General features: G+C 41.6%; 2 protein-coding genes, 1 long non-coding RNA gene and 1 other non-coding gene across 11 annotated transcripts; 1 reads left to right on the top strand and 3 right to left on the bottom strand.

Moving 5' to 3' along the window:
- Nucleotides 1-1,644: 1,644 nt before the first annotated feature.
- On the bottom strand, nt 1,645-81,523 carry HAT1 (histone acetyltransferase 1). 2 transcript variants are annotated; one of them, XM_002712286.5, is made up of 11 exons: nt 81,275-81,523; nt 77,669-77,773; nt 64,504-64,579; nt 43,556-43,676; nt 27,390-27,569; nt 27,001-27,122; nt 26,396-26,500; nt 25,969-26,075; nt 13,242-13,393; nt 10,626-10,742; nt 1,645-2,094 (listed from the first exon to the last, which is right to left on the bottom strand). In XM_002712286.5, the coding sequence occupies exons 1-11, from the start codon at nt 81,378-81,380 to the stop codon at nt 1,927-1,929; spliced, it is 1,359 nt and encodes a 452-aa protein (XP_002712332.4). In that variant the 5' UTR covers nt 81,381-81,523; the 3' UTR covers nt 1,645-1,926. The 2 variants fall into 2 exon arrangements, with proteins under 2 accessions (XP_002712332.4, XP_017198417.1); XM_017342928.3 differs by lacking the exon at nt 81,275-81,523 and adding an exon at nt 80,579-80,709.
- On the bottom strand, nt 44,119-44,227 carry LOC127491881 (U6 spliceosomal RNA). Its single transcript, XR_007920813.2, has one exon. It is a non-coding gene; the product is annotated as a U6 spliceosomal RNA (small nuclear RNA).
- A 1,032-nt stretch (nt 81,524-82,555) lies between the features above and the next one.
- On the top strand, nt 82,556-206,449 carry SLC25A12 (solute carrier family 25 member 12). 7 transcript variants are annotated; one of them, XM_070070697.1, is made up of 19 exons: nt 99,178-99,283; nt 100,235-100,288; nt 125,622-125,764; nt 140,198-140,313; nt 145,172-145,275; nt 149,675-149,814; nt 155,989-156,135; nt 158,302-158,440; nt 159,230-159,323; nt 161,999-162,083; nt 175,906-175,987; nt 177,961-178,119; nt 181,246-181,298; nt 181,539-181,619; nt 198,400-198,540; nt 201,175-201,313; nt 204,106-204,264; nt 204,391-204,481; nt 205,820-206,449. In XM_070070697.1, the coding sequence occupies exons 5-19, from the start codon at nt 145,224-145,226 to the stop codon at nt 206,004-206,006; spliced, it is 1,749 nt and encodes a 582-aa protein (XP_069926798.1). In that variant the 5' UTR covers nt 99,178-99,283; nt 100,235-100,288; nt 125,622-125,764; nt 140,198-140,313; nt 145,172-145,223; the 3' UTR covers nt 206,007-206,449. The 7 variants fall into 7 exon arrangements, with proteins under 7 accessions (XP_069926796.1, XP_069926794.1, XP_069926798.1 ...); XM_070070698.1 differs by having other exon boundaries at nt 99,267-99,547; XM_070070699.1 differs by having other exon boundaries at nt 99,267-99,413.
- On the bottom strand, nt 147,355-149,808 carry LOC138848981 (uncharacterized). Its single transcript, XR_011387260.1, has 2 exons — nt 148,135-149,808; nt 147,355-147,758 (listed from the first exon to the last, which is right to left on the bottom strand). It is a non-coding gene; the product is annotated as an uncharacterized lncRNA (long non-coding RNA).
- Nucleotides 206,450-224,340: the final 17,891 nt, after the last annotated feature.

The raw sequence follows: 224,340 nt of genomic DNA on the forward strand, positions 1-224,340 counted from the left end.
TAAATGTGGATGACAAATGAGTGAAGGCTAAGACGGGGTATGGGAAGGGATAGGACATGTGAGCACTAAGACATAGAGGGTAGCTGTGTTGGTTTTTATACACATCTACCCTGAAAGTTAATTAACCTGCAGATGCAGACCTAAATAGCAGACATTTACAATTCTAACTCTAAAGGTACAGCCTTTCAAGGCTCAAATGTTAATGCTAAATCAGATCTTTATTTATGAACCTAACATAGGAACATTGCTACAAAAGGGAAATTGATACCCACTGATATGTATTTCTACGCAAAAAAAAAAAAAAAAATTCTTTAAAGGTATTTGTTTAAGTTGTATTGACTTTTTTCTTCAGAGCTATTATTTGTTTGAAAGGCGGAGTTAGAGAGATGGGGAGACAGAGAAAGATCTTCCATCTATGGGTCACTTCCAAATAGCCAGAACAGCTGTGGCTGGACCAGGTTGAAGTCACATGGGTGCAGGGGCCCAAGCAGCTAGGCCATCCTCCAGTGCTTTTCCAGGCACATTAGCATGGAGCTAGATAGGAAGTGGAGCAGTCGGGACTCTAACTGGCACCCATATGGGATGCCTGCATCACAGGTAGTGGCTTAACCTGCTATGCCACAACACTAGCCCCTCAGAGCTCATCCACAAAGTATCAGTTGTGAATTATTAATTCAAAATTTACTAGCTAAGTCAGATGGAGAACAAATTGCTTTCATTCAGTTGCAGAAAGCGTTTTTACTGAACTAGTTTTTCAATCTGGAGCAAATTATGTGCATTTATATACAGAATCTCTCAGATACCAACAACTTTTTTTCTATGTACAGAATTTTGAAATGAGGCAGTCTGGAGTTTTAAGCTTCTGCATTCTAAGGGGATGGCTTGTGTCATTATCATGCTGCAGGCCATGGCTATTTTGTCCAGAGGCTGCCAGTTACTTTAATTCTTCTATTTTGGCAGGTCTGACTAACGGAAAGTTTGATCTAAGGACAAGACAGTGCTTGTCCAAGTTGAAATTTTGCCCTCATCATCAAACAAACCAGACTTTTAAAAATAAAACTCAACTTAATCCTGTTTTTGCTGTTATATAACATTGGCACACATTATACACACTTTTTAAGCTTTTACTTTTAGCGATTCCGTATCAAGCAACTTATAATTTATTATTACTTTATTTCCTGTTGTACTCAGTATCTTGGTAACTATGGCAAATCCTAACATGCATCTCATTTTATAAAGGATGTATTTCAATAAAAGTGTGGTAAACTAAATTTTACAAGCTGCTATCCTCTCATTATTAATAAAATGTTTATGCTAACTTCTAAATTATCTTCAGTTAATATATGATATCAAACATTTAGGTTTTAGGCTGTAGCTCGTTTCCTTTTTCTCTCTTAGCTACCTACCCCCAACAAGCCATTACAGGAGTTTATTTAACACAAAACAAACCTATACCAGGAACATTTCCTATTTAGAAAAATATAGGAAAAATAAATTACTAGGATGAGTTTTCTTAATGTATTGTAAAGGTGTCATATAAAAATCTCAGAAACAAATTATGGGAGGCATGATATTAAAAGCATAAAATCTAAGATTTTGAACAAGACAAAGTTTATCCTAAGTATTTAAGAATCTTAACACACATTAACGTATCACAACTAAGCATTTATTATACTGTTTAAGAAGGTAAGCAACTGCAGTGATATTTCAGAAGCTATATCTTTTTTCTTAAATGTAATATATGCTCATAAACTCTAGACAGTATTTTAAAATATACAATCTCTCCAAAAGAAAATATTCAACTAAAGATAGACAACTTTTAATGTAAGTAAATGTTACTAGATTTTAAAATTAAAGTCATCATCAGATTTTTCACAGCACAATGTACAGAAATTTGCAAGCTTCCTGTACATAGTAGTATAATCTTTACTCTTGAGCAAGTCGTTCAATAACACGCCGGTAATCTTCCACTAGTTCCTGAAAGCTTTCTTCCAGCTGTTCATGTTGCATGCTTATTTCTATTTGGTTCATCTGGTTTGTCAGTTCTTCTGGTCTGAGACATTTTCTCATCTTAGCAAGATCTCTCTGCTTTTTCTAAGCAACAAACACAATTTATTTGTTAGACAAAGAAAGCAGTTATACATATTTATAACCTTACATTTTAAGTCTCCAGTGTTAAAAATAAGAACAACGGAAATGTAGTCAAAGTTGTCCTATACATTTCTTAAGGAAGCCTAAACATAATGTTAACCATGAATTGCAACCCTTTAAAATCACTTAAAATTGTTTTAAGTGACGCCGACACAGTAACTAGTAGCCCCCTCCAAAGCATAGTCAAGAATTCTGTCCTGTATAGACACTCAAACTATTTTAATGAATAAAACACATTAACTGAAGAAAGGTAACCAATATTAAGTGCCATTATTTTTTACTTCACTATTCTAACACTGATTGATTATGTTCATTTTTAATTCAAATCTGGCCTTTTTTCTTGCCACTATGCTCATTTCTAGTTTGTCCTACCCAGAGACGTATTTATGGACCATATACTAACTTTAACATTTTGGAACTATTGGAAAACTGTGGAAAAGTTTTAGATAAATGAAAATCGGTCAGATTTTAAAATATGTCAATTAGCATTCAGTGAATCTCAGTACTAAGTTCCAGATATATGTTATTTTTAAAAAACAGACAGAAGGGGAAGATGCTCCAATGATTTCACTCCCCAAATGCCTGCACGAGCTGGGCTGGGTTCAAGGCCAAGGAGAGAACTGGAAACTCAATCCAGGTCTCCCCCACATAGGCAGCAGGAACCTTGAGCCTTCACTGCCTGCTCCCCTACCCTCGCCCAGTCTCCATTAGCAGAAAGCCAGAGCCAGGAATGGAAGTGGCCACTGTACCCAAGTACCCCAATATGGTACATGAGTGCCCTAATCAGCTTAAGTTTTAACTGCTGCACCAAATGTATTATGAAGCTCTCCCCATGATTCTGAGAAGTATACTGCTGTGCTGAGGCATGTGCAAAACGGAGCTGGTAACAACTTTATGCAGGACACCATGTTAGAACATACTGTGTCAGTGATACTCGTAAGAGGACTGGACAACTGAGGTAGCAGCTACTGCTGTAGTTCAAGCCAGGGGTGATAAAACTCTTAGTAGCAGCAGACATGGAGAGTGCAGGGCAGATCTACAGGATAAAGTACTGGGTGACAGGAGGAAGAATGATGAAAAACAAACAACAAGATTCCTGGTAGTGGCAACACTGCAATACATGAAATTGTCATGCTTTAAGATAATCTGCTCTATGGGGCCTGCGCTGTGGTGTAGTGGGTAAAGCTGCCGCCTGCAGTGCTGGCATCCCATATGGGTGCTGGTTCGAGTCCTGGCTGCTCCACTTCCTATCCAGCTCTCTCCTATGGCCTAGGAAAGCAGTGGAAGACAGCCCAACGTGGGAGACCTGGAAGAAGCTCCTGGCTCCTAGCTTCGGATCAGCGCAGCTCCGGCCACTGTGACCAAATGGGGAGTGAACCAATGGATGGAAGACCTCTCTCTCTCTCTCTCTCTCTCTCTCTGTAACTCTGCCTTTCAAGTAAATAAATAAATCTTTTTTAAAAAAAAGATAATCTGCTCTAGATTAAAATATCAATTCTGTTTTACTGGAGCATATAATAAAGAGCCGACTTCACAGATATTAGAAGTCACATACGTTAACTCATATAATCCTAATAGTGCTGAGATAGGTATTAGATGGAGAACAAAAAGGAGACAGGAATTAAGTAACTCGCCCAAGCTCACAGAGCTAGCTAGCAAGCTGAGAAACCAGGATTCAAACCCTGACAGTCCAGTGGGGAGTCCAAATATTAGTTTTTGTGTTAAAATGCCTTTCAAGAGACAAGTAAAAAAGAAAAATCTTAAAAAAATACCTTAAACTATCATAAAAATTAACAAATGCATCTTACTAGGGGCCCTAATAATTTTAGAAAACCAGGCAAATCTGTCATGATCATCATTTAAAAAGCTTAAAATTAAACATTTCTAAAGCAAGGTACAGTAAAGTACTAGAAGTAAGCTTATATTGAAATAAGCTGACACTACAAAGAAAAATTGATCCTGTGTATAAATTGTAATTGTTTCATTAACTTTTTATAGTCCCTAAACTACATATTCTGTTTTGTCCACATGTGATGTATTATAAATTAACTTTTTAAAACATTTATTTTAAAAAAAGAACTTAAGCTCATTTGCAGAAGACCTCTATTCAGCATTAACACCTGGGAGCACAAGTGCACCCTGGAAGAGAACTTTCATATTAGAATGGCTGGAGACTTTCTTTAGTCTTGAAAATAATTCTTTTCCCAATACAAACAAAAACTTCTGTTTCATACAGTAGTGCTGTTGACACTATGCAATTAATGCAAATTTAAAATGGTATTGAAGTCACTTTATTTATATTAAATCTGACCTGAATATGAATTCATTTCCAGAAAATAAAACTTCTTGGCTAGTTTTCAGATTCCAAAAAGGCTTATAAATATATTTTTAAAAATGACATCATTCCTAAGATCTCCTTAACTTCTAACTGTTGAACATTCCCTTTTGTGAAGTACAGTGTAGACAGGTTCTTTTGTAAGAATTTATTGAAATAAAAATGGTGTTGAGGCATATAAATTCCCAAGACTTTCCAAGACGTTTTACAAGACTTCTTTGAAGACATACACACTATGGAAATGAAAAGCCTCCCTAGTGAGTTCACTTCCTCAGTAGGGAAGCATTCCCATGTTGTGGAAAGGAAGCCAAATTCCCAGATGTTAGTAACTTGTCCTGCCAGAACCAGACCCCAACACTGGGTTTCCTGATTCCAAATCCAATGACATTGTAACAAGAATTATAGATTCTCTACCTATAAACCAATTATTAATTAATATATGCCTGTGAAACAAAGGTTTCAATGCTAAAAACCAAGCAGTTGTATCAATTTCTTTTTAGCCACCTTTTTCAGACTTACCATTTTTGAACACCTGAAGATTAATTCTGTACTACATATAGAGTCTCTTTTTAAATGATTCTAGTTAACAAAGGCTGTTTTGCCTTCTTTTTTTAGCACTTAAACAAATAAATTATCAGTGTTTAAAGGAAGGGAAAGGTACTGTCAATTTATAGCCAAACAGATTCTTAGAGGGAGAGAAACTATATTAAGCTAAGTATACTTAAACTGGTGGTTGGTTAGCCTATTTATTTATTTATTTTTATTTTGTTTCTCCCCAAAGAAAGCTTTTTTTTTTTTTTTAAAGAAATACAAACTTAATGCACTTCATGAGTGCAACTTTAGGAATATAGTGATTCTTCCCACCCAACACTCCTACCCCTCCTCCTCTTCCTGCTCCCATTCCCGGTCCCATTCTCCACTAAGATCCATTTTCGATTAACTTTATACACAGAAGACCAACTCTATACTACATAAAGAGTTCAACAATTTGCACAAAAAAACAAAACAAAACCAAAAAATCCTGTTCCTCAACAGTCAAGACAAGGGATGTTCAAAGTCATTGCATCTTGAATTTCACTTTTTTTTTTTAGAAACTTAATTTAACAAAGCACCCAAGAATGATACATCTTTTGCAAGCACTTAGACATAATTTTGATACAACTTTTTGAGGACAGACTTTTTTTTAATTAATTTATTTATCTGAAAGGTGAAGTTACATAGAGATCAATCTTCCATCCACTGGTTCACACCCCAAATGGCTGTTATCAATCAGGGATGAGCCAGGCTGAAGCCAGGAGCCTGGAACTCCATCTGGATCTCCTACATGGGTGTAGGGCCCCCAGGACTTGGGTCATCTTCTGCTGGTTTTCTAGGAACATTAGCAGGGAGCTGGATCAAAAGTGGGGCAAGTCAAGACTTGAACAGCTGCCCATATGGAATGCTGGTATTGCATAGGGCAGCTTAACCTGCTGCACTGCAACACTGGCCCCAGTAGTTAAGACACCAGTGTCCCACACCGGAGTATCTGAGTTTGATTCCTGGCTTGGGCTCCTGATTTTAGTTGCCTGGTAATGGAGATCCAAGGAAGCAGAGGTAATGACCCAAGCAAGCAACTGGATTCCTGCCACCCACACTGGAGACCTGGCTTGAGTTTCTGCCTCCCCACTTTAGCTCAGCACAATGCTGGCTTCTGCAGGTATTTGGGTAATGAGCAAGTAAATGGGAGCTTCCCTCTCTGCCTTTCAGATGAATAAATAAATAATTTAAAAAATAAAACCCATTTCAGGGTCAGTTAAGCCGATGCTGGTGACCTCAGTTGGAGTCCTGGCTATGAAAGACCCAGATAAGAGTTCCAGGCTCCTGGCTTCATCCTGGCCTAGTCCAGGCCATTATAGCCATTTGGGAAGTGAAGCAGCACATGTAAGATCTCTATTTCTCTACTTTTCAATCTAAAAAACCATACCAAAACAAAAACACTACATTTCTTTAGGGTGGGTATTTGGCATAGTGATTAAGATACCACTAGGGATGCTCACATCCCATATCAGAGTACCTGAGAGTTGGACTCTGAGCTCCATTCCACATTCTGGCTTCCTGCTAATGCACACAATGGGAGACAGCAGAGGGATTGTTTAAGTACTTGGGTCCCTGCTACCCACATGAGAGACTTGGATTGAGTCCTGGCTCCTGGCTTTGGCCTGGCCCAGCTCTAGCTGCTCAAGATATCTGGGGCATAAACTAGCATACCAAGCTCATACTGGTGACTCCCAACTGGAGTCCTGGCTGTGAAAGACCCAGATAAGAGTTCCAGACTCCTGGCTTCCCCCAGGAAGAACTCTGGATGAGAGCTCTCTGTCTCTGCCTTTCAAATTAAAAACAGAAAAATGCATACAAATGCTTCTATCTTGTTCTCTTTTTTTTTAAATTTAGGAATATCTCTCATTTGCTACATCTGTATAAGAAATCACATAAATATCTGAAATATATAAATTATCTCATGCTACTGAAAGTTCTAATCTTGAATACTGTCACCTGTTCTTTATGTTTATATTTCTTAAGTAAATTTTCCAGCTAACAAATTAAATATTGGAAAAGCCTGGGGCTGGTGCTGTGGCATAGAGGTTAAGCCGCCGCCTGCAGTGCCAGCATCCCATATGGGAGCCAGTTCAAGACCCGGCTGCTCCACTTCCCATCCAGCTCTGTGGTTGCCTGGGAAAGCGGTAGAGGATGGCCCAACTCCTTGGGCCCCTGCACCCACATGGGAGATGTGGAGGAAGTTCCTGGCTCCTGGCTTCGGATCGGCACAGCTACAGCCACTGCAACCAACTGGGAAGTGAACCAGTGGATGGAAGCCCTCTCTCTCTCTTTGCCTCTCCTCTCTGTGTAACTTTCTGACTTTCAAATAAATAAATGCTTAACAAAAAAAGGGGGGGAGGGGAAGCCTTCAGAAATACCATTTTTTTAAAGTTAAACTTGTTTTTAATTAATTTAGATATCATTTTACAATGCAAAATTATATAAAAGATTTAGAGGAATAAAATTAAGGAAACACAACAATGCATAAAGGATTCCACTCATTTAAATTTTTAAACATTAATCATTAAAAGGATTTGAAGAGGGGGCTAGCATTGTGGCACAGTGAATCAAGCCACTGCCTGTGACATGGGCATCCCACATCAGAGAGAGAATTCAAGTCCCAGTTGCTCCACTCCTATGCAGCTCCTTTCTGATGTATTTTGGGAAGGCTGAGGAAGACAGCCCATGTGCTTGGCCCCCGCAACCCACATGGGAGATCCAGTGGAGACCCAGGGTCCCAGCTTTGGACTTGTCCAGCCCCAGCCATTGCATTCATTTAGGGAGCAAACCAGTAAATAGAATCTCTCTCTCTCTCTCTCTGTGCATGTGTGTGTGTGTGTACCTCTCTCCTCATTTTATTTCAAATAAATAAAATATATAAAAATATATGAAAAATGTTTATAAAAACACAGTGGTACACAAATCTGCAAAATAATGTTGTAATAAAATTTTAGAAACAAAAATAGGATAAAATAGCCTGTTGAAAGAATCAGTTTACTGTACAAAATTGTATTATATGTAAAAGTAAGGTTATGATAACCTAATGCTGAGAAATATTTTTAATTCCATTCTTTATTGAAAAAAACCAGAAATATGCAATCCTCTGGTTAGCACTTTATATAAGACTAAATATAAAATGATTATATTAAAATATCACAAATAGAAATGTCTTAAACTATAACAAATGTTCATGGAATGATTTAGTAGTTGTCAGATCATGTACTCAATAATGTGTAACGGTTGGTTCTCTTCTTATTTTCTACCATCAGAAATACTATTTCTACCTATTTTCTGATATCTCAGAATTTTTAACTTCCAAGATTGTTACTTTGAACAATTTTTTTCAATATTTATTTGAAAGGCATAGTTATTTATGGATCTTCCATCTGCTGGTTCACTTCCTAGATGGCCACAACAGCTAGGGATGGGGCCAGACCAAAGTCAGGAGCCAGGAGCTTCTTCCAGGTCTCCCACATGGGTGGTAGGGGCCCAAGGATTTGAACCATCTTCTGCTGCTTTCCCAGGCACATTAGCAGGGAACTGGATCAGAAGTGGAGCAGCTAGGACCCAAACCAGGGCCCAGATGGGATGATGGCAGTGCAGGCGGCAGCTTAACATGCTGTACCATAGTACTGGCCCCATTTTGGGCAATTTTAAAAATATATTTATTTTTTTCTTCTACTTGCAAAGTACAGTGACAGTGAGAGATACAGAGGGAGAAAAACAAAGAGATCTGGGGCTGGCGCTGTGGTGTAGAATGTAAAAACCGCCACCTGCAGTGCCAGCATCCTATGTGGGTGCTTGTTCGAGTCCTAGCCACTCCACTTCTGATCCAGCTTTCTGCTATGGCCTGGGAAAGCAGCAGATGGTCCAAGCTCTTGGGTCCCTGCACCTACAAAGACCCAGAAGAGGCTCCTGGCTTCAGATCGACACAGCTCCAGCTGTTGAGGCCACTTGGGGAATGAACCAGTAGATGGAAGACTTCCCTCTCTCTCTTTCTCTCATTCTCCCTCTCTGTAACTCTGCGGAAGGAAGGAAGGGAGGAAGGGGGGAGGGGAAGGGCATTTGGTTCGTTCTCCAAATGCCCGCAACAGTCAGGGTTGGGCCAAGCTGAGCCAGAAGCCTTGAATTCCATCTGGGTCTTTCAAATGAGTGACAGGGGCCCAAGAATTTAAGCTATCATTTACTGCCTCTCAGGTGCATTAGAAAGAGGAGCAGCCAGGATTTGAAGCAGCACTCCAATATGGGGAAGCAGGCATCCCAACCAGTGGCTTAACCCACTGTGTCACCAGCCAGCCCCTAGACAATCTCTGAGAGGACCAATATAATAGTTATATATAATAATCACAATTATTCATTAGTCAGTTAATTTACTTGCTTGAATTTTAAGGCAGATTCTGTCATTTATATTTTCAGCAATTGGGTTATGCATGTCTACAGGTATAATATATATAAATGTTATAACCACATGTTCAGGTACTCAACTTGTAAAATACATTAATAAATGTTCTCCCTAATATCTCATTATTCAGTTATAACTATATAGAAAATTCTTACACAAATTAGTATGAACAACATCTACTCAAACAGTAGCAAAATGTTAAGATCAAATCTTATCTAGGAGGGAGAATTTCTGCATTAAAAGGAGAAAACTATGGTAGAAGTAGGGGAAAAGACAAGAAAGAATGTTTGAAAAAAGCAGAGCCGCCTACTATGGTCTAGTAGGTAAAGCCACTGACTGTACTGCTGCATCCCGTATGAGTACCAGTTCAAGTCCTGGCTGTTATATATTTCTAATCCAGCTCCCTGCTAATGTATCTGAGAAAGTGCTGGAAGATGGCTCAAGTACTTGAGCCCCTGGACCCAGATGGGAAACCCCTAAGAAACTCCTGGTTCCTAGCTTCAGATCAGCCCAGCTCTGGCCGTTATAGCCATTTTGGGGAGTGACTCAATGGATGGAAATCTCTCTGTTTCTCCTCTCTAACTCTGCTTTTCAAATAAATAAATAAATAAATCTTTTTTTTTAAAGAGGTAAACAAAACTGAGTTATATTTTCAGCTGTAGTAAGGTACAGAGGTTATAAATGGCAACCAAGGCTATTTTTAAGAATAAAAGCAAAAGAGAATGTGACAAATGGGAAGATACAAAGCTTGGAAAAAATAAACAAGAAAACTAACGAGGGAAGAGTCTGGGTATTCATTCAGATTTTTAAAAAGACACACATAAAAAAAAAAAAAAAACTAACCATGATTGGGATGACTTTTAAAGTGAATGAAAAATTTTATAGCTTACATTGGAAAATGAGAATTTTTATAACAAGGATATTTTGTTTTATCGAATTTAGCAAAATGATTTGAACTCTCCCATACACTGCAATTGCTAGCTTTTCTGATGTTTATTTTTTTTTTAAGATTTACTTATTTATTTGAATGACAGAGTTACAGAGAGGCAGAGGCAGAGAGAGGTCTTCCATTTCTCTTTACATGCTACACCACAACACTGGCCCCTTCTTATGTTTTAAACAATGACAATACAATGGTTAATAAGAGTTTGAAAGTCATACCTTATATGGGCTAATTAGTCTTCTTTTAATATCCAATCTATAGCTTCTATATTGTTCAGCATCACTCATGTCAGTTACAAGGAGGCGAAGAATTTCATAAACCCGTCTAGCATGTTGCTGTTAAATAAAGAAAAATGTGAACATTTTCAAATTAAAAAAAAAAAAAAAAAAAAAAAAAACAGTGACATTTCCAAAAGAATACATGATATGTTTAATGTCTGCCATGGACAAAGAATTGTATTAAATACTAGAGGAAAAACAGTAAAGGAGCTAGCAGTGTACTGAGTGAAACAAATGAACAAGGCATGCTTAATTTAATCACAGAAGTGCTGATGAGTTCTTGCAGTAGTGCACCTAATGAATGTGGGAAATGCTAGGGGAATAAAACCTCAGGTGAATCTTGAAAATGAGTATGCCATTCTGGAAAGAGGTGAGGGCACTGTGTTGGTATGTATGTATGCCTGAGTACATATATGCCCATGTACAGAAAAGCCTGACATTCCTAAAGTAAAAAATAACCAAGAAGTAGGAAGGAAGACAGTGAGGATGAAGCCTTATTTACTGGGGTAAAGAGCTAAACTTCACCCCAGTGGATGATAGTCTTGATATGGGAGACTAGGCAATGAACACAAATGTGAATTCTAAGAAAACCATTATTTTAGCTATATGGAAACATTAGCAAAAGAAGGGCAAAGAAACCAATTAAGTCAATAAACTAGGGGCTGGCACTGTGGCATAGGAGGTAAGGCTACCACCTGTGACAACAGACATCCCATATGGACGCCAGCTATGTCCTGGCTACTCCACTTTCAATCCAGTTCCTGACTGATGGCCTGGGAAAAGCAGAGGAAGATAGCCCAAGTATTTGGGTCCCTGCTACCTACATGAGAGACCCAGATGAAGCCTCTGGCTGCTGGCAATGGCCCAATTGTGGCCATCTGGGGAGTGAACCAAAAGATAGAAGAGCTCTCTAACTGACTTTCAAATAAATAAATGAATTAATTAATTGAAAAAAATTAAACAAAAGAAGTTAAGCTACTAAACCAGTGCCCCCTCCCTGCAAAATGACGGCATGAACTGTGACAGTACAAATAATAAGGGGACAAAGATTCTAGTAAAAAGAAAAAGATGACCAGGAGGAAGCTATAAAATGACAGTTTTCACAGCCATGGAGTAGATTCAGAAGGCAACAGAACATACTAATAGGATGAAAATTCTAGCCTGAGGGCGAGAGCTTAAGCAGTATCAGTAAGTGTTAAAACCATAAGGTTAGTTAACATCACCTGAGGAAAACATATACCATGATAACAGAGCAAAGGTCAGAATCCTGTAGTAACAGGTAAAGGGCAGACAGAGGACACCACAAATGGTTTAAAGAATATCAGGAGAATAAAAATTCTGGTTTCACTGAAGCCGAAAAATTTCTGTTTGTGCTGTTTAACTTTTAATTTTATTTGAGCAGGGAGGTATGCTATGGGTAGGTTAGGAAAAACAATATTTGTACTTTCTGGAGGGGATACCTGAGTCAAGCCTGAAAAAAATTAGAGTGAGTACCATTTGGCCAGGCAATAGGAGAAGTGGGTACCTGGATAAAAGGAACAGTGTATGTAAAGGGACACAGAAAGATATGGCACAATGGGGAAATGCAAGCAGTTCAGTAATGCCAGAGCAGGTAGGAAACTGGAGCTAGCAGAGCAGGCAGGATACAGATTATGATGGGCTCTGTGGACCTATTTAGGAGCTTGAATTCCTTTAAAAAAAAAAAAAAAATGGAAGTGGCATAGTATTTGCATGTGATAACCTACACATATATTTCCGTATAAATTTTTTCTTAAATTTTGTTTAGGTGAGAGGCAGAGATAGAGATGACAGATTATCTTAGATAGATAAAGGGAAGAAGGCAGGAAGCATGGAAGGGCAAGCTTCCTCAAATGCTTACAACACTTGCTAGCTGGGAACAAAGCCAGAAGCCAAGAACATCTCTAGGGCTGCCATGTGGATGGGCAAGAATCCAATCATTTGAGCCATCACCACTGCCTTCTAGGATCTGCATTAGCAGGAAGCTGCAGTTAAGAGTGGAGCTAGGTATTTTTTTAAAGATTTGGTTATTTATTTCAAAGGCCCGGCGGGGGGGGGGGGGGGTGTAAAGGAAGGGAGAGAGAGAGAGAGAGGGAGAGAGAGAGGGAGAGGGAGAGGGAGAGGGAGAGGGAGAGAGAGAGGTCTTCCATCCACTAGTTCACTCCCCAGATGGCCACAATGGCTGGAGCTGCACTGATCCAAAGCCAGGAGCCAGGAGTTTTTTTTCTAGGTCTCCCATGTGGGTGTAGGGGCCCAAGGACTTGGGCCATCTTCTACTGCTTTCCCAGGCCTTAGCAGAGAGCTGGATCGGAAGTGGATCAGCTGGGACTGAACTGGCACCCACATGGGATGCTGGGATTGCAGGCCAAGGCTTTTAACCTGGCTGCATCACAGTGCCAGCCCCAAGAACCTATACTCTTAACTACTGCTACTTCCCACACATGTACTCTTAATGTCCATACTATGTTGTAGTTAAGCTATATACTTTAATAAAAAAAAAATTAACTTTACATCTTTTTTCCTACAAAATAAAAATACCTTATTTATTTTGAATTTTTGTTGTGCCTCTATCGCCATTTCTTCATTGAATCCTTGCATTAACTTTTCTCGGGAAAAACAGGGCAAATCTTGGCAAAGCTTCACAAGCACAAAATCTCTTAATTTCACATAGCTTTTGGATGGATCTTCCGCTGAAGAAATAAAGCAGAATAACACATTCTTTACATAACATGATTCCTTTATCATCTGTAATTTCAACGTATTTGGTAGGCTAGAAATGCAAGTATTCTTAAAACTACAAACAAAATTTACAACATGAAAAGATTATTCCTTATAAAAGAACTATTACCTTTGCCAAGTAAAATCACATGTGTGATGCTTTTGTAAAAACATTTTATTGTTTGTGAAATAAGAACTCATTTCAAATTTAAACTTTTTGACTGGTATATTATCACATGCATCTTAGCTTTATTAAAAAAAAAAGTATCTCTATAAATGAGATTCAAGTTTGGATAAACAATTCCAAATGCAAGAATATTTTTGATGGCTAAGAGTTTCAAAGCTCAATTTTACCTCCCTTTCTTTAATTCGATAACCTTTAGAGTCTTCTATATTTGTTACACAATTAAAAAAAATGTCTTCCCTTTATAAAAGCAAACCCTTTTTGGGGCTGGTATTGTGGCGTAGCAGATTAAGATGCCACCTGCATGGGCACCATTTCCAAAGCCCAGCTGCTCCACTTCTGATCCAGCTCCCTGCTGATGTGCCTGGGAAAGCAACAGAAGATGACCCAAGGACATGGACTGTTGCCACATGGAAGACCAGGAAGAAGCTCCTGGCTTCCAGCCATTTGGGGAATGAACCAGTGAATAGATGATCTGTCTTTCCTTTTCTCTCTGTAATTCTGCCTTTCAAATAAATCAATCAATCTTAAAAATAACAAGTTGGAGGACTCTATTTCCAGATTTCAAGAGTTACTTCAAAGCTACCGTACTCAAGATAGTATGGCACTGCCATAAGAACAGACATTGAGTGGATAAGTAAAATGTGATATATCCATTAAATGGTATATTATTTGGCAATGAAAAGTAGTAAAGTACTGATACAAGCTACAAGAGTGAACCTTGAAAACACTACCTTAGATGAAAGAGACTAGTTGCTTTAAGGGGTAAGAGTAGGAGTGCAGAGTTGGGATTCAAGGAGTACGAATGGGTATGAGGTTTCCTTTGTGGGGAATACAACATTCCAAAGCTAGATTATGAAGGTTGCAAAATTAACTGTACATTTCAAATGAAAACTGTTATGGTATGTTAATTATATGTCAATAAAGCTGCTTAACAAAAGTTTGAGATGGGATAATAACTTATGATTCTCAGACACATATTCATTCAAATCATATGTACTGAATACCTTTCTTTATGGCTCTGTGTGGCATTTAGTTATTAACATCATGTGCAAGCAGTTATTAAGTATTATTTGACATCGGCTTTATAGTAGGAGAACTGAAAGTCACAGTTTTCAGTTTGGTGTAAAATTATAATCTATTAACAATAAAGAAATCATTAGTAAAACAAAGTAACTGAAACATACTCCTATACAATTACCAAATAAACCTAAGATTGTAATGTAATTTGTCATACAAGCCCATCCTTCAATCTTTCCCATGTCTTAAAAAAGAGTTATTTATTTGAAAGGCAAGGTTATATGGAGAGAGGAAGAGAGGTCTTCCATCTGCTGATTCACTCCCAACTGGCTGCAACAGCTGGAGCTGGGCCTATCTGAAGCCAGAAGTCAAGAGCTTCCTCCGGGTCTCCGACATGGGTGCAGGGGCCGAAGCAGTTGAGCCATCCTCCACTGCTTTTCCAGGCACATCAGCAGAGTGCTACATTGCAAATAGAGCAGCAGGGGACTCAACTCAGCACCCATACGGGATGCCAGCATCATTGGCAGCAGCTTTACATGCTACGCTGGTATGCTGATATGGGGGGTCCCAGTCCTTTCTCTTTTTAATTTAGTTGAACCATCCGCAGTTTTATAAGCCACCCAGAAACTTGAAGGACATTCTGATTCCTATATCTGATTCTACCAGTATGTTTTAACTATTACAATAATCTCTTTACTAGCTCTCTAATTCATACTCCCTCATTTTGCAAAAATAAAAATTAATAGATTCTCACACTCCTCTAAATTAAACTGCTCAAGCCTATCAATATAACTTTAATGGGAAACCCAGAAAGAATATATGGAGAGACAATGGTAAAAAACTTACAAATTTGATGAAAACAATCTAAATATTCAGGAAGCTCAACAAATTTCAACTAGGAAAAACAAAAAGCAATCTGTACCTAAACATGCCAAGGCAAAATATGAAAAGCCAGAGACAAAACAAAACAAAAAAAACTTTAAAGAAGCAAAATAAAAATGTCTCATCAGAAACCAAGATGTCAATGGCTGGCATTGTGATGTGGTAGATTAAGTTGATGCCTGCAATGCTGGCATCCCATATTGAAGTGTAGGTTCTAGTCCCAGCTGCTCTGCTTCCAATCCAGCTCCCTGCTAATGCTCCTGGGAAAGCAGCAAAAGACGGTCCAAAAACTTGGGTTCCTGCCACCTACATGGGAGACTTGAATGGAGTTCCAGGCTCCTGGCCTCTGGCTGGCCTAGCCCCAACTGTTGTGGCCATCTGGGGAGTGAACCAGCATTCAAATAACTAATAGATCTTTAAAAAAAAAAATTATTTAGGCTAAGAGAATATGGTACCTCAAACACAAGAAGAAATTAAAAATACTAATAATTATAAAAACAACCATAAAAGCTAATATTTCTATTTTTTCTCCTCTTGATTATATAAAACAATTATAAAAACAGTATTTGGATTACTTGAAGATGTAACAGATATAACCAAAAACAGGAGGGGAGAGAGAATAAGTATATTGAAGCAGTTCCTTTATTTTATTGGAATTCAGTATTAATCTGAAGTAAACTATTACAAGATGCATGTGGCACTGCTCAGAGTAACTACCAGGAAAATAACTAAACAAAATTTTTGAAAAGAGATTAAAATAATTCATTCACTAGAAATATAATTTAACACAAAAGAAGACAGTTACAGAGAAACAGGAACAAAAAGAAATGTGAAACATTTAAAACAAGTAACATAGTGGCAGGCATAATTCCAGGCACACATAATTACATTCAATGTAAAAGTTTGAAACACTGCAATCAAAAGGCAGAGATTATCAGACTGGATTCAAAAGACCCAACTACATGTCATCTACAAGAGAAATATTCAGATTCAAAGACCAATAGGTTGAAAGTATAAGGATGGAAAATGATAAGGCCGGCACCGCGGCTCAATAGGCTAATCCTCCGCCTTGCGGTGCCAGCACACCGGGTTCTAGTCCCGGTCGGGGCGCCCGATTCTGTCCCAGTTGCCCCTCCTCCAGGCCATGGGAGGACCAGGAGAAGCACCTGGCTCCTGCCATCGGATCAGTGCGGTGCGCCAGCCGCAGCGCGCCGACCACGGCGGCCATTGGAGGGTGAACCAATGGTAAAGGAAGACCTTTCTCTCTGTCTCTCTTTCTCTCACTGTCCACTCTGCCTGTCAAAAAAAAAAAAAAAAAAAAAAAAAAAAAAAAAAAAAAAAGAGAGATAAAACATGCAAACAATATGAGAACTGAAATGGTTATATTAATACTGCACAAAAAGTTTAAAACAGAAATACTGTAGGAGGAAAAAGGGGGCACATTTTTTTAAATGACAAAAAGTTAATGCATCTGGAAGATATTACAATTATAAACACATATGTAACTAACAACAGAGTCCCAAACTGGCAGAATTAAACAAACAATTTAACAAAAAACAGAAATTTCAGTCTACTTTCTCAATAATGGGTAGAATTAGATAGAAAATCAGTAATAATACAGAAGACCTGAATGCCACTTTCATCCAACTTTACTTAACTGATATTTATATGGGACAGTATTACCAACTTTTCACAAACTGGAAGAATTATAAACACCATGAACTTTTATGTCAAATTAAACAACATGGATGAAATGGATGGATTCTAGAAAGATACAAAAATGATTCATGAAGTAAGAGTATCTGAATTGACCCATAGCAAGTAATGACATTGTATTGCTAACTAAAAGTCTTTGTAAAAAGAAAAGTGCATGATCAGTAAGCTTTACTGGTAAATTCTACCAAACATTTATAGAGGAAATATTGACAATATTTCATAAATTATTCAGTAAATACAGGAGGGAAGATTTCCCAATTTATTCTATGAGGCCAGAATTACCCTGATATCAAGGGCCTAACACAAAAAATACTGATTTGGTAAAAATCAGTGTCCCTCCTAAATGCAGGTGCAAATGTCCTCAACAAATTATTTGTAAACCAAATTAGCAATATATAAGATAAATCACTTAAAAGGACCACATGGTATATGTATCAGAAAAGCAATGCTAGGGGCCAGTGCTGTGTCATAATGGGCAAGACTGCCGCCTGCAGTGCCAGCATCCCATATGGGCACCAGTTCGAATCCTGGCTGCTCCACTTCCGATACAGCTCTCTGCTATGGGCTGGAAAAGCAGCAGAAGATGGCCCAAGTGTTTGGACCCCTGCACCCACATGGGAAACCTGGAAGAAGCTCCTGGCTCCAGATCACCCAGCTCCGGCCATTGCGGCCATTTGGGGAATGAACCAGCAGATGGAAGACCTCTCTCTCTCTCTGCCTCTCAAATAAATAAATCTTTAAAAAGCCGGAAAAAGATGCAGCATTGAAAGAAAATTACAGACCAATATCCCTGATGAACATAGATGCAAAAATCCTCAATAAAATTCTCGCCAATAGAATGCAACAACACATCAGAAAGATCATCCACCCAGACCAAGTGGGATTTATCCCTGGTATGCAGGGATGGTTTAATGTGCACAAAACAATCAATGTGATACACCACATTAACAGACTGCAGAAGAAAAACCATATGATTATCTCAATAGATGCAGAGAAAGCATTTGATAAAATGCAACACCCGTTCATGATGAAAACTCTAAGCAAACTGGGTTTGGAAGGAACATTCCTCAATACAATCAAAGCAATCTATGAAAAACCCACAGCCAACATCCTATTGAATGGGGAAAAGTTGGAAGCATTTCCACTGAGATCTGGTACCAGACAGGGATGCCCACTCTCACCACTGCTATTCAATATAGTTCTGGAGGTTCTAGCCAGAGCTATTAGGCAAGAAAAAGAAATTAAAGGGATACAAATTGGGAAGGAAGAACTCAAACTATCCCTCTTTGCAGATGACATGATTCTTTATTTAGGGGACCCAAAGAACTCTACTAAGAGACTATTGGAACTCATAGAAGAGTTTGGCAAAGTAGCAGGGTATAAAATCAATGCACAAAAATCAACAGCCTTTGTATACACAGATAATGCCATGGCTGAGGAAGAACTTCTAAGATCAATCCCATTCACAATAGCTACAAAAACAATCAAATACCTTGAAATAAACTTAACCAAGGACGTTAAAGATCTCTACGATGAAAATTACAAAACCTTAAAGAAAGAAATAGAAGAGGATACCAAGAAATGGAAAAATCTTCCATGCTCATGGATTAGAAGAATCAATATCATCAAAATGTCCATTCTCCCAAAAGCAATTTATACATTCAATGCAATACCAACCAAGATACAGAAGACCTTCTTCTCAGATCTGGAAAAAATGGTGCTGAAATTTATATGGAGGCACAAGAGACCTCGAATAGCTAAAGCAATCTTGTACAACAAAAACAAAGCCAGAGGCATCACAATACCAGATTTCAGGACATACTACAGGGCAGTTGTAATCCAAACAGCATGGTACTGGTACAGAAACAGATGGATAGACCAATGGAACAGAATTGAAACACCAGAAATCAACCCAAACATCTACAGCCAACTTATATTTGATCAAGGATCTAAAACTAATTCCTGGAGCAAGGACAGTCTATTCAATAAATGGTGCTGGGAAAATTGGATTTCCACGTGCAGAAGCATGAAGCAAGACCCCTACCTTACACCTTACACAAAAATCCACTCAACATGGATTAAAGACCTAAATCTACGACCTGACACCATCAAGTTACTAGAGAACATTGGAGAAACCCTTCAAGATATTGGCACAGGCAAAGAGTTTCTGGAAAAGACCCGGGAGGCACAGGCAGTCAAAGCCAAAACCAACTATTGGGATTGCATAAAATTGAGAAGTTTCTGTACTGCAAAAGAAAGTCAGGAGAGTGAAGAGACAACCGACAGAATGGGAAAAAATATTTGCAAACTATGCAACAGATAAAGGGTTAATAACCAGAATCTACAAAGAGATCAAGAAGCTCCACAAAAACAAATCCAACAACCCAATTAAGAGATGGGCCAAGGACCTCAATAGACATTTTTCAAAAGAGGAAATCCAAATGGCCAATAGGCACATGAAAAAATGTTCAAGGTCATTAGCAATCAGGGAAATGCAAATCAAAACCACAATGAGGTTTCACCTCACCCCGGTTAGAATGGCTCACATGCAGAAATCTACCAACAACAGATGCTGGCGAGGATGTGGGGAAAAAGGGACACTAACCCACTGTTGGTGGGAATGCAAGCTGGTTAAGCCACTATGGAAGTCAGTCTGGAGATTCCTCAGAAACCTGAAGATAACCCTACCGTTCGACCCAGCCATCCCACTCCTTGGAATTTACCCAAAGGAATTTAAATTGACAAACAAAAAAGAGGTCTGCACCCTAATGTTTATTGCAGCTCAATTCACAATAGCTAAGACCTGGAACCAACCTAAATGCCCATCAACGGTAGACTGGATAAAGAAATTATGCGATATGTACTCTTTAGAATACTATACCGCAGTAAGAAACAACGAAATCCAGTCATTTGCAACAAAATGGAGGAATCTGGAACACATCATGCTGAGTGAAATAAGCCAGTCCCAAAGGGACAAATACCATATGTTCTCCCTGATCGGTGACAACTGACTGAACACCAAAAAGGAAACCTGTTGAAGTGAAATGGACACTATGGGAAACGGTGACTTGATCAGCATAGCCCTGACTGTTAATGAATAACTTAATACATTATCCCTCTTAGTAGTTTTTTTGTCTGTTCTACTTAATATTACTGGTTTAATTCTGTAATTAATACACAGTTATTCTTAAGTGTTGAAAATTAACTGAAATGTGATCCCTGTTAAACATAAGAGTGGGAATAAGAGAGGGAAGAGATGTATAATTTGGGACATGCTCAAGCTGACTTGCCCCAAATCGTAGAGTTAGAAACATACCAGGGGATTCCAATTCAATCCCATCAAGGTGGCATGTACCAATGCCATCTCACTATTCCAAGTGATCAATTTCAGTTCACAATTGATCATAATGAAAGGACTAAGAGTCAAAGGGAGCACATAAACAAGTCTAGTACCTGCTAACACTAACCGATAGAATAAATAAAGGGGAGAGCGATCCAACATGGGAAGTGAGATACTCAGAAGACTCATAGAATGGCAGATGTCCTAAATAGCATTCTGGCCTCAGAATCAGCCCTAAAGGCATGCGGATCTGACTGAAAAGCCCATGAGAGTATTTCAGGCATGGAAAGCCAAGACACTCTGGCAAAAGATCTCTGTGAGTGAGATCCCAGTGGAAAGAACAGGTCTTCAAAGAAGGAGGTACCTTTCTCTGAAGGGAGGAGAGAACCTCCACTTTGACTATGACCTTGTCTAAACAAGATAAGAATCGGAGAACTCAGAGGGCTTCCATAGCCTTGGAAACTCATGACTGGAGCATAGGGAGATTACTGATGCCATAGACAGGAGTGTCAATTGGTAAAGTCAACAACAGGAGTCACTGTGCACTTACTCCTCATGTAGGATCTCTGTCCTTAATGTGCTGTGCATTGAAGTTTAATGCTATAATGAGTACTCAAACAATATATTTCACTTTGTGTTTCTATGGGGGTGCAAACTATTGAAATCTTTACTTAATGCATACTAAACTGATCTTCTGTAAAAAAAAAAAAAAAAAAGAAATTATCAATTCCCAACTTGACTCTCACTGGGATTAAACATGACAATAGGTCTGATCTGATTTCATCATCATTTAAAAAAAAATCATCTATTATTTTTCACTTTATGTTTCTGTGTGGGAGCAAACTGTTGAAATCCTTACTTAATGTATACTAAGCTGATCTTCTGTATATTAAGATAATCGAAAATGAATCTTGATGTGAATGGAAGAGGACAGGGAGTGGGAAAGGGGAGGGTTGTGGGTGGGAGGGATGGTATGGGGGGGAAGCCATTGTAATCCATAAGTCGTACTTTGGAAATTTATATTCATTAAATAAAAGTTAAAAAAATTTTTCAAAAAAAAAAAAAAAAGAAAAAGAAAAAAAAGAAATGCAATGCTGATTAAACATTCAAAAAACCCAATTAATATAATATAGCACATTAAAAGAATGAGAAAAACTACATGATCATCCAATAGATGCAGAAAACAGCATCTAACAAAATCCAACACCACATCAAAGGAGTAAAAGTGAATTTTCTCAATTTGATAATGGTCATCTACCAAAAAAAAACCCAACAGTTAACACAATCTAAATAGTTAAAGACTACCTGCTTTCACTATAAGATTGGGAGCAAGACACGGTATATGCTCTCACCATTTCTAGTCAGCATTGTATTGGAGGACCTCAACAATGCAATCAAGCAAGGAAACAAAATAAAATGCATATGACTACAAAGGAAGAAGTAAAAATATCTTTATTTGTAGACAACATGGTTCCGTACAAAGAAAACCCTAGCCAAAAAACTACAACTAATGAACAAGCTCAGCAAGAGTACAGAACAGAAGATAAAAAATAAGTGAGTGTTTACCTGTTTACTAAGAAACCTGTATATGGGTTCAATGCCCAGCTTCAAGTCCTGACCAGCAGATGGAAGATCTCTCTCTCTCTCTGCCTCTCCTCTCTCTCTGTAACTCTGACTTTCAAATGAATAAATAAATCTTAAAAAAAAAAAAAAAAAAAAAAGAAAGAAAGAAATATGGCCTGGAGCTGGGCATTGTGGTGTAATGGGTTAAGCTGCTACCTCCAATGCTGGCATCCCGTAAGGGCGCCAGTTCAAGTTCCAGAATAAGGGAAATTTAAAAGACAAAGATACTGAGTAGTTTATATACCGCTGGTAAATACTGATATATATTTTATCTACACACATAGACACATACACATTCTGTCTGTCTGTCTTTCTAGCTACACACCCATATATGCTAGCCCAGGATTAATTTCTATTGCCAAATGCAGCATTTCAGAATTCTGGAATGTAAGAAAATGGTTCATTTTAAACACAGAATGAAAAATTTGTAGCAAAACTCACTAAGCAAAATAGGATGTTATGGAGTAGCCAACTCACAGAGAAGGAAGGAGGAAGCTTACTATGTAACTTAGGTGACATCTGGGAAGATTGTATACTTCACAGTACTCAGCCAATGAGGAACCAGGGGAGGGACTTGAGTGCTAGGATATAAATTGCAGGTGTGCATGCTCAACAGATACCTGATCTTGCAACACTGGTAATAAAGTTTCACTTTCACTGTACTTTCTGAGTCTGATTCCAACTCTTGAGTGGACAGGTGAGGATATTTTCCACATGGAGGCAAACTAGTCATTGATTCTACTTACAAAGTTACACACTGAGATGTATTTAAATATGGTATCTTAAGAGGCTGAAATCCTCACAAAGAAGATAGTACATAATGTAATGAACTGTCTTCCTGTATTCTACCTAAAATTGAGTGCTAAAAAAAGAAAAATGGGTGGCAAATACACCACAAACACCTATCCATTGGAAGTAAAATACAACTTAGGCCACCAATGTTAAGTTTAATTATTACTCTATCTGGCTATTTGTCAAATAAGCAAAAGGCCATCTCAATATACATAATTTCTTGGATTGCAAAGGGAGATCCAGAGCCTGTTAAAGTTGTGCAAAGTTAAAAGTATACAAGATAACAAACAGAGACAAAGGCAACCAACAAGACTAGACTGGGAAACTGCAAGGTTTTATATTTTAAAGACTGGGTATGGAAATCCAAAGAAGTATCTTAATGAGAAAGCTGATAAGGCATTTTTAATATTTTATAATGCTGAGAAATGTTAATGCTGAAAATAAAGGCTGAAACTAGTTGTCAAATTCAGAAGTCCTTTTGCATGTTTAGCCTTTTTTCTTTAAAGAGACTTCAGTTTCTAATGAATAATAGCAATGAACAAAGGCTACCATTATTGATGACTCTTCACTGAGATTTAAGAAATAAAATTCTTTATCTGCTAATTGGTGCTAAGTATGAAGGACTTTATTGGTTGGAGTAGACAGAAGAAAAGTGGTTAAGAGGCTTCAGAGAAACAACCCCTGCTGGCACATTACCCACTAGAGTAGACAAAGACTACTTATGTGAACTCCAGATTAAAATCCCCAAAAATGCCCCTTCGTGTAGCACCAAGTCCAAGCTCTGTGAGTGGAGACTAAACAATGTTCAGATAAGCCTAAAAAAATGGTATAGTTTATATTGTTTCTATAGTTTTGCAAGTTACTAAGCTAGTGGAGGTATCATTTAAGCAATTTATAATTCCTGATATAAACTAAGTTTCATAATTACTTCTTTATATTGTTCAAGCTTTTTTTTATTTTTAGCTCATTTAACGTAGTAGAAAAGTCAGATAAAAAGATAATTCAATTCTGTAAGTGTGGAGCTCACTATTAAAAACAGCATGCTTTCCTCTAGTTTATTTAGCTATCCTACAGGGTCAGTTCACTATTTTGGACAAACTTTATTTACAGTGGTCAAGCAAAACCACTATACTGAAAGAAAAATAAGGAAACTGAAAATCTGCCACCAGTCTTTTTATATTTGCTAGTTGAGAATTTGGTTATTTTGAGTTTGGTTTGTGTGTGTTATATGTATAGGCCTTTAAACAACAAACTGATTAAATAAAATTCAAAACCAGCATTTTTTAAAACAAGCTGGCATTTTGGTACATGTTAAATACTGCAATTTAAAAAATAAAAGATGTATTCAAACTCAAAGAATTTGCAAGTTTTGCTACCTAATTTAGATGAGAATATCTGTACAGGCTGAGTATTGCTGATCCAAAATGCTTAGGACCATAAGTGTTTCAGGTTTCAGAGTTTTTTGGATCTTGGAATATTTGCATTGGCTTTACCAGCTAAGCATCCTTAGTTTGAAAAATCTGAAACTTTTTTTTTTTTTTTCAGATTTATTTATATGAAAGGCAGAGTTACAGAGAGGCAGAAGCAGAGGCAGAGGCAGAGGGAGAGGCAGAGAGAGAGAGAGAGAGAGGTCTTCTATTTGCTGGTTCACTTGGCCGCAATGGCTAGAGCTGGGTCGATCCAAAGCCAGGAGCTTCTTCCGGGTCTCCCACGTGGGTGCAGGGGCCCAAGGATTTGGCCTATCTTCTACTGCTTTCCCAGAGCATAGCAGAGAGCTGGATCAGAAGTAGAGCAACCAGGACTTGAACCAGTGCCCATATGGGATGCTGGCACTGCAGGCAGTGGCCTTACATGCTGTGCCACAAGGCTGGCCCCTGAAAAATCTGTAACTTTTAAAGTGTGAAGTAGTCCTCAAGATGTTTCAGATTTTGGAACATTTTGAGTAGGGCTGAGGACTTATACAGTAATTCAGTGGTTGCCATGTAATATTATCTGTAATTCTACTTCTTAAAGATGCTTGGGCCGGCGCCGCGGCTCACTAGGCTAATCCTCCGCCTTGCGGCGCCGGCACACCGGGTTCTAGTCCCGGTCGGGGCACCGGATTCTGTCCCGGTTGCCCCTCTTCCAGGCCAGCTCTCTGCTGTGGCCAGGGAGTGCAGTGGAGGATGGCCCAAGTGCTTGGGCCCTGTACCCCATGGGAGACCAGGATAAGTACCTGGCTCCTGCCATCGGATCAGCACGGTGCGCCGGCCGCGGCAGCCATTGGAGGGTGAACCAACGGCAAAGGAAGACCTTTCTCTCTGTCTCTCTCTCACTGTCCACTCTGCCTGTCCAAAAAAAAAAAAAGATGCCGCTTTTTTCTAAAGAGCAGTCTCCTTCCTTCTTCTCAACATTCTATTCATAAAACTACTTCTATAACTAATCCATAATGGAAGATGTAACTGTCAAAATAGACTGAAAAAGTAAGTTATACCATATCTGCAATGGATTTATGCCTGACCAACATTTGTTCACTTGAGACTGGCACTGTGGTTTATTGGGTAAAGCTGCCACTCCACTTCCCATCCAGCTCCTTGTTAATATACCATGGAAAGCAGCAGCAGATGGCCTGAGTGCTTAGGCTCCTGCACCCACAGGAGAGACCCAAATGAAGCTCCTGGCTCCCGGCTTCAGATCAGCCACTGTGACCATCTGGGGAGTGAACCAGCAGATGGAAGATTTCTCTCTCTCCCTCTCTAATTCTGCCTTTCAAATAAATAAATAAACCTTTAAAAAATTCTGTTCAATTAAACACTTCACAAAAACAATCTATTCACAAAGGCATATGATCTAAAATGTAATTTTAAGTCATTTTTAGACAGGTCTTAAAGAGCTGTAGGAGAATGTTGCTCTTTAAAACTGAATAGTTACTTCGGATAAAAACAAAGTCAGTAAAGAAGATATTGTTTAGAAAGTCTCATTCTTTCAGTAACAAAACAAGTTTTACATACCTGTAATATCAAGAACTGAAGGAGACGCAATGTAGTATCTATGAACTGTTTCAAGAAGTTGAGCACCATGGCCTTGACCTTGAAATGGAGTCAATATCAGCATCTGACTATGGTAAAGAAATTATTTTAAAATTAAAATATCACAACATACCCAGTTTAAAAATTGCAAATCACTGTAGTATTATGAGCACTTTAAAGTCTGTGATTTTTTTTAATTCAACCTTCAAGAAACACAAAAATTATTGAGACACTCAAAATAGGTTTACTTTTCCACAGTTTCAAAGGGAACAATGAAATAAATCAGTACATAGCCAATGAATAATGGTGATTTTTTAAACAAATCAACACTATTTTAACAAGTATTGGAAACTTCAGCAGTTCCTTCTTCTGAAATAAAAGACAAGGCACGTGTTATACTGCCAATTACCTTACACGTGGCCGGGTTTTGTCTGGGTACACATAGTAATTATAGACTGTCATGTAGCCTACGGTCGCAAAGAGCGTAGCTCCATCCTTATTATACTTCTCAAATCTGCAGATAAAACAGAAAGCCAAGCAGGTCAATTACAGTCGCGCTCCCATGCAGTGTCCATTTTCTTTTCCATTCTCTGACTGAATTTTCAGTGTCAGCAAGCTACTCTGTGAGGGCCCAATGGGTACACCTGCTATGTCCTGAATGTACAATTCACTTAATTGGTGTGCAGCAACTTGGATAAATCAGACCTCTTTACATCACTTCAGTGCACTTGCCTATTATAAAGATGAATAGGTGGCAAGTAAAAGAAAACACAGGCAAAGCTCATTTTACTGTTTAAGCCTACATTCAGGGCCCTAACGGACAACAGCATTTAATTCAGTTCTATTCTCAAGGTCTCCGAAAGCATAATGAAGGAAAACTCAAGCCTCATAAACAATGGTTTTTCTTTCCTGGGAAAAATATCATTATACTGTCCCAATAATTGGGCTGCCACAATTAAAAAGCTGGCTTTGTGGAGGTAATAAGGTCTACTGTTGCTTTAGAACTGTACTTACACTAGAAAGTAGTGCCATCTTTCATCATCCACGTCAATAAAGCTAGCAGTTTCAATAAACCACATCAAAAAGGTCTGAAGCCTTTCATGATATTCTCGAAAGCCTGTACATGTCATGTCAGCCTAGGGAAAAAGCCAGGAAAAGTCAGGTGAAACTCATCACAGAGGTAAGTGTAAGTCTGCAAGACACAAAACTATCCTGTGGGAAAATGTTTAGAAGTCTCAGATTAAATGTGTACATACAGACACACAGATACACACACAAAATAGATGTTTTTAATGATGATAAAAGCTTGTTTCCTGAAATTAGAAAAACCAATAAAAATAACAAAACTGCATATAAGTTGCAGACAAATGAGTAACTTTACCCCAGAAATACTTTATCTTTACCTTATATATCTGAAATGTGAAGTTTTCTCCTCCTGTGGGACTGAGAACTGAGTATGTATGAAGTAAGGTTCCAAATGGCTTGAAATCAACTTCTTTTTCCAGCAAAGAAAGAAAATCATTCGTGTTTGTGCAAAATCCAGGTGGAATGATTTGTCTAATTTTGCCCTCAACATCATCCGCCTAAGAAATGGAAGATAAGGGACCCCCCCCAAAAAAAATTAACAGCAAATTTGACTTTTAGCTTAATTTCTTTGAAAAGGACAAAACCAACAAACATTTTAAAACTTCAGTTGACAAAGTAGTAAACATGTAATGAACTGGAAAAGAATGAGTTTCCTATGTACAAACTACTGTCACACAAATTTAAGATGAGCTTAATTATAACATAAGCATAAATTACAAGAGGCAGGTAATCTAATACCAAGGGCAAAAACAAAGGCAATGCTACTGAAATTTCCGACACCATATAGAAAAAATGCTGACTATATCCATTCATAACTGGAACTGGTTGCTTATTTTATATGTATCAAAGAGATCATATTATCCAAGACATGAAAAGATCACCAACAACAGTGAGGTTAAGGCTACAGCCTGACCAAATGAATAGCAATCTCATAATGAAAAAGTAGGTCACAACTCTCATATGCCAAATTCACAACTAAGACGATAATTTTAAAAATATATACCAATTTAGGAAATACACAAATTATATAAATGGATATAGTATCCACTCATCCCTATAATCTGACACAATTTTTACAGACCTGAATTTGTGGCAGTAAAAAAAAGACTGGGCAACAAAATTAAACTCAGAGATTAAAATTACCCTTGTTAAACAACCTTGATGAATGTTAAAACTATCAGCTGAGCAGACTTCATAATCCTTTTCAAAACCCCAAAAGACCACTTGATTGAATACATTTACTACTTCTCTTTAACCATGAATATTTGATGAAGTCTTACAATAAAGTATTACTGCTTCTCACCAGGCAATAAAACTTAATGAATTGGTCTCAACTTAACAAAACCTTATCCCTCAATACAGTCCCTAAAAGCCTGACATTACATTCAACAAAATGAGCTTGCATTCTATTCAAACTTTTTCCTGAACAATGAGGCCAGGTTTTTACTTAATGGAGTTTGCCGTGAGTTCAGCTGTAATGTTTGTATTGTATCTATTTCCACAAGGACTGACACAAGAACACTTTGTGTTAACTTACTAAGCAGCTCTTTCATACCGTTTACATGCATGATGGGTATTACTTCTAAACCAAGACCCTTGCTACTTAGCATTCAAAACAGGGAAATTAAGATGCTTAGGACAAAATACACTACAAAAGGCTAATACAACATGCTACTAATTCCTGTCCTTTCAACCGTCTTTTAACTAAGTAGAAGCAATGCACCTGCAGATGAATAGCACTTTATTATCATTCAGTTACATTTTGGGATAGAGAACCAAGGATGAAGTTTATCACAAACAAGTTTTATTTTCAATGCTCTGGTACCACCAACATTTATATATAATTTGTTGATAGCTGTAAAAGTAAGGGCTGTTATTTAAAATACAGTTCTTCAAGATTTTGCCTGAAAGTTTATTTCCAATGTGTACCAATGTGTAATCCACTCACCCTAAAGATCAAATAAACCACATTTGATAGACCATCTTTGCTTATTTTATAAGTATGTATTTAATAAATATTTTTCCTACATAACGTTGAAAGACAATCTTCAGCATATTTTACAGAGCCAGTACAATTTCAACAACTATATAAGGAATTTAATTGTGTAGCAACTGAAGTCCACAGTCATGATGGGCAAAGTAGTATAATACACTTTTAGTTCAGGTGTTTAAAAAATCAATAAAAACTACTTTGACTAAAGAGGTTTGTAATCTATCAGTTAAAAAATCACTTCAAGTATTCACAGAATATATCTTAAACTTTATTTTAAAATATATTCACAGAATATATTTTAAAACTTTCTCTCTGTTCTGTCTTCTAAATAAGACACTGCAAAGCATGATCAGAAAATCTTGTACTCAAATATCTTGCACCAAATCTTCTTCAAAGATTTCTCAGAAACTCTAAGTTTCAAGTTCAAGTGGCAGTTCGAGAGGAGAGTGGAGCAATCCAAAAGTTTGGGCTCAATAAAATTAAAGAGAGTTCATGTTTAATTTTCAGTCTTCAAAGGATACCTATTAATTATAATAAATATCTTCAAATATTTTATTCTAAACATGTTTTTACACATTCCTTTAAGAACTTTTACAGGAGGGGGCTAAGCATACAGCAAAGAATTATTAATATACACATATTCATATGTGTATCTAATAAACTTACACAAGACATACAACTTCAACCAAATATCTCTTTCAATTTTAGAATTCAGAACTTTGCTTCACTAAAGGAAAAGTGCTTTTATTTCTCTACTAAATGATTGCTTTTAAAAATAAATCCTATAACCACCATGTCTTAGAAATTTGTATTTTCTAAAGTACTTTAGTTCAGTTAAATTTAAAATATTCATTCATATTGGTCAAAAAAGGCAATTATCACTAGAGGAAAAAAAATCCATCATATTTAGTTGAATGTTGAGTTAAAGATGAACTGAAACAAAGCTCTTAACTCCAATGTTTTGGTCTGTAAGTTCAGACCGTATTTCTGAAGATTACTGAAAAATTTCAAGAACATTATTCTAAACTTCAATTAAAATTATTTGTGGCCAGCGCTGTGGCGTAGGGGGTAAAGCCACCGCCTGCAGTGCCAGCAGCCCATGAGGGTACCAGTTCAAATCCCAGCTGCTCCACTTCTGATCTAGCTCTCTGCTATGGCCTGGGAAAGTAGTTTAAGATGGCCCAAGCCCCTGGGTCCCTGCACCTGCGTGGGAGACCCGGAAGAAGCTCCTGGCTCTGGGCTTCGAATCGGCAGCTCTAGCCATTGCGGCCAATTGGGAAGTGAACCAGCAGATGGAAGACCTCTCTCTCTCTGCCTCTCCTTCTCTGTGTAACTCTGACTTTCAAGTAAAATAAATCTTTAAAAAGTTATGTAAAAATGTAAAAAGGGTAATAAATTAAGCAGAATAGACCAAGAATCCAGAATGTGACTTAATGTACTTAATGTATATAATTAATAAAAACATTCCCTGTAAGTATTTTCCCAACATCTGGCAATTTATTTAAAAGAAGCCAAGAATATAAATAACTATTCTAGTTAGGTCTTATGGTAGGCAGGTCATGATGATATGTTTTTAAACTGTGTATCCTCTATGATCATTTCAAATTCAATGTTCTATACATAAAGATGTTCTTAGGAAGAAACCTACGTTTTCCTCATCACTGCATAAAGCAGTGTGCCTGAGAATAACTTGTAATCTGTTATGTTCATACTTCTATATGAACTGATACAATTTGAAGACCCGATAACCTAATGTCTTATGTTAAGCAGAACCATTTGTCTACATATGTCTATAGCAAGTTATCTTTGAGCTTCCAACTAAAGGCATGTTAAGTAGGTGGTTCATGTTGTTCATCCATCCTCCAGTTCACTCCCCAGATGCCTGCAGTAGCCAGGGCTGGGCTGGGCTGGGCTGGGCTACACTGAAGCCAGCAGGCTGGAACTCAATCTAGGTCTCTCATGTGGGTGGCAGGGATGTAAGTACTTGAGCCATCACCTGCTGCCTTCCATGGTGCACATTAGCAGGAAGCTAGAATAGATACAGAACAGGGACTCAAACACAGACACTCCAGTATGGTATGCATGTGTCTTAATTGCTGCACCAAAAGCTTAACCCCTCAAGATTTATTTTTATGGCCAGCGCCGCAGCTCACTTGGCCAATCTTCCGCCTGTGGTGCCGGCACCACGGGTTCTAGTCCCGGCTGGGGCGCCAGTCCTGTCCCAGTTGCTCCTCTTCCAGTCCAGCTCTCTGCTGTGGCCCGGGAAGGCAGTGGAGGATGGCCCAAGTGCTTGGGCCCTGCACCTGCATGGGAGACCAGAAGGAAGCACCTGGCTCCCGGCTTTGGATCAGTGCAGCGTGCCGGCTGTAGCAGCCATTTGGGGGATGAACCAATGGAAGGAAGACCTTTCTCTCTGTCTCTCTCTCTCTCACTGCCTAAATCTGCCTGTCAAAAACAAAAAAGATTAATTTTTATAAGTATGTAGGATTTTTCTATAAGACAAAAGACTCCAGAAAAAAATTTCAAAACTGCTCTCATTAGCTCTCAAATTCAATCCATATCAATGGGACAAAGGATAACCTGACTGAAACGCATAGATAATAACCTGTTCATATATTTCAACTTCCTCTATCAAACTTTTCACAGAAATGCTAGCAATCAGCGAGACTGATCAAGCTTAGTTACATGCTCTTTCACTAAAAAGCAGTGAAATACCCCAAGAGGACACAGGAGGTACTAATAAAAGCAAAAGTCAGAAACAACTATAAGGCCGGCGCCGCGGCTCAATAGGCTAATCCTCCACCTTGCGGCGCCAGCACTCCAGGTTCTAGTCCCGGTCGGGGCGCCGGATTCTGTCCCAGTTGCCCCTCTTCCAGGCCAGCTCTCTGCTGTGGCCAGGGAGTGCAGTGGAGGATGGCCCAAATGCTTGGGCCCTGCACCTCATGGGAGACCAGGAGAAGCACCCAGCTCCTGCCATCGGATCAGCATGGTGCGCCGGCCACAGCGCGCCAGCGGTGGTGGCCATTGGAGGGTGGACCAACGGTAAAAGAAAACCTTTCTCTCTGTCTGTCTCTCTGTCACTGTCCACTCTGCCTGTCAAAAAATAAAAAAATAATAAAAAATAAAAAAAAGAAACAACTATAAGATGAACCAACCATCAGTGTTCAAATAATACAATTTATTGTATTGTAAAACTCAGAATTATGATTTTGCCTTTAAAGATGATGGCTAGTGGGGAGATTTCACAGGCATCTTAATTGTTACTAAATAATTTTAGATATAATTGCAGAACTCAGCTTGCAAAAGAAAAAAGGTGATGAAAGATTAATATAATGGCAAAATTCTAATAAGTTAATTTTTAAGCACATTTGCTATGGCTACTGACCACCTAAAGTGGTATATTTTTCCTACTCAAAAATAATGATACATAGTACGACCTGCCAAAACTCAAATAAGACATATAACAGTCTCAAACCCAAAACATTCAACATAAAATTCTTGATTTTTTCCCACTTACACCTACTTTTCCAGTGCTCCCTGTATCTGTTAATAGTATCACTACTGTTTAGGCAATGGGGTACTCTGTGTTCCTCTTGCTCATCCATTACATCTAATTCAATGTTAATCCCTACTGGCTCTACCTTCAAAATATAACCTGACAGCTAAATGCAGTGTCTCCTCTAATACTGTAATGTTACAGTCTTGCTTCATTTACTCTTGCCCCCTACAGTGTATTCTCTGCATAGCAGCCAAAGTCTTTTTTTAAGATCTATTTGTTTTTGAAAGGCAGAATTACAGAGAGGCAGAGGCAGGCAGAGAGAGAGAGAGAGAGAAGTCTTCCATCCACTGAGTCAGTCTCCAAATTGCTGCAACGGCCAGAGCCAGGCGGATCCAAAGCCAGGAGCCAGGAGCCTCCCCCTGGATCCCTAACATGGGTGCCGGGGCCCAAGGACCTGAGCCATCCTCTACTGCTTTCCCAGGCCATAGCAGAGAGCTGGATTGGAAGTGGAGCAGCTGGGGCTCGAACCAGCGCCCACTTGGGATGCTGGCACTGCAGGCAGCAGCTTCTGTCACCATGTCACAGCAACAGTCCCCCAAAATCATCTTTTAAAAATGTAAAACACATCATATGACTCCTTACTTAAAACCTTTAAAGGCTATCAATACTCTTATCTCTTAGAAATATCCTACTGTAGCCTCAAAGACTCTAAACAATTTAGCTTTGCCACCACTTTCAACCATCTCCTACTCTTCACTCCATCACTACAATAATTTAACAACAGGGATATTTATATACTACAAAACTGCCAAAACTGTTTCTTTCTGTACTGTATAAATGCCAAGGCTGTTATATTTTCAGGGCCTTTGTATTTGCTGGTCCCTCTGCTTAGTAAACTTTCGCCTCAGATTATTACATGGCTAGCTGCTCCTCCCTTAGTCGGAAACCAGTAGGATGTTTCTTCACTGTCCCGGAAGATAGAAAAGACAGCACATTACCCCACATCCACTATCCATTCTTCTTTACAAGGGGAAGAAAAATCTCTCCTTGAACATTTAATATAAACGATCTTTGACCATGAAGCAAATAAGTAACCCTGCAAATACATTATAAAATATTGATTTCTTACTCCTAAACAAAGTATTTGTAAATGGAAAAACCTGGTTCTCAAAACTGGTAGAATTAGAAGTCAATGCAAATATATAGCTATTTTCACTGCATGTAGTATATGAAAGATTTATCAATAACTGAGTCAATAGTTTCTTTGGGAAAAAAATCAATTCACCACTATCAAATGCAACTTTAAAAAAAAAAAAAAAAAAAAAACAAACCAGCCCCTCAAACAGTGAGTTAAAACACAAGGAAAACTAGCACCTGCATTTTTATTATGAATATCTAGCTGGGTTGACTCTGGAGAATTAAACTAGTAAGAAAAATTTGAATATTGAAATACTCCATTTTAATAAATGTGTTCAATGCTAGTTTAAGGTTAAATCTTTTCAAATACAAATTATTTTGTTTATTGCAGCTCAATTCACAATAGCTAAGACCTGGAACCAACCCAAATGCCCATCAACAGTAGACTGGATAAAGAAATTATGGGACATGTACTCTATAGAATACTATACAGCAGTCAAAAACAATGAAATCCGGTCATTTGCAACAAGATGGAGGAATCTGGAAAATATTATGCTGAGTGAATTAAGCCAGTCCCAAAGGGACAAATATCTTATGTTCTCCCTGATCGGTGACAACTAACTGAGCACCAAAGAGGAAACCTGTTGAAGTGAAATGGACACTATGAGAAACAGTGACTTGATCAGCTCTTGTCCTGACTGTTGATGTACAATGTACTTTATCCATTTTTGTATTTTTTTTGTTCTAGTACTATTGGTTGAACTCTGTAATTAACACACAATTATTCTTAGGTATTTAAATTTTAACTGAAAAGTGATCCCTGTTAAATATAAGAGTGGGAATAAGAGAGGGAGGAGATGTACAATTTGGGACATGCTCAAGCTGACTTGCCCCAAATGGTGGAGTTAGAAACGTGCCAGGGGATTCCAATTCAATCCCATCAAGGTGGCATGTACCAATGCCATCTCACTAGTCCAAGTGATAATTTCAGTTCACAATTGATCACACTGATAGGTCTAAGAGTCAAAGGGATCACACAAACAATACTAGTGTCTGCTAATACTAACTGATAGAATCAAAAAGGGAGAGAACAATCCAACATGGGAAGCGGGATACACAGGAGACTCACAGAATGGCAGATATCCTAAATAGCACTCTGGCCTCAGAATCAGCACTTAAGGCATTCAGATGTGGCTGAAGAGCCCATGAGAGTATTTTAGGCATGGAAAGCCAAGACACTCGGGGGGGGGGGGGGCACGACCTAAATGAAAGATCTCTGCAAGTGAGATCCCAGTGGAAAGAATGGGGCCATCAAAGAAGGAGGTACCTTTCTCTGAAGGGAGGAGAGAACCTCCACTTTGACTAAGACCCTGTCTGAATAAGATTGAGGTCAGTGAACTCAAAAGGCTTCCATAGCCTTGGCAACTCATGACTAGAGCCTAGGGAGATTACTGACGCCATAAACAAGAGTGTCAAATTGTTAAGTCAACAACAGGATCACTGTGTACTTACTCCTCATGTGGGATCTGTCCTTAATGTGTTGTCCAATGTGAAGTAATGCTATAACTAGTACTGAAACAGTATTTTACACTCTGTGTTTCTGTGTGCAAACTGATAAAATCTTTACTTAATATATACTAAATTGATCTTCTGTATATAAAGATAATTGAAAATGAATCTTGATGTGAGTGGAATGGGAGAGGGAGCGGGAGATGGGAGGGGTGCGAGTGGGAGGGAAGTCATGGGGGAGGGAAAGCCATTGTAATCCATAAACTGTACTTTGGAAATTTATATTTACTAAATAAAAGTTTAAAAAAATTTTTGAATATGGAAATACTCCATTTTAATGAATGTGTTCAATGCTAGTTTAAATCTTTTCAAATACAAATTACAACTACAATATTACAATCATATTGGTAAAATTTAGAAAACTTCCTAGGTACCTAAACTATTGAGTAAAACAAATAGTAAATACAGTTATATATTTATCTGGCAAGCAGGGTCATGTCAAATATGGCTGGGAAGTGGAACAAAACAAGTAAACAAAATATCCCAAGTAATATTCATAATATTTATAGCATTAAAACTGAATAATGTATGTGAGACTAATGATAAATGAAATGACTGACATACCAATTATCTTGGTATGCTCATTAAACATTGTATACATGTAAAAACATATCACACTGCAGCCCATAAATGTGTACACTAATGTGTTTAATTTTTAAAAATGTAAACAGACTATTTCAGACCTCTTTTCTACTAAAATTTGTTTTATACACGATTCCATGAAGCTCACCAATATGGAATTTGTATCTTTAAGGGGACTGTCTGCTAGAGGAAAGCCCCTCACAATTACAACCAGTAAATTGGGAGCTAATAGCATAAAACATAAAATGTTTTATTTTAATATGCCTTTTTCAAAAAACCAGAAATAAAAAGTAACAAGATCAAGAGTCTAAATGCATTTAGAACAGGCCATAAATAGTTTTAATGTCTTTTAATCAGGATACCACTACATATTATGCATAGTATCATTAAGTGATCCTCTCCTCGAACAATCTTATTTAACTAGTTGTATGACTTTACAATAAAACAAAATAAAAATGTAAATAATAAGGATGAAGTAAGTCAGTTCAAGGAATAAGAGTTTTTAATCAAAAAAGGTGGGTGGGGGGCACAGAGTTGATGTAAAATCAGACATTAAAGTCTGTTTAAATTCTTTATAAATTTGGTTTCATTATTAGTGCTTTAGGGATTGATATGTTTATTTATTTTCATTTTTATTTGAAGGGCAGAAAAAGGAGATTGATTTTCCATCCGCTGGTTAACTTCCCAAATGTCTGCAATAGCCAAGACTGGGCCAGGCTGAAGCCAGGAGTCTGGAATCAATCCAGGTCTCACACATGGGTAGCAGAGACTCAAGTACTCAGGGCATCACCTGTGGCCTCCCACAGTATACATTAGCTAGAAGCTAGAATCAGACAGAGCTGGGACTTATACGCAGGTACCTCCAATATGGGGTGTGGTGACTAAAAAACTGTGCCAAATGCCGACCCCAGAAACTGATACTATTACAGAAAAGCTATGACATCCAGTATGTAGTAATAAGAAGCTTATTTTCCTATTTTAATTTTCTGCCTAGTGTGTGGGTAGCATTATCAACAATATGGCAGATATGGTTTAATAAAACTTGCTGGATTTGTTAAGTGCAAAGAATAAGAGATTATTTTATCAGTATAACTAACAAAATAGTATTTACTTTTGAAAACGTCAATTCTGTAAAGTAATTCTTGATAAATTTACAATGCCTTTAAATAAGGAATGCCCAGAAAAAGAATGAGTTTATAACATTTAATTTTCAGGGCCGGTGCTGTGGCATAATGGGTAAAGCTGCCGCCTGCAGTGCCAGCAGCCCATATGGGCGCGGGTTCAAATCCTGGCTTCTCCACTTCCAATCCAGCTCTCTGCTATGGCCTGGGAAAGCAGCAGAAGATGGCCCAAGCACGTGGGCCGCTGCACCCACATGGGAGACCCAGAAGAAGCTCCTGGCTCCTTGTTTCAGATCAGCATAGCCCCGGCTGTTAACAGCCATCTGGGGAGTGAAACAGCAGGTGGAAGACCTCTCTGTCTGCCTCTGCCTCTCTGTAACTCTGCCTTTAAATAAATTAATTAATCATAAAAAAAAATATTTAATTTTCTCAAGGTTCTCAAAATTTCATGTCTATCTCACATGTAAAATCTATTGACTCAGGGCCGGCGCCGTAGCATAGTGCGTAAAACTGTGCCTGTAGTGCCAGCATCCTATATGGGCTCTGGTTTGAGACCCGGCTGCTCCACTTCCAATACAGCTCTCTGCTAATGGCCTGGGAAAAGCAGCAGAAGATGGCCCAAGAACACCTGCATGGGAGATCCAGAAGAAGCTCCTGGCTCCTGGCTTTGGATCGGCTCAGCCCCGGCCATTACGGCCATTTGGGGAGTGAACCAGCGGATAGAAGGGATCTCTCTCTCTGTGTCTCTCTCTGTAACTCTGTGTTTCAAACAAATAAATCTTTAAAGAAAAAAAAAATACATTGACTCCATCCCAGCACCCCCAAAGATCTCAACCATTACAATATCAAGTCAAATCCAAAATCTCATCTAGATCTCATAAGCTGAAAAGTCCCAAATCTTATCATCCAAATGATCGAAATCAGGTATAGATGGGGAGCAGAGGATTAGCCAAGTGAGCCACGGCGCCAGCCCCTGAAGTTTTGATTATCAAACACCTATGCATCACCGGTCATGAGAGTTCATACCAAGAGGATCCTCCAGAGATCTTTGTTAGAACTTGATTCCTGGCTTTTTGCAGAGATGACTGAGATGAATGAATCACATGCCTAATCTCTGCAGCACTCACAAAAGATAACCTTGCTTATACCCTTAGCTTTCTCTACAGAGCACACTCCCCTAACAGAGAATGTCTTAATTTTAATGCCTTCTGTAAACTACACAGGCTGAGAATTTCCCAAATCACCAGTCCTAGATCCTCTCTACTTAATTGTTTCTTCTTCAATTCATCTGTTTCCTCTTACATTTTACTACAAGCACCCAGAATCCAGATCACACCTTCAGTTCTGTGCTTAGAAATTTCCTCAAGGCCGGCGCCACGGCTCACTAGGCTAATCCTCTGCCTAGCGGCGCCGGCACACCGGGTTCTAGTCCCGGTCGGGGCGCCGGATTCTGTCCCGGTTGCCCCTCTTCCAGGCCAGCTCTCTGCTGTGGCCAGGGAGTGCAGTGGAGGATGGCCCAGGTGCTTGGGCCCTGCACCCCATGGGAGACCAGGAAAAGCACCTGGCTCCTGGCTCCTGCCATCGGATCAGCGCGGTGCGCCGGCCGCAGCGCGCCGGCCGCGGCGGCCATTGGAGGGTGAACCAACGGCAAAGGAAGACCTTTCTCTCTGTCTCTCTTTCTCACTGTCCACTGTGCCTGTCAAAAAAAAAGAAAAAAGAAAAAAGAGAAAAAAAAAAAAAAGAAATTTCCTCAGCTAAATAAATATTCAACAGCTCACAGCTCATTGTTTACAAGCTCTCCTTTCCACACAGTTGAAGGATGCAGTTCAACTATGCTGTGCACCACACTGTAGCAAGGATCTCCTTGCTTCTGGTTTCCAAACACATGTTCCTCCTTCCCTTCTTGAGCCCTCAGCAGAGGCACCTTTCAAGTTCATCTTTCTACCAGAATTATGTTTATGACAATATACATATTCTCTAAGAAAATACAGGTTTTCTTTACTGTGTTCCTGTGTTCTGAGCCTTAACCAGAAATACCTTTAACTTCCATTATTTCTACCAAGAGTCTATTCAACATTTCTGTTTTTCTATCATTCACCTATAAATTCTTCCAGCCTCTACCCATTTCAAAAGTAACTTCTACATTCTTAGTTACTTGTTAGAGCAGTAATGCACTTCCTATTACAACAACTGTATTAATTTCTTGTGGCTGTTTTAACAAATTACCACAAATGTGGTACCTTAAAACAACTGACATTGTTCTTTCACAATCTGGAAGCAATGTCTGAAATTGGTATCACTGGGCAAAAATCAAGGTGCTGTACTTTCTCTGGAGATGCTAGAAGAGAATCCGGCCTCTAACGGTTAAGCATTCTTTGGCTTGTGGCCACATCACTCTGCCCCTGTGTCAGACTGCCTTCTACTCTCCTGTCATCAAACCCTGTCTCCTTCTGCACCCCTTTCATTAGGCGACATGTGATTACATTCAGGGTCCACCCACATATTCCAGGATAATTTCAAGATCCTTAACTTGATCACATCTGCAAAGTGGGTTTCTGCCGTATGAGGTCACATTCACAGGCTCCAGAGATTAGGACATAGTTGTCCTGCGCACAAATGCTGAGGGGTGGGTGGTGTCATTATTTAGTCTACCACAGATACACATTTTAATCACTCTCTCTGCCTTCAACCCCTTTTGAAACAATTGTTTCAATTAGTTTTATAATGTGCACAGCATAATTATCAATGTTCACAAATGAATATATTAACAATGTTTGTGGGATCAGAAACGCACCAAGAGAAATTTAAATAGACTCTACATAAATAAAAAGTAGAAAATGTAGATCTTTCTCTTCACCTTTGACATCTGGGAAAATAAGTGATTTCCACAATCACAGTAAAAAACCCACAGAAGCTGCGGTTGGGGATGGCATCTGCAGTTGAGACTCTGCTTGGGACTCCTGCATCCTATACTGGAGTGCCTAAATTGAGCCCTAGCTACTCCACTTCCAATCCAGCTTCTGCTATGCAAGTCCTGGGAGGCAGCAGATGGTATTAAAGTGCTTGAGTCCCTGCTACCCGTGTGGGACATTTGCATGGAGTTCTGGGCTCTGGCTTCAGCCTGACCTAGTCCTGGCTGCTGGGGACATTTGGGGAGTAAGCTGGCAGATGGAAGATGTCTATCTTGTCTCTTTTACTCACTTTCAAATAGAAAATGAGAATAAATGAAAACCTGTGAGGCTAGCGTTGTGCTGCTGATTAAACCATAGATTGCGATGCCTGCACTGCATCTTGGAGTGCTGGCTCAAGTCCCTGCTTCTCCGCCTCCAAGCCAGCTTCCTGCTGAAGCGACCAGGAAGGCAGCAAATGGCAAAATACTTACGCTTCCGCCACTCATATTAGAGATCAGGATGGAGTTCCTGGCTCCTAGCTTCTACTTGGGGTCTGTGGCTGTTACAGACATTTGGGGAGTGAATCAGTGGATGGACAATCTCTCGACTTCTCTCCAGCTCTGTTACTCTGCTTTTGAAATAACAAACTTTTAAAATACAAAATAAATAGAGGCTGGCATTGTGGCATAGAGGGTTAAGCCAAAGCCTGTGATGCTGGCATCCCAAACGGGTACCAGTTCAAAATCAGACCCCTCCACTTCTGATCTGGCTCCCTGCTAATGCACCTGTGAAAGCAGTGGAAAATGACCCAAGTACTAGGACTCCTGCAACCCATGTGGGAGTCCCAGAAGAAGCTTTGTGCTCCTAGCTTCAGCCTGGCACAGCACTGGCTATTGTGGCCATTTGTGGAATGAATTATTGGATGAAAGATCTCTGTGTGTTTTTTCCTCTGTGATTCTTTCAAATAAATAAAAACAAATCTTTAAAAATAAATAAATATGAATTTTTTTTTCAACTGATAAATGCAACTCTGATAAGAAAAGTGCTATTATAGAGAAGGGCATAGTAGTTAAGAGGCAGTATTAAAACATCCATGTCTTGTATCGGAGTGCCTGAGTACACTACTTGGCTCTAGCTCCTGACTTCAGATTTCTGATAATGAGGACCCTAGGAGGCAGCAGTGATGGCTCCAGTGATTGGGTTCCTGCTATCCACCTGGGAGACTAAGTTGATTTCTAGCTCCTGAGTTTTGGCTCTAGCCCAGCCCAGGGGCATTCTGGGCACTGAGGGAGTGAACAAACAGCTGGGAGGTGTTCCCTAAATTCCTATTTGTCAAATATTTAAAATAGTGAATATTTTTAGGAAGAAGGTCCACCCGGGAAACAACAAACTAAAGATCACGATTACAGGGTTAACTGAAATGGTAGGGAGGCAAACACCGTGACAACTAAAGACTAAATGTGAGTTCTTTTTTGAAAGAGTTACAGAGAAAGACGGGGCTAGAGGGAGGGAGAGGGAAAAGAGAAACACAGAGAGACAGAGATATCTTCTATCTGCTGTTTCACTCCCCAGATGGCCGAAGTGGCCAGGGCTAGGCCAGGCTAAAGCCAGGAGCTTCTTCCAGGTCTCCCATGTGGGTGGGGTGCCAGGTCCCAAATACTTGGGCCATCTTCCTCTGCCTCTCCCAGGCCATCAGGGAGTTGGACTGGAGACGGAGCAGCCAAGACATAAACTGGCACCCACATGGAATGCCAGCATTGCAGGCAGTGGCTTTATCTGCTATGACACACAGCCAACCCCTGAATATATATGATTTTTTTAAAAGGATTTATTTTATTTAAAAGGCAGACAGTTAGAGAGAGAGAGAGAGAGAGAGAGACAGAAAGACAGGTTTTACATCTGCTGGTTCACTCCCCATTGACCACAACAGCCAGGGCCGGGCTAGGCTGAAGTCAGGATCCAGGAGCTTCTTCAGGGTCTCCCACGATGGTGCAAGGGCCTAAGCACTCAGGCCATCTTCCATTGCCCTCCCAAGCCATTAGCAGGGAACGGGATTGGAACTGAAATAGTCAGGACCTGAACCAATGCCCACAGAGGATGGGAACATCTTTACCCACTACACCATGACACCAGCTCCAAATATGATTTTAAAAGTGCTATATAGGGGCTGGCGCTGTGGTATAGCAGGTAAAGCCACAGCCTGCAGAGCCAGCATCCCATACGGGCACCGGTTTGAGTCCCTGCTGCTCTGCTTCCGATCCAGCTCTCTCCTCTGGCCTGGGAAGGCACTGGAAGATGGTCCAGGTCCTTGGGCCCCTGCACCTGAGTGGGAGACCCTAAAGAAGCTCCTGGTTCCTGGCTTCAGAAAGGCACAGCTCCGGCTGTTGCGGCCAATTAGGGAGTGAACCAGCGAATGGAAGACCTCTTTCTCTCTCTGCCTCTCTGTAACTTTGCCTTTTAAATAAATAAATAAATCTTAAAAAAAAAAAAAAAAAAAAAAAAAAACTGCTATACAGGGGCCAGCACTGTGGCACAGTGGGTTAAGCTGCCACCCATGATGCCAGCAATCCATATGGGCGTTGGTTTGAGTCCTGGCTGTTCCTCTTCCAATCTAGCTCCCTGCTAATGCTCTGGGAAAACAGCAAAAGATGGCCCAAGTGCTTGGGCCTCTACACCTACATGGTAGACCCCGAGAGCTTCCTGGCTCCTAGTTTGGCCTGGCCCAGCCCCGGACTTTGTGGCCATTTGGGGAGTGAACCAACGGATGGAAAACTTCTCTCTGTCTCTCCCTCTAACTTTGCCAAATAAATAAATAAATCTTTTTTTTTTTTTTGGACAGGCAGAGTGGACAGTGAGAGAGAGAGACAGAGAGAAAGGTCTTCCCCTGCCGCTGGTCCACCCTCCAATGGCCGCCGCGCTGCGGCCGGCACACCGCGCTGATCCGATGGCAGGAGTCAGGCACCTACCCCGGTCTCCCACGGGGTGCAGGGCCCCAGCACCTGGGCCATCCTCCACTGCACTCCTGGGCCACAGCAGAGAGCTGGCCTGGAAGAGGGGCAACCGGGACAGAATCCGGCGCCCCGACCGGGACTAGAACCCGGTGTGCCGGCACCGCAAGGCGGAGGATTAGCCTAGTGAGCCACGGCGCCGACCATAAATCGTTTTTTTAAAAAACTGGGGGCCAGCACTGTGGTGTAGCTGGTAAAGCCTCTGCCTGCAGTGCCGGCATCCCATATGGGCGCCAGTTCAGGTCCTGGCTGCTCCACTTCCAATCCAGCTCTTTGCTATGGCCTGGGAAAGCAGTGGAGGATGACCCGAGTTCTTGGGCTCCTACACCCACATGGAAAGACCCAGAGGAAGCTCCTGGCTCCTGGCTTCGGGTTGGCTCAACTCTGGCCGTTGCAGCCAATTGGGGAGTGAACCAGGGAATGGAAGCTCTCTCTCCCTCTCTCTCTCTCTCTCACTGCCTCTCCTTCTCTGTGTAACTCTGACTTTCAAATAAAAATAAAAATTAAATAAATAAATAAAATGCATGCTAACCCTAATGCAGGATGTAAGAAACAGTGACATTTAAAAAAAAAAAAAAAACTGCTATATATCAGATTCTGTCTTCCCTCAGACCTTTAAATTTTAAAGCCTGTCTAAACTCAACTGGAAAACATAATTAAAAATAAGTGTATTCTGTCCTTACCTCCACACAGTCAAAGTTCTCATCTACTTTAGATGCATATTCAACACGGAACATTGTTGACAGGCTACCAGCAATATAGTATAATAAGATCTTCAGTCCCTTGTAACCAAAAGCAGTTTCACTGAAACAAACAAAAACAATAATCAAAATGAATTTCTACAAAGTCATTAAAAAGCATTAGCCTGCATCTAAACAGATTTAACTTCATAAGTAGTTTCAAGATTTTAAACAATTTTTTTAGAAAAAGGAAAAAAATTTGCAAGAAAACTGGACTTCAGTTTTCATCCATAATATAGAATTTGCATGGGGCTGGTACTGTGGCATAGCAGGCTGAGCCTTCACCTGTGGTGCCGGCATTCCATATGGGTGCAGGTTCGTATGCTGATCCAGCTCTCTGTTTATGGCCTGGGATAGCACTGGAAGATGGGCCACTTCGTGCGCCCCTGCACCTGCTTAGGACACCAGGAAGAAGCTCCTGATAGGTCCAGCTCCAGCCACTGTGGCCACTTGGGAAGCGAACCAAAAGATCAAAGACCTTTCTCTCTGTCTCTCCTACTATAAACAAAATCTTAAAAAAAAAAAAAAATCTGTGTGTCTTCCTTGCACAGGGGCCATGCTAATCTTCTCTGTATCATTCCAATCTTTAAGTGTATGTGCTGTCAAAGCAAGCACTAAAATATACAGAACAAGGGTGCCTAACTTAAATGTTTTAGGGTCAGATACTTGGTTCATTGGCTAAGATGCCACTTGGGACGTCTCTATCCCCTATCAGATTGCTTGGTACGAGTCCCAATTCTGTTTCTGATCCAGCTTCATACTGATGCACACCCTGGGAGGCAGTAGATGTTGGCTTAAGTACTTGTGTCCCTGCCACCCACATGGGAGGCCTGGCTTGAGTTCTGGACTCCAGGCTTCAGCCTGCCCAGCCCTGAGGGCATCTGAGGAGTGAACTAAATGATGGAAGACTCTGTCTTTCTCTGCCTTTCAAATAAAATGAAAACAAATAATTTTTAAAAAATGTTTTATTTTGGGGGCCGGGGCTGTGGTGCAGCGGGTTAAAGCCCTGGCCTGAAGCACTGGCATCCTATATGGGCACCAGTTCTAGTCCCAGCTGCTCCTCTTCCAATCCAGCTCTCTGCTATGGCCTGGGATAGCAGTGGAGGAAGGCCCAAGTCCTTGGGCCTCTACACCCAAGCGGCAGACCCAGAAGAAGCTCCTGGCTCCTGGCTTTGGATCAATGCAGCTCTGCCATTGCAGCCACCTGGGGAGTGAACCAGCGGATGGAAGACCTCTCTCCCTGTCTCTACCTCTCTCTGTAACTCTGTCTTTCAAATAAATAAACTAAATCTTTAAAAAAAAAATGTTTTATTTTGGTCCCAGTATGTGGTGTAGCAGGTTAAGCCACCTGTAATGCTGGCATCCCATATGGCTACTGGTTCATGTCCTGGCTGTTCCTCTTCTGATCCAGCTCCCTGCTAATGGCCTGGGAAAGCAGTGGAATATAGCTCAAGTGGTTGGTCCCTGTCACCCACATGGGAGACCTAGAAGAAGCTCCTGATTCTCAAAGTTGGCCTGGCCCAGCCCCAGCCGTTGTGGCCATCTGGGAAGTAAACCAGTGGATGGAAGATCTCTCTCTTTCTGACTCTCACTTTCTCTCTGTAACTCTTTCAAATAATTAAATAAATATTTAAAAAATAAAAATGTTTTATTTTCATTTATTTGAAAGGCAGAGTGAGAGAAAAGAGATCGATCTTCCATCAGCTGATTCAATCCCAAATGCCTATAAGCCAAGAGCCCAGAACTCCATCTGGATCTCCTTCCTGAATGGCAGGGACACAAATACTTGAGCCATCATCTGCTACTTCTTAAGATACATTAGCAGGAAGCTGGATTGGAAGCAGAGGAGCCAGGACTCGAACCAGGCACTCTAATATAGGATGCAAGAATCCAAAGTGGCAGCCTAACCCACTGTGCCACAATACCTACCCTGAAAACAATTGAAAAAAATGTTTGGTCTACATGAGTAAGTTAATTTACCTAAATCACTTACAGTATCCACTAGCACATTGTATAAATACTCAGTAAATGTTAAACATTATCACCACTGCTACAGATGCTGCTACAATTACTGTTACTAGAAGGCATTTCAAATGAGACATGTAGTAGTAAACTAACTATGCTCTTGGCAGAGAAGCAGCGAAGACCTAGTTTTAAACTAATCCCTCCAACTTATCAGACCAGTCTGTCACCAAGATCCAAAGCTGCTGAAAGCAATGATAATATCTAGCTAACTACAGTTAAACTCCTCTAAGAACTAAGAAAACTCTGGAGCTCCTACTAATTTTTTCCAATCCTGCTCCCTGCCATCTACCATTACATCTATGTCTTGCTATTTCCTTTTCTAGCTCCAAGAATCTTCTAAAAAGTGAATCCCAAATATTCAAAACAGGTCAATCTAGAGAGACAGAAAATCAATTAGTGACTGCCTAAGACTAGAAAGAGTCAGACAGAGGGAAGAGGAATAACTGCTAATTAATTATGGAGTTTGGAATAGGAATGAAGTACATGTACTAAAATTTAAAATTGACTGTGGTAAATGACTGCACAAATTTGGAATATAACAAACACTACTGAACCATAAACTTTTTTTAAAAAGATTTATTTATTTGAAAGAATAAAACAGAGAGGAGAGGCAGAGAGAGAGAGGCAGAGAGAGAGAGAGAGAAAAAGGTGTTCCATCTGATGGTTCACTCCCCAATTAGCAGCAACGGCCAGTGCTGTGCCGATCTGAAGCCAGGAGCCAGGAGCTCCTCCAGGTCTCCCACATGGGTGCAAGGCCCAAGGACTTGAACCATCTCCTACTGCTTTCCCAGGCCATACAAGAGAGATGGATCAGAAGAAGAGCAGCCGGGACTTGAAACAGCTCCCATATGGGATGCTGGCGCTTCAGGACAGGGTGTTAACCCACTGTGCCACAGCGCTTGCCCCTAAACCATAAATTTTATTTATTAATTTTTTATTTGACAGGTAAAGTTACAGACAGTGAGAGAGAAAGAGAGAGACAGAGAGAAAGGTCTTCCTTCCATTGGTTCCCAAATGGCTGCAACAGCCAGCGCTGCACTGATCCGAAGCCAGGAGCCAGGTGCTTCTTCTTGGTCTCCCATGCAGGTGCAGGGGCCCAAGCACTCGGGCCATCCTCCACTGCCTTCCCGGGCCACAGCAGAGAGCTGGACTGGAAGAGGAGCAACCGGGACTAGAACCCAGTACCCATATGGGATACTGGTGCCACAGGCGGAGGATTAACCAAGTGAGCCACCGCGCTGACCCCAAACCATAAATTTTAAACAAGTGAGTTGTATGGTACTCAATTATATCTCAATAAAGTTGCTTTTTATCTTTCCACTTTTAAAAGATACAATGTCATTTCCAGATTTCCATCTAGATTTGTGAGACAAAATGTAAGCACACCCCTTCCAAGGACTCTGAAAATTACATGCAAAAGAAAGGTGTTCAATGATACCAGGATCAAGATCAATTTCATGCTTGGGTCATAAGGTACAGGGTTATGGCAATTATGCAACCATCACCTGTCTATCTTAGAAAAGGTGTGCAAGTACACCTCTCTCAATGACATCATGCAAAACAGACAAGTGAATGTGCAAAATGCTGTTTGGACACAGCATCTGTAAAAACAGATCTTATGCACTACAATATTACCATAGAAAAAGATTTTTTTTTTTGTAGTAAAAAGAAGGGTAACTATCCTCTTAGATAAAATTCCAAAGAAAAAACATTTTCATTTTTACAACATTTACAATGTTTCAAACATGGAAAGCTGGAGTGGGTGATGTGGTGTAGCAGGTAAAGCCACTGCCTGCAGTGCCTCATCTCATATGGGCACCAGTTTGGGTCCCGGCTGCGCCTCTTCAGATCCAGCTCTCTACTGTGGCCTGAGAAAGCAGTAGAAGATGGCCCAAACCCTTGGGCCCCTGCACCTGCATGGGAGACCCAGAGGAGGCTCCTGGCTCCTGGCTTCAGATCAGCCCAGCTCCAGGAGTTGCAGCCATTTGGGGAGTGAAACAGCAGAAGGAAGATCTCTCTCTGGTTCTCTGTAACTCTGCCTTTCAAATAAATAAATCCTTAAAAAAATATATGGGGAGGCGGAAATTTTGGCATAAATCTCTATAGAACAAAATTTAACTATTAACATTTAAAAATAAAAAAAAGCCTAATGAAGTAATAAGGATACTTTAGAATTCAGAGAAACAAATTAAATGTATGAGTTTATTCTGGTGTTAACACAATTTCAAAATCCATACATAGTTTTTGCATAACACTGACTTCCCACTTCATGAATAAAAATTTTTGCACCAAAAACTTTTTGTGGCAAAATAAGTTCATACTCTTAATTACATTTTTCCAAGAAATTTCTTATATATTTGAGCAACAGCAGAGAGGAGAATCTATCTCGTCTACTAGTTCACTACCCAAATGCCTGAGAGCCATAAAGTCAATCCAGTGGGTAGCAGGAACACAATCACTTGAGCCGGAGCCTACTGCCTTCCTTATTATGCTTAAGTGGAAAACTGGAAACAGAAGCAGAGGTGGAACTTGAAACCTGGCATTCTCATGTGGGATACAGGTATCCTGAGCAGCATCAGTTGGTGCACTGAACACTCACCTCTAAGGGAGGCACCTTACCTGCTAAGTTGAATGCCCAGTCCCTGGGAATTTTTATGAAGTATCCTCATACGTGAATGAAAAATTTACGGCAACTTTTAAAGATTTATTTATTTAACTGAAAGAGTTACAGAGAAGCAGAGAGAGAGAGAGAGAGAGAGAGAGAGAGAAAGAGAAAGGGGACAGGGAGAATGAGGGAGGGAGGTCTTCCATCCACTGGTTCACTCCACAATTAGCTCCAACAGCTGGAGCTGACCTCATCTGAAGCCAGGAGCCTGGAGCTTCTTCCAGGTCTCCCACATGGGTGCAGGGGCGCAAGGATTTGGGTCATCTTCTACTGCTTTCCCAGGCCACAGAAGAGAGCTGGATCACAAGTGGAGCAGCCAGGACTTGAACTGGCGCCCATATGAGATAACGGTACTGCAGGCAGCGGGATTTACCCGCTACATCACAGTACTGGTCCCTAGAGCCACTCTTTGGTACAGTAGTTAGGATGCTGTTTGAGTTACTCACATAACATATCAGAGTGCCTGGGTTCCAGTTCCAGCACTACTGCTGATTCCAGCTTCCTGCTAATTCACATCCTGAGAGGCAGTGGGTGATGATTCAAACATGTGGGTCCCTGCTACCGACATGTGAGACCTGGGCTGAGTTCCTGACTTCAGCCTGGCCAAGTTCTGGCTGTTGGGGACATTTGGAGAATCAATCAGTAGATGGAAGAGCTCTCTAACTCTGTCTCTGTCTCTCTGCCTTTTAAGTAAGTAAAAATAAATGAAACTTTTAAAAAATGAGAAATTCTCAGAATTTTTTCCATGAAGAGACATTTATCAACTTCAAAAACACATTAAATTAAAATGATATTAAAATAACGCATAAGAAAAAAAAACATGAAGGCAAATATTTTAAATGTCAACTGTGTCTGAATACTTTCGCAGACTACAACAAACCAGGATTCCCTGCAAAAATGACTAACTCTGGAACTACAAGGTGTGGGCATTATGGCACAACAGGTTAAGTCACTGCTTGAGATGCCCAAAACCCAATTCAGAATGCTGGTTCAAATCTTGGTTCCTTAGCTTCTTATCTAGCTTCCTCCTAATGTACCCAGGAAGGCAGCAGATGATGGCTCACATACTTGGATTCCTGCCACCCATGCAGGAGACTTGGATGGAGCTCCAGGCTCCTAGCCCAGTTCTGGCTTTTGTAGGGATTTGGGGAAAAACCAAATAGAAGCCCTCTCTCTCCTCTCTCTCCCTCTCTCTCCTCTCTCCCTCTCTCTCTCTATTCTTCCCTCCCCCCCCCCTCTGTATCACTCTGCCTTTCAAATAAATAAATACATCTTTACAAAAACGAATGACAGTACAAGATAAACTTGGAACATCTTAGTGTAGCAGGAAGTAAAGTGTCCTCAAAATGATAAGGACACATCAAAAGGACTCAAGTGTTTCAAAAAGTAGACAAGAGAGGGTATTCTGCCTAGTGGTTAAGACACTGGTTAAGATACAGCATTGTGGCATAATGGGTAAAGCTGCCACGTGGGATGCCAACATCCCATATGGGCACTGGTCCACGTCCCAGCTTCTCCACTTCCGATCCAGCTCCAGGTTAGTGGTCTGGGAAACGAAGTGGAAGATGGCTTAAGTGTTTGGGAGAGACCTGGATGAGGCCCCTGGCTTTGGCCTGGTTCAGCCTTAGTTGTTGCAGCCATCTGGGGAGTGAACCAGGAGATGGAAGATCTCTTTTTATAACTCATTCAAATAAAAAGAAAAAAAAAAGAAGAGCGAGATCCACATCCCATACTTGAGTGCCTGGTTTAAATTTCCATCCCTAGCTCCTCACTCCAGCAACTGGGTTCCTTCTAGCCATGTGGGAGAAATAGATTGAATTCCCAGCGTAGGCCCTGTCCACTCTCAGGCAATGAGGGAGGTGTAGACAATCTCTCTGTCTCTCTCTCTCTCTTCATTTGTCTCTCTGCTTCACAAATAAGTAACAAGAATAATGAAAGGTGGCCACTTGTCAAATCCAGAATAACTTAAACATCATAACCCAATGAAGTAAAGAATTTTTGAGAGGTCAGCACTGTGGCGCAGCAGCTTCAAGCCCCAGCCTGCAGCACTGGTATCCCATGTGGGTGCCAGTTCGAGCCCAGCTGCTCTGCTTCCAATTCAGCTCCCCAATAATGAGCCTTGGAAAACAGTGGAGGATGTCCCAACTGCTTGGGTCCCTACACCCACGTGAGAGACATGGAGGAAGCTACTGGCTCCTGGCTTTGGATCAGCTCAGCTCCGACCGTTGGGACCATCTGGGGAGTGAACCTGTGGATGGAAGACATTTCTCTCCCTCTCTACCTCTCTGTAACTCTTTCAAATAAATAAAATAAATCTTAAAAAGAATTGAGGCATCATTCTTCATGAAACCCTTATCATACTCCTTCTTCAGTGTGTGTTTTCCCTTTGCCTATAAAATACATCTTGCAGGGAGAGTCAAGATGGTGGAATAGGGAGGGAGCTTACTGCTCTAGTATAGGAGAAGACAGTTAAATAAAAAGTGGATAGAGTGCAGTCTCAGGGAAGAGTTGAGGAGAAAACAGCAAACTCCACACAAATTAGAGGGACACTGTGGACCTGCGTGGAAGGTGTGGATGCGCACAACTCAGGACCCCATCATCAAGAGCTTCAGCACCAGCTTTGGAGTAAGGTGAGACCAGACTGCAGCAGCCCAAGCCACTGGTGATAAAGCTATGGGAAGAGCCTGGGGGGGCGTCTGGCTTGGAGCCCTGTGGGGGACAGTGTACCTACCAACCTAGAGGGAAAAAAGGGGGGGCATGTTTCTCTCTCCCTGACCACTAGGCATCGACGTCCTGTAACTAGCAGAGAGGGTGAGCAACATTTTAGACATATGCAACAGCTGCGCCACCTGGTGACTCTGGGAGTATGCTGGGACTGTGAAAACAATCTGGCTGCGTGGAAGGGTACAGGGTGTGACTGAGACTTTGGGTAACCACTGTGGGTGGCTGCACATCCTCAGGCTGCCTGTTCCTGGTGAGAGTCATTCCCGCAGGATCCATGTTCACATGGTGGACAGTATGCATCCTTTGTGTGATTCTTGTGGCACTGCAAATGAAAAATTTACCCACTGGGGCTAGTGCCCAGTTAGTGCCTTTGAGGAGAGGAGATGAGCATGAGAATATGCCAACAGAGCAGAACAAACCCCTATGATTAAAAAAAAAAAAAATTTACCATGCCCAAGTTGAGTGTCACCTTACCCTGAGGCACTGAAAAGAACTCCCTGACCACACCCAGCACATGCTTCTGGGTATTCACTGAAAGAGTGGACACTTCACTAAACAACAGAGAGGCAATTCAAAGATCAAAAAGCAATCACAGGGGGGGGAAAGAAAACCACCAAGTATCACCACAATTGCCTAATAATAAAAGCAGCAATTCAAGAAACAAGAATAAGGAAGACAACAGGACACTCTCAGAGCAACACAACACTTTAAACTAGAATGTGAAAGAAGACAGAGTTTGGCCAATGCCGCGGCTCACTAGGCTAATCCTCCGCCTTGTGGCACCAGCACACTGGGTTCTAGTCCGGGTCAGGGCGCCAGATTCTGTCCCGGTTGCCCCTCTTCCAAGCCAGCTCTCTGCTATGGCCAGGGAGTGCAGTGGAGGATGGCCCAAGTATTTGGGCCCTGCACCCCATGGGAGACCAGGATAAGTACCTGGCTCCTGCCATCGGATCAGCGTGTTGCGCCGGCCGCGGCAACCATTGGAGGGTGAACCAACGGCAAAGGAAGACCTTTCTCTCTGTCTTGCTCTCTCACTGTCCACTCTGCCTGTAAAAAAAAAAAAAAAAAAAAAAAAAAGACGACAGAGTTTGCAGAAATGGAATTCAAAAAATTGGTTGTAGGAATACTTAGAAGTAATCAGAAGTAAATTCACAAACTAAAGAAATGCACATATGATACAAATGAAAAATTTCACCCCACGGAATTGAGATTTTATAGATATCAAAACAAAATATTGAAAATGAAGAATTCAATAGAACAAATAAAAAAATATGGGGGAGGGGCTGGAGCTGTGTCGTAGCAGGAAAAGCCGCCACCTACACCACCAACATCCCATATGGGTGCCAGTTTGAATCCCGGCTGCTCTACTTCCAATGTAGTTCTCTGTTATGGCCTGGGAAAGCATAAGATGGCCCAAATGCTTGCACCCTTGTACCCATGTGGGAGATCTAGAAGAAGCTCTTGGCTCCCGGCTTCGGATTGGCCCAGCTCCAGTTGCTGTAGACATCTGGAGAGTGAATCACTGGATGGAAGACTTTTTTCTTTCTGCCTCTGTTTGTAACTTTGCTTTTCAAATAAATAAAACTTAAAAAAAAAAAATATGGTGGAAAGATTTTACAACAGATTCAGTGAGGCAGAACAAAGAATATCTGAGTTAGAAGACAAATCTCTGGAAATTTTACAAACTGAAAAAAAAAAAAGGAAATTAGAAAACTAAAAAACAGTGTCGGAAATTTATGGGATACTATAAAATGACTCCTTAACATACATGTATGAGGAATTCCTGAAGGAGTGAAAAAAGAGAATGGATTAGAAGGCGTTTTTAGTGAAGTAATTACAGAAAACTTCTTTAATTTGGAGAAAGACAGGGAAGCACATAGAATTCCTAACAGACATGACAAGAAAAGATCTTCACCATGATACACTGTAGTCAAACTCTCCACAGAAAAACATAGAAAAGATTCTCAAATGTGCATGAGAGAAACACCAGATTACTTTCAGAGGATCTCCAATTAGTCTCACAGGTAACTTTTCAACAGAAACCCTATAGCCTAGGAGAGAATGGCAAGATACATTCTAAGTCTTAAGAGAAAAAAACTGTCAACCCAGAACATTACATCCTGCAAAGCTCTCAATTTATGAATGAAGGTGAAATAAAGAACTCCCCAAACAAACAGAAATTAAAAATTTGTCACCACCCATCCAGCCCTGCAAAAGATGCTTAAGAATATGCTACACACAGAAACACAGAAGCGTGGTCATCACTATGAAAAAAGTGAAGGCAAAAAATCTCCCAGTAAAAGTACAAAGGGGGCCGGCGCCGCAGCTCACTAGGCTAATCCTCCACCTTGAGGCGCCGGCACACCGGGTTCTAGTCCCGGTCACGGCGTCGGATTCTGTCCTGGTTGCCCCTCTTCCAGGCCAGCTCTCTGCTGTGGCCAGGGAGTGCAGTGGAGGATGGCCCAAGTGCTTGGGCCCTGCACCCCATGGGAGACCAGGAAAAGCACCTGGCTCCTGGCTCCTGCCATCGGATCAGCGTGGTGCGCCGGCCGCGGCGGCCATTGGAGGGTGAACCAATGGCAAAAGGAAGACCTTTCTCTCTGTCTCTCTCTCTCACTGTCCACTCTGCCTGTCAAAAAAATAAAAATAAAAAAAGTACAAAGGAAATCCAAAGAAAACAATAGGAATAATTATAGGAAAATGGCAGGGCAAGTCATTACTTATCAATACTCACCTTGAATGTAAATGGCCTCAACTCTCCAGTTAAAAGACACAGAATAGATGAATGGACTGAAAAACAAAACCCATCTATTTGCTGCCTATAAAAAACACATCTCACCAACAAAGATACACGCAGACTGAAAGTAAAAGGATGAAAAAAGATATTCCACACTAACAGAAACCAAAAAAGAGCTGGTGTAGCCACTCTAATATCAGACAAAATAGACTTTACACAAAAATATTAAAAGAGACACAGAAGGGCACTATGTAATGATTAAGGGAACAATTCAATAGGAAGATATGACTATTATAAATGTATATGCACCTAATTGCTGGGCATCTGGTTATTTAAAAGAAATGTTAGTGGATCTAAAGGGAGACATAGACTCAAATACAATAGTAATGAGGGATTTCAATATTCCACTTTCAGCAATGGACAGATAAGCAGACAGAAAATTAACAATGAAGCAACATAGTTAACAGACACTATAGACCAAATGCACCTAATGAAAATCTAGAGAACTTTCATCCTACAGTCACAGAATAAACATTTTTCTCAACAGTGCATGAAACTTTCTCATAGGATAGACCACAGACTAGGACATAAGCAAGTCTCAGCAAATTCAAAAAAGTTGAAATCACACCATGAATCTTCTCAGACCACAATGGAATGAAACTGGAAATCAACAACTCAAGAATCTAACAGTACTGTGGTGTACTGGATAAAGCTGCTGCCTACAGTGCCAGCATCCCATATGGGCGCTGGTTCCAGTCCTGGCTGCTCCACTTCCGATCCAGCTCTTGGCTATGCCCTGGGAAAGCAGAAGATGGCCCACGTACAGGAAGAAGCTGCTGGCTCCTGGTTTCAGACAGGTTCAGCTCCGGCCCATGTGGCCATTTGGGGAGTGAACCAGCAGATGGAAGATCTCTCTATTCTCTCTCTCTGTAGCTCTGCCTTTCAAATAAATTAATAAATCTTAAAAAACAACTCTAAAACATGTAAACATGGAGACTGAACAACATGCTCCTGAATGAACAGTGGATCATTAAAGAAAGCAAAAGAGACACCAAAATATTTCTGGAAATGAATGAAGATTACAATACAACATATCAAACTTTATGGGATACAGCAAAAGCAGTGTTAAAGAGGAAAGTTTATAACAGTAGGTACATGCAACAAGAAATTGGAAAGGCACCAAAGAAATTTGCTATCAATGCATATCAATGACCTAGAGAAACAACAGGAAATCAAACCCAAAACTAGTAGAAGAAAAGAAACAATTAACATTTGGGGCCAGTGCTGTGGCGCAGTGGGTTAATGCCCTGGCCTGAAACGCCAACATCCCATATGGACTGCAGTTCAAGACCCGGCTGCTCTACTTCCAATCCAGCTCTCTGCTATGGCCTGGGAAAGCAGCAGAAGATGGCCCAACTCCTTGGGCCCTGCACCCACATGGGAGACCCAGAAGAAGCTCCTGGCTCCTGGCTTCAGATCAGTGCATCTCCAACCATTGCGTTCAATTGGGGAGTGAACCAGCGGATGGAAGACCCCTTTTTCTCTCTCTCTGCCTCTCCTCTCTCTGTGTAACTCTGCCTTTCAAATAAATTAATATCTTAAAAAAAGAAATAATTAACATTAGAGAATAAACAAAATTGAAGCAAAAATAAAACACAAAAGATCAGTGAAATGAAAAGTTGGTTTTTAGCCGGCGCCGCGGCTCACTAGGCTAATCCTCCACCTTGAGGCGCCAGCACACCGGGTTCTAGTTAGTCCCGGTCAGGGCGCCAGATTCTGTCCCGGTTGCCCCTCTTCCAGGCCAGCTCTCTGCTGTGGCCTGGGAGTGCAGTGGAGGATGGCCCAGGTACTTGGGCCCTGCACCCCATAGGAGACCAGGATAAGTACCTGGCTCCTGCCATCGGATCAGCAGTGCGCCGGCTGCAGCGCGCCAGCAGCAGTGACCATTGGAGGGTGAACCAACGGCAAAGGAAGACCTTTCTCTCTCTCACTGTCCACTCTGCCTGTCAAAAAAAAAAAAAAAAAAAAAAAAAAAGTTGGTTTTTAAAAAAAATAAACAACACTGACACACCACTGGCCCAACCAACCTGGGGAAAAAAAAAAAAAAAGAAGAGAGAGAACAGCCAAATCAAGAAAATTAGAGATTTAAAAAGGAAATGTAAACAGACACCACAAAAATGAAAAGAATCATCATAAATTACTACAAAGAGCTGTATGCCAACTAATAGGGAAACCTAGAAGAAATGGATAGATTCTGGGACACATACAACCTACCTAAATTGAGCCATGAAGACACTGAAAACCTAAACAGACCAATAACCAAAAAGGAAATTGAATCAGTAATAAAGACCATTCCATCAAAGAGAAGCCCAGGACTAGATGACTTCACTGCTGAATTCCATCAGACATTTAAAGAACTAATCCAATTTTTCTCAAGCTATTCAAAGTAACTGAAAGGGAGAGAATCTTCCCAAACTCCTTCTATGACTCCAGAATCACCTTAATTCCTAAGCCTGAAAAAGATGTAACAGAGAAAGTACCACAGGTCAATTTCCCTGATGAACACAGATGTAAAAATCCTCAACAAAATACTAACCAATTGAGTCCAACAACACATCAGAAAGATCATTCACCCAGACCAAGTGAGATTTCTCCCTGGTGTGCAGGGATGATTCAACATTCACAAATCAATCAACGTGACACATCACATTAAAAACTGAAGAACAAAAACCATACGATTAGCTCAATATAGAGAAAGTATCTGATAAAATACAACAGCCTTTCATGATGAAAACTTTAAGCAAATTGGGTATAGAAGGAACATGTCTCAACACAATCAAGGCAATATATCACAAACCCACAGCCAGCATCCTATTGAACAGAGAAAAGTTGGAAGCATTCCCACTGAGATCTGGAACAAGACAAGGATGCCCACTCTCACCAGTGCTGTTCAATACAGTCCTGGAGGCTGGCGCCACGGCTCACTAGGCTAATCCTCCGCCTGCGGCACTGGCTCTCCGGGTTCTAGTCCCGGTTGGGGTGCTGGATTCGCCCCCACTGCTCCTTTTCCAGTCCAGCTCTCTGCTGTGGCCCAGGAAGGCAGTGGAGGATGGCCCACTGCACAGGAGGAAGCACCTGGCTCCTGGCTTTGGATCAGCACAGTGCCCCCGCCGTAGTGGCCATTTGGGGGATGAACCAACGGAAGGAAGACCTTTCTCTTTGTCTCTCTCACTGTCTAATTCTGCCTGTTTAAAAAAAAAAAAAAAAATACAGTCCTGGATGTTTGAGCCAACGCCATTAGGTAAGAAAAAGAAATCAAAGGGATACAAATTGGGAATGAGGAAGTTAAACCAACCCTATTTACAAATGACATGATCCTTGATATAGGGGATCCAAAAGACTCCATTTAGAGTCTATTGGAACTCATAGAAGAGTTTAGTGAAGTGGCAGGATATAAAATCAACACACAAAACTCAATACCTTTTGCAAACATAGACAATGCTACAGATGAGAAAGAACTTCTAAGATCAATCCCATTCACAATAGCTACAAAAAATATCAAATACTTTGGATTACATTTAACCAAGGATTTCAAAGATCTCTAAGATGAGAATTACGAAACATTAAAAAAAGAAAAAGAAAACACACACCAAAAAAATGGAAAAATCTTCCATGTTCATGAAATGGAAGAAACTGTATCATCAAAATGTTCATACTACTAAAAGCAATTTACAGATTCAATGTCATACCAATCAAAATCCAAGAAAATTCTTCTCAGATACAGAAAAAACAATGCTGAAATTCATATGGAAACCCAGGAAACCCCAAAGAGCTAAAGTAACCTTATTCAACAAAAACTAGGCCAAGACATCACAATACCAGATTTTAAGACATACTACAGGGCAGTTATAATCAAAACAGCCTAGTATTGGTACAAAACAGATGGACAGACCAATGGAACAGAATAGAAACACCAGAAATCAATCCAAGCATATATAATCAACTTGTATTTGACAAAGAAGCTAAAATTAATCCCTGGAGCAGGAACAAGGACACTATCTTCAACAAATGGTATGAGGAAAATTGGATCTCCACATGCAGTAGAAATAAGATCCCTACCTTATACCTTACACAAAAATCCACTCAAAATGGATTAAAGTACTAAATCTATGACCCAATACCATCAAATTATTAAACAACATTGGGGAAGCCCTGCAAGACATTGCACAGGAAGAGAGTTCTTTCTTGGAAAAGACCCTAAAGGCATAGGCAATATAACCCAAAATTGACAAACGGAATTATATCATATTGAGAAGCTTCTGCTCTGCAAAAGAAGGGCTCAGCAAAGTGAAGAGGCAACTGACAGAATGGGAGAAATCATTTGCAAGCTATGCAACTGATAAAGGATTTACAACTAGGATATATAAAGAGCACAAGAAACTCAACAACAAAACAAACAACCCAGGTAAGAAACGGGCAAAGGACTTAAACAGGCATTTTTCAAAAGAGGAAACCCAAAAGGCAATAGAAAAAATGCTCAGGATCACTAGCCATCAGGGAAATATCAATCAAAACCACAATTTGGTTTTACCTAACCCCCATTAGACTGGCTTGCTTTCTTTCTTCTTTTTTTTTTTTTTTTTTTTTTTCACAGGCAGAGTGGACAGTGAGAGAGAGAGACAGAGAGAAAGGTCTTCCTTTTGCCGTTGGTTCACCCTCCAATGGCTGCCGCGGCCGGCGCACCACGCTGATCCGATGGCAGGAGCCAGGTACTTCTCCTGGTCTCCCATGGGGTGCGGGGCCCAAGCACTTGGGCCATCCTCCACTGCACTCCCGGGCCACAGCAGAGAGCCAGCCTGGAAGAGGGGCAACCGGGACAGAATCTGGCGCCCTGACCGGGACTAGAACCCAGTGTGCCGGCGCCACAAGGCGGAGGATTAGCCTAGTGAGCCGCGGCGCCAGCTAGACTGGCTTTCATATAGAAATCAACAAACAACAGAAGCTGGGAAGGATGTGGAGAAAAAGGCATCCTAACCAACTGTTGGTAGGCATGTATACTAGCACAGCCACTGCAGAAGACAATACGGAGATAACTCAGAAATCTGAATATAGATCTACCATATAACCCAGCCATCCGATTTTGGGAATTTACCCAAGGGAAATGAAATCAGCATATGAAAGAGTTATCTGTACCCCCATGTTTACTACAGCTCAATTCACAATAGCTAAGATGTGGAATCAACCCAAATGCCAGTCAACTGAAGACTGGATAAACAAATTATGGGATCTATACACCATGGAATAGCACACAGTGGTTAGAAAAAGAATGAAATCCTGTTATTTGCAACAAAATGGATGAATCTGGAAAACATCATAGTGAAATAAGCCAATCTCAAAAGGACAAATACTGTATGTTCTCCTTGATCTGTGATAATTAAGAGAGTACCTAAAAGGTAATCTATATAAGTGAAATTAACACTTCAAGATGAAATGACTTTGAATAGCCAGCCCTTTGACTAATGATGAACAGTTTTTTTTCCCCATAGAATTTGTTGAACTCTTTACTTAGTATAGAGTTAAACATATGTGTATAAAGTCAACTGAAAATAGATCTCAGTAAAAAATAAGAGTGGGAATAAGAGAGGGAGAAGGAAGAGGTGTTAAGAGTATGGGTGGGGGGTGGGCATGGTGGGAAGAATCATCAAGTTCCTAAAGTTGTAATTAGGAAGTATATGAAGTTTGTAACTGTAAAACTATACCATTCTGCATATATTACTTCTAAGGGTACAGTTTTAAAACTTGCCATGGGGCCCCAAATCCTCTTAAGCTAGGTGATAAAAATACCATCTTAAGTGTTAAAGTGATCATATGGATAGGATTAAGGATCTGGTAATAACAGAATTCAAAGGAGTGAATGCTCCAACATGGGAGGCAGTCTGCTAACAGACTCATAGAATGACAATCGCTTTAAATAGCACTCTGACCTCAGAATCAACGTTTAAGGCATTCTAGTCTGGCTGAAAAGCGCATGAGAGCGTTTTAGACAAGGAAAGCCAAGACACTAAGGCAAAAATGTCCTATATGAAGGATCTCTGTGGGTAAGACCCCAGTGGAAACAAGCGGTCATCAAAGTAGGTATTTTTTTTTTTTCTGAGGGGAGGAGAGAACTTTCACTTTGCTTATGGACTTGTCTAAATAATAACAGAGTTTGTAAAGTCAAAAGGTTTCCACAGCCTAGGCAGCTCATGTTAAGAGCCACAGATGATCACTGATGTCATACTAAGAGTGTTAATTGTTAAATTAACAAGAGTCGGGGCTGGTGCTGTTGGTTAGCAGATAAACCCGTTGCCTGCAGTGCCAGCATCCCATATGTGCACCAACTCGAATCCCGGCTGCTCCACTTCCCATCCAGCTCTCTGGTATGGCCTGGGAAAGCAGTAGCAGATGGCCCAAGTCCTTCCTGTGTGGGAAGACTTGGAGGAAGCTACTGGCCCCTGGCTTTGGATCAGCACAGCTCTGACCACTCTAGTCAACTGGGGAGTGAACCAGTGGATGGAAGACCTCTCCCTCTGTCTCTGCCTCTCTGTACACCTCTGCCTTTCAAATAAATAAATCTTTTTTTTTTTTTGACAGGCAGAGTGAACAGTGAAAGAAAGAGACAGAGAGAAAGATCTTCTTTTTCCATTGGTTCACCCCCCAAAGGCCGCTGCAGCCGGCGCACCACGCTGATCTGAAGCCAGGAGCCAGGTGCTTCTCCTGGTCTCCCATGCGGGTGCAGGGCCCAAGCACTTGGGCCATCCTCCACTGCACTCCTGGGCCACTGCAGAGAGCTGGATTGGAAGAGGCGCAACCGGGACAGAATCCAGCACCCCAACCAGGACTAGAACCCGGTGTGCCAGCACCGCAGGCAGAAGATTAGCCTATTGAGCCGTGGCGCCGGCCAAATAAATAAATCTTTAAAAAAATATTAGCGGCCGGCGCCAAGGCTCAATAGGCTAATCCTTCGCCTGCGGCGCCAGCACACCGGGTTCTAGTCCTGGTCGGGGCGCCAGATTCTGTCCCGGTTGCCCCTCTTCCAGACCAGCTCTCTGCTATTGCCCGGGAGTGTAGTGGAGGATGACCCAAGCCCTTGGGCCCTGCACCCCATGGGAGACCAGGAGAAGCACCTGGCTCCTGGCTTCAGATCAGCGCGATGCGCTGGCTGCAGTGCGCCAGCCGCGGCGGCCATTGGAGGGTGAACCAATGGCAAAAAGGAAGACCTTTCTCTCTGTCTCTCTCTCACTGTCCACTCTGCCTGTCAAAAAAAAAATATATATATATATATACACTCTGCCTGTCAAAAAAAAAATATATACATATATAAACAAGAGTCACAGTGCACTAACTTCCCATGTAAGACCTCTATCCTCAAAGAGTTGTAGCATAACTATGTCTAAATACTCCCAAAGATGTATTATTCTTGGGTGCTTCATTAAACTTAATTAAGTTTCTAAAAAAAAAAAAAAAAGTGAAATTAACTTCAAGATGCAATGACTTTTGAACAGCTCTTGTATCAGACTGTTGAGGAATAGAGTTATTTTGTTTGGGTTTTTTTTTGGTTTTCTCATGCAAATTGTTGAATTCTAGCTAGTATAGAGTTGGTCTTCTATGTATAAAGTTAATCAAAATGGATCTTAGTGGAGAATGGGACTGGGAATGGGAGAGAGAGGTGGAGGAGGGGTGGGCTGGTGGGTGGGAGGGTGGGTATGATGGGAAGAATTACTATATTCCTAAAGTTGTACTTATGAAATGCATTAAGTCTGTATTCCTTAAATAAAATAAATGATACAATAGACTAGGGGTTTCTATAGGAGCAGGGATCAGGGAGAAAAAGATTATAGAAGGATTTAAAATTTTTTAGATTTAAGAAACATGTTGACTACAATAAGGACCTTACTTTATCTGGATTAAAAAAAAACTAGAAAATGTAAATCTAAACATGACTACATATTTGATTATAGACATTAAATACTTAATAATTTTGTGGGTATGATAATGGCATGGTTATGTTTTACAAATAATCCTTACCTGAAACTTACACTGAATTATTTTGGGGTGAAAAATCATGCTATCTACAGCAGAAGATGGCTCAAGTACTTGGGCCATTGCCACCCGCGTGGGAGACTCAGATGGAGTTCCTGGCTCCTGGCTTTGGCCTGCCCCAGCCCCAGCCCATTGCAGCCATTTGGAGAGTGAACCAGTGGCTGGGAGATATCTCTCTGTGTCATTATGCATTTCAAATAAAAAAAAATTATTAAAAAATACATCTTGCTTTTCTTCTCACTTTCCATAAAAAAAAATAAAAGAGGGATAGAATTCTTGAGTCTCCTCTAAGGGGAAGAACAGATGTACTTACTACCTTAAAGTAGAATGCCAATTAATAAATGTAGAAGGTATAATAGTCAGAAAATCACCATTTTATGATTATCTTTAGAAAAAAACTGATTCAGACAAAAATCAATAATGGGTACTAACACTACTGACTGAAAGTTTGATGGGAAATGGTATCATTCAGTCTCAAAGAACCTCCCCACAGCTTAGTTATAAATTGCAAAGAGAAAAATGTTAACATTATAGTAGAAAAGCCTGCAAGACTACTCAAAACTAAGTAATCTAAGTTAACATAATAAACAAGGTGACAAACTGGTGACAGGGACTTCTTAATGTGATACAGGGAGGACACAGAAGTGCTAACTCCTATAGTGCTATCACAAAAATACGCATTATCTAGGGCCAGCGCTATGGCACAGAGGGTTAAAGCCCAGGCCTGCAACACTGCATCCCATATGGGTACTGGTTTGAGTCCCAGCTGTTCCACTTCTGATCCAGCTCCTTACTAACGCGCCTAGGAAAGCAGCTGAGGATGGGCCAAGTCCTTGAGCACCTGCACCCATGTGAGAGACTCAGAAGAAGTTCCTGACTACTAGCTTCGGATCAGCTCAGCTTCAGTCGTTGTGGCCATTTGGGGAGTGAACCAGTGGATGGAATACCTCTCTCTGTCTCTCTGTAACTCTGTCTTTCAAATAAATAAAATAATAAATCTTGAAAAAATAAAAACTAAAAAAAAAAAAATGTATTATCTGAACCTAATCACAAAGAAGCTAATCAAACCAATCTGAAATAAGCCTTCTACAAAATGAATCTATACTCAACTGGAACTCTGACATGGGATGCAGTAGTGGCAATCCATAACACTAACCCCCAGTAGTAAATTTCTTGAGTTTGATCATTCTACCATGTTATTTTTTTGCTGTTGTTTTTAGAAGACACATAATGAAGGATTTAGGAGTAATGGATCAAGATCTATTCGCAATCTAACTCTCAAATGGTTTGACATTGTATTTGTAATAGAAGAGAGAATGACTAAAACAATGGTGATTAAATGTTAACTGGAAAATTCAGGCAAAGAATATAGAGTTCTTTATACAAGTAACTTTTTGAAAATAAGACATTTTTTGGAAAATTAAACAACTTAAGAAAATGGGAATGTAATGTTCTAATAATATAGTGAAGGTACAGGAAATCAAAGAACCATGCTCAATTTCCTAGGACACAGCTTATTTTATACATATGTAAAAGATATATATATATGAGAGAGATATGTAAAGATTTATTTATTTATTTATTTATTAAAATGCAGATTACAGAGAGGTAGAGAGAGATCTTTTCCATCTGCTGGTTCATTCCTCTAAATGGCTGCAACAGCTGGTGCTGGGCTGACCCAAAGCCAGGAGCCAGGAGCTTCTTTTGGGGTACAGGGGCCCAAGCACTTGGGACAACTTCTGTTGCTTTCCCAGGTGCATTAGCAGGGAGATGGATCGGAAGTGGAGCAGCCAGGACTCAAACCAGCACCCATATGGGATGCTGGTACTGCAAAACGTGATTTTACCCATTATGCCACAGCGATAGCATGACATAGCTTATTTAATCACAAAATAATAACTTTGGTTTCAAATTTTAAGGGAGTATATGATGTACTAAAAGTAAGATAGCAAACAGTGTAAAACAAGGCAGTTGTTATGAGTATGAGCTCTACAGTCAGATTGTCTGTCCAAACTCTAGTCATTCATATGTCCTTCGGCAATTACCCAATTCCACCAACATACAAAGCAGCAAATAATAATACTATTGTTAATACTATGGCAAGAATTAAATGATATAACGCATTTATGGCACCAAATGGGAGTTTTCCAGAGACTAGCATCTTAATGTAAAAAAATAATAATAATAATACTAATAATAATGAGTATTATGGCACAGCAAGTTAAGCAGCCACTTGGGATGCCTGTATCCCATATCAGAGTGCCTAGGACTGAGTCACACCTCTACTTCCAATCCAGATCCCTGCCAATGCACCCCAAGAGGCAGCAGATTATGATTTAAGTACTCAGGTCCCTGTCACTCATGTATGAGTCATAAATGAAATTCCAGGCTTTGGCCTGGCCCAGTCCCGGCTATTGCAACTGAGGAGTAAATCAGTGGATGGAAAGACATCTATCTTCCCCTCCCCATCACTTTGCCTTTCAAGTAAATATATAAAATCTTTTTAAAAAATACCATTCTAATATACATTTTAAGATAAACCACATGAAAATTACTAGTTTAAAAAGAAATCTGATTTATAAATCTTAAAGAAAAAAATCAAAGGTTATTTTTAAGGAGGCCATATCAATTTGGCAAACATTTTACTTAGTTACTTACTCATCCCCAAAAAGCTGATGGGTATATTCAGGAAAGAAAGTTCTAATGTCATTCTCAAGATCTTCAGGAAAACGAACTGTTTAAAAGAATAAAAAATACAAAGATATTAAAAGTGACAGGTTTTTCCATTTTAAGAATTTTACTATCACTGATATACAGCCAAAAATTTTCTTACTTACTAAGATGCTACTTCTCTATTGTGTGACTTATACTTGATTCTTGTGAGATTAGTAAAAATTTAAATATTTACTCTGAATGCTTGTTTCTAAACTCTAATAAGAATTAGAAGCATAGGTATGACAGAGGTACCTGATTTCATCTTTAATTTTCTATATATTTATATATATAACAGAGTAAAAAGAAAAACAAAAATAAAAACAAGACATTGTAAGAAAAGCCACAACATCTAGGAAATGAAACCAGAATGCTAAAAGAAACATTCTGAGAACAAGAATAATTTCAGTTTGATGAAGCCCATAACATTGCACCTTTCTTTTTGGCTGCTAGATGACATTTATGTTGCTAACAGTTCTTTTGCTATTAAAAATAATGTTCCTTGAGGCGGGCACTTGGCTTAGTAGTTAAGATGCCCATGTCCTATCCTACAATACCCTTGTTCAATTCCTGGCTCCAGCTTCTGACTCCAGTTCTTTGCTAATGCAGACCCTTGGAGGCAGGGGTGATGGCACAAGTAGTTGGGTCCCTGCCATCCATGCAGGAGACCTGAGTTACATTCCTGAGTCCCAGCTTTGCCCTCAGCCTAGCTCTGGTCACTGTGAGCATTTGGAGAGTGAACCAGCAAATGGTATTTCTCTCTGTCCATCTGTGTCCATCTATCTGCCTCTCAAATAATAAATTTTAAAATAATGTTTCAATGACATACATGTGTGTGTGTTTGTGTCTGTGTGCACAGAGCTGGACCTTTATAAGTATATACATAGTGGAAACACATGGAAATAAAGAAATAAAAGTGGCAAAATACTTTTATAAATACTGCCTAAATACCCTCTAAAAATATACCCACCAGCAGCTACAGAAACTCCTTTGTCTCCTATATCCATTTTTTTTGTTTCTTTGTTTTTTGACAGGCAGAGTTAGACAGTGAGAGAGAGAGACAGAGAGAAAGGTCTTCCTTTTTCCGTTGGTTCACCCCCCAAATGGCAACTACAGCTGGCGCACTGCACCAATCTGAAGCCAGGAGCCAGGTGCTTCCTTCTGGTCTCCCATGCGGGTGCAGGGCCCAAGCACTTGGGCCATCCTCCACTGCCTTCCTGGGCCACAGCAGAGAGCTAGACTGGAAGAGGAGCAACCGGGACAGAATCCAGCACCCCAACCGGGACTAGAACCCGGGGTGCCAGTGCCGCAGGTGGAGGATTAGCCAAGTGAGCCATGGTGCCAGCCATGCCTCCTATATTCTTAAGAATACTCCATACCCAAAGATATCATCAATTTTAATTCTTGCTAATCCAAGATGAAGTTTGGTAACCTTCTATTAATTTTATTCATATTTGCTGTGAATACTGATGCTACTGGAAAGAGTTTATAGTATGAAGAGAAACTTAAAAACCCTGAAGTAACTGATGAATGAAAAGGTAAGTTGTAGATGCAAAATTTCTAATACTGTCCTCATAGAAGCTATTCACTAAGTGCAGAATACTAACTTAGTACACACTAATACATAGTAATACTAACTTCCCTACAGTGAAGATGTAGGGATGTGGCAGTCACCACCTTGACAAGTAATCTAACTTTACATCACACGTGGAATATACCAACATTATATGCCTCTTGATTCAAAGTAATATGAAGTATATGGCATCGCCTATAACATTTCCTCATCAAAAGGCTTGCTCTAAATTAATGAATGTTCTACTTTCCAATTTACAGGAAATACAGAACACAGAGGAACAAGTTAAGTAACACCAAAAATGGAAACAGACAAACTCACAATGTTGATTTATCTAACAATTCTGTGTAATAAGTTTGGTCTTCCAAATAAATCAGTGAGAGTAGGGACATTTGGCACAGTCGTTAAGATGCCACTTGGAACATTCACATTCCATGTCAGAATGCCTGGATTCAAGTCCCACCTCCATTTCCAACTCAGCTTTCTACAATGTGAACCCTGAAAAGCAGAAGGAGATAGTCAAGTGGTTGGGTCCCTGATACCCTCGTGGGTAACCCAGACTGAGCTTCTGGTTCTTGGCTCCAACCTAGTCCAGATCTACTGGGAAGTAAACCAGTAGATCAGAGATCTCTGTCTCTTTTTCTTTCACTGCCTTTCAAACAAATAATTATAATAAATAAATGGCTTGGGGGAAAGAAGAAAAAATTACACATATGCAGAGGCATTGTTCTGGATTAAAATTAATTAAAGAAACATGAGATTTCTCTCTCTGTCTCTCCCTCTCCTCTAACTCTGCCTTTTGGATAAATAAAATCTTTTTTGTTGTTGTTTTTTAATATTTCTTTATTTGAAACAGTTACAGAAAGAGAAATTTTCCATTTGCCAGTTTATTCCCCAAATGGCTACAATGACTTTGGCTGGGACAAAGTGAAATCAGGAGACTTCTTCCAAGTCTCCCACACAGGTGCAGAAGATGGGCCATCTTCTACCGTTTTTCCAGGCCACCACAGAGAGCTGGATCAGAAGTGGAGCAGCCAGGACTCGAACCAGCACCATGTGGGATGCTGGCACTGCAAGTGGGGGCTTTACCTGCTACACCACAGCGCCAGCCCCAAAATAAGTCCTTAAAAAAAAAACAAAAAAATACATCTGAATGTAGTAATGTAGTATGTGATCTGCAATTAGACCTTAGTTTAAATTATTTTTTTTAAGTTTTAAAGATTTATTTATTTATTTGAAAGGCAGAACAACAGACAGGAAAAGACAAGAGATCTTCTATCTGCTGGTTTACTCTCCAAATGACTACAACAGCCAGGGCTAGGCCAGGCAGAAGTCAGGAGCCAGGGACTCCATCCTGGTCTCCCACATGAATAGGAAAGGGCCAAGTATTTGGTCCAACTTCTGTCTGTCATCATGAGAGAAAAACAGGCTCGGGACCTGGACTACTAAATGGCAACTTATTGCTATACAGAACACAGAACTGACAATCTTCCTTTTGAATCTACATCCTGTTACTTCCACTCCTATATATAGTTCCTGTACTTCCTAGTTCTCAGAATCACTTCTTATTTCTGTAGTTTTTAGAGACAAAATGCATAATAGCAGACATAGTCTATACATTTTATGAGCCAAAAGCAAAATTAAGAAATCACCAAGGCACATTAATCAATATTTCAAAGTTTAATACTTAAGGATTTAACATATGTACAACCTAGTGACAGGTGCTCATAATGTAAATATGAATGCTCAGAATCACAGATGGTCCCATTTATCCTTCAAGCTAACTGTAATTAAAATCTTATTTTGTTTTGGCCAATACATATTTTCTTGATCGTACTAAATTGAAAAATAATTTTAATTTTTTGAATGTTTTCATTTTTATGTATTTTTAGCTACTTGAAAGGCAGAGCTGAGAGTCAATCAGAGACAGAGAGATAAGAGAGATCATCCATCCACTAGTTCACTTCCCAAATGCCCACAACAGCCAGGATCGGGCCAAACTGAAGCCAGGAGCCAGGAACTCCACTCAGGTCTCCCATGCGGGTGGGTGTCCCAAGCAACTGGGCCATCATCTACTGCCTTTCAGGATGCATTATTAGCAAGAAGCCAGATCAAAAGCAGAGTAGCTAGAACTTGAACCTGCACTCTGATACATGACATGGGTGTCCCAAGTGGCAGCATAACCTGCTGTACCACAATGGGCACTCCAATTATATTAAAACACAGGAGTGGCCAAAGTGTGCTGGCAACATTTAGATCAGCACCACCAGCTTGTAACATTATAAGATGTTAGAGATACCATAATTAATTCCATCACTCTCTATTCCCATTAACTCCCAAGTTCATAAACTATCTCTTATTACTAGAATTCTCATTCCCACACAGTCATATAAAGCTACTTATCTAATGCTATTTTAAGCACTACACCAATTCACTGTGATCACCGTTAAACTTACTAGTCAATCGTCATCAAAATTCTCCACCTGTCTAACCTCTTTCCTGAATGCTGTCCTCTACCTTCTTGCTCTAACAGTTTACTGGCATACCTGGCTCTCCCTAAGGACACTATTTTTCTGAAAGCTTCTCAAGCAGAGACTCCTTTCTCTCCCATACTTTCATACTGCTAGTACAAGGCATCCTCCTTACTCCTCATTGCTAGATTCAGACCAATATCCTTCCAAACTCTAAGAAAAATTAGCATGGCTTTAAAGTTCATGTTTCATATCCCTCCCTCTTGCTGTGAGGAATTCAACTCCTGGCTCACTGTCACTCTTCCCAACATTACATCTAACTTAAATCTTGGAAACTTCAAGATTAATGAAAGTTCATCTTCCTATCCAGCCTCTCAGTTCCTTGATTCCTCCTCCAAGAATGCTATCTTTACTCTATCTTAGCCACTTAGTCCCATGACATGCTTTAAGCCCCTCTCATTATCGACAACCATACCTTCTTTTTAAAAAAGATTTTATTTGCAACCATATCCTCTTAATCTGTATTTCAAACACTGTACAAACTTAGCATCACCTCTTAACTTCCTAATTCACTTCCTGATACCCCACTTCTAACAAATTCTTCAACCCTTTATATGACTTAACAAAAAACTGATTTGAATACAGTTTCACCATTCCACTCTAACTTCATTCATAGCCTTACTTTCTGCCCTTTTCAACGTAGGATTCAATAGCTCATCAATAGTCTCACTCCCTCATAAACATCTTCAGCTCCTCTGCCATAAATTTTGTCATAGCAGCCTGGAAAACCCCAATCCTAGTTAAAACTGCTCATATGCCCACTTTTTGCTGCACCCTTGCATCTAGATGTGGGTGATTTCACTTTACACTCATAAATACTAAACTGAGGTGGAACCTTAGTGCTACCTGACAATCACAGTGTCCAGTCGCCCAGATGACTATTTCTTCAAACCTCTAACAGCTTCTACAATCATACTCTCTCCAGGTGATCTTGCTTCTTGTCTCACTTAGGGCACAGGAACATTCGAAAAAAAACCTACTCAGACTGCCACTCCTCCATCCTCTTTACTGCACCCATTCTCATATATTCTCCCCTTCCTCTTGTCATGGTAGAAATCCTCCAAGCTCCTAAGGTTAATTTCTCTACTGATGAGTAAGATCATTTCCCCTCTTATATCCTTAGGGTTATCACTCACACAAATATTCTCTTTTCTCTCCTGTATAATTCTCCCCTTCTCTGATAGATGATGGGTATCAGCATATAAACATGCTGTTGTTTCTCTTGTGTTTAAAAACTTATAACTGCTGTACAGACATTTGACACAATAGACTTCAAGATGAGGCAAGACGAGGTAAAGAAGGGACGGAGATAAAGAGCTGTTTTTATTACCAGAGATAAAGATGAAAAGTTCATAATGAGTAAACAGTCAATTCACCAAGAAGACACAAAATGTCTAAGTCTGCATGTATCTATTATCAGGGCTGCAAACACATAAAGCAAAAATAAGACATAAAACGGGGCTGACACTGTGGTGCAGCAGCTAAAGCAACCCCTCAGTGCTGGCATCTCATACGGCACTAATTTGAGCCCTACTTTAAATTCACCTACCTCCTAATGCACCTGGGAAAGTATTGGAAGATGGCCCAAGTGCTTGGACCACTGCTACCCATGTGGGAGACCCAGATGACGCTCCTGGCTCCCTTCTTCAGTCTGGCCCAGCCCTGGCCATTGTGGCCATCTGGGGAGTGAACCAGCAGATGGAATATCTCGCTGTCTGTCGCTGTTAACTCTGCCTTTCTAATTAATAAATAAATCTTTTAAAAAAACAGACTTAAATAGACAAATCCACAGTTACAACTGAAATTTTCAAAAGTCCTCTCTCAATTGTTCTGACAGAAAATCAGTAAGATAAAGACAAATAATAAGCTAATTGGGGCTGGCACTGTGGTGTAGTGGGTAATGCTGCTGCCTGCAGTGCCAGTACCCCATCTGGGTGCCAGCTGGAGTTCTGGCTGCTCTCCATTTGTAATCTAGCTCTGCTATGGCCTGGGAAAGCAGCAGAAGATGGCCCAAGTCCTTGGGGCCCTGTACCTGCATGGGAAACCTGGAAAAGGCTCCAGGCTCCTGGCTTCAGATTGGCCCAACTCTGGATATTGCAGCCATTTGGAGTGCAAACCAGCGGATTGAAGATTTCTCTCTCTGCCTCTGCCTCTCTGCTTTTCAAATAAATAAATAATTCTTTAAAAAAAAGAGCCAATTGGCATTTATACAACAATATATACTAGACTATAAAACAAATCTCAATAAATTTAAAAGAACTGATATAGCAAGAGTATGTTGTCTGACCTTGGTGGAATTAAGTTAGAAATCGGTAGTAAAATAGCTAGGAACGTCTCAAATATTTCGAAAGTAAGCGACATTTTTCTGTTTAATGCACACATCAAAGAAGAGAAGGAGCCAGCACTGTGATATAGCAGTCTAAGCTACTGAATCTAGCAACCTGTATGGGCACCAATTTGTATCCCAGCTGCTCCTTTTTCAATCCAGCTCTCTGCAATGGCCTGGGAAAGTAGTAAAGATGGGTGAAGTGTTTGGGCCCCTGCAACTGGGAGAAGCTCCTGATCGGCCCAGCTCCAGCTGTTGTGACCACTTGGGGAGTGAACCAGAGGATGGAAGATCTCTCTGTCTCTCCCTCTATCTGTAATTCTACCCCTCAAATAAATAAATAAATAATTTTAAATAGAGAAAATATTTGGAATTGAGCCATAATAACAGAATTAGAAGGATGTAGGGCCGGCGCCACGGCTCACTAGGCTAATCCTCCGCCTAGCGGGGCCGGCACACCGGGTTCTAGTCCCGGTCGGGGCGCCGGATTCTGTCCCGGTTGCCTCTCTTCCAGGCCAGCCCTCTGCTGTGGCCAGGGAGTGCAGTGGAGGATGGCCCAGGTGCTTGGGCCCTGCACCCCATGGGAGACCAGGAAAAGCACCTGGCTCCTGGCTCCTGGCTCCTGCCATCGGATCAGCGCGGTGCGCCGGCCGCAGCGCGCTGGCCGCGGCGGCCATTGGAGGGTGAACCAACGGCAAAAGGAAGACCTTTCTCTCTGTCTGTCTCTCTCTCTCACTGTCCACTCTGCCTGTCAAAAAAAAAAAAAAAAAAGAAGGATGCAACTAGGCCGGCGCCGCGGCTCAACAGGCTAATCCTCCACCTAGCAGTGCCGGCACACCTGGTTCTAGTCCCAAACAGGACACCGGATCCTGTCCCGGTTGCCCCTCTTCCAGGCCAGCTCTCTGCTGTGGCCAGGGAGTGCAGTGGAGGATGACCCAAGTGCTTGGGCCCTACACCCCATGGGAGACCAGGAGAAGCACCTGGCTCCTGCCTTCGGATCAGCGCGGTGCACCGGCCACAGCGTGCCGGCCACAGCGGCCATTGGAGGGTGAACCAACAGCAAAGGAAGACCTTTCTCTCTGTCTGTCTCTCTCACTGTCCACTCTGCCTGTAAAAAAAAAAAAAAAAAAAAATAGAAACAGAAGCCAGCTTGAATCGGTCCCCTATTGGCTAAATTAGGAACAATTTGAGCACCAAAAACTGATAGTAAAAGGTGATAAATCATTGAATAAAATAAATAATTAAAGGAATTGGAAGGTAGATGAAAAATTGTTAGGGTACAATGAGATCTGTGATATCCCTATCAAAGTCATATAACCTAAAATAAACCATAACTAAACATCAGACAAATTGAAATTGAGGAATATTCTACAAAATAACTGGCTTGAACTCCGAAAAAGTATCAAGGTCATTAAAGTCAAGAACAGACTGCTAACCTTTCCAATCTCAAGAACACAAGAGAAACACGGTAACTAAACACAAGCCTTGATTCTAACCTGGAAGTAACCAAGGGCTAGAAAGTGAGACAAATGGGAAGTTACTGACTAATGGGTACAAGAATTTCTATTTGGGCTGATGAGAAAAAAGTTGGAAATAGTGGCGACAACTCCACACTGGGAATGAATGTCATCTAACTGTACATTTTTAAATGGGTAAAAAGTGGGCAGACATGTGCCGCAGCAGTTAACACAGTGTTTGGGATGCTCACATTCAAAATTGGAGCCCCTGGGCTTGAGTTCTAGCTCTGTCTTCAATTACAGTTTCCTGCTCATGCATATGTTGGGAGGCAGCAGCTAATGGCTCAAGTACCTGGGTCAATACCACCTACATTGAGTTCTGGGTTCCTAGCTTCAGCCTGGCCCAGTCCTGGGTAACCACAAACTTTTGGGAAGTGAACCAGCAGATGAAGTTCTTTCTCTGTTTCCCTGCCTTTCAAACTAAAAATAATGTATTTTTAATTTTAAAAAAATCCTCAGAGTCAGCACTACAGCATAGTGGGTAAAACCACAATGCTGGCATCCCAGTGTCCTGGCTGCTCACTTCCAATCCAGCTCCCTGGTTGGCCTGGGAAAAGCAGCAGAAGATGGCCCAAGTGTTTGGGCCCTGCCACCCATGTGGAAGAACCAGATGAAGTTCCTGGCTTCAGCCTATTCCAGCCATCTGGGGAGTGAACCGGCAGATGGAAGAACTCTCCTCCTCTCTCAGTAACTCTGACTTTCAAATAAATAAAAAAAACTTCTAGAAAAAAATTCATCTGGTTAAAAACTTTTAACTTTTAAAACAAAATCACCACAGTCAAAAGACATTTTTTCTTAAAATATAAAGGGTCCATGAAGTTTTTATTTTTTAAGATTCATTTTATTTATTTGAAAGGCAGTTAAGGGGCCGGCACTGTGGCGCAGCAGGTAAAACTGCCGCCTACAATGCCAGCATCCCATATGGGCACCAGTTCGAGTCCCAGCTGCTCCACTTCCGATCTAGCTCTCTGCTATGGCCTGGGAAATCAGTAAAAGACGGCCTAACTCCTTGGGCCCCTGCACCCGCATGGGAGACCCAGAAGAAGCTCCTGGATCCTGGCTTCGGATCAGCGCAGCTCCGGCCGTTGCAGTCATTCAGGGAGTGAACCAGCAGATAGAAGAGCTTGCTCTCGCTCTCTCTCTCTCTGCCCCTCCTCTCTCTGTGTAACTTTGATTTTCAAGTAAATAAATAAATCTTAAAAAGGGGGGGGGGGGGCTGGCATTGTGGCACAGCAGGTTAACGGCCTGGCCTGAAGCACTGGCATCCCATATGGGCGCCGGTTCTAGTCCCGGCTGCTCCACTTCCCATCCAGCTCTCTGCTATGGCCTGGGAAATCAGTAGAAGATGGCCCAAGTCCCTGGGCCCCTACACCCATGTGGGAAACCCAGAAGAGGATCCTGGATCCTGGCTTTGGATCAGTGCAGCTCCTAGCCATTGTGGCCAATTGGGGAATGAACCAGCGGATGGAAGACCTCTCTCTCTCTCTGCCTCTCCTCCTCTCCCTATGTAACTGTGACTTTCAAATAAGTAAATAAATCTTGAAGGAAGGAAGGAAGGAAGGAAGGAAGGAGGGAGGGAGGGAGGGAGGGAGGGAGGGAAGGAAGGAAGGAAGGAAGGAGAAGGAAGAAGGAAGAAGGAAGAGGAGGAGCTGGGACTATAACCGGCACACAGGGATGGTGGCACTGGAGGCAGAGGCCTAGCCCACTATTTTCTTTTTTTTAAAATGTATTTATTTATTGGAAAGGCAGAGCTGCAGAGGCAGAGAAAGAGACAGGTCTTCCATATGCTAGTTCACTCCCCAAATGGCCACAATCAACAGAGCTAGGTGGATCCAAAGCCAGGAGCCAGGAGCTTCTTCTGGGTCTCCCACATGGGTGCAGGGGCCCAAGCACTTGTGCCATCTTCTACAGCTTTCCCAGGCCATCAGCAGGGAGCTGGATTGGAAGTGGAGCTGCCAAGATTCGAAACAGTGCATATACAGGATGCCAGTGTTGCAGGCGGATGTTTACACCACAGCTCAGCCCCATATTTTTTTAAATGTTTATTTTCATTGACTTGAGATTGAGAAAAAGAAGGGGGGGGAGGAGAGGGGGTGGGAGAGGGAGGGAGGGAGGGAGGGTGGGAGAAAGGGAGAGAGATGGATATATCTTCCATCCTGTGACTCCCCAAAACCTAAAACAACTGAGTCTGGGATTCAGGCCAAACTCAGGAGCCCAGAACTCTACCCAAATCTCCCAAATAGGTGGCAGAGTCCCAAGCACTTAAGTCATCTTCTGCTGCCTCCCAGGATGCAAAAGTAGGAACCTGGATAAGAAGCAGAGTAGCCAGGACTCAAATTGGCACTCTAATAAAGAATATAGGCACCCAAGGCCGGCACCACAGCTCAATAGGCTAATCCTCCACCTGTGGCGCCAGCATCCCGGGTTCTAGTCCCAGTTGGGGCGCCGCATTCTGTCCCGGTTGCTCCTCTTCCAGTCCAGCTCTCTGCTGTGGCCCGGGAAGGCAGTGGAGGATGGCCCAAGTCCTTGGGCCCTGCACCCGCAAGGGAGCCTGTTAAGTAGGCTCTTTTGTCATTCAGCTCCTGGCTTCAGATCAGCGCAGAGCGCCAGCTGCAATGCGCCAGCTGCAATGCGCCGGCTGCAGTGCGCCGGCCACGGTGGCCATTGGAGGGTGAACCAACGGCAAAGGAAGACCTTTCTCTCTGTCTCTCTCTCACTGTCTAACTCTGCCTGTCAAAAAATAAAAATAGGCCGGCGCCGCGGCTCACTAGGTTAATCCTCCGCCTTGCGGCGCCGGCACACCGGGTTCTAGTCCCGGTTGGGGCGCCAGATCCTGTCCCGGTTGCCCCTCTTCCAGGCCAGCTCTCTGCTGTGGCCAGGGAGTGCAGTGGAGGATGGCCCAGGTGCTTGGGCCCTGCACCCCATGGGAGACCAGGAAAAGCACCTGGCTCCTGGCTCCTGCCATCGGATCAGCGCGGTGCGCCGGCCGCAGCGCGCCGGCCGCGGCGGCCATTGGAGGGTGAACCAACAGCAAAGAAAGACCTTTCTCTCTGTCTCTCTCTCTCACTGTCCACTCTGCCTGTCAAAAATAAATAAATAAATAAATAAAAATAAAAATGAAAAAAAAAAAAAAGAGTATAGGCACCCAAAGCTACAGCTCAACCTGCTACACTACAACATCCACCCCTTAATCCACTTTATAGATGAAGAAACTATAGAAAGAAATGGAATCAGGATTCATGAGTCTATATTATATTCTTTTTTCACTTATTTTACATGTACAATTTTAGTAAATTTAGAGTTGTATTACAATCTAATTTAAAACATTTCCATCACCCCAAACAGAAACCTGATACACATTTACACTTACTCTCTGTTCCTACCTCCAGTCCCAGTCAACTACTAATCTGCTTTGTCTCTACGGACTTGTCTTTTCTGAACATTTCATACAAATAGACTTATAGGATAAACAGAATTTGTCTGGCTTATTCCACTTAGAATAACATTTTTGAGAGATGTTTATAACACGTATCAAAACTTCATTCCTTATTATTGTTAAACAGTATTCCATCATATATAGACCACATTTTGTTTATCCTTTTACCAGCAAAAGTTCATATAAAGTTGCTTGCATTTTTTGGCTATTGTGAATAATGTTCCTATGTATGAAAATTCATGTATGAATATTATTGTGGATATATATTTTCATTCCTCTTGGGTAGATACATACTTAGGAGCAGAACTGCTAGGTAATAGAGTTAATTTATGTTTACTTTTTAAAGATTTATTTTTTTGGAGGCTGGCGCTGTGGCACAGTAGGTTAAAGCCCTGGCCTGAAGCACCAGCATCCCATATGGGCACCGGTTCTAGCCCCAGGCTACTCCTCTTCTGATCCAGCTCTCTGCTATGGCCTGGGATAGCAGAAGAAGATGGCCCAAGTCCTTGGGCCCCTACACCCAAGTGGGAGACCCAGAAGAAGCTCCTGGCTTCAGATTGGCACAGCTCCGGCCATTTTGGCCATCTGAGGAGTGAACCAGCTAATGGAAGACCTCTATGTCTCTATCTCTCTCTGTAACTCTGTCATTCAAATAAAATAAATCTTAAAAAAAAAAAAAAAGATTACTTTCTTTGAAAGGCAGAGTTAGAGACAGAGAAAAGGAAACACAGAGAGAAATCTTCCATTTGCTGGTTCACTCCTCAAATAGCTGCAACAGCTGGGACTGCGCCAGGCTAAAGCCAGGAACCAGGAGCTTTTTCGGGTCTCCCATGTGGGTGGCAGCGGTCCAAGGATGTGGGAAATTCTCTGCTGCTTTCCCAGGAGCATTAGCAGAGAGCTGGATTGGAAGTGGAGCAGCTAGGACTTGAACCAGCACCAATATGGGATGCCAGCACTGCAGGCAGCCGCTTAACCTACTGTACCAGAGCCCCAGTCCATTTAACTTTTAAAGAAAATGTCAAATCATTTCAAAGTAATTATATCATTTTACATTCACATCAAATATTCCAAAAAATACAGTTTTTCCCCACACCTTCACTAATACTTGTCTATTACTTTTATAGACCAAATAGGCAAATATTAAGTTGTTAAGACCACATGGCACTGGCGCTGTGACGCAGCGGGTTAAAGCCCTTGCCTGAAGTGCCGGCATCCCATATGGGCGCCAGTTCTAGTCCCGGCTGCTCCTCTTCCAATCCAGCTCTCTGCTATGGTCTAGTATAGCAGTGGAAGATGATCCAAGTCCTTGGGTCCCTGCACCCATGTGAGAGACCCAGAAGAAACTCCTGGCTCCCAATTTCGGATCAGCGCAGCTCCGGCCCTCTGCAGCCGTCTGGGGAGTGAATGAGCAGATGGAAGACCTCTCTCTGTCTCTACCTCTCTCTGTAACTCTGTCTTTCAAATAAATAAAATAAATCTTAAAAAAAGAAAAGACCACATATATCTGTTACTTTAGGCCATATTGTCCTTCGTATATGTAAAACTCCGCCATCTCTCAAACATTAACTCATGACATAAACCAAGACTGAATAAAACGTGAATGTGCTCATTAAATGAAAACCATATATTTACATGAATTGCTCTTACATAACTCTAGTTCAAATTTAAAAAGGCATACACACTATATATACATATGCACATAATATCACTTAGAAATGGCACACATACCTAATTTTAGTTCAATTGCTGTATTGGTATTACATTTGTACTCTGCCAGTTTCTTCTCCACTGCGCTCTTGTATTCTACCAAAAATTTCTCCATAGCACCAAATCCTTAAAAAAAAAAAAAAGTTTTTTTAAAAGATGTACTTGGAAGTGATTTACATAGTCAACATACCAATAGGGTTCTTATTATAAGTAGAAAAAGGATAAGATGTTAACAGCTCACAAAAGTATAGGTTATTCTGTACATATTCCTCAATAAGTGTACCCCCCAGTATTATAAAAAAGAAAATCACTTTGGAAACACAGGCTAATGAACTAGGCACACTTTACATGAATAAGCCTAAAAATTGGCATGACATATTACTGACACTTTTGAACACTTAATACTTATACAGGGGCCGGTGCTGTGGCTTAACAGGTAAAGCTGCTGCCTCCAGTGCTGGCATCCCATATGGGCGCTGGTTCCAGTCCTGGCTGCTCCACTTCCAATCCAACTCTCTGCTATGGCCTGGGAAAGCAGAAGATGGACCAAGTCCTTGGGTCCCTGCACCTACGTGGGAGACCCAAAGAAGCTCCCAGCTCCAGGCTTCAGATTGATGCAGCTCCAGCTACTGAGGCCAGTTGGGGAGCCAATCAGCGGATGGAAGATCTCCCTCTCACTCTCTCTCTGCCTTTCCTTCTCTATCTGTGTAACTCTTTAAAACAAATAAATCAATCTCTAAAAAAAAGACCAGCGCCCCGGCTCACTTGGCTAATCCTCCGCCTGCGGCATCCTGGGTTCTAGTCCCGGTTGGGGCACTGGATTCTGTCCCGGTTGCTCCTCTTCCAGGCCAGCTCTCTGCTGTGGCCTGAGAAGGCAGTGGAGGATGGCCCAGGTCCTTGGGCCCTGCACCTGCATGGCAGACCAGGAGAAGCACCTGGCTCCTGGCTTCGGATCAGCACAGCACGCTGGCTGTAACAGCCACTTGGGGGAGGGAACCAATGGAAAAAGGAAGACCTTTGTGTCTCTCTCTCTCTCTCTCACTGTCTAACTCTGCCTGTCCAAAAAAAAAAAAAAAAAAAAAAAAAAAAACAACCTTATACATGGGGCAAGCACTGTGGTGTAACGGGTAAAGCCGCCTCCGCCTAGATGCCGGTTCAAGTCCCGGCTGCTCCACTTCCAATCCAGCTCTCTGCTGTGGACTGGGAAAGCACTTGGAGGATGGCCCAGGTCCTTGGGCCCCTGCACCCATGTTGGAGATCCAGAGGAAGCTCCTGGCTTCGGATCCATGCAGCTCCGGCCATTTGGGGAGGGAACCAAAAAATGGAAGACCTCTCTCTCTAACTCTGTCTTTCAAATAATAAACAAATAAATCTTAAAAAAAAAAACTTATACGAATTACTTGTTAGATTTTATATCTAAATAAGTAGCCTTTTCAAAAAGAAATATAATACTAAAGGACATCCCTACTTCATTATCAAATATAAGAAACAAAGTAAGAATGTCAAGATAATTAAGATAGTACTTCACACCTATAACTAGAAAAATTCTACCCACAGGGCTCCAGATCAACTACTAAAAAAGTAGCATAACACATGGATTACTTCGAGAAGGATATACAAATTACTGGTAACCAAGGTTATCCCTGGAATAACAGAAAAGGAATAGGGACAAGGAAAGGAAGGAAATAAAATCCTTCTTCTTTATTAAACTTTTTTTACTTTGTGTGTATAGCCATAACTGGGCCACAGGAATGACCAAATGGTTTTACTACAAAGTAGTTACCCAACAATACACACAAAAATAAACAAAGAGGGCAAAAACTATTATCTTTTTTTTTTTTTTGACAGGCAGAGTGGACAGTGAGAGAGAGAGACCGAGAGGAAGGTCTTCCTTTGCCGTTGGTTCACCCTCCAATGGCCGGCGCGCTGCGGCTGGCGCACCGCGCTGATCCGATGGCAGGAGCCAGGAGCCAGGTGCTTCTTCCTGGTCTCCCATGGGGTGCAGGGCCCAAGCACCTGGGCCATCCTCCACTGCACTCCCTGGCCACAGCAGAGAGCTGGCCTGGAAGAGGGGCAACCGGGACAGAATCCGGCGCCCCGACCGGGACTAGAACCCGGTGTGCCGGCGCCGCTAGGCGGAGGATTAGCCTAGTGAGCCGCGGCGCCGGCCTAAAAACTATTATCAAGAGAAACTTTCAGGCAAAGATGACAATAACTCTTTTGACAAAATGAAAATAAAAATCATCCGAAAATTCAGGAAATATAAGTGATGAGCACAAAACAGGGGTACAATAACATGCCAGGAACTTTCAAAATGGTTAAACACACATCACAAAAAATGGGAAAGACTTAAGACAATACAGATTAATGGAGTCAGAATTCCTGGATTCAAATCCAGACTCCACCATTATTTACTAGCTCTGTGAAACAGAGCACATTGCTTAACTTCTATGGCCCCAATCTATAAAACTGAAATTACTCTACCCACTAACATTTCTGTATAACCAAAGCAACAAAATGTAACATATGAAATCATGTATTAGCTTAATTTTCACAACTTTATAAGTAGGTATCGTATCACCTTGCTTCATATTCAAAATCGCAGGCTTAGAAAGAGATTTGGTTGAAATCATCGAACTACTAAGTGGTGGAGCTGAGATTCAAATTTAGATGTAATCCTTAAATTATGTACACCCTATACAGTACATATTACCCCATTTTTCTGTGCTACCAGTGTGCCCTAAGATCTTACAGTCTTGTGGAACCAATCTTCCTTAAACATCTGGAGAGTTCTCACTATATCTTGTCTATCCAATATCCATGAACCTGTAGCGAGACAACTACCAGGGCACTAGGGAAAAATGATAAATGAAACAGAAACCGCCCGTGACTTCAAAAGCTATGTAACTGGGAAAAAAGGACTATACTCACACCAAAACAGCCGTCATCCACGTACAACGGGCAGTTATAAGCTATGAAACATTATAAGCTGAGGGGACTCCATAAGGAGAGCAAAGTGCAAGAGAGGAGAATTAGACTACGGTGTTAACAGTCCTACGCTAAAAGAGAAGTTTAGATGAAGGCACAGTGCCTCTCTCAATGACATCTACATACGATGCCGGGAGTATTAAAGCGTGAGGGACTAAGGAGACATGAAGAAGTGACTCAAGGCCCGAGAAGCAGCAGTGCGCTAGCTCAGAAGTGGGCTGCAGTGGGGAATGGGCAGAGCCCGAGAGAGGAGGAGCTGAGCGCTAAAATCAGCTGGCGAGCCCAAGACCAGACGTGTGCAAGGCAGCAGTGGGCAAAAGCAAAGGGAAAAGAAACAAGCCCCGGGACACCCGGCACTTTACTAGCCACAGCCGTGGCACTTTCCACGGCTTCTTCGGTCCTCGGCGGGCGCCAGGGCGTTCGCAAACGGCGCAGCAGCGCGAGCAGTTGGGGGCGGGGGCGCGGACCGCGGCCGACAACAAGCTCCGCGGAGAATTCCGCGCCTCTCGGCCAAAGCAGGCCTTCTGGAACCCAGGCTAGAGCCCCAAAGTTCCAGGCGGGCACTGTCACCGTGGTCTCGGCGTTCTTCCCCCAGTCTGTCCACCTCCTCCCCTTGGTAAACTTTTCCCGGGAACTTACCCGCCATTTCCGAGCTGCGAGCAACGGCGGCTGAGGGAGGACGAATCAACCCGCGCGCTCCCGGGCCGGAAGTGACCTCACTGCCTGACGCATTTCCCCCGCCCATCCTCAGCGTGACGCTAGCCAATGAAAGGAAGAGCGTGGAGGCGCCCAGAGGCGGAAGCGCCTTAAGAGGCGGGGGCTAACGCGCCGAAGAATGCGCGGCCTGTTGCCTAGCCACCGCCAGTGCCGTCAGCCGCGTTGAAGGCCTGAGGTGAAGGAGGAGGCCGCGGCTGGAACCTTCTCTGTTGAGAAGCATGCCAGCTGGAAGAGAGTTTCTTTGGAGTTGATTTCAGTAATACGGACACCACACCCTTCCCTCTCCGCACAAGTGATGTTTTGGAGACTGAAAATTTTATAGCCACATCGGTAGCGCTTAGTTTTTACCTATGTGAAATGTAGGGGTTGAGTTTTCTGAAATAGAATTTTCACTTCCTATTTTCCTTGTTTCTGCTTTTTCCGGGAATACTTTTTAAAGAATGATTTATTCATTTGAGAAACAGTTAAGAGAGAGAGGAAGAGACCGAAAGATATTATTTCCGCTGGTTCGCTCCCAAAATGGCCGCAAGAGCTGAAGCTGGGCTTGTGGGAAGCCACAAGCTTCTTGGGGTCTCCCACGTGGGTGCAGGGGCCCACTTGGGCCATCTTCCGCTGCTTTCCCAGGCAGATTTGCAGAGAGCTGGACGGGAAGAAGAGCCGCTGGACTCCAACCGATGCCCTTTTGGGATGCCTGTGCTACAGGCAGAAACTTAACTATACCACAATGCCCAACCCCCACCCCCAAATACTTCACAGTTTTTCCTTTCATGTTTTTAACGCTATACAGTGTAATGTGTAGGCACTCTGCTTTCATTCTTAAGGTTACCAGGCAACCATTCAGCACTGAAATCATTACCTAATAATATCTCCTGTGGCCTGACCTAGCCTTCCAGGTCTCCAGTGCTGCTGACTTGAACAATGTCACAAATGCTACTTGATTTTGGTGATAGGCCCTATTAGTATTTAGCAGCTGTTGAAGCCCTTGGATACGATAAGTCACGTTTTAAGCATCCACAAATACTCCCACAGTATTTATATACCAGAATATCTTGTCACAACAAATATTTGTCAAGAGGTCTTAGATGATACATACTAGAACTAAAATGGACACTGAGGATGATTGTCTGGAACTAATGCCCACTGTCATTTTACAGATGAGGAACCCAAAGCCCAGAAAAGACAAATCGCTCACATTTACCTTAGTATACACCCCCATGAAAGAGCTCAGTTCTCCAAGCAATTCAGTCCAGTACTGATTCGTTTGACTACGTAGAGATGACCCTCCTGAAGATAAAGCTCAAAAAAGGTATTCGAAATGCCCACTTTTTCTTGAAGCCTTAATGATATGCAAGAAATTAGTTATAATGTTAATACAGAAAACTGAAAAAAAATCGATGATACTAAAAACACTAAGTTAAAAAAAGAATCTTTTTAAATCATTTGTTTCAAAATGGCAAGACGCAAGACTCTTCATTTTCTTCCAATATCACCTTATCTGTAGCTCAAGAATTCATGTCTTAACTGTTACAAATAAAAAGATTAGTCCTGTGACATTTTGTTTACTTAAAAGGAAGAAATATGATGAAACCTACTGATATATTGTGTGATATTTAATGTCATCTACCTGCATAGTTAGTTTTATATTCACATATAATTTTTAAATGTCACAGAAAACATGTTTATGTAGAGTTTACCTAAAATATAAAATAATGACTTTCAGAAAGGCAAGTAAAATTACCAAAGAGGAAAAAAAAGCATTCCCTTTTTTTTTATAGGGTTTTCCCCCTTAATTAATTCTCGTATTTTACCCTGCTCTACAGGGTATTTAAGAAAGTGACCATTACAACCAGGTAATTTGTAAATTTCTACAAAAGGAATTTGCTTTCACAATATATATGGAAGAGGCAACATAGTCTTGTGGAAAATCAGTTCCCTGACAGTTCTACTACTTCATAGTTGTTTAGTCTTGTTTCATCTATTAAGTAGGATAATAATATCTTTCCACTCACAACACTGAGTTGTTGTGAAGGGTAGATGGAATAATACTTATGAAATAGCTTTGTAAACTGTAAACTTTTTTGTAAGAATAAGATGATATTGCTTTGGGGTTTTTTTTGTTGTTTTTTTTTTTTTGACAGGCAGAGTGGACAGTGAGAGAGAAACAGAGAGAAAGGTCTTCCTTTGCCGTTGGTTCACCCTCCAATGGCCGCCGCAGCTGGCGCACCGCGCTGATCCGATGGCAGGAGCCAGGTGCTTCTCCTGGTCTCCCATGGGGTGCAGGGCCCAAGCACTTGGGCCATCCTTCACTGCACTCCCTGGGGTGCAGGGCCCAAGCACTTGGGCCATCCTTCACTGCACTCCCTGGCCACAGCAGAGAGCTGGCCTGGAAGAGGGGCAACCGGGATAGAATCCGGCGCCCCGACCGGGACTAGAACCCGGTGTGCCGGCGCCGCAAGGTGGAGGATTAGCCTAGTGAGCCGCAGCGCCGGCCGATATTGCTTTCAACATTTATTGTCATATGAGAGGTCTGGTAAAGGGATTCTCACCAGAGAAAAGGGCCATGTTATACTATGAGGAATGACCTAGCAACATTATGGATGGTGCAGCCTTAAGTGCATCTTGGTAGCTTTGGGATCCGCAAGGAGGGAAGGCCTATACTTCCGGGAATGGAAAGTCCCTACTTATACTTTTGGGGAAGAAAAGTCCTTGTCAAGGTCCCTGCAGGTGCCTAAAGGTCAACCAGTGAGGATCAGACCCGCCTCAACCTTTTAACCCCCATGCCCTGAATCTATAAAAGGAGCTCTCCCAATCTCTGACATGAACTTCCCCGGCCCCTGCTCTGTTGCTCTGTTGGGATCCAGAAACCTCACCCAGGAGCGGAACCCCAATAAAAGCCTGTGAATTAATTGATTCGTCTGCCTGGGAAGATTTGTTACGCGCCAGGCACCTTGCACATCTAAACTGGTACGTTTTATCACCCTCTCTCTTTAAAAAAAAAAAAAATTTAGTTTATTTGAAGGACAGAGTTACAGAGAGAGGTAGAGACAGAGAGAGGTCTTCCATCCATTGGTTCACTCCCCAAATTAGCCAGAACAGCCGGAGCTGCGCCACAATGCCGACCCCTCTCTTCTTCTTCTCCTCCCCCTCCCCCTCCTCCTTCTAGATTTATTTATTTGAGACCGTTGCTGTGGGGCAGTGCATTAACGCCCTGGCCTGAAGCGCCACCATCCCATAGGGGCGCCAGTTCGAGACCCGGCTGCTCCACTTCCTGTCCAGCTCTCTGCTATGGCCCAAGAAAGCAGTAGAAGATAGCCCAAGTACTTGGGCCCCTGAACCCACCTGGGAGACCTGGAGGAAGCTCCTGGCTCCTGGCTTCAGATCGGTACAGCTCCAGCTGTTGAGGCAAACTGGGGAGTAAACCAGCAGATGGAAGACCTCTCTCTCTCTCTCTCTCTCTTTCTGCCTCTCCTGTCTCTCTGTAACTCTGACTTTCAAATAAATAAGTAAATCTTTAAAAAAAGATTTATTGTTTAATTGAAAGAGTTACACAGAAAGAGAAAGAGAGGCAGAGAGAAAGAGGTCTTCCATGCACTTGTTTACTCCCCAGTTGGCCACAAGGGCCAGAGCTGTGCAGATCCGAAGCCAGGAGCCAGGAGCTTCCTCTGGGTCTTCCATTCAGGTGCAGGGGCCCAAGGACTTGGGCCATCTTCTGCTGCTTTCTCAGGCCATAGCAGAGAGCTGGATCGGAAGTGGAGCAGACGGGACTTGAACTAGTGCCCATATGGGATGCCAGCATGGCAGGAGGCTGCTTTACCCACTAAGCCACAGTGCCAGCCCCATTATCATGCTCTCTTGAACCCTCCAGAAAATTTTTTTACCTGCTATAAAAAAATACAGTTATCAGAACGTAGATGTAGGAAAAATAAGCTCTAAAAGAAAAATGCAGGTATTTAGTATGTCTTTATTTCAAAATATATATCTCTCCACAGACAAATAACAGCTAGGTAACTTATTTGTTTAACTTATAATGTTGTTATAATGAGGGTAGAATTATGAGTTTCAGGTTACAGAACAATTATCCAGAAATCTCCATCCAGCTAGAAAACAAAAAAAAGATATAAAGTCATCCAGAAAACTGTAGTAACCCACATGAGAACTCCAATTTGAGTTCCAGGATCCTGGCTTTCACCTGTGTCGCTCCCCCTCTTCATGGAGGAACGACACAGGACCCTGCGCTGTTCTTTCGTCTGCTCGGCCCTCCCCGGGTTTGCTGCTGGTTCTTCCCGGGTTGGCTACTGTCCCTTCCACCTCCGTGGAAGGGCAGTTCCCCCTGCCACATTCCCCACTTCCGCAGGGGAGCGGCACACCGCCGGCCGGCTCTCTCGGGGGCTGCACAGGTGTTCCCCTTAGATGTTCCCCTTAGATGTTCCTGGTGCATGCCGTCTCTCTCCTCCTTTATAGTCCTCCTCCGCCAATCCCAACTCGGCTGCCCACACGCCGAGTACGCTGCTCTCCTCCAATCAGGAGCAGGTCCTGCTGTTTATTGGTTGAACTGGAGGCAGCTGTGTAGAAGCTGTTTTCTTCTCTCCCAGCGCCATATTGTGGGAGAGCAGATGCATAGAATAAGTCTTAATTCCAGTAACTTAGTCCAGTCCGGATTGCTCCCCACAACCTGCCCCAACCCTGACTGGTGTAGGCATTTAGAGAGTGAACAGCAGTTAGAAGATCTCTTACAGGCTGTCTCTCACTCTTGCTCTCTGCCTTTCAAATAAATAAAAATATATGTACAGTTTGTGTTAAGTATATTCACAGTGTTGTAAAATCTATCATTTTTTAAAATTGTAATATCTTTTTTTAAAGATTTTATTTATTTATTTATTTGACAGGTAGAGTTACAGACAGTGAGAGAGAAACAGAGAGGTCTTCCCTCCGTTGGTTCACTCCCCAGATGGCTGCATCTGCCAGAGCTGCACCAATCTGAAGCTAGGAGCCAGGTGCTTCTTCCTGGTCTCCCATGCGGGTGCAGGGGCCCAAGTGCCTGGGCCATCCTCTACTGCTTTCCCAGGCCATAGCAGAGAGCTGGACTGGAAGAGGAGCAACCTGTACTAGAACCGGTGCCCATATAGGATGCCGGCACCGAAGGCAGATTAACCTAGTGCGCCACGGTGCCTGCCTCAAAAATCTATCATTTTAATTGATTGTTTTTTAGCCAACTCATTTATAACCTATTTACACACATGATTATGAACAGCAAGACTTTTAACCTCCCTTGAAGTGGAAGCCTGAATTAACAAGTTTTTATGCAAACTTCATAATGTTATATTAGTTCAGTGCGTAGTTTATAAACCTGTTCCTTAGAAGAGTCATAATATAAAATAAAATTCAGTTTTATGGTAGAATCAGTATTCTGAGGGAATATATAAAGTTGTCACTGAGATAAACCAACGAGTCATTGTTCAATACAGTGTAAAGTAAAAGGATTCTGAAAATTTTCTGGGGGTAAGTTTAATGGCATTAATCTCATCAACCCAGGGCTTTCAGAGAATCTCTTTGCCAGTCTCTTGATGAGCTAAGAGGAAAGAAGGGTCAGGCCTTCTGGCACCATATAATACAAAGAGAACCTGCTTCATAAGGTAAGAAGGGTGAGTCTGTAGAGTTAGTATGCATTTAAAGTATAAAAGCCTTGTTTTTTCATCTCTGCAAAATAAAATGTATTGTATATGAGGAAGACAGTGTTACTAGAGATATGGCTTTATTTTAAAATATAGTGTAAGAGAAACCAGACACTTAGAATCAGGAATTCTAGAGCAAACTTTGGGTCATATCTCCTTATAAGTATATATACATATTTATACTACTGTTAATTTATGTATTAAATAGTAATATTGTTAACTTTTTATATTTTTAAACTAAAGATGTTGAATACTTAGTTTTAATCCTTTCTACCCCAGTAGATTCCTGTGTACCTCTGAAGGTCCCTGACTTAATCTCACATTTTTACTTTATATTACTGAGTTAATAGAGCTAATACTAAGGTCCAAATCTCTCAAATTGGCCCTGTGTTTTTCTAATATTTCTCCATTTTCTTGTTGAAGAAAGGGTTAATTTCCTTCATGAAATACTCAGGGAGTCACTATGTTTGGCACATGATTGACACCTATTAAATGTTTGCTTAATGACTTGTTTGTGATACCTAGAATTTTCCGCTTGGTTCTTGAGATCAGAAACTGCTCAGTTTCTCTGCATTAAAACATTCTTGAGTATGTTTAGCTCATTACTGCCAACATGTGTATGACAGGTCTTTCTCTTACTAATTCAACTCTGAATGTCACTAGATAATAGCTTTGGCTTAGGGTGTGTAAGCAATACAATTTCCAGAAGGTCCTCTTTTGCCAGAACAAATTTTATGCTGGTATAATGTATAAGATTTTCATGGGAGTGTTCTTCCAGGCAAGCCCAGATTTATGAATAATCTTAGATTCCCCCAAGTTTAACTCAAATTATGTTCTAGCTTTCCAGTGTAGCTCTAAGGAATGCCAGCTTTCCCCATCAGGAGCTTACCCTTCTCTCCACCTCCTTCTCTATCCTTAAATCAATTAACCATCCAAACATTCATATTAAACATCAGCTACCATTTCCCCATGCCAGATTTATATTTGGAATACATTTTTGGAGTAAGGGTGAGGTTTACAGGTATTGTGGATATAATATTTTTCCTTTCCTCCCTAAATTTTCCCCCCAAAAAACAGGAATAAATCCATGATGTTCCATGCAGCAGCTCCATACTTCACCCCAAGTGAGAATTGCATATTCTTCCCTTATTTCTGTCCAGAAATAAGGCTTCATCAAGGCCTGTTGTATCCAGGGCCTGCTGTGTTCACTCACCAAGATAGAACGGCTGGTCAGGGGAGAATTGCACCCTTTTCTGATCTGTTCACCTGGGGATAATTGTGAATCACCACCTTTTCTACCCTTTTTTGCTTGTTTTGTTTTAAGATTTATTTATTTATTTATTTGAGAGGTACAGTTAGAGAGAGAGGGAGAGACAGAGAGAAAAGTCTTCCATCTGCTGGTTCATTCCCCAAACAGCTGAAATAGCCAGAGCTGGGCCAATCCGAAGCCTGGAGCCAGGAACTTCTTCCAGGTCTCCCACATGGTGCAGGAGCCCAAGCACTTGGACCATCTTCCACTGCTTTCCCAGGCCATAGCAGAGAGCTGGATTGGAAGAGGAGTAGCCAGGACTCAAACTGGCACCCATATGGGATGCCAGCATTGCAGGCAGAGGCTCAGCCTAATGTGCCAGAGTTGACCCCTAAAAAAAATTATCAAAGAGGAGTGGGCACTTGGCTAGCAGGTAAGATACCTGTTGGGAAGCCCACATATCAGAATGTCTGAGTTCAAGTCTTGGCTTCATTCTTTTTCTTTTTTCCTTTTTTTTTTTTTTTTTTTTTTTTGACAGGCAGAGTTAGACAGTGAGAGAGAGAGAGAAGTCTTCCTTCCATTGGTTCACCCCCCAAATGGCCGCTATGGCCAGCGAGCTGCACTGATCCGAAGCCAGGAGCCAGGTGCTTCCTCTTGGTTTCCTATGCGGGTGCAGGGGCCCAAGCACGTGGGCCATCCTCCACTGCCCTCCTGGGCCACAGCAGAGAGCTGGATTGGAAGAGAAGCACCCGGGACAGAACCGGCGCCCCAACCGGTACTAGAACCCGGAGTGCCGGTGCCGCAGGATTAGCCTAGTAAGCCACGGCGCCGGCGATTGGCTTCATTCTTGATTCCAGCTTCCTGCTATTGCTCACTGGTACAGGTGGAGAGTGATAGCTTAAGTGGCTGAGTGCCTGCCACCTCCATGAGAGAACTACATAAGAGTTCTGGGCTCCTTGCTTCAGCCTGACTCAGCACTGGCTGTTGTGTGCATATAGGGAGTGACCAGCAGATGGGAGCTCTTGTGTGTGTGTGTTGAGTCTGTCTGGCTTTGTCTCTTTCTGTCCTTCTGCCTCTCACATAAATAAAAATAAATTTTTAAAAAATTAACAGATAATTCCTGTAAAACATTGTAACACTTTGTTTTAGGTAAGCTTTGTTAACCCATAATCACAAGACCAGGTAGAAATTTTCTTGAAAAACTGTGGCTGCTCTTGTACATTGTCCTTGGACATGTAGAAGTCCTGCTGAGCTAAATTGCATGTTTCTTTCATTTGGTAAAGACTTTTGCTATTTTTTCCTTTGTAAGTGGACTTTAAAGTTCTTTTGTTCTCATATTTTGAAGTCCACATTGTTCTTTTGAGTAAAAAGCACAGAAGGACTGCAGCAGGGAGATGACAGATGTGCAATTCATTCGAATAGTATCAATATGATTTAACTATATTAAGTTTTGCTTTGCTTTCAATTAAAGGATATAAATTAGATTCTATGTTTATATATCAAATGGCAATTTTATTTACTACTATAAGATTTAATTGTATAGAAGCCTATATCGAACCACAAATGTAAATTGCCTTATTATCTGTTTTACATTAGCACACTTTATTTATTAAAGGTAGACAAATACTTACCTAAATCATTATGTGACATATAAGAACAATAGCTGTGATTTGAAAGGGTTATTCTTTGATGGCATTTTATTTTTATGCTATCTTGTTCATAGATACAAAAGTACTTCAAAATGTTCGTGGGAAATGGAATTAAAAGATAATATACATTTTCCATGCATGTTTCAAAGACCCCCTTTTTTCCCATTGGAGTCATATGAGGCTGAAATTTTTGAAAAATGATAACCATAAACTTTTTATTTAGTACCAGTCTGGAGGTAAGAGGGCATTTCTAGGCATGAAATAAATATACCACAAGTAGTTCCAGGAGATTCTTACTTCACTCTCCAGTGCCTTAAAATACTCCAGTGTGAGAGGAAGACTTCATAAATTAGAGTCGTCATACAAATATTACCAACAATGCTATAGAAATTGGAGTTACAGATAGAATAGGCTACAGTAGATGATTTCACATCAGGTGGGCCAAAGGAATCTTCACTGGAGGGCTCAAAGACATGTTCTCTGAAATATCGCCAATATTAACAATTATATGTATGGGCTCCCTGCAAACTGGAATGATTGCACATAATGGGAAAAGTCAAGCATAGTACTCAATTTTTAATGGAAAAGGGAGGAACAGAGGGATCACACTCTGTTTAGCTTGATTCTTTGAAATACTATGGTGTTAATCCTTGAAAAACAACCCCCCCTTAAAAAACCCTACAATTTATAGGTCCAAAGAGGATAGCCATGAATCCATCGGATAACCAAGTAACCATCATCCAAATGTGGTTTGTGAAAAACAATCATGCTATAAATTTACATTATATCTTAAACAAATAACAAAAAGAAGTGTAATAGTAGGTCTGGTGAGATGTATGATTGTCTGGCCTCTGTGCAAAATTGTGATTTTGAAGAAAATTCTGCTCCAGACTTAGTCTAATATATTTGAATTACTCATACAATTGTGCTTACCACATACATACATTTTCAAGTTCTGATTCATTCACTTGACATTATATAATTACTATGTACAGTTCTCATATTCATGTGACCAGATTACTAACCATAAGATGTTTTCTGTGGTCATTGCTCCCTCAATACTGTGTTGGATAACCTTTCCCTCCAGGCACATTCTGTAAGTTTTTGGTCTTTTTTAAGTTATTCAGATTCTATCCTGAGCAGGTTTAAAACTTGGAAGTTTTTTTTTTTTTTTAAAGATTTATTTATTTAAAAGGCAGCGTTACAGAGAGGCAGAGGCAAAGAGAGAGAGAGAGAGAGAGAGAGAGAGAGAGAGAGATCTTCCATCTGCTGGTTCACTCCCCAGATGGCCACAATGGTCGGAGCTGTGCTGATCCGAAGCCAGGGGCTTCCTCCGGGTCTCCCATGGGGGTGTAAGGGCCCAAGGACCTGGGTCACCTTCTACTGATTTCCCAGGCCATAGTAGAGAACTGGATCAGAAGTGCAACAGCCAGGACTAGAACCGGCACCCATATGGGATGCTGGTACTGCAGGCAGGGGCTTCACCCGCTACGCCACAGTGCTGGCCCCAAAACTTGGGAGTGTCAGCAGGGAGCTGGATTGGAAGTGGAGCAGCTAAGACTTGAACCAGCGTCCATATGGGATGCCGGCAATGTAGACGATGGCTTTACCCACTATGTCACAGCTTTAGCCCCTCATAGAGGACACTTTAAAACTGAAAATTCAGCTTTTTACAATTTTTAATTTTAAGGGGAGAGAGACAGATTTCCATATGCTGGTTCACTTCCCAAATGCCTACATCTATGGTCGAGCCAGGCTGAAGCCATGAGGCATGACCTCAACCTGGGTCTGTCAAGTGGGTGAAAAGGACCCAAGTAGTTGAGCCAACAACATCTGCTGCTTCTCATGGTGTACACTAGTGCGAAGCTGGGATTAGAACAGAGCCAGGACTGGAACCCAGGCACCCTGATACAGGATGTAGGCATCCCAAGTGGTGTCTTAACTGCTGTGCCAAAAACCTGCCCTGAAATTCATCTTTTAAATAAGAAAATACTCTTACATTATTTTTTCCCTATAATTTTAAATTTTTATTTCCCTGAACTCTCATAGAAGTTAACGGAATTCCTAGATTAGCTCTCTGTGTTTAAATATTTTTCCTCCTTTTTTTCATATATTACACTACTTCCTGAGCTGTTTTTCACAACATTTTTATTACAATCCTTTCCTGACCCTTTAATTACCATTCACTAGTTGTAGAACTTTAGTAAAATTGCTTAATCTGCTTAATTTCTCAGTCTCAGTTTTCTCATCTTTGAGATGGAGATAATACTATTAAATAACGCTAACTCAGGGTTATTTAGAGGAAAACGTCATAAAAAGTGCTTAAAATAGTATCTGTCACACAGTAAATCTTTATAATTATTCGTTATTATTGGTTGTTCATCAGTATTTTATGAATGTGCTTAGCTTATGTGATATTTGGGCCATTTAAAGGATGATTTCTTTCTTTTTCTTTTTTTTCTTTTTTCTTTTTTTCTTGACAGGCAGAGTTAGACAGTGAGAGAGAGAGACAGAGAGAAAGGTCCTCCTTTCATTGGTTCACCCCCGATATGGAAGCCAGGAGCCAGGTGCTTCCTCCTGGTCTCCCATACAGGTTCAGGGCCCAAGGACCTGGCCATCCTCCACTGCACTCCCAGGCCACAGCAGAGAGCTGGACTGGAAGAGGAGCAACCAGGATAGAACTGGCTCCCCAACTGGGACTAGAACCAGGGGTGCCAGCGCCACAGGTGGAGGATTAGCCTAGTGAGCCGTGGCGCCACACAGAAATCTTTATTTTTAAAAGTGGAAGTGACAGAGGTGGGGGGATGATTCATGAAGATGTGCTGTTTGTGAAACATTTTTACTGACCACTGCTATGTGGCTGGCCTTGTGCTAATTCCTGGAGATTCAGAGTTTTTTTATTTTTTTATTTATTTTATTTAAAAAAATTTTTTTCCAATTCTTGTATTTGAGCATGTACTGTGGTCTAGAATCTATGAGTTCACAGTCTATTGTAGTATTTTAAAATATGTTATGACCCAGTAATGGGCCATGGTATCAGTTTAATATGTTAAAACCAGAATTAGGGAAGAAAAAAGAAAGAAAGAAATAGAATAATACAGAATAGTAAATACCAGAGTATTTACTCTTACTATATTGTATATAGTAAGAGTTAGTATTGCTCTGTGAAATTTTGATTTCTATGTGTACTGTGGTAGTAAAAAAAAATTTTTTTTTTCCAGATAGGTCTGGGTCTGTAAGGTTTGAAAGCCACAAGTAGAAAAGACGACAGGGAGCAGGCGCTGTGGCATAGTGGGTAAAGCCACTGCCTGGGTGCCAGCATCCCATATGGGCGCCGGTTTGAGACCCAGCTGCTCCACTTCCAATACAGCTCTCTTCTATGGCCTGGAAAAGCAATAGAAGTGGCCCAGGTTCATGGGCCCCTGCACCCACATGGGAGACCTGGAAAAGGCTCCTGGCTCCTGGCTTCAGATTGGTGCAGCTCTGGCCATGTGGCCAACTGGGGAGTGAACAGCAGATGGAAGACCCCTCTCTCTTTCTCTCTCTCTCTCTGCCTCTGCCTCTCTGTAACTCTGCCTTTCAAATAAATAAATAAATCTTTTTTTTTTTAAAGATGATAACCAAAGAGGTAATTATAATGCAGTATGATATACACTGTGCATATGGCACAGTGAGAGCTCAAAGGGGGGGCCTCCCCCAGATGGGGAAAGGACCCCAGGGACAGTTTTCAGGAGGAGGAGCTTCTTAGGTTGATTCTGAAACAATAGACAATGGAGTAGATGTAGAGTAAAATGTTCCCAGCAAAAGATATGGCAAAAAGTTCAAAATCCTTTTCACTAAAGGAGCAAGTACAGGGGCCAGTGCTGTGGTACAGTAGGTTAACGCCCTGGTTTGAAGTGCCATCATCCCATATGGGTGGCGGTTCTAGTCCTCGCTGCTCCATTTCTGACCCAGCTCTCTTCTATGACTTGGGAAAGCAGTAGAAGATGGCCCAAGTCCTTGGGCCCCTGTACCCATGTGGGAGACCCAAAAGAAGCTCCTGGCTTCGGATTGGTGCAGCTCCAGCCATTGCAGCCATTTGGGGAGTGAACCACAGGATGGAAGACCTCTCTCTCTCTCTGCCTCTCCTCTCTCTGTGTAACTCTGACTTTCAAATAAAAAATGAATAAAATCTTTAAAAAAAGGAGCAAGTATAAAAGTAGGAAGATATAAGCTATAATAAGCCAGATCAGTGTGCTCCCATCTTACCACATGAAGGAGTTTGGATTTTATATTGAAGTCAGTAGAAAGCCAGAGAAAGATGGGGAAATGACAGAACTCAATTTCTGTTTTACATCAAACACTTGACAGCACTGTGAAGAATAGATTTGAGGGCAGTGACAGGAGGCAAAGAAAACTGGAGACCAGGAGAGCAATTAGGATGCATAATGAAGACTATTAAAATCAAGAGATTTTAAAAGCACTGAAGGGAATGGAAAACGCAGGACTGTGTGGCCACGTGGGTGTGAGGGGCAAGGAAGAGTCGGAGACCCAGATTTCTGATTCAAGCGACAAGGACAATGTTAATAGTCTTCACTTAGGAAGTACAAGGGGTTTTATGGCTACTGGTAGAGTAACCAGCTAGGAAAGGATCAAGAAACATTTAAGTAATAGCAATATAGCTAACACCAGGCATCAAGATAAGTGTTAGGACTGAGGTGTGAACACAGGAGGAAAAATATGGTAGTAAGACATTCTCTGGACGTAACACAGAGAAATGCTAAATTCCAGAAGTGGTGAATTGATCCGTGTAGCCTGTGTACCGAACTACTTGAACTGATTTTTTGGGTCTAAATCTCTATTGCATAAATTTACTATTCAGTTAGGCATCTTAGTATATACATTGTTACTTTAATAGATTTAGATTATTATTTTTTCTTCGTATTTCCTTCTTACAGATAAACTATGTCTCAGAGATGGGTTAGAACTTTAGAGCCATAAACAATTCTATAAAGTGAAATACCGTACATTCCATGTAAAGATTTCTAGTACATTTGTGCAAAGAGGGATTTGTCTCATCCATTGAGCAGCTGTTTCTCTGTGATCCATTCCCCCCTTATTACCACTGTTTATGCCTCGGGTTACTTAACTTAGCTGCTGCTGTCTGGTAGAACCCTGAACTTACTGTCTTTGATGCAATGATGCTGCTGCTACTGCCACATGGATCTCAGTGAGGGGTTTATCACTGAAGAAAGCTACATTCCCCATTACTCTGGCTTAATTGTTTTCCAAGTCATCAACACAAAACTAGGTCACAGATAAAGTTGTATTGAATGGTTGGGGATGATTGGAGAAATTATAACTGCTGATTACCTATTATTTCCCCGTCTTCACCCTGAGAACCAGCCAGGCAAGCCCATCCACTCAGGGTGACGCAAGAGCACAGTAACAGGAGAGTGAGCAAATACTATTTCTGGGACTGCTTTTCAAATGGTGGTAGGGATAATATAGGCAAAAACATGGTTATCTGTTATTCCATGACTTGCTACTTGCACTGGCTTGAATTAGAGTCAGGGAAGAAGCCACAAGTCAGTGTTACCCAGTGTTTCCTCTGAAGAGCACACTACAGTTGTCCATTTCTATGGCATTTTGGGAGAAATATGTTTAAGCCTTTTGCCTGTTTTTTATTATGTATTTTTTAAAAAGATTTATTTTTTGAGAAGCAGAGAGAGAAAGAGAGAGAGAGAGAGAGAAACAGAGATTTTTCCATCTTCTAGTTAACTCCTCAAATGGCCATGATGTCAAGGGCGAGGCAAAACCTAAGCCAGGAACCCAGAACTCCATCTGAGTCTCCCATGTAGGTGGCAGGGGACCAAGTATTTTGACTGTCTTTTGCTGGCTTCCTAGGTGGGTTAACAGGGAGCTGGATCAGAAGCAGCAGATAGGACTGGAACTGGCAATCCTATATGGGAAGCTGGCACTGCAGTTGGTGGCTTAACCTGTTGTGCCACAACATTAGCCCCTGCGTATTTCTTAATTGGGTTATTGTATTTTTTTGCTGTTGACTTGTATGACTTCTTTATAAATCTTTGATATTAACTCCTGATCTGATATGTGGTTTGCAAATATTTTTCCCTACCCTAGACAGGCTTTTAATTTTGTTGATTACTTCCTTTACTATATAGAAGCTTTTTAGTTTGATGTAGTCCTATTTATTTACTTATTTATTTATTTTTGCTTTTGTAGCCTGTGCTTTTGGTGCAATAGTCAAAAACTGTTGCCAAGGCTAATGTCAAGGGGCTTTTCCCCTGTGTTAATCATCTGGGAATTTTATGGTTTCAGGTGTTACATTTAGATTTCTGACTCACTTTGAGTCAATTTGTGTTTATGGTGTAAGAGCCCAATTTCATTCTTTTTCATGTGGAAATTCAGTTTTCCCAGCACCATTTAATGAAGAGACCATCGTTTCCCCCATTGTCTTTTTGGTGGTCTTATTGAAAATTTGTTGGCCATACAAGCACATGTTTGAACTTATTTCTTGGCTCTCCATTTTGTGACATTGGTCTATGTGTATGTTTTTAGGCCAGGACCATATATATATATATATATATATATATATATATATATCTTTTTTTTTTTTTTGACAGGCAGAGTTAGACAGTGAGAGAGAGAGACAGAGAGAAAGGTCTTTCTTCCATTGGTTCACCCCACAAATGGCCGCTACGGCTGATGTGCTGCGCCGATCCAAAGCCAGGAGTCAGGTGCTTCCTCCTGGTCTCCCATACAGGTGCAGAGCCCAAGCACTTGGGCCATCCTCCACTGCCTTCCCAGGCCCAGCAGAGAGCTGGACTGGAAGAGGAGCAACCGGGCCAGAAATGGCGCCCCAACTGGGACTAGAACCCGGGGTGCCGGTGCCACAGGCCTCCGCCTAGTGAGCCACAGCGCCAGCCCATATTGTTTTGATTACCATAGCCTTGTAACATAATTTTAAATCACAAAGTGTGATGTCCCTTTTTGTCTTCTTCTCAGAAATTCTTGGGTCTTTTAGAGTCTTTTATGGTTCCATATGAATTTTAGATTTTTTTTGTATTTCTGTGAAGAATGATTTGGGGATTTTAATATGGATTGCTTATAATCTTTATATTGTTTTATATAGTATGGGCAGTATTAATTCTTCTGATCCATGGGCATAGACTATCTTTCCATTTATTTGCATCCTCTTTAACTTCTTTAGAAACTCCATATGCTTTTGTATTCCTATCAGGACTTCTTGTGTTTCCTATGATACATACTTTTAATAAGTTAGGACATTTATATTAGATAACAGTACAACATTTTATTGTTATTTGGATAGATGAAAATAGTAAAATTCAAATTTATTTAGGATAATGAGCTGTTCTATCTTATAGGAGCTTTATTTAATTTTAAATTATTTTAAATCTCCATTGCAACTAGATTAGTATCAGTAAAGTGCTTGAATTGGTAAAAAGTAAGCTATTTTGAATCAACATTTTCACTGTGGCATGGTACTTATTACCTAACTATTGTGGTAGGCTCTGTTTAATGTTATGTTCCTTTACAGGAATGGCCAGCTCAACCCAAAATTTTCACTCTAAAAATATGGATTTGTTCAATAGTGTTTCCTTTGAAAATACTTGCTTCATTTTAAATAAATTCCTTTCACTCCCTTATTCAAACTGACAGACTTTGTGCTACTAAACAAGCATCCTTTTCTTATAAAGTAACATAAATCTCACATTCTTACCATAGGTTATCAGGCACATGAGGTGCTAGTAGGATAAACTATTTCCTTATTCAAAATACTTTGACTAAAGAAGGGGATGTAAGAGAGGTAGGTAGTAGTGGTAGTTAAAACAACGGTAGAAGAAAAGTTCACCTTGGGAGCATTCATAATAAAGCATTACTCATCAGCAATTTCAATTTGCCACTCCTCCTTCCTCATTTCTTGTAACCTGGATGCTTAACCCAAATATGATTAGTGAGACTGGCTAAATGGGAAGCCTCCTGTGAGATTCAACTTTGGGAAGGATTAGAGAGCTAAGTGAGATTAAGATCAATCTCCCCACCCTCCAACCCAACCCCAGGAGATTTCTTGGTTTAAAAACAAACAAAACTACACCGTGGTTAGGGCTGTGGGGAAGCATTGACCCTCTGTAAATGTCTAGCGGGTCGGTATTACAATTGGTTCTCCATATCCTCCGTTTCACATCCAAAGATTCAATGGACCTCAGTGGAAAAATATTAGAAAAAAAAAAACCGTATCTGTCCTGAACATGTACAGACTTTTTGTTGTCATTTTCTCTACACAATACAGTGTAACACATATTTCCATAGCATTAACATTGCATTGGGTATTATAGGTGATCTAGAGATGATTTAAAGGTAAATGAGAGGGTGCACATAGGTTATGTGCAAATACTACCCCTATTTGACATAAAGGACTGGAGCATGCAAAATTCTCAGCGGTTTCTGGAAACAGTCCCCTCCAGATATCAAGGGAGCACTGTGTTGTTTATCTTTGCATTCTTTACAGGCAAGACTGTATCGTACATAAAATGGATGCCCAGTAAACCTTTGAGTGAATCAGTTTGTGGCCTAATATAGTCGTAATAGCAAGACTCGGTTTTAGAGACATTGTTTTGGTTCAAGGTAGAGCTAGCATTACTAAGGTAGGGCAGCAGATCCAAGAGAGTATTACTTTCTTTTGACGTAGGGGCAAGTGTTCTCCATGTGTATTTGTACCTCTTCTCGTTGCACAGAAGATCGGGGTGATTAGGAAGTGGAGTAAGTCTACTAATAGGAGTATTCGTTCCATGCCAACCCCTAGGTCCTATTTCTGTTATGTTTACTTAGGTTTTTCCCAGCGAGTGGTTCCCAATCTTGTCATTAGTTGTCATTAACTCATTACTGTTATTAGTCGTGCTCTCTTTGATCCCTCGAGATCGCGTTCACTATGAGCCCCAAGCGTTCCTTTAAGCCTTGGGGGAAGACGACCTCGGCACCACGCTGAGCCCAAAGCCACACCCCAAAGAGGCCCTAGGAAACCCGGGGCTTTCCTGGCGTCGACTCAGCTGCAGCAACCTAGCGGCGCGTCGGAATCCCGAGACTCGAGCCCTGGTCTTCCCGGTGGGAGGCTGCCCCCTCCTCCGCCAGGCTGCATAGCGGGCCGGGAACCGGGCCGGGGCGCGGGGCCCTCTCCTTCTCGCCGCGCGTCCCCTGCTCATTTGCATAGGGACGCGCGCGGCGCCGGCGAGCGGGAGGGCGGGCGCGGCCGGGGAGGCGGCGCGCGCGCGCCCTGACAGCTCGGCCCTGCTCGCTCACTCGCTCGTCCCCGGCTTCCGAGCACAGCATGGCGGTCAAGGTGACTCCAACTCTCTGCTGCTGTCTTTATTGCATAGGAGAAATTCCGAGGGCCTCGCCTGCAGCCCTTCGCCTCTTCTCATTTCCTTATTTGCCTAGTTCTTAATGCGTCCTGGAGCTCCAGCTCGCGGGTGGGGGAGCTGTGCTGGTCTTGGACCGGAGGGAGAGGATGCCCAGCTGGGGGAGGGGCAGGAGGAGGGATTGTGAGTTGGAGAGGCTTGGGAGGACCATGGGTCGGTGAAGGAAGAGTAGTGTCCTGCCCTAGGTGCGTGGGATTGGGAGTCAGGGTTGTAGGGCATGGAAAAAGGAGGGGGAGGAAGTAGCAAGTAAAGCCGCGGATACCTAGGGCATCAGTGTGCTGCGGTGGGGGAGGGGGCGAGGATTGAGTAATTAGGGGCCTCCATTGGGCCGAGGGCAATGATTGACACTTGCGTTGTAGGTGCAGGATGTCAAAAGTATTTGTATTTGTGGCAGCTCTCATATTTGAGGTTGAATGGGGAAGGAGAGGGGCGCGGAGATAATTATATGCTAGGATTGCCTTCCATCGGGAAGAAAGGCTGCTAGGCCAAGCGATTAATTTGGGTGTTTTAACTTTCCTGTTGCTCCACTCTTTCTGGCCTCTTGATTTGAAAGTGGGTGGTTACTACTCTGTTGCTAGTAGATGTGGAGTGAAGTAAAAGATTGATACTCATTGCCTTCCCTTTCCAGTCCAGAGAAAGCATGGTCGGTAATTGGTTGTATCTTAGGCTGTTCACACCTGTTTTTTTCACCATCTGGTCACAGATCTCCAGTTTGACAGTTCTTATCAGCAATTAGGGCTTTTGGTTTGTTTTAAACTAAATGCCTTTATAAAAGATAAGAGCATTGATTGTTAGTGATGTGAACTCTAATCTGAAGAGGTCGTGTAGTCTCTAGTGAAGCATTAACTGGCTTTTTTTTTTTTTCCTTACAGGTGCAGACAACCAAGCGAGGTGACCCTCAGGAGTTAAGAAACATATTCCTACAGGTAAATTGGCTTCTAGAGTGTACTTTTCATTGAAAAAAACTGAAGAAGGCTTTTATCCTTTTCAGTCTTTAACTTTGAGGAATGTGCTATTTTCATGGATTCTTAAAAACTTGGCTAGACAGTGTAGCTTATAATTCTCTTATTGAGATTTGATGAAAAAATTTTTATTGAAGACTGATAAATTACTGATTTTTTTATGTGACTTAAGTAAAAGAATTTACAGCTGAAGCACTGAAGCTAAGATAAAATTTCAAAATTTATTGGCATTCTGGTACAATTTATAGGTCTGATGGCTAAAATTGTTTCTTCCTCAAAGGTTGAATGTTTATGAAGTTTTCATGCTTATGAACAATCCTTCATGTAATTATTTAAAGAGATAATAATATTATAATGTTACTATTTTGTGTCTTTTCCTTCTCTGCTTGTTTTTGCTCCCGGAATAATGATACAAACATGTTAGTCTCAGATTCTTCAAGAATCTACCTTTGGCTAAGCTTTTAGAGTAAGGTACTTGGCTTAGAAAAAAGTTTTAGTTTTTGTATTACTTTCTTTTCTTACATTTCAGGACTTCTCTGTAAAGAAAGTTGTACTCAAGAAGTAGATGTAAAAGGATAGAAGCAGAGATCTTTCACTAAATATTGTGTTTTTCTCAGAAATCTTTTTTTGAGAACTTTCTCTTCCAAACTTGAGTTCTTATGTAGATAGTTTGACCTTGGGCAGGTCCCTGCAGGGTATTATTTTCCTCTGTAAAATGAGAGATGACCTCCAAGGTTCCTTTCAATTTCAAAAGTCTATGGTTCTATATTAGGAACAGATTCTAAAATATGCTGATGAGCCAGAATACATTACATTTTATCTGAGACATGTGGTTTGTTTAAGTTATTGTTGAGGAGGAAGCTGCACAGGTGAACATATACATATGTATAGTTCATGAAAAAGAATTAAATTTTATAAAATCCAAGGAGGAAAGTATCTTTTCCAGAGCAGATGTAATTGCAATAGAAATGCTGCATTTATGGCTTGAAACCTTTTTTCCTCACAAATATTCTTGAGAATAATAAAAAATATGCCAGTGTTAATCATGCCATATAACTATATTCAATTGCTTTGTGAGGAGTTCTGTAATATTTTATTTCTCAGGTCAGTTAGGCATAGAAGAAATCAGTTGAGATGTGGTGTGATGTAAGGTGTCAGGAACATTGTTCAGTCTCCGGCCCTGCGGCTATGTGGATGTTGTGCCCTTAGGCTCATTATCTGGTCTTCCTGGTTTCATCCTCATGTGAGACTCAGTGGGATGCAAGGGAATGGAAGTGAGGTCTTTTCAGCTTGAGAAGTTATTTGGGCAACAAATCTGATATTGTTTATGGATTTGTTTTTCATTTTTTGGGGGGAACTGGGAGGGAGGTTCTGGTAGTGGCTGGAGGAACAAGGAGAAAGGCAGGGACTGTGCCTGGCTCTTTGACAGCTTTTAAATCTTAGTTTTTCGTTTAATGGTTTGTAAATTGTCATCTTTTTATGCATTATTTTGATGATGCTCTTGTTTATATTTAAAAGTTTGTGGATGTTGTAACTGTATATTTAGCACTAAGTTTAAAGCATTGACCCAACCATTATTAATAAAATAAAATAGAACATAGATACTTAAGAAAGAAAAAAGCAGCTAGAAAGATACAATATAGCTAGTTGGATCAACTTGAGAAGAGTTACCAAGTAATAATTTTTATTCCTGGCTTGAATACTTTAAACTACAGTTACTTGAAGAAATAGGATACCATATAGAAGCAGTTTTATTACAGATGCATATGATTTCTTAATATTTTAAATATAATAATTGAAGACAAGAAATATATTTTGACTGTATGTTTAGCACTTAATGTATTTACCGTGTCAGTACTTACTAAAGACTGTTTTGTTGTGTGCCATGCACTTACGTTTATTTCCATGTTAGACAAGACTTGGATTATGATGGACATGTAATAGGACTGGCTCCTCTCTGTGGCCCGTTTCAGCTGTGAAAGTCTGTGGCTGAAGTAGTCAAGAAGAGTGTAGACAAATTCTTAGCATAGTGGTAGAGCAATCAGATTGACTTGCTTAGATCAGAGTGACTATGTGATAATGACAGTGGCTAATATTTATTGATCTTTTAGAGTTGCTGGAAATTGGCTTTGTGTTTTAAGGATATTATGTTCATTTTCATAGCAACATTATGAGGTAGGCTTAGTATTCCTGTCATACAGATAAGGTTAAATGATTTTGTTAATACTGTTTCATGGAGATCAGGTTCCAGTCAAATTCCAGAACCTATATATTTTTTAAAAGATTTATTTTATTTATTTGAAAGACAGAGTCACAAAGAGAGGTAGAGCCAGAGCCAGAGAGAGAGAGATAAAGAGGGGTCTTCCATCCGCTGGTTCACTCCCCAGTTGGCTGAGCTGAGCTGATCCGAAGCCAGGAGCCAGGAGCCAGGAGCCAGGAGCTTCTTCTGGGTCTCCCAAGGGGGTGCAGGGGTCCAAGGGCTTGGGCCATCTTCTACTGCTTTCCCAGGCCATAGCAGAGAGCTGGGATGGGAAGTGGAGCAGCCAGGACTTGAACCAGCGCCCATATGGGATGCTGGCACTGCAGGCCGGGGCTTTAACCCACTGTGCCACAGCACCAGCCCCCACCTATATTCTTAACCCTGTTTGTAAGATCTTGAAATGTGGAGGTTTTGAATGACAGAGTGGGAGTTGATAGAAGCTATGTTTTAAGAAGTTAAAGGAAAAAAAAACCTGGTTACTTAGGGATAAGATTTAAAAATGTTCTCATTCTGTAACTGACTAGAACAGTTGGCTCAGGAGTTTGAACCAGTAGGAAGGCACTATAGGTTTCTGAATGGACAAGTTGAAGTGAATTCTGGCAGCTCTTTTTGTGGTTAGATACTAAGTGTAGAGACTGGAAGTAGGTAAGGCGATCAGCCAAGAGGCTATTGAAATTATATATGTGAGAAATAATGACAGGGGGTGGTTGGTGGCTAGGGTAGTGGCAGAGAAGGGACTTGGTAAGAGACGAATCTGTTGAGTTTGGTATTAAATATGGAAGTAAAGGACGGAGTAGTGAACCTGGTATTTTTAGAATAGGTATTAATTGATAAGGTATGTATTTTGGGAATTTTGGAAGGTTTTGAGGTTGTTTGTTTGCCAAGTAATGTGTTCTACTAAGTTAAAGTCAGGTTTGGACAGATATATGCTCATACAGATGGTAGATAAATCCTTGTGTTTGGGGGGATTGAATATAAAATAAACAGAGCAGAGGATCAAAGACTGATTTCTAAGGAGTATCCTCAATTGATGTAGGAAGGAAGAAGAGAGGAACTAAGGAGAATAGTCCCATGAGAATGTAGTAGTTTCATAAGGGTATATTCAAAAGGTAAAATACAGATTATTCTGTTACTGCTGTTTTAGTATGATTTGATTTTATTGGACTATGGGGGTCATTTGAGTTCAGGCTCATTTGAAAACTCTCCTTTATAAAATTTAGAATTGTGACATTAATCGGCTACATTTACAAATAATCAGTATGGGGGTGGATGTTTGGCACAATAGTGATTAAGACACCACTTGGGAAACTCACATTCCATATGAAGTGCCTGGATTCGGGTCCCAGCTCTGTTCCCAATTCTAGCTTCCTGCTAATGTGCACACTGGGAGGCAGCAGGTGATAGTTGAAGTACTTGGGTCCCTGCCACCTGTATGTGAGACCCAAATTGAGTTCCTGCATCTTGGTTTCCCTCTTGACCAGCGCAGCTATTTCCAGCATTTGGAGAGTGAAACAATGAATGGGAGATGAATGGGCGACCTCTGTCTTTCTCTGTCTCTATACTAGTCAAGTAATAAATTAATAAATATTTTTTAGAGTCACAAATATTCAATATGGCTCATTTGTTTGTAAAAGAAGAAATTATTCCTATTTGAAAGTAGAGTTTATCCATGCTTAGTGGGATTATGAGTGTTCCTGAGAAGAGCCTTATAAGAGCAAAGCATTTTTATTTTGAGTATAGGGGAAGAGTTTTATTTACTGTGTTTCTTGTTGCTTTTTCAGATTTTGATGAGCTATATTTTCTGTTTTTTAAAACTCATTTTCAATGAGATTATTTTTCCTACCTTCGCAGATTCATGAAATTAGAGCACAACAAATGAATTTTTATGTGCCAGACTTTACTATAATTTTACAACCAGTTGTGAAGCTAAGATTTTACTATTGCTACTATTACAACTATCATTTCTTTTTTTGAAAAGCTTTTATTTAATAAATATACATTTTATAGATACAGCTTTTGCATTATAGCAGTACAACTATCATTTCTTGAATTATCTCATTGTTCTTTTAACTCTCTCATCCACACATTTTCATTGACCCCCACTTCATTGAATCAGAAGTACACAGTAGCAAAAAGAGACAGTAGAGGGGCTGGCGTTGTGTCATAGCGGGTAAAGTGTCATCTGAGATCCTGGTGTCCCAATGGGGACCAGTTTGAGTCCTGGCTGCTCCACTTCCTATCTAGCTCCCTGCTAATAGCCTGGGAAAGCAGCAGCAGATAATCCAAGTCCTTGAGCCCCTGCTCCCATGTGGGAGACTTGGAAGAAGCTCATGGCTCCTGGTTTCAGTCTGGCCCAGCCCTAGCCATTGACTATTTGGGGAGTGAACCCGTGGATGGGAGATCTGTCTCTTCCTCTGTCTCTCTTGGTAACTCTGTCTTTCAAAGAAATAAAGTAAATCTTAAAAAGAAAAAAAAAAAGAATATGTGAAGAGGGAGGTAAGGTAAGGAAAACAGGAAGGTCACAGGCCGTTGGTCAGAGCCTGACAAATGTCTTTTTTTTTTTAATTTTAAGATTTATTTATTTATTTGAAAGTCAGAGTTACACAGAGAGAGGAGAGGCAGAGAGAGAGGTCTTCCATCTACTGGTTCAACCCCTAGATGGCTGCAATGGCCAGAGCTGGGCTGATCTGAAGCCAGGAGCCAGGAGCTTCTTCTGGGTCTTCCCACATTTGTGCAGGGGCCCAAGGACTTGGGCCATCTTCCACTGCCATAGCGGAGAGCTGGATCAGAAGTGGAGCAGCTGGGATTTGAAATGGCGCCCCTATGGGATGCTGGCACTGCTGGCGGTGGCTTTACCCACTATATGACAGTGCTGGCCCCGACAGATTTCAAAATAAGGAGTCCATCTTGTCTGTGCTTTGTGACAAAGTAGGTTAATAAAAACTTTTTAAATGAATGATTTAATTTTTTTTAACTTATTTGAAAGACAGAGTTAGGGAGACAGAGATTGATTGATCTTCCATCCTCTGGTTAATGGCTGCAACAGCCAGGCTGAAACTAGGGAGCTTTATCCAGTGGGAGCAGGGGTCCAAACATTTAGGCCATCTAATGCTGCTTTCTTAGACGCATTAGCAGGAAGCTAGATCAGAAGTGGAGCAACCAGGACACAAACTAGTGCCCATTTAGGATGCTGGCGCTGCAGGTGGTGGCTTAACCTGCTGCGCCACAGTGCTGGCCCCTTTAAGATCTTTTTAATATTTTGTTTTAGTTGATAGATTCTCTATCATTCATTTTCAGCATATTGTATGTATGGCAAAAGCAGCACATCTGGAAGCTATGATATATGCCAGTCCAAAACATTACTTAAATGCAAGAACTAAAATATTATTTTTATCATGTTCTTTTTTCATTATTAGCAATGTAATGAATAAGACCATGTCCCATATAAAGTTACAAAAATGTATTTTTTCTGTCTTGTTTTATTTAATTTTCAATGTTTTATTTAATTTTTAAAAATATTTTTTTACTTATTTGAAAGAGAGTGAAAGAGAGAGAGAGAGGGAGGGATGGAGAAAGGGAGAGAGAGATATATATCTTCCATCTATTGTTTCACTCCCCAAATGCCAACAATAGCTGAGGCTGAGTTCGGCTGAAGCCAGGAGCCAGCAACTCCATCCAGGTATCCCACATGGGTAGCAGGAGCCCTAGTACTTGGCCATCATCTGCCTTCTAGTCTCATTATCAAGAAGCTGGATTGGAAGTGTAGGTGGAACCTAAACGCAGGCACTGAGATATGGAGTGTACTGTTCCAAGTGGTGGCTTAACCAACTGTACCACAAGATGCACCCCTTTATTTTATTTTATTTTATTTTATCTTTTAAAGATTTATTATTTATTTGAAGGGCAGAGTTACAGGGAGGCAGAGGCAGAGAGAGAGAGAGAGAGAGAGAGAGAGAGAGAGAGAGGTCTTCCATTGGCTGGTTCATTCTCCAAGTGGCCGCAAAAGCTGGAGCTGGGCCAATCTGAAGCCAGGAGCTAGGAGCTTCCTCCGTGTCTCCCACACAGGTGCAGGGACCCAAGGACTTAAGTCATCTTCTCAGGCCATAGCAGAGAGCTGGATCAGAAGTAGAGCAGCTGGGACTCAAACTGTCATCCTTGTGGGATGCCAGCACTGCAGGCAGAGGTTTTACTCACTATGCCACAGCACTGGACCCGTTTATTTTAGATTAGAGAATAAGTACAAGAAGATGCTGCTAATGTAAAGCAATCAATGATTCTTTTAGAGTTTTTATAATAGCCAGTTTTCTTTTCTCTTCTTTTCTTTTCTCTTCTTTTCTTTTCTTTTCTTTTCTTTTCTTTTCTTTTCTTTTCTTTTCTTTTCTTCTTTCTGGCTTTCTGTCTTGCTTTCTGTTTTTCTTCCCTCCCTCCCTCCCTCCCTCCCTTCCTTCCTTCCTTCCTTCCTTCCTTCCTTCCTTCCTGATATTGTGGCACAGTGGGTTATAGCGCTGCTTACAATACTGGCATCTCATATTGAAGTGCAGATTTGAGTTCCAGCTTCTTGGTTTCTGATCCAGCAACCTGCTAATGTGCCTGGGAAGGTAGTAGAAGACAACCCAAGGACTTGGGCCCCTACCACACATGTGGGAGACTAGGATAGAGTTCTTGGGTCCTGACTTTGTCTTGGCCCTGCCCTGGCTATTGTGGCCATTTGGAGAGTAAATCAGTGGATGGGCAATCTCTTCCTCTGTCATTCCCTCTCTCTTTGTAGTTTTGCTTTTCAAATAAATAAATGAGTGCTTATCATTTTAGTTTTATTTAAAAGGCAGAGAGACAGACACAGATCTCCTTTCTATTTGCTGGTTCACTCCCCAGATGTAGCCAGGACTGAGCCAGACCTAAAGTCAAACCTGGTTTCCACATAAGTGACAGGGAGCCAAGTACTTGAGGCATCACCTGCTACCTCCTGGCATGTGCATTAGCAGAAAGCTGGATCGGAAGCTGAGGAGCCAGAAGTCAAACTAGGGACTCCAATATAGGCTGCAGGTATTCCAAGTGCAGACTTAACTACTGTGGAAAAGTACACCCCTAATTTTAAATTAAAAAATAATACCTTTTTATTTAGTAAATATTTGTTTATATACTGTGTATTTACTTATTTTTGACAAGTGACTGGGCTGAGAAGGGAATTAGGCAGGCCTGTTACCAGGAGACCCTTCCTCTTTTTTGGAATGTATGTTGGGGTGGCATTTTTTTTTTTTTTTTTTATTTTGACAGGCAGAGTGGACAGTGAGAGAGAGAGACAGAGAGAAAGGTCTTCCTTTGCCGTTGGTTCACCCTCCAATGGCCGCCGCGGCCGGCGCGCTGCGGCCGGCGCAGCGCGCTGATCCGATGGCAGGAGCCAGGAGCCAGGTGCTTTTCCTGGTCTCCCATGGGGTGCAGGGCCCAAGCACCTGGGCCATCCTCCACTGCACTCCCTGGCCACAGCAGAGGGCTGGCCTGGAAGAGGGGCAACCGGGACAGAATCCGGCGCCCCGACCGGGACTAGAACCCGGTGTGCCGGCGCCGCTAGGCGGAGGATTAGCCTAGTGAGCCGCGGCGCCGGCGGGGTGGCATTTTTAAAAAATGAGGGATATGTACCACAGTATTAGAGTTAAAAGCGATCATTGAATTTTAAAGGGTGAGAACATCCACTGAGGCTGAGTATGGGGGTAAAGGGTGCTCTTCTGTTTTTGTGGAAAGACTCTTCAGAAAGCAATCTGGCAATAGTTTAAAATACAAACAAAATACCATTTGAATGAACAATCTTACTTTTGGGATATGTATCTCAGAGAAATAAAAAGACTGGTAAGAATATTAATGTTCAGGGTTGTTAATTGCAGTTTTTCAGTTTTCTTCGAAAAAGGGAGGGGCACGGAATAATGCTGTCAGAGTAGAGTGATGGAAAAAGTATGTAATAACCCATACCACGTGAATGCAGATACTAAAAAGAATGTGTTAGACCTAGCTCAGCTGATTTAGAGGGACTTCCATCTATTTATTAAGTGAGAAAATAAAGATGCAAAGAAGTATGTATAGCATGATTCTAATGTATAAACCAAAGTTACTTCAAACTGATATGTGCCAGCCTCTAATTAAGTTTCTGGTTTGTAGAAAGATGGATTTCTTTTAGATTACTTTCATTTCATTTCATTTTTAAAAAGTGTGGCTCTGACTTTAGATTTAATTAATAAATATAGCTACATGCAAAAATTTTTTAAGACTTATTTATTTATTTGAAAGGCAGAGTTAGAGACAGAGAGAGAGAGAGGTCTTCCATCTGCTGGTTCACTCCCCAAATGGCTGCAGCTGGGCCAATCTGAAGCCCAGAGCCTGCAGCTTCTTTCAGGTCTCCCATGCAGGTGCAGGAGCCCAAGGATTTGGGTCATCTTCTGCTGCTTTCCCAGGCCATAACAGAGAGCTGGATCGGAAGTAGAGCAGCCAGGACTCGAACTGGTGCCCATATGGGATGCCTGCACTGCAGGCAGCAGCTTTACCTGCTGCACCGAGTGCCAATCTAGCAAGGATTTTTTTTTAATATTTACTTATTTTTAAAGATTTATTTATTTATTTGAAAGGCAGAGTTACAAGAGAGGGGGAGACACAGACAGATCTTCCATTTGCTTGTTCACTCCCTAAATGGCTACCATGGCTAGGGCTGGGTCAGGCCAAAGCTGGGAGCCAGGAGCTTCTTCTGGGTCCCCAGGTGCAGGGGCCGAAGAACTTGGGACATCTTCCACTGCTTTCCCAGGTGCATTAGCAGGGAGCTGGATGGGAAGTAGAGCAGCTGGGACTTGAATTGTGCCCATATGTGATGCCGGCACTTCAGACAGTAGCTTAAACCCACTATGCCACAATGTCAGCCCCTGCCTACAATGATTTTAATTACAATTAACTACACTGTTTTTATTATTACTATTTTATGTAACCTTTTTTCATAAGTCCCATCTAACATAATATCTATTATCTGATGTGAGTAAAATTAATTTTATGTTGATTTAAAAAATCACTTCATATATGTTATATATATATATATTTACACATATGAGGTATAGATAAGGAAGTATAGATATTAGGTTGGGGGAAGAATAAACAGGAATAATTTTAAACGCTGCAGCATAGGGACTGGCATTGTGGCGCAGCAAGCTAAGCATCCCATATGAGTGGTGGTTTGAGTCCCTGCTGTTCCCTCTCTCTGTAACTCTGCCTTTCAAATAAATAAAATATAATTCCTGAAAAAAGAAAAAAGCCTCAATGTATTAAACTTTGAGCAAATGAATAATTTAAAAGTAAGAAGTTAGCAATTCAGAACCTGAAGCTGAAAGAGAGCTTCCCAGAATAACATGAGTTGAATAAACCCAGCATGGGACACATGGAAAAGGATCTCTAGCTTTTTTATTCGTGCTGATTAGAGTTTTTCAGAATAAGGCATTGAAGACGATCTTTTGTTTAGAAAGTATTTGCTATAAACTACAAATTCCCATAAAAAATAGGTTAGATGTTAAGGGCAAACTAGGACCATAATGAGATATTGGGCTTGTATCAGTCAGAAGGGTTGGGGTTGAAGAACAATTGAAAAGATAAGAAAATTAGTGTTATGAAATGCCATGTTATGTTCTGCTGTCACTCAGTACATCTTTAATTGCCTGTGCTAGGTTCTATCTTTACAGCGATAAGATAGAAAAATGCAGACGGCCGGCGCCGCGGCTTACTTGGCTAATCATCTGCCTGTGGTGCCGGCACTCCGGGTTCTAGTCCTGGTTGGGGCGCCAGATTCTGTCCCGGTTGCCCCTCTTCCAGTCCAGCTCTCTGCTGTGGCCCGGGAGTGCAGTGGAGGATGGCCCATGTGCTTGGGCCCTTCACCCACATGGGAGACCAGGGGGAGGCACCTGGCTCCTGGCTCCGTATTAGCGCAGTGCACTGGCCGTAGCGGCCATTTGGGGAGTGAAACAATGGAAGGAAGACCTTTCTCTCTGTCTCTTTCACTGTCTAAATCTGCCTGTCAAAAAAAAAAAAAAAAAAAATGCAGAGAGACTGGGGGTAAGACAGAGATAGAGCCTCACATTCTAGGGATGAGACAGACAATTAAGAGCCCACAAATTCAACAATGACAATAACAACAAAAGATCAGTATAGATTGTAATAAATTCAGTAAGGAAATAACCTTAATGATGGAAAGGGCCATCATTTTTAAAAGCATTATTATTCCAGAAGATGTCCAGTGAAGGCCCCTGAAGAGGTGACGCAGAGTTGAGAACTGAAAGGTCAGTAAGGGTAAGGTGGCAGAGAGAGTTCCAGAGGGCTCATTTGTGCAAAGAATTAGATATAGAAAAGGCTTTGGTGTGTCCAGCAAGCAGGAAGGAGGCCAGCGTGCCTGAAGCATCCTGAAAGAGGAGTGATTGGCTAGTGAGAGATAGAAGGAAAAGGGCCACATGAGGAGAGCCTGTGTTTAGGCCATGGAGATTTTGGATTGAGAAGAGGTGTAACTGAACTTATAGTTTACATAGATCATATTGATATGTGAACTGTATCTTCTCTATTTCTGTGTGTTTTCATGGGTGACTGAATGCATTGGGTAGGTGCTGTTTCTTCCACTTCCTTCCTGTCTGTAGGATTCTTAGAACACCTTGAGCTGCATGAAAGTCTTTTCATCTAGGAGGCAGCAGAATGCAGCTGCAGATTCCGTGGACTTTGCTGTTTAGCCTGGGTTTGAACCTTCATTTGGCCCCTTTGCTTTGTGGCCTCAGGTGTTTCCATTACTTTTGGAGCCTTTTTCCTCATCTGTCTAAATCTAGTACATAGGGATGTTAAAGGATGACATGAAATAACACATACGCCATGCCTGACAAACAGAGAGCAACAAATAAAGCTTCGTTCCTGTTCCTTTCCTTCTCTTCTGAGTTGAGATTAAAACTTTTTTTCCTGAATAGGATCTGAGCCTTTTGTCTTTCTCAGATACCTGTGCTGGATCTAGTAAAGTGACTAAGATGTTAATATGTATTTATAATCTTCTACAAAATCAATTACATTTTTTGAAATGTGCATCTGAAGATCTTCATAAATGCCTATATTCAGAAATAGCAACATAAGAGATAATTTCTCTGGAGTCTGTAAGATTCTGAAAAGAGTTATAGCCATTGTCCAAGGCTGGGAGACCTGACAGCCTGCAAAAGATATTGGCAGTTTTCTCCTGAACCTTCAGTTGCTCAGTCTGGACAAAAAAGGAGTAGCAGTCCAACGATAGGCTCTGAAATACCAAGGCAGAGCCCTGAAAGATAGACTTGTGATTCATTCTTTATACATGTAGCTTTTTCTTTTTTTCATTTTTTAAAGTCACTGTCTCCCTGTTCTGTCTATCTGTCTCTTAGCATTGTAGAAATTTCTGAAAGCATCTTCCAGGGAACCCATTGCTATGGCCAATGCTGGGCTTCTAGAAATGAAAGAAACACATTTTGAAGATGTGTTAGGCAAGATTATTTCAGTATTAAGTGACAGACATTCAGTAAACTTGCTTGGGCCCTGAATATATTGGCTCTAGCTATGATTGGGATCAGGAGCTTAATTGATATCACAAGAGATCATGTGCTTTTCAACTCTTATTTTTAGTTTCCTTTGTGCTACCTTCATTCAGTTGCCCTGGCTGACTTTGAAGCAGGTCCCAGACATCATATTGGTGCATCTATACATACTTCTGTATGTATCTCTATAGATAAGAACTCTGAAAAACCAACCAAGCCATGATACTATTATCACATCTTTAAAAATTCCTTAATATCATTCATTTCTATTCAGTGTTGAAATTGCCCTGATGGCTTAATATTATTTTTTTTTAAATTTGTTTTTAATTATTTGAAAGAGTTATAGAGAGAGGTAGAGACACAAAGAGAGAGAGGTCTTTTATTTGCTGGTTCACTCCCCAAATGGCCACAAGGATGGGAGTTGAGCCAATCAGAAGCCAGGAGCCAGGAGCTTATTCCGGGTCTCCCACCTGGGTGCAGGGGCCCAAAGACTTGGGCCATCTTCCACTGCCTTCCAAGGCCATAGCAGAGAGCTGGACTGGAAGAGGAGCAAATGGAACTAGAACCGGTGCCCATATGGGATGCCGGCACTGCAGGCAGAGGATTAACCAAGTGACCCATGGCGCTGGCCCCAAAAGTAACCTTATTAAAAACAGAATCCAAGCTAGGTTCAAATTACATTTGATTATTCTGTCTCTTGGATCCTTAATACTTTCTGCATCCTACCACGATAAAAGTCCTTATTTCTCTATAGCAAAAATACAAACATTAAGACCTTCTCTCCCCTTGGGAGCTGTACCTTGATTGTCAGAGAGACATGATTTAGCTCAGGCTGATAAATATTTATGTTCATTGTATGTTTCCATGGCTACTTAGACCAAGAGATTGAAGTATGTATTTGAAGAATAATCCAAATTAATTATTCAACTTGATTTAACCTGGGAAGGATTCTAATTCAAGTTATTGGGTTCTCTGGGGTCATTATTTTTTTTTAAAGATTTTATTTATTTATTTATTTGAGATGTAGAGTTACAGACAGTGAGAGGGAGAGACAGAGAGGAAGGTCTTCCATCCGCTGGTTCACTCCCCAAATGGCCACAAAGGCTGGAGCTGTGCTGATCCGAAGCCAGGAGCCAGGAGCTTCTTCTGGGTCTCCCACGTGGGTGCAGGGGCCCAAAGCACTTGGGCCATCTTCCACTGCTTTCCCAGGCCATAGCAGAGAGCTGGATCGGAAGAGGAGCAGCCAGGACTAGAACCGGTGCCCATAATGGATGCCGGCGCTGTAGCTGGAGGATTAACCTCGTATGCCACGGCGCCAGCCCCATTGGGTCATTATTTTATTTCCAAGGATTTTGGCCATTTTTGAGGGGAAAGTTGTTTTGGTAGACCTAGCTTATAAATACAGTAGCTTTGGTTGATATCAGAGGTAAGAGTCTTATTCCTTCTCACTCTGTTAGGAATTGGATCATTCAGTAGCTGAGAGTAGGACTTACTGTAATAGGCAATGAAAATACATGTTTGAAGCCAAAAGAAAAATAAGTATGTAGCATTTCATGAAAGTCATTGAGTTAGAAAGTCAGGATTCTGAAGAATTTTCTTTGCATAATCAAACAAATTCTGTTTCTAGTGTGAGAAGTATGCAACTTTAGGTGCTAATTAAAATTAAATGTGTAAAACTGCTTTTCCATGGGCTGGTGTTGTGGTGTAGAGGGTAAAGCTGCCACCTGAGACGCTAGCATCCCTTATGGGTGCCAGTTTGAGATGGTTGCTCTGCTTCCGATCCAGCTCCCTGCTAATGTGCCTGGGAAGTCACTGGAGGACAGCCCAAGTGTGTGAATCCCTGCACCCACGTGAGAGACCTGGCCCAGTCGTGGCCATTGGGACCATTTGGGGAGTGAACCTGCAGGTGGAAGATCTCTTTCTCTCTCTCTATCTCTCTGTGTAACTCTGCCTTTCAAATAAATAAATAAATAAATGTTTCAACAACAACAAAACAAAACTGCTTTTCCATGATGCATATGTAGTTGGTTTTAGTATTATCAGAACATTTTTACATTGGTAATTAAAATCCCTATTAAAAATAATATGGCATAGTAAAGTTGCTAAAACTAAAAGATGTGGTCCTATGTGTTTAGCATTTTTTTCTGTCGTTAAATTGCTATTTATGATAGAATACTCTTTGATTTCAGTGGTGCCACCATTCTTAAATAAAGTGAATTTCACACTGGGCTGCTGTACCCAGGTTTGTGTGTCGGGTCTGTGTGGTCTTTGCTCCTTGTCCAGAGTGCTTGTGTAGTGAAAGGGCATGCATTCCTGACTAAATTTGGCTTCCATTGGAAGAAAGCGCAGTAACAGTGAAGGACAGCAAAAGCATTAGCTTCTTATGCTCACTCTTGCCTTGGTACATATTGTCCTCTTCTGTTTTTCACAGAGTTCATTTTTCTTGTATGGGAAATGTTCTTGGTGATATCTGTAGTTACTGAACTATGTGGCTTTATCATTTGAGTTACTGAAATTGAAAGACATTAAGGTCCAAAAATGTCAGTTCATCTCAGTTGGAACAAAGTCATGGAGGAACAGTTTGTTTGGACTCATATTACAGCCACATGTTGGATAGGCAGAGACGAAGCTGCCGAGACCAGTCATGACCAATTCTGGATGCCAACCCTAATGAAACTTTGGTTTGGAGAGACGTGAAATATTAGAACAATAAGTGCTTCATGTTAGGGCAAAAACAGGAGAATTCAGTAAGCAAGGAGAGAAACTGGGATCTTGGGCTTTTCTGTTTTACAGTAACTGTTTCAATATGCATATGTATATATGTTTATCATTTCCATTTACTTCCGTCTTCAGGATCTATTTTTCCCCCTTTTCAATAGGATAGCTATTTTGTAACGCCCTCCCCCTGTGTTTTTTTTGTTTTTGTTTTTTTGTTTGTTTGGTTTGTTTTTTTTTTTGAGAAGTGGCTCAGAGGAGCAGAGTATTTTACCTAAAATTTCTCAATGAATTAATTGCTCAGGGGTTTTGAACCCAAGTCTTCTGACTTACTTAGTTTCAGTGTCTATCATGCCATCATCTCTGAGCTGCTTGATGGCAGGAACTGTGTCACACTGATCTCTGCACCCCTAGTACCAGGAACAGTTTTAAAATGTATGCTAACTGATCTGGAAGAGTAGATTTCAGCAGATTTTTGGCTTAAAACACAGTGTTTTCAGACATAGTGCCTCAGTTTTGATGTATATACTTGAAAGAAAATCCTTGGTTGTGATAGTGCTGTATGATTTGTAAAAAGTAACTAGTTTTTTATTTGCATCAGAATTTTCCTTTATTATAGTCTCTGAAATGTCTTGTAGAACTATGAAACATCAAAATATCTGCTTTTGTGAACTTAAACCATTTAAAGAGATCATTTGTATCATGTAGATTATTTGGATTTTTACTAATTAAAATAACTGAATTTTACGTTAACTTTTTTCCTTAGAGGAAATTTACAGTTGTAAGTTCTTTGTAATGTATAGTTAATATAGTTAACTGTAATGTAGGTTGCATGTATTTTAAAGGTCACTTCAGGTTAAATTTGGCAAATTGCAAAGGAGTACCTTCTATCCAGTTTATTCCAGTCAAGTGAGGTCTTGACATGTTAATCTACTGCTTGATCGCAAGACATTTCTAGATGGTGTGATCTTGTTTGGAGCTAGAGATAGTTCAGTGTAATTACAATTCATGTCTGTATACGAAATCTTGTCGTCTTTTATAGACAGTGATTTTGATCAAATGTTTAAGGATTCTAATCTCTCAAAGTCTATTTTATTTCTCAAGTTTCAGAATGCCAAGGTTTTTTCAAACACATGTGAACTATACTCAATGTAAATTAAATATTGTGGAAATATTAAAGGTGTATGCGCTTTTGCATTTTCAAATAGTTGAGTTGTATTTGGAAAAAGTTTAATCAAGGAAATAGATCACTTATTTTCGTTCCGATACTGTCAACTACTTCTTTTCAGTGCCTTTCATGTGTCCTTGACTTCTTGCCCAAGAAGGATTTACAACTGCTTGAGAGACATCTTTGAAATGGCAAATGATTAACTCTAAAGTTATTCAGAGTATGAATATAAATTTTGATTAATTTCATTTAAAGTCATTTTAGGTCAGCTTTTGAAATGATAGGAATAAAATGAAAATGTTAAACTGTCAAGTGATCTTATATATTAAATCTTTAGCATCACTGGGAGACTCAAAGCTTAGTTTTAAATTGCTTTTTTTTTTTTTTTTGACAGGCAGAGTTAGACAGTGAGAGAGAGAGAGACAGAGAGAAAGGTCTTTCTTCTGTTGGTTTACCACCCAAATGGCTGCAACGGCCGGCACGCTGCGCTGATCCGAAAGCCAGGAGCCAGGTGCTTCCTCCTGGTCTCCCATGCGGGTGCAGGGCCCAAGCACTTGGGTCATCCTCCACTGCCTTCTCGGGCCACAGCAGAGAGCTGGACTGGAAGAGGAGCAACCAGGACAGAATCCGGCGCCCCAACCAGGACTAGAACCTGGGGTGCCAGTGCCGCAGGCAGAGGATTAGCCTAGTGAGCCTCAGCGCCAGCCTTACATTGCTTTTTATCATTTTTGCTGTAACTACTCAAGTCATTTAGATTAGCAGAAAGAAGAAACCACAGTAAGGCCACTTAGTATTTTCTTACATCTAGCCTTATGTGTTACCTAGGCCATGTTTACTGTTAAGAAATCTGTTATCCCGGCTGGCACCACGGCTCACTAGGCTAATCCTCCACCTTGCGGCGCCGGCACACTAGGTTCTAGTCCTGGTCGGGGCACCGGATTCTGTCCCGGTTGCCCCTCTTCCAGGCCAGCTCTCTGCTGTGGCCAGGGAGTGCAGTGAAGGATGGCCCAAGTGCTTGGGCCCTGCACCCAATGGGAGACCAGGAGAAGTACCTGGCTCCTGCCATCGGATCAGCGCGGTACGCCAGCTGCAGCGCACCAGCCGCGGCGGCCATTGGAGGGTGAACCAATGGCAAAAGGAAGACCTTTCTCTCTGTCTCTCTCTCTCACTGTCCACTCTGCCTGTCAAAAAAATAAAAAAAATTTAAAAAAAGTAAAAAAAAAATCTGTTATCCCTTCAATTAAAAGAAGAAGCACTAAAAGTAATTAAGTTGTTTAAGTGAGTCATTCTCAAGTATTTAAAATTTATTTTTATTTATTCGAAAGGCAAAGAGAGGTTTTTCTTCCCTTGTTTTGCTCCCCAAATTGCATCCAACAGCTAGGGCTGAGCCACAGCAAAGCCAGGAGCCCAGAACTCAATCTGGATCTCCTACACAGATGGCAGGAAGCCAAGTACTTGAGGCATTACCTGTTATCTCCCACATTAGCAGGAAGCTCAAATTGGAAGTGGAGCTTGGTACTTGAACCCCAGGCACTTTGATAGGGGATGCAAATATCTTTTTTTTTTTTTTAAATTTATTTATTTGAGAGGCAGAGTTATGGACAGAGAGGACAGAGAGAGAGAGGTCTTCCTCTCTTGGTTCACTCCCAACAGCCGGAGCTAGCCGATCCTAAGCCAGGAGCCAGGAGCTTCTTCTGGATCTCCCACAGGGTTACCGGGGCCCAAGCACTTGGGCCATCTTCCACTGCCTTCCCAGGCCATTAGCAGAGAGCTGGATTGGAAGAGGAACAGCTGGGACATGAACTGGAACCCATATGGGATGCTGACACCATGGTTAGAGGACACCACAGTGCTGGCCATGACGCAGACATCGTAACTATTGTTCTAAATGCCCACTCCCTAAAAATTATTTTAAAAAGTATGTTTTGGAGTAGGTGTTATGGTTCAGTGGGTTAAGCTGCTGCTTGGGATGCCTGCATTCCATCTTAGAGAGCTGGTTTGAGTCCAAGCTGCTTTGCTTCTGATCCAGCATCCTGTTAATGTGCCTGGGAGGCAGCAGATGATGGAAAAGTACTTGGATTCTTTCCACTCATGTGGGAGACCCAAATGAAGTTCCTGACTCCTCGTTTTGGCCTGGCCCAGCCCTGGCTATTGCTAGCATTTCATAAGTGAACTGGCAGATATAAGGTATGTCTGTTCCTCTTTGTCACTGGGCCTTTCAAGTAAATAAATCAATCCCTGAAAAAATATTTTTGGCTTAAATGTGTCACCAATTTTTAGGTACTAACTTTTCTCTCAGCTTAATACCTAAACTGTTTTAGTGTTTTGAGTAATTGTGGGCAGATTCTAGTTTCAGTTCTACATTCCCTCTTTGGTTCTGTCTGCTCAGGCAACAAGCTAACTGACATTGCCAAGTAATTGTCTCTAATTTAATGAGGTAATTAGTTAACTGTCTCTTTAGAAGTCAAGTACTGACTCCTGGTGGATGAGAAGACTGATGCTTTATCCCTCTGAGCCATACACTCTATCTTTACATTAAAATCAAGTTAAAATAGACTGAGAGAACTGGGGAAAACACTGACAAAATACCTCAGGGTAATTGGTTTTCTGGCATCATTTATAACCCCGGATACTGGCAAAGCCTGTTTCAGCACATGTCAACAAAAGCATTTGTTTTCCTTGTTGGCTGCTGTGTCCTTGGTGGTTTGTGCTGCGAAGGCTGCTCTGTTTCCTGATAGTTTTAAAAGTCACAAATGTTGTAAAATCCAAATGATTCCATATATATAGTATATTTTTGTGTCTATTCTGAGTACACAGTAGTAGTCAGGTTTTAGAGAATGAACCCCTCTGGCAAAAAGAAATGGATGATCACTTGCAAACTTTGTTAATGCTACCTGTGAAATGTTTTCATATTCTCTTTGTTGTTTTGTCACCTGCTAGTTAAAGACAGAAAGGAACACTCAAACAATTGTGAAGCAAAAATAAGATCATCAGGATTCCGTCTCTAATTTTTTTTTTTTTTTTTTGGACAGGCAGAGTGGACAGTGAGAGAGAGAGACAGAGAGAAAGGTCTTCCTTTTGCCATTGGTTCACCCTCCAATGGCCGCCGTGGCCGGCGCACCGCGCTGATCCGATGGCAGGAGTCAGGTACTTCTCCTGGTCTCCCATTGGGTGCAGGGCCCAAGCACTTGGGCCATCCTTCACTGCACTCCCTGGCCACAGCAGAGAGCTGACCTGGAAGAGGGGCAACTGGGACAGAATCCGGAGCCCTGATCGGGACTAGAACCCGGTGTCCCGGCACTGCAAGGCGGAGGATTAGCATAGTGAGCCGTGGCGCCGGCCTTAATATTTTCATATTTGCATTTTGTATTTTGTTTTTCCTATTCAAAAAATTTTAAGTGCTTGTAAGGCAGAGCTACAGAGAGAGAGGAGACAGAAAAGATCATCTGTCTGCTGGTTCACTGCTCAAATGGCCTCATTGGCTAGGTCTTGCATTCATTTATTCAGTAAACATTGAGTATAGGTCTGGGCCAGCCTGAAGATAGGGGCCACAGGCTTCTTCTGGGTCTCCCGTGTGGGTGCAGGTGCCCAACCACTCGAGCCATCTGCTGCTGCTCTCCTAGGTACACTAGCAGGGAGCTGGATCAGAAGTGGAGCCGCTGGGACTCAAACTAGAGTCCATATGGGAAGCCCATGTTGAAGATGTAGCTAAGGCAGCGGCTGGCAGTGCTGGCCTCAGTTTTTCCTTTTTTAATTTTTCAATGGAGTCAGGCTCAGGATTCCTTGTCAAAGGATGTGAGTATTTTGATGTTTTGCTATAAACAATTATATGTGTACATCCAGTACATGAAGAGGTCTTCAAAAAGTTCATGGAAAATGCATGTTATGGTAAACTGCATAGATTTCAACATTTTGCACTAAGATAAACATCTTTTTTAAAAAGCTTTTATATCTATTGATTTGACAGGCAGAGGTGGACATAGAGAGTGTTCTCATCTGCTTGTTCACTCCCCAAATGCCTGCAAGGACCAGGCCAATAGTCAGAAACTCAATCTTGGTCCCCCACATTGGTGGCAGGAGCCCAACTATTTGGGCATTATTCCTGCTTGCCATGCTCTGCGTTGGCAGGGAGCTGGCATCAGGACCTAGAACCAGGAGTTAACCCAGGCACTCCAGTGTGGGACACAGACATCCTAACTGGTGTCTTAACCACTAGGCAAAATGCGTGCCCCAACTTATTTTTATATATATCTGCACTTGAGAGACCCAGAGAGGGGGAAAAAGAGAGAGAGAGAGAGAGAGAGAGAGAGAGAGAGAATGCATGCTCCCATGTTCCCCTCTGTTGGATCAGTCCCCAGTGCCTGCAGTGGCTTTGGGGTGGGGCAGATGCTGAAAGCTGGGAACTCAGTCCGAGTCTTCCACATTGATGGCAGGAACCCAGTCAAGTCATAATCACTTTTCCCAGGGTCTGTGTTAACAGGAAACTGGAATCAGAAGCAGAGCCAATATTGAAGCCAGGCACTCCAGGATGAGATGTGGGCATTTTAACTGCTAGACCACAGACCTGCCCCCAATTTTTTTTTTTTTAATTTCATTTTCCACAGATGTTTTGAAGTGCCCTCATATAGCAAAATTGCTTTTCAAGAAGATTGAATTGAAAAAAGCAAGATGTGCAGAACAGTACAAATAGTATGCCAGTGTGTCTGTATAAAAGGAAACGTGATGAGAAATTAGCATGTGTATATAGCCATGCATCACTTTACCACGAGCATAAATTCTAAGAAGTGCATCATCAGGCAATTTCAAAATAACAAAGTGTACTTACACAAACTAGCATGCCGGAGATACCACTAGGCAATATAATCTCACGGGACCACTGTTGTATATATGGTCTGCTGTGACTGAAATGTCATCAGTAGGCACCTCATTGTATATAATTTGCTTGTTTATGCATAGCTATCTCCAGAACATTTAATGTGGGTACTTCATAAAGTCTGGGGGAAAAACAGAATACAAAGTAAGTTTATTTTGGTGCAAAAAATTGAATTTACCATATAGGCACTTTCTATGAACTTTTTGAAGACCCCTCATATATATGGATTTTAGAAACGTTCTGCACCAAAATAAGCTGTCTTTTAATTCCATTTCCACAAACTTTTTGAATACTCTCATGTAAGAAATTGTTTACCCGTGGGGTGGGGAATTAAGCAGGGGAAAAAGGTAGCAGGAAGACTTTTCACTGTATATGCTTTTGTACAAGTGAAGTAACTTGTTTTCTCCTTTTTCACTTGTGTTGCTTGTTCAGTCCTCAGCCTCTTTCATCCAGACCTTGTCAATCACCACCACTTGGTCTCCCTGACCCCTAGAGAGTTCCTCTGTTCTCTACTTCTCTTTTCTTTTACAATGCCACCAGGTCAGTTCATGACTGTCTTCCTCTAAAATATTTAATGGTATCCTAAGGCTCACAAAATAAAGTTCAGACTATTCAGTGTAGCACTCAAGGTTTTCTTCTTCCATCTGGTCTTATACTGCCTTCTCAGCTACACCTTCTACTGCATTTCTTTTGTATATTCTCTCTTTATTATCATTGCTCTCTCCCAACTGTCCCTTCCCCCTCCTCAAAAAGAAAAGAGTATTTATTTTTCTTTATATTTTATTTATCTGAGATAGATATATTTCCCATCTTCTAGTTCACTCCCTGAGTGCCCACAACAGCTAGCACTGTTTTTGGTAGCAGCAACTAGAAAACAAATCCACTGTGAGCTACTTCTTACACAGGCTGATGGAGCAATTGCAGTGGTAGCCTCTGCTAATTTTTCAGAATAGGACTAAGGAAATATTTCTGATTTAATTATCACCTTGTTAACAGGGCAGGTGGCTTGGTTTAGTCAGAACCATGTATGCAGGCATTTGAAATACTTAACCCAAAAGCAAACCAACAGTCCTTTACACAATTATTCTTCACCATCTGTCATCCCAAAAGCAACCACTTATAGCTTTCCTAGTTAGAGGTTGTGGTATAGTTCCCTGCATATTTCTATAATACTATTTTGAGACTTTTTTTTTTTACTATGGCAGTACCTGAGGACTTAGTTTCCTTACACCGCCCTCCATTTATTTCAGTATATTTATAATTTTTATTAAATTAATATTTGGTACCTTAATTATTTTGATTGTAGTCCTATTTATCTTGAACCAAGACTTTATTATGATAACATTTTCTACTTTTGGAAGCAAAAGTACTTTTTCACAGAATAAAATCTTCCAAAATTTTCACTTGCTTAGTTATTCGTGTACCTGTTATCCATCTATTACTAACTCATTAACTTAACAAATATTTACTGAGTACTTGCTTATGTCGAGCATTGTTCTTATTGCTTAGAATACATCAGTAAACAAACTCCACAAAGATTCTTTCCTTTGTGACACATTGTAGTTGGGAAATAGACAATAAACCTAATAAATAAGAAGGTAATAGGTGCTAAGGAAAAAAGCAGGGTAGCATAGACATGTTTGAGAATACAGATATAGGTATGAGTTGTAACATTAAATATTGTCTCAATGTGTAGGTGATATTTGAGCAAAGACTTAAACTCCCCTTAATGTTATTTTCCACATAGCCAGATGGCCTGGATAATCTGGCATTACTTTTCCCTACTGGCTTTGCTTCTTGGAGCCCTGTGTGTGCCCTGGGCAGGACCAGGTTCTATGGAGGAGGGGAGCACAGTTGTCCTGGGATTTCCCTGGGCTACTTCCCTGGGTTGGGTCACCTGTTTCTTGGATCCCACGTTTTCTTTTTACTTGGTTAACCCTCTTTTTTAAAACAAATTCTCCTATAGTTTCCTGAGAAACAGTCCATGAAGAATGAAAAAAGTGTTGAGAACAGTGATATTTCAAAGTACTTTTTATTTTTTAAAGATCTATTTATTTATTTGAAAGTAAGAGTTACACAGAGAGAGAAGGAGAGACAGAGAGAGAGAGGGTCTTCCATCCGCTGATTCACTCCCCAATTGGCTGCAACAGCCAGAGCTCTACCAATCCAAAGTCAGGAGCCAGGAGCTTCTTCCAGGTCTCCCACACGGATGCAGGGACTCAAGGACTTCGTTCATCTTCTACTGCTTTCACAGGCCATAGCAGAGAGCTGGATCAGAAGTGGAGCAGCCGAGACTCGAACCGGTGCCCATACGGGATATCGGCACTGCAGGAGGCAACTTTACCAGCTACACCACAGTACCGGCCCTTCAAAGTACTTTTAACCAGACCTCACATTTGATCAAAAGTTTGGCTCTGTTCAGTGTGAAGTTCCAGTTTTGCAGTCATTTTTCAGAATATTGAAGGCCTACTGCATTGTCTTCAAGATTTCAAGGTTGTTGTTGAGGAACACGATGCCCCTGGTTCATGATCCTTTGTATGTGACATGGTTTCTCTCTCTTAAGACTTTGCAGAGTTTGGTTCCTATGTTCTGCAATTTTGTGATGATGGGCCTGCTATGGATTTTGTGTGTGTGTGTGTGTGTGTGCTTAGTGTTTAGTGAGCTCTTGCAGTCTTCAGTTCTGAGAAATTTTCTCATGTTACTGCTTTGTTGGTTGACTGAGTAACTAAATTGATTTGCTGTATTCCAAAGAGGAGGGCTTTTGTTTGTTCATGTTTGGTCATACCATATAAAATAAAACCCTTAAAATAATACATTTCTCTGATAGACCAGTATTATAATTATTAAAAACATTATCGACATAAAAGAATATTTTTCCAGCCATTAGAACTTTTAACAAATACCTATGATGGAAGATCTTATTTGTTGTGGCTTTTTTACTCATTTCATTTCTCTCTCTCTCTTTGAATTTATTTGAAGTGCAGAAGTAGAGGAGAGAGAAAGAGAGAGAGATCGATCTTCCATCTGCTGGTTTACTACCCAGATGCCTACAATGGCTGGGGCTGGGCAGGCCAAAACCAGGAGCCAGGCTCTTCTTCCAGGTCTCACACATGGGTTCAGGGGCCCAACTACTTGGGCCATCCTCTGCTACCTTCCCAGGTACACCAGCATGGAGCTAGATTGGAAGTGGAACAACTGGGACTTGAACCTGCAGCCATCAGGGATACTGGCACTGCTGGCTAGAGACCCAGCCTTCTACATCACAGGCTGCTCCCCACCACTTTTTTTAAATTTGAAAGGCAGAGATAGAGAAGGAGAGAAAAAGATATTCATTTCACTTCTAAGATTCAGCAGGTTATGCCATGTCTTTTCCCCCAACTTGCATTTATTCTTTTTTTTTAAATTTATTTATTTATTTTTTGACAGGCAGAGTGGACAGTGAGAGAGAGAGACAGAGAGAAAGGTCTTCCTTTGAAGTTGGTTCACCCTCCAATGGCCTCCGTGGCCGGCACGCTGTGGCTGGCGCACCGCGCTGATCCGATGGCAGGAGCCAGGTACTTATCCTGGTCTTCCATGGGGTGCAGAGCCCAAGCACTTGGGCCATCCTCCACTGCACTCCCTGGCCACAGCCTGGAAGAGGGGCCACCGGGACAGAATCCGGCGCCCCGACTGGGACTAGAACCCGGTGTGCCGGAGCCGCTAGGTGGAGGATTAGCCTAGTGAGCTGTGGCGCCAGCTGCATTTATTCTTGAAGACAGGAAGCTCTAGGAATCCACAGAGGCTGTTTTCACATTTTCAGATCCTGGTTACCCTTTCACTTTTCCTGTTTTTTCTTATATCCTTTCCCTTACACACACACACACACACACGCACACTTAAAGATTTATTTATTTATTTCAAAGTCAGAGTTACAGAGAGGGGGAGGGACAGAGAGATCTCCCATCTGCTGGTTCACTTCCCAGATGGTCATAACAACGGGGCTGTGCCAGGCTGAAGCCAGGAACAAGGAGCTTCTTGCAGGTTTTCCATGTGGATGACAGGGACACAAGCACTTGGGCCATTTTCAGCTGCTTTCCCAGGTCTTTAGCAGGGAGCTGAATTGCAAGTAAAGCAGCTGAGACTTGAACCAGTGCCTGTATGGGATGCTGGCATTACAGGCAGCAGTGGCTTAACCTGCTATGCCACGATGCTGGCTCCTATTAGTATATTTTTAATTGAAATATAATTCAGATGACATAAAATTCTCCATTTTAAAATATAAAATTCAAGAAGGTGTGTGTGTGTGTGTGTACAATGTTGTGTGACCATCACCACTATCTAATTCCAGAACATTTTCATCATCCCCAAAGAGAAACTCCTTACCCATTAAGCAGTTAACTTCCATAACTCTCTTCCAGCTCCTGGTAACCACAGTTATCTGATTCTGTGGATTTCACTGTTGAGGACATTTCATGTAAATGGGATCAAACAACATGTGGCCTTTTGTGTCTAGCTTCTCTTACTTAGCATAATGTTTCCAAAGTTCATTCCGTTAGAATATATATATTAGTACTCTGCAGTGTTTTTAAATCAGACTCTGGATGTTTAATTTCTTACTATATAGAGAAAAATTCTGCATTTATTATTCTTATTTTTATTTTAATCTTTAATGTACCTTTTCACAAAAAAATATAGTGTTGAATAATTTTAATTGCCCAGTATCCCTTTTTTTTTGTTTTGTTTTTTAGTATGCCAGTACTGAGGTTGATGGAGAACATTACATGACCCCAGAAGACTTTGTACAACGCTATCTTGGACTGTATAATGACCCAAATAGCAATCCAAAGATTGTACAGCTCTTGGCAGGAGTAGCTGATCAAACCAAGGATGGGTAAGAACTTTTATGCCTTTTCTGAAACCAGTGTTCTGGAATATTAAAAATTAAAAAGTTATGAGTTTACCTATGAGTATCTAGAATTTTTAATTAGTAAACTATGTATTCTTTCTTCAAAGTTTATAGAAACTGTTATTTACTGCCATTTGCAAGGGTACTGGAATTTATTTCTTTTTAAAAAAATTGTGATGGGAAAAGCTACATTTTACATTGAGTATCTGTTATGTTTCAGGCATTGTTCCTTGTGCTAGGATACATCAATGAGTAAACCACTCAAAGATAGCAAAGAAAATAAGGGGCAAGTATTTGGCCTAGCAGCTAAGACACCCACATCCCATACTACAGTGGCTGTTTTTGATTCCCAGCTCTTAATTCTAGCTTCCTGCTAATGCGCACCCTGGAAGCAGTGGTGATGGCTCAAGTATTTGAGTTCCTGCCACTCATATGGGAGACTTGGAGTGAGTTCCAGATGCTTGGCTTTGGCCCCTGGGCTGTTGCAATCATTTAGGGATTAAAAAAAAGATAGGTGCGGCTGGCGCCGCAGCTCACTAGGCTAATCCTCCGCCTTGCGGCGCCGGCACACCGGGTTCTAGTCCCGGTCGGGGCACCGGATTCTGTCCCGGTTGCCCCTCTTCCAGGCCAGCTCTCTGCTGTGGCCAGGGAGTGCAGTGGAAGATGGCCCAAGTGCTTGGGCCCTGCACCCCATGGGAGACCAGGAGAAGTACCTGGCTCCTGCCATCGGATCAGCGCGGTGCGCCGGCTGCAGCGCGCTGGCCACAGCGGCCATTGGAGGGTGCACCAATGGTAAAGGAAGACCTTTCTCTCTGTCTCTCTCTCTCTTACTGTCCACTCTGTCCACTCTGCCTGTCAAAAAAAAAAAAAAAAAAAAGGTGCGTGCTCTCTCTCTGAAAAAAAATATTTTTAAAGTAGATTATATTATGTTAGGAAGCTATAAGTGCTATCATAAAAAATAAACCAGGGAAGAGTTTAGTCTACATATTTATTTGGCAAACATTAATTGTAAAACCATTTGCCAAGTACTGTAGAACCTTAAAAATATAAACGTAAATAGAATGAGGTTTCTGACATTGAGAAGAAACTCATAGTCCTGTGGCAAAGAAGATGACCAAACAAACAAAATGATACGGTTCTTGTGAGGTAAGCTGCTATAGTAGACATTTATGAAAAGTCCAAAAGGAACCCAGGAAAGCATGGTTAGCTCTATGTTGAGTGGTCTAAAGTGCATCATTGAAGAGGTGATATTTGACAGGACTAAAAGGAATTTGCTGGTAGTTGCACAGATAAGGAGAGAATTCCAGGAAAGGGAACAGTAGAGGCTTCAAAAATCAAGGGGCATGAGTGTGTGTTTTGGGGAGTGGTGGGTGGGAAAGTTTTATTGCAAGTGGTTTTGGGTGGCTGTGATCATTCTTTGGTGCTGAGAAAAATGTAGTTGGACTGGAGTTGGGGATTTTGGGTGCTAGACTTGCATCCTATGGGCTTGTGACTCTCAGTCTTGGAGATATTTTTAGCCTGGTAGTGTATGGATGTGTGGTCACAGAAATAACAAGGTGTATCTTCAGAGTATCAGTTTACTCAGCTCAAGGAGAAAAAGCCACCATTATTTTTATTAAAGTCAAATTTGGCTAAACTATGGAACAATTGCTATATTTGCATACATGAATTATATACAGAAAATTTTGGTTTGCTCTCATGGTTTCAACTATATTCTCACGTCTTGGGCTCAGGTTCTTTTTCCTAACAGAAGAGACCTAGAGTGAAAAGCTTTGAAAACTAGACAGTAAAAAGTTTTTATTCTTTTTAATTTCAAATTTATTGGGGCAGGCCCTGTGGCATAATAGGTTAAGCCTCTGCCTGTGGTGCCAGCATCCCATATGAGTGCCGGTTTGAGTCCCAGCTGCTCCACTTCTGATCCAGCTCCCTGCTAATGACCTGGGAAAGCAGTGGAAGATGGCCCAAGTGCTTGGGCCCCTGCATCCATGTGGGAGATCTAGAAGAAGCTCCTGGCTCTTGGCTTTGGATCAGTCCAGCTCCAGCTATTACTGGCTTTTGGGGAGTGAACCAGCAGATGGAAGACCTCTCTTTCTGTCTCTCCCTCTCTCTGTCTGTAACTCTGCCTCTCAAAAAACAAGTAAATCTTTAAGTAAATAAAATAATATTTAATTGAAAAGTGGGGGATGAAAAAAAGAAAGGTAGGGAGAGAGACAGGCAGACAGACATAGGGACAGAGATTGTTCATCCACAGATTCTTTCCTCAAATGCCAGCAACAGCCAGGACTGGACCAGGCTGAAGCCCAGAGCTGGGAAACCAATCCAGGTCTCCCATGTGGGCGGCAGCAACCTAGCTATTTGAGCTATTATCTGCTGCCTCCAAGGATGCACATTACAGGATGCTGGAATCAAGAATGGAGCTAGGCCGGCGGCACGGCTCAATGGGCTAATCCTCCGCCTGTGGTGCCAGCACACCGGGTTCTAGTCCTGGTCGGGGCGCCGGATTCTGTCCCGGTTGCCCCCTTCCAGGGCCGCTCTCTGCTATGGCCTGGGAGTGCAGTTGAGGATGGCCCAAGTGCTTGGGCCCTGCACCCATATGGGAGACCAGGATAAGCACCTGGCTCCTGGCTTCAGATTAGCACGATTAGCACGATGCGCCGGCCGCTGGCCGCGGCGGCCAATGGAGGGTGAACCAACGGCAAAGGAAGACCTTTCTCTCTGTCTCTCTCTCTCACTGTCCACTCTGCCTGTCCAAAAAAAAAAACAAAAAACAAAAAACAAAAGAAAAGAATGGAGCTAAGACTCCAACACAGACATTATGGCATGGGAATGGAACACTCAAGTGGCATCTTAACTTCTATGCCAAATGCCCACCCCGGGAGACTTTAAAATTACCACAAGTGTGATCAATTCTAGAAAAATTGATCCCACATTGGAGTGGGAGAAGAGTGGCATGTAGAGAGATCCAGTTAGGTGGCTATTGCAGTGGTTAAAATAGAAAGGTTGGTATCTAAATTCTTTGAGGCCAGGATTAGTGCTATATTCATTTTTATTTTTATTATTTTTTATTTTTTTGACAGGCAGAGTAGACAGTGAGAGAGAGACAGAAAGGTCTTCCTTTTGCCGTTGGTTCACCCTCCAATGGCCACCGCGGCCGGTGCGCTGCAGCTGGCGTACTGCACTGATCCGAAGGCAGGAGCCAGGTACTTATCCTGGTCTCCCATGGGGTGCAGGGCCCAAGAACTTGGGCCATCCTCCACTGCACTCCCGGGCCACAGCAGTGAGCTGACCTGGAAGAGGGGCAACCGGGACAGAATCTGGTGCCCCGACAGGGACTAGAACCCGGTGTGCCAGTGCTACAAGGCGGAGGTTAGCCCAGTGAGCCGCGGCACCGGCAGTGCTATATTCATTTTTTAAAAAAGATTTATTTATTTAATTGAAAGAGTTACAGAGAGAGAGAATTGTTCATCTACTGGTTCACTCCCCAATCCAATCACTGAGCCAATTCAAAGCCATGAGCCAGAAGCTTCTTCTGGGGTCTCCCATCTAGGTGTGGGGGCCCAAGAACTTGGGCCATCTTCTACTGCTTTCCCAGGCCATAGCAGAGCTGGATTGGAAGTGGAGCAGCTGGGACTCAAACCAGCACCCATATGGGATGCTGGCACTGCAGGTGGTGGCTTTACCTGCTATACCACAGTGCTGGTCCTGCTATATTCATTTTGATATTTGCTATGTGTTCAACAGATGATTGTTGAATGAGTATTTTATACCTTGGAAAGATTTTATATCACCTATAAATGGCAAATGTTGAGGACGTGCAGTGGTTTAGAAGGTTAAACCTCTACCTGCAGGGTTGGCATTTCATATGGGTGCTGGTTTGAGTCCCAGCTCCTCCACTTCTGGTCAGTTTCCCTGCTAATGCATCTCAGGAAGCAGCGGAAGATGGCCCAAGTCCTTGGGCCCCTGCACTCCTGTGGGAGACCTAGAGAAAGCTCCTGGCTCCTGGCTTCAGCCTGGCCCAGCCTCAGCCATTGCAGCCATTTGAGGCATGAACCAGCGGACAGAAGCTATCTCTCTCCTTCTCTTTCTCTCACTCTTTCCCTGTCTCTCCCCTTCTCTCTCTCTCTCTCTCAAATAAATAAATAAATCTTTAATAAATAAATCAACAAATGGCAAGTGTTGGAGAAATTGTAAGACATTTTGTGTTTGCTCTCTAAAAAAATGTGAAATCAGGGCCTGAGCCATGGCTCACTAGGCTAATCCTCTGCCTGTGGTGCCAGCATCCCGGGTTCTAGTCCTAGTTGGGGGCCCTGGATTCTGTCCTGGTTGCTCCTCTTCCAGTCCAGCTCTCTGCTGTGGCCTGGGAAGGCAGTGGAGGATGGCCCAAAGTGTTTGGGCCCTGCACCCGCATGGGCGACCAGGAGGAAGCACCTGACTCCTGGCTTTGGATCGGTGTGGCACCGCCACAGCACGTCAGCCATAATGGCCATCTGGGGGCGTGAACCAACGGAAAAAGGAAGACCTTTCTCTCTTTCTCTCTCTCACTGTCTAACTCTGCCTGTCAAAAAAAAAAAAAAAAAAAAAAAAAGTGAAATCATCAGTAGTGGCTTATCAGTCATAGGGTCTCTCAAGTGATTAGACAGAAAGGTATATGAAAATGAATTATATTTAATCAGGATTTTTTTCTTTAAAATTATTAAAGGTAAATACACATTTAGCTCTTAGCCATTTTCAGAGTATTTGTTGTTATTAATTTGATCTGAGACCCTTCAGAATATCTGTATCTTTCCAGATACTTCCTTTATTTTATTTTATTTTTTATTTTTGACAGGCAGAGTGGACAGTGAGAGAGAGACAGAAAGGTCTTCCTTTTGCCATTGGTTCACCCTCCAAAGGCCGCCACAGCTGGCGCGCTGCGGCCGGTGCATCGCGCTGATCTGAAGCCAAGAGCCAGGTGCTTTTCCTGGTCTCCCATGGGGTGCAGGGCCCAAGCACTTGGGCCATCCTCCACTGCACTCCTGGGCCATAGCAGAGAGCTGGCCTGGAAGAGGGGCAACCGGGACAGAATCCGGCGCCCCAACTGGGACTAGAACCTGGTGTGCCAGCGCTGCAAGGCGGAGGATTAGCCTATTGAGCCACAGCGCCAGCCTTCCAGATACTTCCTTTTGTGACGTTCTTCCCTAGTTCATCTCAGTGCATCTTCTTTGAAGTTTCATGTAGTTCTCCTCAGAGCTGGATTGTTTCATTAAAGTAGGACATTTTCATGTGGTCAAGTGCAATCAAGGTTTCGGTCATCAGAGTAGAGTAGATCAGTAAAGAGTTTTCTATAGTATTATAAAATCTAATAATGTTTAATAGTGTTTATTTTTAAAATACCTATTTTACTTTTTACAAGATAAGTTTGTTCTATTTCAAATTTAAAAAACTTATTTTTTTAAAGATTTATTTATTATTTGTAAGTCAGAGTTACAGAGAGGGAGAGAAGAGAGAGATCTTGCATCTGCTGCTTCACTCCCTAGAAAGCCACGAAGTCTGGGGGCTGGGCCAGGGCAAAGCCTAGAGCTGGGAGAGTCTTCCTGGTCTCCCACATGGTATTGCAGGGACCCAAACACTTAGACTGTCTTTTGCTACTTTTCTCAGGTGCATTAGCAGGAAATTGGATCCGAAGTGGATCCGAAGTTGGACTCAAACCAGCTCCCATGGCCGGCGCCGTGGCTCACTAGGCTAATCCTCCGCCTGGCGGCGCCGGCACACTGGGTTCTAGTCCCGGTTGGGGCGCCGGATTCTGTCCCGGTTGCCCCTCTTCCAGGCCAGCTCTCTGCTGTGGCCAGGGAGTGCAGTGGAGGATGGCCCAGGTGCTTGGGCCCTGCACCCCATGGGAGACCAGGAAAAGCACCTGGCTCCTGGCTCCTGCCATCGGATCAGTGTGGTGCGCCGGCCGTGGCGGCCATTGGAGGGTGAACCAACGGCAGGGGAAGACCTTTCTCTCTGTCTCTCTCTCTCTCACTGTCCACTCTGCCTGTCAAAAAAAAAAAAACAGCTCCCATATGGGATGCTGGCATTGCAGGCAGCAGCTTTACCCTTAAGCCACAATACCGATGCCTAATTTTTTTAAAAAAATCTTGGGGGCCAGTACTGTGGCACAGCAGGTTAAAGCCCTGGCCTGTAGCACCTGCATCCCATATGGGTGCTGGTTCCAGACCCGGCTGCTCCTCTTCTGATCCAGGTCTCTCTGTGGCCTGGGATAGCAGTAGAGGATGACCCAAGTCCTTGGGCCTCTGTACCCACGAGGGAGACCCGGAATAAGCTCCTGGCTCCTGGCTTCGGATTGGCGCAGCTTCCAGCCGTTGCAGCCATTTGGGGAGTGAACCATCGGATGAAAGACCTCTCTCTCTCTGTCTCTACCTCTCTCTGTAACTCTTTCAAATAAATAAAATAAATCTTTAAAAAAATCTTAACCTGCATTTTTTCCCTTTGTTTTTGAAATGAGTCAGATTGGGATTAAGCAGGAAATCTGATTGACAGGGTTAGGTCACAAAAATATAAATGAGTATATGAAGCATAGATTGTTTCTAAAGCAGAGAGACGTAGAATTTTCTAGAAACACAAGGATTCTTAGGCTACTCTTCATGGATGATCTTCAGGGATTCTTAAATATCATATAATGAGAATGTTTGAATTTGTGTCAGCATTTTTCTAAGGTGAGGGCATAGATTTTCATAAAGATCTAAGACTTCAGAAAGGCTAAGTTCCATCATAAAAGATTTTTCTATAATTTTAATTCAACAGAATAAAGGATTTGCTAATGTTTGACTTATTTCAAGATGTCAACCCTTCCTCATTTAACAGTTGAGGAAAATAAGATTCAGAGAGGTTGATTGACATGCCCAGTAACACAAAATTAATTCTTAATTTTTAGCCTTTCATTTTTCTTGACAAAATTATATTCTCTTTTTTTTCCTTTTATCTGTTTCACACCCTTTTACTTAGGGCGATGATGAAAGCTTAAAATAGTTCATTTAGTATATTTTTGCCCAACTCCAAAATGTGTTCCTTGGTCTAAGGTCATTTTTTGATAATGAGTCTTGGAGGAATATCCTTTGAAATGGAGACACATTTTTTTTTTTTAATTTTTTATTTGAGAGGTAGAGATATAGACAGTGAGAGGGAGAGACAGAGAGAAAGGTCCTCCCTCCATTTGTTCACTCCCAAAATGGCCACAACAGCTGGAGCTGTGCTGATCCGAAGCCAGGAACCAGGAGCTTCCTCCTTGTCTCCCGTGGGGATGCAGGGACCCAAGCATTTGGGCCATCTTCTACTGTTTTCCTAGGCCATAGCAGAGAGCTGGATTGGAAGTGGAGCAGCTAGGACTAGAACTAGCGCCCATATGGGATGCCGGCGCCACAGGTGGAGGATTAACCCATTGTGCCATGGCACCGGTCCCTGAAATGGAGACACATTAACAGTACTTCTAATCATCTAACACCAAGTCTGAATGAGTAGAATTAGTATAAGAAATGTCAATAATTTTGTTACATGTGTGGGAAAAGTGGTTTTGGGATTTGTGAATTCCATGCTCTTTTGTACTGTGCCCCCAGTTCCCAAGTTTTCTAGCCTGAATACTGTTCCTTTTTTCTCCTTCTGCATCTTCTTTCCCTTGGGTGTGTTTTGATATATGTGCATGCTGTGTAGAGCCATGGGAAAGCAGCATTACATCGTGTAGATAGCATGATGGCTTGTCTAAAAGTAAAAGCCATTAGCCAAGTATTGTTTGTGAGACTGTGGTTTAAACATTGAAGTTCTTGTATAATGAAAAGCAAAGTGACTTTGTGTATTAAATGCAGATTTCAGACACTATTATTATGTGATCTGATCTAAAATATTTAGACGCTTGTTTGAAACTGACTTGTAGAACGATAGTTTGTTTATTCCTAGTCAGAATTTCATCTTGAAGCTCTATTTCCCAATAATGTAGGAAAGTAGCTTTTCTTCTCTTTTACTTTTTTGAAAGTATTTTCTTTTTTGTTACATATGCATACAGAAGAACCTTTTATGCAGAAGTTTTGTTGTTATAAAAATTGCAAAATTAGTCTGTTAATGTTTTGACATTTTACTAGCTCCCATTCGGTAAATTAAAAAGGAATTTATAGGGTCAGATGTATGGCTCCAGTGGTTGAGTCGCTGCTTGGGACACCTCTATCCCATATCCAAAAGCCTGGTTTGAGTCCCAGTTACTCTGCTTCTAATCCAACTTCCTGCTAATGCACACCCTGGGAGGCAGCAGATGATGGCTCATGTAATTGGGTATCTGTCATATATGTGGGAAACTCAGATTGAGTTCCATTCTCCTGGCCTTGGCCTGGTCCAGCCCTGTCTGTTGCAGGTATTTGGGACATTAACCAGTGGATGGAAGCTCTCTGTCTCTCTGTCTTTATGCCTTTCAATTAAAATGAAAATAAATAAATGTAAAAATTTGTTAAAAGGGACTTTGTAGAAAAATTTTAAAATACACACCAAAAATTCATAAAATATATTATTTCAAAGTTATAACATGAATGCATATTCTTTGTAAACAATAAGATAGCATGGATATACATGGCAAAAAGTGAAAGTGCCCCTTAATCTCCATTAAAGAAAACAAACTGTTTATTAAGGTATGAACTCATCAGTGGTTTCTGCATTCAGCAGTTAATAGCTTGTTTGCGTATGTTCAATTACACTATTGTTTGGGTTCTTCTAGCAATAGAAGAATCTATGGCAGGATGAAGAACAATAAGTTTTAAAAATTATTCTGCCGCATGTTTCTCTGTTAGCAGATAAGCAGACTGTTTCTTGCTGCTGCTTTCACAGACACATTAGCAGGGAACTGGATTAGAAGTGGAACAGCTGGGACTTGAACCGGCACCCATATGCCTTGAGCTTAAAATAGATGAGGAAAGTATCAGAGAAATTTTCAAGTGGCCTATTTCCTCCCAGCATTTTATCTTGAAAATTTTCAAGCATTCAGGACAGTTGAAAGAATTTTACAGTGATTACTTATGTATCTACCACATAGATTTTACTTTTATATTTGATTATGCTAGCTTTTTCACATAGCTGTCCATCCTTCCATCCCTCTACTAGTTCATCTTACTTTTTAAAAATACATTTTGAGGCCAGCGCCATGGCTCAATAGGCTAATCCTCCGCCTTGCGGCACCGGCACACCCGGTTCTAGTCCCGGTCAGGGCGCCGGATTCTGTCCCGGTTGCCCCTCTTCCAGGCCAGCTCTCTGCTGTGGCCCGGGAGTGCAGTGGAGGATGGCCCAAGTGCTTGGGCCCTGCACCCACATGGGAGACCAAGAAAAGCACCTGGCTCCTGCCTTCGGATCAGTGCACTGCGGCAGGCGCATCGCGCCGGCCTCGGCGGCCATTGGAGGGTGAACCAACGGCAAAAGGAAGACCTTTCTCTCTGTCTCTCTCTCTCACTGTCCACTCTGCCTGTCAAAAAAAAAATAAATAAATAAAAAATAAAAAAATACATTTTGAAGTAAATTACAGACATTGACATGTCTTAAGTATCTCAGCTTGCATATTATTAATGAGGTCAGTATTTGCAGTAATTTTCTTTAGATGGTGAAAAACACAGAACTTAAAGGTATATTTGCTGGGGCCGGTGCTGTGGCATAGCGGGTTAATGCCCTGGCCTGAAGTGCTGGCATTCCATATGGGCGCCAGTTTGAGACCTGGCTGCTCTACTTCCGATCCAGCTCTCTGCTATGGCCTGGGAAAGCAATAGATGACCCAAGTTCTTGGGCCCCTACACTCGCATGGGAGACCCAGAGGATGTTCCTGGCTCCTGGCTTCGGATCAGCGCAGCTCCGGCCGTTGCAGCCAATTGGGGAGTGAACCATTGGATGGAAGACCTCTCTATCTCTCTGCCTCTCCTCTCTTTCTTTCTAACTCTGACTTTCAAATAAATAAATAAATCTTAAAAAAAGCTATATTTGCTGATTTTTTATTTTTTTTATTTTATTTATTTTTTAAAGATTATTTATTTGAAAAGCAGAGTTACAGAGATCAGAAAGAGAGGGGCGGGGTCTTTCATCTACTGGTTCACTCCCCAGATGGCCACAATGGCTGGAGCTGCACTAATCCAAAGCCAAGAACCAGGAGCCAGGAGCTTCTTTGGGTCTCCAATGCTGGTGCTGGGGCCCAAGGAATGGGGCTATCTTTGACTGCTTTTCCAGGCCTTAGCAGAGAGCTAGATCAGAAGTGGAGAAGCTGGGACTCGAACTGGCACCCATATGGGATGTGGACACTGCAGGCAGCAGCTTTACCCGCTATGCCACAGTGCCGGCCCTTATTTGCTGATTTTTGATACTGCACTTGATCTTAACCAAAAGGCCAAGAAGCCATAGCTGATTTTTTTTAAAGATTTTTATTTATTTATTTGACAGGTAGAGTTACAGACAGTGAGAGACAGAGACAGAGACAGAGAGAAAGGTCTTCCTTCCGTTGGTTCACTCTCCAAATGACTGTGACGGCTGGAGCTGCGCCGATCTGAAGCCAGGAGCCAGGTGCTTCTTCCTAGTCTCCTACGTGGGTGCAGGGGCCTAAGCACTTGGGCCATCCTCCACTGTTATCCCAGGCCACAGCAGAGAGCTGGACTGAGGAGCAACCAGGACTAGAACCCAGTGCCCATATGGGATGCTGGTGCCGCAGGCGGAGGATTAACCTAGTGCGCAAGGGCGCCGGCCCCCATAGCTGATTTTTGAAAAATGCACACAACTAGGTAACCTCAGAGGACTTTTTTGTGTTTAAAATATACATAACAAAAAGCTTAGTATTACAGCTGTTTTTAAGTATACAGTTTAGTGGCCTTAAATACGTTCCCAGTCAACCGTCTGCAATCTATATCTCTAGAACTTTTTCATTGTCTCTTGCTGAAACTTCATTCCTTTAATTAAACAATGACTTCTTATGTTTTTCCCCCTCTACTTCTCCAGCCAGCCACTGGCAACTAATATTCTACTTTGTCCCTCGATAAATTTTACTTTTTCAGGTACTTCATATAAGTGGAATCATACAATCTTTGTTCTTTTGCATCTTTCTGGCGTATTTAATTTGTCATAATATTTTCAAGGCACATCCATGTGGTAGCATGTGTCAGAATTTCTTTCGTTTAAGTTTAGGTGACTTATGTTTAGGTTGTTAATGCTTTTCTGTGTTTTCTTAATGATTTTTCCTTAAACAAAGCACCCTGTGTAGCAGTATTTAGGGACTGCTGTGTATTCTAATGATACCTTCTTATAATTATGGTCTACTTGCTGTAGACACCAGGTACCCTTTCTAATTTTTCAGTTTGAGGTGAGGAGCAGCAAGTATACAGTCATGGGAGAACACCAAATGTGGGTGGATTTATAGAATGTCTTTGAGGAGATAACTTCTTTGGACTTTCTAAGGGTCCTTCTGGCTCTAGAGATGCAGGAATATATGTGACTTGCCTTTTTTAATATGCTGACAGACAAAATGTAGATATTTAATAAATTCCATAGACTTTGTATTTTTAACAAAGGGCTACTATTTTGAAACTGAGAGTCTCAAATCCATAGGAGCAAGTGGTCTACAGAAAAGTGTTAAGCCCTGATCTCTCTAAACAAAGTAATTCTGCTTGTCTTCAGGGAGCTGGTGCTAGTTGGAACCAGGAATTTAGTGTTGCCCAACCTGGCAATTTATCAAGAAAAATCAGGAAACTGGATTTTTATATAAAGCTTATGACTTCCTAATGTTGGCAACTAATACAACTATAGAGATTATACTTTGCATGTCAAAGAAAATGAATCTGTGGGCCAAAGTCATTCTGTCCTCTGACAGTTTATGACCTTTGCTAGTTGAGGAAAAACTCAGAGCTCTTCTCAAAAATATAGCAGAAAGTTTTACTGTTGATTATGAAATATTTGTTTAAAAGATTTTAAAATTTTATGTGAAAGGCAAAGTTACAGAGGGAGAGGGAGAGAGGGAAAGAAGGAGAGAGGGAAAGAGGGAAAGAGGGAGAGAGGGAAAGAGAGAGAGAGAGAATCTTCTATTTACTGGTTCATTCCCCAAATGGCTGCAACAGTTGGAGCTGGGCCAACCTGAAGCCAGGAGCCAGGAGCTGCTTCTGGGTCTCCCACCTAGATGGCAGGGGCCCAAGCACTTAAGCCATCTTCTACTGCTCTCCCAGGTGCATTAACAGGAAGTGGAGCAACCTCAACTTGAACCAGCGCCCCTATGAGCTGCTGGCATTGCAGGTAGTGACTTTACCTGCTATGCCACAGCACCTGCTCTGCATGAAATATTTTTTAAAGCTACATGATTTATATTTCAAGCAGTTAAATTTTTGATATCCAATTCCTGAGACCATTTTAGAAATAAGATGTGTGTTTCTCTATGTATTTATATCTATAACCAATCTATTTTTATTTTTATTCCTAAAATTACCCTCACAATCAGAATACTACTATTAGTTGTTCTAAAAATTTCAGACATTTCTGAAATATGTAGAAAGTGAAAGGCTTGTCTACCTCCTACCCCACATCACTATTGTGTTTATTATATAAACTTAACACTTGCAAATGACACAATACCATTGATCTGTAGTTTTGTTCAGAGCTTAACACCACTTACTACTCCTTACTGATGAGGTCATGAAGATACCTGATAGGAGTATGTGGTAGTTTCATTTGTATTTACTTCCTGAAAAATTGTGTGATGATAATTGCAGTTTATGTTTTTATTTTTAGAAATTATTATTATTATTTAAAGATTATTTATTTGAGAGGCAGAGTTACAGAGAGAGGGAGAGACAGAGAGGTCTTCCATCCGCTGGTTCACTACCCAACTGGCTGCAATGGGCAGAGCTGGGCCAGTCCAAAGCAAGGAGCCAGGAGCTTCCTCCGGGTCTCCCACGTGGGTGCAGGGTCCCAAGCACTTGGGCCATCTTCTACTTCTTTCCCAGGCCATAGCAGAGAGCTGGATCGCAAGTGAAACAACCGGCACTTGAACTGGCACTCATATAGGATGCTGGCAGTGGAGGCAGCAGCTTTACCCACTGCGCTACAGCACCAGCCTCTGTAGTTTCTGTCTTTCTTTTTTTTTTTTTTCAACTTTTATTTAATGTTGTTTCTTTTTGATGTCGTAATAGTGTTGTAAAATTCAGTGTGGTAATTATTGTACAACTCTGTGCCCATACTTAGAATTACAGAATTGTACTTTTTAAGTGGGTGAATAACATCTCAATAAAGCTCTTTTTTTTTTTTTTTTTAATTTGACAGGTAGAGATATAGACAGTGAGAGAGAGAGAGAGAAAGATCTTCCTCCTGTTGGTTCACTACCCAAATGGCCGCCACAGCCAGCGCTGATCCGGGCCACAGCAGAGAGCTGGACTGGAAGAGGAGCAACCGGGACTAGAACCCGGTGCCCATATGGGATGCTGGCTGCTGGCGCCGCAGGCGGAGGATTAACCAAGTGAGCCACGGTGCTGGCCCCAATAAAGCTGTTTTAAAATAAGTAAATAAAAAAGATCCCTCTGGCTACAATTTTAAGAATGGGTTGGAGGAGATCTAGAAGGATTCAGGGCACTTGTTAGATGGCTATTGCCAGTTGTAGCTGATGAGCATGGTTCTATTTCAGTAAACACATTTTGGAAGAATAGGAGTATTAATTTTTTCATTTAATTGGAAGCAGAGTAACTGGGACTCAAACAAGATACTCAGATATGGGATGTGGACAAAGACATGTGGTGACTTAACTGCTTTGCCACATGCCTGCCCCATCCTTCAGGTCTTTTAAAGTTCTTTTTATCTTTCTTTAAAATTATTTTCTTGCAACTACAGAATATTTGTCCTATAGTTTCCCACAGTCTGCATTTCAATACTGGTGGTGAACATTTTTTTTGTCCCTTCTATTTTTCTGTAAATTGATTACATTTGGATCAATGATCTTCAGTGAAGGTACTTTTGCTTTCCAGGAGACGTTTGATAATGTCTGTAGACATTTTGTCACAACTGGGGGATGCTGTTGGCATCTAGTGTGTGGAGGCCAGGTGCTACTGAATATGGCACAATGCACAAGAGACTCCCTTCCCAAGAAAGAATTCGCCAACTCAAAATGTCAGTGGTGCTGAGGCTGAGAAGCCCCCATCTGGAGCCTTACATTCAAATTTAACTGGTTTTGGTCTGATTCTCTTTCTTTTTGTGATGTTAGGAGCTATTAGTAAGTTTGTAGGCCCATTAATTTATTAGGAGCTTACAGGAGGGTGATATTCTAATCCTTCCTCTTTCTTTTCCCTCTCTTTCTTCCTTCTCTGGAATACCTTTGTAAAGAGAAACTAAATTTTGTCAATTAATCCCTGAGGTTTTCCTTTTCTTTTCCAGTCAACAATATTTTATATTTTATTACAGGTTGATCTCCTATCAAGAGTTTTTGGCATTTGAATCTGTCTTATGTGCTCCAGATTCCATGTTCATAGTGGCTTTCCAATTGTTTGACAAGAGTGGAAATGGAGAAGTGACATTTGGTAAGGGGAAAATAAGATTATAAGTGATAAATAAAATTAATATGTTCGTCCAGTCTTCAATTTAAATCTGGTAACTGAATATATTTTGTTTGTTCTAGTCAGTAAATGAAGTATTAATTTCCTAAAAGTATTTTTACATGGCTTTATTTTCTTCATTAGACTTTCATAAAAGCACTAAACTATTACAAATTAAGAAATATAGGAATACTGTTTATTCAGTTCATTGAGTCATTGACACTTTCTCATTCCTAAAATAGCTGGTGTAAACTGTTCTTGTTTTGGGACAGTGTAGGCAAAATTTTTATGAAGTAGATTGTGAACAACATGGAGCAATGTTCTCATTCCTTAAGGGAAGTTTGGATGGGAAGTTCAGAGCTTCTCTGTAGCATTTTTTCAAAATCGCTACTGTGTCATTTTAATATCAAGAATGAGACTGAAGAAGAGAGTTTAGGCAAAATTAATTAGCATTCTCTGAGCCTGTATTTTAGAATTTTGGCTTTAGGAAACAAGGCTAGAATATGAGTTGGATGTGAAAATTGATTTAAATCCTTTGGCAGATGTATACTCTAACATGTTGTTGAGATCTCCCAGTGTAGAAACTGGGATTTTTATTTGTAACCATGTAGTAGATGGCAGGGGCTCAGCTGCTCCATCCCTCACATGCTGCCTCCCATTATCATTAGCACTAGCTTTAGCAGGAAGCTAGAATCAGGGGCGGAGCGGGGACACAAGCCCAGGCATTCTGATATTGGATATAGATATCCCAAATGTTATCGTAACCACTATACCAAATGCCTTCCCCAGTAATCATTTTTAAGAGTACAGTAGTGTTAAGTCTGTTCACATTGCTGTGAAACAGATCTTTAAAACTTTTTCATCATGCAGAGCTGAACTTGGGTCCCTTTTATTGCATGAATTGTCATTTAAATTTATTGAGAAATCCTGAAAATCAGGCTTTCCCTGAGCCTAGTGTTAAAGATTTATTCACTGTTGTGTTTGCGTTATCAGAAGGTGTCCTTTAGTTAAACCTGAAGTAAGAAGTATCACAGTAATGATAAGAATGGTGGTAAAGTATAAGTAAATTGGAAGGATTAGTGAGTGGTGCCTTTGGCTATAACCTTGATGGGCACATTTTATGGCTTGGCACTTACTATTTCCTTTCTTCTGCCCATTGACCCATTGTCTTCTGTATGAGAGGACTTTCCTAAATAAATACTGTTTCCATTTGGAACTCTAGATTTCTGCTTTTATCTTGGCATTTTCCTTGCTTTAGAGCAAGCTCTCACCACTTTGCCTCCTGAAAAATGTTGACTTTCCTCAGAAATACCTATATTCGTAGTTGAAAGCATTGAATCCATAACGTCTCTTTGTTCAATATTAGCCCTGTACTACTAATAATGCTGCATTTTCTGTCTTCGATAGGTATCACATCTGCTCACATGTTTCACTTCAAAATGTGGTGTAGAAATGCTTGTGAAACAGTTTCTAAGGATGTCTGAGTTAGTGACAATATACTTGTTTTTATATCATGTGTGGTTTAAAAATTAGATTTCTCAAAACCAAATTCTAATTTATTTTGTTCACCTACTTTGGGTACCATGGTTCTTTGTGTCTCCTCCATTTGACTGCTTTTTGCAATTTCTATTTTAAAAGATAAGGCTCTCAAGTCATTTCATTCTACGGACTAACAATATGGACTCATGCCATTGTTGGTTGGTAGATGACAATGAGTGTAGAAGGTAGCTGAGTAGTTGGTTTTTATGTACCTTATTTCATTCAAATGAAAGTTTATAGTTGTTAGGTCTCAGCTTTATCATTCTATAGAGCTTTTATTTTTCTCTTGAACTATTATATGAGTTAGGATTTCAATGAAATAGAATTTAAAACAGAACAAATCCATTTTAGTTTTTATAGTACCTGGTTTGAACTGAAGAACATATGAACTCTGCAATATCTTGCTTTCATTCTTTCACTTCATAATCTACAGACAAGAAGATTATTATGAAATAAGAAAAACCTGTTTCCCCCTTTCAACGTTGTTCCTGGGATCCCTGGCCAGCTGGATGGCTTTCTCAATGGTGCTAACCTATTTGCTCAGGACGATGACCATTTCCTCTTTCTGTCCTGCCTCCCTGGTTTTGAGGATCTATTTTTAGACAAATTTCTTAATAAAGTTAAAGGAATCATAAATGAGAGATAGTTTATATTTTTAAGAAAAGAGGAAAAGCACTGAAACTGTTACCTACAACAAATGCTATTTAACAAGATTTCTAAGGCCCACTTATTTCAGGCTGTATCCAAAACTACAGAATTTCTGCATAAGGAAATAATTAACTTGCTGTTTATTTTCACAGAATTTTAGATATGTGATGAGGGTCAGTTTTTATGTTTGTACCCACTTAATAATTGTGCTTATATATTTATAGACACATGTTTAGGTAGAAGGAAATTTTAGATCCATCCTAGCTACAGTTAAATCCTTTTCATGTCAATGGCCTTATGTTTTCTATTTTGGAGCTATTTAAAGTATAGTCTTCTCTTGTGCATAACTGAGGAGAAAAACTTAGGAGAGATTATTGGATGCAAGGTGCAGTGCAAACCTATGATGCCATCAGTAACTCTCATGGACTAAAATGATAATGTTATCTCTGTACTTATATATATTGTTCTCATCTATGCTTTTGTTTTTTTAGATATGCTTTGTATACACATCAAATTATAAACTTAAACTTGTGCATCTTTGCAAGTTTTATATAAACAGCAATATTGAACATTTAACTTGAGTGCTGGACAAGGTGCTTTTGTTGTTAGAGATGCCTCCATTCTGGAGAGAGGACTTACATTGAGGCCTTGGTAATCCATTGGAGAAGATGAAGGCTCAGAAAAGGGTTCTGAAGTTTTTTTGTTTTGTTTTGTTTTTTAAGAGTAAATTAAACCATTAGTTAATTATTTCCTTTTTGATGTTCTTTTAATAAAACTTCTAATGCATGCTGTGAATAATCACGTAATGGCTTGTGTATCTGTTACTGCCAGGTGGCATGAGCCTTGTAGAGGCCATTGCATGACTGGTGTGTGCTATACATAGTGTAAACTTGCCTTGGTTTCCCTATTGTCCACTAGTGTACTGGATACCCCGCTTGATATAACTGGATGAGGTAACCTAGATAAGCAGTTATACTACCTTGTGTTGTCAATAGCTGCCATGCATTTACCCCAAATTTTTCAAAAAGCCTGTTGCTTTGACAAAGATATAATCATTCTAAACAAACAAACAAAAAAACCCCTTATCTCTTAACTAATAAATGAGTAAAAAACAGGTTATATGTTCTGAACTCTGTTTTAAAAACTCACAAACCTTGTGTTCCCCAGTGTTTGTCTAGGAAAGGGAACTCAAAGTGAACTTTTGCAAGGGTGCATCCTCATCCTCTGTAGAAACCTCAGAAGTCAAGGATTCCTTTTGATTTAGTACTCTGTTTGACCATTAACTTGTATGGCAAATAAAAATGTGTTCATTTATACCTCTAAAATAGGCTCTTCTTCCCTAAAGGAAAGAATGGCTTGGGTTGGTTTAGGCATAACCACTGCTATTATTTAGCAGGGGTGGGGAGCCTTTTTCCTGCCAAGGGCCATTTGGTTATTTATAACATCATTTGGGCCATACAAAATTATCAGCTTAAAAATTAATCTTCTATAGACTTATTGAATTTCAGTTGCATTTGCTTTGGCAGGGCTAGGCTAAATTATTTTGCAGGCCTTATATGACCTACCAGCTGGACATTCCCAACCCCTGATTTAAAGGGACAGGAGACAGAAATGTAGATATATGTGTACTTTTTCAATGGATACAAAGCTATAGAGATGCAATAATATGAAATTCTATGGTAATAAACACCTATTATAATTTGGTAGACATAGAGCTTTGTCTGAGTGCTTAATTAAAGGAGGATAAATTTATGAGATTCTTTTCTTTGTTTTGCTCTCAGACATTGCAGAGAAAGTCATTTTATTTATTTATTTATTTATTTATTTTTGACAGGCAGAGTGGACAGTGAGAGAGAGAGAGACAGAGAGAAAGGTCTTCCAGAGAAAGTCATTTTTAAAAAATATACAGGAGTAGTGTGTAGTTTCAGGCAAAAAAAAAAAAAAAAAAAAAAAAAAAAAAAAAAGGATCCAATATTATTAGTTTTTATAGCATTTGATAGCAAACTGTTGGAACATCTACCTTCTTTAGGAGTAGATATGCTCTTGAAATGTGAACTCATCTTTCCTGAAAATTGAATGTTGTCATACATATGTTTGGCAGCCTGATTGCTGTATTGACTGTGCAGTAATCCCTTCTGGAGGTAGGTAAAGGGCTAATAGAAATACATTTCCCTAGAGAAACAGAGGTCCAAGAAACCAGTGACCCTCCTGGGAATAGAACCCAGAAGTCTAGGACTGAGTCTACATGCTAGGTTGGTTGGGACTTTTACAAGTTCCTGTTGTTGGTCTTTTGTTGTTGTTGTTGTTTGTTTTCTTTTTTGACCTCCTAGTTGTTCCTTCTCTTTCCTTCCAATTTTTCTTTCACTGAAAAACTTCACTTCCACAAGTTTCACCATCGGTTTTGTTCAGTTACAAACAAGGATATTCACTGTTGATGGTGGGAGTCCTAAAAGCCTCTCTGACTTCACTTTAAGAACCATACAGGTGAAACTCAGCTATTGAGGATTTTTTTCCCCTTGACAATAAGAATATTTGGCCTCAAGCCTGTAAGTTGGAAGCAGTGGCTCCTGCTGGGCTGGAATCCTTGGAATCAGGATGTCGTTGGGCTGATGGTAGGTGGGCTGTGTCACAGGGCTGATGGCTTGTATACCTACAGGAGGAGTTCTCTGGCCACACCGTTGGTACAGCAGCTCCTTCCAGGCTCATTCATGGAACAGGCATGGTGGCAGTCTTGGAGAAGAGTGCCAGCCCCGGTCAGAGGTAATTTTGTACTGCAGAAAGGTGAACAAGACCAATTAGGAAGCTCCCATAAGAACCAGGGGAGGGATGAGGGTGGATGACGTGGGGAGACATAGTGTGGGCTGCTGGGGAAATTAAATCCTCTGTTAATACATATTTATGGAATGTATATGCTTCAATTAGTGTTTCATCTAGACCAAGCATTATAAGCGACTGATACAGCTAAGCTGACTAATGTTATACGTCTGTGAACATTTTTACTTAATCACAGTTTCCACCATCAGCTTTCCTCCTGACAAATCGGTGTGCTCCTCTTCTTTGAGCAAAGAGAACATAATGACAGGCTACTTTTGTATCTGGCCCCAATTCCCATTTCAGTAGCATTATAAACCATCCCTTTCATAAGCCCATGCTCTGCAGGAAGTGAAAAAGTGGCCTGTTGTTTTCTACAAATCAGAAAGCGAATGGATTCCTGTTTCTTTTAGAAATGCCAACCTAGTATAAAACACTGGATCATGATCATGCTGCCAATAAGATGTTAAGTATTACATCCCTTTCTTTGAAGCCAGGATTATGGCCACTGTGAGATAGCACTCTTCAGGAATTCTATTTTAGGGCTGAAGATCCTTGTTTGCCACTGGAAAGACGGGATTCTCTCAGGGAGGGAAGGTGCGGGGGGAGGCTTGCTGTGCAGTTCCAGTTAGATGAATTGGATACATCTGACATTAATGATGTTCCCTTTCATATCATGCAGGACCTGACACATCTGAGTAAGATAAGAACATCAGTTGTTTGAGAAATTGCCTCACACATATGTCTGTTCTCCAGTTCTGGAACTTTTATATAATTTTTTTTTTGGATAAGCTTATCCTGGTAAAAGTACAAGTGGTGGCTATGAATTGGATTTCAGAACAATAGCTGTATTAATTATTTCTGTGATGTTCCTGAACTAGCCTCAGGAAGCTGCTAGTGGAAATAACAGAAGGGAAGTAGGATACATCTCCAGAGGTGCCAAAGAAGATTTGAAATTTTATTAGTGCCAGTAGCTATAGTTGTATCCCATGACATGACTGAGATGATTAGAAGTGTCTGGGGGCTAGTTAATAAGCCACAGTATATAATAATGATCATAATAAAATCACGGACAAAGCTGCCAAGTGACCACTGGGGATAAGTAGAAAATATCCAAACAAATACTCATGGAAATGACACTTCTGAATTTGGGGAGATTACTGTGAGGCATTAAAATCATGATTTTAATTGTTTCAGAGAAATTCTGGAATCTCATTTAAAGATGCTAGGAATAGAATGTCTAGCTAAAGTTTTATTATAAAGGTATTTTCCCAAGTATGAATTGTACATTTTAAGTTATAAAATATCCTTTTTGTGATTAGAGGAAAAAATTTCTTTATTTTTTTTGAAAGTGAGAGTTACAGAGAGAGAGGGAGAGAGGGAGACATCTTCTATCTACTGGTTCACTCCTCAAATGACCACAACAGCCTGGGCTGGGCCAGGCCAAAGCCAGGAGCCAGGAGTTTCTTCTGAGCCTCCCACGTAGGTGCAGGGGCCCAGGGACTTAGGCTATCTTCTGCTGCTTTCCCAGGCACAACAGCAGGGAGCTGGATTGGAACAGGAGTAGCCAGGACCAAAAACCGGTGCCATATGGGATGCAGGCATTGCAAGCCATGGCTTAACTCATTATGCCTCAGCGTTGGCCTCAGAGAAAAAAGTTTCTATAAATTTTCTTCATTTGAAAGCTTTGAATCTTGACTTGATTTGATGTAGTTTCATACTTGAGATTCTGAGATTTTCTGTTTTTATAAAAAGGATTCAGTTTCATTCCACCATTATATAAAAATTATCTAGTTAACAATATGTATAATTCTTACCTAATGAGTTTTAGGAGTTGTGCCCTTTACAATAAAGGTTGCTATTAAATAACTTAGTCCCTTTAATTATTAATTTTAATTAAATGCATGTAGAAATTTAAATTATCCTGATTCCTGCTTTCCATCAACTTTTTTTTTCTTTCTTTTTTATTTTTTTATTTATTTTTTGACAGGCAGAGTGGACAGTGAGAGAGAGAGACAGAGAGAAAGGTCTTCCTTTGCCTTTAGTTCACCCTCCAATGGCTGCCGTGGCCGGTGCACTGCGGCCAGCGCACCACGCTGGTCCGATGGCAGGAGCCAGGTACTTATCCTGGTCTCCCATGGGGTGCAGGGCCCAAGCACTTGGGCCATCCTCCACTGCACTCCCTGGCCACAGTAGAGAGCTGGCCTGGAAGAGGGGCAACCGGGACAGAATCCGGCGCCCTGACAGGGACTAGAACCCGGTGTGCCGGCGCCGCTAGGTGAAGGATTAGCCTAGTGAGCCGGGGCGCTGGCACTTTTTCTGTTAAACATTATAAATAAATTAATTTGGGAGTAGAAGCAGCTGGTTAATTAAATTAGATTGTAAATTTTTTTTTTCTTCCACAATATTTTTAACCCTAGATCTTTTGCAACCTATCTTAATTATTTTTTTTTTTTTTTTTTTTTTGACAGGCAGAGTGGACAGTGAGAGAGAGAGAGACAGAGAGAAAGGTCTTCCTTTTTGCCGTTGGTTCACCCTCCAATGGCCGCCGCGGCCGGCGCGCTGCGGCCGGCGCACCGCGCTGATCCGATGGCAGGAGCCAGGAGCCAGGTGCTTTTCCTGGTCTCCCATGGGGTGCAGGGCCCAAGCACCTGGGCCATCCTCCACTGCACTCCCTGGCCACAGCAGAGGGCTGGCCTGGAAGAGGGGCAACCGGGACAGAATCCGGAGCCCCGACCGGGACTAGAACCCGGTGTGCCGGCGCCGCTAGGCGGAGGATTAGCCTAGTGAGCCGCGGCGCCGGCCAACCTATCTTAATTATTATACAAACTTTAACATTTTACAATTTGAAATTTCTTATAGGTTTAAGGATAATCTTTTTTTATTGGTTAGAAACCAGGATCTCATGTATTACTGCTATTGAGTGAATCCTTGGCTTTTAGAAAAAACAAAAAACAAAAAACATGCATTTAATTTGTTTTTAGGTAAGGTGAAAATACTTGACATAATTTGAACACTGAAATACTGCTATTACTTAGGTAAGAAATGAATCCTGCACTCCTTTTGAAAGAAAAGATGAGAATCCCATCTCCCCAGTGACATCCAATGCTGCCTTCTAACTTTGTTGATTGCTGTAGTCTGTTTAGAGCTGTAGCACTGAGTTCAGACTGGTAGAATTTCCAGTTCTGTATTCTTAGACTCCTCTGCCCCAGTAGTAATGCTTTTATTAAGAAAAAGTATATATAAAATTAAAGGGAATCCATTAAACTATTTACAATATGAGATTGATATCTCATTCAATTTGCAGAAATATAAGTGAAAATAGCATAGAATATAAAACATTAAATGTATATTTACTAATTCTTCTAAAACCCTTTCACTAATAAAATTGGCTTGAATTTGAGAATAATTTCATTCTTAAGACATCAATGAAACAGACTTCCTGCTTTCTTAATTTTGTTAATGATTTTTTTTTTTTTTGGCATGAGCTTCTAAATTAGTCTATAGAGTCTATGCTTGTTAAAGTATCAGTCATTTGTGAATTGACATCTTTTAGTAAACATAGAACTGTGTAAGAAGTGATGACCTTGGTAGTGCATGACGACAAGCTGCCAGAAGGTTCTGGTTGTATATTACACAGCGTGATGGTGCCTATCTAAAAGTTAGTATACTGGGTTTGGTTCTTTATTTAAAAATAAATCACTAATTTCACTTATCCTAAAATATTTTAATAGTTTAGTCTAATAATCATGGATTTTATGGGGATTTTGAAGCTTTGTGTCAAGACCATATTTTTGACAATATCAGAAGCTGTTAATAAGGTGCTTGCTGCTGAGTTAATGATATGCTTTTGGTAGTATTTCTTATACCTATCTTCAATAGACATATTCAGGCTAGTGTGAATGTAATAATCAAGCCTCAATCAAACCATACTTAGTATGACAAATATTGTATTATACTGTAATTTAGGTATTCATGCTTCTGATAAAGGGCTTAATTCGACTCCTTGAGGAACTTGGAAAACACTATTGATTTTATACTAGAATGTAAAGTAGCAGCCATTTATAGTGCAAGATATAAATCACTTCCTAATTAAAATTAAATCAAGAGAAATTAAGAATTTCATGGCCTTATAGGTAGTGGTTCACAATCTTAAGTGTAAAATTATATTTTGTATCAATTGTGTTCCTGTGCATGGGTTTCTGGGTACACAAAAAATTTGCAGTTAATAGAAGCAGATAATATTGACATGTAAAACTTCTCTTAATTTTTTTTCTGTAGGAAGATTGCAGTGTGTTAAACGAGTTGTTCCAGATATAACTGATTTATTTTTGTTTTCCCTTTTAAGAAAATGTCAAGGAAATTTTTGGACAGACTATTATTCATCATCATATCCCTTTTAACTGGGACTGTGAATTTATCCGACTGCATTTTGGTCATAACCGGAAGAAGCATCTTAACTACACAGAATTCACACAGTTTCTCCAGGTGAGTTTAGTTTTTAAACAGGTGTAAATATATACTAGTTATCTTTGTCGCCTCTCCTGTTAGGCTTATGAAGTTTATTACAAAATAGAAGTCCCATGGCATTTCATTTCTGTTTTTCACTTCCCAATCTTCAGAGGCAACTTCTTTAAACTCTTAACAGCAATTTCTTTCTGTGTTTACTCCATTTATTTAAACAGTAAATTTGTGTTGAGATGTCTGCTTCTCAATTTCTCACCTTTGGGTATTTTTTTAAAATTATTTATTTATTTATTTACTTTTGACAGGCAGAGTTAGACAGTGTGAGAGAGAGACAGAGAGAAAGGTCTGCCTTCCGTTGGTTCACCCCCCAAGTGGCCGCTACGGCTGGCGCGTTGCACTGATCCGAAGCCAGGAGCCAGGTGCTTCCTTCTGGTCTCCCATGTGGGTGCAGGGCCCAAGGATTTGGGCCATCCTTCCCAGGCCACATCAGAGAGCTAGACTGGAAGAGGAGCAACCAGGACAGAATCCGGTGCCCCAACCGGGACTAGAACCCGGGGTGCTGGCGCCGTAGGCGGAGGATTAGCCTATTGAACCGTGGCACCGGCCACCTTTAGGTATTTTTTAAAGTTTTATTTATTTCAAAGGCAGAGTGACAGAGAGAGCAGGGGAGAGAGACAGAGTGTTTCTATATGCTGGTTTACCTCCCAGATGTCCTTAATAGCTGAGGCTGGCCCAGGCAGAAGTCAGAGCCCAGAAGTCAGTCCAGTTCTCCCTTGTGGGTGGCAGAGACCCAAGTATTTAAACCATTGCCTGCTGCTTCCCAAAGTGCACATCAACAGGAAGCTGGTTGAGAAACAGAGTGGGGACTGGAACCCAAGCAATTTGATACAGGATGCAGATGTCCTAAGTTGTGATTTTTTAAATTTCTTTAAATTTTAAATTTTAAATTTTTTTTATGATTTATTTTATGTATCTGAAAGGCAGAGTTATATATGGAGAGGGAGAGAGAGAGATCTTCTGTCCACTGGTTCACTCCACAAATAGCTGCAATGGCTGGGGCTGGGCCAGGCTGAAGCCAGGAGTTTCATCGATGCCTCCCATGTGGGTGGCAGGGGCCCAAGGACTTGCATCAACTTCCCCTGCCTTCACAAGCACATTAGCAGGGAGCTAATGGTGCAGCCAGGACTTGAACCTGTGACCATATGGGAAGCTGGTGCTGCAGGTGGTGGCTTACCCTGATATGCCACCACCTAGACCCTCAATTTGTGATTTAACTGCTATATCTCAATACCCACCCCTCTTTAGGTATGTTTGATTGAATTCTAACTGTGAAACATTAAATAGTAGTTCTTTTACCTCTCCTTCCCTACCACAGACTTGGACATTATTTGCCCTCTCCACCCCAGTATAATTATGTCATGATTCTGATTAGATCAATAATCACATGCATTATTATGATTTTTGTAAAACATTATATATAGTAAGTTTTATAAATATTGCCCTTTGTATTTGTGGGTTTGGCATCTGTGCATTCATTCATCATCTGGATTAAACCAACTGCAAATCGAAAGTAGCTGAAAAAATTGTTTGTATTGAACACGTGCAGACTTTTTTTCCTTGTCCTTATTCCCTAAACAATACAGTATAACAGCTATTTATTTAGTTTTTTCATTGCATTAGAAATTTTTGCTTTCATAATGTACTTTTAAAAAAATTTAGGCCGGCGCCGTGGCTCACTAGGCTAATCCTCTGCCTTGCGGCGCCGGCACACTAGGTTCTAGTCCCGGTCGGGGCGCCGGATTCTGTCCCGGTTGCCCCTCTTCCAGGCCAGCTCTCTGCTGTGGCCCGGGAGTGCAGTGGAGGATGGCCCAAGTGCTTGGGCCCTGCACCCCATGGGAGACCAGCATAAGTACCTGGCTCCTGCCATTGGATCAGTGCGGTGCGCCGGCCATTGGAGGGTGAACCAACGGCACAGGAAGACCTTTCTCTCTGTCTCTCTCTCACTGTCCACTCTGCCTGTCAAAAAAATAAAAAATAAAAAAAATTTAAAGATTTATTTATTTGAGAGAGTTACACAGAGAGAGAAGAGGCACAGAGAGAGAGAGACAGATCTTCCATTCACTGGTTCACTCCCCAGTTGGCTGCAACAGCTGGAGCTTCACCAATCTGAAGCCAGGGAGCCAAGAGCTTCCTCTGGGTCTTCCCACGTGGGTGCAGGGGCCCAAGGACTTGGACCATCTTCTACTGCTTTCCCAGGCTATATCGGAGAGCTGGATCAGAAGTGGAGCAGCCGGGACTCTTACTGGCGCCCACATGGAATGCTGGTGCTGCATGCAGCGGATTTACCCGCTATGCCACAGCGCTGGCCCCCCATTTCATATATCTTATATCTAATCTCCCAGAAATAACCAATGGCAACCATGGGTACAATTTAGTCTTATTAGTAATACTCAGTGGTTGGGCATTTGGCACAGAAATTAAGTTGCCACATGGGACACCTGCTTCTCTATGGGAGTGCCTCATTCACGTCCCATTTATTCCATTTCTGATCCAGCTTCCTGCTGATGTGCACCTTGGGAGGCAGCAGGTGATGACTCAAGTACTTGAATCCCTGCTACCCATGTAGAAGATCCAGGCGGAGTTTTGGGCTGCTGGCTTTGGTCCAGCCTAGGCATGGCTATTGAAGGTGTTTGGGTAGTGAAGCAGTGGGTGGGTGATCTTTTCTTTCTAACTTTCAAATAAAATGAAAATAAATTACAAATTTATGAAAAATATTAACTACTGATGAAAGTGTGGACTTTAAATATAAGGCAGAACAGTCATTGAAAGAGTATTGTGGAAAGGACAGATTTCTGTTTTCTGTAATGTCAACAGTTGAAGGACTTTCTTTATCTTGCAAAGACACATACCTCAAGTATCATTATAGAGTGTGGGCTCAGCTTTTAAATGATCCTTACGTGGCAGACTGGGGAACATAGATAAAACAAAATTGACCTTCAGGTGACCATTGTTGAAGCTTCCCGATGGACTTCTCTACATTTAAATATATTTGTAGGCACCGGCGCTGTGGTGCACTAGGTTAATCCTCTGCCTTTGGTGCCGGCATCCCATATGCGTGCCAGGTTCTACTCCCAGTTGCTCCTCTTCCAGTCCAGCTCTCTGCTGTGGCCCAGGAGGGCGGTGGAGGATGGCCCAAGTGCTTGGGCCCTTGCACCCGCATGGGAGACCAGGAAGAGGCACCTGGCTCCTGGCTTCGGATCGGCTCAGCTCCAGCTCTTGCGGCCATTTTGCGGGGTGAACCATCGGATGGAAGACCTTCCACTCTGTCTCTCTTTCACTGTCTGCAACTCTACCTGTCAAATAAATAAATAAATAATCTTTAAAAAAATATATTTGTAGTCTTCAGAAAAAAAATGTTAAAAATTTTAGCTTAAGGACTCAAAATGAGGAGTGAAACAAAAACGTAGCTTCACTTATAAAGCTTTCAGCTTACATAGAACAGTTAAATATTGGGGTACAATAGATATAAATTTTCTTCAGTGGATGCAAGGTAAACTGAGAGAAAATCTTCTTTGGAGGAAACAAACACTGCCTGGGAGGACATTTTCTTTTTAGAGAATCAGCTCTCAAATGTATAATTTTCCCAAGCTTTTCAGTTTGAGTATTTTTTTAATTTTAATTTTTAAAAACTTATTTTTGTTTTATTTGAAAGGCAAGAAAGAGACAGAAAGAAATCTTCCATCCTCTGGGTTACACCCCAGATGCCTGCAACAGTTAGGCCTGTTATAATGAAGTATAAAACAAACACCTGCTAAGGTAATTACAATTTTTGAAAAATTATTTGTGAGATAGAGAGTGTTGAGAGAGACTGAAGCAGAGAGAGAGAGATAGAGAGAGAGAGAGAGATTCCTTCTATTGGTTCATCCCCAAATGCCCATGATGCCTGGGATTGGGCCAAGGCAGAAGCCAGGACCTGTGAACCCTATTCAGGTCTTCTGTGTAGATTACAGCTGCCTAATTGCTTGAGCCATTACTACTGTGTCCCCGGATCTAGCAGGAGGCCAGCATTAGGAGTGATATCTGGGAATTGAATTCAGGTACTCTGATGTAAGATGCGAATGTCTTAATCCCTGGGTTGAATGCCTGCTCCATCTAAGGTAATTTTAATTCCTTTGAGTTATCATTGAGATATCACAAATATGAAGGAAAATAAATTAAATGAAAAGGGTGAACTTCCTACCAAAAGCACCTTTTTCTTTAAAATTTTGTTTTTCTTTTTTGTTTGAGAGGCAGAGTAAAAGAGAGACAGACAGACATCTTCTATCTACTGTTCGCTTCTCAAATGCCCTGAAAAGCCAGGGCTGGGACAGGCTGAAGCCAAGAGCTTGAAATTCAATCCAGTTTTCCCATGTGGGTGGCATTCACTCAATCATTTAAGCTGTCACCTGTTGCCTCTCAGGATATGCATTAGCAGTAAGCTGGAATTGAGAGCAGAACTGGAACTCGAACCCAAGGCCAAAGTGGAGTCTTAATGGCTACACCAAACACCCCAAACGCAAAAGCTATTTTAAATGTCACAGAAAGGTAAAGCAACGTTGATTTGAAGGCTTTTATAAGTGTAGTGAGAAGTGTAATATTTAATCTTATCTTTGAAAAGCTTTTAAATATTTAAATTGACCATTATTTCTGGAGTTGCAAATAGTATGAAAATGACATCCAACAGCACCATATTATGGTGCATTAACAGGTTTATTTGGATTATGTCATGAGTCCCCAGAGAAGAAATTTTCTGGTTTTGATTTTTTGTAGCACACAGAGGACAACTGGCACATTTTGTTGTTCTTATTGATATCACATGTTACAAAGCTTGCTTACCCAATAGTTAAAATGTTAGAGATATTCTGGACTGTTTTATGGTTTATAAGTAACTGTGCTCAAAGCCAGAATGATGGCTAAATGCTGCTTATGTAGTTTTTTTAAAAAAAGATTTATTTGTTTATTTGAAAAGTAGAATTACAGAGAGAGAGAGGAAGATACAATGAGAAAGGTCTTTCATCCACTAGTTCACTCCCCAAATAGGCGCAATGGCCAGAGCTGGGCCTATCCGAAGCCAGGAGCCAGAAACTTCTTCCCGATGTCCCATGTGGGTACAGGGACCCAAGTACTTGGGCCATCTTCCACTGCTTTCCCAGACTATTAGCAGAGAGCTGGATCAGAAGAGGAGCAGCTGGACATGAACTGGCACCCACATGTGATGCTGGTGCCGTAGGCGGAGGATTAACCTACTGTGCCACAGCACTGGCCCCTGAAGTTTGTTATTCATAGCTTTGATTTAGACTTACAAAGTGTTGCACTTACCAGTTGGTCAGAGTTTCTCACTGAGTTCATTTTTAAAAATCTTTATTTGAAAGGCAGAGATCTTCTGTCTGCTAGATCACTTCCCCCAGTGCCTGGAGCAGCCAGGACTTGGCTAAGCTGAAGCTAGGAGACGAGAACTCCATCTGGGTCTCCCACATGGATGGCAGGGACCCAAGTACTTGAGCCATGATCTGCTGCCTCCCAGGGTGTGCATTATTAGGAAGCTGTAATAAGGAGCAAGAGCCAGGACTGGAACCCAGGCACATCTCACATGTGGGATTCAGGCATCCTAAGCAGTCATTTAACTGCTGCACTACATACCTTCCCCTTACTGTGTTAATTTTTAAAAATTGTTTGAAAAAGTGATTTGTAATTCATTTATAGAGGGAGAGATTTTGATTGCAACATTTAAAATTGAAACAGTGAAAATGAATCTACATTCTTAATTCAAGAAATATTCTTGGATGACAAGAAAACCTTCAACCAGAGAGAATAAATTTCTGTATGTTTTCAAGGCTGAAATAAAGCACTGAAAACATTATACTCTTTGTTTTCAATGATGAAAACTTTTCAAGTAAAATCTTGTCTCTTCCCTGCTCCTTCCTCTATTGCCATGCTCTGATTCATTCCTCTTCCTGAGGATTAACTTGGAGCATTTTCAAGAAAACATGGTCTTCTTAAAAGAAGTAAAAAACTTTTTTGTAATTCAGAGCTATATATTATTCAGTTCTGTGGCAAATACATATGGGGGAAAGATGTTTGTCCTTACTGTCCAGAACATATACTTTGGATGTACTATAACCAATTTAATGCCTTTTTTCCACTTTTTCCCTTCAGGAGCTCCAACTGGAACATGCAAGACAAGCTTTTGCACTGAAAGACAAAAACAAAAGTGGCATGATTACTGGTCTAGATTTCAGTGACATCATGGTTACCATTCGGTCTCACATGCTTACTCCTTTTGTGGAGGAGAACTTAGTTTCCGTAAGTAAAAAGCAAATTCTTTAGCTTTCTGTTTCCCCAAACACTTTGGGTCCTGGATTGCTTCTGTGTACACATGGGAATCTCAGCTATTCAAAACTTCATTCTTGCTTGGTAGAAGGTAAATGTGTGAGTGTGTGTGTGGGTGGGTGTATGCACATAGCAGCGATAGAGGTGATGGTGAGTGGTCTTTTATTCAGATCATAGCTTTATTCACAGCCACCATTTTGCTCTCATACATTTCCAAAATGTTTTTTTCCATTTACAGTGTTCAAGGGAACTGAGAGTTTGTAGTCAAGGGTGAGCAATTACTTTTTCTACTGGGCAGTATTGCTCCTGACACTTCTGCCTTCATCTTGGCCTCTCTCCACCCACCAGGCTTTCAAGGTCTTGCTATAAGGATGGCTTCTTCCTTTGTTGCCTTCAGGGTGCTGTCTGCCGGAGGGACCTGCACTGTTTTAATAACCATGGCCATGGCAGAAGGTATGGAGGAAAGGTGTGGCCATCAGCCTCTATGGCTCACTCCTCTCTCTGCCCCTTCACCTGTGCATTGTCTGTATGCACCAGACACAGTTTTTTGTTCTGTCAAATTGCTGATCTCTCTAAAGTAATCACCTGGACCAATAGCAAGCTCATGTCATCCACTTCCTCACGTAGAGTGGTGCAGCTTTCCTCACTTACCCATTTTCTTGTTCATGCATTGTGCTTATGTGTAAGTTTTTGATTACTGCTTGTTTTGAATGGAGAAAAGCCAGGGAGTGCGCTTGTTGTTTCAGCTGAGGATCATTATCCCTGATTTAGACTGGGGTAGAAAGATCAACTTCTGTTCTTTTTCTTCAGTGAATTTGAACATGGAGCATGTCACTTTCTCCTACACATTTCACCTCCTTGACACCCATCCCCCATTCCTCTACCCTCACCTCATGCCCCAAACAAAAAAAAAAAAAAAAAAAAAAAAAAAAGGAAAGAAAAAGAGGGAAAGAGGGGAATGAAGAAGGAAGAAGGAAAGAAAATCTTACAGGGAAGAGGTCTCTCAGTGAACCTTAGGGATCCACTTAATCTTTTCCAACCGGGTCAGGCAGACCTATCATAGCCTCAGTTTACCAAAGCCATTCTGAAATGCAGATGAATAACTTAAGTCTTTCTTTTGGGTCACTGGTATCCAAATTCAGGCTAATAAAAATATGATCTGTGTTTGGGTTACAGGCATGTGTGTGAGGCATGATGGGGTTGACTGTATTTGCCCATTATTACCTACACTGTTCATATTAGAGCTTTAGGATTAAGATTGGTACAATGGTGTTTCCATAAGCATTTCTTGGAATTTTTAGTAGATAACTTTTTCAGTCATATGTTGCTGTGATTTCTGGCTTAGAAATTAAGCTTTTGATAACTGTAAAAAATACTCTTTTTTGAAGTTATGTTCAAGTGGTGAGTGGAAGAAAATACCTCCTTTCCCAGCATAGGTGATGAAGGCCATGTGGCCCCAACCCCAGGCATGAGAGAGCCTCTTTTGCACTGTTCCCCCTTGAGACGTAACTTTATGGGAATACATCCTCTCCAGAGGTTCTGTGCTGTTTCTGGGGGAGGGAGAGTTTCTGTTAGCTGTACTTTTCATGATATAGATTTAGAGTCCAGCACAGATTGTTAAATACCTTAACTAAAAAAATGGCAATAATGCCCTTAAAAAATTAGAAAATGTTGATGTAATGAAGTCTTAAAATTTAAAGTTATCACTTTTTTTTTTTTTTTTGTATGTGTATTAAGGGAGGGAAACACATTTTAAGAAATGTTCCTTATATTTTACATGCGTGTTTCATTTGCCCAGGACTAACGGGAGTTCCATAGTTGAGGATCTTGAAAATCCTGTTTAAATAACCATTGTTTTTGATCTGTTATAATTATATTTGTTGTTTCTGACCTTATAGGTAGATGAACCATGAAGTCCAACTTCCAGATGTTGCTTTCCTTCTTAAAACCTAAAGTTTTGTAGACTTCCCCGAGGGCATGAAATGTGCTAAGTGTTTGAGTAGGATATTTTCCTTGTATTTTTGGACTGGCTGTTAACCATTTTAATAATGAAGACTCTTGGATTTTCTCTGAGAAAAGTACGGTTTCCATAACTGCAGTTTTTGTTTTTGTTTAACTTTTCATGTTGTCATTTTCCAGGCAGCTGGAGGCAGTATCTCACACCAGGTTAGCTTCTCCTACTTCAACGCCTTTAACTCCTTACTGAACAACATGGAGCTTGTTCGTAAGATATACAGCACTCTAGCTGGTACAAGGAAAGATGTTGAAGTCACAAAGGGTAAGGTTTTTTAAATACTCCGCATTTTCACTTTTCTTCTAGACATGAGGTTGATCTAGTTTACCACACTGAAGCCAGATCTAGACCGCATATTGCCATGTGTAGCTATGTTTCAGGTGGGCTCCAGAAATCCAGGTGGTGGATTTAATGGGCTGCTGAGGTCAGGAATGGAAAAGTAGCTTTGACAGCTTTGAAAAGAACCTTGGCCCAGTCTGTCAAACAGGTCAGTGGCTCTGTGGCAGCAGCTTGTTTGTGCTAGGAAGGAGTTGCCACAGAAACACGGGCAAGTCGACTCCTGGTGGTGAATTGTAGTAGGATGTTTGGGATGACTGAAGAGCAGCCAGTTTGTTGTAACTCTGGAGACAGAAGGGTAAATGAGATAAGAGAAGGGACTCTGAAGATATTGATTTATCTTTGATGTTTGTTTATCTGTTTTTGGTGTTGCATCATAATGTTTTTAGCAGCTTTCAGAAATGCAGTTATTACCATATAATTGAAGTTAAATATTTAAATTTTTTTAGATTTTTAAAATAAAAACTAACATCCCTTTATCTTTCAGATTATATTCTTTTTTTTAACTTTTATTTAATAAATATAAATTTCCAAAGTACAGCTTTTGGATTACAGTGGCTTTTCCCCCCCATAACTTCCCTCCCACCTGCAACCCTCCCATCTCCCGCTCCCTCTCCCCTTCCACTCACATCAGATTATATTCTAATTGGTTAAAGTAGAAATTTGTTGTCTCTTAAGAAAATTTTAATATCTTAACATATTTTTCTTACCTTCCAGAGGAATTTGCTCAGAGTGCCATACGCTATGGACAAGTTACTCCACTAGAAATTGATATCTTATATCAGCTTGCAGACTTATATAATGCTTCAGGGTAATTATTCCAGTAATTCTTTAAGATATTTTTTATAAAACAGTTCCCTTTTTTCCCCCCTAAATGTTTATTTAAAAGGCAGAGTGATAGGAAGAGAGTCGGAAATGGGGGTGAGAGAAAAAGGGGTGTGTGTGCATGAAGAGATCTTCATCCACTGGTTCACTCCCCAAATGGCCATAACAGCCAGGGCTGGGCCAAACTGAATCAGGAGCCAAGAACTCCATTCAGGTCTCCCACGTGAGTGGCAAAAACCCAAGTACTTGGGCCGTTATCTGCTGCCTCTCAGACACACTGGCAGGAAGCTGAATCAGACAGAGTCAAGACTTGATCTCAGCAATCTTGATATGGGATGCAGGCATCCCAAGTGGTGATTTTACCCTCTGCTCCACAATGCCACCCCAGGGCAGTTCTTTTAAGATGTAAAACGCTGATATGCTTTCAGTTCATTTTAGCAGTATTTCATTCATAATATAAATTCTAAGAGGCAGATATAAGGAACAAGAGAGAGAGGCAGAGAGAATGAGGTGAGAGAAGAAAAGAGAAGAAGGAAAGGAAAGGGGAACAGATAGAGAGGAAGAAGCAAAATAAAGGAATAAGAGATTGAGAGGGCCTGGCACTATGAAGTAGCGGGTAAAGCCGCTGCCTTCAGCACCAGCATCCCATATCGGTGCTGATTCGAGTCTCAGTTGCTCCACTTCTGATCCAGCTCTCTGCTATGGCCTGGGAAAGCAGTAGAAGATGGCCTAAGTCTTTGTGTCCCTGCACCCGCATGGGAGACTTGGAAGAATCTCCTGGCTCCTGGCTTTGGATTGGTGCAGCTCCGGCCATTGCGACCATCTGGGGAGTGAACCAGAGGATGGAAGACCTCTCTCTCTGCCTCTCCTTCTTCTCTCTCTCTGTGTAACTCTGACTTTCAAATAAATAAGTAAATCTTTAAAAAAAGAAAAAGAGATTGAGGGACATGAGAAAGCAGAATGGGGAAAGGAAGAAAATGAGAGGGAAGGGAAGGAAAGGGAGGGAAAATACTGATTTGTCTTTCTAAATTTCAAGATTTACAGAAATTTGCCTAAATTTATAAAATAGACTGATGTACATGGAAAAATATCTTGCAATCTTTTTGGTTTGTTGTAAACAGTCATCTTACTGATCAGTATATACCACATTGTGTTGGTATATGCCTGTGGCATTATCATCATAGCTATCATCACAGACAAGCTCAGATGTTTATGACTGTATTTTCTAAGTTTAAACAATCAAAAAGCTCATGGAGGGCATTGAATTTGTAATTTCAGGGGCAGGTGTGAATTCCAGCAGTTAAGATGCTGATTGAGGTGCCCACATCCCTTATTGGGTTCAAATCCTGACTGGCTTTCTGCTGATGCAGACCCTGAGAGGTGGTAGTGATGGCTCATGGGTGGAGATTTTTTATTTAATTTTAAAAATTTATTATTTCTTTGAAAGTCAGAGTTAAAGGGAGAGGAAGTGGTGTCTTCCATCTGCTGGTTTCCTACCCACATGGCCACAACAGCCAAAGCTGGGCCAGGCTGAAGCCAGGAGCCATGAGCTTTGTCTGGGTCTCCCACATAGATGGCAGGGGCCCAGACTCTTGGACCATCCTCCACTGCTTTTCCCAGGCCATTAGTAGGGAGCTGGATCAGAAATGGAATGACTGGGACTTAAACTGGTGCTCGTATCTTTATCTATCCCAGAAAAGGAAAACTGAGGGGTTGGAAAGAAGCCCATGGGCCTAGGACACAGAGAGCTCTGCTCTTGGCATCAGGCTTGGCCTCAGGGTCCCAGTATTGCTGTTGCTACAAGGTTGACAAAAGTACTTTTTTTTTTTTTTCTGACAGGCAGAGTTAGTGAGAGAGAGAGAGACAGAGAGAAAGGTCTTCCTTTTTCCGTTGGTTCACCCCCCAAGTGGCTGCTACAGCCGGTGCGCTGTGCGGATCCGAAGCTAGGAGCCAGGCGCTTCCTCCTGGTCTCCCATGTGGATGCAGGGCCCAAGCACTTGGGCCATCCTCCACTGCCTTCCTGGGCCACAGCAGAGAGCTGGATTGGAAAAGGAGCAACCAGGGCAGAACCAGCGCCCCAACCGGGACTGGAACCCGGGTACCGGTGCCGCAGGCGGAGGATTAGCCTAGTGAGCTGCGGCGCCGGCCAAAAATACTTCTTATAAATAGATTTAAAGTGACCTTTAGCAGGATCACGGAATGCACTAATTTGTGAGCAGATTTTTGGGAAACAGTAGTGCATTTCACATGGTTAAAAATTCAAAGGATTCAAAAGAAGGTAGTATAAAAAAGACTACCTCCTGCTGTTGCCCTTCCTTGATGGCAACTAGTATTTACTTTGGGGATACATTTAGTCTGTATGTACCATCAACATCTATGCTTCACTTCTAGCAAGAATTACTGTTATTCACTTTTAATATTTATCACTAGCATCTTACTAAATTTGTCTACTCCACGTTGTTTCTCTGGAGTCTCTTGTTTTTTTTGTTTATGTAAACAGGGTCTAAAGATTTTTTTTCTCCCTAAAATGATTTCTGAAAAATAGGGAAATAATTTTAAACCATAGTTCTGGTTGTTTATGTTTTCATTTTTAAGGAAAGACAGGTGTCAGGAATTTGTCAGTGTCTAACTCTTCTTTCTTTCCCATATTTTTGCCTGAAGGCGCTTGACTTTGGCAGATATCGAGAGAATAGCCCCATTGGCTGAGGGGGCCTTACCTTACAACCTGGCAGAACTTCAGAGACAGGTAGGAGTAGTCTCATAAATATAATCACTCTTAAAAATGCCAAAATGTATGTACATGATACAGCTAAACTTCCTGAACTCTAGGAAAACTGAAAACTGTTTCCCAGAGGAAGACTTTACATAGCTCAAAGATTATCTGTAAGAACTACTGTTGTATTATGAGAGTTACTGTAAAGCTAGTTCTCAAACAGTTTTTGTGTTGGTGTGTGTGTGTGTGTGTGTGTGTAAATTGTTGAAATATTTACTTAGTATAGACTCGGTCTTCTATGTACAAAGTTAATTGAAAGTGAATCTCAATGGAGAATGTGACTGGGAAGGGGAGAGGGAGGAAGTGGAGGGGTGGGAGTGTGGGTGGGAGGGCAGGTATGGTAGAAAGAATAAGTATATTTCTAAAGTCATACTTATGAAATTTGTATTCCTTAAAAATGAATTTAAAAAGAAAGAACTATTGTTACCTCCTTCCTCATAGAGTATTTTTGTGGGATAGCTTGGTTATTGTTCTTTTCTAGTTTAAGGTAAGAGAACAAACATACCTGAGTTTGACCTCCTTCCTCTAGAATTTGTTTTCCTTTGATTTGTCAGTTACATGTAAAGATTAAGTTTACTTTGTATCATTAAACTGATATTTATGGAGTTTTTAATATACAAAACATTCCTCAAATGGAAGAAGACATTCACTGGGATTGTGCTTATAGATTACAATAGGAAAAAAAGGAAAAGTAATTAATGAACCAGAAAGAGAACCTTGTTATTAATTTTTGCTGTAATGTTAGTCTTTATTTATTATAATGTTAAGGATGATTGAAACAGTAGCTCTGAATCCCGTAGAGTCAATACGGTCTCATTTCTGATTTTATAGATACTATCTGGATAGGAAAATAACCCTATGAAATTACCTTTGAAGTGTGTGGAATGGGGCAGCCTCCCCTAAATATTTTTAAAATGCTCTTGACTCCTGCATTGTGTACAATAGCATGAATCAATGAATTTTATTTTGTAGCATTTGAAAGTTTGTAAGGAATTCAGGCTAGGACTTACAGCAACCAAACTAATAGAATACATTTTCTTTACTTTTCAATCTTGAAAAAGATTTCTTCAATTAACATATTTCAAATTTGTAAGGCACTTTAGGATGGCCGTGTAGACTGCAATTCTAGTGACTCAGTTTAAAAAATTCTTTATTCCATAGAATTACAGTAATGCTAACCATACTATTCTCATGTTACTTCCAGAAGATACCCTGATTTCTCTTGTAATTTTTCCTATGTTGCCAAACTAGGAATATGGTTGTCCCTGGATATTTGGGGGGAATTAGTTCCATGATCTTTGATGGGTACCACAATCTATAGATACTCCAGTATTTTATATAAAATAGTATAGTATTTACATAAAACCTACCTACACCCTTTCATATCCTTTAAATTATTGCTAGGTTACTTAAACTACCAAATACAAAGTAAATGCTGTGGAAGTCATTGTTATACTGTATTGCTTAGGTAATAATGACGTTAAAAGTGTGTAAACAGGGCCGGCGCCGTGGCTCACTAGGCTAATTCTCCACCTTGAGGCGCCAGCACCCCGGGTTCTAGTCCCGGTCGGGGTGCCGGATTCTGTCCTGGTTGCCCCTCTTCCAGGCCAGCTCTCTGCTGTGGCCAGGGAGTGCAGTGGAGGATGGCCCAAGTGCTTGGGCCCTGCACCCCATGGGAGACCAGGATAAGTACCTAGCTCCTGCCATCGGATCAGTGCGGTGCGCCAGCCGCAGCGCGCAAGCTGCGGCGGCCATTGGAGGGTGAACCAAAGGCAAAGGAAGATCTTTCTCTCTGTCTCTCTCTCTCACTGTCCACTCTGCCTGTCAAAAAAAAAAAAAAATTACAAAAGTGTGTAAACATATTCAGTATGGGGACAATTTTTTGCCAGATTTTTTAAGGTTTATTTATTTATTGGAAAGGCAGAATTTACAGGAGGTTGGGGAGTAGATCTCATATCCACTGGTTCACTCCCCAGATGGTTACAGTGGCCAGTGCTGGGCCAGAACAAAACCAGGAGACAAAAGCTTCTTCCCGGTCTCCCACGTAGGTGACAGGGACTCAAGAACTTGGGCCATCTTCCACTGCTTTCCCAGATGCATTAGCAGGGAGCTGGATTGGTAGTGGAGCCTCTGGGACTCGAACCAATGCCCCTGTGGAATCCCAGTGTCATAGGTGGCAGCTTTACTTGCCATGCCATGCCACAATGCTGGTCCCTCCCAGATGTTTTTGGTCTATAGTTGATTGTGTTCGCAGATTCAGAACTGATGAATACAGAGGGTTAACTGTAAATAATTATTATGTAGTGTGTGGAATGTTTCCCTATAGGAATCCTTAAAACTTACATATAAAATAGGAAGAAGGACATGTCTTATCACCTCTGTTGGCAGAAGTTGAATGATAAGGGTCAGTGCTGTGACATAGCTGATTAAGCTACTGTCTGCAGCACCGGCATTCCATATGAGCATTGGTTCAAGTCCTGGCTGCTCCACTTCCAGTCCAGCTCCCTGCTAGTGTGCCTGGGAAAGCAGCAGAGGATGATGGCCCAAGTCCCTGGGCCCTTGCACCCACATGAGAGACCTGCATGAAGCTCCTGTCTCCTGGCTTCAGCCTGGCCCAGCCTTAGCCAGTGCAGCCATTTGAGGAGTGAACCAATGGATGGAAGATCTCTCTCCTCTCTCTCTGTCTCTCCCCCTCTCTTGCTCTAACTCTGTCTTTTAAATAAATAAATAATTTTTTTTAAAAAAGTTAAATGATACAGAATCTGTGAGTACAGAAATAGAAGTTATGAGGGAGGCAGTAGTTAAGAGCTTGGGTACTGATATGTAACATCCATCCATTCTGTTTCCTCGTTTGTGTGGGGAGCAAACCGGACTAGACTGAGTTACTGGAATTAAGACTTATTCTATGCATCTGCTCTCCCACAATATGGCGCTGGGAGAGAAGTAAACAGCTTCTGCACAGCTGCCTCCAGTTCAACCAATAAACTGTAGGACTTGCTACTGATTGGAGGAGAGCAGCGTACTCGGCGTGTGGGCAGCCGAGTTGGGATTGGCGGAGGAGGACTATAAAGGAGGAGAGAGACAGCATGCACCGGGAACATCTAAGGGGAACATCTGAGGGAACACCTGTGCAGCCCCCGAGAGAGCTGGCCGGCGGTGTGCCGCTCCCCCATGGAAGTGGGGAATGTGGCCAGGGGGAACTGCCCTTCCACGGAGGTGGAAGGGATAGTAGCCAACCCGGGAAGAACCAGCAGCAAACCCGGGGAGGGCCGAGCAGACAGAAAGAACAGCACAGGGTCCTGTGTTGCTCCTCCACGAAGAGGGGGAGCGACATAATGGTGCCGTAACTCAGACAGGAAACCTAGGACGGATAGGAAACTTAGGAGGGAAGAAACGGGAAGAAGCAGGAAAATACCAGAGAGAGAGACTAGCAAACAGCCTAGGGAAAAGCCGGACGAAAAAGGTGCCGGAAGAAGTTATTGAAAGCCTAGGCATAGACTCAGATACGGACTACGGGGGGAAGCTGGGAGAAATCTCTAAGGTCGAAAGCGAAAGTGAAAGCTAGAACAAACAGACTCGGATGCGGACTGTGGGGAGAGGCCAGGAGAAATGAGGGAGGAATATTGTTGGAAGAAAGCTTGGGGAAACATACCGGGTAGAGAAAAATGTTAGGGAAATTGAAGCCGCGGGGGGCAGGCCAAGGCGGAGACGAAAGCCACTTTGGGATTCTCAAGTTAGCCCGGGAATAGGGGGCGAAAAGTTGAAACCAGAAGCTGAAACGTAAGCCAGATTGGGATCCGTCTGATTAGCCCAGGGAGCAAAGGACGGGAAGCCAAACCGTGGGGCGGAGATGTATGCTGGGTTGAATTCGCCAGGCTAGCCCGGGGAACTTGGATTGAATGCTAGTGGCGGAGACGCAAGCTACGCTGTGTGACTCGCGGAAGCCGCCGCGTGCAGAGAGAGCACGGGGCGTGAATAGATAGGGAACGCGGGGCTGGCGCGAGGCCGTGGTTCAGACGCGAAGGGGCTAGTGAGAGACCACGGAGTGTGCGCGCAAAGCCGAGCCGCGCAGATGAGAGAGAAGCGGGCTGAAGCGGCTCAGCCGGAAAGCCGCCGAGAAATAGCCTCGGGGCGGGCGCCGGGAGGCCGCGGGGATAAGAGGAACAGAGGTTTAGAAGTAAAATGAGAGAAATAGAGAAATAGGAATGCTGGAAGATAGAAGTAAAATGGGAGAAATAGGAATGCCCAGAGATAGAGAAATAGAGAAATAGAAAGGCCTCCCTACAATACAGCAATTAGAAGGCTTGGATTCGGTTTGTCTGATTGTTAGGGCTTGTAAGCCCCTGCAGGCAGAGCATGCGCTGCAGGGCACCGAACACAGGCACGCATCAGCGCCTAAAAACCTCCTCACAACATGGCGAAGAGAGGACCCGGATTCGGTTTGCCTGATTGATAGGACTTGTAAGAACCTGTGGCAACTCTAGCAAGTAGAGCAGAGTGTGTGCCGCGGGACACCGAAGACAGGCGCGTATCAACGCCAAAAATAAAAAGAAAGGGGGATCTGTGGGGAGCAAACCGGACTAGACTGAGTTACTGGAATTAAGACTTATTCTATGCATCTGCTCTCCCACAATATGGCGCTGGGAGAGAAGTAAACAGCTTCTGCACAGCTGCCTCCAGTTCAACCAATAAACTGTAGGACTTGCTACTGATTGGAGGAGAGCAGCGTACTCGGCGTGTGGGCAGCCGAGTTGGGATTGGCGGAGGAGGACTATAAAGGAGGAGAGAGACGGCATGCACCGGGAACATCTAAGGGGAACATCTGAGGGAACACCTGTGCAGCCCCCGAGAGAGCTGGCCGGCGGTGTGCCGCTCCCCCATGGAAGTGGGGAATGTGGCCAGGGGGAACTGCCCTTCCACGGAGGTGGAAGGGATAGTAGCCAACCCGGGAAGAACCAGCAGCAAACCCGGGGAGGGCCGAGCAGACAGAAAGAACAGCGCAGGGTCCTATGTTGCTCCTCCACGAAGAGGGGGAGCGACAGTTTGTTGAATAATGACAATAATATCCATTGGATAGGATTAGTGTAAGAATTACATGAGATAATATATTAGGCTTGCTACCTACTAAGAGTGCTATACATGTTAACTGCTATTATTGTTGTGGTTGTTACTATTATTGAATATGAGAATCCTATATGAGAAAACTCCAAGATGATCCCAGATGACTCTCATCTACTCCCATTAAGTGGGAGGGATAAGAAGTGAGGGATAATTACATTGTTGTATTTTTTTTTTAATTTATTACCTGAAACATTTTACTCAATTTTTTTGTTCTGCTGAAATTGTTTTGTTTTTTTCTTAAATTAATTGATAATGGACATTTATCTAAGAGAAAACTCCTACCCCACACATACACAAAATTCTCTTCCAGTGGGATGGTCTAAATATTAAAGATTATGAAAGAAAATAGATACGAGATGATATTTATGATCTGGGATAAACAAAGATTTTATGAAGAGGGTAAAAAACACTGTTACAAAGAAAGATTAATGCAGTGAACTTTCTTAAATTCTAGAATTTTTGTTCATCAGAATATACCAGAGAGGGTGAAAAGACAAACTACACTCTAGGGAAAGAAGAATATTTGTAATACATGTAAGTGACACAAGATTTGTGTCCAATATGTAATTAAGTTCTACAAATTCAGAACCAAGAGGCAGACAGTCTAATTGAAAAATGGGTAAAATACCTAAGCCTCGTCCTTGGGCCTCTGCACCCACATTGGAGACCTGGAGGAAGCTCCAGGCTCCTGGCTTAGGATGAGTCCAGCTCCTGCCCTTGCATCCATTTGGGGAGTGAACCAGTGGATGGAAGACCTCTCTTTCTCTCTCTGTGCCTATGCTTCCGTAACTCTGCCTTTCAAATTAAAAAAATCTTTTAAAAAAAGAAAAACTGATGGCATCACAACTTTGAAAATGATTTGTCAGTAACAGCTACAATTAGAGATGCATACCTAGTTATTCTCTTCTGGATGTGGACCCTAACAAGAATGAGTACATCTGTGCACTAAAAGATAGGCACAAGGATGTTTGTGGCAGCATTATTTGTAATAACAAGAAATTGGAAACAAGGTAAAATACTTGTCACTGGTAGAATTGATAAGTATATTATAGTAGTGTAGAAGCCACCTGCAGTGAGAAAAATGGAAATTTTAATTTGAAGTATGTGAGTTAAGTAAAGGGAGGTGGGTTGCAGGGAGAAAATGTGTACATATTGGAGCACATAACAGTTTGGAGGGTAAAGCCAAGTGAAAGGCCAACTTGGGTGCTATAAGAGAATGGTAAGCAGACTTACTCTCCTTCTTTACCATATGTTGCACAATTATTTTTTTAACTATCTGAGGGTAAATGATCTATGATGGACCTACTGGGGAATATATGTACTTTAAAAAGCAGAGTTTTGTTTCTGTAGAAAATTGTATCAAAGCTACAGGCCACTTCATCAGAGAATTTTAGAAATATAAGCTAGGTTATATTCTGTTAAAATATTAGAATGATTTTTTCCGAAGATTTATTTATTTATTTGAAAGGCAGAGTTACAGAGAATGAGAGGCAGAGGCACAGAGAGAGATATTCCATTTAGTGGTTCACTCCCCAAATGGCCACAATGGTCAAGACTGTGCCAGGCTGAAGCCAGGAGCCAGGAGTTTCCTCCCAGTCTCCCATGTGGGTGCAGGGACTCAAGGACTTGGGCCTTCTTCCATTGCTTTTCCCAGGCCATTAGCAGGAAGCTGTATCAGAAGTGGAGCATTTGGGTCTCAAACTGGCGCCCATATGGGATGCTAGCACTGTGGGCGATGGCTTTACCCACTATGCCACAGTGCCAGCCCCTAGAATGACTTTTTTATTATTATTATTTTTTTTTTTGACAGGCAGAGTGAACAGTGAGAGAGAGAGAGACAGAGAGAAAAGTCTTCCTTTTGTCGTTGGTTCACCCTCCAATGGCCGCTGCGGCCAGTGTGCTATGGCCGGCACATCACGCTGATCCGAAGGCAGGAGCCAGGTGCTTTTCCTGGTCTCCCATGCGGGTGCAGGGTCCAAGCGCTTGGGCCATCCTTCACTGCACTCCCTGGCCACAGCAGAGAGCTGGCCTGGAAGAGGGGCAACCGGGACAGAATCCGGCGCCCGCCTGGGACCAGAACCCAGTGTGCCGGCGCCGCAGGCGGAGGATTAGCCTATTGAGCCACGGTGCCGGCCTAGAATGACTTTTATATCTCTCTCATCTATAGCATTCCTTAGCATAGAACTTAGTCTCTTTTGTGTATTTTGCATTCTCGTGGACCTTCTTTTGATTTTGGATTCAATAGTACACAGAGGAAAGCATTACAGTCCATTTACTAATTCATTTTATGAAAATTTTTATGTCACTTGTGTTACTTTTACCAAAAATGGGACTCTGTTCTCAAAAAGGAGAAAATTGTGTTTATATATTAGCTATCATTCGTCATTTACCTCACTTAAATTATTAAATTTTAAAGACTTATTGTTCTTGGCATATCATAACTTTCCTCTTACAGAGAGAAAACTACTTATTGTTTATGTTTAAGTAAAACATTTTTCCTCTCTCCCTTCTCCTATGTTTATGATAGCTGTGAGTTTAATCTGACTTTGTAGGGCCAAGAATATTGAATTCAAATCTGAGAGTATTAAAGTTACAGGTGTGATTTGCAGACAGAAGAATTTTGTTTTATTTTCCTTACCCTTAGTTTCCATTCCACTTTTACATTTTAGTTGATACAGAATGTGGTCTTTGTGGTTTTCTTTTTTTTTTTTCTCTTTTGTCCTTCAGTGCACAACATAAAAGACTTTATTCTTGTCTTTTTTTCTACCTCTTAAGAGTATGTCATTTGAAAGTGGCAGTTCACTTTTTTAGATTGGTATGCTACACGAAGAAGCTTAGTTTGGGCAGGTTGCTTGAATTGTTACTGATATAAGCTTGTTCTATCTAATTCTCATTTTTGGATGAGGTCATTTAAAAAAAAAAAAAACGAAAGGAACTTCTTTTCAAATGAGGTGTTAATTCATTTCCTATAATAAACATATGCTTAGGAAGCAGGTTAAAAAACATTTTAGATTCTCAACTCATGTTTTGCTTTGAGAAACACTTAATTAACCTTGTTAAATATCAACTTTCATAATCATAACCTTAAGAGAAAGAGTGGCTTTTCCTCTGGCCCATTTGCTCACGGTAGGCGATCTTAGTGCTGAGTAGTTTCTTTCAGCGTAAATACTAAATATTCAGCTTGCAGTCATTAATAGTGATGATAGTCATAGTAGCATTCCACTTATGAATATTCATCATGTGAAATCCATAGCACTAATTACATTAATTTGCATACCTGAATACAAGTGAACCATAACATACAATGATAACTAGCCTTAAAGTAATCTTGGTAACCATATACATTGTATGTTTTCTTATACATACTATTTAATAAAGGTAGAGGTGACATTTCTGTCAAAGGGCTTTTAGGTATTTATAGTTCAACATGTTTTTAGCTAAGAATTAAAGCACAGTATAATCCTTCAGTTTTCATAGGATTTTGTAGGACTTACCAACATTATTTAAGGAAGAGTAGAAAAAAAAGTATGTGGTTGAACAAAAAAGGACAAACCTTTTATATAAATAAGGGAATTAGTGGTTATTTGATATTTATTTGGGATAAGCCTTTTTATTCTGAGTTTTAATTCAACATATTCTTTTGAGAAAATACGTGATTGAAAATAATCCATAATCTATGAGAATGAGGTTTCTTTTCATCCAATTTTGTGATTGAGAAATTCCAGTTTTGGGAAAAAAGTTTTATGTTCTTTTTTTTATTATTTAATAAATGTGAATTTACAAAGTGCAACTTTTGTATGTGGCTTCCCCCCCAACCTCCCTCCCTCCCGCGGCCCTCCCCTCTCCCACTCCCTCTCCCATCCCTCCCTTCATCAAGTTTCATTTTCAATTACCTTCATATACTGAAGATCAACTTGGTATATACTAAGCAAGGATTTCAACCGGCTGCCCTCACACAACTACACAAAGTATAGGGTATTGTTTGACTAGTAGTGTTGTTTTTAAGTTTCATAGTAAAACACATTATGGACAGAGATCCTACGTGGGGAGCATGTACCCAGTGACTCCCGTTGTTGATTTAACAATTGACACTCTTATTTATGACATCAGCAATCACCCGAGGCTCTTGCCATGAGCTGTCTAGGCTATGGAAGCCCCTTGAGTTCACCAACTCTTAACTTGTTTAGCCAAGGCCATATCACAGTGGAGGTTCCTTCCTCCCTTCAGAGAAAGGCGCCTCCCTCCTTGATGGCCTGTTCCTTCTGCTGGGGTCTTGTTCACCAGGATCTTTCATTTAGATTGTTTTCACCACCATGTCTTGGCTTTCCATGCCTGTGAGACTCTCATGGGCCTTTTAGCCAGATCCGAATGCCCCAAGGGTTGATTCTGAGGCTGGAGTGCTGTTTTGGGCGTTTGCCATTCTATGAGTCTGCTGTGTGTCCTGCTTCCCCTGCAGGATCATTCTCTCCCTTTTAATTCTATCCTTCATTATTTGCTTACACTGGTCTTATTTGTAAAATCTCTTCGACCCTTACCCTATCTTTTTGTTCGGTTGTGTACTTATACTTATCACTTTACCAAGTGTGCTGGCATTGGTACATGCCTCCTTGATAAGACTGAGTTGAAATCCCCTGGCACATTTCTAGTTCTGCCATTGGAGGTAAGTCTGAGTGAGCCTGTGCTGAGCCATATATCTCCTCCCTCTCTTATTCCCACTCCTATATTTAACAGAGATCACTTTTCTGTTAATTTTAAACACCTAAGAATGATTGTGTATTGATTACAGAGTTCAACCAATGTTCATGTTTTAAGAAGTTAAGAGCATATGCTACCTGTTTAATCAGTAACATAACAGCTATCTTGATTTTAAAAGATTTTAAAATTTAAGCCCGATTGCCTGTCTTTGTTTAAGTTTGTTGTAACAAATTACCAGACTAGGTAGTTTAGACAACACATTTCTCCTAGCTCTGGGGCTGAGAAGTTCAACGTGAAGGCACCAGTCGATGCAGTTCCTGTTAAAGAGCTATTTTTGTTTTGCAGATAACAGTGTTCTCATTATATCCTCTGTAGGAGAGAGGGAGAGGGAGAGAGAGGAATAGACTGATCATCTTTCTTGGGTGTCTTTTTATACAGCATTAATCCTAACATGAGGGCTCTTCTCTCATGACCTAATTATCTCCCAAAGAACCTCCTGCTAATACCATCACATTGGTGATCAGATAAAGGTTTCAGCAGGTGACTGGTTCTGAGGGGACACAGCGTTCAGCTGATAGCAATGCCATAAGTTGAATTCATAAAGTATGATGTTAATTATCATCATTACCTTGAAGGAACAGATTGTGTTTATGTTTTCTGTTGTTGTCTTTGAAGCAAAGTACAGGAGTTAACTGGTGAGCCTCACTGTACCAGCAGATTGTTCAATATTTTAAGAACCGAAGCGGGGCCAGTGCTGTGGCATAGTGAGTAAAGCCGCCGCCGCCTGCAGTGCTGGCATCCCACATGGGCACCAGTTCAAGACCTGGCTGCTCCCCTTCTGATCCAGCTCTCTACTATGGCCTGGGAAAGCAGAAGGAGGCCCACATGCTTGGACCCCTGCATCGGCATGGGAGACCTGGAAGAAGCTCCTGACCTCCTGGGTCCGCCCAGCTCCTCCTGTTGCGGCCATTTGGGGAGAACCAGCAGATGGAGGATCTTTGTCTCTCTCTCTCTGCCTCTGCCTCACTGTAACTCTGCCTTTCAAATAAATAAATCTTTAAAAAAAAAAAAACAAACTGAAGCATGTTCAGTCGGTATAATACCAAAATGATTTTTTGCAGTGATTAAATAAAAAGCTTATGTTAAAATTTTTTATCTCATTGTTTTATCATTTTTGGATATATTTAGAATGTGTGTTATGGGCCCGCACCTTGGCTCACTAGGCTAATCCTCTGCCTGCGGCGCCAGCACCCGGGTTCTAGTTCCATTTGGGGCGCTGGATTCTGTCCCGGTTGCTCCTCTTCCAGTCCAGCTCTCTGCTGTGGCCCGGGAAGGCAGTGGAGGGTGGGCGCTGCACTCTCATGGGAGACCAGGAGGAAGCACCTGGCTCCTGGCTTCGGGTCGGCGCAGCGCCACCGGCCGTGGCGGCCATTAGGGGGTAAACCAACGGAAGGAAGACCTTTCTCTCTGTCTCTCTCTCTCTCACTGTCTAACTCTGCCTGTCAAAAAAAAAATTGTGTGTTATGTATAATTTTATAATATATTATATTTATGTATATAGAGTTAATGTAGATGAAGAATACCTGAGCTGTCTGTTATGCTTCTTTTAAAGCTTATTTAAAGCTAATTTTAAGTTTCCTTTAAAAAGCAAGTATTTTGTTCCTTCATTTTAGACTGCTTATGTAGTCTAGCAGATATTTTCTTTTTTTAAAAATTTATTTGAAAGGCAGTTACAGAGAAGCAGAGAGAGAGAAAGGGAGAGAGAGAAAGGGAGAGAAAGAAAGAGAGAGGTCCTCCATCTTGTGGTTCACTCCCCAGATGGCTGAATTGGCTGGAGCTGGGCTGATTCGAAGCCAGGATCCAGGAGCTTCCTCCATGTCTCCCATGTGGGTGCTGGAGCCCAAGGACTTGTCCCATCTTCTGCTGCTCTCCCAGATCCAGAGAGCTGGATCAGAAGAGGAGCATCCAGGACTCAAACCTGTGGCCAGGTGGGATGCTGCTGCTGCAGGCTGTGGCTTTACCTGCTGTGCAACAGCGCCCCCTGTTCTTTTTCTTTTAAAGATTTATTTTATTTGAAAGTAATAGTTATAGGAGAGAAGGAGGAAGGGAGGGAGGGAGAGGGAGAGGGAGACCTTCTATTTGCTGGTTCACTCCTCAAGTGACCACAATAACCCGAGTGGGCCATTTCTATTTTTATTTTTTTTTATTTTTTTTTATTTATTTTTTTTGACAGGCAGAGTGGACAGTGAGAGAGAGAGAGAGAGAAAGGTCTTCCTTTGCCGTTGGTTCACCCTCCAATGGCCGCCGCGGCTGGCGCGCTGCGGCCAGTGCACCGTGCTGATCCGATGGCAGGAGCCAGGAGCCAGGTGCTTTTCCTGGTCTCCCATGGGGTGCAGGGCCCAAGCACCTGGGCCATCCTCCACTGCACTCCCTGGCCACAGCAGAGAGCTGGCCTGGAAGAGGGGCAACCGGGACAGAATCCGGTGCCCCAACCGGGACTAGAACCCGGTGTGCCGGCGCCGCTAGGCGGAGGATTAGCCTAGTGAGCCGCGGCGCCGGCCCCGAGTGGGCCATTTCAAAGGCAGGAGCCTGGAGCTTCTTCTGGATTTCCCATGTGGGTGGAGGGACCCAAGCACTTGGGCCATCCTCTGCCGCTTTCAAAGGCACATTAGCAGGGAGCTGGATAGGAAGTGAAGCAGCTGGGACTCAAATGCATGCCCATATGGGACGTCTGCATCACAGGCAGCAGCTTTTCCAGCTATGTCTCACAGCTGGTCCCCAAATATTTTCTTTTTTTTTTTTTAAGATTTATTTTATTTATTTGAAAGTCAGAGTTACATAGAGAGAGGAGAGGCAGAGAGAGAGAGAAGTCTTCCATCTACTAGTTCACTCCCCAGTTGGCCAAAACGGCTGGAGCTGTGCCAATCTGAAGCCAGGAGACAGGAGCTTCTTCCGGGTCTTCCACATGGGTGCAGGGGCCCAAGGACTTGGGCCATCTTCTACTGCTTTCCCAGGCCACAGCAGAGAGCTGAATCAGAAGTGGAGCAGCTGACACCCATATGGGATGCTGGCACTGCAGGCGGTGGCTTTACCTGCTACACCATGTCGCTGGTCCCGAGATATTTTTTTTCTTCTTTTTTTTTTTTTAACTTGACAGATAGAGTTATAGACAGTGAGAGAGAGAGAGACAGACAGAAAGGTCTTCCTTCTGTTGGTTGACTCCCCAAATAGCCGCCACGGCTGGCACTGCACCAATCCGAAGCCAGGAGCCAGGTGTTTCTTCCTGGTCTCCCATGTGGGTGCAGGGGCCCAAGCACTTGGGCCATCCTCCACTGCCCTCCCGAGCCACAGCAGAGAGCTGGACTGGAAGAGGAGCAACCGGGACTAGAACCCGGCACCCATGAGATATTTTCAAAATCAAAATATCAAAGAACAAAACTGACCCACATGTATACACAAATTATTTCGGGTCCTTTTGTTATGTTTGGGATACCTGTGAAATAACATTCTGAATCACTGTAGGATGTTTCTTTTTGTCTAATTTGACCATTTATCAAAGATTTTATGTCAGAATTATGGATATGGCTAGGACAGTGGTTACTAGAAAGATGATCAGTATTCTCTGATTTGGAAATAAAGACAGCTGAGAAAGATTTTCAAAGTTTAAGTCAAAGGAGAAATGGTTTTATATCTGAAATGTCTGTTTTCCTAAAAACTCACTTCTGTAGAATAACAGTGTATTCTCAAATAGTAGTAGATAATGAAGCATACTTGGCCGAATATGGTTTTTGAATGCCAACGATAGAGGTATCTATTTGGAAACATATTGCTTCCATTTTTAGCTACAGGACTATCATACCTCATTAACAATATCACTTTTAGGTTTTGTCTTTCCTTCCAGGAACATAGGCGAATTGTAGCTTTTTCCTTTGCTGTATGCTTTCTCAAAATGATTGTCGTGTTTTCTTCTTCCCTGCAGCAATCTGCTGGGTTAGGCAGGCCCATCTGGCTCCAGATTGCTGAGTCTGCTTACAGATTCACTCTGGGCTCAGTTGCTGGAGGTGAGTGACATGTCTGTGTGCTGTTATCTCACGAGACCAGGACAGATCAGCCAAGGTGCAGTGCATTGTCCCTGCGGGTCACTACTGCGAGGTTTTCTGAGGTGTTCTTTATTGTTACCCGTGATCAGAGACTTGTCACAGCATGGCTGTGGCCCCTCTGGCTCCAGTCTGTCTTCAGGACAAAACCTCTGCAATGATGTCAAAGTCTGAGATGCAGTGCTGCACTCCCCTTAATTATATCCATTAAAGCCCATATGAAAAAGTGGAGAATAAGACTGTTTACGGGGTCGAGCATGGGGGAAGGACAGAAATGAAGATTTGGGACACCAATCTTAGGACCTCATGAAATAAAACAGCCTCCGAGTGATTCACCTATGCTCTTCTACTTGATTTTTTTCATCTCCCTTTTCACTGGTCCAGCATAGCTAGACTTGGAGTTATTTGTTACAAGGAACCTCTCTTCCCCTGCCTGTTCCCAGCCAAAATTTGAAAGATTGTTTTTGCTTAAATACTCTACATAGAAAAATGTGTAAAATCTGAAGTTGCTTTGTTGAGAAGACTAGCAGATGTGATTATAATGCTTACAATTTTTCAAAACAAGCCTGAACTGATGAGACTGATACTTCTATTGTTTCCAGTCTCAGTTTTAGAAGTTGCAGGGCATGTTGTGGTTTTCAACAGTCAAATAATATGTTAGCTTATCTAATAAAATTTTTAGTCCCTGAGACATCCAGAAGTATGGGCTTATTTTTTTAACCTAATTGTATACATAGGAATAGGATCATGTTGAAATTTGTTCCCAGTGTTATAGTTGTGACCAAGATTAATTTAGCAAAAAGATTTTTTAAACTAAAATTTAAGATTTCAGCAAACTAGTGTACATTTACTTGTATAGGCATTTTAAGAAGTGACTGGCATAATATTTAGTTAGGCATTTAGTGGAAAACATAAAAGTGAATACATAGCAGTTTAATATTGTCATTTTGGAAGATCAAGTGGTGGTTGTGACTTGATAATCCATTCTAATTTATAAACCTAAGATACCAAAGAACATTTTTTTTTTTTTTTTTTTTTTGGACAGGCAGAGTGGACAGTGTGAGAGAGAGAGACAGAGAAAAAGGTCTCCTTTTCTGTTGGTTCACCCCCCTAATGGCCACTGCAGCCAGCGCACTGCACTGATCCGAAGCCAGGAGCCAGGTGCTTCTCCTGGTCTCCCATGTGGGTGCAGGGCCCAGGCACTTGGGCCATCCTCCACTGCACTCCCTGGCCACAGCAGAGAGCTGGCCTGGAAGAGGGGCAACTGGGACAGAATCCGGAGCCCTGACCTGGACTAGTGCCGGCGCCGCAGGCAGAGGATTAGCCTATTGAGCCGTGGCGCCGGCCCAAAGAACATTCTTTTTTTTTTTTTTTTTTTTTTTTTTGACAAGCAGAGTGGACAGTGAGAGAGAGACAGAGAGAAAGGTCTTCCTTTGCTGTTGGTTCACCCTCCAGTGGCCGCTGCGGCCGGCACGCTGCGGCTAGCACACCGCGCTTATCCGATGGCAGAAGCCAGGTACTTATCCTGGTCTCCCATGGGGTGCAGGGCCCAAGCACTTGGACCATCCTCCACTGCACTCCCTGGCCACAGCAGAGAGCTGGCCTGGAAGAGGGGCAACCGGGACAGAATCCGGCGTCCCGACGGGGACTAGAACCGGTGTGCCGGCGCCGCAAGGCAGAGGACTAGCCTAGTGAGCCACGGCACCAGCCTCCAAAGAACATTCTTAACAGTTGTTTTCTGAAGCAGTTGTATTTATACGTCCCAGTGGTTACTTAGCCTGGATGACTCAGCTGTGTATTAGAAGAGAAAAAGTGTCTCGTGAGATTTGATGCTCTGTTTTATGTATTTTTTCATCCTTTGCGATAAGATTTGTTGTCTTTATGAACTTTCCATTTAATTACATTCTTTTTAAGCCTAAAAATTGTTCTGCTTGTAGCTGTGGGAGCCACTGCAGTATACCCGATAGACCTGGTAAAGACCCGAATGCAAAACCAGCGTGGCACTGGCTCTGTTGTGGGGGAGCTGATGTACAAAAACAGTTTTGACTGTTTTAAGAAAGTCTTGCGTTACGAGGGCTTCTTTGGACTCTACCGGGGTGAGTAAGAAATCTCAGCTGCTGAGGTTACTGATTTTATCTCATCAGTAGAAGACTTTCCACGCATTAACTATGGAAATCATGCCCAGCCAGACTAGGGCTGTTTCTATTTTCTCTTTGCTCATTTCTCTTTCGCATGTTCTTTCTGGTGATCAGCAATAATAGTCTGCAAACAAGGTCTTCAGTTCTTTGTGCAATTTATGTTTCTTGGCATTCAAATCCTCTGTTATCGGAATATGGGTCTGTGGTCACCATGCTCTTACAAACCAAGGTACATGTCTGCAGGTGAAGTACAGGGTGACAGCTAAGAAAGACAGAGCCTCTTTTCTCAGAGAGTTAGAGAGGAGAAATGTACCTCTTTGTGAGATAGAAGCTAGGCTGCCACCGAAAGGTGAGTTTACCCTCTGTACACTTGTTTCACCTGAAAGAAGTGTCACATTTTTTGTCTCATCTAAGGAGACCATTTATAAGTTTTTCCCAGTGAGTCATTGGGTGAAGGAAGGAGGGAAGGAAAAGAAGGAAGGGAGGGAGGAAAAAAAAAAAACCACTGGGCGCCAAGTCTCAGTTTTCTTCCTGTCTTCCCCATAGCTCAGAGACAGAGTCAAAGCAGACAGATTTTTCTCTTGCAGGAAAAGTTACCACAAACTCTAGACCGAGCAGTGTTGTTGGCCTCAGAGGCAGCAACTCCGCAGAATTCTCTACCCTGCCCCACCCCTCCTCCCCCCAACCCTGTGGGCTTTGTAGTAACTTGTTCTCTTTGGAGAGGGAATGACTTTCATGTATGTGTTTTCACATTAGAATTTCGGGCTTCCTTTTGGAGGGAGATTAATTTTTTAATCCCTCTGGGCGCCACTTGGAATTCTTTGAAAATACTCTCTACATGCTCAGGTCCAAGGCATTTATGTAATTTACTGTACTTGTTTGTTTGCACACACAGGATCATTAATCCCTAGCTCATTCTGAGCCCTGTTGAACTGCTGGCCTTAGAATCTCTTCCTAGGAAAAAATGACTGGGCCTGAACAAAGTTTGGTGCTTATGGATAGGAGGAAAAAACACCTGTGGTTAGCATTATGTATGGTATTCAAATGAAAAATATAACTGATAGACTTAAATTTGAAGGAGAGGGTCGTGAGAATATTTGCTTTTCCCAGTATATGTAGAATTAGATAAGAAAATCATTCTGAGGTCAAAGTAGAGTCAGATACCCTGCTCCTAAGAATGAAATGCAATTACTTTTCCTCAAACATTCGAAGCCCTATGTTCTGTACATTCTAGCTGTACAGCCTGTCTACAATGGGAAGAGATACACATTGTCCAGAATGTGGATCTGCCCATGTATATGCTTATTTTAAACTGATTAAGGCTTGTATATATAGATTGTGTTTAATGGGGGAGACAATATCGAACAATACTAGGTTTTCTTTTTTCTTTGGTACTCCCATCTTTTTTGAAAAATGATCACTTTTCCTTCGTATACTTTCAAACTGTAAAGAGAATGTCCACTATTCGACAAAATCTAGATGTATAATTATAGTACATAATTTAGCTTTCCTAGTGGTTGTTTACAGAAGATTTCACTTGATAGAGATGTCATATCAATTAAATGAGTGCAGTAATAGCCAGTAGGGGAGGGCATTGTTGGCTTTATTCAGGATATGAGCTGATAAAATCAATCATTGAAATGAGGGACTTTTGTATTAGGGAGAAGACTGTAGGAGTCCTGTTTATGAGCGCTGTGATTATTGAAGTTGTCATATATTGCTTAGAACTGGTCCATTATTCTGTCACATGATTGACAAAATTGTTGACAGATTAGGTAAATTTCTTTGCAGGCAACAATGATAAAATGACACAAATCAGTACTTTATTAAAATTCCATGAGCCTTATTGAGGCAAGTTGTAAAACAAATACACATGCTGACATGGCTGTATGGGAGTTAGATTAAAAGTAATAGAGCCTGGTAATCATGAGGGTTAGAAAGTTAAGACTGCCATCTGCTGATTTATTCTTTTAAATCAGTCTGCTACCCATGAAAGGTGTACACGGATTTGTGTTTGTCATTGATAATTCAGTTTGACTGACAGTAGCCTGTATATATGATTACTAGTTGGCTCTCAACTCATGGAAAATCATTCAGCAGTGTCCCCAAAGTAGACTTAATATCAGCAGTGAGCTTGTACCCAAACACATATGTAACTGCCCCTTGGCTGGTTGATTTAAAGAATATAAAACGTTTGTTGTTATCATCTTTAAAAATGTATGCAAAAAATGTGTGCTAACAATTTGGATAAGCTGTGTGCTTTTAGAAAGCTGGGCCCTATGAATAGCTGCAGATGTTGAATTGTTTATATATTTTTTCATTTCCAGTTTACAGCCAGCCTAGGGAATTTAACTTTCTAAGAATAATAATTTCCTTTGAGGGGATTCTTTTTAAATGTCTTGAGTTTGACATATATATTAGTAAATAAGAATACAATAGGCATGTGTTTTGCTTATGGAAGATACTCATTAAATGATACTGAAAACTGTATTTTTCTTTACAGTTTTGGCTTCCTTTTAAATAAATGAATACTGAATTCTGGGTTTCTCTGAAAAGAAAATTATGGGAGTTGGCATTCTATAATAACCAAGCCACTGAATGCTATTATGATGGTAGTGTCATTTGTGGCAAGACAGGGATATGTGTAAGAGCACACTTCAGAGCTTTCCCACATATGCAGCATTAACTTCTCTGAAATGTCTGTTTATGTGTGTGTGTGGTTGGTTGTAACAAGGGCGGAAGTTTGCTTCCATTCCTGGAGTAGGGGAGATCCTCCTCCTTTTAGGGAGGAATGGATCACTAGGCTTTAAAGGCAGTGTGCTTAAAAAAAAAAAGTCTATAGCTTCAAGAAAAGATGACATTATCCTTGACCAGTAAATCAATCAATCTATCTATCTATCTATCTATAGAAAAGGGGGGGGAGAGAAAGATGGAGAATTTTTAGGATAATCATTTTTTTCCCATTTTAATGTAAACCCTAAAATGTTTGATGGGTAAATAATGTGGAGCAAACATTTCCTTACTGGGCTTGTGTATTTATGCGTAGTACATCTATATTGCTTATGACTTTTCTCCTTTACCTAGGCCTGATACCACAACTAATAGGGGTTGCTCCAGAAAAGGCCATTAAATTGACTGTAAGTTTCTTTCTCACTGAAATTATATCATTTGTTTAGTTTGCCATTAAGCCAAAAATTAAAATTAATTCTGCTGGAACTGGCACATTATTAAAAGGCATTTATAAATTTTTAAATTTATATAGACATTAACATAATTTTTAAATTTATCATGAAACAAATATTTTCCTAATGTGGAAAAGCAACAGTCTGCCAGTGAAGGAAATGATTGGAGTTAACTGATATTATCTTCCTAATTAGGTTAACGACTTTGTGCGAGACAAATTTACCAGAAAAGATGGCTCCATTCCACTTCCAGCAGAAGTTCTTGCTGGGGGTTGTGTAAGTATTAATTCTAGGTGTTTCCTATGGCAACTACGTTTTCCCTTAACCTTTTCCCACATTATGTAGGATGTGACATTTCACTTGAACTCAAGGGATTCTAAGCAGGTTTTCATAGCATTCATATAGGATGATTTTTAAATTTTATTGTGTGATCAAAACTGGTTTGAAACAGAAAAGAAGTAGTACTTTCACTCTTAAAAGTTCCTGAAATGATTCTAATTTTTATTCTTAAGTATCACAGAAAATATAGTGGAAGGTAGACTTACCATACATTTATATAGACCGAAACTTTAAAGTTAAGTGTGAGATAGTTGATTAGTTTGGCCCTTGTGTTTTAGGTATGGGATTGGGTATGTCATTGTGGGATAATTTTAATTTTAATTTTAATTTCCTTTTTTTAGGGGCCAGGGAGTGTGACAAACAGCTATAACTATATTGCAGTTATTGACAAAAATTCTGAAGCTATAGAATCAGATTATATTTACTTAACGTACAAATGATTTCTGTCTTTAAAGTGTAAGCATGACCTTGCGTTCAGATCAATTCTTAAATCCAAATTTGCAACTCAGCTACTTTTATTTGTGGGTATTTGTCTCACATCTGATAGCACATGATCCATTTAAGTCGTATTTAGTTTTTTTTGCTCCTGAAAACATCAATAAATTCCAGTTGAACTGGCTGACAGTGTTGGTTCAAACCTCCTCAGTTGCTTGTAGAACCTGAGGTAATGAGGTCGATGACCTTCAGAGCTTTTCATTTAGAGAATATGCCCCGGAGGCCAGTGAGAGAAGCTGCACCAGATTCTTGATGAGATTTGTCAGCATGGCACATACCTGAGTTCTCACCTTTCTGAAACCCAAGTTCTTATGGAAAGGGTGGACGGGCGTGTGAATGGGTATGTAGATTTGCACATATGCCTTCATGCACATCCCAGTGTATTCTCAGGAAGGAAGGCTCTTTGGCTGAATTTTCTTTTTTATGAAAAGGCAAACAATGGATAGAATGAGACTTTCCTTTAGGTGGATCACAAAGAATATAATTTCTCCTCCTGTTTTATCCTGGTTTAATGTTGAAGTTGTTTCTTATCTAGAGAGAAACTTTGCAAATCATATTCTTTTTTAAAATTTATTTTATTTATTTGAAAGGCAGAGTTACAGAGAAGCAGAGGCAGAGAGAGGTTTTCCATCTGCTTGTTCACTCCCCAGATGATCGCAACGGCTGGAGCCGTGCTGATCTGAAGCCAGGAGCCAGGAGCTTCTTCCTGGTTTCCCACATGGGTGCAAAGGCCCAAGGACTTGAGCCATCTTCTGCTGTTTTCCCAGGCCATAGCAGAGAGCTGAATCGGAAGTGGAACAGCCAGGACTCGAACCAGCGCCCATATGGGATGCCAGCACTGCAGGCAGTGGCTTTACCTGCTGTGCCACTGCACCGGCCCCACAAATCATATTCTTTTTCTGAGATTTTAGTTTTCATTTGGTAAAGGAACTTCCTGACTCATCATGTACATACGTTAGCCAAAAATCTAAGTCATGCTCTTTCTGTGCCACATAGCTAGTTATTCCTGTTTCCATTTGCAAATCCAGAGGTTTTTGGCCACAAAAATGATCTTTCCCTATGTCTAACATGTGACTAATTGGTTAAACCATAATCAGATATTTGATTCTTTTGTTCCTCCTGAGTGTAGACCTCATTTGAATGGTTTACAGGTTTGAATGATAAAAATTTCTATTGAAGTATGGAGTTCCTTGATGATTGTGCTGACACTCTGAGTCTCTTTCTAAATAATGACTAATTTTGGAAACTTTGATAGATTATCTAGTTAAATTTAAAAAAAATTATTTATTTATTTGAAAGGCAGAGTTGGGGCTGGTGCTGTGGCATAGTGGGTAAAGCCACCGCCTGTAGTGCTGGCATCCCATATGGACACCAGTTCAAGTCCCTGCTGCTCCAGTTCTGATCCATCTCCCTGCTATGGCCTGGGAAAGCAGTGGAAGATGGCCCAAGTACTTGGGCCCCTGCACCCATGTGGAAGACCCAGAAGAACTCCTGGCTCCTGTCTTCTAGCTTCAGATTGGCACAGCTCCAGCCATTGTGGCCTTCTGGGGAGTGAACCAGTGGATGGAAGACCTCTCTCTCTCTCTCTCTGCCTCTCCTCTCTCTGTGTAACTCTGACTTTCAAATAAATAAATAAATCTTTAAAAAAAATAAAAGAAAGGCAGAGTTACAGAGAGAGATAGGGAAATACAGAGATCTTCCATCCTCTGGTTCACTCCCCAAATGGCTGCAATGGCCAGGCCTGGACCAGGAGTTTCATCCAGGTCTCCCATCTGGGTGGCAGGGGCCCAAGCACTTGGACCATCTTTCCCCGCATTTCCCAAGAGCTGGGTCTCAAGCTGAGCAGCTGAGAGTGGAACTTGTGCCCATATGGGATGCCTGCATTTCAGGTGGTGGCTTAACCTTCTACGCCACAGCACGAGCCCCAGTTGGAAACTGATAGCACGAAAAATAGATTGGGCTGTAGGCAGAATGATTAGGTTGTCTGCAGTTCTTCACCTTGAACATTTACATTTTCGGCTTTCCCTTTTGCTCTAAATCTCTTCATTTATGGTGGAAATAAAATATGCAATTGCTGAATTTCTACTGATGCACTCAGTCATACTACAATGTAAATGATTCTTTGAAGTGTAGTCCACTACTTCTAAAAGTCTATAAATTTCAACAGAGCATAAAGTCTTTAACAACAATGAAGGGTCTCTCTATAGAATAGCAGGCACTGTGCAATGCAGGGTATTCTGTTCCATGCATGATAACCAGCAAACAACCACTAGAAAAACTGAGAGGAGTGGCTGCCTGTGGGCTTAAGCTTCAGCTTCCTCACCATCCTCGCTCTCCCAGCTCGTGGTGATGATACATTGTGCAGGGTCCTTGTCGGTGTTCATGCTGGAAATGCCACCAGTGGGAAGAGTACTGCTGTGCTTTGAAAGTTTACCCACTTTTAAAGATGTAAACTAACACAGGTTAATTAGGAAGAAATGGCTCAAACTGAGTTGCAGGCTTTGTCCTAGCAGAAGGATTAGGTAGGAGCTGGCACTTGAGTTCCTGTAGAATGGATGGAAATTCTACTGCCATTTGGGGAAGGTGGTGTGTAATGACTATATCATGAAGTGACCAGGAAGTAAAAATCTCTGGTTCTCAGCCATTACATATTTTTGTTGCTTGTTTATTTTATAGTCTATTTTTATACATACATAATATGTATAAAAATATATGTTTGATATATGCAAAGTGATACACATTGTATAGATGTAAAGAATATTGATTAGGCCGGCGCTGTGGCTTATTAGGCTAATCCTCCACCTGTGGCGCCAGCACACCGGGTTCTAGTCCCGGTTGGGGTGCCGGGTTCTGTCCCCGTTGCTCCTCTTCCAGTCCAGCTCTCTGCTGTGGCCCGGGAAGGCAGTGGAGGATGGCCCAAGTCCTTGGGCCCTGCACCTGCATGAGAGACCAGGAGGAAGCACCTGGCTCCTGGCTTTGGGTCAGCGCAGCGCATCAGCCATAGTGGCCATCTGGGGGGTGAACCAATGGAAGGAAGACCTTTCTCTCTGTCTCTGTCTCTCTCTGTCTAACTCTGCCTGTTAAAAAAGAAATATTGATTAAAAAATGAGCATCCATGTACCTGCCACCCAACCTAACTAAAATATACTGTCATTGACCATGATTTTGCTTTTAATGTATTCTAATCTTCTAGGTTGCTAATGAGCAATAAGGGCTTTTCCTACCAGGCAGGGCATTTATAGGGATTATCTCATTATTATTCCCAACTAGAGTTGAAGAAACTAAAACATCAGTGAAATCCAGAACTTAATAATTGGCAAAGTTGAGATTCAAACCACCTTTATCTCTAAAACTGAATTCTTTCACACCTGGTATATGTTACCATTCATCCTTTCATTTATTTGTTTTGTTATTCATGGGATAACTGCTATGTGTCTGATAAACTTTAAAAATTATAGCTTTATTGAGAATATAATTCATATATCATACATTTTCCCCATTTAATGTGTATAATTCAGTGGTTTTTAGAATATTCACAAAGTTGTACAACCATCACCATGATAAATTTTAGAACATTTTATCACTACAGAAAGAAACCTGGTACCCTTCAGCTATCACTCCCCAGTCTTCCCACTTCACCCTCAAACTCTTTTGTGCCTGGCTATTTTTGCTTAGCATGTTTTCAAGTTCCATGCATGTTGTAGCATATATCAATACTTCATTCCTTTTCATTGCTGAATGCAGGGTATATCAATTGATGAACATTTGGGTTGTTCCACCTTTTAGCTGTTATAAATAATGCTGCCATGAATATTGGTGTATAAGGTTTTACATGGATATACATTTTTATTTCTCTTGAAATGAGCAGAATTGGCAAGTCAATGTAGAAACTCTGCATTTTGAGGAACTGCCACACTGGTTCCCAAAATTGCTGCTTCCTTTTACATCCTTTTAGCAATATATGAGGGTCCTGATTTCTCCACATTTTTGGTAACACTTGCTATTGTCTATCTCTTTATGATAGCAATCCTAGTGCGTATGAAGTGGTGTCTTATTGGGGGCTAATAACTAGCAGTGTTGAGTGTCTCTGCATATATGTATTAGCTGTTTGTATATATCTTTTTTGAAAAAATTTATATCTTCAGAATCCACCCATTTTTAAATTGGGTTGTTTGTTCTTTTACTATTGAGTTATAAGAATCCTTTTCATATTCTGAGTGTGCATCAGGATATATGCAAATATTTTTCAATTTCTTGATATCTTTTGAAGAAATGAACATCTAATTTAATAAAGTTCAGTTTCTTTTTTCTTTTCTTTTTGTGTTTATGGTATCATATCTAAGAAATCCTTGCCTAATCCAAGAATGTGAAGATTTGATGCCTTTGTTTTCTTTTAAGAGTTTTATAGCCTTGTCTCTTAGCTTTTGATCTTTTCTCGTTCATGCCAATTTTGAACCTTATTTATTTATTTATTTATTTTTTTGCCTTTTGCCTTGAGCAGAGATATTACCAAATGAAAGTCTTATTTTTTCATTGCTAACATTTTGGTATATTTCCTTCCAAAGTTTTCATATAATGCACAAGTGTACATGCTTTTATGCTTGCATACAATACAAACACTCTCTCTCACTGTTTTTCAAACCACATCGGGGTTTTGTTGACTCTGACTTTCTGATTGGAAATGTAAGCAATTATCACTTTCAAAGGGAAAGAGGAAGTCACAGTGGAATATCTCATCTTAGAACTAGAATATAATCTTTGGGCATAGAAGTATAAACAGATTGTACACGTTAATTTTTATGTATTTTTCAAGAATTTATTCATTTATTTGAAAGAGTTACAGACAGAGAGCAAGAGTGAGTGAGTGAGAGAGAGAAAATCTTCCATGTACTGGGTCACTCCCCAAGTGACCAAAATGGTCAGGGCTATGCCTGGCCGAAGCCAGGGGTCAAGAGCTTCATCTGGGTCTCCCACTTGGGTGGCAGGAGTCTAAACACTTGGGCCATCTGCTGCTGCTTCTCCCAAGCCATTAACAGGGAGCTGGTTGGAAAGTGGAGCAACTGAGACTCACTTGGCGCCCAAATGGGATGCCATTGCTGCGGGTGGCAGCTTTACCTACTATACTACAATGTCAGGTCTAGATTGTGCATTTTTAAAATTTAATTTATTTGGTTTATTTGAAAGTCAGAGAAAGACAAAGTCAAACAGATAAAGCTCTCTCTTCCCTGGTTCATTCCCTAAATTTGAGTCAGGTTGAAGCCAGAAAGCAGAAATCCAGTCCCTGTCCCGCATGTGACTGGCAGGAACACAACTATTTGAGCTGTTACCTAATGCCTTCCAGGGTATACACACTAGCCGGAAGCAGGAAGCAGGAGCCAGAGCCAGGAGTGGAACCCAGGCATTCTGATAATGGGATGCGGGCACACCGAGCGGTGTCTTAACCACTGTGCCAAATGCTTCCCCACCCTTTTCAGATTTTAAATCTTCATTGTGAATGTTAACCAAAGATTTTAAAAATGTTTATATCAAAACCTTCTCAAAAAAGACTGCTGCAGCATTCATGGTAAATCAAATGTGCCAGTCCAAGTTATTGTTACTGTTACTGTATTAATTGTAAGTTGAACTTCAGGTTACTAATGGCTTGACCCTTCTTTTGATGGAGATGGGATAAGAATATATGTGGGGCGTGGGGCGTGGGGGTTGGGGGAACGGCATTGTGGCATAAAAGGTTAACCCTCTGCCTGCAGTGCCAGCATCCCATATGGGTGCAGGTTTGAGTCCTGGCTGCTCCACTTCTGATCTAGCCCCCTGCTAATACTTCTGGGAAAGCAGCAGAAGATGGCCCAAGTATTTGGTCCTGTGCACTCACAAGGGAGACCCAGAGGAAGTCCTGGCTCCTGGTTTAGGCCTGGCCATTGCGGCCACTTGGGGAGTGCACCAGTGAATGGAAGATATATCTCTCTCTCTCCTTCTCTCTCTCTCTCTCTCTCTCTCTCTCTCTATTTCTGCCTTTCAAATAAATAAATAAATCTTTTTTAAAAAGAATATATGGGCTGGTGCCGCGGCTCAATAAGCTAATCCTCCACCTGCAGCACCAGCACCCTGGGTCTCGGTCGGGGCACTGGATTCTGTCCCAGTTGCTCCTCTTCTAGTCCAGCTCTCTGCTGTGGCTTGGGAAGGCAGTGGAGGATGGCCCAAGTCCTCGGGCCCTGCACCCGCATGGGAGACCAGGAAAAGCACCTGGCTCCTGGCTTCAGATCAGCGTGGTGCGCCGGCCGCAGCACGCCAGCCGCAGCAGCCAGTGAGGGGTGAACCAACGGAAAAAGGAAGACCTTTCTCTGTCTCTCTCTCTCACTGTCCACTCTGCCTGTCAAAAGAAAAAAAAAAAAAAAGAATATAAGTGTGTATGTATAGTTACTCAGTAGATGTCTGTTATGAATGCTGATTGTTGTACTTTAGTTGATATAATAGGTTTCAAATAATTTTTTCCATTGTTTCATATGAAAACTAATCTTACCAGGCCATACATTTTTGTTTTTCTATTAGAAAGTTTCCCTTTCTTTTCTCTCTGTATATATGCACAGCCATGCACTCATGCACACAAACACTCATATACACACACACATATATATACACACATGAGTTCTTCAAAAATTTTAATGGAAAGATGGGGCTGGGCATTTGCCTCAAAGGTTAAGATGCCACTTGGGGTGCTCACATTCCATATTGCAGTGCCTGAGTTCAAGTTCTGGTTTAGCCTCCTGATTCTGGCTTCCTACTTACGTGTGTCCTGTGAGGCAACAGAGGATTACTCAAATAATTGGCTCCCTGCCACCCATGTGGGAGTCCTAGGTTGAGCTCCTGTCTCCCAGGCATTTGGAGAGTGAACCAAAGGACTCTTTCTCTGTCACTTTTCCCCCACCCCTTCTTTGTTCTCTCCTCTCTCCTCTTCCCTCTGTCTACTCTCTCTCTTCCTCTCTCCCTCCCTCTCAAATAAAATAAATTTAAAAATAGAAATAGTACTGAAACCTTTGAAAAGCCATATGCAAAAGGTGAGTTTAGCCCCTTACTTAATACCATATACAAAAATTAATTCAAAGTAGGTCATAAAACCTAAATGTAAGGGGACAGCATTGTGGCACAGGTTAAACCACTACCTACAATGTCAGCATCCTTTATAGGCATTGATTTTAGACCCGGCTGTTCCACTTCAGATCTAGTTACTGGCTGATGTGCCTGGCAAAGCAGTGGAAGATGACCCAAACCCTTGGGCCCCTGCTGCTCATGTGGGAGACCCACAAGAAGCTCCTGGCTCCTGACTTCGGCCTGGCCCAGCTCTGGCTGTTGTGGTCATTTTGGGGAGGGAACCAGCAGGTGGAGGATCTCTCTGTCTCTTCTCTCTCTCTATGGGACTGTGGCTTTCAAATAAATAAAATAAATCTTAAAAAAAAAAAAAAACCCTAAATGTAAGAGCTAAAATATAAAAATTTTCCAAGAAACGCAGGAGAAAATCTTTATGACCTTAGTGTAAGCAAAGAGGTTTTGAGGTGACATAAAAAGCGTGATGCCCAAGAGGAAAATTGATAGATTGAACTTAATAAAAATTTGAAACTTTTGTGCTTCAGAAGACACCATTAGGAAGACAGACTGGGAGAAAGAATCGCAAATCTGATGTAGGACTTATATCCAGCATCTGTAAGGAACACTTAGAACTAAATAATAAAAAGACAAGCACCAGTTACAAAATAGGTAAAAGATTTGAAGAAATACACATGTTTGCAAACACATGAAAAGGTGTTCAACATCATTAGTCATTAAGGAAATGTGAATTAAAACTGCAATGTGGGAGTGGGCATTAGGCCTGGTGCTGAGCCTCTGCTTGAGATACTCTCATCCAATATTGGAGTGCCTTGGTTCAAGTCCTGGCTCCTCTTCTGATTCCATCTTCCTACCATTGTAGATCCTGGAAGGTAGCAGGTGATGGTTCAAGTAGTGGTATCCCTGCCATCCACATGGGAAACCTGGATTAAGTTCCAGACTCCTGACTTTAGCTCGACCCAGCCCTGGCTTGCAGCCATTTGAGGAATAAACCATGGGATGGGAGCTCCCTGTCATTCTGTCCATCTCTCTGCCTCTCAAATTAAAAAAAGAAAAACAATGAAAGTTTATGGGAAAATGAATTAAAGGCTGTTTTGTTTCTTTGGTGCAAAAGAATTTTGAGGGGCCGGTGCTGAGGCACAGTGGGTTAATGCCCTGGCCAGAAGTGTGGGCATCCCATATGGGCGCCAGTTCTAGTCCCAGCTGCTCCTCTTCCTATCCACCTCTCTGCTATGGCCTGGGAAAGCAGTGGAAGATGGCCCAACTCCTTGGGCCCCTGCACCTGTGTGGGAGACCCAGAGGAAGCTCCTGGCTCCTGGCTTCAGATTGGTGCAGCTCTGGCCGTTGTAGCCATCTAGGGAGTGAACCAGTGGATGGAAGACCTCTCTCTCTCTGTCTCTGCCTCTCTCTGCAACTCTGTCTTTCAAATAAATAAAATAAAATCTTTTAAAAAAATAATTTTGAAATCCATGTATAGTTTTTTCAATATTTATGTTTCCACAAACTTTTGAAAAACCTTCCTCATGAATGGATTTTTAGAAGTTTTTAGCACCAAAATAAACATATTTTAATTCCAGTCCCCCTGAATATATATGAGGGAACTTCAAAAATATATATATAAAATCATAAACATGTATGTTGTATGTCCATATAAGACAAAAATATAATTGAATGTTTTGTTATAATATCTGTTGTAGGAAAGATTAACACCTTTATGAGTTTTCAGAATGCTTCATTATGCATTATAGTCACCCCCTTTGGAAAAGGTAGATCAGAAACAGAAGCTCAGAAAAGCTAGTTCACTCCAAATCACACAGCTAATGTATGCTGGAATTTTCATGTGAACCTGAGTTGATGATTTTTAGGACTAACTCCTTGTCTTCTGAGGAATCAAGTCAAGGCCTCTCCCTGCATCACAGTAAATCTGGATGATCCCTTTTCACTCTGTAATGCTTTTGCTTTCTCCCTCCCCCTCTCTCTATCTTCCTCTCTCTCTTCCTCTCTCTCCCCCCTCCCTCCTTCCCTCCCTTTTCTCTCCTCTCTCTTCTTGCCTTCCTTTTTTTCTGTTCAAAATTACATGAGTATATATATGTATTTGGTTTTTCATGTGGGTATCATTAACATTAAGGAAAGGAACAGATTTTAGGTGTTCTGCTCAGTGGGTTTTTACAACTATCATACCACTCAAGATCAGATAAAGATCGTTTCACCCCAAAAAAGTCATTCCTGCTTCTTTTACAGTTAACCCTTCCCCTAGGCAGTCATGTTTCTGATTTTGTCAAAAGTTGTGTTTGTTCTTAGATTTCATATAGAATATACAAAATGCATTCTTTTCTGGCTGACTTCAGCTTAACATAATATTTTCAGAGAGTCCTCCTTGTTTTGCATCAATTTTTTAATTTATTTTTAAAAAGATTATTTATTTATTTGAAAGTTACAGAGAGAGAGAGATCTTCCATCTGCTGGTTCGTTCCCTGAATGATTACAACAGCCAGCACTAGCAGACTCACATCTAGTAAGGACTTTTTCTTTGCTTCCAACATGATGTCTTGCTGCTATGCCTTATGTGGACAAGGCAGCTCCTTCAGCCTCTTTTGTAAAGACATTAATGCTATTTGAGAGAGCGGAATCCTTATCACCTCCCCTCAAAGCACCACTCTTTAATACTGTCATAATTGGGTATTAAGTTCTAACTTGTGAAATTTGAGGGAACATCAGCATTCAGACAGTACCATCCCTCTCCCTGTTTAGGAGTATATATTGTTCTATAGCATCGCTACCCTCCATGATGAGTGTAGTGCAGTTCATTACTTTTAAACTATTACTGTCCTAGACTGTTTTAGAAAGAACCACTGCATTTCCCATTGCTTTATGAAAGTAGCTAAAAGTGTTTGAGGGGTGGTGTGTAAGAGTCATTGTTCCTACTCCTTTGAGGCAGTCCTGATGACAAATAATTCTGTGACTTTCATTAGTTTGTTTAGTTATTTCAAATTCACATATTTTACACATCTGCTGGTGAGCCTTTAACAAATTGAGGTTAAGATTTTTATCAATCTCTGTAAGGGAAGATTTTATAATGAGTTGCTCATATTGCACATTTTGTGGCTGGAGAGAAATAGTTCCAAACTATAGGAGAAAACAGATCAAAGAAATAAACAATGGACTTACAACAAGCAGGACCCATCCCCAAGTCTTTCTGGGCCTTGCCCTTGGGGTGGGATTGTGAGGGCAGAAGGTTGAACAGTCCTAATCCTATATACAACTGCTCAGCCTCTGGCATTTGGGGGTGTGTTGACATCTTAGTAGTACATTCTTTCTCTACTGACATTTGCTTTAGTTGGTTAGTTTTTCATTAAACATAAATTATGTAAGATTAAATGGAAATTTTTATGTCTTTCCATTTCTGTTATGTGTGCGGAACCCTCATTCAACCTGAGATCTATTGCCTTGTATGTATCTTTTTAATCTAGTTCTAGAACCAAGAAATGAGAACTTAATTCTAAGAAATAAAAGCATTTATCTGTGTTAATATTAGTACTTATGTCTCTCTTAAAAAAATAAGTAGCATATTTGATAGGGAAATTTATCAGTTGGATGGGTTAGAAGCTAATTTTGGTGGCTTGATAAATGAAAATATTTACCAGTGGTATGGTCTGCAATGGCATGTTATCAGATGTAAGCATCAGCAGCAGAAGTCACAAGATATCAAGTTAGGCAGTGTCTTTTTAGATGTTTGTAGCTGTGCATCGTTGTGGCTTAATTTAAGGTTTTATGTATCTTAGTATCTGTTATTTCAGATCTAGCTGTATTTGATTAGTTTTTAAACATGTTTACACATATGAGAGGTCTTAACAAAAGTTCAGGAAAGATGTGTGTTATGAAGAAGATAGGCATGGATCTCAAAATTTTTTTGGTAAGGTGGCAACATCACTATTTTCCTGAATCTGTGTATATGAAATACATGAAATTTGTATACCTTAAATAAGATTTTAAAAAGAACAGATATTTGTGCACACACGCTCAAATCAACATTATTCACAATAACCAAAGATAGAAGCAACCCAACTTTCCATAAAAAGATAATGATGATCTCCTCTAATCCTAATCCCATCCCAAAAGTCCCACCTCTAAACACCACACTCAGATTAATTTTCCCGCCTTAATGCCTCACAAGGGGGGATTAACACCAAAGTTATGTTCAAATGAGAGCAACATACAATGAAATATACTTGGAATTGAAGAATTATATTATAAGTTTTACATGTACCAGAACAAGGGATGAAACTTGAAGATATAATACTACTAGAAGTGACTGGTAGTAAGGTACAATTATTGTATGACTCCACTTAGAGTTTCTAGAGTAGATACATTCAAGAAAGAGAGTAGAGAAGTGATCACAGGGTCTGTAATGGAGGGAAACATGGAATTAGCTTTTAATGCATTCAAAGTTTTACTTGTGGATAATTAAAAAAATTCTGTAGATGGAATATGATGGTTGCTGTGTAATGCAAAAATATTTAATGCCACTAAAATGTGCAATTAAAATATCCAGTGTTCAGTGATGTATTTTATTACAATAAAATGTTTTCTCCAACTATGAAAAAAAAAGATTTTTTTGGAACCAAAATAGACATCTTTTGATTCTATTTTTCCATGCACTTTATTAACTACCCTCATATGTAGGTAGTTAAGCTTTTTTAAAGTTTTAGATCAGCAGATAACCTAGTGCCAACTAGTTAGAAAATGTGTTTAAAGTCTATAAATTACCAAATTTACCCCAGGAGAAAATGTGTGAGAGAGAACCTGGTCTACAGGGAAGCCATTGTTTCTTAGACCTGTTCTACTTCTCATTTCTTGTTGGTGAGTAGTACTACATTGATAAGACTGTGCGTTTAAAAAAGTGCCTGAGGAGCCGGCGCCGTGGCTCAATAGGCTAATCCTCCACCTTGCGGCGCCGGCACACCGGGTTCTAGTCCCGGTTGGGGCGCCGGATTCTGTCCCGGTTGCCCCTCTTCCAGGCCAGCTCTCTGCTATGGCCAGGGAGTGCAGTGGAGGATGGCCCAGGTGCTTGGGCCCTGCACCCCATGGGAGACCAGGAAAAGCACCTGGATCCTGGCTCCTGCCATCGGATCAGCGCGGTGCGCCGGCTGCAGCAGCGGCCATTGGAGGGTGATCCAACGGCAAAAGGAAGACCTTTCTCTCTCTGTCTCTCTCTCTCACTGTCCACTCTGCCTGTCAAAAAAAAAAAAAAAAAAAAAAAAAAAAAAAAAAAAAAAAGTGCCTGAGGTATACTATGAAAGTTCTTTTCCCCAGCTACTCAAGTTTCTCTTTACAGGAGAAAAATCAATGTTTTAATCTTTAAACCATTTTGATAAACTTGGGTAAATTTTGACATATTGTGATTAAATATGCAATGAATATTTATATTTTATGTTTTGTTTATATCCTTTGGAATAACTTTATTGCCTACTCATACTACTTGATTAAAAGCATACAATTGTTGCTGCTTAACTGTTCTCTTCTTGGGCATTTCCCTGTGATTGTTTTTCAGAAGGGAGACACTCAGGCACAGAGTGTGGTAACATCATAATCCTCCTTTCTAGGCTGCTAGATTTCTTAGCAGTGTAACTGAACTAATTTCAGATAGTATCCCTCCTCCTCTTGACACCAGCCCAATGTGTATGGGGTAGGTAGTGGTTAACCTCAATATTTAATAAAGTATTTTAATATTTAATATTAGTATTTAATATTTAATAAAGTGTTTTTCTCTGTTATAAACACCCAAAGTTTGAGACAAATTAACTAGCAACCTTTATCTTTTCTAAAGATAAGATAAAGGATAGTATTTCAAATAATTTTTGGATAGTATTTGCCTACATGTTCCTAGGCCCATCATAAGGTTTTACGATTATATACTAATTTTTTTAAAGATGCATTTATTTATTTGAAAGTCACAGAAAGATGAGAGGCAGAGAGAGAGAGAGAGAGGTCTTCCATCTGCTGGTTCACTCCCCAATTGGCCGCAATGGCCGCCATGGCCAGAGCTGCGCCGATCTGAAGCCAGGAGCCAGGAACTTCTTCTGGGTCTCTCACACAGGTGCAGGGGCCCAAGGACTCGGGCCATCTTCCACTGCTTTCCTAGGCTATAGCAGAGAGCTGGATCAGAAGTGGAGCAGCCGGGTCTCGAACCGGTGCCCATGTGGGATGCCCATGCTTCAGGCCAGGGCGTTAACCCATTGTGCCACAGTGTCGGCCCCTATATACTAATTTTTAAAGCACATACAAACTATATAATTATTAGAAGTTTCCCTCTTGAACACAGTAGAGTATGTAGGTGTGAAACGGATACATGTATGCCTTGCTCTAATGTCATTGTTTAATGATTTGCATGCTCACTTGTCAGATTATGTAATTTATAAATGCACAGCACTTTAGTTTATATTTACGTCCAATACATTGTTGGGATTTAGTGTGTGTGCTAGGTAACTAATCTTCAAAGCATATAACAGTCAGTATGTAGATGTTTTAAAATGTAGTCATTTCCTTTTCTTAATTGTACCTTTATAGTAGAAAACTTGTTCCTTGTATACTCATTAAGAAAATTGGAGAAATGTTAAAGAAGTACAGATCACAATAAACTGGCAATTATTTCCATGAGAGATGGCAGGGGAAGAGGGAACTGTGGGGTATGCTAGGGGTATGCAGATTGGCGTATTCCTGCTCTGTAGGGTGTTACCATTCACTAATGATTAAAAACATGAAAGAACTTTGTATTTATTTAAACGTAATGTCCACATTTAACACTTGGCACCCAGGGGCTGACAGTATCTGGTGTAGCAAGTTTGGAGGATTATAATCAAAATTTGCAGTGCTATTCTTCTTCCTTTTTTTTTTTTTTTAAATCTGCTTTAGCTTAGAATATAAAGCGTATTTTCTCAAAGATAGTCTTTGCAATCATTATTTAAACAAGAGATTTTAGGGAAGTAGTAAACTTTTTTGAATTGGTTTGGTCTTTAGCTACAGGAGCAATTACTTGGATTATCATTTTAACATAATTTTTCACCCAGCAATCCTTTTGAAAGTATTGTTTGCTTAGATTGAAACATTGAAATGCTTCCTTCTGCCTGCAGTGCAATAGATTAAAAGAGAGAAATACAGGCAAATCAACATGTAAAATTGGGTCAGTAAGTCGTTGGGGGACCTGTGTGTCAGTGGTCTGGATTGTGTCGAGTTGGGGAGTCATAGGAAACCAAGAGGGAGAGAAGGCAAATTGCTGCACCTCCCTGCTAGGTGGACAAAAAGGGGATTAGGGCTCCGGGGACTCCAGAACAATAAAGCTGCCCTTGAGGAGGAAAGGAATCCAGTGTCAGTGTTGGCAAGTGGGGATGTTGAAAGGAGTCAGGGGTCAGGATTGGAACAGGAGTAGCTGGGGAGTTTACAGCCCAAGGGCAGTTAGGAAAATGGGCTGAGCCGTATCGCTGCCCCTCAGGAGGGGGATCTGGAGGGGCCGTGGGTTTTAGATAAATGAGCAGGAATGTGAGTGAATGAAGGTAACAGCACTGCAGCTGCACACGGGTTGTCTTGAGTCTGGCTTGTAGTCTCTCCTACATATGTGGAGGAGTTGGAGGCTCGAACGAGGCACATATTTCATATCACATGTGATGTGCATTGCAATTATTTTATAATATGATAATATCAACATGGTTATGGTTCATGTAAACAACTACAGTTTAAGATGAAGATGTAGGGAGGGAGGATAGGGTGGGAAGTATCACTATGTTCCTAAATCTGCATATATGAAATACATGAAACTTGTATAACTTAAATAAAATTTTTTAAAAAGTAAAAAAAAAATCAAAAGAGATTAAGATGTACAAATGAGTTTTTTTCACTTCATGGAAGGAAAAGATATTTTTATGTACTTTATTTTTATATTCATGGTTACATACATATTTTTTTTCCTTTCTTCCAAAAACCAAGGAAAGGAGTTGGTAGTGGTTTTGTTAAACATTCTTTTTTTTCCCCTCTACTAATCTGTTAACAGATTTCAGATGCAGATACACTCTCATTATCCAAATTTAAATCTCTGTCACTCACCACTAGACAGTGGCTTTGATCTAAGGGTGCTATACTCTTAGTAACTAGATGTTCCATTTCTCAGCTCTGCCTTGAAGAGTTTTCTGGTTTTATCTTGAAATGATACTGAAATTTGTCTTTCTAAATGCTCTCCTTTTATATGATTGTGGCTATGGCTCTGTCTCAGAGTTTTGCACAGAATCTGAACCTGAGGAGTCTGCCATAAGGCACCCTAATGGGGTCTGTGTAATGTTAATTGCTCTACAATCCAAGGCAACAAGAGAGTGAAAAAATAGTTGAGGATCTGAATTTGAGCTCCAGTGTGTAAAAGATACCAATCTGTTACCATCTCTTTCCTTTCATTGTGGAGTACCCCACTGCCACATCTGGCTTCACTTTTGCTTGCCAAATGGGTTTCTTACTTTTGCTGTTTTGAACGTGGCTGGTGTGGTCCTGGAAAGACTGGTCTGATAACCAATCTTGACATTTCAAATAGAAACAAACCCAGAGGTAGACTGGCTTGAGACAGAGTTTGGGGCCAGCACCTTGAATGTCCCATCATCAGCCAAACCCATCCCACTCTCATCCCAAGAAAAAGAGAGAGGTAAAAAGGTAGTAAACTAGGTGCTGGCACTGTGGCATAGTAGGCTAAGCCTCTGCCTGTGTCGTTGGCATCCCATATGGGCACCGGTTCAAATCCCAGTTGTTCCACTTCTGATCCAACTCTCTGCTAATGGTCTGGGAAAGCAGTGGAAGATGACCCGAGTACTTGGGCCCCTGCACCCACATGGGAGACCCAGAAGAAGCTCCTGGCTTTGAATTGGCCCAGCTCTGGCCATTGCAGCCATTTAGGAGTGAACCAGCCAATGGAAGACCTTTCTCTCTGTCTCTCCCTCTGTCTATAATTCTGCCTCTCAAATAAATAAATAAAATCTCTTTTAAAAGTATGAAAGGTAGTAAACTGCGGAGGCTTTTCTTTTTGCTTATTTACATGGGCAGTCCATCTCGGATGTGGGAATTACCTCTGTCTCTTCTCCCTTGCTTGCAGGCTGGAGGCTCTCAGGTCATCTTTACTAACCCACTGGAGATAGTGAAGATTCGCCTGCAGGTAGCCGGAGAGATCACCACGGGACCCAGAGTCAGTGCCTTGAATGTACTCCGGGACTTGGGACTTTTTGGTCTGTATAAGGTGGGTAGATACCTCAGGTATGGTAGTAGCTGGGTTGTAATGTACTCAATATAAATGTGAAAGAATGCAGAGATCAGCCTCCCCGCCTCACGCCCCATCCCCAGGTTGAAAAGCAATCTTGTCCAGCAGGGTAGTCTGTGGAGTAGAAAAATCAAACAAAAAGAACAAATCGAGACTCTTCTATTAGAGGCAGTGGGATACACAAGGATGCTCTCCTGTGGCCATCTTCAGGCTTTTATGAAGCTGCCAGCAGGGAGGCCAGCACTGCAGACCTGCTGGCTGCAGGCTCACAGCCTTTCATTTGATGGGGCTTTGGGAGAAGTTTCGCTGGTGTTCTCTTTGAACCAGTTAAGGACTTCAAAATACTTTTATGTTTATTTTGAGTCTGAGTTATTTCTGCTATTGTTATCTTCACAGTAGGAGCTTCTCTTTGTCTTAATAATTTGACCACAGTAAAACAGTAGTAGAGTTTGGTAGGATTCAGGTCTTTAAGAAGTTAAGTGGTAGGATTTGTCAATAATGAATTCCATTAAAAACAACAACAACAACAACATAGCATACTGTACTTTAGCAAAATGCCAGTCACCAGATTTCTTCTCTGCAGGTATACTTACTCCCATCATTACAGATCAGATGTAATGGAGCAGAAGCTATTATTTTTCTTAAACAAGGAAGAGTATTTCTTCCCATTCCTTCCCCTGGTATAAGAGAGAATGGGTAAATTTCGCCGCTGTGGGCAACTGTGTTTCCACAGCATCTGATTTATTTATAGATCCATCATGCAGAAATGTGTAAATTTGCTTTTGTGGCTGCAAATTAGAAATTAGAAATTCTCTAGATTAGAATCACACAGCTACAGGGCTCTCTGGAGACCTTGAGACAATCTGAGAGAATTTTGTACATACTTTTGCTTTCCTGGCCCACCCCTAATTTCCATCCTTTTTGGTATTCCCATGGAGAGCTGGATTTATGAAGATTGTTTCTCTCTGTATTATCCTTTAGCGACTCCTTAGAGTAAAAAAAAAAAAAAAGTTTGAGATTGTCTTTTCAAAACAGCCAATAGGGAAACAAGTGCCAAGGTGCAGAATTTGCCTAGCTAGGTAAAGCCCTGGGTAGTTACATGGGTTACTGACACAGCTGAGGGATGTGTTCGTTGTGACCTTCATTACCAGGACAGGCTGTTCTTGGGTGTTTTTTACTCCCATGGAAACCTTCTGCTAGGATGTTTTGTCTGGAATCCCCCCAATTCTCTGTTATGGGAAATAAAGAGGAAAGAGTTGCTGTTTCTTTTTTTCTTCCCTATAATAGTTATCTTCCTTCAGCACTGCCAGTAGCTTCTAACCTGGCACTGTGAAGACTATAAGCTGATGTAAATTGAATTGGCAAATTGTTAGTTTTTTTTTTTTTTTTTTTAAGTATTTATTTATTTGAAGGGCAGAATGACAGAGACAGAGAGGGAGAGACCTTTCACCCACTGGTTCATTCCACCACAATGGGATGGGCCAGGCCGAAGTCAGTAGCCTGGAACACCAATCAAGTCTCCCATGTGGGTAGCAGGAACTCAACTACTTGGAGCCATCATCTGCTGCCTTCCAGGCACATTATCAAGAAGCTAGATTGAAGCAGAGGCGGGGTTTGATCCAAGGCCCCTGGATACAGGATGTGGACATCCCAAGTGGCAGCTTAACTTGCTGTGCCACAATGCCCATCCCACTTTGTTAGTTTTTCTAACTATTTTTACTAGTTGCCTAAGAATTAAACTATTAATCTTGGGATTCTAAGCCTAGACCCTTCCATTCATAGCTGCTGCCAAAGCTATGAATAACAGTCAGCCTCAAATTTGAGAACTGAATTTTTATTATCCTTAAAATACATATACACATATATGTATGTATAGTTCGGTAGATATAAAGTTTCATCATGCAGTGTTAAATTATGGAGCTCTGCTGTGCAGCACTGTGCTTAAAGTTAATATGCTACACACTTAAAAATTGGTTAAGTACATATGTTCTTACCACAAGAAAAGATAAATTAATAAATTTATTTGAATCTATACTAGAAATTCCAGAAAATTACTACTCATCAAAATAGTCCTGTTTTTCAGCTTTGAGCCATGTGTAGTTCCCTGTGCTGTGCTAGACTCCCCTCATCGCCATTTACCTTCCACATTCCTTTTTTTTTTTTTAAACAGGCAGAGTGGACAATGAGAGAGAGACAGAGAGAAAGGTCTTTCTTTGCCATTGGTTCACCCTCCAATGGCCGCCGCGGCCGGCACGCTGCAGCCGGCACACCACGCTGATCCGATGGCAGGAGCCAGGTACTTATCCTGGTCTCCCATGGCGTGCAGGGCCCAAGGACTTGGGCCATCCTCCACTGCACTCCCTGGCCACAGCAGAGAGCTGGCCTGGAAGAGGGGCAACCGGGACAGAATCCGGCGCCCCGACCAGGACTAGAACCCTGTGTGCCGGTGCCGCAGGCAGAGGATTAGCCTAGTGAGCCGCGGCGCCGGCCCACATTCCTTCTAATGCTGGTCGAGGGCCACCTCAGCCTTGTCACTGATAGCCCTCCAGTCCTGGGGAGGCATTCAGACCTTGTTTACTCACTGTTTTAAACTATTTCCTCCCTGTTTGATAGGGTGCCAAAGCGTGTTTCCTCCGAGACATTCCCTTTTCTGCAATCTATTTCCCTGTTTATGCTCATTGCAAACTACTTCTGGCTGATGAAAATGGACATGTGGGAGGCTTAAATCTCCTTGCAGCTGGAGCCATGGCAGGTAACTACCGAATTGTTTGGAACCAAAAGAATCCTTTTCTCATCCTTTTTAAGCCATACAGAATCTCTGTATACTTTTCCCTTTTATTTCTGGAAGGGTTATTGTTTGTATCTGACTTCATTTAAATATCGCTTTTTCTCCTTTGTGGGACGTGCTATAATTCTGATGAGAGTTAATTACATTTGCATAATGTGGATAAACAGCTTAATGCAGCTTAGCAACTCTGAGCCAAATTAGATCTGCCCATCTAAATTGGGCTTTCATCATTAATGTGTTTCTTAGCCTCCTGTGCCCCTGAAACCTTGGGTGCAGCCAAGCTAAGCATTAAGGTGAAAAAGTTCTTCATCAAATCAGTTGTTTTGTTCTACCTCAAGCTATGCATAGCTCTAGCATGCCCTTACTTTATATATAGGAATCTACATGATTTGACTCAAAATTGAGTTTTCTTCATGAAGCTGTTCCTGTTCTTCCTGCCATCACTTTCATTAAACTGAAAAACAGTTACCCCTTAACAGACCACCCTGAACTCTGACCCTTAATACTTTGCCTTTTCTTCAGGATTATTTGTGTAAGTTCTGTGCTGTGTGTCAGCGGAGAGGTTCTTGTGGACAGGAGTTTCCACGATCACCTTCCCTAATAATAGGAGCTCAATAAATGTCATTGGAATGGATGAAAACTTTAAGATACTTAATTAAGCATAAAAGGAATTCCATCTCAAAGAGGAGCCTAACAAATGCAGGAGGGTACTACGATGCTTCCTTCTGGTCTCTCAGGTGTAGCCTTACTCTTGAGTGATGAAGGAGCTGACTTGGAATAGAAGGGGTACCAACACAGAGAAATGATAGAAGAAGGAAAGGGTGTGTATCTGCTCTCCATATAGCCACCAAGAAGCCATTGTAGAACTCAGTGTGGCTTTGACCACCTGTGTGGCTGTCACTATTGGGCTCATTCTCTTCTGGTGTCCCTGGCTAAACAGCCAGCCTGAGTGTGTCCCAAAGTGTGATATGCTTGGTGTGTGGTGGAAGACCTTGGTTCCAAGAATGTTGGGATGGACCGTGTTGTTGCTCTTGCCTGTGGTAACAGGCAATGGCTTGTGATGATTTAAAAACTTCTGTAGGAGCTTTGAGCCCCTCTTGGGATCCAGCAAGTCCCTTGTCTTCAGACATTTGTAATTTCAGTCAGATGCCTGTTCAAAAGCCAGGAGAATGAGTTTGTCCAGCTGCTTTTTTGGTATTCACCTGTCTCCTGGATTTAAATGGGGCCAACATTTCCCCATAGGCTTTCTCCTGTGCTTTTCAGTCAGTAGCAAAGAGCAGCCAGGAAAGACAGTCTGATCATGGGCAAGCATTTGCTGTTGGTTGACAGAACCAAGTAAATATTTTCCAAGTCAGCACCAACTTCTCGCCCACAGACATTTGATGTCAGTTTTCAGAATGAGAGATGAATTTCTCTAATTTTTACCAGTAAAGCTTTGCTGGCAGGCACTGAGTACATTCAGCCTCCTGCCTACCAAGGCAGGCAATTTACCTAGTTTCATCTGAAGAGGGTGCAGAATTTGCATTGCTATCTAACAGAGCCCCCCACAAGGCCCGCTAACTCCATCTGCCTAGTGATGATATAATGATATTAAAGCCAAATTGAATTTCTTCCCCCGAGGGAGGTTATGGTGCTCCTTAGTTCCCTGTTTTGTCTATAAGTAAAAGGTGTGGTTGTAAAATCCATCTTCTCTGTCCCACTGCTGATCAGTCTCCACCTGACCCCAGGGAACTCCAGCTCTGGGACGGATGGGAAGGGGACAGATGGGAGGGCCATCCTGCAGCTCCCCTGTAGTTCCTTACCTGGCTGCCTGGCCTCCTCTCGCTTCAGTTGTAATGACTTCTGTCATGTAAGCGTGTGTGAAATGAGTCACACTCTTGAGTTAGCCCTCCCAACAGGTGCATGGCTGTGAGTATTGATACTCACTTCTCACAATAGGGCTGACAAGAATCAGTACAACTTACCCAGTTTGGTGTCAGATATATTTAGCAGCTCATTAAATTAACATTATTCTCTTATTTATTATACATGAAAAGTCTTGAATCTTTCTTAGGACAGCAAAAAAGGAGGTAAAATAATGGAAACCAAAAGGGAACATTTGGAAATTATCCTATTAATATTGCTGCATTTTTTCCCTCTCACAGGTCTTTTGTATCAAGCAGTGTAGAGTAATGGTCTTTTTTTTAAAATTTTTTTATTTTTTGACAGGCAGAGTGGACAGTGAGAGAGAGAGAGAAAGGTCTTCCTTTGCCGTTGGTTCACCCTCCAATGGCCGCCGCGGCTGGTGCGCTGCAGCGGGCGTACCACGCTGATCCGATGGCAGGAGCCAGGTGCTTCTCCTGGTCTCCCATGGGGTACAGGGCCAAAACACTTGGGCCATCCTCCACTGCACTCCCTGGACACAGCAGAGAGCTAGCCTGGAAGAGGGGCAACCGGGACAGAATCCGGCGCCCCGACCAGGACTAGAACCCTGTGTGCCGGTGCCGCAGGCAGAGGATTAGCCTAGTGAGCCGCGGCGCCGGCACGAGTAATGGTCTTAATTCAGAAAAAAACACTAAAGCAGTTTGGCCCTAACAATCTGAAGCAGCTAACAGGCCTCTAGATTTTTTTTTTTTCTGTTAGTGTCCAGACTTCTGTTTAAGTGGCTCTGAGTTCCCCTTAAGTGGTTAAAGTTGCAGATTGTGTTGTTCAATGTTAGTAGTTTTTCTGTCCTTTAAAAGTACTTGGATGAATTAAATGTGGCTTTCTCCTGAAAGGGGTGCCTGCTGCTTCTCTGGTGACCCCTGCGGATGTCATCAAGACAAGACTGCAAGTGGCTGCCCGCGCTGGTCAGACAACCTACAGTGGTGTCATTGACTGTTTCAGGAAGATACTCCGGGAAGAAGGGCCCTCGGCATTTTGGAAAGGGACTGCAGGTAGGGGCTGGGGCCACGCGGAATGGCTGGCTAGCATTTGTGTCCTGCTCCCCTGTTTCTCAGTGCCTGTCTTTGCCATGGTCACCCTGGTTTTAAGTCTGTGCCATGCCCTCCCCTCTTTTTCAGCTCGAGTGTTTCGATCCTCTCCCCAGTTTGGTGTTACTTTGGTCACCTATGAACTTCTCCAGCGGTGGTTTTACATTGATTTTGGAGGCTTGTAAGTACAGCTGTTCAGTTCTTCTACAAAGAAATCACCAAAACCATCAAAATGTTTGGTCTATCAAAACATTTTTAGAATTCTTAGAAAGCCAGTAAGATAGACCCCTTCAAGACCAATGCATTTAAAACAGTAGGCTTAAGAAGCTTCAGTATTAGGAGAACAAGACCTCAACAAAGACCAATCATACATAGTATTAAGTAGTTGTTTGGGAAAATCTTAAAGAGGCAATGGATGAAAATACTGCAGGAAAAATTGTCTTTTTTAGTGTAAGTAAATACTGAGCTTCATGAAATTAGGTCCTCATCATGTGGATTTTATTATGTAGCCTTTTTGCCAGAAGCAGTGTAAATGTGTACTAGTAACACTTTTGTGAATTGTCTTTGAAAGGCCCAAACCCTTTTGCAACTCTGATATTTCATTATTCACAGTAATTTATGGTTAGATAGGTAGAGTTGTTCTTAGAGCTAACTTATTGCAGGAAACCTCAGTAGGTTCTTAGACAAGTTTTGTCCCATGGAGATAACCATTAGAGGGGAATAGACCAAAACATTGTTCTGTCTGAAGCTTAGCACTTGAAGTATGTGGTGGGGAGAAGAGGGATTATTTGTTGATTTTGCTGGGTGGGGAAAGTTATACCCAAAGCAAGTTTATCAGCTAAAGCAGAAAACTATCGCATTTCAGAACCCTTCCCTCATAACCTTTGTACCCCTTTCCTGCTGAAAGGCCAGGTAAGGAATTAGCTGTTGTACCAAGGAGTAAAGGGACCTAGACAAAGAGAGTAAGATCAGTCTTACACTTCCAGTGGAGAGATGTTAAGCATCAGGCTTTTCTGTGCTTTTACATTCTGTAAGAGCTAAATCTATTTCTCTTTATACAGTTTTAGAGTGGTAACCTATAAGAGTCTACATTTAAAAGGAAAGTATACACTTATGAAAATATATGAAAGTTTGAAAATATGTATGTTTATGATTAACTCAATATATATTTAGTGCAGAATGTTTGGAAAAGAGTAAAGTATAAAAGAAAAATCATCCATAATCTGATTTCCCAAGGATTGTTCATACTAAGGATATTTTTTTCTGATATTATTTCTATGGATCTACTTATGTAGATATAGGAGCGTTGAAATTGAGGCCATTTCTCATCTAAGTAGATTATGTGAATGTGTTATTTTCAGAGCAGCTATAAATCACGCCTAATGCAGTGTAGATGACATGGAAATGGTTGAGACACACATTCTTCTTTGTGGCACGTGGGTCAAACTGAGAACGTTCAGTTGTAAACCAACCTCATCAGTCTCAAGCACACTAACTGTTGACTTTTTCCTGTCAACAGCAAACCCTCTGGCTCGGAACCAACACCTAAGTCACGTATCGCAGACCTTCCCCCTGCCAATCCTGATCACATCGGTGGATACAGACTCGCCACAGCCACTTTTGCTGGCATTGAAAACAAGTTTGGCCTTTATCTCCCCAAGTTTAAGTCTCCTGTTGCTGTGGTTCAGTCAAAGGCAGCTCAGTGATGAGATGACCATTGAGTGTGGCAAAATGGCGCCCTGAAGAGAGACATAGGAGCGCAGCCCTGTAATGTATCCAGTCAGCTGCATGGTGCTGACTGAGCTGAGCAGTCAGACTACTCTTTCTATATGACATATACATATATTTGTTTATAAAGTAACCATTGCCCAGGGGCAGAAAACCACAACGCAGTTTCAAGCTTTAGTCTTATGTGTTGAATGTTTTTCTAAGCCTTGGCATGAATTAGTGTTCTAGACTCTGCTTTGCACAGCTTGCACTTACAGTGACTGTACATATTGTACATCTTTGTACAGAGACATCTTGGCACCTCATCCCAAAAAATCACATTTATAGAAATGTAATGCAGTTCTGAGTGGCTTGAAATGTACAGAATGTTTTGAAAGTGTTTTATTAAGAATCACATGAGAATAAATGTATTAAAATTAAATTCATTCTCTTATTGGTGATTTATGAAAATAAAGCATCAATATCAGGTGTATTTAATTCCCAGTTTGTCTTCCATTCTAGAAGAAGGCATTTGCTGATACAAGGCATAGCGAGACCTAGTGCTGATGCTGCTGAATAGGTGATACTTTGGAAAGATGATGCGTGCATGCCAGTGGACAGCAGAGGACCAGGCTAATGATTATGCGGGTGCTGATGTGTTTCCATTTGTAACGTGTATGTAGATCCTCCTCTGTTCATCAGTCAGAAAGCATTTCCTAGACAGCTCCTCTCCTGTCAGTGTGCATATGGAAATAGGGATGTCTCCTGCATTACTGGCTTAGTTTTGCAAGGCAGAAGCCAAGCTTTCGAAAGAATAGAGGATACTTTGGCAATTTTCCTTCATATGGACATGATTCCAAACAAAAATAAACTGCACACCAAAATATATGCCATGTGGTTGGATTTTCCTTCGTGAATATACTGGTAGTGTTTTTTGTTCTGATTCACTGTTGGTTTCAAGCAACTCATGATTTGGTTTGTTCTGTCTCCCACCTTTATAAGAAATGGACAATTTGGTTGGGAAAGGGCTAGCGTGGTCAGGGGAAGGAAAAAGAAAGAGAAGAAAACCGCTATCTGGTTATTTAGTGGGATCTAGGTCCTTACTTAAGAGTCCAAATGCATACTACTTATTCCAAAAGTCACTCACCAAGGGTGTTATTAGTAATTTGGATCTAAACATGCATCTTGACAGCCATGTCTACACTTTGCTATGGATGTGATTTGATGTGTACCATCAGAATTTATTTACTTTAGCAAAGTGCTTTGGGGAAACATTATTGCTATTGCCATTGAGCCAGGACATGAGAATGTATGCAAATATTTTCAAGGGACAAGCCTGGAGATGGACCAAGTCACTTAGTATCTTACATAGCATTCATCAGCTGATGACTGACAGCCCTGTAACCACAATTATAAGCTCTCTCAAGACCCTCCACGTACAAAGGAATTAACCTTGAAAGCAAGTTATTTCGAAGTGTGTTAGATTGGTCTCATTAGAATGGAACAAGGAACAATACACTTGGTTTGCTGTTACTGCTTGTTAAAAATACAAAATGCTCATATAATATGTATGTGTATAGAGATATGAAAATACCCTCTTTACTCTTTTTTTTGCCCTCTACCACTTCTTACCCAGAGGTTATCTCTGCTAACAGGTTAGAATATAAATTTATAGTCTCTTTCTTATAAATCTATATAAACATATGAGTATATATTTTTAAAACTATGATTATATTATGTATTTGTTATTCTGTGACTGCTGTTGTTCACTCAATATGTCTTTGGGATCTTTCCATGTTGGATCATAAATATTTATCTTCTTTTTAATAGCTGCATAATATTTCATTGTATGGGTTAAGATACTTTTCATTAATATTCCCTTGACACTTACTCATTTTCCCTCTCACTATTGCAAACAGTGCTGTAGTGGACGGTAAATATCTTTGAATGAATATTTTGAGTGTATGTGCTAGTAGTGTTTCACTAGAATAGATATAGTATTTAAAATTGGAATTGAAAGTCACAAGATCTGAGTATTAAATTTTTATACTTATTACTACAGTGTTCCTCAAAAATGCTTTACTTATTTGCCTTCTTACAGTCAGCATAGGAGAATGTCTATTTGTTTTTCAACCCAAGGAAAAATGGATATTATCATTCTTTTATATTTTTAGGCAAATCATGGCAGGTGATCACTATTATTTTAATTTTCCCTTTCCTAACTACTAGAGGTGTTGAATTTCTTATATACTGGCCATTAGTACATTTTCTTATTATGGAATATACATGAAACATATACAAGGAATCTTCAAAAAGCTCATAGAAAACATATACTTTGAAAATTATGTATGAATTTCAAAATTTTTTGCCCTGAAATAAACTTTTAATTCCATTTTTCCACATACTTTGTGAAATAATCCTTGGAAGTTTCCATGTATACACAGACATGCACATGGCACACACACACACATATTTTTAGACAAATAATCTTAAAGTACACATCCATGTGAGGCCACTTGGCCAAGATATAGATCATTTTCAGTTCCCACAAGTTCGATCATTTTTAGCACCCCACAAGTTTTCCATATGTCTTCCCACAATGCCCTTGCTACACTTTGATGCCATCCCTACTCTTCATTTGCTTTTCTTTATACTTTTAATAAATATATTTATCTATAAATGCATATCTATTTCTATAATCCAAAAACACTATAGTTAGCTGCTGATTTTGAAATAATATGAATCAGAATAAATTATATACTTTCGAAACTTCTTTTGCTAGACATTCTATTTGTAAAATCTATCCATACAATTATTATGTGTAGGTATACTTTGTTGATTCTATTGTATATTATTTATTTTCCATTTTATTCTTGATGAACATTTGATTTTTTCCCAGTTTGGAGATATTGCAAATAGTGCTATGGATATTTTAAACATATATTCTGGAGTATGCATCTTTAAAAGGTTAGTGCATCAGAGTGGAATCATAGAGTCAAAGGATTTATATATTCAGCTTCACTAGATCATGTCAAAGTGTTCTACAAAGATTCTTACACTGACTTAACATCCCCCCAGGATGTGTTGGCTTTTCAGTTTCTATCAGTCTGGTAGGTATGTAATGATATCTCATTGTGAGTGTGTGTGTGTTTTAAATTTAACAGAGTTAGAGAGAGAGACAGAGAGAAAGGTCTTCCTTCCTTTGGTTCACCCCCTAAAAGGCTGCTACGGCCGGCACTGCGCCAATCCGAAGCCAGGAGCCAGGTGCTTGCTTCCTCGTGGTCTCCCATGTGGGTGCAGGCGCCCAAGGACCTTGGCCATCCTCCACTGCCCTGCCGGGCCACAGCAGAGAGCTGGACTAGAAGAGAACTGGGACTAGAACCCAGCACCCATATGGGATGCTGGGGCCACAGGCAGAGGATTAACCAAGTGAGCCACAGTGCTGGCCCCCTCATTGTGGTTTTAATTAGCACAGGACAGTATCAAATGAGACTGAACCTTTCATAATTTATTGACAATTTTGGTTTCATCTTTGGTGAATGCAGTAATGTGCTAAAACCTTGGCCCATTTTAAAAATTTGTTTTCCAGAGAATTCTATACTACTTTGTGTTGCAGAATCTTTTACCATTTTATGCCCTCTTCCCCAATGTTTTTTTTTTTTTTTTTAATTTTTTTTTTTTTATTTTTGACAGGCAGAGTGGACAGTGAGAGAGAGAGACAGAGAGAAAGGTCTTCCTTTGCCGTTGGTTCACCCTCCAATGGCCGCCGCAGCCGGCGCGCTGCGGCCGGCGCACCGCGCTGATCCGATGGCAGGAGCCAGGAGCCAGGTGCTTTTCCTGGTCTCCCATGGGGTGCAGGGCCCAAGCACCTGGGCCATCCTCCACTGCACTCCCTGGCCACAGCAGAGGGCTGGCCTGGAAGAAGGGCAACCGGGACAGAATCCGGCGCCCCGACCGGGACTAGAACCCGGTGTGCCGGCGCCGCTAGGCGGAGGATTAGCCTAGTGAGCCGCGGCGCCGGCCTCCCCAATGTTTTTGACATATTAACATTTAAAATTGTTCAGATACATTGGTATTTCTCCTTTGGTTAGCTTAATTTTTTAAAATATTTATTCCCTAGGACAAAAAAATCATTAACATTTTCCTGTCAGATGTTTAAAATAGTTTTGCTTCTTATATTTTAGGTTACATCCCATTTGAATCTATCTTTGGCATATAGTACAAGGTAATTGTTTTTGCTTCTTTATATGGCTAGACTATTAATGCCAGCACTGTTCATTGAAAAGACCTTCCTTTCCCTGTTGGTTTGAATACTTTGTTGTGTTAACTGACGTTATGTTTATGGACCTACTTTTGGCCTCTTTATTTTGTTATATTGGTCTTTTCCTGTGCCAATATATATTCTCTTCAATAATCTATACTTCAAAAAATGTTTTGATATATAATGTAGCAAATCTTTTCACCGTGTTATTTTTCTTTCTTTTGTTTTTTAAAGATTTATTTCATTTATTTGAAAGAGTTACAGAGAGATGTAGAGACAGAGAGAGGTCCTTCATCTGCTGGTTCACTCCCCAGATGGCCACAACGGCTGGAGCTGCGCCGATCAGGAGCTAGGAGCCAGGAGCCTCCTCCGGGTCTCCCATGTGGGTGTAGGGGCCCAAGGACCTGGGCCATCCTCCACTGCTATCCCAGGCCACAGCAGAGAGCCGGACTGGAAGAGGAGCAGCCAAGACTAGAACTGGCGCCCATATGGGATGCTGGCGATTCAGGCCAGGGCGTTAACCGGATGCGCCACAGCGCCGGCCCTCACCTTGTTATTTTTCAAGAGTTTCTTCATTCTTTGATATTCCACATACAAATTAGAAATAGCTTATTAAATTCCACCATAAAAGTAAACAAACCAAACACACTAAAATTTTGATCAGAGTTGCAATAAATTTGTAAGCCATTTTAGGAGAATGTATATCACTATAGTGAAACTTCCAATCTATTAGCATGATATATCTCTATTTATTTAAGTCATTTTAATGTCTCAATAACATAATTATCAAAAATTATACAAAAAGATTGTATATATATTCATTCCTAGGCACATCATATATTTGAATGCTATCATAAAAATATCATTTTTAAAATGTCATTTCTAGTGTGCAGGAGCATGATTGAGTCTGTTCCCCACCACCACCATTTACTTTTAAAAACTTTGAAACCTATAGAAAAGTATAAGTAGGTAAAACGAGTATCTTTTCACGTGCTTAGAGATATTTGTGGTTCTTTTACCTATTTTTTAGTTGGACCTTGTCTTACTACTGAGTTCTAAGAGTTCTGTATACATGCCGGGTGTCGGTCATACATCAGATTCACAATTTTTTCTCCCAGTCTGTTTTCTTAATAGTGTCTTTTTAAAAAAGATTTTATTTATTTATTTGAGAGGTAGAGTTACAGACAGTGAGGGGTAGAGAAAGAGAGAGAGGTCTTCCATCCATTGGTTCACTCCCCAAATGGCCACAATGGCCAGAGCTGCACGGATCGGAAGCCAGGAGCCAGGTGCAGGGGCCCAGCACTTGGGCCATCTTCCACTGCGTTCTCAGATCATAGCAGAGAGCTGGATTGGAAGAAGAGCAGGTAGGACTAGAACCAGTGCCCATATGGGATGCCGGCGCTGCAGGTAGAGTATTAACTGACTGTGCCACAGTGCTGGCCCCTTAATAGTGTCTTTAGAAGCATAAATGTTTCAAAGTTTTATTAAGTTCAGTTTTTGTCTTATTCATCATGCTTTTGGTATCATCTTTAATTACATTAAGGTCATGAAGATTTTCTTGAAAAGTTTTTGTTTTAGCTCTTAGATTTATGATCCATTTGAGTTGATTTTTGTACGTGGTATTAAGGAGCAAAATTCATTTTTTGCATGTAGATATCCAAAGCTTTCAATATTTTTTTTTATTTAAGATTTCTTTTATTTATTTGAAAGAGTTACAGAGAGAGGGAGAGAGAGAGAGAGAGAGAGGTCTTCAATCCACTAGTTCACATTAGAAGGAAGCTGGACTGGAAGTGGAGCAGCTGGGATTCAAACTGGTACCTTTATGGGATGCTGGTGCTATAGGCCAGGGCTCTAACCCACTCCAGCCCCTTGAGTTATGTATTTATTCAGAAATCCCCCTGCCCCTTCTGTTGGTTTACTTCCCAAATGACTAGGAGCCAAGAACTCAATCCAGGTCTCCTACTTGGGTGGCAGAGACCCAGCTACTGAGCTGTCACTGCTGCCTCCTATGTACACATTAGCAGGAAGCTGGAATTGGAAGTGGAGCCAGAACTTGAACCCAGGTCTTCTAGTATGGAATGTGGGCATTCCAGTTGGCATCTTGACCACTGAGCCAAATGCCCACCACTTTTTTTTTTTTTTTTTAACAGGCAGAGTGGACAGTGAGAGAGAGAGAGAGAGAGAAAGAGAGAAAGGTCTTCCTTTTCCATTGGTTCACCCTCCAATGGTCACTGCTGCCGGCACGCTGCGGCCAGCACACCGCACTGATCCGAAGGCAGGAGCCAGGTGCTTCTCCTAGTCTCCCACAGGGTGCAGGGCCCAAGCACTTGGGCCATCCTCCACTGCACTCCCGGGCCACAGCAGAGAGCTGGCCTGGAAGAGGGGCAACCGGGACAGAATCCGGCGCCCCGACTGGGACTAGAACCTGGTGTGCTGGCGCCGCTAGGCGGAGGATTAGCCTATTGAGCCGCAGTGCCGGCCCACTATTTCTTGAAAAGACTATTCTTTGTTCCAGTGAATTGCTGTGGTGCTTTTTTTTTTTTTCTTTTTAAGATGTATTTATCTGAAAGGCAGAGTTACAGAGAGGGAGAGGCAGAGAAAGAGTGATATCTTCCATTTGCTGGAAGACTCCCCCGGATGGCTACAGTGGGCCAGGAGCTTCATCTAGATCTCCCACTTGGGTACGAGGGCCCAAGTCCCTCTTCGGCTGCTTTCCCAGGTCCATTAGCAGGGAGTGGATTGGATTGGAAGTGGAGCAGTTGACACGAACTGGCACCTGTAAGGAATGCTGGTGTTGGTGTTGCAGGTGGCAGCTTTACCTGCTATGCCACAGCACCAGCCTTCACTTTGGTGCTTTTATCAAAATTAATTGAGCATACATGTAAGGGTTTATTTCTAGACTCTCACCTCTGCACATTTGCCAGTACCACACTCTCTTGATTACTATAGCTTCACATTAAGTTTCTTTTTAAAGATTTATTTATTTACTTGAAAGTCAGAGTTACGCAGAGAGAAGGAGAGGCAGAGAGAGAGAGAGAGAGGTCTTCCATCTTTTGGTTCATTTCGCAATTGGCTATAATGGTTGGAGCTATGTTGGTCTGAAGCCAGGAGCCAGGAGCTTCTGGGTATCCTACGTGGGTGCAGGGGCCCAAGGACTTGGGCCATCTTCTACTGCTTTCCCAAGCCATAGCAGAGAGCTGGAGCAGCTGAGATTCTAACCGGTGCCCATATGGGATGCCTGCACTGCAGGCTGTGGCTTTAGCAGATAGCCACAGCGCTGGCCCCTACATTAAGTTTTGAAATAGAAAAGTGTAAATCCTTTATCTTTGTTCTTTTTCAATTGTTTTGGCTATATCTATAAATTTAAGGATTAGCTTGTCAGTGTCTTAAAAAATGCCAGCTAGTTTTTGATAGGGATTTTGTTAAGTGTTGAGATCAACTTGGGGAGAATTGCTGTCTTGACAATCTTGAGTCTTCCAATCTACAAACTTGTAAACTCTGTGCTGTAGCATTTAAAATCTCAGGCATGTTTGTAGTTATCAGTGAATATGTGCACTTCTTTAGTAAATTTATTCCTAAATACATTATTTATGATGTTTTTATTAGCATATAGCTTTAACTTCATTTTTTGTTAGTATATAGAGATATTGATTCTTATATATTGATTTTATGTCTTGCAACCCTGCTGAATTCACTGTTGGGTTTTCTGTCTCTTGTTGTTCATCTCTTCCTCCTTTATACTTAGGTTCCTTTTACAGCCTTTTTTTTTTTTTTTTTTTTTTTTTTGTAAAATATATGTTCTGTCATCTAGCATTTTTTTGAAAGATTTATTTATTTATTTATTTGAAAGGTAGAGTTACAGAGAGAGTGAGAGCGAGAGCTAGAGAGAGAGGAGTGAGAGAAGAGAAACAGAGCTCTTCCATATGCTGGTTCACTCCCCAGATGGCTGCAACAGTCAGGATTGTGCTAGGCTGAAGCCAGGAGCCAGGAGCTTCTGAACTCCCACATGGCTGCAGGGGCCCAAGCTTTTGGGTCATCTGCTGCTTTCCCAGATGTATTAACAGGGAGCTGGATCAGAGGTGGAGCAGCTGGGTCTCAGATCAGCACCAACATGGGATGCCAGCTCTGCAGGCTGCAGCTTAACCCCTGCTTCTACCATTTTAATTCCTTTGTTTAAACTGGTTTTGGAGTTATTTTCTTAGTAGTTGCTGTGGGAGTTATACATCTTAATTTTCATAAGATACCTGTGATTAATATTAATTCAAATAAAATATATTCCAGTAAAATGTAAAAACTTTTATATGTAAAAATAAGTCCATTTCCTTCCTTCCTTCCTTCCTTTTGCTATTGTAGCCAAAACCTTATAGTACAGTTTCAAAAGTATTATTCTTTACAATTATATTTATTTCAAATATTTATTGTTTAAAATTATTTATTTGTTTTAAAGATTTATTTATTTATTTTAAAGAGTTATGAGGGCCAGCACTGTGGTATAGCAGGTAAAGCCACCACCCCTGGCACCTACATCCCATATGGACACTGGTTTGAGACTAGCTGCTCCACTTCTGATCCAGCACCCTCCTAATGCACCTGGGAAAGCTGTGGAAGATGCCCAAGTCGTTGGGCCCCTGCACCCATATGGAAGACCCAGAAGAGACTTCTGGCTCTTGGCTTTGGATCACCCTAGCTCTGGCCATTATGGCCATTTGGGGAGTGAACCATCAGATGGAAATGTTTTCTCTCTCTTGTTCTCTATCTCTCTCTCCTCTCCCTCTTTCTGTCTTTCAAATAAATAAATAAATAATTTTTAAAAATTAGTGAGAGAGAGATATCAATCTTTCATCCATTGGTTCACTCCCCAGTTGGCTGCAACAGCTGGGACTGGGCCAGACAGAAGCCAGGAGCCTGGAATCCATCCACATCTCCCACATGGGTGGCAGGAGCCCAGATATTTGGACCATCTGCTGCTGCTATTTCAGGCTCATTAGCAGGGAGGAAGCTGGATCAGAAGTAAAGCAGGGGCCGGCACTGTGGTATAGTGGGTAAAGCCACTGCCTGCAGTGCCGACATCCCTTATGGGCACCAGTTTGGGTCCTGGCTGTTCCACTTCTGGTCCAGCTCTCTGCTGTGGCCTGGGAGGGCAGTGGAAGATGGCCTAAGGCATTAGGCCCCTGTGCCCACGTCGGGGACCCAGAGGAAGCTCCTGCTTTGGATCAGCTCAGTTCCAGCCATTGTGGCCATTTGGGGAGTGAACCAGTGGATGGAAGACCTCTCTCGTTATCTGTCTCTGTCTCTGTCTGTCTCTCTCTCTCTCTGCCTCTGTCTCTCTTAACTCTGCCTTTCAAATAAATAAGTAAATCTTTAAAAAGAAGAAGAAGTGGAGCAGTTAGGACTCCAACCCATGCTCATATGGGATGCCAGCATTGAAGACAGATTAACCCACTTTGCCACAACTCCAACCCCTATTTATTTTTTATGTACTTGAAAGGCAGAATGAGAGAGATCTACTCTCTGCTGGTTCACTCCACAAATGCCTGCAACAGCACAGCCTGGAACTCCATCCAGTTCTCCCAGATGGGTGGCAGGGGCCCAAGAACTTGAACTGAAGCCTCCCAAGATGAATTAGCAGTAAGCTGGATTGGAAGTGGAACAGCCAGGACTCAAAACTGTCACAGTGATATGGTATTCAGTCATTTCAAATGGCAGCTTAATCTGCACCACATGCCTACACATATTTATTTATTTCAAAGGCGGAGAAACCCACTGACCATCTGTGTTCAGTCCCCAAATGCCTGCAGCAGCCAGGGCTAGGCCTAGGCTAGGCAGAAGACCAGGAACCAAATTCAAACTGGTCTCCCCTGTATGTGGATAGCAGGGACCCAACTAACTACATCAGCTGCTCCCAAGATGCACTGGAGCAGGAAGTGGGGGCTTGTACCTAGCTACTCCAGTATGAGATGTGGATGTCCTAATCAGCATTCCCTTCCCTGCACTTGTGTTTCCAATCAAGATAAGAGAAAATAAAGCATACAAAATTTATTTATGTAATTTATATTATTTATGTAATTGCCTTTATTGGTGCTGTTTATTTCTTCACATGAATTTGAGTTAGCATTTACTGTTAACTTCTTTTCAGATACTAGAAGGACTTTCTTTAGTAATTCTTGCAAGGAGGGCTGGTTAGCAACACACACACCGTGATTATTTGTTCCAAGATGTCACTAATTTACCTTCTGCTTCCAAGAGTAGTTTTCCTGGATATAGAATTCTTGGTTGGGGCCGGCGCCGCGGCTCACTAGGCTAATCCTCCACCTTGCGGCGCCGGCACACAGGGTTCTAGTCCCGGTCGGGGCGCTGGATTCTGTCCTGGTTGCCCCTCTTCCAGGCCAGCCCTCTGCTGTGGCCAGGGAGTGCAGTGGAGGATGGCCCAAGTGCTTGGGCCCTGCATCCCATGGGAGACCAGCATAAGTACCTGGCTCCTGCCATCAGATCAGCGCGATGCGCCGGCCGCAGCGCGCTGGCTGCGGCAGCCATTGGAGGGTGAACCAATGGAAAAGGAAGACCTTTCTCTCTGTCTCTCTCTCTCTCTCTCTCTCACTGTCCACTCTGCCTGTCAAAAAAAAAAAAAAAAAAAAAAAGAATTCTTGGTTGACAGTTTTTTTCTTGCAGAACTTTGAATATGTCATTCTCCTGGTTTATGGCATCCACTTTTCTGATGAGAAGTCATCTGTGGGTCACATTGTGGTTCCCATATAGATGGTAAGTAAAATTTTCTCTTGCTCTTTGAAAATCTTCTCTTTGTCTTTGGAGTATATGTCTAAGTGTGAATCTATTTTTTTCTTTCCTTTTTGCTCTTTTTACTCTTTTTTTCTGGAATGTCAGTTATGCTGGATGTTAATTCATTTTTTTCTTTCAGTTTTTCAGATTTTCGGGTTTTGATTAGTTCTCCTGAGGTCAGTTTTGTTAAATTTTAAGTTTTCTAGAAATTTGTTCATTTTATCTAAATTTTAAATTTTATTATTTTTAAATGCCTGTGGTATATCATATTCTATGTTTTTCATTTTCAGTATTATTTATGACTTCTTACTGTATTTTAATGATTCTTACCAGAGGTTAGTCAGTTTTATTAGACTTTACAGAGATCCAAATTTAGCTTTGTTGATCTTTAAAAAATTTTTTTAAATTTATTTAAAAGTCAGAAGAGAGAAAGAAAACTGGGAGCCAGGTTCTCTCTCTCTCTCTCTTTTTTCTTTTAATTTTTTGACAGGCAGAGTGGACAGTGAGTCTTCCTTTGCCATTGGTTCACCCTCCAATGGCCGCCACGGCTGGTGCACCGCATTGATCCGAAGGCAGGAGCCAGGTGCTTCTCCTAGTCTCCCATGGGGTGCAGGGCCCAAGCACTTGGGCCATCCTCCACTGCACTCCTGGGCCACAGCAGAGAGCTGGCCTGGAAGAGGGGCAACCGGGACAGAATCCGGCGCCCTGACTGGGACTAGAACCCTGTGTGCCGGCGCCGCAGGTGGAGGATTAGCCTATTGAGCCATGGCGCCAGCCAAGGGAGTCAGGTTCTCAATCCAGGTCTCCCATATGGGTGGCAGGGACTCAAGTACTTAAAGCCCATCTTGCTGCCTCCCAGAGCACACATTAATGGGAGACTGGAATTGGAAGTGGAGTCAGAGGATGGCCCAAGTGCTTGGGCCCTGCACCCGCATGGGAGACCAGGAGAAGCACCTGGCTCCTGGCTTCGGATCAGCAAGATGCACCATCCGCAGCGCACGGGCTGCGGCGGCCATTGGAGGGTGAACCAACGGCAAAGAAAGACCTTTCTCTCTCTCTCTCTCTCTCTCTCACTGCCCACTCTGCCTGTTAAAAAAAAAAAAAAAAAAAAAAAAAAAAAAAAAAAAAAAGGAAGTGGAGTCGGGACATCTTGGTTGATTTCGAGTTTTGGCAATCACAAATAAACCTGCAATAAACATTGTGCAGGTTTTGGTGTGAACATAACTTTTCAACTCATTTGAGTAAATACCAAGGAACAGAGTGATTAGATTCTATGGTGAGAGTATGTTTAGTTTTGTAAGAGACTGCCAGACTATCTTGCAGAGTGGGTATACTATTTTACACTTGTACCAGCAACGAATGAGTGTTCCTCTTGCTACATGTCCTAGTGGTATTGGGTAGTGTCAGCATTTTGATTTGGGCCATTCTTACCAATGTGTAGTGCTATCTCATTGTTTTAATTTGCAGTATCCTAATGATAGACAGTGTTTTAATGAGTTTTTAAGTTTCCTTGTATATTTGGGATATACAGTCCTATATCAGATTTCTCTTTTGCAAATTTTGTCTTCCTTTTTATGTCTTAACTTCTCATTTTTTTGACATTGTCACAAGCAGTTTTTAATTTTAATGAAGCCTGCCTCATCAGTTATTTCATGTCTGGATCATCCCTTTAGTGTTGTATCTAAAAAGTCACTGCTGTACCCCAGTATCTACCTATCAAAGGTTTTTTCTTCCAGGAATTTTAGAGTTTTGTGCTTTACATTTTGTGGGCATAAAGTTGTTCATAATATTCTTTTATTATAATTTTAATGTCTATGGAATCTGAAGTGATGGCTCCTGTTTCATTTCTGATAGATTGTGTCCTCTTTTTTTTTTTTCATTCTCTACTAACTTTCTGTTTGTAATTTCTGCTCTAATTGATTTCTGCTGTAGTTTTCATTATGTTTTTTCTTCTTACTTTGGGTTTTTTAAAAAGAATTATTTTATTTATTTGAAAGAGTTACAGAGAGACGTAGAGCCAGAGAGAGAGAGAGAGAGGTCGTCCATTCCGCTGGTTCACTCCCCAAATGACTACAATGGCCAGAGCTGTGCTGATCTGAAGCAAGGAGCCAGGTGCTTCTTTCTCGTCTCCAACGTGGATGCAGGGTTCCAAGGACTTGGGCCATCTTCTACTGCTTTCTCAAGCCATAGCAGAGAGCTGGACTGGAAGTGGAGCAGCCAGGACTAGCACTGGTACCCATATGGGATGCCAGTGCCGCAGGCGGAGGATTAACCCACTGTGCCCCCAGTTTGTGGTTTTAATTAAACATTTTATATAATTTTCTTTTCCAGCCTTTCTTACCATATAACTTATCTGTTAGGCCAGTTAAAAATAATATAAGTTCTTAGTTTTACCTTCATCTATTCCTTCTCTGATTTTCTTCCTTTCTTTGTGTAGATCAGAGTTTCTGACCTATATCTTTTTCCTTCTTTCTGAAGAACTTTTTAACATTTCTTGCAAGGCAAATCTGATAGTAAATTTTCTTAATTTTTAAAGGATAATTTCAAAGTGAAGAGTTCTAGGTTGGGGTGGGTGTGTAACATATTGGTTAAGAAATCAGTTGGAATGCCCATATTCCTGTGGTGGAGTACTTGGGTTCAAGTTCTCACTCTGCTGTTGATTCTAGCTTCCTGCTAATGTGCACCCTGAGACACAGCAGGTGATGGGACAAGTGCTTGAGTCCCTGCCATCCACATGGAAGATTCCAATTGAGTTCTGGGATCCTGGCTTTAGCCTGGCCCAGTCCCAGGTGTCACGAGCATTTGAAGTGAACCAGCATATAGGAACTTTCTGTCTCTGTTTCTCTGCCTCTCAGATCAAGTTTTAAAAAAATAGGTTGGTGATTTTGTTCTTGCAACTCTTTAGATATTTTACTACCTTTCTTCTTGTTAACATGGTTTCTCAGAACAAGTAGAATTAATTTTCAATTTGCTTCTTTGTGGGTAAGATATTTTTCTCCTCTACCTTCTTCTGAGATTTTTCTCTGTATATTTGATTTTCTGAAGTTTGAATATATTATACCTAGTTGTAATCTTGTTGGCATTTATCCTGCTTTGTGTTCTCTGAGCTTCCTGGATTTGTAGTATCTGACATTAATTCTGGGAAGTTATCAGTCATTACTTCAAACGCTGCTGTTTCTTCCCTTGTCATTGCCTTTTGTTATTCCAGTCATTCAGGTATTATTACACATTTTATAGATGTTCCATTCTTGGATTTTCATTTTTTTTTAAGATTTATTTTATTTGAAAGGCAGAGTTACAGAGAGAGAGAAAGGGAGGGAGAGAGAGAGAGTGAAAGAGAGAGAGATCTTCTGTCTGTTGTTTTCACTCCCTAAAATGGATGTAATGGCCCAGTCTAGGCCAGGCCAGGCCAAATCCCGGAGCCTGGAACTCCATCCAGGTCTCCTGTGTGGGTGGCAGGGACCTAAGTATGTGCTCCTGTGGGTTGCTGGCAGCAGGTTAACCCACTGCACGACAACATAGGCCCTTCCCCACTCACCCCGCATCCCCCAGTCTTTTTCCTCTTTGTTTTTCACTTTTGGAAGTTTCAAACTCAGTTTCTTTTCTCAGCCATGTCCAGTCTAGTAATGAGCCAGCCCATTAAAGGCATTCTTCACTTCTGCTAGTATTTTTTTATCTCTAGCATTCAAGATTTATTTATTTGCTATTTGAAAATCAGAGCTTCAGAAAGAGAGGAAGAGACAGAGGGAGAGAGAAAAATCTTCCATCTGCTGGTTCACTCCCTAAATGTCCTCAATGGTCAGGGCCGGGCCAGATCAAAGCTAGGAGCCAAGAGCTTCATCCAAGCCTCCCACATGGATGTAAGGGCCAAAGGACTTGGGCCATTCTCTGCTACTTTCCCAGGCCATAGCAGAGAGCTAGATCAGAAGAGGAGCAGCTTGGACTCAAACCAACACCTATATGGGATGCCAATGCTGCAGATGGTGGCTTAACCTGCTATACTGCAATGCAGGCCCCGATCTCTAGCATTTTTATGTTCTTAGAATTTTCATCTCTCATTACATTTTGCATTCATCTGTTTCTGTGTGTTTTCTATTTCTATTTTCTATTGTTTCCATTAATTCCCTTAGCATATTAATATTTTTAAAAATTCCTGTTTGATAATCCTGGCATTCTGGTATACCTGGTTCTGGTTCTGATGCTGTTTTTTTCAAATTGTGTTTGAGACCCACTTTTGGTGGCTGCTGCTTCTGCTCATCAAAGCCTGTGATGAGCCAGTGGGCTGTGCTGCCAGTATTCCGATTCTGGGGATAGGCTTCTCTTTTCCTCCTGGAAAAGGCATTTTCTGCCTTCTCTAGCTCCAATGGCTTCACCCAGCCATATTCTAGGCTGGGTATAGACACTTCTTTAGCCCAGCTCTTGACCCATGGGTGGGGACAGAACATGCTCAATTATTTTTTATTTTTAAAAAGATTCATTGAGGGGCTGGCGCTGTGGCATAGTTAAGCCACTGCCTCTGCCTGTGGAACCAGTGTCCCATATGGGCACTGATTTGAGTCCTGGCTGCTCTACTTGTGATCCAGCTCCATGCTGATGGCCTAGGAAAGCAGCAGAGGATGGCTCAAGTGCTTGGGCCCCTGCATCCACGTGGGAGACCCAGAGAAAGCTCCTGGTTTTGGCCATTTGGAGTAAACCAGTGGATGGAAGACTGACTCTTTCTCTAAATCTTTAAAAAAAAAATTCATTTATTTATTTGAAAGGCATAGCAACAAAGAGATAAAGGACACAGAGATCTTTCATCTACTGGCACACTCCCCAAATGGCCAGGGCTGCACCAGGCTGAAGCTAGGAGCCAGGAACTCCATCTGGGTCTCCCTCATGGGTAGCAGGGGCCCAAGCACTTGAGTCATTTTCAACTACCTTGCCAAGTGCATTAGCAGGTAGCCAGGTAGGAAACGGAGCAGCCAGCACTCAAACCAGCACTCAAATATGGGATGATGGTGTCACAGGAGGCAGCTGAATCCCCTGCGCCACAACAGCAGCCCCGGGACTTGCTTAATTGTTGCTTCATCCCTAATGAGTCACCTTATCCAGCACCCCAGGACACCCTCTTGCTCTGTTGTGTCGCTCCCCCTCTTCGTGGAGGAGCGACACTAAACCCTGCGCTGTTCTTTCGTCTGCTCGGCCCTCCCCGGGTTTGCTGCTGGTTCTTCCCGGGTTGGCTACTATCCCTTCCACCTCCGTGGAAAGGCAGTTCCCCCTGGCCACATTCCCCACTTCCGCAGGGGAGCGGCACACCGCCGGCCGGCTCTTCTCGGGGGCTGCACAGGTGTTCCCTCAGATGTTCCCCTTAGATGTTCCTGGTGCATGCCGTCTCTCTCCTCCTTTATAGTCCTCCTCTGCCAATCCCAACTCGGCTGCCCACACGCCGAGTACGCTGCTCTCCTCCAATCAGGAGCAAGTCCTACAGTTTATTGGTTGAACTGGAGGCACCTGTGTAGAAGCTGTTTACTTCTCTCCCAGCGCCATATTGTGGGAGAGCAGATGCATAGAATAAGTCTTAATTCCAGTAACTCAGTCTAGTCTGGATTGCTCCCCACAGATCCCCCTTTCTTTTTATTTTTGGCGTTGATACGCGCCTGTCTTCGGTGCCCCACGGCACACACTCTGCTCTGCTTGCTAGAGTTGCCACAGGTTCTTACAAGTCCTATCAATCAGGCAAACCGAATCCGGGTCCTCTCTTCGCCATATTATGAGGAGGTTTTTAGGCGCTGATGTATGCCTGTGTTCGGTGCCCTGCAGCGCATGCTCTGCTCTGCCTGCAGGGGCTTACAAGCCCTAACAATCAGGCAAACCGAATCCAAGCCTTCTCATTGCCATATTGTGGGGGAGACTTATTGGTGTTGATTCGTGCCTATCTTCGGTGACCTGCAGCTCATACTCTGGTCGAGCTGCTTGCTGGTGCTTACCGCCTTAATCAGGCAGACCGAATCCAAGCTCTCTCATTGCCATGTTGAGGGGAGGCCTTTCTATTTCTCTATTTCTCTATCTCCGGGCATTCCTATTTCTCCCATTTTACTTCTATCTTCCAGCATTCCTATTTCTCTCACTTTGCTTCTAAACTTCTATTTCTCTTATCCCTGCAGCTTCCCGGCGCCTCGCCCTGCCGGCAGCTTCACGGCTCCGCGCGGCTTCCCAGCGCCTCGCCCCGCCAGCGGGCTCCGCCCCGAGGCTGCTTCTCGGCGCCTCGCCGGCTCTGAGCCGCTTCAGCCCGCGCCTCTCTCATTTGCGCGGCTTCCCGGCTTTGCGCGGCTTGGCTTCGCGCACTCCGCGGTCTCCACGCCCTTCGCGTCTGCACCACGGCCTCGCGCCAGCCCCATTCCCTATCTATTCACGCCCTGTGCTCTCTGCACGCGGCGGCTTCCGCGAGTCATACAGCGTAGCTTGCGTCTCCGCCATTAGCATTCAATCTAAGTTCCCCGGGCTAGCCTGGCGAATTCAACCCAGCTTACGTCTCCGCCCCACGGTTTGGCTTCCCGTCCTTTGCTCCCCGGGCTAATCAGACGGATCCCAATCTGGCTTACGTTTCAGCTTCTGGTTTCAACTTTTCACCCCCCATTCCCGGGCTAACTTGAGAATCCCAAAGTGGCTTTCGTTTCCGCCTCGGCCTGCCCCCCGCGGCTTCAATTTCCCTAACATTTTTCTCTACCCGGTATGTTTCCCCAAGCTTTCCTCCAACAATATTCCTCCCTCATTTCTCCTGGCCTCTCCCCACAGTCCACATCCGAGTCTGTTTGTTCTAGCTTTCACTTTCGCTTTTGACCTTAGAGATTTCTCCCAGCTTCCCCCCGTAGTCCGTAGTCCGTATCTGAGTCTATGCCTAGGCTTTCAATAGCTTCCTCCGGCACCCTTTTCGTCCGGCTTTTCCCTAGGCTGTTTGCTAGTCTCTCTCTCCGACATTTTCCCTGTTCTTCCCGTTTCTTCCCTCCTAGGTTTGCTATCCGAGTCACGGCACCATTATGTTGCTCCCCCTCTTCGTGGAGGAGCGACACTAAACCCTGCGCTGTTCTTTCGTCTGCTCGGCCCTCCCCGGGTTTGCTGCTGGTTCTTCCCGGGTTGGCTACTATCCCTTCCACCTCCGTGGAAGGGCAGTTCCCCCTGGCCACATTCCCCACTTCCGCAGGGGAGCGGCACACCGCCGGCCGGCTCTTCTCGGGGGCTGCACAGGTGTTCCCCTTAGATGTTCCCCTTAGATGTTCCTGGTGCATGCCGTCTCTCTCCTCCTTTATAGTCCT

This window comes from Oryctolagus cuniculus, chromosome 3, assembly GCF_964237555.1.
Source record: "Oryctolagus cuniculus chromosome 3, mOryCun1.1, whole genome shotgun sequence".
Classification (NCBI taxonomy): domain Eukaryota; kingdom Metazoa; phylum Chordata; class Mammalia; order Lagomorpha; family Leporidae; genus Oryctolagus; species Oryctolagus cuniculus.

Coding starts and splice junctions, on each gene's coding strand:
- HAT1 (XM_002712286.5), bottom strand. CDS start 81,380: ATGGGCGGGGGAAATGCGTCAGGCAGTGAGGTCACTTCCGGCCCGGGA. Junction 77,774..81,274: donor TCGCAGCTCGGAAATGGCGG/GTAAGTTCCCGG, acceptor TTTTTTTTTAAG/GATTTGGTGCTATGGAGAAA. Junction 27,570..43,555: donor AGAACTTTGACTGTGTGGAG/GTAAGGACAGAA, acceptor TCCATTTCTTAG/GCGGATGATGTTGAGGGCAA.
- SLC25A12 (XM_070070693.1), top strand. Junction 140,314..149,674: donor AAATGGAGAAGTGACATTTG/GTAAGGGGAAAA, acceptor TTCCCTTTTAAG/AAAATGTCAAGGAAATTTTT. Junction 156,136..158,301: donor TGGAGGAGAACTTAGTTTCC/GTAAGTAAAAAG, acceptor GTCATTTTCCAG/GCAGCTGGAGGCAGTATCTC.